At 44.7% G+C, this 277,500-nt stretch overlaps 3 protein-coding genes, 3 non-coding genes and 1 pseudogene across 11 annotated transcripts; 1 reads left to right on the top strand and 6 right to left on the bottom strand.

Moving 5' to 3' along the window:
• Nucleotides 1-73,829: 73,829 nt before the first annotated feature.
• Nucleotides 73,830-214,787, bottom strand: LOC135550437 (pleckstrin homology domain-containing family A member 7-like). 5 transcript variants are annotated; one of them, XM_064981234.1, is made up of 28 exons: nucleotides 214,666-214,787; nucleotides 214,480-214,556; nucleotides 214,309-214,366; nucleotides 152,305-152,388; nucleotides 130,748-130,868; nucleotides 127,933-128,043; nucleotides 125,411-125,483; nucleotides 124,764-124,864; nucleotides 113,208-113,383; nucleotides 107,840-108,283; nucleotides 106,723-107,269; nucleotides 104,438-104,521; nucleotides 103,960-104,079; nucleotides 102,420-102,497; nucleotides 98,396-98,464; nucleotides 97,304-97,384; nucleotides 97,011-97,160; nucleotides 96,733-96,834; nucleotides 96,499-96,610; nucleotides 96,077-96,246; nucleotides 95,765-95,956; nucleotides 95,564-95,678; nucleotides 95,224-95,318; nucleotides 87,799-88,029; nucleotides 84,430-84,651; nucleotides 84,074-84,207; nucleotides 83,825-83,970; nucleotides 73,830-76,487 (listed from the first exon to the last, which is right to left on the bottom strand). In XM_064981234.1, the coding sequence occupies exons 1-28, from the start codon at nucleotides 214,746-214,748 to the stop codon at nucleotides 76,465-76,467; spliced, it is 3,999 nt and encodes a 1,332-aa protein (XP_064837306.1). In that variant the 5' UTR covers nucleotides 214,749-214,787; the 3' UTR covers nucleotides 73,830-76,464. The 5 variants fall into 5 exon arrangements, with proteins under 5 accessions (XP_064837306.1, XP_064837314.1, XP_064837319.1 ...); XM_064981242.1 differs by having other exon boundaries at nucleotides 102,444-102,497; XM_064981247.1 differs by lacking the exon at nucleotides 103,960-104,079.
• An 18,272-nt stretch (nucleotides 214,788-233,059) lies between these two features.
• LOC135550427 (small ribosomal subunit protein uS15-like) lies at nucleotides 233,060-236,703 on the bottom strand. The gene is made up of 6 exons (XM_064981222.1): nucleotides 236,604-236,703; nucleotides 235,946-235,994; nucleotides 235,599-235,677; nucleotides 235,136-235,305; nucleotides 233,576-233,676; nucleotides 233,060-233,128 (listed from the first exon to the last, which is right to left on the bottom strand). The coding sequence occupies exons 1-6, from the start codon at nucleotides 236,624-236,626 to the stop codon at nucleotides 233,095-233,097; spliced, it is 456 nt and encodes a 151-aa protein (XP_064837294.1). The 5' UTR covers nucleotides 236,627-236,703; the 3' UTR covers nucleotides 233,060-233,094.
• Nucleotides 233,345-233,473, bottom strand: LOC135551741 (small nucleolar RNA SNORA19). The gene has a single exon (XR_010457362.1). It is a non-coding gene; the product is annotated as a small nucleolar RNA SNORA19 (small nucleolar RNA).
• LOC135551789 (small nucleolar RNA SNORA73 family) lies at nucleotides 233,766-233,985 on the bottom strand. Its single transcript, XR_010457376.1, has one exon. It is a non-coding gene; the product is annotated as a small nucleolar RNA SNORA73 family (small nucleolar RNA).
• LOC135551707 (small nucleolar RNA SNORA68) lies at nucleotides 235,389-235,520 on the bottom strand. The gene has a single exon (XR_010457356.1). It is a non-coding gene; the product is annotated as a small nucleolar RNA SNORA68 (small nucleolar RNA).
• A 7,023-nt stretch (nucleotides 236,704-243,726) lies between the features above and the next one.
• On the top strand, nucleotides 243,727-257,805 carry LOC135550419 (nucleobindin-2-like; annotated as a pseudogene).
• On the bottom strand, nucleotides 257,781-267,704 carry LOC135550411 (caprin-1-like). Of its 2 annotated transcripts, XM_064981190.1 has the most exons (19): nucleotides 267,520-267,702; nucleotides 266,280-266,414; nucleotides 265,863-265,925; nucleotides 265,572-265,658; nucleotides 265,211-265,449; nucleotides 265,025-265,107; nucleotides 264,217-264,399; nucleotides 263,810-263,862; nucleotides 263,625-263,708; nucleotides 263,348-263,500; nucleotides 263,150-263,246; nucleotides 262,094-262,146; nucleotides 261,851-261,961; nucleotides 261,514-261,642; nucleotides 260,870-261,014; nucleotides 260,555-260,740; nucleotides 260,349-260,461; nucleotides 260,157-260,217; nucleotides 257,781-259,027 (listed from the first exon to the last, which is right to left on the bottom strand). In XM_064981190.1, exons 2-19 carry the CDS (start codon nucleotides 266,412-266,414, stop codon nucleotides 258,960-258,962), a joined length of 2,043 nt encoding a protein of 680 aa, XP_064837262.1. In that variant the 5' UTR covers nucleotides 267,520-267,702; the 3' UTR covers nucleotides 257,781-258,959. The 2 variants fall into 2 exon arrangements, with proteins under 2 accessions (XP_064837262.1, XP_064837270.1); XM_064981198.1 differs by lacking the exon at nucleotides 261,514-261,642 and having other exon boundaries at nucleotides 267,520-267,704.
• Between the last annotated feature and the right edge of the window lie 9,796 nt (nucleotides 267,705-277,500).

Raw genomic sequence — 277,500 nt, 5'->3', positions numbered from 1 at the left:
CTCCCACAGTCCACAGTGCTGTGGAGAAGACTGGGGGTGCCAAAAACAAGTAGGCTGGGGGGCTGCCAGGCATCACAAGGTTCCTAGAGATACACAATGAGTATATAGGGGACAGAGAGGGAGGAGAGAAGAGAAGAGAAGGGGGAGAGGAGAGAAAAGGGGCCCCTGAAAAAATGCAGAGAGCCGCCCCAAAAGAGCAGGAACAATGGCTAATTATGAAGGAGTCATTTTGCAGGGGGACAGAAAAAGAGAGGGACAGTGGAGACACAGAATGGATTATCGAAGGAGGGGGGGGGGGTATTCTTCTGCATGGCAGGAGAACTGTGGGCCTCAGTCTTTGGCCTGCTCCTTATGAGGTCATCACTGGCAGCCATTGCCCAGAAAAGTTTGGTTGGTACAACTGCCGTTTGGACATCTGGAATGTCGGCACACAGTGGCCTGCTTTCTCCGCAACTATCCTGATTCTTTTCTTTTCCAAAAATAGGACGCTTCGCCAGCGCTGGTCACTCAAATTGGAAAATGTACAGCGTCTAATGAAAAGAATAGCAGTTTTGTTCTCTTTTATTCTCATCTCATAAATGGGAATGAGGAAATGACCTTCAACGCTGCTTTGATTAAGCGGCTCTATTCTAGGGATTGGCTGGACAACAGCTCATTAGTTACAGTTAGTCCCACCCCTAATTCTTTGGGGATTTGTTTTCTTTCATTCTTTCTTTCTCTGTTTTTCTCTCACTCACTCATGAATTGAAAGAATTCATTGGGCGCGCAAACAAGGCACACAAATGTGTCCACCTTTGTCACTCTGGACGTTTTTCTCTATCTTAGTGCCTTGTATGTTCTCTGAGGGACGGAGGGAGGTTGACAAACTGATGCCTGGGATAAAGGGAGGGAGCTACGTAGGGAGGGAAAGGGCCATATTCTGAGAGTGGCAACGTTTCATGTGACACGTCAATCGGAAAATCAAAACAGGGGTAGTTCATTTGCTCCACGCAGATGAGACCATGTAGAAGGGACTGATGAATAGAGTTCAGGCAGGCCACACCTCACAGACATTGATTGCCGATTTAAACCACTGAAACCAATTCATTTGCCCTTGTTGAATAGAAAGCATGGTCAACAGTGTGTAACGCTGTGACAGGTCGGACGGGAGGGCCGAATAAAAGTGAGCGGCTAAACGAATGCTTGGCAGCCTGCTCTGTTTGGAGGTGGTTCAGAGTTATCCTGCTGACTGACAGCCCATACAGAGAAAAAGAGGCTGCAAGGAGAAACGAGATCTGAGGAGCCAAACCAGAACCACCTGCCATTGATCTGAGTAATTGCCCCAAAATTTGGTTCACAGAAGACATGTACAGCCCCTGTTTAGCAATGCTTCACTCACAGAGCGGCACGGAGAAAACCACTATAACTGAATGGGAAACACAGTCTAATAAAATCAGGGAGCTGACAGACATGGTTGAAGAGAAAAATGTGCAGTATATGCAGTCTGAGAGAACAGGCTCTGTACAGGATTAGCCGCTGACTGATACAGAAAATGTCTCACCAGTGGGCTGTTAACCATGTGTCTGACCACTGATACTTCGCTCAAACTCACACTGCATTCATCTATTTGTCAAGATGCCAGATAAAAAGACATGGTAGGCCTCTGTCGAAATATAAATATCACCGCAAATGATAAACTCACTGCAATCTATTACCTACAAAAACACCAAATAAGACTTCTTTCTGCCTGGTCAGCAGTGAGCAGGTTTTGATGTGGAAATGGGGCCATTATTTCTCCTCTCACTATCTCCATCACAGCCTCAGGCCTCTGGTAGTTTCTGTTAGTCAGAGGCAGTCATGTTGACTAACACCTTGGTGGGAGAGGTTTCTCTTCTTTCCTGGCAGACGCAGACCACGCATGCATCATGACAGGCATTCAGAATGAAATCATGAACTAAATTGCTTTCTTAAAAAACCACAAGTGTGAGCCAGGGGTTTGTGTCTGTGTCTGGCCGGTGGCCACGTCCCTCTGGTTCCCAGGCAGCCTCTCAGGCAGCCTCTGCCCGCCTCCCTGGCTCTGTTGTGGTTCCCTGCTACCACATTCATTACGCTCAGCGCAGCCCGGCTCAGCCTCAGACTCGCTACACTGTGGTGGGGCTCACTCACTGGACCCGTAGGAAATCATCTGGTCATCTCCAACTACTCCTCCATTTCAGATGGCCCCGCTCCGCACAAAGAGGCCCTTTGTCCCAGCACGTTTACGACCACCCTTTAGATCTCAATCAGTGAATCAATCAAAAACATAGAAACAAATCTGCTTTTATAGCTGGGGTTTTGAAGTCTGAAGGGGGTTGTCTGAAAGACTGACTCAACATTTCACAAATTTACACTGCTTTATTACCAAACAACAATCCCTACTGTGACTGACATCCCATAATGACACAAAGTTGCAGTTCCTAACAACACTTCAAACATTTTTTGGAACATCACTAAAATAGCATTCTGGTGTGTCTAGCTGTGCCATGGAAGTTAACAGGGAAATGTAGTAGTCTGCGTGTAGGCTATATCTCTTACAAACAAATGTTTAAAAGACTTGCTACTGAAAACGGAAAGCTGGGGGACAAAATCAACTGAAAAGTCAACATCCTAAAACACACAGAGAAAGAGAGAGAGGGACACAGTAAAAGTATATTATGCAACAAACAAAAACAGAAGACAGGGCCGTGGTCTTTGGAAATACTGTCTCTATCTGACTCAAATAGACTTAAATAAGCAGCAAACAGAAAAAGGCAAATATCTGGTGAAGGCCGGACAAATAGTGGAAAGTGATTGTAGCTGAGCTGTAAGAGAGGATAACGAGACTCCAGTCCCCCACCTCCCCCCGCTCCCGCCCTCCGCCCCGGCCCTCCGCCCCGCCCCGGCCCTCTGCCCCTGCCCTCCGCCGCCGCCCTCCGCCCAGGCCCTCCGCCCCTGCCCTCCGCCCCGGCCCTCGGCTACCGCCCTCCGCCGCCGTCCTCCGCCGCCGTCCTCAGCCCCGGCCCTCCGCCCCTGTCCTCCGCCCCTGCCCTCCGCCCCTGTCCTCCGCCGCAGCCCTCTGCCCCGGCCCTCTGCCCCGGCCCTCCGCCCCGGCCCTCCGCCCCGCCCCTCCGCCCCGCCCCTCTGCCCCTGCCCTCCGCCGCCGCCCTCCGCCCAGGCCCTCCGCCCCTGCCCTCCGCCCGGCCCTCGGCTACCGCCCTCCGCCGCCGTCCTCCGCCCGGCCCTCCGCCCCGGCCCTCCGCCCCGCCCTCCGCCCCTGTCCTCCGCCCCTGTCCTCCGCCCCTGTCCTCCGCCGCAGCCCTCCGCCCCGGCCCTCCGCCCCGCCCCGGCCCTCTGCCCCTGCCCTCCGCCGCCGCCCTCCGCCCAGGCCCTCCGCCCCTGCCCTCCGCCCCGGCCCTCGGCTCCCACCCTCCGCCGCCGTCCTCCGCCCCGGCCCTCCGCCCCGGCCCTCCGCCCTCCGCCACCGGCCCTCCGCCCGGCCCTCCGCCCCGGCCCTCTATCTGTCCTTCTCTCACTAGGCTCAAGGTAGCAGATGTGTCTTTCACAGCCTGTGGCGTGTGCAACCAATCTGCAAACAATAGCTGGGACTTGATAAAGGTCGACTGTCTGTCGCAACACATTGGTTAGGAGAGAGGTGAAAACGCAGAGTCCACACCATGCTGCAAACCCACGCCCTACAGCGGTTTCTAATCGGACATGTCACTCTAGCCTAGCTATAGGTGTGACTGTGAAAGTGTGTGTGTGAGAGTTAGTGGGCCACTACCATGCTATTTAAGCCCGTCAGTAAGCCCATTACACCATTATAAGTCTGCCCGGCCATTGAGATAACAGTTGGTGTAAACATGTACAACCCTATTAACCTAATAATATACATGGAGCCGGCTACAGTGGCCACAGGTCCGTGTGTGAAAGCCGTCTCTGAGTCTTAAATACCACAGTCAGCCATGACAGAGAAACAGATACAGACACAGCCATGACCTCTGACACCACACCTCTCTCTTTGTCTGTACTGTAGACAGGACACTGGACAGGACCACAAGTTCAATCTGAGTTTATTATGGACTCTCTATTGGTCAATGCCTGGAGTCAATGCAGTAATAGACATTAGAATGGCATTTCTCTTTATCTATTCCAGTAGACATCGACAGTATTACAGTAAGAGAACGCTGAAGTGACTGATGTTCAGAGAGAGAAAGTACTGTTGGCATCTCAGTTGATCTCTACACTGTAAATACGCTGCATTATTAATTGCATGACACACTGGTTCAATATGGATTGGATTTCACAATGCCAAAGTAAAAGCCACTGTGTGTGTGTGTGTGTGTGTGTGTGTGTGTGTGTGTGTGTGTGTGTGTGTGTGTGTGTGTGTGTGTGTGTGTGTGTGTGTGTGTGTGTGTGTGTGTGTGTGTGTGTGTGTGTGTGTGTGCTTTATGCAGAGGGGGAAGGAGACTGGGTGTGTGTGTGTGTGTGTGTGTGTGTGTGTGTGTGTGTGTGTGTGTGTGTGTGTGTGTGTGGGTGTGTATGTACAGTGTGAGAGTACACCGAGTTTCTCCCAGGTTTATGACAGTAGTAATGAGCAAGCCTGCAGGCCTGCAAACAGACAAATGAGGAGGACTTGAATACATTATTGGAGCTCATCAATTATCTTTATACCAGAACTGGAGTGATGGCTTAGTTTGTGTTGTCTCTTCTTAAAAACAATATAGAAATATTATGAGTAAATATGCAAATATTTTTTGAAGACAACAACAGATTTATTTACATAAAAAGGATAGATTATATTATTTTGAAATGAGTGGGTCGTTCTACAGATTATACAAAATTTAAAAAAAATGTCCTGTGATTAGGAAATGTGTCTTATCACAAAATGAGACATTTAGATATTTCTAATATGTAAAACCATTAACAACTATTCAGTTAGCATTGACCAACTACTCAGTTGTCTGTTCTCAGGCTGAACAAAGCCATGAAAATAACCTCTCCAGGTACTGTACTGTACAGTCTCGCAATATTCAGGATTGTGCAGCCATTTTAAAACAATAAAAAACACATTGCATTGAGCGATATGAAAGCATAATGTCCTATGGGTGTCCGTCAGCTCAACAGTGAGTGCAGCGGAGAGACCATGTCAGGGTAAATATTTAACAGGAAGCCATTTAAACCAATAGAACTGCAGGAGAGTGAGGAGCCAACGCATGTCAGGAGACATAGGCTGTCCTAGACTAGAGGACTGCTTGTACAGACACAATGAATAGGAGAGGAAGCACTGATCTGTCCACTGCATTCGTCTATTATAAATGCACATGTTGCCTTCGCACTGTGTAGTTAAATATATACAGTTGAAGTCGAAAGTTTACATTCACTTAGGTTGAAGTCACTAAAACTTGCTTTTCAACCACTAAAAAATTATTGTTAACAAACTATGTTTTGGCAATTCGGTTAGGACATCTTGCATGACACAAGTCATTTTTCCAACAATTGTTTACAGACAGATTATTTCACTTATAATTCACTGTATCACAATTCCAGTGGGTCAGAAGTTTACATAAACTAAGTTGACTGTGCCTTTAAACAGCTTGGGAAATTCCAGAAAATGATGTCATGGCTTTAGAAGCTTCTGATAGGCTAATTGACATCATTTGAGTCAATTGGAGGTATACCTGTGGATGTATTTCAAGGCCTACCTTCAAACTTGGTGCGTCTTTGCTTCACATCATGGGAAAATCAAAAGAAATCAGCCAAGACCTCAGAAAAAAAATTGTAGACCTCCACAAGTCTGTTTCATCATTGGGAGCAATTTCCAAATGCCTGAAGGCACCATGTTTATCTGTACATACAATAGTACGCAAGTATAAACACCATGGGACCACGCAACCGTCATACCGCTCAGGAAGGAGACGCGTTCTGTCTCCTAGAGATGAACATACTTTGGTGTGAAAACTGCAAATCAATCCCAGAACAACAGCAAAGAACCTTGTGAAGATGCTGGAGGAAACAAGTACAACAGTATCTATATCCACAGTAAAACGAGTCCTATATCAACATAACATTTTTCCAATTTGTAAGTCGCTCTGGATAAGAGCGTCTGCCAAATGACTTAAATGTAAATGTAATGTAAACACAAAAGGCCGCTCAGCAAGGAAGAAGCCACTTCTCCAAAACCGCCATAAAAAAAGCCAGACTATGGTTTGGAACTGCACATGGGGACAAAGATTGTACTATTTGGAGAAATGTCCTCTAGTCTGATGAAACAAAAATAGAACTGTTTGGCCATAATGACCATCGTTATGTTTGGAGGAAAAAAGGGGAGGCTTGCAAGCCGAAGTACACCATCCCAACCGTGAAGCATGGGGGTGGCAGCATCATGTTGTGGGGGTGATTTGCTGCAGGAGGGACTGGTGCACTTCACAAAATAGATGGCATCATGACAAAGGAAAATGATGTATATATATTGAAGCAACATCTCAAGAAATCTGTCAGGAAGTTAAAGCTTGGTCCAAATGACCCCAAGCATACTTCCAAAGTTGAGGCAAAATGGCATAAGGACATCAAAGTCAAGGTATTGGAGTGGCCATCACAAAGCCCTGACCTCAATCCCAAAGAAAATTTGTGGGCAGAACTGAAAAAGCGTGTGCGAGCAAGGAGGCCTACAAACCTGACTCCGTTACACCATCTGTCAGGAGGAATGGGCCAAAATTCACCCAACTTATTGTGGGAAGCTTGTGGAAGGCTACCCGAATCATTTGACCCAAGATAAACAATTTAAAGGCAATGCTACCAAATACTAATTGAGTGTATGTACATTTCTGGTACACTGTGAATGTTAGTTAAATAAATAAAAGCTGAAATAAATCATTCTTACTACTATTATTCTGACATTTCACATTCTTAAAATAAAGTGGTGATCCAAACTGACCTAAGACATGGAATTCTTACTTGGGTTAAATGTCAGGAATTGTGGAAAAACTGAGTTAAAAGGTGTATGTAAACTTCCAACTTCAACTGTATATGGTACTGTAACTATGTATCTGAATGTGTAGAAATGCTGTGTATGAGGAGTGTATGTGTGACTGCGTGGGTGCGTGTGTGTGCGGTGCACGAGGATGTGTGTCTTTATCTTTGTTCTGTGGAAGGGTCTCCCCGGGCTCCTGCAGTGTAATGTACAAATCCCTTGTAAGACATCAGTCAGTCAGCCAGCCAGCCAGTCAGTCCAAGAACAGGCCAGCCGGCTATAAATGGCAGGTACAGCTCACAAGCTAAAAATAAAGAGGGTCTGTGTTTTTTAGGAATGGTGTTCCTGAATTAAACACAACATGTGCCAAACACTAAATCAGAACGTCTTTGCCTCAGGCTTAATGTGAAAAACAAATGAACGTCAAAGCAAGGAGAGAGTTAGTTAACTCCTGAATAATGAATAAGAGTAAGACCGACTCATGTTTGGCCCATCACTTAACTAGACTCGGCACGTAACAGAGTGTCTCGCTAGATCTGTTTGTCTCTTTCTGTCTCTTACTACCTGTGTAATGCGTATCATGAAATGAACCACATTACAGAATTGAACATCTAAGAATGTCAGAAGACGATTAAATTCTGGGAGAGGGGAAGAGATCATGTGCTGTGGCTTAGAGGCCCATCTGTACCTCTGTCAATAACTCCACACAGCAGAGGGTCTGAAGAGGAGACATCTCTAAAAGCTTTCTCTGAATCTGTCAAAATGTTCCACTTCCCCACCGATGTGGCAGTCAGTCAGGCCCTGTGAAGTAGCTGTCTCTCCTCTCTTCCACTCAGAGCCACTCGGGGATTGCATCACGGCAGGGCAGGGCGTGAGACCATGGCAGTCACAAACAGTAAGACCGTGGGCCTGCCAGTCTGGGGGAAAATACCTCATGTTGAATGATTCATAAACACCCTGCCTGTGTGTGTCTGTGTGTTGACGTGGCTGGCCAGTAGATAGAGCTCCATGCTGTGGGTGTGCTGTGCCCACTGCCTCCACAGTGAAGTGCAGCAGGCTAGCTCTGGCTGGTTAGAACTGGGACCAACAGCTACAGCCTCTCAGGCATCAGGCCAGTGCGCACGGACGCACGCAAACGCACGCAAACACCCACACACACACACACGCGCACACACACACACGCACACGTGCACACACACACACACACACACAGAGAGAGAAACAAGGCATATCATAATATGCCTGTGTGTTTTTTAATGGAGTTCCCCCTTACTAACAGCTATTATCCCTGACTAATGGCATACACTGGGCCTCTCTCATTACTGAAGTGGCTCTTTAGCGGGGACCCTTGTTTCATACAGTTAGAGTTAATGCATTATGAACAGCCCACCAAGAGTAAGCAGCGATCTGCATATTCAATAACTTCCGTAATTATATGCGCCATTCATCAGATGGGATCTGATGGCAGGGGAAGAGGGGAAAAGAGAGGAGCAGAAGGTCTGATTCCAGGAGGACAGAAGTCTAATCACAAAACTAACATGATAATTGAAATCTAAATTGAAAGGCTTGGCTCACACAGAGGAGTAGGTTTCAGGAGTAGATTGTGGAGAAATTGGTGGCTGGAGAGTGGGGGAAAGAAAGAAAGAGAGGGAGAGAGAGATAAAGAGAGGGAGAGAGAGAGAAACAGATACGGGGAAAGAGGCCAGATTAATGGAGACTGTGAAACTGCCACACCGTCAATGTGTTCAGGGTCGTGGTATTGCTGACTTATGGGTATAGGGGGCAGTGTACTAGCAGCAGCGTCCATAGCACAACTACAGTAAGAGAATCATGTCTCTCCTCAGCAGGGCCAAGACTGTTTCTGGAGAATGTACTGTACGTCAGCACGAATGTGGCACAATATTCCAAGTTGTCACTGTTGGCCTTTTCTGCCTGAATGGCCCTGTTTCTCTGAATGTAGTTTCCTGTTTTAAGAGGTAAATGTGAGGTACCTAACTTCTCGATTCTGCTTGCATAACGTGCCCATTGTTTGATGTGAGAGGAGCTCAATTCACCTCCAAAGTCCATAATCACATCAGCTATTTATAGAAGCTTTTTAAGGAGACACTAAGCATCAAATCAAAGCAGATATGGAGAAATTAAACAGTTAAATGCATGTTTTTTTGGTGAAAAATATCCATAATTCTAAGTGAGAAAAGCACAGCTTTTCTCATCCATTGAGCGACACCTGTGTTTGAAGTTTTTTAAAGAGGCCATCCTTGTGTTCCACTGACTGAGGACACACTGTTTTTCTCCCCAACACATTCTGTCCAATTAAAGATAATCTTATCAACAATCTCGTTTCAGATACTTGCGATCAGGAATGAGTCTGTGATGAGACTTGACTGGGTCATTGGAAAACAGCTTTCCTTAGAGGACTCTGTGGACAGTTTGGCATTGTGTGGTAAGAAAAGACTAAAGGGAGTAATGAACCCATCTACCCCAGCCAGTCCTCTGTCCCTCCCGTCCTCCTCTCTCCTTCCCTGCTCTGCTATTTCTCCAGACTCTGAATTCATATTCCGCCCTCAATAACAGTTAATTATTAATGCCAAATTCATTAACCTATACTGCTGTATCAGTGGCCTGGGCCATAAATTAGCTTAATGTGGGCAGACGTATTGCAGCTGTAATAAGGGACATAAAACGTAAAGAGAAACACATACGCCCGTAGATCATAGACGGTTATAACTCTGCAGTGGTTTAGGAGGACCCACTCTGGTCCAGACAGAGTATTCAGCTATCACATCAGCTCTTTGTGCTTTCTCTCTCCTCACAGGAACTTTATACAACGATTGAAATAAAAGGGCGACACAGACTATATCAACCGTGTGTTTTCATTACTACCGTAACTCCTCAGGTTTTGGCAATTGAGTTATTGCGTTCGTTTGCTTTTATCATTTGCCGTATATAATTATGTGAAAGACTGTGTTAAGATATCATGTGTACCTGTTAGTACTAGGCATGGAATAGATCCTCTAACTCCTAGGGTGTGTTTGTGTAGAGAGATCATCCAAGAGGGAACGTTGTTATCAGAGCAGTGTGTAGACTAGAGGTGTCAGAACCAAATAGAGAAGCAGTGCGTTCCCCTCTCCTGCTGCACATGGAAGAGGGAACGTTGTTATCAGAGCAGTGTGTAGACTAGAGGTGCCAGAACCAAATAGAGAAGCAGTGTGTTCCCCTCTCCTGCTGCACATGGAAGAGGGAACGTTGTTATCAGAGCAGTGTGTAGACTAGAGGTGTCAGAACCAAATAGAGAAGCAGTGTGTTCCCCTCTCCTGCTGCACGGGGAAGAGGGAACGTTGTTATCAGAGCAGTGTGTAGACTAGAGGTGTCAGAACCAAATAGAGAAGCAGTGTTTTCCCCTCTCCTGCTGCACGGGGAAGAGGGAACGTTGTTATCAGAGCAGTGTGTAGACTAGAGGTGTCAGAACCAAATAGAGAAGCAGTGTGTTCCCCTCTCCTGCTGCACGGTGAAGAGGGAACGTTGTTATCAGAGCAGTGTGTAGACTAGAGGTGCCAGAACCAAATAGAGAAGCAGTGTGTTCCCCTCTCCTGCTGCACATGGAAGAGGGAACGTTGTTATCAGAGCAGTGTGTAGACTAGAGGTGTCAGAACCAAATAGAGAAGCAGTGCGTTCCCCTCTCCTGCTGCACTAGAGGTGTCAGGGGAAGAGGGAACGTTGTTATCAGAGCAGTGTGTAGACTAGAGGTGTCAGAACCAAATAGAGAAGCAGTGTGTTCCCCTCTCCTGCTGCACATGGAAGAGGGAACGTTGTTATCAGAGCAGTGTGTAGACTAGAGGTGTCAGAACCAAATAGAGAAGCAGTGTTATCAGAGCAGTGTGTAGTGTTCCCCTCTCCTGCTGCACATGGAAGAGGGAACGTTGTTATCAGAGCAGTGTGTAGACTAGAGGTGTCAGAACCAAATAGAGAAGCAGTGTGTTCCCCTCTCCTGCTGCACATGGAAGAGGGAACGTTGTTATCAGAGCAGTGTGTAGACTAGAGGTGTCAGAACCAAATAGAGAAGCAGTGTGTTCCCCTCTCCTGCTGCACATGGAAGAGGGAACGTTGTTATCAGAGCAGTGTGTAGACTAGAGGTGTCAGAACCAAATAGAGAAGCAGTGTGTTCCCCTCTCCTGCTGCACATGGAAGAGGGAACGTTGTTATCAGAGCAGTGTGTAGACTAGAGGTGTCAGAACCAAATAGAGAAGCAGTGTGTTCCCTCTCCTGCTGCACATGGAAGAGGGAACGTTGTTATCAGAGCAGTGTGTAGACTAGAGGTGTCAGAACCAAATAGAGAAGCAGTGTGTTCCCTCTCCTGCTGCACATGGAAGAGGGAACGTTGTTATCAGAGCAGTGTGTAGACTAGAGGTGTCAGAACCAAATAGAGAAGCAGTGTGTTCCCCTCTCCTGCTGCACATGGAAGAGGGAACGTTGTTATCAGAGCAGTGTGTAGACTAGAGGTGTCAGAACCAAATAGAGAAGCAGTGTGTTCCCCTCTCCTGCTGCACGGGGAAGAGGGAACGTTGTTATCAGAGCAGTGTGTAGACTAGAGGTGTCAGAACCAAATAGAGAAGCAGTGCGTTCCCCTCTCCTGCTGCACATGGAAGAGGGAACGTTGTTATCAGAGCAGTGTGTAGACTAGAGGTGTCAGAACCAAATAGAGAAGCAGTGTGTTCCCCTCTCCTGCTGCACATGGAAGAGGGAACGTTGTTATCAGAGCAATGTGTAGACTAGAGGTGCCAGAACCAAATAGAGAAGCAGTGTGTTCCCCTCTCCTGCTGCACATGGAAGAGGGAACGTTGTTATCAGAGCAGTGTGTAGACTAGAGGTGTCAGAACCAAATAGAGAAGCAGTGCGTTCCCCTCTCCTGCTGCACATGGAAGAGGGAACGTTGTTATTATAGCAGTGTGTAGACTAGAGGTGCCAGAACCAAATAGAGAAGCAGTGTGTTCCCTCTCCTGCTGCACGGGGGGAAGAGGGAGCAGTTGTTATCAGAGCAGTGTGTAGACTAGAGGTGTCAGAACCAAATAGAGAAGCAGTGTGTTCCCCTCTCCTGCTGCACGGGGAAGAGGGAACGTTGTTATCAGAGCAGTGTGTAGACTAGAGGTGTCAGAACCAAATAGAGAAGCAGAGTGTTCCCCTCTCCTGCTGCACATGGAAGAGGGAACGTTGTTATCAGAGCAGTGTGTAGACTAGAGGTGTCAGAACCAAATAGAGAAGCAGTGTGTTCCCTCTCCTGCTGCACATGGAAGAGGGAACGTTGTTATCAGAGCAGTGTGTAGACTAGAGGTGTCAGAACCAAATAGAGAAGCAGTGTGTTCCCCTCTCCTGCTGCACATGGAAGAGGGAACGTTGTTATCAGAGCAGTGTGTAGACTAGAGGTGTCAGAACCAAATAGAGAAGCAGTGTGTTCCCCTCTCCTGCTGCACATGGAAGAGGGAACGTTGTTATCAGAGCAGTGTGTAGACTAGAGGTGTCAGAACCAAATAGAGAAGCAGTGTGTTCCCCTCTCCTGCTGCACGGGGAAGAGGGAACGTTGTTATCAGAGCAGTGTGTAGACTAGAGGTGTCAGAACCAAATAGAGAAGCAGTGTGTTCCCCTCTCCTGCTGCACGGGAAGAGGGAACGTTGTTATCAGAGCAGTGTGTAGACTAGAGGTGTCAGAACCAAATAGAGAAGCAGTGTGTTCCCTCTCCTGCTGCACATGGAAGAGGGAACGTTGTTATCAGAGCAGTGTGTAGACTAGAGGTGTCAGAACCAAATAGAGAAGCAGTGCGTTCCCCTCTCCTGCTGCACGGGGAAGAGGGAACGTTGTTATCAGAGCAGTGTGTAGACTAGAGGTGTCAGAACCAAATAGAGAAGCAGTGTGTTCCCCTCTCCTGCTGCACGGGGAAGAGGGAACGTTGTTATCAGAGCAGTGTGTAGACTAGAGGTGTCAGAACCAAATAGAGAAGCAGTGTGTTCCCCTCTCCTGCTGCACATGGAAGAGGGAACGTTGTTATCAGAGCAGTGTGTAGACTAGAGGTGTCAGAACCAAATAGAGAAGCAGTGTGTTCCCCTCTCCTGCTGCACGGGGAAGAGGGAACGTTGTTATCAGAGCAGTGTGTAGACTAGAGGTGTCAGAACCAAATAGAGAAGCAGTGTGTAGACTAGAGGTGTCAGAACCCTCTCCTCCTGCACATGGAAGAGGGAACGTTGTTATCAGAGCAGTGTGTAGACTAGAGGTGTCAGAACCAAATAGAGAAGCAGTGCGTTCCCCTCTCCTGCTGCACGGGGAAGAGGGAACGTTGTTATCAGAGCAGTGTGTAGACTAGAGGTGCCAGAACCAAATAGAGAAGCAGTGCGTTCCCCTCTCCTGCTGCACGGGGAAGAGGGAACGTTGTTATCAGAGCAGTGTGTAGACTAGAGGTGCCAGAACCAAATAGAGAAGCAGTGTGTTCCCCTCTCCTGCTGCACATGGAAGAGGGAACGTTGTTATCAGAGCAGTGTGTAGACTAGAGGTGCCAGAACCAAATAGAGAAGCAGTGTGTTCCCCTCTCCTGCTGCACATGGAAGAGGGAACGTTGTTATCAGAGCAGTGTGTAGACTAGAGGTGCCAGAACCAAATAGAGAAGCAGTGTGTTCCCCTCTCCTGCTGCACATGGAAGAGGGAACGTTGTTATCAGAGCAGTGTGTAGACTAGAGGTGTCAGAACCAAATAGAGAAGCAGTGTGTTCCCCTCTCCTGCTGCACGGGGAAGAGGGAACGTTGTTATCAGAGCAGTGTGTAGACTAGAGGTGTCAGAACCAAATAGAGAAGCAGTGTGTTCCCCTCTCCTGCTGCACGGGGAAGAGGGAACGTTGTTATCAGAGCAGTGTGTAGACTAGAGGTGTCAGAACCAAATAGAGAAGCAGTGCGTTCCCCTCTCCTGCTGCACGGGGAAGAGGGAACAGAGATAGGAAAAGGCTGGAGGCACTTCAAGTAGCTTCTGACAGATCCTTCTAATTGGACAGTTATTTTTCCTCCAAGTCTCTGGTATAAATCTAGTTTGTGTTTATTTAGAGTCAGTAAGGGAACAAGTAGGTTTTGGCCGTGTGGCAAGTTCCCTCTCTCTCTCTCTTTCCCTAAACCATCTCACGTCCCTCATACAGACCCTTTCTCTCGCTCTTCTCTCTATCCCTCCAGTTAGTGTGACTGACGTGTCTGTGTTGAGCACATGGAAGCAGCACAAAACAAACTGCTATTGTAAAAAGGGATGATGACTTTGGCTGTCCTTGGATTACATGGTGACCTTTCCGCTGTCCTATCCCCCAGTGGGCTCGTCTAACAGCTCACACCAAAGAGCCTATTAGGCCTGGGTTCCACGCCGTTGTTAAAAAGGGTCTTGTCCTTTCAGAACTCTTTCACTCTCTCTCTTGCTTTCTATTTTTTCAAGCCAAGGTGGTGGAGGAACACAAGTCCATTGTTCCCTGGCAGATGGAAGTTGGAGTTACTACGGCAACAGCTCTAATCCTTCTTTTTCCCACCTTTCTTCATATTAATGGCCTTTGAAGTGCTACCTTTTAAGTCAGTGGCCAGCGTTCCGCGAGCACAGCTCCCTCATCTTAATTACATATGATTCTATTCGTACGTAGACAACATGATGAGCTAATCGAAACGTTCTAAATAATGATGTACTGTGAGCAACTATTCCTTATCCTGAGGCCTGGTCTAAGAATAACAATAATGAGGCCGTTATTAAGGATCTGACTTTAAAATGCTGCCCTGCCACCAAAACAAAGAGCATAATTGTTCTGGTGTTGTCCACACAATCAACAACTCATTGTTGTGGACTTGAGAACTAAGGGAGCAGAGAATGGGTCCCATAATGATTGGTCTGTGCTGCCATGCAGGCCCTGTATAGAATTGTCCACAGAAGAATGTCCTTGATAGACTGCTGATTTGTTGAAAGTGGTGTGAATGAAGACAACTGTCTGGCTTTTTAGAAAAATGTCCTCTTTTTTGTCTGTTTCTCTCACCGCTCAAATAGCCACCAAGCCTCATTAGAGCAGGGCCATTCATATGGTGAAAGGCTGGGAGTCACACAGACCCTTCTGAGAGGACATGGAGAGTAGCAGCTAGCTAGATGCTTAAACAGGCGCAGCTCTACTCCTTTCACTCATCTCTCCCTGAGGAAAGGGAAATGGTTCTATGGTCAGCCTTTAAAAAACAGAGAAACCCTCCTCACTAACAAAAAGGTTTCTTTAAACAATATTAATAATCATGGAGAAAAACAACTCAATGTGGCTGAGATGTGTTATCTTGATTAGATTCCAGCACATTTAAAAAGCTAGGAATTGTAGGTATATATAAATATTCAGCTTTAATCACAATCATATTGAGATTAATAAACACTAACAGCGAAGGTGATAATTGTAGATTAAGTTGTAAGCCTGAAAGAAACGTTAAGTGAGATGTTTTGTGTCTACATTTAACGGGTGAAAGCTCAGTGGGGTTGGCCAAACGAGGAGCTGCACCTTTTAAATATGCTCCATTGTGAGGCAGGGGAGAGCAAGGGAGAGCAGGGGAGAGGAGAAGGAATGCTAAGTGGGCCCCTTTGCCTAGTCAACCTTCAGTGGATTGCATTTATCTTCATCTTGTTAGACTAAATGAATTAACAATCTCCGTGTTACACACTTTCTCCTTTCATTACATCAAATAATGTGAGAGATGCAGGAGGAGGTCCTCACTACTGGGATTAGCCAGGGACTGTTACAGATCTCTCTCTCTCTCTCACACACACACACACACACACACACACACACACACACACACACACACACACACACACACACACACACACACACACACACACACACACACACACACACACACACACACACATAATCTGCCAAAATATAATCACATGTTCTTCATAAATATGCAACTAAATTGAAACACTGCTTCTCTAAAACAAAGCTGGCTTCTAATGTGAGTAAGAACAGATCCTATTCCACTAAAGTACATTGTGCACTAACTGTATAATTGAGTGAATTCTTTCACTTTGTTGCAGACGTACTGCTCTGCATGTGAGATTTAAACAGAATGTCATTATTTTCTAAGACAGTACAAAGGCTCCATGCTACATTATTAATATAAAGTGAACCTGTTTAAAGTTCTCCCTGATGTATTTTTCACAATGACTATTCCTCTGCCTGCATCAGCGCGCATTATCAACCAGCATCATTTTCTAAACTGAAAATGGGGGATTGGTACTTTTACAGCTATTGCAACTATGAGTCAAAACAAGAAGTGATGACTCATTAGTGTAAAATAATGACTAGTTTGTCCAGCGGTATTTTAGTGAGTGACGCAGATATGAAATGTGAAAAGTCACCTTAGACATCTGCCCCTGAAATGTGAAAAGTCACCTTAGACATCTGCCCCTCTGTCAGAGCAGAAGTGGAACTTCTGGGCCACACAGCTGGGGAGACGACAGAGTTTAATAGACAACATGTCCTTTCAGAGTAGTACACAGAAATAGATGTATTAATGAGGCACAAGGCAGAGTTGCTGTCATACTTTCACATAATTGCACTGACAGAGCCCTCTTTGACCCAATTCAGTTGCTTAAGAAAATATGTTGTGGTGCTAGCTAGACTGAAGAAACACGGTCTGTCTCCCATACCCCCCCCTCCTGTTTCTCCCTCCCATTCTCTCTCTCCCTCCGACCTTCCCTCCCCAGGACACAACAAGCCACGGCCAAGCAAAAGGCCAAACCCTTAAAGGCAAAGCCTGCCTTTAATCTTGGCTGATTGTTGAGGCCTCTGTCCTCCAATCAGCCGAGCATGTGTGCGTGATATCGTTCCACTGGCACTTCTCATTTAATTAAAACAGACAGTGACAGAAGGATGTGGATTAGGAACTGTAATGATGCATTTACTTAGATGAATCGCAGTGTTCTCTCAGAGTACTGATTTCGACAAAGAACAAAAGGAAATTGCTACGAAAGAGGCGAGCAGTCAAAGTGTTTTGTCTATGTGGGTCGATTTGGGTCTTCAAGTTATTGGTCTATAAGAATCTCAGTTGGATTTAAGAGGTGTTGCTTTCTTCAGCCCTCCCCCACCCTCTGTTCAGCTAGATATCTGCCCAACTGGTGCTGCTTCAACAGGTGGCTGGAGTCAAACACAATCCTCCACTCTGTAGCATTAGTGGCCCAGTGGAAATGAATAGAGGCAACATACCTTCAATAATCCAACACATGTCTGAGTATGATCCCCAGCCTCCGTCCAACACTGAAGCTGTAACACTCACTACGCCTTGGAAACGGAGGCTACATGCAAATTAAGTAGAAGAGTCTATTTAAGGACATTTTTAAAGATATACTGTATGTTTGATTTGTGTATGTGTATTCTAGATGAGGTAAGCCAGATAGTTTTTGTGCTATATTTGGAATTAAATGGCTCTACCGCCTCTTAAATCTCACTTCATTCTGTGCTGGACAATTGACTGAGATGTATTTCTTCTCATCAGACGTCTTTTTACTGTTGTCTGTGTTGAGAGTAAGGACACTCAATAGTAACCTTTCAAACTAGATACTAATGGGCTATTTTAAAATAGGATCTAAAGCTGTGTTATATCCATGGCATTATCACGTCCTTTATTTACCGGGTTCCAACACTTCTGAGGGAGAAAAATGCTGTTAATTTAATGAAATAAATGACCTTTTGAAAAAAAGAATCAAAGAGGATTCATTAGCTTTACTAAAGTTTGGCTGACAGCAGCTTTGAAAGGCAGATCCTGCTGCTGCTGCGTCTTTTAACGAGGCACCATTAATTAGGCTGTAACATTCAAGCCTGGAGAAAGAGAGGAAAGAGGAGCCAATGGCGAATATACTCACTTATTGACTTCCTCTGTGTTATAACAGCACAAATTTTTAAATACAATCACAGGATGGGTTTAAAAGACAAATAGTGTCAAGGTTTAATTTTTGGGGACTTTGCGGTGGAGTACAAACACACACACACAACAGGAAACAGTACATAACAAACCAAGCCCCACCCTTGACCCCCACCCCACCTGTCCTGGCCATGAATCTAGAAGAGGGGGGCAGACAAAAGCATGCAGTACGAAGACAGGAACCCTAATTTGAGAGGCACAGTACCCAGGGGTGAGATGGGGGGGGGGGGCATCGTTACACATCTGTGTGTGAGGTTAGAGTGGAAAATGCTTTCAGTCTGACTATGGAGTGTGGTGGGTATCAGTGTGAGCATGCCACGGAGAACGCTGTAGAGGGGGAAAGGTGGAAGTGACTATTTTACACTCACAACACACAGCTGGGGTGGATTCCCAGACATACAACCCTCCCACTGACCCCACCCAGCCAGGGAGGAACGTGATCTAAGGCTAGGTGTAGGGAGCTGGAGCTGTGAAGGGACAGATGAGTTTAACCCCTGATCCCCGACTTTACAACAACAACTGAAAAAGAAACTAACCTCAGTAAAAAGCTGCTACGAAGAAAGCCCTCCATGTCAGCGTGTGGGGTTCTGCGGCAGGAGAAATACAGAGAACCATTTTAACACTGAAAAAAGCAACATGCAAAAAACACAGAGCAATGCATGCATCTTTCTCTTCTAATAAGGTTATGTCTTTAATTAAGGCAGTGTGGAGGATAGGAAGCTCATCCTCTCCTCTGCATTGACGTCATTACTTCTAGTCTTTCCTCAGAGTGGGGAGTGGATTTGCATACAGCAAGGGCCTGATGATATATTTGCAACAAATAAACCCTTTCCTATTGATCCTAGCGCAGCCTTCTTCCAAGGCTCTCTCCAGAGTGACACATACATTTCTGTAATCACTGATCCCAGACCAGCCTCTGGCAGGGCTCAGAGTGGTAGGAGGAGCAGCCAGAGGTGGTCCAGCTGTGTGGCGAGAGCTCTGTGGCTCCTAGGAGCCCCACCACAGGGGCCCGATGCTGGGACATGCACCACCAAAGAGGCGGGAGGGTGTGGTTCACAATGTCACTGTTCGGAGAGGTCGTTCAGAAGCCTCTGTTATTGGTCTTCAGAATATATATGTATGTACAGTATATTGTGATTTTGGACTGCTGTGTGCTTCTCTTTAAGCACTATCATCAACATATTATTACAGAAAACTAATTGGGAGTGGAGCCGTGGGGTGGAGGGTTGGAATACAAGTACGTCAGTGATATCAAAACTAAAGCCGAACATTTGAGTAATTACCAGGAAATTCCCTTTTCAGAGAGACTGTAAAACAGGCAAGAGCTTCCCTCTCTGACAATGGTGAAGTCAGCAGAAATAAATATGTACAAGTCATCACACCCATTCATAAAACGACACAGTGTAGTTTCAGCTTGTTATTCAATTGTCTCGGTATTACACATCATCACATCCCTGTCCTGTAAAATGTCTCACCAGCATCTGATTAGCCAAGAGCTAAAGCTGGAGTGAGCTTTTCAAAACCCATGTTAGAAAACGCAATACTCAGTAGCGGCAAAGACAAAAAACCTGCTGCAACTAATGAGTGTTTTCTCCTGCTGTAACAGTCGACTCCCTTGCAGACGTCATCATAAATAACACACATCAGAGCAAAAGAGATCCAGCATCTTGGCCCTAAATGCTTTCAGTTTTTGGGACATGAGTGTAATTTGCTGTTTTCTCCTCTCCTCTCCTCTCCTCTCCTCTCCTCTCCTCTCCTCTCCTCTCCTCTCCTCTCCTCTCCTCTCCTCTCCTCTCCTCTCCTCCAGTGAGGCTGTGGAGACAAAGCCACTGAGAGAATGGAAAGAGTGACAGGACCAAGGACACTGTGCCTTTCAGGCCAGCCTGGCCAGCACTTAGCAGGGCGGTGGACCCGCGAGACCCAGTGGGCTCAGCCGACACTTTCCTCCCAATCAGGTGTCTGAGGAGGGCGTTAGGCCAGTGGCACTGCTCGGCTCTGCTCCCCGCTCCACTACACTCAGCCCTGCTCTGCTCTGTTCCCCACTCTACTCAGCCCTGCTCTTCTCAGAGCACATAATACCAACATCACACCAGTGACAACGTGAGAAAACAACAGTCAAATCATGCCGAACCGATCAAGCGTGTCTCCTCACCACTCTGAGAAGTGTTAAAAACACACACACTTCTCTCTGCACCTCCTCTCTCTCTCTCTCTCTCTCTCTCTCTCTCTCTCTCTCTCTCTCTCTCTCTCTCTCTCTCTCTCTCTCTCTCTCTCTCTTTCTCAGTCTTCACTCCATCTCATCTTTAGTAAGGGGACTGACTCGAACACAGAGAGACACATGACACATAACTGCATAATAGACCGTCATCATGTGCCCCAAACCCACGTTTGGAGTTTAGATTCCTTGATAACAGGTTAGCAAGACAGGCAACAAGGCTATGGAAATCCACAGGAAACTTAAACTAACCTAGATAAAAACCCACTGAGTGAATGGACAGTGAGCCATAGAGGCAAGGTTCCTTTGTCATGACACTGAATGCATGTCTCATGCTTTAGTGGCTCCACAACATAGTCTTCAGCAAGCTCACTGTCTAGCAGAGGACCAGCCCGCCACCAGGACAGGTAGTGCCAATACAGAAGGGCCTGTTTCTCTCTATCTCTGTCTGTCTGCCTGTCCGTCTCTCTATCTCTGTCTGTCTGCCTGTCCATCTCTATCTCTCTGTCTCTCTACCTGCCTGTCTCCTTCCCTCTGTCTGTCTGCCTGTCTCTATCTCTCTGTCTCTCTACCTGCCTGTCTCCTTCTCTCTGTCTGTCTGTCTGCCTGTCCATCTCTATCTCTCTGTCTCTCTACCTGCCTGTCTCCTTCCCTCTGTCTGTCTGTCTGCCTGTCTCTATCTCTCTGTCTCTCTACCTGCCTGTCTCCTTCCCTCTGTCTGTCTGTCTGCCTGTCCATCTCTCTGTCTCTCTACCTGCCTGTCTCCTTCTCTCTGTCTGTCTGTCTGCCTGTCCATCTCTATCTCTCTGTCTCTCTACCTGCCTGTCTCCTTCCCTCTGTCTGTCTGTCTGCCTGTCTCTATCTCTCTGTCTCTCTACCTGCCTGTCTCCTTCCCTCTGTCTGTCTGCCTGTCCGTTTCTATCTCTCTGTCTCTCTACCTGCCTGTCTCCTTCCCTTTGTCTCTCTACCTGCCTGTCTCCTTCCCTCTGTCTGTCTGCCTGTCCGTCTCTATCCCTCTGTCTGTCTGCCTGCCTGTCTCCTTTCCTCTACATCTCTCTCGCTGCTTGGCCACATTCTGTTACTGTTTCACAACTATCTTTCTCCTTCTCTCTTTTTCTCTCCTCTCTTTTTTGTCTCTCTGCTTGTGTTTCCTCAGCAGTGTGTGCTGTGTAAAACTCCATTGTGGTAATGGAGACAACTGAAGTACGTCGCTCTATGGAAGTAAAGATACGGTTTGGAGACCATATTCAGTAAAAAGTGACTGAGCCACATTGTATTTGCTCCGCTCCATAGATCCATAAAGAAAACAGGGGAGCCTTGATTTTTAAACTAAGAGCAGGCCACATTTCAAGGGTAGCGTTTTGGTGAATGAGAAATAGGGAGGATAGACATCAGTGTTAAAAGACAGCTAGCGCTGGGCTCACGGCAGCCTTTTCGAAGAACGGACCTCTGCCAAAAGCTGCCTCTGCCCAACCAACTCTCACCATCTGCAGTAAATGTGTTCCATTAAAGTAGCACCATATGGACAACAAGCTAGCTATTAACACAGCTTCAGCACGTCCCCCTAACCTAGCACAGATTTCAAACTTCCAGTCAAATTGACTGCTGAATTAATGCACCACCACAGCCATGTGGGTCTTGGCATGGAGCACTGCTCCCAGCCTTCAGTCATTAACAGCCCAGGCCAGCTTAGAGCTGAGCAGAGCTGAGCCCAGTGGAGAGAGAGACACAGCGGCCACCTACAGACAGACTCTACTACACCATGTCTGACCTGGTCACTAGAAAGTAACTTTTAGTTAATGGGAGAGTCTGGCTATAACCTATGCCTACATGTCAGCCCAGGCAGTTGAGAGAGGAGAAGGGAAAAGAGGAGTGAGAGGACCGATGTATCCAGGGGGACATGGAAGAAACAGGACCATGTCCCAGACAACTCTGGACAGTACAGGGAGCAGCAACAGTCAATAGGCTGAGGGCTTGGTACTGTCTGTGTCTCAGTTCTTCCACAGTGATGGAGGAGAGGAGACTGCTCCCTAGCTGGGTGATGATGTAGAGCCAAGATGGCACTGATTAACCAGGGTGTGGGGACGTTAATTCCTCTGGGCCAGGCGGCCATGTTGACGCCTCTCCTCCTCTCTGAGTCATGGGGGGACCCACCCACCGCTCACAAAGCTCTCCTCTCTTCTCCCAGAGCATGACGCCACGGCTGCCTGCAAGCCCTCTGTTCTCCCACTCATAGACGAGCATATATACACACACAAAAGCTCTCTCTCTTTTTCACATACACACCAAATCAATTACAGTTCTGTGTCTTTAACCCGGCCCCAAAGGTTCAATAAATTATGTTGGTTTATTTTTTTTTCCCTCCTGTCACAGGTTCTTAGATTCTGTTCATAATTACAGTGGAAAACACACTTTCCCTCTCTCTCTAACAGCCTGGATGTCTCCAATGCCTTGCACTAACTCAAACTGCAGGAAGGGAAGCGCTGCTAGGCTACACAATAGTAGGTCTTTGTCAATAGAAAGTGCTCTTTGGTAAAAGGGGTAAATTGGACCCCAGAGTGAAAGAAAAGCAGCAAACAAGTACAGGGGCGGCAGGTAGCCTAGTGGTTAGAGCGTTGGGCCAGCAACCGAAAGGTTGCTAAGTCGAATCTCTGAGCTGACAAGGTAAAAATCGTTTGTTCTACCTTTGAAGAAGGCAGTTAACCCACTGCTCCTAAGCTGTCATTGTAAATAAGAACTTGTTTTTAACTGACTTGCCTAGTTAAAAAAAATTATGTTAAAAAGCAAGGAGGACCAAGGCACTCTTCATATAATTAAAAAGCCTTTATTTGCATGGTATGTTCAATGGAACAAATATTTTAAAACTCTGCCATGTTTTGGCAGCATGGCCTTGATCGTGTCTATTTGTTCCATTGAACATGCCATACAAATAAAGGTATTTTAATGAGATAAGAGTGCCTTGGCCCTCCTTGCTTTGGACTTTTTACTCTTTCTTTCTCAGGAAATATCGTCATCTTGATGACTCAATATTGTACTCCATAATCATAACGTCCTCTGTGACCCTCTTTTGTGACCTCATGTCAGGCTAAAACAGGAGGATGGAGGGAGAAAAAGTACAAATGAAAAATCCCAGGTAATTAGGAAACATTTGGCTGATGACTATCCAGTGGCTGACCATTCAATGAGGACTTTGTGATGAGGTGAACGTCAATGGGATGGTTTAATTGAGAATGCTATGGTCAGTTAAGGTCTATTTGTCTGGTGTCAGCTTTTTGTCCACGGTGTGAGCATGTGTGTGTGTGTGTGTTAATGTGCATGTGAGAGTGCATGTTCATACCCACACACTTTTGAGAAATTCTCCTAGAATTACACTTAACACACATACATAGTATAACACACACACACACACACACACACACACACACATACACACACATACACACACACATACACAGTATAACACACACATACACAGATACACATACACAGTATAACACACACACACATACACAGTATAACACACACACATACACAGTATAACACAGACATATACACACACACATACACAGTATAACACACACACACACACACACACGTACACAGTATAACACCCCCCCACACACACACCCACACACACAGTATAACACACACACATACACAGTATAACACACACACACACATACACAGCATAACACACACATACACAGCATAACACACACACACACACACACACACACATACACAGTATAACACAGACACACACACACACACACACACACACACACACACACACACACACACACACACACACACAATACAATACAATACACACATACACACACACACACACACACACACACACATACACAGTATAACACACACACACACACACATACACAGTATAACACACACACACACACACATACACAGTATAACACACACACACACATACACAGTATAACACACACACACACACACATACACAGTATAACACACACACACATACACAGTATAACACACACACACACACACATACACAGTATAACACACACACACACATACACAGTATAACACACACACACACACACATACACAGTATAACACACACACACATACACAGTGTAACACACACACACACATACACAGTATAACACACACACAGACACACGCACACACACTTGTGCCACTCTTAGTTCTGCTTAATCATATACATTCTGCAGAGTTCTGGATGAAGAGCGCTGCTTATATTAAGTACCTCTGCTCTTGGCCAGTGATGATATTAAGATTCCCTTGTTGAGCAGCGATTACATTTCTTTTTGAACATAAACCAAGCTCTGGGTGTAATTGCCTTGTCATTCAGAAGATATTTCATATAGGAACAACTGCGGTGTCTTAATTTCAGGCAATGAATTAATCGATGATCCCATGGGGGGTTATATTTAAAGTGGGATCCTGGTGGTGGGAAGAGGAGGAAGGGAGTGGGTAGGAAGGGGGAGGAAGGGAGTGGGTAGGAAGGGGGAGGAAGGGGTGGGTGGAAGGGGGAGGAAGGGAGTGGGTAGGAAGGGGGAGGAAGGGAGTGGGTAGGAAGAAGGGGGGGAGGAAGGGAGTGGGTAGGAAGGGGGAGGAAGGGAGTGGGTAGGAAGGGGGAGGAAGGGAGTGGGTAGGAAGGGGGAGGAAGGGAGTGGGTAGGAAGGGGGAGGAAGGGAGTGGGTAGGAAGGGGGAGGAAGGGAGTGGGTAGGAAGGGGGAGGAAGGGAGTGGGTAGGAAGGGGGGGGAGGAAGGGAGTGGGTAGGAAGGGGGAGGAAGGGAGTGGGTAGGAAGGGGGAGGAAGGGAGTGGGTAGGAAGGGGGAGGAAGGGAGTGGGTAGGAAGGGGGAGGAAGGGAGTGGGTAGGAAGGGGGAGGAAGGGGTGAGGGAGAGGTAAGGAGGGATCTGTCTGACAGGCACAGGATAGAGTTGCTGCTGTTGGCTTGGAGAGAGAGACACTAAGTTCAACCTGTGCTGGGGAAGACACTACACTACCTATGAGGAAACTAACACATTCCTTCAGGAGGACACAACGGAAAGGAGCCTTGCATGTTTGAAGGGACAGGGGTTGATGTTTAAGATAAGGCTCCACCCTCATACATGTGTGGGGGACAAATTTGCGATCTCCAAAGTAATGTGTTCCAATAGTGTCTCAATGTAGATAAGAGGGCTGTATTAATGACAGGCTGAAGACGGTCTAATTAAATAAGCATTTCAGACCTCTCAGTTGCCAGAGGAGATGTGTGAAAGGGTGGCCTACTGACAGCACTGGGAGAGGATTAGAGAAAACCTGTCCAAGTATCCCCAACATCCCCAGTGTTTTCCCACCTCCGCACACACACACACACACACACACACACACACACACGCACACACACACACACACACACACACGCACACGCACACGCACACACACACACACACACACATACACATACACACACACACACACACACACACACACACACACACACACACACACACACACACACACACACACACACACACACACACACACACACACACACACACAAACCTAGGCTACAACTACACCTTGACTAATAGTGATAGTGTCCCATCTCTCCATCCCCCCAAGCTAGAGCTGCCAGATGAGTAGTGAATTAATTTGTGAGGCACTCCAACATTAAGAAGGTGTGTTGAAAGGTGTCTGCTCATGTTTCAAATTAAACGGGCTGCTGGTCAGCATTAGCACCTCGGCACCCGCCGGCAGCCGCTTGCCTCCGACACATAGGGGGCTGGGGAGGCAGCCTATCCACCGTTCACACTGGAATAATTACAACATGTCAGGAAGAATTCATTTCCTCATTTTTCAAAAGGATACACAGAAATTACCATGTTATTATATGACAGAGTCCCTGGGAGGATTGTATTAAATGTGATTTCTAGCACAGCCCACACAACAAATTAAAATGAGAAATAAGATGGAGAGAAGCAGGGCATGGAGCATATGTTTATGGCAATGACTGAAGCCAAGGGACCAGAAACAACCATCTTCATTTCATTTTATTTAAATCAGGCCGACACAGTGTGTCTGAATGACAGCGCCTGCTAATGGGCCCAGATTACAGGCTCCTTGGTATGAGCACAGAGATCCAGCCACTTAGTGGGGGAGTAACGGACGCTAGCTACTGGGTCGGGCTACACTACAGCAAGACCATCTTAGCATAATGCAGACATTAACACAGGTTTAGGATCCTCCAACCCCGCTCCACCCTCCAGGACAAACAAGGAAACAACTTCCCTGAGCTCACAGTACATTTATGTTGAGATCGATTAGGCAGGGTGGTTATTTCAGACAGCGGCAGCTGATTTCTCAGAAAGATCAACGATGCTTACTCACTGTGAGCTGTTCTCAACCTTCATTCTTCTCATCTTAAATCCAGTCACAGTGAAGACATGTAATTAACTTAAAGAGTAATGACATTATACTATGTCCAAGTCAATCATTCCCCATTCGTTTAGGTGTCTAACTTCTTCAGAAATGTAAATGTAAGTTTACAGCAAAAATTGTATGTTGATGCTTACAAGTTAATGACCCCTAGAAGAAAGACAACAACCCCAGAGAATTACACCATGAGGAGAGAATAATTATATTCCAACTAAATTACTTAGTATTTTTTCTGTATTATTTCCGTTCTGTACTGACAAAGATAGCCTAAACAAAACAAAACACCTTTTACATAAGTCAAATAATAAACATCTTAACCATGGGAGGACTTTAGAGACCCCTATCCAGCACCCCCCTCCAGACAGGGCTTGGGGGTTGCGGGGTGGGGAGAAAGTGGATACATGGGACCCGTGGAGGTCTTCTCCCTTCTGACACTCTCCCCTCTCCCAGGCTTTGATTGAACTTGTTGCTAAATACAATCCAACCCAGGCATGGAAAGAAAGAGTTTTTAAACTCTCCCGAAATGGCCGTCACTAGAGCCCAGCACTCCCCTGGGCACCACAAACTTAAAATAATTTGCGAATCAATTAACTGGATACTCTCAACGCAACGGGCATTTCACACTCCAGGGTCGGAGCGCATTATCAGCCAGAGACGATTCATGGCGTTTTGGGAGAAAAGTTCATGGATGAAATCATTAATTCATTTGACCAGACATTTAGTTATGCATTACTTTCCACAGCTGAGGAAGCGAGAAGATTAATGGCATGTTCTCAGGTCCCGTTTTCTGCAGTATATAGCTAATGGGTGAAACTTCTCCCTGTCCTACAAGGGCTGCGACTTGAGAGGAAGGAAAGCAGCCAAGTCTATACTAGGTTTCATTCTACAGAGAATCAAATAAAGCACATCAAGCCATCAAATCAGGCCTCATATCTAATAAAGCTGATAGGAGGGTATAACCCCGATGACAACAGCATGTTGCTGGGATGGCAGCTCATACAGAGGGGATTGAAAAATTGTCATATCTAAAAGGGGTTAGACACAATGTCACCAAACCTTACAACTAACAGGATCTATCAGGGTTATACGGCATTAGTGAATGGAGGCATACCTTATCTACATACCTGTACGGAAACTCTTTCCTGACAGATAAAGCAATCTGCCAACAGTCAATTTGAATATTCCCAGTGTTCCTCTAGAGCAATTGAAACCAAGGCTGATTAAATTAAAATCACTTTGCCAAGCAGTCTCCGTTTATCTACATCACGGGTCATAATCAGCGCAGACAGGGTCAGTTGGCCGAACCAACAGGCACATTTCATACATAATAGATGAGAAGATAACCAACCAAAGGTTATTCATTTTCATTTTGTGGTGAAGTGCTGTTTATTTCATTTCTCAGAAAACCTCTCCAGCAGATCTTCCCCATGAGGGGCACCAGCGCTGGACTGAGCATAGCCCAGAGTGACTGCTGTGTGTCCATCACTTATTACATGATGGCACACGCTGACAAAGAGCGTATCTGGCCCTCCACACGTTGGTGTTTCCAAATGAGCTCACACAGGAGTGATGAAATACATTGAAGCCACACACCGTCAAAATGACTCACTGCCTCGTTTATGATGAATTAAACATGTAGATTGAAGTTGCATAGGCTTTAGATGAATGAGTGTGTCAGGTCTGGCTGATAGAAGAGCACAGGGGAGTGGAGCAGGTCTTTGTAACATCACACACAGGCCATCTAAAACCAGTAAGACAGGGAGACACAGTGAGTGTGGTACAATCTATTCTAACGCACACTGATACTTCTTAAATAACAGTGCGAGTAAAGTACTAACTGTCCAATAGATTCTCATCAAATGGGAATATTTGGGTACTGTGACAATGACAACCACATACAATCACTGAATAACAATTAAATAAAACATTTACAATTATATGATGTTATGTCTACAAGCATTTTTCCCACAATGCAGCTTATCTTCTGCTTCGAAGAGAAAAGCTCAGGTGTTCATTCCATTGGCTATTCACTATCAAGGTCCTCATGAGTGGGAGCATCTCAAGTAATGTAGGGGACCTCTAAAGTCTACCTCAGGTCCATACACACATAGTACCAAGTCCTTTGTGCAACACACACATCATTGGGAGCATTTGCTGTTCCTAGAATAACAAACACACACACACACATGACCTTAGCCAGTGGACAACAAGGCATACCCTGTCACTCAACCAACTGTACCTATGCCAACCATAAGGCTGGTGTTTCTGTTCTTAGTCAGTAGCTACTGTAGTTATCTTTTTCCCTTTGGTCCAACAATAACCAAACATTTTATTCCCAAAATAGAGAGAGGTAACCTGTAACTTGTCAATAGCAATGTTAATATCTTGGTTCCAGGTCTTCCTCGCCAGAGGAAGTAGTGGACCCCAGTTGTTTTGGTTTATTTACTACTAATACTACAAAGTGTAAAGCTGTGGTAGTATCAGGAGCTCACCAGTGTTACACAGTGTTAGCACGCGATGCAGTCTGGCTAATGTATGCTCTTTCACTCATCATGTCCTTTCACAACGTTTATCCATTTTCACTGAGCAGTATTCATTGGTGATAAAATCCAAAGCTTTGTTATTCCACCATTCTGTCTGCTCACTGCAGCTAAAGACAAGTCCACATTCCCAACATGGACTGCCACTGAGAACAGACTTAACAACACCAACAGACACTACAAACAAAATATGAAGAGCATTAGACAATTTGGTTTAGATGGGAGCATTGATTTGCACTGAAGACAACTGTGTTTGAGGAGAAATGGCAGAGATAAACCGTTGGTATTAGTAAATGGCCGTGAACTTTGAGATGGGATTGACTCTTATCAGTGCCACAGTTGATTATGCAGGACCAACAAGGACTCCTCAGCCACATTCATATCATTCAGTCCTGCCTCTCCGGAAACCATCTCCAACTGACATTTGAAAAAATATTAAAATCAACTAAACTTTCTTGGCTTTATTTGCTCAAGAAACATTTCCTCAGATACAATTTTATTACAACAGCGACAGCAGCAGAGAGAGCTCCCATTAAAGGCGTATTGTAGCAATATAGTGCAGCCATATACTGGCTGTTTTCAGAGGCGCTGCCTTCCTTTCCTGAAATGGACTCTTTCTTCCCTCTTGTGAATGTTCTTATTGAGACGACACGCAGCCATAAACTACCAATAACAGCAGCCGACATTAGCGTAGAGAATCAAAAGCACTATACATGCTACTATGGAGGTAGACATGAAAAGTGAGGAAAAGAACCAAGACACCTGGGTTTAGTTTTCTAAGGGCCTCAGAGGTTGAGGTAAACTCACAGAGGGTTCACAAGTCTCACAAGGCCTTGACGTCATTAGCTAGCCTGACTATGCATGTACGTGTCACAGTTCCATGTTCTTCTGTATTCAACATCTATATACAACTAAAGCTAGAATACAAGAACGTAGGTGTGAAAATGTACTTTAACCTCAGATTGTGTGCAGTATTTTTCTTTTAACTAGAAATAAAAGCAGAATCTGAAAAAATAAAGATTCTGTACCTGAATAAACAACTCCAAAATAAACATTATATACAAAAGTATGTGGACACCTCTTCAAATGAGTGGATTCAGCAATTTCAGCCACACCTGTTGCTGACACGTGTATAAAGTTGAGCACACAGCCATGCAATCTCCATGGACAAACATTGGCAGTAGAATGGCCTTACTGAATAGCTCAGTGACTTTCAACTTGGCACCGTCATAGGATACCACCTTTCCAACAAGTCAGTTCGTCAAATTTCTACCCTGCTAGAGCTGCCCCGATCAACTGTAAGTGCTGTTAATGTGGAAATGTCTAGGAGCAACAACAGCTCATCCGCAAAGTGGTAGGCCACGCAAGCTCACAGAATGAGACCGCTGAGTGCTGAAGCATGTAACGTGTCCTCAATTGCAACACTAGGGAGTTCCAAACTGCCTGTGGAAGCAACGTCGGCACAAGAAATGTTTGTCGGGAGCATCATGAAATTACTTTTCATGGCCAAGCAGTCGCACACAAGCCTAAGATCACCATGCACAATGCCAAGCGTCGGCTGGAGTGGTGTACAGCTCACCGCCATTGGACTCTGGGGCAGTGAAAACACGTTCTCTGGAGTGATGAATCACGCTTTACCATCTGGCAGACCAACGGACTAATCTGGGTTTGGCGGATGCCAGGGGAACGCTACCTGCCCCAATGCATAGTGACACTGTAAAGTTTGGTGGATGAGGAATAACGGTCTGGGACTGTCTTTCATGGTTTGAGGTTTGCCCCTTAGTTCCAGTGGAGGGAAATCTCAATGCTACAGCATACGATGACATTCTAGACTATTCTGTGCTTCCAACTTAGGGGATGGCCTTTTCCTATCTCAGCATGACAATGCCCCCATGCACAAAGCGAGGTCCATACAGAAATGATTTGTTGAGATCAGTGTGGAAGAACTTGTCTGGCCTGCAAAGAGCACTGACCTCAACCCCATTGAACATCTTTGGGATGAATTGGAACTCCGACAGCGAGCCAGGCCTAATCGCCCAACATCAGTGCCCGACCTCACGAATGCTCTTGTGGATGAATGAAAGCAAGTCCCCGCAGCAATGTTCCAACATCTAGTGGAAAGTCTTCCCAGAAGAGTGGAGGCTGTTATAGCAGGCTGTTATAGCAGCAAAGGGTGACCAACTCCATATTAATGCCCATGATTTTGGAATGAGATGTTTGACGAGCAGGTATCCACATACTTTTGGTCATGTAGAGTAAGTCTAAATTGTAAAAGTGACCATGTGGAGTAACAATATAAGCTTATTCTGTAGCATCCATTATATTAGTATTTATTTGTGCATTTCATTCAATGCAGGTGTTCAGTGTGGATGGAGGACTCCAGGGGTGAAAGAGAAATATAACTGGATAGCCTTTGGAAAGAAATCAAAATGGAGGAAAAAGGGTACTTACACAAACAGAAAGACTAAACCCCCAGCACCCAGCGATCACTGGTTAGTTGATTCTGAACTCATGAAAGTGACCTGAAATGATACAAAAAAACAGACAAAATAAATAAATGTCTATTTGTCCATCTTTAAAACATATATACATTAATTCTTTCTGAAAACAGTTAAACAATCCATCCCAGACATTCAATTCAAAACAACATATTTTATGGATACGTTATAAAAAATAAAATCTGTACAATCATTAAAATAACTTTATTTGCACATATCAAAACAACCCTGGAGAGGAAAGGATAGAGAGGGAGATATGAGGGAGGGGGTAAGGAGGAGAAGGGGATGCTGGCCCATGGTCAGAACGTCTACAGCTGAGGTAAAACAGCTTGAGTAATTAAAGAGTTCGGGACCACGTCCTAGACAATGTTTAAAATCCACTTCTCTAATACCTCATTAATCTGTCCTAAAGCCAGTAGATTCCACTAATACATGGCTTTCATATAAAGTGGTTGTTTTATTTAATTTTGACTCTCTTTCTTTGAGCGCGGCAAGCTAATGATTTATTTAGCAGCATGCTCTGCTAGTGACGGCATGTCTCTCTCTGAGCCCAGCCGCCAGAGCTCTGGAAAACACAAACAACCCGAAGCCTCTGCAATATGGACATACCACTTTTAGCCATTATCTAACCCGGAATTTTACATCAATATTTCTACCTCCATACAGTGGAAAAATAACACACCAAAACAGGAACCACAACAACATCCAAAGTGAGAGAGAAGTGGAGTGATCATTGTGCACAACCACAGCACGGGCCTGAAACGGCACAAAGCTCATTGATGTTCATTTCCTCACATTATCTTGTTTTTCGCAACAAGCTGCGATCTCATTAACAGCTGATTTACACAATTACCCTGCTTCAGCACCGCCAATTAAACCAGGACAGAGGTTTTTAAGGTCACACTTAATTGATCTGCCAGTAATCTGTGCTACTGTACCTTGGTCTCCTGCGGCTACGCAGGGAATAAAAGATACCAACAGCAGACCAGAGAAATATACCAAAACACATTTGCAATTGGTGTCAAAGTACAGAAAAGAGATCTCAGTAAGAGAGGATGGAGGGTTAATAGAATAGACCAGAAAGAAGCAGTAGTCATGAATGGATCTGAATGTGCAGCCTTGAGACTGAAAGTAACAATAGGACAGAGAAGGCCCACAGACTGGCCCTGACTGAATGGTAATCTGCTGTCATCTTTATAGCGCCTCTGAGCTGACAGTCCAACCTCTCAAAGGACCCAGCCATCCTAGCCAGCAGTCTGCCAGTGTCCACACCACACTGTCTCACCTCTCTGCACTGTACTGCACACACACACACACATACACATATGGACAGACACGCGCACCCGCACAGGGTCAGAGATGGAAAAACAGACACACACACAGACAAGCAGATGGACAAATAGAGAAAGAAACAAAGACAGAAAGGCAGACAGACGTCTACACACACACAATTTTACTTTCAAAACCCACTAAGGGCGCTCTCCACCCAGACTATCATAGCCCACTGTATTAAATACATAACCAGGGTAGAAATTCAATAAACAAGTGTTTCTTTATGAAACATACACTGAGGTTACAAAACATTAAGAACATCTTCCTAATATTGAGTTGCACATATCCATGTCTCAGTTGTCTTGAGGCTTAAAAACCCTTCTTTAACCTGTCTCCTCACCTTCATCTACACTGATTGAGGTTGATTTAAGTGACATCAATAACGGATCATAGCTTTCACCTGGATTCACCTGATCAGTCTATGTCATGGAAAGAGCAGCTGTTCTTAATGTTTTGTACACTCAGTGTATAACATTTGACTCATTCCCGTTAATAAATGAGAACACTTTTAATTGCAGGGGGTAGAAATTAACAAGTCTTTGAATGTATAATGTGATGTTAATTGAAACAATGAGGAAAGTAACAGACAAATAGAAAATATGTAATTTTGTATTCATGGCTTATTTAAAGAAATCATTTGTCTAGAGAAAAATGATTATGATTATAGATAATAAGAAAAATCAGAGTGATATTACAAATAATTAAACAAATTTTGTAATTCGTCTGGTGTGATAATAATGTTTCAGACAGAGACTATTGTAGTGGTGTGATGCAGTAGAGCAGCTCTTTTCCTGCTCAGAACACAGCCTACGGGCTGCTGGGGAATTAACACAGAGATGGGAATCCTTCCTTTCACTAATTAGACGATCATGGATTCATTAAAACAGAATCTCAATCAACTCCAAATTCAGTTTATTAGTTTCCCCCAACACTTTTATCACCCAATCATTGTGTCCACAATAACCATAGAGCCTTTTAAATGTTTTACTCAGCTGTTGCAGAGAGGTTGGTGGCAACAAACCGCACTGAAACACAACGCACTTAAACGGAAACTAACACAAAACTAACACATACACACACTGAATGAACACTATCTTTCGCTTTAACACATGAACATACCCTTTCACACACACTTTCACACACACTTTCACACACACACACACACACACACACACACACACACACACACACACACACACACACACACACACACACACACACACACACACACACACACACACACACACACACACACACACACACACACACACACACGCACACACACCACCAGCTGTCTGCACTACTGGAGTACCCGAGACATCGGGGGTGGTGAGCTATCAGCCAAATAGATAATTCTCATTAAACCACAGGTGGACAGTCAGTCAGGGGGTTGCCACACATTACAGACAGCACCGCTTTTAAAGAAAAATCAACATGTATCTATGTCCCACACTAGAGACGCAGAGGGATTGATCTGTCAAACAGAAAGCCCTTTAAACAAGCCCAACAGACAGACTAACAGTTCTCACTTCAAAGGCCCCGGGCCAGAGAGCTCAAGGACACCTGTGGTAGTTCTGTCAAAGGGTGGCCTTTCCTTTCCTTTGTCTTTGGCCAAACCCCTAGACTATATTAAAGGGACCCTCCACCAAAACCCACCACAACTCTGTGTCAGGACCTTCCTCCAACACCACAGCACTGTGTCAGGACCCTCCTCCAACACCACAACCCTGTGTCAGGACCCTCCTCCAACACCACAACCCTGTGTCAGGACCCTCCTCCAACACCACAACCCTGTGTCAGGACCCTCCTCCAACACCACAGCCCTGTGTCAGGACCCTCCTCCAACACCACAACCCTGTGTCAGGACCCTCCTCCAACACCACAACCCTGTGTCAGGACCCTCCTCCAACACCACAACCCTGTGTCAGGACCCTCCTCCAACACCACAACCCTGTGTCAGGACCCTCCTCCAACACCACAACCCTGTGTCAGGACCCTCCTCCAACACCACAACCCTGTGTCAGGACCCTCCTCCAACACCACAACCCTGTGTCAGGACCCTCCTCCAACACCACAACCCTGTGTCAGGACCCTCCTCCAACACCACAACCCTGTGTCAGGACCCTCCTCCAACACCACAACCCTGTGTCAGGACCCTCCTCCAACACCACAACCCTGTGTCAGGACCCTCCTCCAACACCACAGCCCTGTGTCAGGACCCTCCTCCAACACCACAACCCTGTGTCAGGACCCTCCTCCAACACCACAACCCTGTGTCAGGACCCTCCTCCAACACCACAACCCTGTGTCAGGACCCTCCTCCAACACCACAACCCTGTGTCAGGACCCTCCTCCAACACCACAACCCTGTGTCAGGACCCTCCTCCAACACCACAACCCTGTGTCAGGACCCTCCTCCAACACCACAACCCTGTGTCAGGACCCTCCTCCAACACCACAACCCTGTGTCAGGACCCTCCTCCAACACCACAACCCTGTGTCAGGACCCTCCTCCAACACCACAACCCTGTGTCAGGACCCTCCTCCAACACCACAACCCTGTGTCAGGACCCTCCTCCAACACCACAGCCCGGTGTCAGGACCCTCCTCCAACACCACAGCCCTGTGTCAGGACCCTCCTCCAACACCACAACCCTGTGTCAGGACCCTCCTCCAACACCACAACCCTGTGTCAGGACCCTCCTCCAACACCACAACCCTGTGTCAGGACCCTCCTCCAACACCACAACCCTGTGTCAGGACCCTCCTCCAACACCACAACCCTGTGTCAGGACCCTCCTCCAACACCACAACCCTGTGTCAGGACCCTCCTCCAACACCACAACCCTGTGTCAGGACCCTCCTCCAACACCACAACCCTGTGTCAGGACCCTCCTCCAACACCACAACCCTGTGTCAGGACCCTCCTCCAACACCACAACCCTGTGTCAGGACCCTCCTCCAACACCACAGCCCTGTGTCAGGACACTTCTCCAACACCAGACCACAGCCCGGTGTCAGAACACTTCTCCAACACCAGACCACAGCCGGTGTCAGGACACTTCTCCAACACCAGACCACAGCCGGTGTCAGGACCCTCCTCCAACACCACAGCCCTGTGTCAGAACACTTCTCCAACCCCAGACCACAGCCGGTGTCAGGACACTTCTCCAACACCAGACCACAGCCCTGTGTCAGAACACTTCTCCAACACCAGACCACAGCCGGTGTCAGGACACTTCTCCAACACCAGACCACAGCCCTGTGTCAGAACACTTCTCCAACACCAGACCACAGCCGGTGTCAGGACACTTCTCCAACACCAGACCACAGCCGGTGTCAGGACACTTCTCCAACACCAGACCACAGCCGGTGTCAGGACACTTCTCCAACACCAGACCACAGCCGGTGTCAGGTCACTTCTCCAACACCAGACCACAGCCCGGTGTCAGAACACTTCTCCAACACCAGACCACAGCCGGTGTCAGGACACTTCTCCAACACCAGACCACAGCCCGGTGTCAGGACCCTCCTCCAACACCACAGCCGGTGTCAGAACACTTCTCCAACACCAGACCACAGCCCGGTGTCAGGACCCTCCTCCAACACCAGACCACAGCCGGTGTCAGAACACTTCTCCAACACCAGACCACAGCCGGTGTCAGGACACTTCTCCAACACCAGACCACAGCCCGGTGTCAGGACCCTCCTCCAACACCAGACCACAGCCCTGTGTCAGGACCCTCCTCCAACACCACAGCCGGTGTCAGGACACTTCTCCAACACCAGACCACAGCCCGGTGTCAGGACCCTCCTCCAACACCACAGCCGGTGTCAGAACACTTCTCCAACACCAGACCACAGCCCGGTGTCAGGACCCTCCTCCAACACCAGACCACAGCCGGTGTCAGAACACTTCTCCAACACCAGACCACAGCCGGTGTCAGGACACTTCTCCAACACCAGACCACAGCCCGGTGTCAGGACCCTCCTCCAACACCACAGCCCTGTGTCAGGACACTTCTCCAACACCAGACCACAGCCGGTGTCAGGACACTTCTCCAACACCAGACCACAGCCCTGTGTCAGAACACTTCTCCAACACCAGACCACAGCCGGTGTCAGAACACTTCTCCAACACCAGACCACAGCCGGTGTCAGGTCACTTCTCCAACACCAGACCACAACCCGGTGTCAGGACCCTCCTCCAACACCAGACCACAGCCGGTGTCAGGACCCTCCTCCAACACCAGACCACAGCCCGGTGTCAGGACCCTCCTCCAACACCAGACCACAACCCGGTGTCAGGACCCTCCTCCAACACCAGACCACAGCCCGGTGTCAGGACCCTCCTCCAACACCAGACCACAGCCGGTGTCAGGACACTTCTCCAACACCAGACCACAACCCGGTGTCAGAACACTTCTCCAACACCAGACCACAGCCCTGTGTCAGAACACTTCTCCAACACCAGACCACAGCCCTGTGTCAGGACACTTCTCCAACACCAGACCACAGCCCTGTGTCAGAACACTTCTCCAACACCAGACCACAACCCGGTGTCAGGACACTTCTCCAACACCAGACCACAGCCCTGTGTCAGGACACTTCTCCAACACCAGACCACAGCCCTGTGTCAGGACACTTCTCCAACACCAGACCACAACCCTGTGTCAGGACCCTCCTCCAACACCAGACCACAACCCGGTGTCAGGACCCTCCTCCAACACCAGACCACAGCCGGTGTCAGAACACTTCTCCAACACCAGACCACAGCCCTGTGTCAGGACACTTCTCCAACACCAGACCACAGCCGGTGTCAGGACACTTCTCCAACACCAGACCACAGCCGGTGTCAGGACACTTCTCCAACACCAGACCACAGCCGGTGTCAGGACACTTCTCCAACACCAGACCACAGCCCGGTGTGTGTCAGGGCTAACGAGTGAAAGCAGGCCTTTAGGGCCATAATCCAAAACGCACATGTCTGTCATGTTAGAGCAGGATTTATAGTAAACCTATACACTAATACAAAAACCTCTCTCTCTCTTTCTCACTTGGTTACTTTTCATTTATCCGTATGTTACAGACTGAACGTATGCCCTCTGGAGCTACCATTTGGCCTGAAATCCTTCCTTTCATATGCAAGTGAAAGCTGTTCCACAGACATCACCGAAGAGAGGGGATCCAATCAAATGAACCTTCAGATTCCAGGCATGTGTTCATCTGCAGGGGGCTCGGCTTGATTTGATTACCCCAGCACATAACGGGGTAATGTCTCTCTCGCTGACCATCATATGCACATGGCTGAGAATCGATGGCCAACCTTCAAAACAACTATACAGAACATAGTTACACAAGTGTCTTTTTTCTCTGTCAATGTCCAGACAGGACAAACAAAGCAAAGACACACATGAATATGAGACTGCCATTGACATTGTTTCAGCTGTGTGGTGTGTGTGTGTGTGTGTGTGTGTGTGTGTGTGTGTGTGTGTGTGTGTGTGTGTGTGTGTGTGTGTGTGTGTGTGTGTGTGTGTGTGTGTGTGTGTGTGTGTGTGTGTGTGTGTGTGTGTGTGTGTGTGTGTGTGTGTGTGTGTATATGCAAATATGTACTGGACAAACCAATCCCCTGCACAACACAGATGTATCCTGATCTGCAACATTTTCTAAATATCCCCAGTGCACTATTCCAGCCCTCACTCCTTCTAGTCCAAACATTCTAAAGTAGGGATTTTGCAGAGGTAGTTATTTTGACAATGGAGGCAATCTTTTTGCCATCAGCGTGTTGGTCCCCACCTGGCTGAGACCTGGTTATCTCTACAGACAGAGAGAGGCAGCAGTGGCCCATCCTGGGCTGGGGACTATGGGAGGGCTGGGTGGGTGGGTGGGGGGATAAGGCAATGAGGTGGGCCCATAACAGCAGTACAGGCTAAACAGCAGGGAGCCTTGGGGAAAGGGGGGTGGAGGGAAGAGAAGGGAGGTGAGAATTCTGCTGCAGAAATGTCTATTAGTGGACTCGGCTCAAGCCATTGTCAGATTCAATATCCAAGTCCACAAAATCAACCCACTTTCCCCACATCGCCCACCGCCAATGAGAAAAAGCATAGCTGTAGTATGCAGTGAATGAAAGGCCGTCATTACAAAAAGGGGAGGTCAAAGCCATGTCTGGGCTTAATACAATCTGATGCCCAGGTCAGCAGGGAGGTTAGCAAGGCTGCAGTTACCTGGGGGTTGGCAGGCTACAACAGGGGGAGGATAGAGAGAAGAGCAGTTGAGGAGACAGAGTGCTGATGTCCCTATGATAACTTGGTTAACAGAAAGCTATAAATTCCCTGTGGCACAGAGCACACTGCACAGGCATGCCAAAGAATATGTGCTCACAAAGACAAGCTTTATTTCCACGCAAAAAAATCCACCATATCATTGAGTTATTTGGTGCTGGAAATGCTCCAATCACAGCCAGACACAGCTGCTTCGGCACACTATTACCTGTCACAGCCTCCCCGCTCTCCCCTTCTTTGTCTTCCTGCCTTGCTCTCTCTTTCTCTCGCTCACTTTCTCCCTCACTCCCTCTTTATTTCAGTCTGTCTCTCTCCATCGCCATGTCCCTCTCTCTTTTGCTCTTAGTCTCTGTCTTTGTCCCCCATCTCTCTCTTTCTCTCTCCTCTCTGCCTCTCTCTCATGTGAACACGACAGGCACAGATTAAAGATGGAGCTGCACCAGGCCTCCTGTCACAACGATCATAGAAGACCTGCCTGAAACACTCACCATTGTCAATCACACTCAGGTCAGGAGAGGCTGAGAAAGTGACACCACACAATAATGTCTTTATTGTGCAGGTCTGAAACAGTGACAGGGCTTTTGACTCTGTCTTATTGAGTGTTTCACTATTCCTCTGTGAATAACAGTGGTGCGGTAAAGGGAGAATCAAACCTTCTTCCCTGTGTTTGTGAAGAGAGGCAGACAGCTCTGTGATCAAACCGGTATTTCATATGCCTGCCGCACCGCAAACACATTACATGTGATTTACTCTGCCTCAAATAACAAGAATAAAAGTCCATTTACAGAGGTGGTTGGATGGAGAAATGACCAGCCACCAGAAGGCTTCAATCCACCGCAGAAGGCATTCATGTTCCCTGTGTTAGTAACAGCCGGGTGTGCAGCCTGTCAATTCTCTTTGATTCACACTCACATATTCTCCACTCAAAGACAAGAATAGTGTCAACTTAGAGGATAGCCTTGTCTTTTGGTTGTTGATTTGTCTACTATTCTCAGCTTCTAGGATGTAATTCCCCCACAGTAGCAGAAGGCTTTTCTTTTTCTTCATTCTCTAACTCTCTCTCTCTCTCTCCCTCTCTCTCTCTCTCTCTCCCTCTCTCTCTCTCTCTCTCTCTCTCTCTCTCATTGAGTGGGGGGTTATGAAAACAAGCCTAGTTCTCTCTCAGGTAATGTACTTATTTTCCACAGCCCCATCTTCTAGTTTACTGAGTGGTGGTGTTTCTCCCTCTTATCGCCTGGCCCTCGTGGGGCACTTTAGCCCCTCAAATCCTGTTCACCACATACTGGTTTCAGAATCTGTGAAATGAGTGCTGGGGAAGCGTGGCCACAATGTCTGCCTGTGTTGCCACCGGACTCAAATGGGCTTGGTGCTTTTTGTCCAGGGAGATGCATAAATGGAAGTTTTTAACACCTCAAAGAAGGCTGGTCCTTTGTGTGGTCACACTGGAGAGGCCTGTCAGTCTCCTGAGGAAGCAGACACGCTGAGTGCTGCAGGACAAAGGGCCAGAGGCACAGAATCAGCAGGGGCATCACTCGGCTATGGGCACCCGGCAGACACACACACATACATACATACACACTCTGTCATCATATCAGAGCCTGTCAAACACATATACACACGGATACTACAGAAAGAGTCGCTCACACAAACATACAGCTTTTGTGAAAGCTAATAAAAACACACAGTCAACATACACACAGACAGCTCTCAAAACCATAAAAATGGTACCATACACATTCACACACAATCACATGGACAGATGACTGACACAGTGACTTATATGCAGAGCTTGTTACACACAAACAAGCAGTATGAAGCAAACGCAGGGAAAAATATGTTGACAAAATGTTGTGGTATATACACAGATATCCAAGAAAACACCTCAATCAGAAAGAATAATTATACTGTGTATTAGATACGAACAATTTGAAATGCAGTCTTACTACAAACATATGCATACCCAATCTGACAATGGACCCTCTCAATACAAATCAAGAATGAACACCAGCACCACAAAACAACAACACAGAGCTACTTATTTACTCCAACCTTTGGTTTGAAAATAATTTCCTAATTTCCATGTCAATCTCCCTTATTGCAATTCTCTTTTTTTTGTTGCAAGTACAAACCAGCAGCCAAAGCTTACAATCAGTCATTATGCTTTTTAGATGCCTACAATAAGCATTTAAATGCAAATATCTCAGCCGCACAAAGGAGTTGCAACTTCTGTCAGTAGCAACATAATCAACCTGCAATTGTCTCCTGACTGGGAGCGGCATCCTGTGACCAGGGCTGAGCTGTGAGCATCTGTATTCAAATGACTTCCCTATTTCAGGCAGCACGGCTCAATGTGGATATTTTCCAACAGTAAAGCACTGAAAGTCAATCACATGGTGAATTAAAGCAGAAAGGAAACAATTGATCCAGAAAAGATCAGCTTAGAACAAGGCACATCGGTGGCCACAAATGAATCGTGTTGTTTTGTCCCTCTTCAAACAGAAGCACACAGGCACAGTCTGTGTTGCCATTTCAGTCATGCATTTGCAATGTGGTCATAAATGTTTAGATCTACAATTCAAGCCCCATGCATCCTGATAAATATGTCTAGTGGTGAACTTCTTGACCAAGAGGGATACAGAAGAAGCCGGTCACAAAGCAAGACTCTGTTGAACAACAGTATTCTCTGAGATGAAAAGGTTGGATTCCCATGGTGTGTCCATAGAGTGCATTGGGGATGGTACATTGTGTTCTGAGATAGCAGAACAATGTCTAGAGGGAGAATAAACAACGGTACAACAATGAACATGTAAGACTGATATTGCCTTCCAAGTAGGTTAGTCTGTAAATCTGATGGTGATTGGTGCATATGCTCTGTGCTGGCTCCACTGACCCCTATACAGCCATTTGAACAATTAATATTATAACCTCTGATTTTTGTTTTTATTTACTGTCGCAGGGATCATTTGTCTTCTTTGAAAACAGCAATTAATAGTGGCGTTTTCAAATGCACTAGTCCATTTGGGAGTAGGGAAAATGATCGGTTTGAGAATATTTCTGCATTCTTAATCTTCTAAAGAGGGAAATGATTTAAAGGGAGGACACAAATCTCCTGTGACATGGCAGGGACTGCATGGTCTCTCTCTCTCCCCTCTCTCTCCCCTCACCCTGTAGCTGTGCAAGGCAAAGGGGGGGGGTAGCTAAGAGATCAGGGCTCTAGTTGCTCTCCTCCACTCCCCAGCTCTGCTTCCCCCTCACAGGAAAACAAATGTAGTGTTTCAGTCACTGATCACTAAGCTAATTGAGTTTTACACTCTTTTTCTGGACCAAAAAGATCCTTTGAAATGAGGAGGTCGAATTACCTCTCCAGTCAGGCAATAAATAAGTCAAACAAGGTAAGGGGCTCTTGCCAGCATATTTTAGTGCCAAATTCAATTAGTGGGAAAACAGAAGATGCATGGTTGTTCACTTAACTACTGGATGCATTTCCATTCCCATGATGCTGCCATTGTACATAGCCAATCAGATGGTCTCTGTCAGACAGCTACAGTCCTCAGACAGAGGATGGCTGGAAACATATTGGCCTCCTGGTCATACTGTAATTGAAGTCATTGAGCGATAACACAAGATCACTTGGTTCAGCCAAAGACCATGAGTGTATGTGTTCATATTATACTCCACGATACACAAATACTTGGATATTGTAATAAACTCTGTAATCAAATATGTTGACATTGTTATTATAACATGAATAACCATGTTGTAATACAATCACTATTCCCATAACAGGGTGAAAATAATAATTAATAATAATGTCATAGTGTAATTGAAGCTTACTAAACCTTTCAAACTGTACTTTGTCTGTGCAAAGATACACATACTTTTCCCATTATGCAAGCGGTCCTATAGGGCCATTGTGCATTGATTCACAGCACAAGAAAAGGAAACGGGCATGAAGTAAGCCTGTAGCCTGGGCAGGGAGCACAGAAGGTGGCCGGACAATGTACAGAACAAGAGAGAAAGAGAGGGAAACACAGCTCTGTACACCCATACTGGCTACAATGTGGCCTTTGTGACATCATAATGCTTTCTGCCCGGGAGATTTTTGGAAAATAATCCAAATTTTCCCAGTCTGCATATCCAGCAATAACATCTTACATCACAGCTCCTACTATATATCCCATGTAGCCGGGGACATTTTACATTTGTGGAGAGTGAAGGGGGGTAAGAAAAACATAGTGAAACAGTTATTATATTCCAATCATGCCCTGGGAGCCCATTACAACATGGCATAGACCATGTTAAAGCTGAGGAGCTGGGCAGCCCAGCTCGCTGCGGGGGGAGGGAGGGCTCCAGGCTCAGGGCTAGGAACCTGCACTATACTGCCAGACTCTCTGTGCTGCCTGCCTGCCAGCCTGTAGAAAACAACTACAGCACACTGGGAGGGAGGGAGGGCTCCAGGTACAGGGCTAGGAACCTGCACTATACTGCCAGACTCTCTGTGCTGCCCGCCTGCCAGCCTGTAGAAAACAACTACAGCACACTGGGAGGGAGGGAGGGCTCCAGGCTCAGGGCTAGGAACCTGCACTATACTGCCAGACTCTCTGTACTGCCTGCCTGCCAGCCTGTAGAAAACAACTACAGCACACTGGGAGGGAGGGAGGGCTCCAGGCTAGGAACCTGCACTATACTGCCAGACTCTCTGTGCTGCCCGCCTGCCAGCCTGTAGAAAACAACTACAGCACACTGGGAGGGAGGGAGGGAGGGCTCCAGGCTCAGGGCTAGGAACCTGCACTATACTGCCAGACTCTCTGTGCTGCCCGCCTGCCAGGCTGTAGAAAACAACTACAGCACACTGGGAGGGAGGGAGGGCTCCAGGCTCAGGGCTAGGAACCTGCACTATACTGCCAGACTCTCTGTACTGCCCGCCTGCCAGCCTGTAGAAAACAACTACAGCACACTGGGAGGGAGGGAGGGCTCCAGGTACAGGGCTAGGAACCTGCACTATACTGCCAGACTCTCTGTGCTGCCCGCCTGCCAGCCTCCAAGCTCAGGGCTAGGAACCTGCACTATACTGCCAGACTCTCTGTGCTGCCTGCCTGCCAGCCTGTAGAAAACAACTACAGCACACTGGGAGGGAGGGCTCCAGGCTCAGGGCTAGGAACCTGCACTATACTGCCAGACTCTCTGTGCTGTCTGCCTGCCAGCCTGTAGAAAGCAACTACAGCACACTGGGAGGGAGGGAGGGCTCCAGGCTCAGGGCTAGGAACCGCACTATACTGCCAGACTCTCTGTGCTGCCTGCCTGCCAGCCTGTAGCAAATAATTACAGCACACTGACAAATGCTGAGATTGATCCTGGTGGGAACGAAGTCTAAGATAGAGGTTCTCCACCAGCACAGTTGTGCCCTCGGCTCACTGTGGAGATTTTCATATTTGTTTGGTGATTGTTTTTGTTTCTTTGTTTGTTTGTTAGTTTGCAGCTCTGGCTGCTCTGATCGTGTCTAGACTTGACAGTTCATGCAGCTTTTGTATTCTGATCATGGAGTTGTGATGATGGAATTCTGAACGCGTCATGCCTATACACCTACATTTAAATGTGTCTACCGTTCCCGGATTGCCTTTTCCCACAGTATATTCAAATAGTAGTTGGCTTTTTTTTTTTTTTTTTAGTATGGATTCTGCAAACGGTGGAACAGGCTAAATCTGATAATAACACAACAACAACTTTATGGCAGTAGCCAACTACTGTAGCTAACTAGCCAGCGAACCTCTGTAGGCCAAAAAGCTAGCTAGCGAAGCTAAAGGGATCACATACAGGTTAGCATAACTCTACACCCCCCCCCCCCCCATGAAGCCAGCAAACACATTCCTCAATGTATTTCCTCCAACCTTTAATGATACAAGACGTTTTCTGGAGACTTGTGGGCAGAGTGCTGATGACGTTGCCCACTGCATGCGCTTTCGGTAGCCTGATTGCGTCCATATTGAGGAGAAATCTGCACAAAATGTGTCCCTGGCCACCTCCTGAAATGGTTAGCCAGATCGGAACACAATCTGACCACAATGCGACTTTTGTGCATCAAGACCTGTCTTTTCAATGCGACATTCGTATTCTGATAGCAGAAGTCGCACGTAAGTGTCAAATGTAGACAGTCTCTGTGCTAGGTTAGGCAGCAGGCCTGCCGTGCTGGTGGATTAGTAGAGTGTATCAGGAGCTGCTATCAGGGGCCCTGTGTGAGGAGGCTCTCCTCATGTCCCCAGTGCCTGACACAGACTGGCTCTCCTGATGATAGTAACATGAGGTTAGCATTAACGGTGCTGAAAGCACGACAGGTGGGTCACATGTGGTTAGCATTAACGGTGCTGAAAGCACGACAGGTGGGTCACATGAGGTTAGCATTAACGGTGCTGAAAGCACGACAGGTGGGTCACATGAGGTTAGCATTAACGGTGCTGAAAGCACGACAGGTGGGTCACATGAGGTTAGCATTAACGGTGCTGAAAGCACGACAGGTGGGTCACATGAGGTTAGCATTAACGGTGCTGAAAGCACGACAGGTGGGTCACATGAGGTTAGCATTAACGGTGCTGAAAGCACAACAGGTGGGTCACATGAAAGGTCGCTAATTTTCTTTAGCCGGCCAAACACATGTTTCCCATTATTATCATCCTAGAAAAACTGACAATGCTCCAAACTAAATATAAAGAGGCCTCTGTGACCACTACTGTTCGCCACACACTAATTGTAAATTAAAATATCTTACATTATATATGAATATACATTTCCAAGCGGAGCGTGCTTTGAGGAGTATATTCAGAGGAAATAGAGATGTAAAAAAAAAAAACAAGTGAACGCCTGGACATGCAAAATTGTGTTTTTCAGTGCGGGGAACATGATTGACGTGATGCAAGAAAAACACTTTTGGGGATACATTATCTGTGGATGTAAAGTGATCCGTTAGCAAGAATACACCCAGTTCTAATAAGAGCAACACACTTTCATCATACTGTTGGATTCCATCTCATCATACTGTTGATTCCATCTCATCATACTGTTCCATCTCATCATACTGTTGATTCCATCTCATCATACTGTTCCATCTCATCATACTGTTGATTCCATCTCATCATACTGTTCCATCTCATCATACTGTTCCATCTCATCATACTGTTCCATCTCATCATACTGTTGATTCCATCTCATCATACTGTTCCATCTCATCATACTGTTCCATCTCATCATACTGTTCCATCTCATCATACTGTTGATACCATCTCATCATACTGTTGATTCCATCTCATCATACTGTTGATTCCATCTCATCATACTGTTCCATCTCATCATACTGTTGATTCCATCTCATCATACTGTTGATTCCATCTCATCATACTGTTGATTCCATCTCATCATACTGTTCCATCTCATCATACTGTTGATTCCATCTCATCATACTGTTCCATCTCATCATACTGTTGATTCCATCTCATCATACTGTTGATTCAATCTCATCATACTGTTGATTCCATCTCATCATACTGTTCCATCTCATCATACTGTTGATTCCATCTCATCATACTGTTCCATCTCATCATACTGTTCCATCTCATCATACTGTTAATTCCATCTCATCATACTGTTGATTCCATCTCATCATACTGTTGATTCCATCTCATCATACTGTTGATTCCATCTCATCATACTGTTCCATCTCATCATACTGTTAATTCCATCTCATCATACTGTTCCATCTTATCATACTGTTCCATCTCATCATACTGTTGATTCCATCTCATCATACTGTTGATTCCATCTCATCATACTGTTCCATCTCATCATACTGTTGATTCCATCTCATCATACTGTTCCATCTCATCATACTGTTGATTCCATCTCATCATACTGTTGATTCCATCTCATCATAATGTTCCATCTCATCATACTGTTGATTCCATCTCATCATACTGTTCCATCTCATCATACTGTTGATTCCATCTCATCATACTGTTCCATCTCATCATACTGTTGATTCCATCTCATCATACTGTTGATTCCATCTCATCATAATGTTCCATCTCATCATACTGTTGATTCCATCTCATCATACTGTTCCATCTCATCATACTGTTCATACCATCTCATCAGAGTAAAAAGAAGAATAAACATTAGTTCTCCATATAAAACATATAATACCCCTGACATATAAATAATGTGGACATGACATGACTTCTGAAAGCTCCCAGTTGGCAAATATGCACCTAGGGCAGTATCTGTTTATGCTAAGGAAATTCCACAGTTGTAACATTCCATATTTATATAAGATGAATATAGTTTTCCTGGGAGCGTGTGTGTGTGTGAATGTGTGTGCCTTTGTGTGTGTGAGTGTGTGAGTATGTGTGTTGTTTGCTACAACAATCCCCTCAAGGTAGTTTGAGCAGGCTGTGACCTAACAGCAAAATGTTGGAAATTGGAAAAATGACTTCTCTTTCTTGAATAGCTGGAAGATAAGGCCCACGTTAGCAATAAAGTCAGAGAAGTTTAAGCTTATTATGAATACCTCTCAGAGCGCAAAAGCATGTACTGTTGAAATCAAAGAGAGTAATAGACAGGTTAGCCAACCGTCATTTTAAGGATGAAGTCAGTTGTGAAATTATAAAATCGCAAGGTTTTGCCGTCCATATCATACCCTCAGAGCACTCCCAGAAATGATTTAGAAATGGCAGATATCACATGTCTGAAAATGTTCGAAGTTTGCAGGTTGAAAAGAAAAGAGAAACCGATACTAATCTCCCCATTGAATAAAACTGCTAATAATAAGGCCATTTATCTCTTTGCTTAAACAGTACATACTTTGAAGTTCACAAGAATGTGTGATTCTTAGCAAGTTCCCCTAGCAGCTCGGAGCAGACCTGGCTGTGCTGCACATTCCTGACGGTTTCATGTTCAATTGGCTGTGAAAGTCCACTGCATTACTCCTGCATGCCGGGCTGATAGCATACCAAAACAAGCTTCAAACCTACTACATCCTTTCCTTTTTTTGTAATCACAGGGCAACGTACAAGGCCTGTAAGAGCACTAAATCAGCTGTACAGATTCTTCCACATAGGGAAAGCTAGCGCTCCTTTAGCATACTTTACAAGAGAGAGCCAGGCAGTAGGATCCAGGAACCTGGAAGGTTACCATTAACAGGGCAGCACCACATATCTGTGCATGCATTTTCTGCCCAACAGCTAAAGCTGAAAAGCCCCCAGATGAGATCTGCCGTAAAGATGATATCATAGCATGTGGTTAAACAGCAGTCAGTCAGCCAGCCAGGCAGTCAGGTGACTGCACCAGCCAGCGCTCATATACCCCCCCCCCCCACCACACACACACACACACACACACACACACAGCCGTTACTGCTCGTCTCCGCTCTGAATATTCATCCATTTTCCATATCGTCCTCGACTATCCTAATCACAGTCACTTCCCCTTTAATCACAGGGCTGTAATTAGGCCCTAATAAACCATTTTGCCATCCTCTTGGAGCAGCTCTGTGTCACTCACATATCAAACCATGAAATACTATATTAAAGGCTGTCAACTTCAAAGGAAAGCTCCTCGGGCTGCATAGATACAGAGACTGGAGGCACACCCTCTTACACTAATTTAAATTATCGAGAGCTCCAACATGTGACGCTCGCTACGCCATGCCTGAAACCGAGCTAGGCCAGGCCAAAGCGATGACTATTCCAGACTAAGGTTCTTCTGGTTTCTTATGATGTCGGGTAATTGTTTAAACCTGAGTGGATATGGCAGAAGGTCTTTCTCTGCCTGCCAAGAAGAGAAAAAGTGCCCTGTAGCACTTTTTTCCTCCGTTTCGTTTCTCCCTTTCTAATTCAGTCCAACACAGGCTTCAAGGAAAGCCTCAGTGATTCCATGTTCATGTTGGAGAGCCAGCATTGGGGACCATCACTGACCACAAGTTGATCATGATGATGGTTTAATTAGAAGCCTCTCTCTAGGCTGGCCCCAGCCCAAACTCCTCCACCCTGCAGATGGTGACCAATAAATGTAGCTTCACCGGGGAAGAGGATGAACATCCCTCCCCTGCTACCATCAGCCCCACCCCTAACCAAGGACATAAAGTGTTCCTCCACTGTGACATTCAACCACAACCCAGGGTCTGGCGTGGTGTGTGTGTGTGTGTCTGTGTGTTCCACCAACGCTATTCACATTCAGGCACAAAACTCTCTCCCCGTCTCTCTCTCTAAACTGGTATAGAGCGACCACTCCTGCTTCCATATGAGAAGGGCTTAATGATAGCAGGTTTGTTCCAGTGTAATAATGGTGTTTATAAGGTGGCCGCAATTCAATTGACCACTACAGACTTGCTTTCACTGTGAGGAGAGATATAAGTGATTGGTTATTTACTGGGGAAACCCTCTGGTCTCTGGGGTTGAGTAAGTTCAACACGGTCATACTTTCAGTTTGTGTGTCAGTGAAGTCATGTATGTGTTGGTCCTTAACATCAGTAAGCTGGTGGTGGACGTCTGCAGCCCATCCAGTCCCGTGTGACTAATCCTCAGCCAGGACACCCCGTCCCCTCATTTCCCCTCCTCACCTTCCCTTCCCCTTGTGCAACCTTCTCGTCAGCCACCCTCCCCATCCCTCCCTCCCTCCCCAGACCCCTCCCAGACGTTTCTGCACACTTACTGCCTGGCAGTGTGTGTAACTGTGTGTGTTGTATGTGGGTGTGTAGCATGTAGCGTGTGCCAGAGTGGCTATCCTCTCAGATTGTCAAAGAGGCTCATTGGAAATTCACAGCAGGGTCAAACCACAAGCTTTCTCCATCACTTCAGCAGATTTCTCTTTTTTAAGTCCCATTCAAAAAAAATGTTATTAAAGACTATTCTCTTTGCATTTATGCTTCTGGCACGGAGCAGTCTGGGTTTTCCTCAGAGTGAGCACTATATCTGCACTGTGTGTAAGGACAAGTGCAGTGAAAGCTAACAGAAACATTAGTCACTTCACTCTGTTTCACTGCCCAACTCCATTCTGTTTTTACATTGGTAGTTTGGAGTAAAAATTTAAAAAACTATTGTTTCTAAAGAAAGTAGTGAGTTTTAATTCAATTTCGATTTGTTTTCCACTTGGGTCGAAGCAAAATGTTCATATTTTCCGACATAGTGTTTATGCTGTGCTGTGGTTAATATGTGCTGGCAGAGAGACAGAGACAGAGACAGAGAGAGAGAGGAGAGAGAGAGAGAGAGAGAGAGAGAGAGAGAGAGAGAGAGAGAGAGAGAGAGAGAGAGACAGAGAGAGAGAGAGAGACAGAGAGAGAGAGAGAGCGCGAGAGAGAGAGACAGAGACAGAGAGAGAGAGAGAGAGACAGAGACAGAGACAGAGAGAGAGAGAGAGAGTGGGAGACAGAGAGAGAGAGAGAGAGAGAGAGAGCGAGAGAGTGAGCGAGAGACAGAGAGAGAGAGAGAGAGAGAGAGAGAGAGAGAGAGAGAGAGAGAGAGAGAGAGACAGAGAGAGAGAGAGAGAGAGAGAGACAGAGAGAGAGAGAGAGAGAGAGACAGAGAGAGAGAGAGAGAGAGAGAGAGAGAGAGAGAGAGAGAGAGAGAGAGCGAGAGACAGAGAGAGACAGAGAGAGAGAGAGAGAGAGAGAGAGAGAGAGAGAGAGAGAGAGAGACAGAGAGAGAGACAGAGAGAGAGAGAGAGAGAGAGAGAGAGAGACAGAGAGAGAGAGCGAGAGAGAGAGCGAGAGAGAGAGAGAGAGTGTGAGACAGAGAGAGAGAGAGAGAGAGAGACAGAGACAGAGAGAGAGAGAGACAGAGAGAGAGAGAGAGAGAGAGAGACAGAGAGAGAGAGAGAGAGAGAGAGACAGAGAGAGAGAGAGAGAGAGAGAGAGACAGAGAGAGAGAGAGAGAGAGACAGAGAGAGACAGAGAGAGAGAGAGAGAGAGAGAGAGAGCGCGCGAGAGACAGAGAAAGAGAGAGAGAGAGAGAGACAGAGAGAGAGACAGAGAGAGAGAGAGAGCGCGCGAGAGACAGAGAGAGAGAGAGAGAGAGACAGAGAGAGAGAGAGAGAGAGAGAGAGAGACAGAGAGAGAGACAGAGAGAGAGAGAGAGAGAGAGAGAGAGAGAGTGAGACAGAGAGAGAGAGAGAGAGAGAGAGAGAGACAGAGACAGAGAGAGAGAGAGACAGAGAGAGAGAGAGAGAGAGAGAGAGAGAGAGAGAGAGAGAGAGAGAGAGACAGAGAGAGAGAGAGAGAGAGAGAGAGAGAGAGAGAGAGAGAGAGACAGAGAGAGAGACAGAGAGAGAGACAGAGAGAGAGAGAGAGAGAGAGAGAGAGAGAGAGAGCGAGAGAGAGACAGAGAGAGAAGAGAGAGAGAGAGAGACAGAGAGAGAGACAGAGAGAGAGAGAGAGAGAGCGCGAGAGACAGAGAGAGAGAGAGAGAGAGAGAGAGAGAGAGAGAGAGAGAGAGAGCGAGAGAGCGCGCAAGAGACAGAGAGAGAGACAGAGAGAGAGAGAGAGAGAGAGAGAGAGAGAGAGAGAGAGAGAGAGAGAGAGAGAGAGAGAGAGAGAGAGAGAGAGCGCAAGAGAGAGAGTGCAAGAGAGAGAGAGGAATATGACAGCTCCTGCTATGCCAAATGACTGGTGAGGCTGTAGGACTTTGTCATGTGGAACACATTTCTAGGATATTTATTTATATACTGTATTGACACAAACTCTCCATTCTAGAGAGGCCCCAAGTAGATACAGTAAGCTGTAGCTCTGAGAGAGATGGACTCAGTAGCCTCAACCAATCACAGCTCCCTATACTGATGAGCAACACGAAAACATTTCTAGCACGCAGCTTGAAACTGTGAGTACTCACTCAAGCAGCCAAATATAGTTTTTATACAGCCTACTGTTGAAGAGGAGGGTTGACCAGCATTGTCCTTCTCAAAACAACTACAGTTCAATCTGCTCCAGTAGCAGGAGACTCAGTTCAGTCCACTTCCACAGTATCAGAGAGGTCTGGGGCGACACAGAGTACACTACCTTAGACGAACACTAACATCATTATCTGCTGAGTCCTCACAATGAGGAATGTTCAGACAAGCTGCTCTCAGCCTCCGTCTCTCTCGTCTCCTCACCACTCCACACCACGAGGGCCTCTCTTTCTCTGTCCCTCTCTTCTCTCTCTTGCTCACTCTCTCTCTGTCTTTCTCTCTGAACAAAGGTATGAGTAAATTATACATGATGCAATAACGACATTCTAATTTTCTCAGAGAAGGCAAAAGAGAGAGAGAGCTTGTGGTTGAGCCTGCTGAAGCCATTTTCTCATGACGCACATCGAGGGCAAAGCCCTGTAAAAAAAATCAAAGTCGGTGTAAATAATCATGGAAGAAGGAAACAAAAGACCTGGGTTTGTACCAGGGGAAACATTTTGGTTAACTTCATCAAAAAGTCAGCCACAAGAGCCCCCCCCCCCCTCCTTTTGTCACTTTAATTTATTTTTGGCATTATGCATTCCCAGTTTCCACACGAAAAGTGTAGGGAATCTTGACTTTGGCTCAATACATCCCAGCTTTTTCAAATAATTTTCCAGGACGTTTTTAGTCACATTGCCTATTCCATATGTCAGCAACTGATCAGTACTAGACCTTGCCACTAGGTCCAGTTCTGTGGGTCTATGTAAATGTTAGCATCTATCGATAGAAAAAGAGATACTGTAAAAGACCTGAGAGATTATACCATCCATACTCAGTAAGCTTTTTCCAATATATTACTTAAGAGACGGAGAACGGAGAAAATGCATGCGCTGATGTCTCAGATTTCTGGGGCCTTATTAATATTGCGTAGAAACTATTCTTAAATACTACTTACGAACGGAATTTAGAATGTTCGTACACATGGAAAAGAGTGATTTATCAAACAACCCTACGAGCGTGAAACGCACACCGGGAGGAGATAACCATTGATAAATACCAGTCGTTTTTAGCCTGTGCTTGTGCACGACAGTGGCTATTTGCATTGCGAAACGCTCCTAATTAACCATATATGGTCAAAATCATCCCTTTAAACCTGTGGGGAATATATAACGCCGTACAATTAAAAACAACAGCGCAACAAAAAAAAGCTACGAAAAAAATGACATTTCAGAGACTTAATAGAGGTGTCTAAATATTTTACTTGGCTCACACTCAGTTGTGGCTTGACCAGTAAAAATAAAAACACAGCTACAAAGAAAGGACCGTTTGGAAAATTCAAGTTGCTTTAGCAAATGCAAATATACTTTAAATGAGTAGGCAACTCACTAATAAGCAATCCATCCTCAACAGCTCCCTCCTGTAGCTATGTAGGCCAACATTGCTGTTCTACAGAATGAACGAGTCGCGCGTTCCGCCTGGACACTACATTCAGCAGTATTTTTTGTGCATTACATAATCACCTGCACATTAATAGTGGAAACCTTTTCTGTTCACATAGATTAACTCGTTTTGGGATGGTGTTTTTATGGCGTTGTGGGTGCCGTCTATTGCTCCGTTCGTACTTGTGAACCCATTGATGGCAAAGAAACCCCTCTTGAAATGGTGTATGGAAATTGTATGTTACAGTTTGTTTTGCTAATGATTGCATCCAAAACATTGGCTCATCGAGGGATGTGAGATGCCGATCGGCGAACTCCCGCTGAAAACTGCCCATTGCTAAACACTCGAGGGTTGATAGCACTTTGATGTGCACCGAAATGGCAAGCGTTTTCCTTTCTAAAGTAGGCCTTAAATCCTTGCAAAGATCCTATACGATTGGTTTTGGGAAACGATATCTATACTTTCAGCAAAAACAGTCCTACCTGTCTCTAAAAACATTATCTCTGCAAAATTATGCGTGTGCCAAATCTTCCAACAGAGCAAGATCAGCCATCTCTAATTTGATTTCCCATTATCTGAGTCTTTAATAGTATTTCAACAATGGTTTCACTTTCACACGTGCCTCTAATTTAACAAATTACTGTACTTTATATGGATTATTATGTAAAACATGGACTGATGGGGTCAAATGATATATGGCCTGTCAAGATACATGTGAAGTCAGAAGTTTACATACACTTAGGTTGGAGTCATTAAAACTCGTTTTTCAACCACTCCATAAATTTCTTGTTAACAAACTATAGTTTTGGCAAGTCGGTTAGGACATCTTTGCGCACAACACAAGTAATTTATCCAATATTTCTTTACAGACAGATTATTTCACATTATTTTATAATTCACAGTATCACAATTCCAGTGGGTCAGAAGTTTACATAAAGTAAGTTGACTGTGCCTTTAAACAGCTTGGGAAATTCCAGAAAATTATGTCATGGCTTTAGAGGCTTCTGATAGGCTAACTGACATCATTTGAGTCAATTGGAGGTGTACCCGTGGATGTATTTCAAGGCCTTCCTTCAAACTCAGTGGGTCTTTGCTTGACATCATGGGAAAATCAAAATAAATCAGCCAAGACCTCGGCAAAGAAATTGTATACCTCCACAAGTCTGATTCATCATTGGGAGCAATTTCCAAATGCCTGAAGGTACCACGTTCATCTGTACAAAAAACAGTACGCAAGTATGAACACCATGGGACCACACAGCCGTCATACCGCTCAGGAAGGAGGCGTGTTCTGTCTTCTAGAGATGAATATACTTTGGTGCGAAAAGTGCAAATCAATCCCAGAACAGCAGCAAAGGATCCTGTGAAGATGCTGGAGAAAACAGGTACAAAAGTATCTATGTCCACAGTAAAACGAGTCCTATATCAACATAACCCAAAAGGCCGCTCAGCAAGGAAGAGGCCACTTCTCCAAAACCGCCATAAAAAAGCCAGACTACGGTTTGCAACTGCACATGGGGACAAAGATTGTACTATTTGGAGAAATGTCCTCTAGTCTGATGAAACAAAAATAGAACTGTTTGGCCATAATGGCCATCGTTATGTTTGGAGGAAAAAAGGGGAGGCTTGCAAGCCGAAGAACACCATCCCAACCGTGAAGCATTGGGGTGGCAGCATCATGTTGTGGGGGTGATTTGCTGCAGGAGGAACTGGTGCACTTCACAAAATAGATGGCATCATGACAAAGGAAAATGATGTGGATATATTGAAGCAACATCTCAAGACATCTGTCAGGAAGTTAAAGCTTGGTCCAAATGACCCCAAGCATACTTCCAAAGTTGAGGCAAAATGGCATAAGGACATCAAAGTCAAGGTATTGGAGTGGCCATCACAAAGCCCTGACCTCAATCCCAAAGAAAATTTGTGGGCAGAACTGAAAAAGCGTGTGCGAGCAAGGAGGCCTACAAACCTGACTCCGTTACACCATCTCTGTCAGGAGGAATGGGCCAAAATTCACCCAACTTATTGTGGGAAGCTTGTGGAAGGCTACCCGAAACGTTTGACCCAAGTTAAACAATTTAAAGGCAATGCTACCAAATAATAATTGAGTGTATGTAAACCTCTGACCCACTGGGAATGTGATGAAAGAAATAAAAGCTTAAGTAAATCACTCTCTACTGTTATTCAGACATTTCACATTCTTATAATAAAGTGGTGATCTAACTGACATAAGACAGGGAATTTTTACTAGGATTAAAAGTCAAGAATTGTGAAAAGCTGAGTTTAAATGTATTTGGCTAAGGTGTATGTAAACTTCCGACTTCAACTGTATGTTGCATGAATTCACAATGGAAATACAATTAAATCTAAAAATTATTTAATTATTACTCTCACAATTTAAAAAATGTTCAACATATATTTCTCCCATTCTACGCTTGGTAAGCAGTTCCCTTATTCCACTATGCACCTTGTGTACGCATGGTCATGGCAGTTTTCTAAAAGTACATACACTCTCAATCAAAAGTTCCTATTGATAAATCCCACACTTTGCGTGGAAATGATCCTATGCATGGTTTACGCACAGATTTGTGCCTATGCATTATTGATAAATGAGGCCCCATGACTTTATTTTGCAATTACGTAATTCTTCAGTGACACAGTGACACATGGAGGGGCAAGCTGTTTAATATGGACTGATACTCCACACAGTCTTCCCCATCAAGCTGCTGTGTGGTGAAGTCAAAGCTCGGGTGTTGCATTGTAAATCAAGGTGCCAAATCATATCTGATCAATTAGTGACCTCGTGTCATTACTCTGCACAGTAAACTTTGTGATCTATCATTTGGTGACAGTTTTGCAATGTATAAAGATGTGGATGGCAGTGGAGGGCCTTAAAAAACAAATAGAGCCCCAGTACTGCACAGCATCAGTGGTGCTGAGCGTCATGTCTCAACTAAACTGCTCCCAGCATGCTTTACTCCGGAGCAGAAAGCAGGAAGCAGCGCAGCACAGACACAATCGTGGAGCATATTTTACATCTCATATCTGATGGAACTGGCAGATATCAGGCTAACTGTCAGCCTCCAGGAACTGGCTAATGTCTATCCTGCGAAAACAGAAAAGCACCGTGCTAACCCCAGCTTCACTGTGGAATACACACAGGCAGATGCAAGAGGACACTAAATCATAAATTATCTTTCGGAACCAAAGAGGCTGAACTTTCAAAGATGAAATACGACACGTGTGGTTCTCCATAAAGCATGGTTACCTTACTGTATATGCTCTAATGTTAAAGGGATACTTTGGGATTTAGGCAATGAGGCCCTTTATCTACTTCCCCAGAGTCAGATGAACTTGTGGACACCATTTTAATGTCTCTGTCCAGTATGAAAGAAGTTAGAGGTAGTTTGCTGAGCCAATGCTAACTAGTGTTGACTAGAAGTCTATGGGTGTCAGCAAGTATGCTATCTCTAACTTCCTTCATACTGGACACAGAGATATAAAAATGCCAAAATCCTGAAGAATCCCTTTAAGTAGTACAGGACGCTCCAATTTCAGCTCATTACAAACCTATGCATAACATGTACATATATATTTTGTACCTTTATTTAACTAGGCAAGTCAGTTAAGAACAAATTCTTATTTTCAATGATGGCCTAGGAACAGTGGGTTAACTGCCTTGTTCGGGGGCAGAACAACAGATTTTTACCTTGTCAGCTCAGGGATTCAATCTTGTAACCTTTCGGTTACAAGTCCAATGCTCTAACCACTAGGCTACCTGCCTGCAGGAGTCGACCTTTCAAGAGGAAAGGGAATTTCCTATTTTACATTTCCAAGTAAGACTATTCATGGAGCTTACATTCCCAGTAAGTTTATCTGGTCGGGTTTTCCAAATTCCAAATTACAATGGACAAAATGCATCCTGAATGTGATACATTGTAATTACAACAGGATGACGGGCATACAAAGTTTTCTTCCTGGTACCTCTCTCTCATCCAGAGAGCTGCCCATGTTGGTTTCAGTTTGATATTTCCATAGTGTCCTTTTGTGCTAACTCCTTGGCAGCAGCCAGCCCAAGGGAAGGCCTGATCCAAACACAATGGGGGATCACAAGGAAAGGGTTGTTCTGAGGCCTTTGTGTTCGAGCAGCGTAGAGGCCCACATCGCAGTAATCTCTCTTCCCTCGTTCTCTCACAAGACCCAACCTCAGATCTTCTCCAATTCAGGAAGGACAGAGACCACAATACACTGTCGAACAAACCAACAAGGAACTGTTGACCCCGGCCCCGTTTGGAGAAATATGCAACAAGGTCACTAACTAATAACAAGTCATGTAAATCATGGAACGCAAGAGTGGGATTTCATGGCCTTTCCACAATTAAGGTTATGAATAAATACTGCCAATGAAAACAGTGCATATAGAATATGAAATATCACTGTCAATGTCAACGGTTGACATGGCAATAACGTACACTAAATCATGTCTATTCTGAGGGCTAAAATAAAACAGGCAGCCACAACGAGAGGCTAGATAAAGAAAACTAAACTCTCCACAAAAGGAGTGTGGACTGGCATTCACATTTGTACAAAATGATAGGTGTATTGAGAGAAGCATGCAGGAGTCGACCGCTTGCACACTGCTCGGGAAAGATGACAACACTCGGCTGCTTCAGTGTACTGTGCTAACTGTGTGCCGAGCAAGGGCTCCCAAAACCGCTGCATTTTAATTACAGGCAGCACTGTGGGCCTCTTTGATATGGAAATAGAGCCAGCCATCTTCACACATGGACTGTGCAAATCTTCATGTGACTCGTAGAAACAATGAGCTGTACTAATTCCTCCAGCTGACAGTGCTACTGATTACCGTCCCCTACAGAAACAGCCCTGTGTCAAAAACACACAGCCACCAAGGCCCCTCCAATTAATTCTACATATTAATGTGTGATATTTAGAAAGAGAGTATTCAACAGAGACTATTTACCATAGCCGGCACTGTTGCATTTTGAAGTCGAACTTAATTATGCACAACTATGCTTTGGATTAAAAGAAATTGTCCAATTATTTTGCAGTCCAAACGTGAAACATATTCAATGGGTGAGTGAATGAAACAGTTCAAATTGTACCCCTTTGGTGAGTTATGAAATGATATTGTTCATGTGAAGCGATACAATTGCTCAAAATGTACATTGGTTTAGCTTTATTTATACCCGTGTAAAATACTAATGCTCATTTTTAAATCAGAATGTTCAAACCCAGTTCCCTACCAAACACTTAACAGCTAATGTGATACTAGAGGTCTGGTACTGATTCTATAGGTCTGGTTGGAAATCTCTCTCTATCTCTCTCTGGTACTGTACCTTGGTCTTCAACATGTAATGTGATACTAGAGGTCTGGTTGATTCTATAGGGAAATCTCTCTCTATCTCTCTCTGGTACTGTACCTTGGTCTTCAACATGTAATGTGATACTAGAGGTCTGGTTGATTCTATAGGGAAATCTCTCTCCATCTCTCTCTGGTACTGTACCTTGGTCTTCAACATGTAATGTGATACTAGAGGTCTGGTTGATTCTATAGGGAAATCTCTCTCTATCTCTCTCTGGTACTGTACCTTGGTCTTCAACATGTAATGTGATACTAGAGGTCTGGTTGATTCTATAGGGAAATCTCTCTCTATCTCTCTCTGGTACTGTACCTTGGTCTTCAACATGTAATGGGATAGAGGTGCTGATGGTTTTCAATTTAAAGAAAAGGATGCACTCAACCTATTTAATTGAATGTAATTGTATGTAGTTGATGTAATCTCACAGCAGAAGTCATCTGGACCCAAGGTTACTAAGAAGAAAACAATGAAAGCCTTTATAAAGAAACAACACATTTAGCTTGGACTGCAGCTAAAATACAAGCAACTTCACTGACATGTCCCGATGTGCAGTAGATTCAGAATCCGTATTCTAATCTAAAGCAAGATTGCAATTTGGGAATGTAGTTAAACCCCAGATAAGTATAGCCTAGCTCATTTTTCCTTAAGATTCTGAAGACAAATTCTTAAGTCTGATAATAACTAAGTATGAGGACTTACGCATCTCACCAAGACCATGTGTCTAATCATTAATCTACAGTATCCATCTTCAAGACTTGAAAATCATCTGTGTCTGTACAGTTAGATAGCGAGCCTCTGGATGCCCCCATTGTCTGATACTGATGTCTCACTGGAACCATTGATTTCAGCAATATTTCAAGACTCACCAATGAGTGGTGAGAATGGTTTGTACTGAGAGGCGTACATTTTCTCTGGAAACAAAACCATTACATTCAGAGATGGAGCCTGGACCCTCTCCAGACTGTCAACGTTGGAAATGAAAAGGTCCTTGAGATGTGTTCACCTCAAGCCAGAAAGGGCTTAAAAAGATGTGAGGATTCTTTGAAAGTCATTTTAGGCATGTTTCATTTACATTGCAAGTCTTTACTTAATTTATTAAAACTGCATTCACAGTTTGCATAATGAAAATTAAAATCATTGTGCATTAATGTGCTGTAAAGAGCATCTTTTTTTAATTGTGTCATACAAGAAGATCATAATGGTGCCAGATCTGAAGGTGCCAAAGCCCTTCAATAATGCACGTTGAGAACTTGAAGCAGAAAAATCAGAGGACTACAAAAGAAAGACTCCTGTAATGAACATGTTGCCATCGGTTTTGATCATTGTTGAAATATTCTGCTGCAAATTAGCTAACACTTATAAAGACAGATGTCACAACATGCGCTGCCACATTTATTACCCCCAGAAATGCTCTCCCTTCTGCTGCCACACGCCCGACCTTTACCAGGCCTGCTGTTGTTTACCTGCTTCTCTCATCTTGTTTATCATTAGGCCTCGGCTGCCACTCCACTCCCCCTCAGACATGGAGAGGAGAGGAGAGGGGGACTAGTACCTGAGCCAGTCTCAACTCAACTGCCTCCTGTGCTCTTTCCCTGCCAGCCTGCATCCAAGGAGCAACATCTCTCTCATTATTCATACTGTAACTGCGGCAACTACTACTATCGCACTGACTGATTCAAAATCTCAATTGGAAAAACAAGAAGTTAAAAAAGGAGAGACTTAAAAAAGTGAAGATTGCATCTGTCATGTATGACCTGATCCAGTAACCCCCTGACAGACAGACTATCACAAGCCAAGCACAGCAAAGTGTCTGGGGTACAACCAGAAGAAACAGACACAAACACACACACCCGTACACACACCCGTACACACACACCCGTACACACACACCCGTACACACACACCCGTACACACACGTGTACACACACACACACACACACACACACACAGACACACACACACAGACACACACACGTATCAACTCGTATCATTTGTATCATTTGTATCATTTTACCTCATTAACCCAGAATCATTTGGCCCAACTTAAATATCCAATATAGCTCAACGTATCAAATTCATAAAGTTGCTGTAAAGTACTCTACATAATGTAAGCTATTTATAAAGGCAAGTTGTAACCTCAAATGTTATTGATCTTGGAAAGTTGTTATTTCTCATGCTATTAGAGCAATAGCATTTTGAGGGCAAGGAGTTCAGTTTGGCAAGGTAATTAGCTACGGATAAACCAAGGCCATACAATTAAACCAACAATTCAACTTACTTTACCTCATGGTTCTAGGATGCAGAACTCTGTCTTAAGCATAATCACTAATGAAACCAGATGAAGCCTTTACTGCAAGGTCTAAAATAATCCACAGACAGAACAACAGTACACTTTCAATACACTTTCCTTATTCTTATTTTCTTATTTCAGTCTTCATTGTCAATTAATATTTCAAACTACTGAAGCACAGAAACATCCCATACATATCCATTGTGTCCTATAATAGTTGTCTCTGAGGCTATTATGGAGTGGCACTGGTGTAGCCGTTAACAGATCAGACTCAGTAAAAGCAACCATTGATGCAAAATGCATTTACCAAAAACATACAAGAAAGACATATGTAAATGTTTTCAAATCATTATAAAATATTTTCAAATCACCAAACCCATTAGTCATCAATGTCAAATACTGTGTACATAGGCCTACATGCATTCCATATTCTGTACATTCGGTACATGCATACATGTGTGTGTGTGCGCACACACACACACACACACACATACGCGTGCATGCACGCACGCACACACACACACACACATTCTCACAGACACACACACATACATAGACTACACACATAAATACACACACACACACACATAGTAAATAGAGTGATGAACTAACACCTTGTGATAAGAGTAGTAATGTATTCCACAGTAAGATACCCCTTTGAGACAACAGTCCAAGGACCAGCTCACATCATGTAATTGAAAGGGAACCATTCAAAGTTAATTTAATGCCCCAGTTTTAAATTGACGCAGCACTGTAATGCCTGGTCTTCAGCCTGCCTCCGTAAAGAGCACATCAACATTCAATTAAACACACATAGTAGGCCACTGACCCTACACCGGCCTTCCCAGCTTCATGAAGCTAATTGCTGTGCATGATATACAAAGCACAAAATAATTGACAAAATATATATTACAAAGTACTCCTTAAACTAACAATAGCCTGGTATGGAATAAAACAGATCCCCTTCTGCATGTTGTCTTGCTGAGATCTAAAACCACAATGTTTCCATAGACTCAATAACTAAAATCAAGCATTGCATTTACATTGTGCTCACACACATTTTTCAAAATATGATAACTATTGTGGTCAAGTGTGTTTTAAACTCACATTGCAGGTCTAGATTGCGCTGTCAATAATTACAATATTTCTGTACTGTCTAATCAAAAGCAATACGTTTAACCCTCAGGAAAACAATACATTCATAAAACGTAAACGTATATAACAGTATTAGGCTACTAAATAGGACAACACTTGTTCTAATAATACAATTTTTTGTTATTGTTTTGCTCATCATCAGCGGTCGTTAAATGACAGAAAATGAGTTTCCAATTGCAAAGTTCGTCTCGCAATATGCAACTCTATTGATCTGGGATTGAATGGTGGATCTATTTAAACAAGAGAGCCACCGTGAAAGAGCGCCAAACACAGGCTGTGAAGCAGGCGGTTTCGGTATGTCAAAATGCACTTCTAAATCTCTGAACTTACTGGCACCATATGCGTCAGGGAGTCGATATCTTTATGTCCGGATCCAGTTCGGAAATGTTTTTCTCTCTCGCAAAACCACAAGTCCACGTGCAGATAGTCCTGAAAAGCAAACAGTAGGAAATATATGAAATGTTACAATAGGTGAGATTTTAAACCATAAATCTGATTCAAAATGCCAAATACGCACCAAAAATGGTTAATAAAACATTTACATCAACTTTCATCATCGTATTAAAAGTGAAACAAATAATCCAACATCCTGGATAATATAAGCCTAATCAATATAACCTTTGATTTCAATAACAGCTTTGTGTACAAGACAATCAATGCGCAACACACAGAGCAAGAGGTCAAATTCAAATATTATCTGTAGTCTATGCCTATGTGTAAAAACGTAGGTAGGTTTACATTCTAAAAATCGATTACATCTACCATGTTATTCATATTATATTGTACTGTTCCTTTCATCCATTTTATTGCCGTGCGAAGCGACTGTGGCCTACGTTCATTTTAGAGTATTTAGAGTGCGTAAAAAATAAACAAAGATGGGCAGAAACGGAGAGAAAGGGGACCTGGAAATCGCGAAATCATTTTTTATTTCCCTGATAAAATACGAGTTGAAACAGCCGTGCAGTGAACCATCAACAGAACTCCTTTGCTCCTCACTAATTTGTTACCGGCAGTGTTAAACTGTCCGTCAGAGGAAAAACTATCTCATATTGAGCAGCCAGACAGTGCCGAATGTCCCTGTATAGCAATCAGGACAATGTGCTGAATTGGCAGTCTAATTATAAATGTGACTTCCATTGGGCTCCGGTGCCACCTTACCTTATGAGGGAACTTGCACTCTCAACTAACAGCAACTGTTCAAAACAAAATACCATTACGAGACCAACTTCACCCGAACAGAGGAACAAGCCGGACGATTGTTCTTCACCCATGCACCCACCCTCTCACTTAAGACATGATTGTATTATCAGACACCGGGTTATTCTGACGGACTGGACATTATTTGGAAGGCAAATAGGAGAAAAGTTAAGCTGTCTTCAATGAAGGTTTCAGATTCCGCATCTGGGTGGGCACAGCAATCCTATTGTATTTATTTCAAAGGTTAAGAAAAAAGGAACATAGGAATATTCCCGGGTAGCAATAGCTGTAGGCTATAGAGTCCATATTTGCAGTAACAGAGAAAACCCCTGTATTCCTCCTCTCATACTTTAAAAACTAGGCTATCCATTGACAGCTTCCTCTGTTTTATATTAAATTGTTATCACTGCTTGTGCATAAGTTAGAGCTTTATAGTTAGAACTTTATCTGAGACTGCGAGTGTTTCATTTTGGGAAACACCTTGTAAATGATGGGCTATCTTCACACAACAGACAAGTTCACACGAACTGCGTTGCATTTGTCCTCCCACTACCTTCGTATATAATCGTGTTTTGGGGAAAATATCAAGCACCTTCAAAAGCCATGTGTGATATTAAAATAGCTAAATATCTGATTATAGTCTACTATGCGGTAAAAGTTATTTAAAAAAAATCTAAATTAAAAATGAGGGAAACTATATCCAATCTATAACACTTGGAAACAAATCAAGTGTAAATATTTAGAATATTTAGCATACAATTAAATCTGTGCTTCCAATTATCTGCACTGTATCTATAGCCAGATTCACACCTGTCCATGATAGGTAAAGACTATAGTGCAAAAGAAACAAAATAATTACACCAGATGACTTACGTTAGTTCCTAAAACAGTCCGAGAGCAGCGCTTTGTATGCTTGTCGGGGAAGCCTTGTCCAGGTATATCTTCTCTAAATGGGATAGCCTTTCGAGGAGTAGTTGGTTTTAATTTATGGCTTATGCATTCTTTTAAGGTCAATTTGCCTGACCTCCAGCTAAAGTTAAGGCAGAGTGAATTCCCAACCTGGTACAACATAGGAAACAATTACGAATATACATGTTTTACACTGAATTATAATTCCGGTCAAACGATGAATGTAGATTACTTAGAGTTTGGAAGAAAGACAACTAAATAAACCATATGCTCAAGTTCGAAGAAACTTGTAAATCTCGCATCCAGAAATATCAGGGCGAAAGGAAGGGTATGGAAGGGGACCAAGAGCAACGCGCACGTCATTGTCAATGAATAGTACCGCTCTGTGGACAAAAGTGAAATTGCCTTCCAGTCCCGTAGGAGAAAGTTATTGAGCATCCGGATACCAACACCATAGCAAAACACATATAAACTGATGATCATTTTTAAGAGTTGAATTTCGCGAAAAGACTTCGCGGATGCGTAACCAACAATTAAATAAAAGGGTTGCGCGTAATTCATACAGCCTACTCCTAGCATACCTAGCTGTAATGTTGCTTAAATCAGTAACCTAACTGCTAATCCAAGTGAAATATAGAGCTGTTGATATCAATATCTCGAGACGCACGATTGAATGTAACTTATAAGTTACACAAGTCTCCTGTGTCGGTAAATAAAACAGGGCATCATTGTTACAGTAGCTTTCCAAACCTTTCCAGAGAACGCTTGTGTTTGTCTTTTTCACGCACTCGTATTGCGTTTACCACCGCTTTCGCGATTGAGAAACAATAAATAAGAATGTTATCATATTCCCCTTACAAAAAACGCCCTACAAACAAATAATTTCACCCCATGAAACCTGAACAAAGAAGCGTGAGAGAGAGAAAACAGTTTTAACACCCCTATTGACATCGAAAGAGGCGAACTGTTACGTACCAACAAAAACAGGCTAAATAACGCCGTTTAAATGAAAACACGATACAACATGTTAAAACTAAGCACGTTTTACCTTGAGATCAGCCGAGAAAAGAGAGATGCAGGTCCTGACGGTATCGTATCCCGAGTCGTGTGTTTCGCGCTATATTATGTTAAAACATAGTGATTACTATCTGTAGAGAAAAGGAAAGAGAACTAAAGTCTGCTGTGGTTCCCACTGGCTATATGAGGGGATCCCGTTCTTTCTATGAAGTTTAATTGTCAAAACTGTAAGGAGCTTTTGTTGTTATCTATCCTCTTTATCTCCCTCTCTCTCGGAGACAAGAGAAGACGACGCAGAGCTGTCAATCTTGGCAATCAATGTGAGCGGCCATGTCGCAAGTATTCAAAGCATTTCCCGTCGTGCAACATCAGAAAGTGAGTGGCCAGGGCATTGATCTGAGGAAGGCAAAGAGGCAGGACTCCCCCTCCCAGCCCAGACAAGACAAGAGATGCGAAAGAGAGAGAGAGAGCGAGAGAGAGTTTAGTGAGTGATTAGACAGAGGGAGATTTTGCTCTTGATTTCATTAAATACAACAATTATCCTATTATTATACAGCAGCACAATTGAAAATTGTGACAACATAATTTGCACTTCAACAAACTCCAATAAGAGTTATTGTCCTATTTATCTGTAAAGTGGACTGTGTAAGGCATTCTTTTTTGCCTTTTGCCTTACTCTAAATTAATGGAACAATTTTATCAACAGAACATGCCAGAGTTGAAGACAGAAAACTACTCGGTTAGGGGTTAGTTATACTCTACCTATAATATAACACTGCTGGCCTTTATAACAGATCAACTGACGCTTTGATATGAAGTGACGTGAACTCGAGTGTCAACCATACCATTTTATGACAAACGATATTTGGCATAGGCTATAACAGTCATAGATCGATTGTCTGTTGGGTAGGAATTTAATGTAGTGGGAATACATTGTTACACTCTAGTCTATAGCCTACATTGATAATTTCAGCATTATATAGACGAAGTATAAGTTAATACAGGAAAGCGAAAGGCAATTAATAAAGTATTTCATAAAAATGTGTCATCGTTTCAAATATAAGAAGATAATCTATCTCAAATAGGGAGCCCGCCTGTTCCTATTCGTCTGATCTGTATAAAATAATATCAATATCAGCAAGGTTTATGGTGTTAGTTATAACTCAATTATTGAAAACTCAATATATCACTTTTATAAAAGAAGCAAATCATTTTACTGCAAGTCATTGATTAACTCATGGTTAATCATCCTATGATGCGATGCACATAACATTAGAGATCGATGTGCTATTGTCTTTTCAATACACACAATAGTGTATATACTTTGACGTTTTGTTTTGGTTGACATAGCCTACAAGGTTTATGCAAAAAAAAATGTGTTATTGATGATTGAAACAACCAGTGGTAGGTCAACCTGTCTCAAAAACGTATTTCAAAAAATATATTGGTAGTCCACCAAAACACTTACTTATTACTTTACATATAATAGGCTACATTGTAAAATGTAAATGAAGTGACATTTTTTATATCAAAATAATATTTGGGTCACTAGGCCTACCAAGCAAATGTTTTCCACCCCCTTGAACATTCAATATAAAATATTTCAAAGGCTGAAATAGAATTCCTGGTTTTTATTATAGGCTAAATAAAAAATAAAATCACTTCTCAAGATGTATATAGTAGCCTGCTATGTATCCTCAAAATCGTAAAAGACAATGAAAAAATCTATAGCATCAAAGGTCTGTATAGACCAAACTCTAGCGGACATAATTAACGACAAAATAGAACAAAAACATTTCAACAGTAGGCTATACATCTTGATATTAGATGGACAACTCTTCTGAGGAATAATAGTTCAACACCCTTTTTCAGCTGTAAAGGTAGGTAGGCTACAGTGAAGAAAAGTAACGGTCCACCGCGGGGCGATATACAGGCTACAGGTAAGAGGTAAGCACAGGTTGCAGCACACTGAGAGGCACTTGAGTTACGCGCTGCCTTCATCTACACTCAACAGAATCGACAATCACTATCCTGCACCATCATCAATTAAAATGAATCCCAACAATAATATGACATAAGGAATAATGCGATAGCTAATTGAAAATGCAAAGGAAAAAGTTTGTAATATACAGCATAGGTGGACAAAACAAACTACGAACAAACCTTTAACACTCGCTTTCAAGAACAGCAGGACAATGGTTTCATTCATTCAATAGGTAAATAAGACAATGTTGTACTTACAATGACAGGGACAGAAGCAGTAGGAAATACTGTTTGTTAACTGAAGAGTCACAGAGGGCTAAAAAGAGGAGGGGAGGAGAAGAAGTGGGAGAGAGAGAGAGCGAGAGAGAGAATATAGCCCCTTCACAAATCTTATCGCATCTGCTCTGGCTCTTCTCTGTCTTTCATTTTCACATTTTCACATTCCTTTTGTTCAAGAGAAAATCATACCCACACGTCACATATTTTTATTATTCATTTTGAGCATTACGTTCAAGACAGCAAACCTAACGCACTGCAAACTTTTCCTCACAATAAGTGCGTTGTCTCCTTTTGTTCTGAAATATAAATGTATAATTCAAACAAGCTCATCTTCGCTAAGGGGCTAACTAATGCTCACCAAGCTCCCCAAAAAACCTGGAGCATAATACTCAGGTATTGTTTCTTTTTATATATTATTAAGATTGGTAAGTTCTACAGAAACAAAGGAGTGTAAGACCTAGTAACGATGGAGAACACTTGTTTCATTATTAAGTGGTCCAAGGAGACTTTGTGTGGATCTTCTATTGGATCTTATATGAGAACGAAGAAACGCATTGCTCTTCAATAACGATGCAGTCAAGCGATTCCTCAAATTTGAAAAACAAGGATGTTGGCACATTTTGGATTTCCCTCTAAGGTACAAGATTCAAATGTGTTCTTTCAATTAGTTAGAATTTCAGTGTGGTTAATGTTAAAGACAATTAAAACATCTTATCTTATCTGTGTAATTATTCGCAAAGTCATATTGTACATAGGCCTACACTAGGGAAATGGCATGTTTTGTTGAAATCAAGAGGCTTATTGTATTTTTGATTATGAAAAATTGATGTGTGCGATGCATATTGTTGAGAGCAATGTGTTTTAATAATTAATTCATTAACTTACTGACATATATTTAATGTAACATTTTATATTTTCGTGTTACATTTATTTAACATTAGAAAGGTAAGCTGGAACCATTCAAATGGCAGTTAAGTGTACTTGTTAGACGTGACTCATACGCCACCTTTCGGTGAATTTGAGAATTTCATCTTGCACCTCTCGCTCATGAAACACACTGTAAATAGGATTAATTTGTAACACAGAGGCAAGACATGGTTTGAGGTAGACAAATGAGTTGATGCCGTTTTGAATTCAACTCCAAGCTACTAAAACAACGCAATTCAATAGACTAAATAAATAATAGTTGCAATTTGTCAGCCTAAAAAGCTTCAAGATATCTTACTGTAATATGGTGAAAACTTACACCATGTCCTCATCTGGTCTCATTGAATGTGACTTAACATGTTTTTTTGGTTCACTGTGCTAATTAGTGTTCTAAATGTCGCCAGATATGGCTATGCAGATAACTATAATAATAAGATGCAACTAATTTGACAATTTACAAATCTTGAATATGTCAATTTATTTATAATTGATTAACTGTTAATTACATGGATACATCATTATTTTCTGTGTGTGGTCAACTGAAGGAAGTGCAGATTATTGGCTCTTGGTCCTCCGGTGCTCATAACCAGGCAACTGCCTGCATAAAGAGAGAGATTGTGTCAGTCCAACTGGTTGGGGTAAGGCAGCAGCAAACATCACATTTGCATATCCTGAGCTACTTTGATGCATCTTGAAATGCAAGTCTAGCCTATTAATATTTGAAAAGGAGAGTGCATGAAAATCAACATTTTTGTTACATTAAATTAACACGTGTTCTTCTCCTGTTCTGCATGGTTAATTAGAGAACACTATTCTGTCAGAGGATATGGGGGGGGGGGGGGGTTGTTGCCGTGTGATTTGTTGGGTTAGCACCAGAGCCATTCAACAACACGTTACATACACGTCAGCTTCTTGTCGGAGTTTAGCTTCATGGCAGAGTTTCGTTTTAAATCATACATGATTACAGGGGCTCCTGAAAAGGTGTGGAAGCCTCCTCCACTTGACATCATCCAGAAAACAAATGACACTGCAACAGAAGTTGATAAAAAATTGTTTCAATTCAGATCAGTGATAGAATAATTTATTCTTAGATATGTGCACAGACAATGGATACAATTTCCACATACTTTCAGAGTCTAAATGGCATGTCCCTTTGTGGTAAAAGCAATATACGAAAAGGAAACCCGGACCATAAGGTCTACACTGTAACCTTTTGAACAATAAACACCGCCTCACTACCTTCAAAAATATGTGAGATCAATAAAATGACAAAGCAAATGATGGTGTGGATTGCAGAGGAGCCATAAAGAACAGAAAATAACAAACTGCAACATATTATGTGGCAGGAAACAAGAAGGGATCAATTAACTGTTGGTGGTCGGAAAACCAATTCATTATGACGTTTTGTGTTGGTGGCAAGACTTTAGAAACATTTTAATTATAGATAATAGCTTCATGGGAGGGACATGTGTGCAACATATTTGACTATAATGCTGAACATAGGCCCTTTTCAAGTTGAGGTCTTGATCCTTTGGGAGCTGTCATAAAGTTAGCCATTCCTTTATTGAGATAAAACCCTAGCAGGTTGAAGTTGACAATGGTCAACATGACTGAGGACATTCATTTTAACGTGTGCCAAGTGTTCCTTGTAATTCTTGGTCAAAGTTAATTGCAAGTTTAAGGTATTTAAGTATTTGACATCCTGGTTACTGACTGAACTCAACTGTGTTAGTCTTCAGATAATTGTCAAATAAATTATTCTACACAATACACAATCATTTATAAAAACATTGTTACAAATTGCCAACAGAATGTTTGTAAAAAATATATTTTAAAAAATGTACTCACCTGGAATGTGTAGATAGGGGTTATTTTCTCATTATGATTTATTTAGGTAAACACTTTTCTGTATAAATTGAGTGTTCACAAGCCTTCCTTTATATACAGTGCTAACAGGCCTACTTTCCATGGTTCAAATGTCTCAAGGTTGAAAAGTAAGCAATAAGGCCCGAGGAGGTGTGGTATATTGACCATATACCACAAACCCCCGAGGTGCCTTATTGCTATTATAAACTGGTTTCCAACACAAATAGAACAGTAAACAAGTATTTTTGCGTCAAATCCATGGTATATTGTCTGACACTGTATACACACGGCTGAAGTGCTGTTTCAGCCAATCAGAATCCAGGACCGAAACTACCCGGGTTTATAATGTTCGGTAAGGTTTCATAATCATGTTGTAGGCCTGGCTCTTAAGGTAATATCATACCTTAGCTATACAGCAAAAATAAGACAAATTGATACAACATTATTTGACTTGGCACATACTAAATATGGTACTGCTAATTTATTTGACTCCATATGCCAAAAGAGAAAGGTCAGAAAGGTCAAATCAATTCCCATATTTCCAGAGCAGTAAGATGACCAGTATGTAAACTGACATGATTGATGGAGGTTGGGTGGGTGCTGTATTGCTTTCACAAACTGACACACTCAATGAACACTCCACAATCTGGACATGAGCCAGGCATAAAGGCCCAAAATCCACCACACTTCATTATTAATGAATGTCAAGTTATGTAATTAACTCAAACAAAATTTGCATACATGCAAATCCTCCTCCCAATTGGACCTGTAAAGTGGGACTCTGTTCTCATTAGCTGACCCAAATCTCTTACTTGTAACTCCAAATTTCCTCAAAGTTTAGTCAGGATCTAATATTTCCTTTTAGGTTAACAGGGAATAACTAATGAATCATTTTTAAATAAGGGAATCTACATGCTTTGTCTAATTACATAATGATATGGACGTCATATTTCTGTATTGAACTACTTAATTACCAATTCATTACTATCTGCACAAACTCCACTAATGCATATTGCTAGCTCAGGGGTGGGGCTTGAAGAGGATTGAAAAATGTGTGAGATTCTTACCATGTCAGCAGTGTATCTTCCGTCAGTGATCAGCAGAGTGAAAATGTAGGTTGTTGCCCCTCACATAAAAAGGTTCACTAAAAGTCAAAGGCTTACAATACCTGAACAAACACACAAACACTCGATGACTGAACAATTAACTGCTGCAGATGAAATGGTGGAATGAGATCTCAACTATGGCATGATATGAACAGTTGGAAGCCCTTTACACACAAGCAATAACCAATACCCTAACCCATTTAATTATTAAAACATTGGAAAATGTTCAGTCTTCATGGTGAGGGTGTGTTCTCGTCATCATCATCTTCATAATGCTTGCTTTGTAGAGGATTAAAAGGGCCTGAAGATGGCACACATCTGCACAACACATACTCTATACAACCCAAAGTGAGAGAGTGAAGGTGGGCCTTATTAAAACGACTCATCCAATGTTCATTTGTACCAATAACCAAAACTGCAAAACATTTCAGCACGGTGCAGGTTTTTTCTCTATACAACCCAAAGTGAGAGAGTGAAGGTGGGCCTTATTAAAACGACTCATCCAATGTTCATTTGTACCAATAACCAAAACTGCAAAACATTTCAGCACGGTGCAGGTTTTTTCCTTTTGTGCTTGCAGACAGAGTTGTGCCTTAATTTGAAGTGAAATGTGTTGCTAAGAGGCAGACAAAGTTTGAGCTGCTGCTGGATCAAAGAGGAAGCCCAAGGGCATCTGTTTCATTCATGTACACAAAAAGCCCAATCCATTGTAGGTATTGTAAATGCAAACCGTTTAAGGAACATGAGAGCAATTCATTGTTTTCTTTAACACAGCATTTTTTGAACATTCATACTCAATCATTTATAGGGTAGAACAACTGTGTTCACATAAACCAGTTATCATATACACTATTGTACAGAGCCTTCAGAAGTATTCACACCCCTTGACTTATTCCACATTTTGTTGTGTTACAGCCTGAATTCTAAATGGATTAACATAAAATAAAATCTTGCCCATCTACACACAATACCCCATAATGACAATGTGAAAACATATTTTTATAAACGTTTGAACATTTATTGAAAATGAAATACAGATATATCTCATTTACATAAGTATTCACACCCCTGAGTCAATACTTTGTAGAAGCACTCTTTCTGGGTTAGTCTCTAAGATCTTTCCACACATAGATTGTGCAACATTTACCCATTATTCTTTTCAAATTCTTCAAGCTCTGTCAAATTGGTGATTGATTATTGCTGGAAAAACATTTTCAGGTCTTGCTATAGATTTTCAAGTAGATTTCAGTCAAAACTGTAACTTGGCTACTTAAGAACATTCACTGTCTCCTTGGTAAGAAACTCCAGTGTAGATTTGGCCTTGTGTTTTAGGTTATTGTCCTGCTGGAAGGTGAATCCATCTCCCAGTGTCTGGTGGAAAGCAGACTGAACCAGGTATTCCACTAGGATTTTGCCTCTGCTTAGCTCCATTCTGTATCTTTGAAGTAACTGTGTGTATTGAAACACCATTAAAAATGTAATTCATAACTTCACCATCCTCAAAGGGATAATTAATGTCATTTTTTTCTCTCCCGCAATCTACAAATAGGTGCCCTTCTTTGTGAGGCATTGGAAGACCTCCCTGGTCTTTGTGGTTGAATCGGTGTTTGAAATCCACTGCTTGACTGAGGGACCTTACAGATAATTGTATGTGTGGGGTACAGAGATGAGGTATTCATTCAAAAATCATGTTAAACACTGTTATGGCACACAGAGTGAGTCCATGCAACTTATTATGTAACTTGTTAAGCACCTTTTTACTCCTTAACTTATTTAGGCTTCCCATAACAAAGGGGTTGAATACTTATTGGCTCAAGACATTTCAGCTTTTCATTTTTTATTAATTTGTAAAAATGTCTAAAAACATAATTCCACTTTTACATTATAGGCCAGTGACAACAAATCTCAATTGAATCAATTTTAAATTTAGCTTGTAACACAACAAAATGTGGAAAAAGTCTAGGGGTGTTGATACTTTCTGAAGAAAGTGTATATGTCTACCCTGAAAGAAAGGCTGTGCTGAAGCATTGAATAACCATTGAATAAGTTAACTATTGAATATGTTGTATTGCAATAAACTGAGCGAGAATGAGACAATGAATATACTATTAAATATCAGTCTTAAAAAGTTACAGGTTTATTTTATTATTTTCATTTTATGTAGGCATGTACAGTGTGTTGGGAGAGAATATTAAATAATTCTTAACTGTTCAATAATTGAACACCAGCCCAACCCTTATTAAAGCATGTATATTGATCTTGAGATGATAAAAGAGCATAAAATACCATTTTAGAATCAAAGTACCTTTTGTGTTGGATCCTTTGGTTCAGCTCATGTCCAATCAGAGTCCAGTCAGAGTCACTGACTGGGCTTTCACTACTAGACCATCCTCCCTGCACACGTCAGCCTTCTAGTGGTCATGGAATATTGTGAATGACACAAGAAGTCAAGCTTAAATACCCAGGGCCATGCCCTTTATTGAAACATGCTATACCTGGGACTGGCAAGGGTTAACATGGGGCACGTTTACCAACAGACAGCTCCACCCTGTTACAATCACGTGGGAAGAGAAACCTTCACTGTTTATCACAGTTGTTTACTCTGGATGTCATATCAACTTCTCTAATCATTTATACTTTCAAAATGACTAAAGGTTGTCTCCCCCCCCAAGTGCTCAATTACGGGATTTTGGAGTCATCTGGGAAAGTCTGGAATTCCTTTTTCTATTCATGTACATTTGAAAACCTTTTCCTAGAGTCAGTGAGAAACATTTTGTAAAGGATGAATGTGTGAGGCCTTGATTACGTTGAACAGAACAAGACAGAATTAGCATAATAGGCCCTATTTCATTCTCTTTGAAGTCCAGAGCATAGCATAACAAATGTATATGAACCAGCAGCCAAACGTCAATAAATGGAAATGCCACAATCCTCAGTGGATGGTCTTGGGTGAATTTCTGCAGGAGGAGGGAAAAAACAGCCCATTTATTGCAAAATAAGCAGAATAGCGGATGTGATGGGTCTTATACCCACCAGGACTAGCAGGCACTCTGGGGCCCACACTCCCACTCCTCGAGATGGCATGGAGAGAGAGGAGATGTGGCAGCTCCCACTGTGGAGCTCTGGGAGGCGCATCCCCTCTCACAGGTGTTTTCAAAGAGTACCATGATGCAGACAAGTGTATGTAATTACTCTCCAATTAAAGATAAAGATCTCACAAGGGAGGTGAGAGCAGTCTACTGGACCACCAGCCAAAGGAGCATAGCCTATAAGCAAGATACCAGTATATGCTATACGAATATGTTAGAACTGTAGAATTATGTATAGGACTGACAGAACAATTGCAATTGATTCTAGTCATGACTTTTATATAGCTGACCTTCCATTTACAGAACATGTGAAAAAGTAAGTTACAAAAAGCTTAGAGTCATAATTCCATCAGCTTTGATTCATAAGTTCAATGCCATGTTCGTCTCAAGAGGTTTATTTTACAAAGTAAAAGATCTTTGATTTAAAGATATAAATTCTATGCTTCAGATACACCAATGCTATTACTACCCACCTTCCCAGTTGAAAATGTAGAGACACGGAATAGAAAATGCCCTTTAAGAAGGAGAAGCTTTGAACTAAAGAAACATTTCATGTTTTTTTTGTATTGAAAGTTTGCCTCATTTGGTTTGAGCCTGTAAAGTTGGATTCCCTTCTCAGATAATAGAATGAAATGTAACAGGGCAAAGCAATCAATAGGAATGTTCAAAGAGAATCCTTGGAGCTGTGATGAGACTACATTTTGTACTTTTTGGTCAGCATGAAGAGAAGGTTATCAGAACTGGCACAAGATAAAGGGTTTTGAAGATTCCATCACAGTCAACCATATTATTCAACTGTCATCCACAGAGTAGTACAATTATTAAACTGGCGCAATAACATATGATTTAAATTCAATACTGTACAATAGGCTATAAGACCTAAGAGTTTTGGGGGTTCACATTCTCTGAATACCTTAGTATATCGTTATCATTTTATAACAGTTATTATGACTACTGCATGAGTCTGTTGTCTGAAGACAAAACATTTGATAAGGCAAATGTCATGTTAATATCTTTAATATTTACATTTGTAATAATTATCATTGTGCAACCTGCCCAAGCCATCCAGAAAATATTATGGTCAATGTTATTTTCCTCCCAATGTTGTAAGCAAAAATAAAAATCAATTTGGCAAGCCATTAAGAGACTGGCAGTGCTAGATACAAACACAAATTACATTTCAAGTGATTTGGTGTAAGAATATCGTCTGAGTTTTGACAAAAATACAATCAACATGACACATGTTCAGTACCTTGTCATGTTCATATCAACCTTCCAGTTGGTGAATACTCTCATTAACATTTTTGAAAAAATACAAGTTCCCTCCAAATTCAGATCACACTGCAAGACAAAACATTCTCACCTTGAAAGGATCTCTTTCAGTTCTACAGTATAATGCTAAAAGTGCAATAACATGTATAAAACCTTTTCTATTATGGGATTAACATCTGTTAGACACATCCAAAGTTAATATGCACAGCAGCTTTCACGGCAGACATACATTTTCTTAAGAAAATAGTTTACTTCATTTTAGCTCCTAAAAATGCATCAGCGAGTAAGTCCTGCTGCGTGCTACTGAGGGCAGGTTAAATGTTCACTAACACCCACCTACTGTATAACAGTGTAACTGTCAGCACCAAACAAAGTCTTTCTTTCTTCAAGAATCCAGGTTGTATTGTCATCATGGAACAGCACCTCAGTGTCCAGAAAGCGCATTGGCTGAGGGAAAATCAACAAAACACATCAAGTTAGTTTAGGAAGACTATGAGAAATTCTAGAACACCAAGCAGAATGGAAGAATGGGAGGAAATGAAGAATGCATTCTTAGCTGGGATCCAATCAAACAGTACTAGCAGGATTTTAGGCTAGTAAAGTAGAAAATATATATATATATATATATATATATATATATATATTTATATATATTTTAATCAAATACCATGTTCTTACTGAATACCAAAGTACAGTACTGTACATGGGTAAAGGTTATTAACTTAAACGCATCCCAGCTACAATGAAGATGATGCAGCAGAACTCACCACAACATAAAGTGCATCATACAACACACCAGATCTTTAAAAGGGAATATTAGTCTCATAGGAAACCATGAGAAAACAACCTTTTTTGAAAGCAAGAAAGACAAAACCCCCAAAACCCAAGTGACCATACACCACATATGGAATTAACGGATCATTGTACCTTACTGGCTCGACTGTAAACTCTCCTTCCAGACTCATATTAAACATCTCCAATCCAAAATCAAATCTAGAATCGGCTTTCTATTTCGCAACAAAGCCTCCTTCACTCACGCCGCCAAACTTACCCTAGTAAAACTGACAGTCCTACCGATCCTCGACTTCAGCGATGTCATCTACAAAATAGCTTCTAACACTCTACTCAGCAAACTGGATGCAGTCTATCACAGTGCCATCCGTTTTGTTACCAAATCACCTTATACCACCCACCTCTGCGACCTGTATGTTAACCACACCCACCCGTAGCACACGTTCCAGCAGGTGTATCTCACTGATCCCCAAAGCCAACACCTCATTTGGCCGCATTTCCTTCCAGTTCTCTGCTGCCTGTGACTGGAACGAATTGCAAAAATCGTTGAAGTTGGAGTCTTTTATTTCCCTCACCAACTTTAAACATCAACTATCTGAGCAGCTAACCGATCACTGCAGCTGTACATAGTCCATCTGTGAATAGCCCACCCAATCTACCTACCTCATCCCCATACTGTTTTTATTTATTTACTTTTCTGCTCTTTTAAACACCAGTGTCTCATCTGCTCATTTATAACACCAGTGTTAATCTGCTAAATTGTAATTATTCGCTCCTATTGCCTATTTATTGCCTACCTCCTCATGCCTTTTGCACACAATGTATATAGACTTTCTTTTTTTCTACTGTGTCATTGACTTGTTTATTGTGTTATTGGCTTGTTTATTGCTTACTCCATGTGTAACCCTGTGTTGTTGTCTGTGTCACACTGCTTTGCTTTATCTTGGCCAGGTCGCAGTTGCAAATGAGAACTTGTTCTCAACTAGCCTACCTGGTTAAATAAAAGAAAAAGAAAAAACTACATTGTGAACTGGGAAACATTCTCTGCTCTCTGTCTTTCTGTACAGCATGTCACATAGTGGAAGAAGTTTTTGTCATTTTTTCCCTCAAACTCAACTCACATCACAACAAACTTGAAGCAACTGAATGAAATGCTACAGTGTACTGTTAAACCAAGCGGTGAAAACAAGTCATACAACAACATCATACTGTGTGTGAGACTGATTCAGTGAACACCGTTTGTTTCTTTTAGAACACAGGAGCTGTATATTTAGGTATCCTTTGGAAACAAACATAGCTGTCGTTTACTCTATAACAATTTCCTTTCCAAATATATATGTATGTAAGTGCAGATTGTAGGCTTGGCTGTGCATACTGAACCATCTCCAAACATATTGTCTGCGTCCCAAATAGCATCCTATTCACTACATAGGCCCTATGGGTCCTGGTCAAAAGTAGAGCACTATATAGAGAATAAGGTGTCATTTGGGCATTTCCAAATGTCCACACATCATAACCTCTGACCCTGACCCTTTCAGCTGAGCAGCACACATGGATGAGGAAGGAAACAGGACAGGGTTGTTGATAGACACCAACAAGGTGGAAGACACCAAATACACAAAGACATGCACACAGTCCCACACATATTGCAGAGTGCCATGGATAAGGAAGGGGATCGGGTTAGTAGTCAAGGATAGCCAACGGATGGTGCATGATTGAGCCAGTACAGCAGAGAGCCTGAGAGTGCCACAGGCCAAAGTTAACTGGACACACTCACACAGTATCATGATCAGTCCCAATGTGTTTGCACATTAAAAATAGTGTCACTTTAATTTCTCCCCCTGTTCTACATGTATTGGTGAATACTGTTAGCAGTACAGCTGGTGGGATAATTGGTTTTGTGGAATGCAGCTGTGAACACTTGTTCCACTGTCAAGGTGCTGAAGCAAAAGGTGTCTCACTTCTTTGTTAATTGCACACAATGCTTACGTAGCTAGTGGCATTTGTGTTGCCCCCTTACCCTGCCCAACACACATTTTAGATAAAGTTACAAAAAACAATTTACAGACAATTAGCACATTGAGATTCGCTGGCTGCCTGCAGATGTGTAGGTATGCTGACGTTAATGAGAGGGGTGATCTACTACCTTCTGAATTACAACAGTGCGGTGATCATGCAGACAGAGAGGGGTGAAGCAGCACCCATGTTAGGGAGAATTAGTGAAGCCTCAATACCATTAGCATGCTGTTAGTCCTTACTTTGTTTGCATTGATTAGACAAACGAGAAGTGAAATCCGTTGCTTAGAGGAGGAGGAGGGGGAGGTGCCTGAGAGACAGGAGGAAGAGGAGGAGGAGGTGGAGGAGGAGGCACGGTGGGGATATTAGGTTGCAGTGGTACTACTGAGAAGTAGATACAGGGAGAAGAAGAAGAGGAAGACAGAGAGGAAGAGGAGAACAGGACATTAGTCACATTAGGAGCAGCACTGACAAATCCAAAGGCAGTGTTGTTTTTAAGACCACTTAAAGCGAGACCGATTCAAGACCAAGACCGGAGAAAATTGAGTCCGAGTAAAGACCATGACTGGGAGGGGGGCGACCAGAAGAATGCCGGGAAAGGTGGCGACCAGAAAAAATGTGATTCCAATTCAAGACCATGGTTGTAATTGTGTCAAATCGCAACCATAAATGTCCAGTATTTCTGTGTTGATATTTCAGAAGAACATATGGATGGTGTAGACATTCAGAATGGTGACAATATGCTGCTGAGGAAAACAGAGAGACACTCCACTAAGGATCCCTTACCCAAACAGGTCTGTAATAGATACAAAGACAAAATATACAGTATTACATGTTCCCCAAGTCTCCCCTTACTAATAGTGAGAGCGCAACTTTCAAACAATGTCCCCCACTCCTCCCTACCAGCAAATCAGGGAAATTCTGACGAGCGTGACAAAGTTTAGGGTAAAGGACAGTAATGTTAAGAGTAAAGTAGGAAGCCCAGGTTTGAATTGGCGATAAGATTTGAATGTGTAATATATTTGGTCTGGCAAAGTGGTTTTATGGGCTGACTGAATGGAAGCTGATTGGTGTCGGCCAGAAATTAAGTCTTCATTGTCCGAGGCAAAGTCAAGACCGAATTAAAACATTTCTGACACCGGGACACGACTGAGACACCCAACATGTGGTCTCTAGACTGGTCTCAAATACTACAACACAGGGACAAGACTGAGACACCCCACATGTGGTCTCCAGACTGGTCTCAAATACTACAACACAGGGACAAGACTGAGACACCCAACATGTTGTCTCCAGACTGGTCTCAAATACTACAACACAGGGACAAGACTGAGACACCCAACATGTTGTCTCTAGACTGGTCTCAAATACTACAACACAGGGACAAGACTGAGACACCCCACATGTGGTCTCTAGACTGGTCTCAAATACTACAACACAGGGACAAGACTGAGACACCCCACATGTGGTCTCTAGACTGGTCTCAAATACTACAACACAGGGACAAGACTGAGACACCCAACATGTGGTCTCTAGACTGGTCTCAAATACTACAACACAGGGACAAGACTGAGACACCCCACATGTGGTCTCCAGACTGGTCTCAAATACTACAACATAGGGACAAGACTGAGACACCCAACATGTGGTCTCCAGACTGGTCTCAAATACTACAACACAGGGACAAGACTGAGACACCCCATGTGTGGTCTCTAGACTGGTCTCAAATACTACAACACAGGGACAAGACTGAGACACCCAACATGTGGTCTCCAGACTGGTCTCAAATACTACAACACAGGGACAAGACTGAGACACCCAACATGTGGTCTCCAGACTGGTCTCAAATACTACAACACAGGGACAAGGGCTGGCTGGGGCCACTCCCACCATGCCCAATAACAAACAAGACACCAATCTAACTTGAACACTAAACATACCGTACAGTAATCAGTAAAATATAAGATGTCACTTCAATCAATTATCATGTAGCTGCATGTCAATAAAATGCCAATGTTTATTTCTGAATTATACATAATCGCATTGAAAGAAGTTTCCTTTTATACCAAAGAGTTGAAAACACCATTGATTTGGTCTGACAAGATGCCTCGTGTGATACATTCTGACTTTCCTCTATATTGCTGGAAAGACTGTTGGAATTGTTGACTCTGCTCTTCTGTGCATATTAAGCTCCATCACATCCTGACGCTTGAGTGTAAGTCTGTGTGACAGAGAGAGAGAAGAGAAAGAGAGAGAAGAGCGAGAGAAAGAAAGAGAACGAGAGAGGAGGAGAGAGAGAGACGCAACTCATCCAAAGGGCTGCTACTGATGATGCTACTGGAAGAGTGAACCTGCTTGCTGCAAGGTAAAGATGAAGGTAAAGATGAAAAGTGATCTGGGTGTCTTTTATGAGGGTTCAGAACCGTGTTCAAAGAGCCACAGCTACAGGAGGATGCAGTTGAGAGCCAGAGCACAGTCTTACTGGGTCATTGATCAGCCTCACAAAACAGCCTCATCAAGAGAATCCTCCCCGTCTGAAAGATTAGACACGGATCGCAATTATCTCTGTCTTTACTCATAAGGCCCACACTTATAAGAAATAATATTGAGTTATTAGGAGATGAACGGCCTGATAGCCCGGCTTTGCACCTTTCCCCTCCCCTCCTCCATCATCCACAGAGCACTCTTGAAAGCGAGCTACCCTCTGTTTATCCCGTCTTCAGCTATCCAGAGGATGTCAATGTGATGCAAGGTAGATTTTACTGATATTGTCAGACACATACTTGAAAGATAATCATTTCTGAAAGTGTTTGGCCCTGACATGATGAACATCCACGCAAGAGCGTCAGTCTCTTAGAATCTGTGCATGAACCAAAAAGGGGAGGACGAGGTACTCAATCATAAGTATAGTTATTGGAAATGACACATGATTGGCAGAAGTTGTACCACCAAGTTCATGTTTGAAGAGTGAAGACTAAAACGTAATGTGGAAGTTTGTAGTGAGAAGATGACCAGTTATTCAGAACATTCATGTATGTCTATCAATGCCTTCTACAAAATATAATTTGATGTTTGGAAATGTTGGAAACATTTTATGTATACAAACTCAAAGAAGAGTCACTGAGAGCATCAAACAGTCCTTTTCTTCTATCCCATGCAGTCATGACTTTCTCCCAGCCTCTGATACATTAGTGTTGGTATTACTGCAGACGAGATGCAGTGTGTGTGTTGGTATTACTGCAGACTAGATGCAGAGTGTGTGTTGGTATTACTGCAGACTAGATGCAGAGTGTGTGTTGGTATTACTGCAGACGAGATGCAGAGTGTGTTGGTATTACTGCAGACTAGATGAGGAGTGTGTGTTGGTATTACTGCAGACTAGATGCAGAGTGTGTGTTGGTATTACTGCAGACTAGATGCAGAGTGTGTGTTGGTATTACTGCAGACTAGATGCAGAGTGTGTGTTGGTATTACTGCAGACTAGATGCAGAGTGTGTGTTGGTATTACTGCAGACTAGATGCAGAGTGTGTGCTGGTATTACTGCAGACTAGATGCAGAGTGTGTGCTGGTATTACTGCAGACTAGATGCAGAGTGTGTGTTGGTATTACTGCAGACTAGATGCAGAGTGTGTGTTGGTATTACTGCAGACTAGATGCAGAGTGTGTGTTGGTATTACTGCAGACTAGATGCAGAGTGTGTGTTGGTATAACTGCAGACTAGATGCAGAGTGTGTGTTGGTATTACTGCAGACTAGATGCAGAGTGTGTGTTGGTATTACTGCAGACAAGATGCAGTGTGTGTGTTGGTATTACTGCAGACTAGATGAGGAGTGTGTGTTGGTATTACTGCAGACTAGATGAGGAGTGTGTGTTGGTATTACTGCAGACGAGATGAGGAGTGTGTGTTGGTATTACTGCAGACTAGATGAGGAGTGTGTGTCGGTATTACTGCAGACTAGATGAGGAGTGTGTGTCGGTATTACTGCAGACTAGATGCAGAGTGTGTGTTGGTATTACTGCAGACTAGATGCAGTGTGTGTGTTGGTATTACTGCAGACTAGATGCAGTGTGTGTGTTGGTATTACTGCAGACTAGATGCAGTGTGTGTGTTGGTATTACTGCAGACTAGATGCAGTGTGTGTGTTGGTATTACTGCAGACTAGATGCAGAGTGTGTGTTGGTATTACTGCAGACTAGATGCAGTGTGTGTGTTGGTATTACTGCAGACTAGATGCAGTGTGTGTGTTGGTATTACTGCAGACTAGATGCAGAGTGTGTGTTGGTATTACTGCAAACTAGATGCAGTGTGTGTGTTGGTATTACTGCAGACTAGATGATGAGTGTGTGTTGGTATTACTGCAGACTAGATGCAGTGTGTGTGTTGGTATTCCTGCAGACTAGATGCAGAGTGTGTGTTGGTATTACTGCAAACTAGATGCAGTGTGTGTGTTGGTATTACTGCAGAGGGTGTGTCCAGTTGTGTGTGTTGGTATTCCTGCAGAGAGTGTGTCCAGTTGTGTGTGTTGGTATTACTGCAGAGAGTGTGTCCAGTTGTGTGTGTTGGTATTACTGCAGAGAGTGTGTCCAGTTGTGTGTGTTGGTATTACTGCAGAGAGTGTGTCCAGTTGTGTGTGTTGGTATTCCTGCAGAGAGTGTGTCCAGTTGTGTGTGTTGGTATTACTGCAGAGAGTGTGTCCAGTTGTGTGTGTTGGTATTCCTGCAGAGAGTGTGTCCAGTTGTGTGTTGGTATTACTGCAGAGAGTGTGTCCAGTTGTGTGTGTTGGTATTACTGCAGAGAGTGTGTCCAGTTGTGTGTGTTGGTATTACTGCAGAGAGTGTGTCCAGTTGTGTGTGTTGGTATTACTGCAGAGAGTGTGTCCGGTTGTGTGTGTTGGTATTACTGCAGAGAGTGTGTCCAGTTGTGTGTGTTGGTATTACTGCAGAGAGTGTGTCCAGTTGTGTGTGTTGGTATTACCTGCGACCTGCTTGCTCTTGAGGGAGGCCTCTGAGGCCAGGGCGTAAGACATGGTGATGATCCTCTCCTGCTTCAGTAGGGCTGAGTCCAGACCCACCACCTCTGGCTGGTCCACTGCCACAGAGGGCCCCGCCAGGATCTGAACACTAATCACACGGACACACACACACCATTACACAATGAATTGAATGGCCTGTCAAACTGATCTTCCATATTGGCCCGGTGAGTAGTGGTGGTGCTGTAATATACCTGGACTTGGCCAGAATGTTCTTGATGCGCTCCATGTTGCGATGGCGAGCCTCCACCTCCTTAGGGCTGAGAGGTTCCTCAGGCTCTGTGTCTATGTAGCGCTCAGGGATTAACACCTTCTGAGGTTTGGCCAGCTACACACAGAGAAACACACAGTAGAGGTTTCCTACTAACAGCTATTTGAATCTAGTACCATTACTGTAGGGATTAGGGAATATAACCATTGAAGCTGAAAACAAGTATATTCAATTATTTAAACAACATTGTGAAAGTACTATGTCCTTAATGAAATGTTAAAGTGACTAGCTCTGACTTGGTGAGGTGTGATGGTGGAGGTGGTGGGGGTCAGGCTGTACCTCTCGGCTGAGGTCCAGGTCATAGTCCAGCGTCTCCAGGTCCACCTCCTGGGAAAGTGTGGACGTGGCTGTAGAGCGGAGGGTCAGCCACTCATCTGACTGGGACCGAGGTCTATCACTGTGCTCTGCTGGACACTCCTCACCCTGGACCACACCCCGCGCCTCCTCCCCCTGCACCGCCCGCTCCAGCAACTGCAGGTCAAACTCCTGCTCTCGCCTCCACTGGAGGAGGAGGGGTAGACAGACATGACAGTTACACACAAACACTACTGCTTCACAGACACAATAGCTACACACCAACACAACCATATTGCTGCTTCACAGACATAACAGCTACACACCAACACAACCATACTGCTGCTTCACAGACACAACAGTTACACCAACACAACCATACTGCTGCTTCACAGACATAACAGTTACACCAACACAACCATACTGCTGCTTCACAGACACAACAGTTACACATCAATACAACCATACTGCTGCTTCACAGACACAACAGTTACACCAACACAATCATACTGCTGCTTCACAGACAACAGTTACACATCAATACAACCATACTGCTGCTTCACAGACAACAGTTACACATCAACACAACCATACTGCTGCTTCACAGACACAACAGTTACACATCAATACAACCATACTGCTGCTTCACAGACATAACAGCTACACACCAACACAACCATACTGCTGCTTCACAGACACAACAGTTACACCAACACAACCATACTGCTGCTTCACAGACATAACAGTTACACCAACACAACCATACTGCTGCTTCACAGACACAACAGTTACACATCAATACAACCATACTGCTGATTCACAGACACAACAGTTACACCAACACAACCATACTGCTGCTTCACAGACACAACAGTTACACCAACACAACCATACTGCTGCTTCACAGACATAACAGTTACACCAACACAACCATACTGCTGCTTCACAGACACAACAGTTACACATCAATACAACCATACTGCTGCTTCACAGACACAACAGTTACACATCAATACAACCATACTGCTGCTTCACAGACACAACAGTTACACCAACACAACCATACTGCTGATTCACAGACACAACAGTTACACATCAATACAACCATACTGCTGATTCACAGACACAACAGTTACACATCAATACAACCATACTGCTGCTTCACAGACACAACAGTTACACCAACACAACCATACTGCTGCTTCACAGACACAACAGTTACACATCAATACAACCATACTGCTGCTTCACAGACACAACAGTTACACATCAATACAACCATACTGCTGCTTCACAGACACAACAGTTACACATCAATACAACCATACTGCTGCTTCACAGACACAACAGTTACACATCAATACAACCATACTGCTGCTTCACAGACACAACAGTTACACATCAATACAACCATACCATTCTTCTCTGTAGCTATACTGTATATTGTGCATTTTCCCTTTTTCAAATAAAAAAAGGTGATATTTCTGTGTGTGTTTTCCATTCAAACATACATACAATGGCATACAACATAAGAAATGCAACAATATTCTCCACAGGCATAACCACCAGCGTGTACAGGCCTGTTGATGGGGGTGTGGTGCACATGCACGTGCAGTATGTGAAGTCCCAAGCTCTCAGACCACAGCATGCATCACTCTACTTGTGCAGTCAGTGATTAGGGAGAAGATGAGGAGGAGAGCGGGATCCATCTAGCTACATTCATTTACATGTACATATTGGTCCCAGGCATCATTGTGCTTACTAGACAACAAAAAAATGCCCACTGCAGTAAATACCACAAATACATATTTAATACACATGCAATGAAGAAAAAACACATGGCAAGCATGCATTTATTAGGAATATTTGTGTTTATTTCTTATTTGCAAACCTCTACATTAAATATGTGGAGAAGAGGGAGGGAGTTTAGTGATCCTCCATTTGCAGATTAACAGAGAAATAATATGCTGACTTGAGTTCTGATATGACTGTAAATGATTGGCACAATGGATACATGTACTTTACATTAGGCATCGCTGTATGTAGAGTCCGTTAATAAGGAGAGATACGTGGTGGTAAGATCCACAAGTCACCACAATCAGAACTCCATTCACACTGCTAAAGTCACGCCGTAGAGGCTTTTACTCACAGAGACTAAATGACTGAAACGCAGTATCAGACAGATGTTGCATCCTATCAAACAACAAGGCACATTAAATGTATTATGTGATGAGTCAATAGATGATGTTAGAAAATGTTTAATCCAGCAGTCTATATCCACACTTATCTACACTTTAAAATGGCAGTGAAAATAAACAATGTAAAAAGTCTATTTTTTTTTATCTGCAGGATTACGTATGTTTTGTCTGAGCAGCACAATGAGACCTGGTTAGCGAATGACAGACCATTCTAGAAGAAGGGTATGTGGTTAGTATCTTAGTAGTGGGCTGCATGAGTGGAACACAGACTGAAACACTGTCATGGAGCCTGAGAGTAGGTCAAACTGCAGTTTAGTCAGGGTGGGACAGATTGAGAGAGTTATTAGCTGCTGTGTGTATCTCCAGTATTGAGGTAACATTAGAGAAATGCTGAGAGAACACTTGTTGTTTAGCCAGGGGTGGGTGTAGGGAGGAGAGAGGTAATGGCTATGGGCTGTTAATGCATCAGTAGGGATATGATTCAGTGTAGCACAATCAATCAACTACAATCAACCCCCACAAAGCTCATTTACTGAAGCTGCATTAATGCATCAGTGTTTAGTACTAATAATTCACATAAAGATTCTCACAAGCTAACCAACAAAAAGCACTTTGACACAGTTAAAGATGGCCGACATATAAGAATGCCGTTTCCATATCTCCCAGGGTCTTTACTAGAGTTGAGGAAGTGAGGTTAATCATTACCATGATCACTATCATAGCAGAGTCTACTTCAGTGGAGACAGACTGTAGTCTAAAATGCATTATGTGAATATCTCTCAATCCTTCCAATCATTTTCTTGCGATGGAGTCAAGGACATCTGAAATCAGGGGCCTCGCCTATTCTGTCCTTTCTGTTATTGCATATTCATATACCTTCACTTCCTAGGTGAGAATACCAGGAGTTCCACCTGCATGTCACACCACAGCATCTCTCACCTCTCACACAATCACAGCAGTCAATTCTCACACCCACTTACCTGCTGCACCAGCTAGTTCAGGCCAACTCACACACTCAAACTCACATCAACGGCACTATGAAAACCCTACGCAACTGAAATGTATTAGTGGTCGCATGCATTGTTACGTCTGCATGCATTGTAGCTGTAGCTCTAATGGTCATGCTTTAGGCGTGTGAGGCGTAGCGCTAACATACTGAGCCCAGGTCTGCGGAAAGGGGGCGTTGCTGTGATGATGAGGAGGAGGAGGCTCGTGATGAAGAGGCCTGGCGTTCTCCTTGACTCAGGGTCCTCTTGCGCTGGCGGACCAGAGCTTTCTGGTGCCTCTTCATCCTCTGCAGCTGCTCCTCAGCACTCATCCTCCCCCTGCTCTGCTGCTGCAGCACATCCCCAGAGTGCAGACGCTCCAAGGCACTCTTTGGTCTCTCCTGAGAGGAGGGAGGGAGGGTATAAATTAACACAGCCCACGACACCAGCAAGAGAGAGCGGGAGGGAGGGAGCAGGGGAGAGGATGGCAAAGGAAGAGGGGGAGACAAAGAGGGAGAGGGAGAGCAGGAGGGAAAGAAAGGAGAGATTAAAGAGAGTTTAGGTGCCACCATAATTTTACATTAGATCAAGATGCAAAAAAGTCTGGGAGTTTTTAACAACGAGAAATTTAGAATGTTGAAGAAATCCCATTAAAGTGGATGATTGTTTTTGGGGGGGGAGGACAAAAAAAACGTAATAGTTTAAAAAGTATACATTTTATAAAAAAAAGCTGTATACAACACTATTCCAGACCGGTATGTTTTAAAGTTTGAATGGGGTTTCTAGCTTAATCTTGGCCTGCACTCCCAGACGATGAGTTCTCGGTCCATGTTGCAACATTAAAGAGGTTCTCCTGTATACTTTTTAGCCAGTAGATCTGAAAGCTGCGCTCACGAGCCAAAAGTGGTCCCCGAAAATTGCGTACTACGAAACATACACTGTATATACAAAAGTATGTGGACATCCCTTCAAATGAGTGGATTGGGCTATTTCAGCCACACCTGTTGCTGACAGGTGTATAAAACGGAGGACACAGCCATGCAATCTCCATAGACAAACATTGGCAGTAGAATGGCCTTAATGAAGAGCTCAGTGACTTTCAGCGTGAGACCGTCATAGGATGCCACATTTCCAACAAGTCAGTTTATCAAATTTCTGCCCTGCTAGAGCTGCCTCGATCGACTGTAAGAGATCTTATTGTGAATAGTATACGTCTAGGAGCAACAACGGCTCAGTCGCAAAGTGGTAGGCCACACAAGCTCACAGAACGGGACTGCCGAGTGCTGTCCTCAGTTCCAAGACTCATTTTTGAGTTCCAAACTGACTCTGGAAGCAACATCAGCACTATTTGTCGAGAGCTTCATGAAATCGGTTTCCATGGATGAGCAGCTGCACACAAGTCTAAGATCACCATGTGCAATACCAAGTATCGGCTGGAGTGGTGTAAAGCTCGCCACCATTGGACTCTGGAGCAGTGGAAAAATGCATTCTCTGAAGTGATGAATCACGCTTCACCATCTGACAATCCAATGGACCAATCTGGGTTGCCAGGAGAAGGCTACCTTCCCGAATGCAGTGTTAACTGTAAAGTTTGGTGGATGAGACATAATGGTCTGGGGCTGTTTTTCATGGTTCGGGCTAGGGGGTGGGTGTTCCAGTTAAGGGAAATATTAACCCCACAGCATACGGTGAAATTCTAGACGATTATGTGCTTCCAACTTTGAGGCAACAGTTTGGGGACGGCCCTTTCCTGTTTCAGCATGACAATGGTTTGTTGAGATCGGTGTGGAAGAACTTGACTGGCCTGCACAGAGCCCTGACCTCAACCCCATCAAACACCACCCAACATCAGTGGCCGACCTCACTAATGCTCTTGTGGCTGAATGGAAGCATGTCCCCGCAGCAATGTTCCAACATCTAGTGGAAAGTCTTCCCAGAAGAGTTGTGGCTGTTATAGCAAAGATGGGATGAACTCCATATTAATGCCCATGATTTTGGAATGAGATGTTCGACGAGTGTCCACGTACTTTTGGTCATTTAGATATGTGCACCACATCATTGCTATTTCTCAGGCTCTGCTGTGTGTGCATCTTGGGGTCGTGGCTAGAACTTGAATTGCTAGGGAGCTGGCCCACGTGGGGAACGACGTAGGTAAAATGTCGCAGCACAGCTTCCAGAATATGTTTTGCTTTCAAACTCGGGATTTCGTGGCTAATTGAACTAAGTCATTCTTCTCATATTATGCATGTATGATCTACATATTGACACATCAAGCCCAAAGCAGGAGGTTTAAAAATACTTAGTGGTCGCCAAAGTTCCAGAGCATGTCTTTAAACCAGTCATTCATTAGCATTGCATAGGCTGTCTTTCACCCCCTCAAGTTGTAGATAATTAAAAGGCGGCTGAAATTCCTGATTTGGCCTCGTTTGAGATTTGGTTCATTAAGAAATGCTAGCGGCTATGACTGAATTTAAACGTGAGTTGATTTCGGGGTGTAGTTTGATGTGGGTGTTTTGTGTGTGTGTGTGTGTTAGCAGGTGGAAAGAGTTAGCCAAATTCTTTCGCCAATTAGCTTAATCCGGCTGGTGTTCGACCGTGGCAAAATTGGTTCGGCTTTGGATAGCCCCCCGCCAAAAAAAAATCAGCCACTTTAATGGGATTTCATCAATATTCTAAAGCTCTCGTTCTTAAAAACTCCCAGACTTCCAAGATTCTATTCACTGTAAACAATGTGACTTTCCCAACAATTTAGACAAAAACTTAGAGAAGGAAATCTTAGTCTGCATTTGTGCTATTTAAATTTGAAACCAGAACAGAAATATATTTGACCAATCAAACCACACAGCTGCTTTAGTAACCGCATCAACAATTTTTTCTCTCAATGTTTTAAAACCGCTGCCATTTTGACCACTTTCCCAACCACTAGGATAACAACAGAGAGTACAAAATCTTAGTCTACTTCTAAGCTATTGAAATCGGAAATCAGAATAGGAATAATTTACACGAAATTACACAATCACGAGCTACAGCTGTTTTAGTAACCGCATCACCTTAATTAAGCTAACTTCACACTGTTGAATTAACTGCCGTGGAACTTTCAGAAATGTCAAATTATAGAAGTAGGGGAACACATTCCATGAATGAGAATCACTAATTAGTGTGACTTGCTTCTGCAAGAACACTCTAGTTAATTTATATACTTCTGACTTATCAGTGTGCCTTGCTTCACAAGACCACTCTAAATATTTAGAGTGGTCTTGCCCAAGCCCCCTCCATTTCTCCTTCACCCAAATACAGATAGCTGATGTTCTGAAAGTGCTGCAAAATCTGGACTCCTACAAATCAGTTGGGCTAGACAATCTGGACCCTCTCTTTCTAAAATTATCCGCCGCAATTGTTGCAACCCCTATTACTAACCTGTTCAACTCTCTTTCGCATCGTCTGAGATCCCTAAAGATTGGAAAGCTGCCATAGTCATCCCCCTCTTCAAAGGGAGTGACACTCTAGACCAAAGCTGTTACAGACCTATATCTATCCTACCCTGCCTATCTAAAGTCTTTGAAAGCCAAGTTAACAAACAGATCACCGACAATTTTGAATCCCACCATACCTTCTCTGCTATGCAATCTGGTTTCCGAGCTGGTTATGGGTGCACCTCAGCCACGCTCAGGGTCCTAAACGACATCATAAAAGACAATACTGTGCAGCCATATTCATCGACCTAGCCAAGGCTTTTGACTCTGTCAATCACTGCATTCTTATCTGCAGACTCATCAGCCTTGGTTTCTCAAATGACTGCCTCGCCTGGTTCAACAACTACTTCTCAGATAGAGTTCAGTGTGTCAAATCGGAGGGCCTGTTGTTCAGACCTCTGGCAGTCTTTATCGGGGGTGCCACGGGGTTCAATTCTTGGGCCGACTCTTTTCGCTGTATACATCAATGATGTCGCTCTTGCTGCTGGTGATTCTCTGATCCACATCTAAGCAGACAACACCATTCTGTATACTTCTGGCCCATCGTTGGACACTGTGTTAACAAACCTCCAGACAAGCTTCAATGCCATACAACACTCCTTCCATGACCTCCAACTGCTCTTAAATGCAAGCAAACCTAAATGCATGCTCTTCAACCGATCATTGCCCGCACAAGCCCGCCCGACTAGCACTATCATTAAACATCTCCAATCCAAACTTCAATCTAGAATCGGCTTCCTATTTCACAACAAAGCATCCTTCACTCATGCTGTCAAACATACCCTCGTAAAACTGACTATCCTACCGATCCTTGACTTCAATGATATAATTTACAAAATAGCCCCCAACGCTCTACTCAGCAAACTGGATGTAGTCTATCACAGTGCCATCCGTTTTGTCACCAAAGCCCCATATACTACCCACCACTGCGACCTGTATGCTCTCGTTGGCTGGCTACATATTCGTCGCCAGACCCACTGGCTCCAGGTCATCTATAAGTATTTGCTAGGTAAAGCACAGCCTTATCTCAGCTCACTGGTCACCATAGCAGCACCCACCCATAGCACACGCTCCAGCAGGTATATTTCACTGGTCACCCCCAAAGTCAACTCCTGCTTGGCCGCCTTCCCTTCCAGTTCTCTGCTGCCAATGACTGGAACAAATTGCAAAAATCACTGAAGCTGGAGACTTATATCTCCCGAACTAACTTTAAGCATCAGCTGTCAGAGCAGCTTACTGATCATTGCACCTGTACATAACCCATCTTTAGTAGCCCACCTGTCACGCCCTGACCTTAGTATTCTTTGTTTTCTTTATTATTTTGGTTAGGTCAGGGTGTGACATGGGTGATATGTGTGTTTTTGTCTTATTCTAGGGTGTTTGTACTGTCTATGGGTTTTTGTAGATTTATGGGGTTGTTTTCATCTAGGTGTCTATGTTATGTTGCACGTTTGCACATTGTTTATATAGCGGTCACGTTAGTCTTAGTCGTTTTGTTTTTTTATTTAAGTGTTCTTCTTGTTGTTCATTCAATAAAGAATAATGTTTTCACACCACGCTGCGCTTTGGTCCCCTCCATACGACGATCGTGACAGAATAACCCACCAACAATGGACCAAGCAGCGTGGTAACGGACAGCAGCAGCAATCAAAGGACTTCTGGACTTGGGAGGAGATTCTGGATGGCAAAGGACCCTGGGCACAGCCAGCGGAATGTCGCCGTCCCAAAGCAGAGCTGGAGGCAGCGAAAGCAGAGAGGCGCTGGTATGAAGAGGCAGCACGGCGGTGCGGCTGGAAGCCCAAGTGGCAGCCCCAAAAATGTATTGGGGGAGGGCACACGGGGAGTGTGGCAAAGTCAGGTAGGAAACCTGCGCCAGCTCCCCATGTTTACCGTGGAGAGAGAGGGCGTTGTACCGGGCAGGCACCGTGTTATGCGGTGGAGCGCACGGTGTCCCCGGTGCGTGTGCATAGCCCGGTGCGGTACATTCCAGCTCCTCGGTTCGGCCGGGCTAGAGTGGGCATCGAGCCAGGTGCCATGAAGCCGGCTCTACGCATCTGGTCTCCAGTGCCTCTCCTTGAGCCGGCATACATGGCACCAGCCTTACGCATGGTGTCCCTGGTTTGCCTGCACAGCCCAGTGCGGGCTATTCCACCTTGCCGCACTGGCCTGGCTACGGGGAGCATTCAACCAGGTAAGGTTGGGCAGGCTTGGTGCTCCAGATCTCCAGTGCGCCTTCTCGGTCCGGTCTATCCGGTGCCATCTCCACGCACCAGCCCTCCGGTGGCAGCACCCCGCACCGGGCTTCCTGTGCGTCGCCAGAGCCCAGTTCTCCCTGTTCCTCCTCCCCACACTTGCCCTGAGGTGCATGTCCTTGGCCCGGTACCACCAGTGCCGGCACCACGCACCAGGCCTAGAGTGCGCCTCGTCTGTCCTGAGCCGCTAGAGTCTCCCGTCTGTCCTGTGCCGCTAGAGTCTCCCGTCTGTCCTGTGCCGCTAGAGTCTCCCGTCTGTCCTGTGCCGCTAGAGTCTCCCGTCTGTCCTGTGCCGCTAGAGTCTCCCGTCTGTCCTGTGCCGCTAGAGTCTCCCGTCTGTCCTGAGCCGCTAGACCCGCCAGTCTGTCCTGAGCCGCTAGAGCCGCCAGTCTGTCATGAGCCGTCAGAGCCGCCAATCTGTCCTGAGCCGTCAGCCAGCCAGGGAGCTGCCAGAGCCGTCAGCCATCCAGGAGCTGCCAGAGCCGTCAGCCATCCAGGAGCTGCCAGAGCCGTCAGCCAGCCAGGAGCTGCCAGAGCCGTCAGCCAGCCAGGAGCTGCCAGAGCCGTCAGCCAGCCAGGAGCTGCCAGAGCCGTCAGACAGCCAGGAGCTGCCAGAGCCGTCAGCCAGCCAGGAGCTACCCTTCAGTCCGGAGCTGCCCTTCAGTCCAGTGGTGCCCTTTAGTAGGGTTGCCAGTCCTAAGTTGGCGGCGAGGGTCGCCGTTCCTAGCAGGCCACAAAAGCGGACTAAGACTATGGTGGAGTGGGGTCCACGTCCAGCACCCGAGCCGCCGCCGTGAAAGAGGCCAACCCGGACTCTCCCCTTTAGATTAGGTTTTTTCACGTTCGTCACGTTCGTGTTAATCGTTTTGTTGTTTTTTGTTTAAGTGTTCTTCTTGTTCTTCATTAAATAAAGAAGAATGTATTCACACCACGCTGCTCTTTGGTCCCCTCCATACGACGATCGTGACACCACCCAACTACCTCATCCCCATGTTATTTTTTTTGTTTGTTGCTCCTTTGCACCCCAGTATCTCTACTTGTGCGTTCATCTTCTGCACATCTTTCACATCTGCACATGTTTAATTGCTAAATTGTAATTATTTCGCCACTATGGCCTATTTATTGCCTTACCTCCCTAATCTTACTACATTTGCACATATTGTATATATGTTTGTTTATCCCATGTTTATCCCATGTGTAACTGTGTTGTTTGTGTCACACTGTGTTGATCTATCTTGGCCAGATCGCAGTTGAAAATGAGAACTTGTTCTCAAATGGCCTACCTGGTTAAATAAAGGTGAAATAAAAATAATAACAAATTTAATATTTCACCTACTTCTGAGTTATAGTTACTTGTGTTCCTTGCTTCAGCAACGCCACTCTATATATCAAAATACTACTACTTCGCCTGCTACTACAACATTCACACACTACTACGACGACGACGACGACGACGACTACTACGACGACGACGACGACTACTACTACTACAGTCACAACTACTGCAGTCAGTAATTCTACTGTTACTATACAACTAGCGGCTACTATCCCACAGCTGTAATACAGTATCTACTTATACTACTACACTAGCCTACATTTTTCATCAATAGCAATTTAAACTTCTAATCTTGTTTGATTATTATAACAATACTGTTGGTCAGCTGGAATAAGTCAAAAGTTTTCTTCATGGAAAATAACCTAGTTTTTTCCCATGTACTCAGCGTTTTGTACTAGATGCTGCATCTAATCAAGTCAGCTTGTCTCAGCTCCACAAAAGTAAAAGCCATGACAGGATTTAGAAACAATATTTGTGCTGCCTCTCCACCGACTCTCTTGACTCCTAGTCAGTCAGAAATAGTTGGAGTCTTACCTTCAGGCCAGAGGCGGCTGAGGCTCCTCTTCGGAGGGTAACATATGAGGAGATGTTTGTGGACTGATTTAGCCTGGATGAGGAGCCAGCCGGCCCTGAGAGAAAGACAGCAAATATGAAAACACGACTCCCAAGTGAGCACAAGAGCCAATGCATGTTCAGTGGGTACATTACAAAGCACATATTTGCTGCTGGTGTGAACACTATAAAAAAACTGAAAGCTGTTTAGTCTTTCAAGCTGTTTGCTTATTCTGAAGAGTAAGACTTCTTCAAAGAAACAAACATGTTATTCCACTTTACATCAAGGTGCATTACATGTGTTGGACCTAGAGCTACTTACCTCTGCTTGGCAGGGTCTGGTAGCCACCATCATGCCCCAAGGCCCCCATCCTCATGTGACCAGACCCTCCCACTCCCAGAAGCTCAGGTTCACTCAGGAAGGTGCGCAGCTCCACCTGACACCCACAGAGACAGAGATCAGTACCACACAGGCACACAGGCACACAGACACATGGCTACATAGCTCTCTCCAAGCACACACCTTGTTGTCTTCGTTGGTGTATTGGCCGATCTCCCTGTCCCGCTTGCGTTCGTCAGACTGCCGTTTGAGGCCTCGTACAGACGTGTGTCTGATGACGCTGCTTTCCCTGGGCAGCGGAGGCACGGCGGGGGCGTGGTCCTCAGGACTGTATAGCTGAGGTAGTGGTGGTCGGGGAGGGGCGCCCTCATTTGCCTGCAGAGAAAACAACCAACCAGCATAGCCTTTACCATCATATTCAACCACATTTACTATCAGATAGGATAACATTCAACACTATGTCCTTCGAGTGAGAGAGGAGTGGGGGCCACTCACCCATTTTGACACAGATATGGGGAGGGCTGCGGTGGTGTGCTGGGTGGAGGTGGGGGTTGTGGGGCTGAGGTGGGGGCTGTGCTGCTGGGCCAGTCTCATCTCTCCCAGGGAGGGACTGGCAGACAGAGAAGGCACTGACGACAGCGACACGGAAGGCACAAGTTTTCTCTCTAGAGGCACAAAAACACACACGTAAAACACCCCCCGACACACACAATATACACGTTAAAATTAGCCAAAACCCCCAAACTTCACCCACAAAAGCCAAATACACATACAGACCATAATCAACTCATCAATTTTGTCTCCTGTAACTATATAAGCACATGACAAGTAGCGTCCATTTCTCTCTCTAGCTCGTCCTGAGCTCCAGTGTGTGTTAGTAGAGACAAGCTCCAGCAGAGCCACAGCACTCCTCTCACCTGGGTTGGTCACAGAGGAGATGGTGACTTGGTAGTTGGCTTTGCTGGAGCTGAGGCCTGCTATTACGTCTTCAATCCTCCACAACTCCCTCTTGATCTGGGATTTCTCCTTCTGCTCATAGACAAACACACACACAACCATGAACACAAACACTACAAACGTTGTTCCCATCCCTCTGGGAATCTGTACGAGAGTATGTGTTTGCAGTGGTGTGGTTGTGGTGCGATCCTGACCTGAGAGAGACCACTGCGGTTCATCTGGCCCTCCAGAGCTGTCCTCAACCAGTCTACATTTCTCTCCAGGCTGCTGTACTCATTCCACGCATTCTCCATCTCCTGCATGAAGCAAGAGAAACATAGATAAAGAGAGAGTGAGAGAGTAAGAGAGGGAGCGAGCGAGATTGAGAGTAAGAGAGTGAGAAAGACAGAGAGGGAGGTTGTGTGGTCAGTCAATGGAGCTATGTCCAAATCAGTGCGCCAGGCTGTGTTAGGTCAGACAGAGCAGGCCTTACCGTGGACACCTGAGAGATCTCAGCTCTGATGTGCACCACATCCTCCTGCAGTAGTCTCTGCTGGTAGGATATCTTCTCCTGGTGGGCCGGCTGGTCCCGGTACTGCTCCATCTGCTGGTGGGACACGTCCAGCACGGACTCCAACTTGTCCTGTAGGACAGGACACCACGAGGGCGTGGGGTATTCACCACGAGACCATACGGGGGAGCTAATACACACGTACACATACCCAGGCACACACACGTGCACAAACATGTGCACACACACACAAACAAACACAGAAAAGCCAATACCTTGTCTTCCTTGAGCGTGCGTATCGTTGTTTCCAGATCCTGGAGGATCTTGTCTTGTTCACACAGTCGGCTTAACTTCACCTGCACAGGGAACAGCAGCAGGCAGCACAGAGAACAGAGATTGATCTGTGGTCTATTAAGAAGACTAGGTCTATGGCTGGAACAGGGACCCTCTGCCCAGCAGCTTCTGGTAAACACTATTCAAACCACAGTGCCCAGCAGAATGAATTGATAGTCTACTGAAGTCTGCTCTGTCTGTAAATATGTCAATAAGACCCATCTCTTTGAAATGCCCTGAGGACCTCTTTTCATCTTCTCTGTGTGAAAAATAAAGAAATAAAGCTTTATACTGTCTGCTTGTGGAGAATGGTAATGCCCATTATAAGTAATCATAATCAAAAATCCATATTTTGAAATTCACTTTTCAAGAGAACAGTGCTTATTGAGACTGGCATATTTGTTTCCCCGCAGAAATGGGTTATGTGTTTCTGAAAACAAAATAAGACTGCCTAGTTTACAATCTTTCTCACACACTGAGTGTTTATTCTTGAGTTCTATTTATCATTCTGTTCAATTAATAATTAAACTGTTTTTTTATTTCACAGCCGTATATTGTTGTTTTAATTGCATGAAATATTCATTGTTCAAACAAATTCACCAGCAAATTCTTATAAATTGTTAAACTGGAACAATGCTAATGATGAAAAGCCAAGACATCCAGCTTATTTACCTCCATTCTGAGCAAACAAAGAATTAAAAAGGCTGGATGACAGAAATCAAACTGAAAAATTTAAGAGCTCAACGTCTAAAATCCCATTACATGTATTTTTCCCTTTAAATTGAGAGCTGGAAATCAAGTCCCTCGTCGATACTCTCAGGCGTTAACAGTGAAGTTGTCTGTCCCCACAGTGCTGCATCTTCCCTCTGCTCCGTTCCCTCCCTACACACCCTCTGTTTACCACAACTACACAATACCAACTTCTCAAATCCTCAGTTCACTGTCTCTGTAGTGGGTTGTAAAGATGTGAAAAACGATAGACGTTGAAGAAAGAGAGAGATGGATAAACTGGGTGTGGGGGCCGGTATACTTACATCAACATCGCTCTCTGCTATCTGAACAGGTCTCGATGGTCTGTCTTTTAGAGTTTCACGGCCTGTAACCTGCAATGCCCCAAAGGCACAAATACAACCTTACTTCTCCCAGTAATAGTTGCAAAAAAAAGTTCAACTACCCTAAATATTAAAACCAACTTCAATAGATAACACTCAACAAAAACATTACAGCAATTATCAAGCAACAGCATGAGACCTTGCTAAGGACACTGGGATGGCAGAAACCACAATGTAGAACAGATATGCAAAAAATGATTCAACAAAAAAAATGTGGGTAGTAGTGTGCACAAGACAATGCAATATACTGCTTTAAAAGCTGTGCAAATATATTTATGGTCAAAAACAGCATCTGTGCATTTAAGAGAGAGGCCACAACGGAGAACCACAAAGCTGCTCTTTCCTGGCAGTGTGTCCGTGGGTTTAGTTAACGACCGTGTCCTCTTTATGAACCAAGAGAAAAGGGAGGAACGAGCAGGAAATATGGCACCTCCTGCAGATCCTCTCTGTTACAGTGATACATCAGACTTGGCCAAATACATATCTCAGAGACGTCAGTGAACTGGCCCAGTGAGAATTGATATAAACTGTAGATATATTTCAGTGTCTTTCGCTAAGAGATTTCAATTGACTCAATGCCCAAACAGAGCTAATGATTTCTGTTGATACATTTCAAAGGGCATAGAGATGTAGGTGTGTTTACAATTATAACCAAAGCACACATTATTTAGTTGACCTTATAGCTCTGATTCTAATACAAGTGTTATATGATAATCAGTATTGACGTTTCTCAAAGAGCACCCTTGGGTCGTCTCTATAGTGCTTACAAGACAAACAAAAGGAAAAGAAAGGCTTTGAAACAAAGTGCAATCCAGGGTTCAACAGCATGCAATGGGAATCCCTCTCACAGAGAGCAGAGACAGAGTCCACATCAGTCAGTCAGCACACACTGACACAGCATCACCATGATGGACTACAGTACCCAGCAGGCAAAGCTATGCACTACAGTCACCGGTGGGTCTCTCTTCTAACATGGCCACTCATCACAGCAAACATGGGCAGGTGAGGAGTGCATTATACACATTCTATTAGGAGAAGCAGTGGAATCTCTTTGTATGCACACCATCCTTACATTCCAACTGGACCCAAAACCTGGAGGGGTGTTTTCTAACACATTGTGTACCATAACGATCAACGGGTCAATACTTTTGATCTGTTTTAAAACAGGAAATAGAGAGGTGTTACATCAGAATGTACACATCGATAATAGAACTCCCCACTCCAAGAAACAGAAGGTTAATTAAGGTTTGTGGTGTTGTACATACAAATCACTTCAGGAGGATCAAATGCTTTGTACTGTTGTTAATGGAAGAGAATTGCTGGTAGCAGAATGTAGAATCTTTACAACACACAAGGTCATTCTGCTGAAGCTGGCATTAGACTTACACTACTGGTCAAAGGTTTTAGAACACCTACTCATTCAATGGTTTTTCTTTATTTTTTACTATTTTCTACATTGTAGAATAATAGTGAAGACATCAAAACTATGAAATAACACATAGAGAATCATGTAGTAACCAAAAAAGTGTTAAACAAGTCATAATCTACACTGCTCAAAAAAATTAAGGGAACACTAAAATAACACATCCTAGATCTGAATGAATTAAATATTCTTATTAAATACTTTTTCCTTACATAGTTGAATGCGCTGACAACAAAATCACACAAAAATGATCAATGGAAATCAAATTTATCAACCCATGGAGGTCTGGATTTGGAGTCACACTCAAAATTAAAGTGGAAAACCACACTACAGGCTAATCCAACTTTGATGTAATGTCCTTAAAACAAGTCAAAATGAGGCTCAGTAGTGTGTGTGGCCTCAACGTGCCTGTATGACCTCCCTACAATGCCTGGGGTGGCGGACGGTCTCCTAATGAGGTGGCGGATGGTCTCCTGAGGGATCTCCTCCCAGACCTGGACTAAAGCATCCGCCAACTACTGGACAGTCTGTGGTGCAATGTGGCGTTGGTGGATGGAGCGAGACATGATGTCCCAGATGTGCTCAATTGGATTCAGGTCTGGGAAACGGGCGGGCCAGTCCATAGTATCAATGCCTTCCTCTTGCAGGAACTGCTGACACACTCCAGCCACATGAGGTCTAGCATTGTCTTGCATTAGGAGGAACCCAGGGCCAACCGCACCAGCATATGGTCTCACAAGGGGTCTGAGGATCTCATCTCGGTATCTAATGGCAGTCAGGCTACCTCTGGCGAGCACATGGAGGCCTGTGCGGACCCCCAAAGAAATGCCACCCCACACCATGACTGACCCACCGCTAAAACGGTCATACTGGAGGATGTTGCAGGCAGCAGAACATTCTCCACGGCGTCTCCAGACTGTCACGTCTGTCACATGTGCTCAGTGTGAACCTGCTTTCATCTGTGAAGAGCACAGTGCGCCAGTGGCGAATTTGCCAATCTTGGTGTTCTCTGGAAAATGAAAAATGTCCTGCACGGTGTTGGGCTGTAAGCACAACCCCCACCTGTGGACGTCGGGCCCTCATACCACCCTCATGGAGTCCGTTTCTGACCGTTTGAGCAGACACATGCACATTTGTGGCCTGCTGGAGGTCATTTTGCAGAGCTCTGGCAGTGCTCCTCCTGCTCCTCCTTGCACAAAGGCGGAGGTAGCGGTCCTGCTGTTGGGTTGTTGCCCTCCTAAGGCCTCCTCCACGTCTCCTGATGTACTGGCCTGTCTCCTGGTAGCGCCTCAATGCTCTGGACACTATGCTGACAGACACAGCAAACCTTCTTGCCACAGCTCGCATTGATGTGCCATCCTGGATGAGCTGCACTACTTGAGCCACTTGTGTGGGTTGTAGACTCCGTCTCATTCTACCATTAGAGTGAAAGCACCGCCAGCATTCAAAAGTGACCAAAACATCAGCCAGGAAGCATAGGAACTGAGAAGTGGTCCCCACCTGCAGAACCACTCCTTTATTTGGGGTGTCTTGCTAATTGCCTATAATTTCCACCTGTTGTCTATTCCATTTGCACAACAGCATGTGAAATGTATTGTCAATCAGTGTTGCTTCCTAAGTGGACAGTTTGATTTCACAGAAGTGTGATTGACTTGGAGTTACATTGTGTTGTTTAAGTGTTCCCTTTATTTTTTTGAGCAGTGCATTTTATATTTGAGATTCTTCAAATAGCCACCCTTTGCCTTGATGACAGCTTTGCACACTCTTGGCATTCTCTGAATTCTATGAAGCCGCACAGCAGCAAGATATTTTCCGGGTTCGAGAGCATCAAATCCGTGATGTATCATGGGTAAATTGTGACTGACTGATCTACAAATAATATTGTGTAGTTATTTAGGATGCAAGGTGATTTGTAGATCAGTGAGTCTCGACACGCCTTTAATGTCGGCTGCAATGTCGAACGTGCCCATTGTAGGTCTCTTTTAGCAGCATTGCCTGATGGGAAGTGAAATTTATGTCGTACTGTGCTGCTTGAAACTTCAGTTCCCATCAGTGTAGGAATGATATGTTGGCCCCATGTTTTCAGGGTTTGAATATGTACTATTCCAAATGTACTTTTATCCAATTGCAAGGATAGCTAGCTTTGACACAATATAGAAAATTGTATAATTTATACTGTAGCCGATAATCATATCATTTTATGTATGAGATCATATTGCACTCAAGTTGTTTTCTTTGCTGAATTGATAGTAAAGACACACAGATGAATGCAGCATAGCATTATTCTCAGTACACAGAGCATTAGTAACAAAAACAACAGTGGTTAAAACACACAGAAGACCATTTAAATTCCAACATCAACCTAAACCACACAGCCCTGAGGAACGAGGTCAGAAAGAAGAGGAGAGAGCAGCAGAAGGAGGTGTGTGAATGAGGAAGAGGCTGACACTGTAGACAGTGGAAGGAAGAGCAGGATGCAGGCTACAGAGGAGAGAGGAGGAAGAGAGATAAATCATCATTTACATGATCTTTTCTCTTGGGGCCCACCTTCAGATCTAGATAATCCAGGTCCTTCTTCAGTTGCATGTAAGTATCATCTGCCTGACAGACAATGAGGAGTGGAGAGACAGATCACAAGACGGAAAGCTGCAAAGGATGCTAGGAGGCTATAGTATAGGAAGACTAGTCAGGTGCTGTTACAGCACAACTCTATATCTCTACTTCCTTCTCATTGGAGAGATCATATCAATACAGTCAAATTAATATTTTTGAGGCAAAATAGGACAGTAAATCAGGCAAATTGATTCGGTTATATTATGAGAATTTACACCAAACTAGATTGTAGTGTAGGGCTGCTATCTAAATAGTTTAGGGAGGCTTACACAAATAGCTGAAGCATTTCATAGGGCAGTATACTGCTTATAATTCAGTTCACCAACAAATCTCTGGCATGGGTGAATTATGTCTACATGAGGATGAAGAGAACATAAGCGTTGATGGAGAGAGACTGAGCATGGTTGTCATTGAGCAACTTTACAGCTTCACTGTGGTTGTGCAGGTCTGAGAACAGAGCAGTGCACTGTGTTTGGACTGGCTCTTCTAGGGCAGGGGTCAGCAACAGGCACCTTTACAGCTTCACTGTGGTTGTGCAGGTCTGAGAACAGAGCAGTGCACTGTGTTTGGACTGGCTCTTCTAGGACAGGGGTCGGCAACAGGAACCTTTCTTTCTTTTTGGTCATAAAAGAGACTGTAAAACCACCAGGAATTCAGTTGAATTTAGGAAATCTGTTCCCAAGTACTCCCACAAATTTAAAAAAAGAGACATATGTGATCATGACTCGGTGTAATTAACAACAACATTTTCAGTGTACAAATTATTATAATTAGGTTCCATTTGCTCCAACAAAAACCGTCCCGCGGCTGAATCTAGTTGCCTACCCCTGCTCTAGGGAGACACACTCCTGAGCCAGCCTGTATACCCAGGATCACTTTACACTAATAAGAATGACCTCTCAGATACACACAGTTCAACACAACCAGGACTTAGAGGGGAAATGTGAAAGAAAAGTAAAAAATAAATTTCTCATTGTAGTTATCCAGGTTTGCAAAGACCTCAAACAACAGAAGATAAGGCTACAGTATATGTACGTGAAGACAGGCACGGTGCATAGTCAACAAGCAACATGCTTGATATGAAGCTTGGGAGCAACATGATGTTTGTTTTTTAACAAATCAAATGAAACACGTCTCTGTAAGGCTCAACGGAGTGCTACATCATGCCGACAGATGAGTGAGGCCGTCCATTCAAACACAACACAGGCTGGTGTATCTATAGCTGCAGACAGTCCATGCTAACAGGGGAGCACCTAAGCCACTAGTAAAACAAGACACAACCAACACACCACACAGTCCAATGAATGATGGAGCTGGGACCAAAACACTAGCAGAGACACAGACTGCGGGTGATGGGGATTTGTCTGGGGGCTGGGGATCCACAATTAATTGGAGTGGGGCTGCAGAGCAGCAGGGCGGCTGCAGGGGGGAGGATACGAGGGGGCCTGACCTGCAGGCTGGGGCCGAGGAGGCCGTTGTGATGTAGGTGGTGGAGGGCGTCGCCGTGGACACCAGCCATCTTGGCCTGGTGACTCCTGAGCTGAATGAGCAGCAGGGTCAACTCCTCCGGCTGCAGTAGGGTCAGGCCCAGGCCAGGGAGAGGAAGAGAGGGAGGGAGGGATAGAGAGAGAGCACTTCAACACCTGGCCACCAGGGCGGCAGCAGTGAGGGCTCAGCTCTTCAGGCCCCAGAGAGCTGTGGGCCAAGGCATCCTACGACAATACCTGCTCCTCTCTCCCTGCCACCCACACAAGGCCCTTCAGAGCAGAACAGCACTGAATCCACCAGCTGAAAATGGTGCTGCTTTCTGACTGAAATGTATTACATTGAAGTTCCCTTCAGCATTAATCTTTAATAGTCCTAATATAAAGCAGAGAATAGTTTAAACTGGGTGTGATGAAGATAAATGAACAAGACAGAAGCTGTACCGTTTTCCCATGCAAGCTTGGTGCGCTGACTGTGTGTGTGATGTAGCCCATGGCTGGCATTGACCGTCTCTCCAGCTGACTAGTCTGTGGGAAAACAAAGACATCAACAGGTTATTAGGCTACATATCCCATTTCACAGATCAAACAGTATGGCAAATCATAAATGAACATTTACAAGGATGAATATGCCTGCAATGAGGTTCAGATCGTTCCTGGCTTTCTGTCCCCGCTACTGGGCATTCTGATATGTAGCACCCCAAACTTAAAGGGAATGCCTGCAACTTCAGATCGTTCCTGGCTTTCTGTCCCCGCTACTGGGCATTCTGATATGTAGCACCCCAAACTTAAAGGGAATGCCTGCAACTTCAGATCGTTCCTGGCTTTCTGTCCCCGCTACTGAGCATTCTGATATGTAGCACCCCAAACTTAAAGGGAATGCCTGCAACTTCAGATCGTTCCTGGCTTTCTGTCCCCGCTACTGGGCATTCTGATATGTAGCACCCCAAACTTAAAGGGAATGCCTGCAACTTCAGATCGTTCCTGGCTTTCTGTCCCCGCTACTGGGCATTCTGATATGTAGCACCCCAAACTTAAAGGGAATGCCTGCAACTTCAGATCGTTCCTGGCTTTCTGTCCCCGCTACTGAGCATTCTGATATGTAGCACCCCAAACTTAAAGGGAATGCCTGCAACTTTACAAACTAATTTGTGCACACAGCATATTTTTCTTCTATCCATGTACTTATTTCCATCCTTCCTCCTCTTAGTTGAAATAAAGTGTGCCCCCAGTTTAAGTTGCTAGAGGGTTTGGAAGGTTTGACATTTTTGCTTAACACACAGAATTCCTTGGCTAGGCCCTTCACAGAACCTTAAAAGGACACAAACAACGAGATTGAATTAACTACACATAAATTATCCCCAACCTGCCTTCTTAAAATAACATTTGTTTGCTATCAGCGAGAGAAGCACTGTGAGCCATTCCCTCAGAGATTCCCAAGCCAATCTTTTTTTGCTGTATAATAGGTTTTTAATTTAAATGTAAGATCAGAAGAAAGAGAACCTTGCTGATGGTTGAGATACAGTGGAGATGTTTACAGGGTGCTGAGAGGCCCTGGGCAAATTGAATTAGCCGCTAAAAACACACACACACACACACACACACACACACACACACACACACACACACGATATTCCATAGAGGTACATGGAAGCCCTGAAATACACACTCAAGCCAAAAAGACATCACCAGTCTGAGAGATGCTCGATTCATCAAAACAAAGTTCATCTGCAGACTAAATGTAGTACCCATAAACCATTGCTTTATTGGATGGTCTCACACACACACTGTGGCTCATTAAAAAAATACTTCTCCTCTTTGAGTGTTTATGATTATTCTGTGAGCGAGCAGAGCGGCAGTGTTCTATTTAAGACACATAATTAGTGACTTGGCGTTGTGGGTGAATGATGAGGAAACAGAGGCTGGGACATTCTGTTTAGTTGGCGTGAGGACAGTGTGCTTGCGATAAGGGCTGCGTGGAGGCTGGTGTGGTGCAGCCTTGTAAAGACAGCCTCACATGTGGGGGGTATGGCAGCCAGCAGGGAGACAGCACAGGGTGCGGATGGCACAGGACAGTGCCTTGTCACAGGGGGTCACACACTCATACACACGCGGCCATAGAGGCTGGTGGATGTCTGAGCCCGGAGACTGGGCCGGGCCAGGAGGAATGGGCGATGGGGAGTTTCCCACTCACACACACACGGCCACACAGGCTGGTGGGTGTCTGAGCCCGGAGACTGGGCCGGGCCAGGAGGAATGGGCGATGGGGAGGTTCCCACTCACACACACACGGCCACACAGGCTGGTGTGTGTCTGAGCCCGGAGACTGGGCCGGGCCGGCCTGGGAGATGGGAGGAATGGGCGATGGGGAGGCTCCCACTCACACACACACCCTACCACCTGTGTAGAGGGCCTGGGTGTGGACTGTGTGAATCCTTCGGAGCTTGTGCCCGGCATCAAAGTGAAGATGCCGGGAAATTACAGCAGGGCTACTTCTCATGCTCATCTTCCCATGGTTGGCCCTTTCTCTAACGGTTAATGTGTCAAAGTTATTATTCCTCTAAGACAGAGATGAATTGGAAATTCACTACAAACAATATGGCCTCAGTAACTGTGAGAATGAAACCCTTTTATGAAAGATGAACGTTCCTTAGCTGTAAAACATTTAGTCTTGTGCCAGTCCCAGGCTGGTAAACCAGCCTCTTTAACCCTTTAAACCCCAGTCCTACCTTAGAAAGCTGAGAAAACACCCGTCTAGGAGAACTGGAGCCGGTGGGCGACTCCCTAGGTGGCACCTCATCGAGCGGCCTCACCGTCACCCTGTCTGAGGGGGTGTGTGGCCTGTGGGGGGACAGTGGTTTGAAGGTGGGGATAGATGGGGGGACTTCACAGGGGGAAGGAGGCACAGAGATGGAGCGAGGCATCTCCACAGTGACCCTGAAGGAGGAGGTGTCCAGAAACTCTGGCCCGGTGTAGATGGGCGCCGTGGGGCTGCCGTGGCGGAACTGCTGGCGCTGCTGCCACTCATACAGCTGCCATACCATGCCCTCCTTGGTGGCCATGCGCTCATCGGTGGACATGCGGAAGTGGCTGAGCCGGTCGTGGGCATATTTGTAGTCGCTGGGCAGGTTGCGGGGCGCCGAAGGGGAGCTCCCGCCAGACGGGAGTCTGGGGGTCTTTGGCAATGTCTGGTAGGCCTCTACTACCACGGCCTTAGGCTGCAGGGGAGGGGTCCGCCGAGGGAGGGGGAGGGAGTACTCAGTAGTAGATGTGTTGCTAAGGTTAGGAAAGAGAGATAGGGCCTTTTATGAACTGTGCAGTCTACTTATTTCACCAGGTACATAATTGAGCATCAATACTGAGTTGAAACTAAAGTGCATTTAAGTAAAAAGTATCAACAGCCATTCAGGCATGACCACTTTATTCTAACAAACATTTACAGTGAAAAAGCAGTTCAGAGCTGAGATATTCACAATCGCCACCAGGGGGAGACATTTATAAATAGTTAGTTATAATACAGTATGTCAATTGAATGGTTGATATTGGGGAATGGGTTGAGGCTATAGTTTGCACAGCAGGCTTCTAAGGGGAGAACGGATCATAATAATGTCCGGAATGGAAAAAAGGGAATGGCATCCAACACATAGAAACCATGTGTGTGATGTATTTGTAACCATTCCATCTATTCCGCTCCAACCGTTACAGCGAGCCTGTTCTCCCTAATTAAGGTGCCACCAACCTCCTGTGATGGTTAGGGTTATCATCACTGAAGCTTAAGATTAAGGTTAAGATTATGCTCAGGATAAGAGTAAAGATTAGATGAGTAAAGTAGGTCTTCTGACTGACCTCTTGGGATCTCCCTTCTGTACATTGACCCAGTGCTCCACCTGAGCCAGAGCAGTCTTCCTCTGCACCTGCTTCTCTGTGGCTGTCCGTGGGACAAGGCCCCTCTTATACACAATGTTCCCATTCTGCTCAGGGGGCAGCGTGGCAAGGACTGTGTGGGCCAGGCCATTCCTGGGGTGTGAGGGGCCAGGGAGAGTGTCTGGGGAGAGCCTGTCTACCTCCGTGGCTGGATGGCTGAGCTTTCTAGGAGCCTCCAACACGTACCTCTCCTCGTCCCCCTGGCTCAGTCGGATCTCCCCCTCCAGAGGCTCCTCTCTCTCGGGCCGCTGGAGGCTCCCTGAACGCGACTGGGAGGGGCTCTTACTGGTGTTGTTGTTGTTAACGTGGTTGGTCTGTGGTACTGCCTGCTGCACTGACATTTCTGGTTTCTCTGTGACTGTCTCTCTGTGAGGGGTGAGAGGCGATAGAGGTCAACAGGGATACCGGAACAGAGGCACTTTACAGTTACCTAGGCTAAATACAATGGCCAAACCTGGCTTCTCTATCACACCAACCCCTGGACAATAGAAACAACTGACATGATTAATCAGCTCAGTGTGACATGGATAGTGACAAGCTAATATACTGAACAAAGATATAAATGCAACATGCAACAATTTCAACGATTTTGCTGAGTTACAGTTCATATAAGGAAATCAGTCAATTGAAATAAGTTAATTAATACATTTTCAATGGATTTCACATCTCTGGGAAGGGGCGCGGCCACTGCAGTTTCATCGGCTGACCGGGTGGCAAATTCTCTCAAACGACGTTGAAGGCAACTTATGGTAGAGAAATTAACATTAAATTATCTGGCAACAGCTCTGGTGAACATTCCTGCAGTCAGCATGACAATTGCACATTCTCTCAAAACTTGAGACATCTGTGGCATTGTGTTGTGTGACAAAACTGCACATTTTAGAGTGGCCTTTTATTGTCCACAGCACAAGGTGCACCTGTGTAATGATCATGCTGTTTAATCAGCTTCTTGATATGCCACACCTGTCAGGTGGATGGATTATCTTGGCAAAGCAGAAATGCTCACTAACAGGGATGTAAACAAATTTGTGCACAAAATTTGAGAGAAATAAGCTTTTTGTGCATATGGACAAATTCTGTGATCTTTTATTTCAGCTCATGAAACATGGGAACAACACTTTACATGTTGCGTTTATATTTTTGTTCAGTATATATCCCCTGAATGTTAGTCAAGGACTTAGTGACCTGTAGTAATGCATTAAATACTTACGTTCTGTGTCTTAAAACAAAATACTAATGCTATTCTTTCCAACTTTCCCTCAGATATTAATACAGTAGACTACATTATGATAAAGTACAGCTGTACACTGTAAACAGGGGATTTGGAGGTATTAGGCTGTGGATAAAACGGCAACATGGACACCTCCATTAACCTGAGTTGACTCTGACTGTCAATGTTATTTCCCACTTGAGTGATACTAGTGAAAGCACTCAAATGTCATTTATTCATTACTGAGTTCCTCCACAGAGGGAGGGGAGACTACAGGGAGGAGTTTTCAATATGTTTTTAACACCCACATATGTTCATGGAGAGGGGATTGTAACTAAGTGAGGCTCTTTGGATAGGAGGCAGGCTGGGATCCCCTTGAGAGTCAAAATGACAGCCATTTTGTCTTTAAACAAATAGCTTGGGGTAGCCTCTTCATCAATGACTCTGTGTAATAGCTCTAGTGATCATTAATTTGTCCCCACAGATGAATGTATGAGACTCTCTCCCTCTGCAGGGAGTCATTCATCTGAGATATCATTTATCTGATTCCCAGACCAACACTATACACGTCTAACAAATCACACATTTTTTAGATTACAAATATTGACAGGGCAGGTCCTCAATGGACAGTTTTTAACTCAGTTTCAAAGTTCAGAGCCTATTCAGACATACAGTACCAGTCAAAAGTTTGGACACACCTACTCATTCAAGGATTTTCCTTTATTTTTACTATTTTCTACATTGTAGAATAATAGTGAAGACATCCAAACTATGAAATAACACATATGGAATCATGAAGTAACCAAAAAGAGATTCATCAAAATTCTTAAAAGTAGCCACCCTTGGCATTCTCTCAACCAGCTTCATGAGGTTGTCACCTGGAATGCATTTCAATTAACAGGTGTGTCTTGTTAAAAATGTCTTTCCTTCTTAATGCGTTTGAGCCAATCAGTTGTGTTGTGACAAGGTAGGGGTTGTATACAGAAGATAGCCATATTGGTAAAATACCAGTCCATATTATGGCAAGAACAGCTCAAATAAGCAAAGAGAAATGACAGTCCATCATTACTTTAAGACATGAAGGTCAGTCAATCCGGACAAAGTCCGAAATTCAGATATTGCAGCCCAAATAAATGCTTCACAGAGTTCAAGTAACAGACACATCTCAACATCAACTGTTCAGAGGAGACTGCATGAATCAGGCCGAATTGCTGCAAAGAAACCACCACTAAAGGACACCAATAATAATAAGAGACTTGCTTGGGCCAATAAACACGAGCAATGGCCATTAGACCGGGGGAAATCTGTCCTTTGGTCTGATGAGTCCAATTTTTGGTTCCAACCACCGGGTCTTCGTGGGACGCAGAGTAGGTGAACAGATGTGTAGTTCCCACCGTGAAGCATGGAGGAGGTGTGATGGTGTGGGGGTGCTGTGATTTATTTAGAATTCAAGGCACACTTAACCGACATGGTTACCACAGCATTCTGCGGCGATATGCCATCCCATCTGGTTTGCGCTTAGTGTGACGATCATTTGTTTTTCAACAGGACAATGACTCCAAACACACCTCCAGGCTGTGTAAGGGCTATTTTACCAAGAAGGAGAGTGATGGAGTGCTGCATCAAATGACCGACCTCAACCCAATTGAGATGGTTTGGGATGAGTTGGACGGCAGAATGAAGGAAAAGCAGCCAACAAGTGCTCAGCATATGTGGGAACTCCTTCAAGACTGTTGAAAAAGCATTCCAGGTGAAGCTGGTTGAGAGCATGCCAAGAGTGTGTAAAGCTGTCATCAACTCAAAGGGTGGCTACTTAAAAAATATATTTTATATGTTATATTCTTCTAACACTTTTTTGGTTACCACATGATTCCATATGTGTTATTTCATAGTTTTGATGTAAAGAAAAACAGACAACGATTTTCAGGAGAAATAGCTTCCCTTGGAGCTGCTAATGAGCACCGAGCAGCGTTGGCCACTAGATGGTATTGTTTTACAAAACATCATATCCAACCCTCCCTCTCAGCTGTAGCATGCCAGTCCAGATCAGTCACATCATGTATGTGCACTATACACTTAATTTCTCCGACACCACAAGCTGTCATTCACCTAACCAAACCAGTTTGGCCAAACCATAACTTTTTCTCCTTTTAATTGAAACAGCTATTCTTTATTTCCTATATACTGCACTACTTTTGACCAGGGCCCATGGGGATCTAATCAGTAGTGCACTATATAGGGAATAAGGTGCCATTTGGGACGCAGAACGTGTTTGTGCCCTCTGATGGAGTAGAGGGAGGAACCGTGTCTGTGCCCTGTGACTGGCCCATGCTCAGCTGGCAGCAGGAGCAGGATGGAGCACTCATCCATACAGCAGCCAGCTGCAGAACTCAACATCCCACCCATCCACAGCACAGGAGAGTAGACACTATCAGAGCAGTGCTACGCCTGTCCTGCCATGGATGACTGCTCACTGAGTCCTAGGCAAGCAGGCCAAGCTAAACCATGCCAAGCCAGGCCAGGCCAGGTACACTCCCACCTATAACCCCAACAGTTAGGCACTTTGCTAATGTTTCTAAAGGCACATGATCAAGATCAGACTGGGAAAAATGGGCTTTGCTTTGGTGCTGGGAAGGAAAAGAGAAGGAGGCAGAGGTCTACTGGGAGAGATACTGGTGGATCCCTGTTTGGACGAGGAGTCATTTGGTTAACTGGGGATTATTGGGGATAACTACAGAGGAGACTATTGGGGACACTACAGAGGAGACTATTGGGGACACTACAGAGGAGACTATTGGGGACACTACAGAGGAGACTATTGGGGACACTACAGAGGAGACTATTGGGGATACTACATGGGAGACTATTGGGGATAACTACAGAGGAGACTATTGGGGATACTACATGGGAGACTATTGGGGGGACACTACAGAGGAGACTATTGGGGACACTACAGAGGAGACTATTGGGGACACTACAGAGGAGACTATTGGGGATACTACATGGGAGACTATTGGGGATACTACATGGGAGACTATTGGGGGGACACTACAGAGGAGACTATTGGGGACACTACAGAGGAGACTATTGGGGATACTACATGGGAGACTATTGGGGACACTACAGAGGAGACTATTGGGGACACTACAGAGGAGACTATTGGGGATACTACATGGGAGACTATTGGGGACACTACAGAGGAGACTATTGGGGACACTACAGAGGAGACTATTGGGGATACTACATGGGAGACTATTGGGGGGACACTACAGAGGAGACTATTGGGGACACTACAGAGGAGACTATTGGGGACACTACAGAGGAGACTATTGGGGACACTACAGAGGAGACTATTGGGGACACTACAGAGGAGACTATTGGGGATACTACATGGGAGACTATTGGGGATAACTACAGAGGAGACTATTGGGGATACTACATGGGAGACTATTGGGGGGACACTACAGAGGAGACTATTGGGGACACTACAGAGGAGACTATTGGGGACACTACAGAGGAGACTATTGGGGATACTACATGGGAGACTATTGGGGATACTACATGGGAGACTATTGGGGGGACACTACAGAGGAGACTATTGGGGACACTACAGAGGAGACTATTGGGGATACTACATGGGAGACTATTGGGGATAACTACAGAGGAGACTATTGGGGATACTACATGGGAGACTATTGGGGGGACACTACAGAGGAGACTATTGGGGACACTGCATGGGAGACTATTGGGGACACTACAGAGGAGACTATTGGGGACACTACAGAGGAGACTATTGGGATAACTACAAATAGACTATTGGGGACACTACAGAGGAGACTATTGGGGACACTACAGAGGAGACTATTGGGGATAACTACAAATAGACTATTTGGGACACTACAGAGGAGACTATTGGGGATAACTAAAGAGGAAGCTATGGGGAACACTACAGAGGAGACTATTGGGGACACTACACAGGAGACTATTGGGGACACTACAGAGGAGACTATTGGGGACACTACAGAGGAGACTATTTGGGACAACTTGGAATGGCCTGCAGGGTGGAAGGGAGGGACTAACCTCTTGATGCCTTGACTCTGCATGAGAGCAGCCTGGTTCATGGCTCGGATCCAACCATTCATGTCCTCCTGGGTGTCGGCACTGAAGAGGTATGTCCTCATCCCACCGTGCTCTGCCTGCGAGCCAATCACAGAGTTCTTATTGTAAATGTAGGAGCGCATTCCTGTGTGGCTCGCCTGTGGAGAGAGAAGAGAAGAGACACATCAGAACCAAAAATAATGATGGGAAAGAGGGGATGGAGGGGTCAATGGGTACGTTCTGCAAATGAAGACTGTTAGCATATTAGCTCACAATGGGGCCCAACGCCATCACCAGAACCAGAAAAATAATAACAAAAGCAAGAGGCACCATTGTCTCTACACTAAAGCTGTTCATGCAACACGCCACGTATGAAGAAGCATTGGTTTTAAAGTTAGACAAGCAGTCAGTTTTGTCTGTATATTTGAAGTGTTTCACAAGTCCTAAGGCACAGCAAATTCCTCATTAATACCTTTGTGCACAAACGAATTTCACACAAACCTACAGTAACTCAACATAGCGTACCCAGTTTGCCTAGCTATAGCATTGTTACGAAGCACAAATCGTCATACAACACCCCCCCCCCCCCCCCCACACACACACACACACAAAGAGAAACCTCACAGTTAGCCTTACCCTGGTCCCTGGCTGCTACAGGCTAGAGTAGATCCGTCTCTACAGTATAGTGTAATGGGCTTGCCCTCCTGTCTAGCACTTACTGTAAATCTGCCCACCACAAGGCTAATCTCCCCATCCAGACCTCATAGGGAGCCAACGATGCCACTAACAACTTACTGTCCAATTACAACACAGATCAGCATTTTCCCAACACAGTTCCACCCCAAACTACTACACTGCCCAGTCCACAACTAAGACCTTTATACAGCTCTCTGCTCTCCAAACCACTCTACTGCCTTTCACTTTACAATACAACCTGTATCATCCAGTACTGCCCAGCATGCTAGTCCATGCATAGTCCCAGACCATCATTTTGCCTGTACCTATTACACAACTCTTCAAAGTAGCACATTCCTGTACTATCTGCTACAATATCCTTCCATGCATCCTGATGTATAATAACTCTGGGTCTGGGTACAGCCTTGCAGTCAGAGCCCTATGAGCCCTTGTCAAAAGCAGTACACCATATAGGAATTAGGATGCCATTTGGAATTCACCCTATGTCTACCAGGAATCCATCCTCCATTTAAAAACAAACAGCAATCCATTGTAAATCACTGAAAACTTCTCTTTAGCGTACAACACGTGCATCCACCATCATGTCGTGTTTCTGTTTAGTATTGTACTGTGACTTGTGATCAGCTGTAGTGATATTACTTGGCTGTGGGGTTAACAAAGCCTGTTTTGATTGCAGAGTCCTGTATTATCCAGCAGCATAGTGCCAGCGTGATCCCAACTGAATCCCCCAGAGAAAAGTGCTGAATGGACAGGCCAGAACCAGACCCATGACTAGGGTCCACATCCATATCCACCAGCTCTGCAGTCTACCACACACATCAGCAATGTGGGGATGTTTCGTGTCGGAACAACTACTTACTTTCCACAGTTCCTCTTTCACAAAAAGAGTGTGATTTTAAGGTGAGTATAAATGGAGGAACCTCTGCTATTACCCAGCCCTCTCCTCTCTTTAGCATGGAAGACTAGAAGGATCTATTTTAAGGCTCCCTTGACATAACATTAGGTGGGTCTGGTCTTAAGCTTTCATTGGGTAATGAACCTGGGTGATTTATCTACAAGCTGATCTTTGACTTTAAGAATGAGTCGAATAAAAACCAATCAACATTTTTTTTCCCGAAATTTTTATAAATTTTTATTTAACTTTGATTTAACCAGGAAAAGCCCATTGAGTCCCAGAGTCTCGTTTTTCAAGGGAGACCTGGCCAAGAAGGCAGCAACAATCAATACATTAAAACATATAACAATATAATACAATTCAACAACATGATCCGGCCTAAAAAAACATTTACACTCCTCTAGAACAGAGTCTCCCATCACAATGTTTACAGGGGCACTAACATATCTAGATGAGGCATAAATTGTAGACTATTCCATGCCTCTGGTACACAAGACGAGAAGGCATTCTTGCCTAATATTGTAAATGTCCTATACATTAACAAAACAAAACATATTAATAAATTGAGCCGGTTCCATGGCACTAAATGATATGGCCTGGTTGTACAACACAACAGAAACATTGAAAAACAGCCTGCTATAGCTAGACGTGGCTAGATAGACTGAATGTTTGTTGAATGTGATGGTGATGAGGCCAACAGAAAGAAAGGCAGTGAAACTGGCCCAGCCCAGTGTGAGACCCAGCTATCCCACGGTTCACATGGTGATGACAGTGTCCTGATGACTGATATGGAGGAGGCGGGGCCCAAATACCACTGCTACAGGGTCTAAACCCTCACAACAACCCATGTGTATCAGGCTTTGACTCATGGGTGGTTCCATATGAACTTTATGTCGTCCAACAGATTTGACACACAGTTACATCAAGAACCAAGGTTGGCTTCAATGGCAAACGTTCAGTAAAGTTAGCCAACCTGAATAAGCACTGGCATTGTCCATCCATCCGTAATTGATGCAGAAAAATCATAATCTAATCTAATTGTGCATTTTTATTGGTTTAGTAAATGAAAAGTAGACTATGAGCAGGGAAGAAGAAGCGAGGTGACGGTCCTCTGAGAGGGATGAAGGAAAATAAAACACATATTCATGCAAGAGGGGCCTGCCAGCGTGTTTCAGGACGGCAGTCCGGGGGGAACCGGCGCTCGCTACACCAGTCACAGTCACAACAGGAGGCCATTCAACCAATAGGAACACACGAGAGATAAGCACAGTGAGAAGAGCAAACAGAACAGGAGGGTAAAGGTCATTGACTTGCTCCAGAAAACAGAAGTGTCTCTGCTGTTCTCGGCTGGCTAGTCATCAACTCAATGAGACTGAATTATACTGAACAAAAATATAAATGCAAACTGACAAACTCAGGTTTTTCTGAGTTACAGTTCATATAAGGGAATCTGTCAATTGAAATAAATTGCTTAGGCCCTAATCTATGGATTTCACATGACTGGGAATACAGATATGCATCTGTTCGTCACAGATACCTTAAACAAAAGGTAGAGGCATGGATCAGAAAACCAGTCAGTATCTGGTGTGACCACCATTTACCTCATGCAGCGTGACACATCTCCTTCGCATAGTGTTGATCAGGCTGTTGATTGTGGCTTGTGGAATCTTGTCCCACTCCTCTTCAATGGCTGTCGAAGTTGGAGCACGCTGTCATACACGTCGATCCAGAGCATCCCAAACAACGTTGGCATCAGCAACAACATTGGCATCAGCAAACCGCTCGCCCACACGACGCCATACACGTGGTCTGCAGTTGTGAGGCTGGTTAGATGTACTGGCAAATTCTCTAAAATGACATTGGAGGCGGCTTATGGTAGAGAAATAAACATGCATTTCTCTGACATTCCTGCAGACAGCATGCAAATTGCACGTTCCTTCATAATTTGAGACATCTGTGGCAATGTGTTGTGTGACAAAACTGCACATTTTAGAGTAGCTTTTATTGTCCCCAGCACAAGGTGTACCTGCGTAATGATCATGCTGTTTAATCATATTCTTGATATGCCGCACCTGTCAGGTGGATGGATTATCTTCAGAAAGGAGAAATGCTCACTAACAGGATTGTAAACAAATTTGTGCAAAACATTTGAGAGAAATAAACTTTTTGTGCATATGGAACAATTCTGGGATCTTTTATATCAGCTCATGAAACGTGGGCCCAACACTTTACATGTTGCATTTATATTTTTGTTCAGTGTAGATGAACATTGATGCTATTGTTAGAACCCGCGGAAGCAGCAAGTGGACTAAAATACAGACCCACACCAGCAAACACAACATTAGAGCAACATACGACAACACAAGAATCTGGAGAGGGCAAATGGCTAAAGAGAGCATAGTTGGCCATAGGCTGCTAGAACTGGGGGTAAGGCTAGGATGGGAAACTCTGGTCTTTAGTGCCTCATGCGGTTTGATAGGTTATTAACTGGTAGTTGTCTGCGTTAACTAATGACTTCCCAACTGCATTCTCACAAAACATTGAGATACCACAGATCTCTCAAATCACAACAACTAACAGCGGTGGACAAACAGCAAGACAACAACAGCAGACTGGAATTAACCTTCATCCAATAGGCAGTTGAAGTGTTCTGTTGAGACAGTTAACAGTTAACTGAACAGCTTGGGTCCTGTCTAATGAAAGCTCCTGGTCTGGAATATGTGATTACCCAGAGCGAGAGAGAGAGAGAGCTGAGAGGAACAGAGACCTCTTAAATACATGCACTGGATAATTAGCAGAACAGTATTGAGAGCAGGAACCTCTCACCTAACCATGAAATACATTCCCTCCCCGGGCAGAGAGAGAGGCAGGAAGAGAGAGAGAGGCAGAGAGGCAGAGAGAGAGAGGACGCTAGAAAAAAGCTTCAATGTATAATTAATTTCCCCCCGGCAACAATCGTCATACAAATTCCATTGTATGTAATGTGAGCTGCAGGAGTAATACCCAGGCCTGCACCCCCCCCCCCCCCCCCCCCCCCCCCCACACACACACACACACACACACACACAGAACAACAACGGATACAGTATGAAAGGACTGCAATTGAACGCTGTCAAACTAGCACATCAAACATTCACCCTGAATTGTTCTTCATAGAGTGTCCTCTGCTCTCGCTGAGAAAGATATGGAGACGGATATTATAAACACTCTGACCCAGCAGAGAAACCAATTCTTACTGTCTACTCTGTCTGTCACACACACTGACTGAAATGTGAAAAAATAGTCTCTTGCCCCCCACTACCTTCAGGGAGGATCCTTTTCCATGCTGCCAACGGAGGCAAGAAACAATACAACAACGAGTGTGGTTACATGCACACAATAATGTGATTACTGTGGATCGTCAGATTAATGTAATAGTTTGATTGCAGTTTTTTTGGATTGCTTACACACTAAAATTAAAAGTAGTACACTATTAGCAAAACCTTACACTCAAGAAGCAAAACATCAGCCCATATTTGCACAACTATAAGCACATTGTCAACCTCACACTTGTTGCAAAACTCTACACACAGTGATTTGCAAAACACTAAACACACTTAACATACATTACACACAAAAATCTATCATGAAGTCACGTCTTTGCAATACCAAAGCACTGACTGTCAAATTACCACACCGTCCAACCAATTGGTTCAACACAGTCATCAGGTGTGCAAACACTCGTTTGCTTAATTGTAGACACACCAGTCAGGTGTATAAGCACTATAAAAAAGCAGCAGGTGAGTTCATCGGTCTTCAAACACAATGGAAAGAGTCAGAGAAAGAGTAAGACGAGGAGGAGGACGAGGAGAACGAGGAGGACGAGGAGAACGAGGAGGACGAGGAGACCGAGGAGGATGAGGAGAACAAGGAGGATGAGGAGAACAAGGAGGACGAGGAGAACAAGGAGGACGAGGAAGAGGAAGACAAGAAGGTGCTCAAAGAGGACCGAATCTGACAAATGGATGGAGAGGAGATCCAGCATGAGTTCATTTACGTAGATGAGGCTGGGTTCAACCTGACGAGAACACGAAGGAGGGGAAGAAACATCATTGGCCACAGGGCTATAGTCAATGTCCCAGGGCAACGTAGGGGTAATATAACACTCTGTGCAGCCATTACACAGAATGGGGTCCTCCACCGCCATGCCCATATGGGCCCTTACTACACAGCACTCATACTTACATTCTTGGAACAATTGCACAACATAACAGCAGCAAATCAAATCGATCGTATGCAATACATTGTTGTCTGGGACAATGTGTTTTTCTACCGCTCTGCTCTGGTTCAGAACTGGTTTCAGCAACATCCACATTTCACCGTCCTATATCTTCAACCATACTCTCCATTCCTCAACCCTATAGAAGAGTTTTTCTCGGCATGGCGGTGGAAGGTATATGATCTCCGTCTCCAGGCTGAGGTACCCCTCATCCAAGCCATGGAGGAGGCCTGTGACCAGATGGAGGTAGCAGCAATGCAAGGATGGATTCGTCATTCAAGACGTTTCTTTCCAAGGTGTCTTGCTAATGACAACATTGCCTGCGATGTTGAGGAAATTCTCTGGCCAGATCCAGCTAGACGAAGAGACAATGTCTAGTTATTTTTGTATTTATTTTTAAAAACTTACAATACGTAAAGTGACGTTTGGTTACAGTATTATGAATCTCCATGTCAACATTTTGGGCGTGTTGAGAAATAAATGAGTTTCTTCAGTCTGCAACATTGGTGTTGTGTAGTGTTTGGTGAATTTACATTATATTTGTACTTTGTTGATAGTAGCCTACTCTAATAATAGGGAAGTAGAAGTGCTAAAAGTGTTTTAGGTTTATCACAGCAGAGTGTAACTCGTGCAAACAGAGTATAGTAATGTGAAACGTGTGTGTTTCATATGGTAACAAAGTGTGGTTTTTAAAAAGAAGTGTATAGTTTTCACAAGAGTGTTTAATTTTGCAAAGGATCTGTAGTGTTTTGCTAATTGGGTGTGTGGTTGTGCTAATTGTGTGTAGTGTATTGAAAACACGGGCCCTGTTTTCAAAATCGTGTTTAAGCAAATCAAAAAAACTTGTAAAACGTTTACATGCAATGCAAGAAGGATCCTGTTTACATGGACACATCTGAAATCAGACTACATGATGGCACTCTGATAAATGCTGAAAACCACCAATAAAAATAAACTATTTTTGGTAAGCCTATTTGATTCTGAGTTGGGACATATACAGTTTGTAAACTACTTCTAAGACTCCTTCAATCAGTTGTTGTAAACTCACTTCACTGGAGCTAAAGAGGGAGGCTCGCTTGGCTGGTGCTGGTTCTGGCCCGCGCAGATCAAATACACTACTGGAATGACAATTAAGTGTTTACACGTCCTAATAATTCAAAAGATTCCTCAGAAAACCAGGTGTTTGTTTACTTCGATGTTTACCTTACGCTGATTAAGATAGAAAGAGTAAGGTGTTTACATGATTATTGCCATAATCTGTTTAAAATCTAATTATGAGGGTGTATGTAAACGTACTCCATGTGTTTGTCAACATTACTAGTTAATAAGGCATGAACAAACTGGTTTCCTATGTTCTACTGTATATCTGCAATAGGAAACATCCCTGGACCAGATACAATCAAACAGCAGAGGAATTCAGAGTGTTTGTGTTTATTCCCCCACAGCCCTACTGAGTAGAGAGATAATGATGTTCCCATGTAGGCACAGAGAAAGAGGAGAAGAGTGTGGAGAGGAGATGGGATGGGATGGGATGGGAGGGGCTTGGAGGAGTGTGGAGAGGAGATGGGATGGGATGGGAGGAGAGGGGCTTGGAAGAGTGTGGAGAGGAGATGGGATGGGATGGGAGGAGAGGGGCTTGGAGGAGTGTGGAGAGGAGATGGGATGGGAGGAGAGGGGCTTGGAGGAGTGTGGAGAGGAGATGGGATGGGATGGGAGGAGAGGCGCTTGGAGGAGTGTGGAGAGGAGATGGGATGGGAGGAGAGGGGCTTGGAGGAGTGTGGAGAGGAGATGGGATGGGATGGGAGGAGAGGGGCTTGGAGGAGTGTGGAGAGGAGATGGGATGGGAGGAGAGGGGCTTGGAGGAGTGTGGAGAGGAGATGGGATGGGAGGAGAGGGGCTTGGAGGAGTGTGGAGAGGAGATGGGATGGGATGGGAGGAGAGGCGCTTGGAGGAGTGTGGAGAGGAGATGGGATGGGATGGGAGGAGAGGGGCTTGGAGGAGTGTGGAGAGGAGATGGGATGGGATGGGAGGAGAGGGGCTTGGAGGAGTGTGGAGAGGAGATGGGATGGGAGGAGAGGGGCTTGGAGGAGTGTGGAGAGGAGATGGGATGGGAGGAGAGGGGCTTGGAGGAGTGTGGAGAGGAGATGGGATGGGATGGGAGGGGCTTGGAGGAGTGTGGAGAGGAGATGGGATGGGATGGGAGGGGCTTGGAGGAGTGTGGAGAGGAGATGGGATGGGAGGAGAGGGGCTTGGAGGAGTGTGGAGAGGAGATGGGATGGGATGGGAGGGGCTTGGAGGAGTGTGGAGAGGAGATGGGATGGGATGGGAGGAGAGGGGCTTGGAGGAGTGTGGAGAGGAGATGGGATGGGAGGGGCTTGGAGGAGTGTGGAGAGGAGATGGGATGGGAGGAGAGGGGCTTGGAGGAGTGTGGAGAGGAGATGGGATGGGATGGGAGGAGAGGGGCTTGGAGGAGTGTGGAGAGGAGATGGGATGGGAGGAGTGTGAAGAGGATAGGGGCTTGGAGGAGTGTGGAGAGGATAGGGGCTTGGAGGACTGTGGAGAGGGGCTTGGAGGAGTGTGGAGAGGATAGGGGCTTGGAGAAGTGTGGAGAGGACAGGGGCTTGGAGGAGTGTGAAGAGGATAGGGGCTTGGAGGAGTGTGGAGAGGATAGGGGCTTGGAAGACTGTGGAGAGGGGCTTGGAGGAGTATGGAGAGGATAGGGGCTTGGAGGAGTGTGGAGAGGATAGGGGCTTGGAGGAGTGTGGAGAGGATAGGGGCTTGGAGGAGTGTGGAGAGGATAGGGGCTTGGAGAACTGTGGAGAGGGGCTTGGAGAACTGTGGAGAGGGGCTTGGAGGAGAGTGGAGAGGGGCTTGGAGGAGTGTGGAGGGGGACTTGGAGGAGTGTCGAGGGGGGCTTGGAGGAGTGTGGAGGGGGGCTTGGAGGAGTATGGAGGGGGGCTTGGAGGAGTGTGGAGGGGGATTGGAGGAGTGTGGAGGGGGCTTGGAGGAGTGTGGAGGGGGGCTTGGAGGAGTGTGGAGAGGGGCTTGTAGGAGTGTGGAGGGGGGCTTGGAGGAGTGTGGAGGGGGGCTTGGAGGAGTGTGGAGAGGTTAGAGGCGTGGAGGAGTGTGGAGAGGTTAGAGGCGTGGAGGAGTGTGGAGAGGGGCTTGGAGGAGTATGGAGTGGGGCTTGGAGGAGTGAGGAGGGGGGTTTGGAGAAGTGGTCAGAGGATAGGTGCTTGCAGGAGTGTGGTGGGGGTTCCTAAAGCTCTACTGGTGATGACAGGGGCCTGCTGACTGACGAACAGGACAGGACAGGGGCAAGAGAGCAGAGTAGAGCAGCACAGTAACACCACTACCAAACAGAACTTTAAAGGGACAGATACTGTACCTCAGACCAGGATAAGATACCTACAGGGGCTGATACTCCCTGAATAACTCCACATTATTGAGAACTACAGGCCTCAAGGGTTTGGTGCATGCGTGTTATGAAATAGCAGATGAGAGGTACAGGTAAGTATGAAGTCACATTGCCCACTTTGTGTTCTTGTTAATTAAATGGGTTTGCATGAAGGGCGCACACTGAAAACTCACAGGTCAAAGCGACATAGCACGCCAGGCAGGGCGAAAGCAGACATTAGGAAGAGCCGGTCTTGGTCCAGATTGTATAGGTTTTATGATGAATCTCTGTGCTTTTAAAGAAAGGATCCAGACTGATGTGGTAAGAATGGAGTGTTATAACAGCCCACCAGTCTGACACTAATCAGAGGGAGCACTGCCCACTTTGTCTGGCTTGCCCACACAGGCCCCTGGCTGTGTGACTGTCTAACTCTGTAAGCAAGGTGAAGCAACTTTATCTATTGGTTGTTAGTTAACATTTCCTTCACAGTTGAAAAACTCCTTCACACAGTTGAAGTCGGGAGTTTACATACACTTAGGATGGAGTCATTAAAACTCGTTTTTCAACCACTCCACAAATTTCTTGTTAACAAACTATAGTTTTGGCAAGTCGTTTAGGACATCTACTTCGTGCAAGACACAAGTCATTTATCCAACAATTGTTTACTGACATATTATTTCACTTATAATTCACTGAATCTCAATTTCAGTGGGTCAGAAGTTTACAAACACTACGTTGACTGTGCCTTTAAACAGCTTGGAAAATTCCAGAAAATTATGTCATGGCTTTAGAAGATTCTGATATGCTAATTGACATAATTTGAGTCAATTGAAGGTGTACCTGTGGATGTATTTCAAGGCCTACCTTCAAACTCAGTGCCTTTTTGCTTGATATCCTCTGGTATATCAGAGGAAATGTCCTCTGGTCTGAAAACAAAAAATAACTGTTTGGCCAAACTCAGTGCCTCTTTGCTTGACATCATGGAGAAATCAAAAGAAATCAGCCAAAGTTGTAGACAAGTCTGGTTCATCCTTGGGAGCAATTTCCAAACACCTGAAGGTACCACATTCATCTGTACAAACAATAGTATGCAAGTATAAACACAATGGGACCACGCAGCCGTCACACTGCTCAGGAAGGTGACACGTTCTGTCTCCTAGAGATGAACGTACTGTGGTGCGAAAAGCGCAAATCAATCCCATAATAACAGCAAATGACCTTGTGAAGATGCTGGAGAAAACAGGTACAAAAGTATCTATATCCACAGTAAAACGAGTCCTATATCAACATAACCTGAAAGGCCGCTCCAAAACCACCATAAAAAAAGCCAAACTACGGTTTGCAACTGCACATGGGAACAAAGATCGTACTTTTTGGAGAAATGTCCTCTGGTCTGATGAAACAAAAATAGAACTGTTTGGCCATAATGACCATTGTTATGTTTGGAGGAAAAAGGGTGAGGCTTGCATGCCGATGAACACCATCCCAACCGTGAAGCACGGGGGTGGCAGCATCATGTTGTGGGGGTGTTTTGCTGCAGGAAGGACTGGTGCACTTCACAAAATAAATTGGCATCAAGAGGAAAGAAAAGTATGTGGATATATTGAAGCAACATCTCAAGACATCAGTCAAGAAGTTAAAGCATGTTCACAAATGGGTCTTCCAAATAGACAATGACTCCAAGCATACTTCTAAAGTTGTGGCAAAATGTGTTAAGGACAACAAAGTCAAGGCATTGGAGTGGCCATCAAAGCCCTGACCTCAATCCTATAGAACATTTGTGGGCAGAACTGAAAAAGCTAGCAATGAGGCCTACAAACCTGACTCAGTTACACCAGCTCTGTCAGGAAGAATGGGCCAAAATACACCCAACTTATTGTGGGAAGCTTGTGGAAGGCTTCCCGAAACGTTTGACACAAGTTCAACAATTTAAAGGAAATGCTACCAAATAATAATTGAGTGTATGTAAACTTCTGACCCACTGGGAATGTGATGAAAGAAATAAAAGCTGAAATAAATCATTCTCTCTACTATTATTCTGACATTTCACATTCTTAAAATAAAGTTGTGATCCTAACTGACCTAAAACAGGGAATTTTTAGGATTAAATGTGTGGAATTGTGAAAAACTGAGTTTAAATATATTTGGCTAAGGCATATGTAAACTTCTGACTTCAACTGTATATCTAGTCTGTTTCTCAACTCATGCAGCTTGGTTGAACTGTGAGGTAGCTGGTAACAGTATGTTCCACTCAGCGACGAGCTAGTTCCCACCCTTGCCCTCTAGTCTTACCTTGAAGGCATACTTGCGGCTGATGTGGTCATCAGGCTCCACAGGGGCGATGACATAACTGGGCAGGGGGATGCTCCCCAAAACCATCTCCTCTCTGCTGTCTAGAGGGACACACACACACACACACACAAGCAGGTGATCATTATCACACAATACACAACAACCCACCACACACACCTCACATCTGGCCCACTGCCTTGACAATTACTGATTCTACCGGTTTATAAATAGCATGACATAACTGCTTCATCAATGCACCATTATGTTCCTGCATGGTGATTCGTGACTGTAGGAAATGCAATTGGAGAGACATAATTCAAGGATGTTCAAGGAGCCGCTGTGCTGTGGTGGCAGGCAGCAGGACTGGAGGCTTATCTCTGGCTCAGTGTGATGAATGGCGGAGAGGTGAAAGAAAGAGGGAAATAGAGATAGAAAGAGACAGAAGAGGAGAGAGAATAGCCTGTGGCAGAACAGAACTTTGTCTAATTGCAGTCATGTCTCTCTGATTGAAAGGTTTAGCTCCACTAAGAGGCAGACGACTTGGAATTAAGAGGACTGTCTCGGATTTCATAACCAAATCAATTCACCCTGCGACTATTTTAATTAGTCTCAATTAAACCCTGGCCCGGTGTGCCTGTGTGACTCACCTTTGTAATAAAACAAGCAGTAGTCAGACAACACAAACCACTTCCTCTTCCACAGTCTCATTCCAGAGCTGTCCTGGAGGAGGAAACACAACAAGGAATGTAAGCCCTCTCAGCAATACAACATCACCTTCTAATGCACATTCTAATTAAAAACCATAGCTGGGGAATATAGGCTAAAGTACCCATTTACAGAGAGAGGGAAAGCACAAGAAAATTCATACATTTCATTAGTACAGCCAGTAATTGTGTTCCCCCTGAACAGAACAGGGTTCATGTCCTGCAAGGATAGGAGCTCCAGTAGGTCTAACTAACTCCTTATGAGTCGATGGCGTGTTACCAAGTCAGGGTCTTAAATCTCACCCTCTCTGGCCTGCCTCAGGGGTGTTACACCTCCGTGCCAGCCGCACCAGGGGGCATCAGTCAACAGGAGACAATCACCCTGGGTGTCGTCCTCTTATACCTCACCCCTAAAGAGACATCTCTCTCATGCTCCCTCCGTCCTCTAGGTAAATGGAGATCCATAGAAGGGGTTCATAATGAGAAATGATGACTGTCGTTCTCTGTTTACTCAGCCAGAGTCCACCAGGTCACAGTCATTAATACTGTAGTACATTCTCATAGACCTGGACTCTCATCATTACTTAGCCTGAATTATGAATTAAGTGGAAGGCCACTGTAAATGACATGACATAATATGACAGAGATGTAATATCGACGTGAGATGTACAGTGCCTTGCGAAAGTATTCGGCCCCCTTGAACTTTGCGAACTTTTGCCACATTTCAGGCTTCAAACATAAAGATATAAAACTGTATTTTTTCGTGAAGAATCAACAACAAGTGGGACACAATCATGAAGTGGAACGACATTTATTGGATATTTCAAACTTTTTTAACAAATCAAAAACTGAACAATTGGGCGTGCAAAATTATTCAGCCCCGTTACTTTCAGTGCAGCAAACTCTTCTCCAGAAGTTCAGTGAGGATCTCTTAATGATCCAATGTTGACCTAAATGACTAATGATGATAAATACAATCCACCTGTGTGTAATCAAGTCTCCTTATAAATGCACCTGCACTGTGATAGTCTCAGAGGTCTGTTAAAAGCGCAGAGAGCATCACGAAGAACAAGGAACACACCAGGCAGGTCCGAGATACTGTTGTGAAGAAGTTTAAAGTCGGATTTGGATACAAAAAGATTTCCCAAGCTTTAAACATCCCAAGGAGCACTGTGCAAGCGATAATATTGAAATGGAAGGAGTATCAGACCACTGCAAATCTACCAAGACCTGGCCGTCCCTCTAAACTTTCAGCTCATAGAAGGAGAAGACTGATCGGAGATGCAGCCAAGAGGCCCATGATCACTCTGGATGAACTGCAGAGATCTACAGCTGAGGTGGGAGACTCTGTCCATAGGACAACAATCAGTCGTATATTGCACAAATCTGGCCTTTATGGAAGAGTGGCAAGAAGAAAGCCATTTCTTAAAGATATCCATAAAAAGTGTCGTTTAAAGTTTGCCACAAGCCACCTGGGAGACTCACCAAACATGTGGAAGAAGGTGCTCTGGTCAGATGAAACCAAAATTGAACTTTTTGGCAACAATGCAAAACGTTATGTTTGGCATAAAAGCAACACAGCTCATCACAATGAACACACCATCCCCACTGTCAAACATGGTGGTGGCAGCATCATGGTTTGGGCCTGCTTTTCTTCAGCAGGGACAGGGAAGATGGTTAAAATTGATGGGAAGATGGATGGAGCCAAATACAGGACCATTCTGGAAGAAAACCTGATGGAGTCTGCAAAAGACCTGAGACTGGGACGGAGATTTGTCTTCCAACAAGACAATGATCCAAAACATAAAGCGAAATCTACAATGGAATGGTTCAAAAATAAACATATCCAGGTGTTAGAATGGCCAAGTCAAAGTCCAGACCTGAATCCAATCGAGAATCTGTGGAAAGAACTGAAAACTGCTGTTCACAAATGCTCTCCATCCAACCTCACTGAGCTCAAGCTGTTTTGCAAGGAGGGATGGGAAAAAATTTCAGTCTCTCGATGTGCAAAACTGATAGAGACATACCCCAAGCGACTTACAGCTGTAATCGCAGCAAAAGGTGGCGCTACAGAGTATTAACTTAAGGGGGCTGAATAATTTTGCACGCCCAATTTTTCAGTTTTTGATTTGAAAAAAGTTTGAAATTTCCAATAAATGTCATTCCACTTCATGATTGTGTCCCACTTGTTGTTGATTCTTCACAAAAAAATACAGTTTTATATCTTTATGTTTGAAGCCTGAAATGTGGCAAAAGGTCGCAAAGTTCAAGGGGGCCGAATAGTTTCGCAAGGCACTGTATGTGTACTCCCGTTAGAGTGGAGGACAGTTTACCATTAGACCCCAACACACTGCCCTTAGCTATAGCTACAGTCATTGAGTTGTACTCTTAGCCATAATTATGGAGATTCCTCTGAACCATACAGTAGCTACAGTGACTGAGGTGGGGTGATGTGGAAGGCTCACCTGTTTGTAGAGCCATCCCCTGACCACCACAGGGATATTGGGGTTCCTCTTGATGGCTTGGTCCCTCTTGCCGAAGCTGTGTACCTTGCCACTACTCCTAGAGCCCTGCGGCTGGAAAAACAAACACGTTGGTTATGAACGGGGTTTCCTTTATATACTGGTTTACAAATAACATCTGCTATTAGCTGCCCAGGGAGCTCAGTGGTAAGGAGCTGTGTGAAAGAAATGTGGTATTACAGACACAACCAGTAGGAACAGGAGCTGGTTAAACAAGACAATATGACCATTCAGCCCCATGTTTAGAGATCATTAGGTGTTACTGTATGACCATTCAGCCCCATGTTTATAGAGATCATTAGGTGTTAATGTATGACCATTCAGCCCCATGTTTATAGAGATCATTAGGTGTTACTGTATGACCATTCAGTCCCATGTTTATAGAGATCATTAGGCGTTACTATATGACCATTCAGTCCCATGTTTATAGAGATCATTAGGTGTTACTGTATGATCATTGAGTCCCATGTTTATAGAGATCATTAGGTGTTACTATATGACCATTCAGTCCCATGTTTATAGAGATCATTAGGTGTTACTGTATGACCATTCAGCCCCATGTTTATAGAGATCATTAGGTGTTACTGTATGACCATTCAGCCCCATATTTATAGAGATCATTAGGTGTTACTATATGACCATTCAGTCCCATGTTTATAGAGATCATTAGGTGTTACTATATGACCATTCAGTCCCATGTTTATAGAGATCATTAGGTGTTACTGTATGACCATTCAGTCCCATGTTTATAGAGATCATTAGGTGTTACTGTATGACCATTCAGTCCCATGTTTATAGAGATCATTAGGTGTTACTGTATGACCATTCAGTCCCATGTTTATAGAGATCATTAGGTGTTACTGTATGACCATTCAGTCCCATGTTTATAGAGATCATTATGTGTTACTGTATGTTTGATGATTAGATTAAGAACAACATTTGGATTTTGAAACTGGGGCCCACAAATGTTTGAAGTTAGTTATTTTAGTTATTAACGTTCTCTTTCGTGTTTCTTTCGCTTTTTCCTTAACCTTCTAATTTCAGCAGCTCATTTGACAAGCAAGAACACTCCACCCAAATGGGAATACAGTATTATTGTCATACATTAAGATTTGATGAGGCACAGTAGCATTCTTTCAAGGCCCACTGGTTTTCTCCCTCCTCTGAATCTCACAGATGATTTCAGATGAATGTTCAACTGAGCCAAATCCGATTGCACCCAAGCAACAGTTGAGTTAGGTTTCCATTGCAGGGGATCATTATATGGCATTTCCTCCTCCACAGCTGGCAAAAACATGCACTAATTACTGAAACTACTGCACGGCCAGCCAAGCATGCAGAGCATTAGGAAATCTACACAGTGTTTGTCAGGAGAACCGTCAAGAGAACAGCCTTATTTAAGTTTAGCAGATATTAGAAATCATTGTGTAGTCACATATTCACTGTACTGTGATTGGAAACTCAACGTTCCCCTTATTGTATACATAGATAGTGAATTTTAAAGCAAATCTATACTCTACTTACCATTGAGAATGAGCAAGTGGTCATCGATAATGCCCTGTCTGCCACTCTGCTTGAAATGACTGGCACCTCTGATAGCAGACAACACGTTGACATGAGGTCTGATGAGGTGCTGCTTCTAACACAGGTACAACAATCTTAGGAGAGCTACTTTCACAACCTTAGAGGCACTGTTCTATAGGAATACTTATACGCCTACTGCAGTGCTTAGAGTCCCAGTCAAGTCAGTGCATGTGTTTGGGTGCTGTGTGTAGCTGAAGAGTGTTGTGTTACTAAGATTGTGTTGATAGGTTGACTGGGGATTGATTGGTTTCAGACAGCTCATATGATGCTGACACAATGCTGTCTCTCACTCACAGGCCTGAAGCATTACTGAGACAGCCAGGGGGTCATTTTACAGCTAGCCAGGCAGGCAGGCGTGTGCTGCCTCAACACTCACTAAAGTCAACACCCGTCAGTCAGACTGGAGAGGCGATAGTGAGTTGGCAGGTAGCCCTGTCATGCCACCCAGCATGGCCACCCCTCTCAACCTGGCAGAGCTGGGCCACGGGGGAAGAAGGGAGAGGAGGCTGGCAGGCTTTTTCTGGAAGCTGGAGACAGTCAGGTGTATGTGGCCTGGGAAGGGTCTAGGAAGAGCCACTAAATCACTTTACAGATGGGCAGCTGGGTGTCATGTGAGTACTGAACTGCCAATGTCCTGAAGATAGACCACAGCCATGTCAGTGGCAGAGCAGAGGAGACCACAGAGTCTGGAAGAGAGCCTCACTGCCCTCATCTGCACTCTGTAGAAGTATGATCCTTATAAGAAGGGGACATGGGCATTCTATGGAGTGTCACTTCCCCACCTGTGCCTTCAAAACATCCAATAGCAGGCGTTTCATCTTCTAATACTGTTCCTTTACTAAACCATTTGAGTAAAGCCTTTTATATGCACATAGTTAATCCATGGCCAACCACTGTGGAGGTTTAATTGAGTTTCACTGGGCTTGAAGAAAATCACTAACCTATTACAGTCTACAGCCATTAATCAAAATGAGAGTGTTCTGGAGGAGATTATACCAATTCTCCAGCATGAGCATTAACAGTCTCCCAGTACCCTTAAAAACAATATCAATTCAAACACTTTACACTGCAATCACTGGACCTAATTGCTGCAACACTGTTGTGGGATAGACCCAAACAAATGAAACACACTGAGAAGACAACACATGCTCATAAAAGTGAGGCGTTTTCTCACCTTTGACCCAGAGGTGACATCCACTGTTGATGAGGTCACAGCCTTGGAAGTCTGGCTGACCATGCTGGGGGGCCTCTGACTGGCCGGTGGCGGTGGCTTGGACATGCCCCGGGACTCTTTCCTGCAGGGGAGGCAGCACAGAAGGAAATCAATGACATAGACATGAGTGGTCATGCTAGTATCTCACCACCACCACCATTCCTCTGTCGTGGATCTGCATTAAAGGGAGCCAGGGTTAACTTAAGGGATGGGTTCTCAGAGAGGAAACGACAACTTCCTGCCACACGACCTGTCACAGCCAATGCAATTACAGCTATGTTAACAGGCAGGACTTTTTTTGTAGCAGCCACTCAAGTAATATTTTGTCTGACACTGTCCCTGGGGCTGGCATGTCTTGTTTCATAAGGTGACATGTTATATGACAAATAACTTTTACACCTCCACATAACCTCCAACACAATGACCCAGAGCAGAGATACCAGAGCTACCGCAGATGAGCTTTTCCATGATCAAATATCCACTCTCTCTTTTGCTCTCTTGCACACACACACACACACACACACACACACACACACACACACACACACACACACACACACAGGGTGTGTTGACCTCCAGACAAAACCTTCATCATATTTACATCCATTAGATAACTCACTCACTCAGCAGAGACCACACATGCTTTCCAAATTACACCTCACGTTTCCTCATGACATCATCACATTGTTACAGTCAGGAACTGTTTTTGTAAGAAATACAATCCGTTCCAGTTCACTGGCATAACATGAAAATCAACCAGCTTCTCTTATCTACAGATGTAGTATTTTAATTTTATCACTCTTTTGTTGCTGATAATTATCCTTCCAAGCAGGAAATGCAAACGTATAGTGTATTCAAGGTTTAAACAGGCTTTTAAAGTTAGTAATTTCCACTTTAAAATGTCAGACTTGATTTGCCCTAACCAAAAATGTATCAACCCCTACAAAAAATGTCCATGAATTATAATCCACATAATAATTAACATTTCCTGTTGCTGCAGGATTATTTTCCTGCTGTAGCAAACTGTCTCAAATTAAGATCCTACTTCTGTAACCAGGCTCTCCAAATATCTGGCCTCAAGTACAGCTACTCATAGTACATTCCATTACAGTTTAAGGGCACCTAGGTGGTTGCTCCCTTCGGATAAAGCAGGAACCTGCTTTGCCCTGGAATGCCCAGGAATGACCCAGGTCACACTGTTACACAGATTGTAGTGAGCGTAATGGGCAAACCGCCTGGAAACTTCAGCAGGAAGAGGGATTATGGGAAATCTATGTTCCAGGAAGGCCATAGGGGCTTTCTCTTTGTAATAAGGTTCATTAGAACAGAGGAAAGTTAGCAATTAACGTGTTCTTCTACAATTAATAAACGTCCCCTTCGATAAAAACATAGTATTCCCGAGGGGCTGGGTAAACAAATAATGACATTAATTACAAATGAAGTACTGAGGCGTAACACAGCTCCTCCCATCTCCTGATGTCAGATTCAGACAAGTTACTGTATAGGTTCACTGCTCCTGAAGTCAATATAACCCAATTACCAGCTGCAGAATCTCCAGAGCTTTGTTCAATAGTACTTTAATAATAAATGAACTGACAAAATGTTCTCTGACATTGGGGGCTGATGAGTGATCAAGTCAAGAACAAATGGGTCTGCTTGTGTTTACAAGTGGTTGTGAGAGTGTATCATTCATCACAGAGGTAGCTATGCCTAATCAGAGTGTATCATTCATCACAGAGGTAGCTATGCCTAATCAGAGTGTATCATTCATCACAGGGGTAGCTATGCCTAATCAGAGTGTATCATTCATCACAGAGGTAGCTATGCCTAATCAGAGTGTATCATTCATCACAGGGGTAGCTATGCCTAATCAGAGTGTATCATTCATCACAGAGGTAGCTATGCCTAATCAGAGTGTACCATTCATCACAGAGGTAGCTATGCCTAATCAGAGTGTACCATTCATCACAGAGGTAGCTATGCCTAATCAGAGTGTACCATTCATCACAGAGGTAGCTATGCCTAATCAGAGTGTATCATTCATCACAGAGGTAGCTATGCCTAATCAGAGTGTACCATTCATCACAGAGGTAGCTATGCCTAATCAGAGTGTACCATTCATCACAGAGGTAGCTATGCCTAATCAGAGTGTACCATTCATCACAGAGGTGTCAGGATTTGGCCAGGGTTGTTCCGGGTTTTGGTCACTAGATGCCCCCATTGTGCTTTTTGACCTTTTTTTCCCTTGTTCCCCATTATTATTTGCACCTGTGCCTCGTTTTCCCTGATTGTATTTAAACCCTTAGTTTCCCTCAGTTCTGTGCTCTGTGTTTGTATGTTAGCACCCAGCCCTAGTGTTCTGTGTATTCTTGTCGATTCCGGTGGATGCTCTTGTGGAATTCTGTTTTTGTTTTTGAGTATCTCTTGAGGCTTTTTTGTGCTATTCCTACCACCTTTTGGATTTGCCATTTTTGTATTTAAGGACTTCTCCTTTTTACTTTATTAAATACACCGTCTTAAGTACTGCTGTGTCTGCCTCATCTTCTGGGTTCTGCTGACTATTCGTGGCTCAGTTGGTTAAGTGACTGTTTCTCACTCCGGAGACCCAGGTTCGTAACCGGGTCCTGACAGAAACACAGAGCCAAAAATGAACCCAGAGGCAGCCAGTTCCCAGGACCTTTTGCCATGCTGTCCCACCACCAGGAGACTGTCCAACGCCACGAAGCCGCCCTGGTTCAGCAAGAGGCCTTAATGGCTAGACATTGTCATCTTCTGTCGGAGATGCTGACTTCCATTAAGCAAATATCTGATCGTCTTACCCCGGCAACAGTTCCCGTCCCAGTACCTCAGATTCACGTACCCATGGCAGTTAACCCCCTGGCTGAACCTCGTCTTCCACCTCCCCAACGGTTCTCAGGTGATCCAAGTGCTTGTAAAGGGTTTCTCACCCAATGTTCTCTCTCCTTTGAGCTACAACCCTCGTCGTTTCCCACCGACCGGTCTAAGATCGCTTATATCATCACCCTGCTGTCGGAAAAAGCCCTGGCCTGGGCTACTGCTGTGTGGGATGCCCATAGTTCCTGCTGTGCCAGCTACTCTGCCTTTGCTGAGGAATTCAAACGAGTGTTTCAAGGCCCAAGCAGTGGTTCTGACTCAGCCAAACAGCTCCTGACTCTCCACCAAGGTTGGCGCAGCGTGACGGACTATGCCATCCAGTTCCGCACGGTGGCAGCAGCAAGTGGCTGGAACAACGAGGCGCTCACGGTGTGCTTTCTGAAAGGCCTTTCCGACACTATCCAAGATGAACTGGCCACTCGGGAACCACCGGACAATCTCGAGTCCCTGATCAAGTTGGCCTCACGCATTGACCAGCGTCTGAGAGAGAGAGAACTCAACCGTAGACCTCTAGCCCCTATCAGTCCCAGCTCCGAGTCCCCACCTTTATCCTCGCTGGCTCCATCGGAACCCATGCAGATTGGACGCATCTCCCAGGCTGAGAGAGACCGCCGGATGAGGGAGCGACGCTGTCTATATTGCGGCAAACCGGGCCATTTCCGTTCCACGTGTCCCGGGCTCCAGGGAAACGCTCTGTCCTGTACAGACCGGGGGGAACTGTAACGGGAAACATAACCTCCTCCCATCCGTCCAACTCCCGTCTGCTCATTCCAGTCACCCTCTCCTGGGACAACCACAAGCTTCACCTTCAAGCCTTGGTAGACTCTGGAGCCGCAGGTAACTTCATGGATGGTGTCTGGGCGAAGGAGAATGGCGTTCCCTCTGAACCTCTAAGTGAACCCATGAGGGTCACTACATTGGATGGAAGCCCTTTGGGATCTGGACTTGTCACTCATGTCACTACCTCCTTGCGACTTTCAGTTTCACAACACCAGGAATTGATGAACTTTCATTTGATCTCCTGTTCCGAGTTCCCTCTCGTCCTTGGATACCCCTGGCTTCACAGCCATAACCCTCACATCGACTGGTCTGTGAGCACTATCAAGCAGTGGGGTCCTACGTGCCAAGCTACTTGTATTTTCCAGAATTCCCCGAGTTCTACTCCCGAGTCTTTAGAATCCATCGACCTGACCCGAGTTCCCGAGTGTTACCATGACCTCAAACTGGTGTTTAGCAAACAGAGGGCCACTATGCTACCACCCCATAGACCTTACGATTGCCCCATCGACCTGTTTCCCGGCACTTGCCCCCCCAGGGGTCGGATCTTTTCCCTATCTCCACCCGAACGAGCTGCTATGGATACCTACATCAAGGACGCTCTGGAAGCAGGCCTCATGCGTCCATCCACCTCCCCGGCGGGAGCAGGGTTTTTCTTTGTGGCCAAGAAAGACGGTGGATTACGTCCTTGCATCGACTACCGGGGACTCAATGCCATAACCGTCCGTAACCGTTACCCGCTACCCCTTATGGCCACAGCCTTCGAGCTGCTCCAGGAAGCAGTTGTTTTCACTAAGCTTGACCTGCGGAACGCATACCATCTTGTGCGGATCAGACCTGGTGACGAGTGGAAGACCGCTTTCAACAAGCCTACTGGTCACTATGAATACTTGGTGATGCCCTTCGGCCTGACCAACGCCCCAGCGGTGTTCCAAGCGCTCATAAACGATGTGCTTAGGGATATGCTTAACATATTTGTGTTCGTTTACTTGGATGACATCCTCATCTTTTCGAGCTCCCTTCAAGAACACACTAAGCATGTCAGACAAGTACTCAAACGCCTCCTGGACAGCCATCTGTACGTTAAGCCGGAAAAATGTGAATTCCATTCATCCCGAGTACAATTCCTGGGATTTGTAGTGGAACCCGGTCGAGTCCAAATGGACCCCAGGAAGGTAGGAGCGGTAGCGGATTGGCCCACCCCCAAATCCGTTAAGGAAGTTCAGCGTTTCCTGGGCTTCACAAACTTTTACCGCAAGTTCATCAAGAACTTCAGCTTGGTGGCAGCCCCTCTCTCAGCTTTAACCAAGGGTGGCAATGCAAGGTTTTTGTGGGGAAGAGAAGCTGAGATGGCCTTCCAAGGACTCAAGCAGCGCGTTCTCTCTGCTCCCATCCTGATACTACCGACTACGAATGAACCATTTGTGGTGGAGGTAGACGCATCAGAGGTTGGTGTTGGAGCTGTCCTGTCTCAGAGGGGTGAAGACAAGAAGCTTCATCCGTGCGCTTTCTTCTCACACCGGCTTACCCCGACTGAGAGGAACTACGATGTGGGGATCGTGAACTCCTAGCGGTTAAGATGGCATTGAAGGAATGGAGACACTGGCTCGAGGGGGCTTCTCACCCGTTTCAAGTGCTTACGGACCACAAAAATCTGGAGTATATCCAGCAGGCGAAGCGGTTGAACTCTAGACAAGCTAGATGGTCTCTTTTCTTCAATCGATTCCAGTTTATCCTCACCTATCGGCCCGGGTCGAAGAATCTCAAACCGGATGCCCTGTCCCGAGTCTACGCTCCTGCCATTCGAGATGACACGGACATGCCTGTCCTTCCTGCTGCTAAGATTGTGGCTCCGATCTCGTGGCAAGTTGAGGATACCGTGAGACGTGCTCAAGCTAGCGAACCGGACCCGAAAGGAGGTCCTGCCAACCGGTTGTTTGTCCCCAAGGCAGTGAGGACTCAGGTCCTTCTGTGGGGGCACTCCTCTCGCCTCACCTGTCATCCGGGCGTAGGTCGCACCTTGGAGTTCATCCAGCGTAAGTTCTGGTGGCCTACCATAAGAGAAGACGTTGCCACTTTCGTCAATGCCTGTCCCGTGTGCTGCCAGGGCAAATCTTCTCACCTCCGCCCTCAAGGACTCCTTCACCCTTTACCTGTTCCCCACAGACCCTGGTCCCATATCTCATTGGACTTTATTACTGGACTTCCTCCATCCCATGGCAATACTACTATCCTAGTCATAATCGACAGGTTTTCAAAGGCGGCCAGGTTCGTCCCTCTGACTAAGTTACCTTCTGCCAAGGAAACGGCTGAGTTGGTAATTAATCATGTGTTCCGAGTCTTCGGCATTCCTCAAGATATGGTTTCTGACAGAGGTCCCCAGTTCGCCTCAAGGTTTTGGAAGGCCTTCTGCCAACTCATGGGGGCTTCTGCCAGTCTATCTTCAGGGTACCATCCGGAGTCCAACGGCCAAACAGAGAGGATGAATCAAGAGCTGGAAACCACCCTCCGATGTATGACTCGTGACAACCCGTCCACATGGTCATCCTTTATTGTTTGGGCCGAATACGCGCACAACACCTTGCGTTCCTCCTCCACTGGTATGTCCCCGCACGAGTGTCAGTTTGGCTATGCTCCTCCATTGTTCCCGGACCAGGAAGCAGAAGTCAGAGTGCCTTCAGCCTTGAAGTTCGTCAGACGCTGTCGGCTTATGTGGAGGAAGACCCGTCTTAATCTTATGCGTTCCTCAGAGGTACCAACAACAAGCCAACAGACGTCGCCGTCCCGGGCCTACCCTGCGCCCCGGCCAGAGAGTCTGGCTCTCCACAAGAGACTTACCTCTACGGGTGGAGTCTCGCAAGCTGTCCCAAAAATACATCGGTCCCTTCAAGGTTGCCAGGAGAGTTAACCCAGTTTCTTATCGCCTACACTTACCCAGATCCCTTAAGATTAATCCCACATTTCACATTTCATTGTTAAAACCTGTTGTTTTTCTCCCCTTGTCCCGGCAGACAGACCTCCCCCTCCGCCTCGTGTCATTGGAGGCCAGCCGGCTTATACCGTCCATCGGATACTGGATTCCCGCCGGGTGCAGCGGTCCTGGCAGTATCTGGTGGACTGGGAAGGCTACGGTCCCGAGGAGCGCTCCTGGGTTCCTGCCAAAGACATCCTGGACCCTGACCTCATTCGTCAGTTCAGGGCCCTCCACCCTGAGAGAGCTGGTAGGAACGTCAGGAGCCGTTCCTAGGGGGGGGGGATTCTGTCAGGATTTGGCCAGGGTTGTTCCGGGTTTTGGTCACTAGATGCCCCCATTGTGCTTTTTGACCTTGTGTTTTTTCCCTTGTTCCCCATTATTATTTGCACCTGTGCCTCGTTTCCCCTAATTGTATTTAAACCCTTAGTTTCCCTCAGTTCTGTGCTCTGTGTTTGTATGTTAGCACCGAGCCCTAGTGTTCTGTGTATTCTTGTCGATTCCGGTGGATGCTCTTGTGGAATTCTGTTTTTGTTTTTGAGTATCTCTTGAGGCTTTTTTGTGCTATTCCTACCACCTTTTGGATTTGCCATTTTTGTATTTAAGGACTTCTCCTTTTTACTTTATTAAATACACCGTCTTAAGTACTGCTGTGTCTGCCTCATCTTCTGGGTTCTGCTGACTATTCGTGGCTCAGTTGGTTAAGTGACTGTTTCTCACTCCGGAGACCCAGGTTCGTAACCGGGTCCTGACAAGAGGTAGCTATGCATAATCAGAGTGTACCATTCATCACAGAGGTAGCTATGCCTAATCAGAGTGTATCATTCATCAGAGGTAGCTATGCCTAATCAGAGTGTACCATTCATCACAGAGGTAGCTATGCCTAATCAGAGTGTACCATTCATCAGAGGTAGCTATGCCTAATGAGAGTGTACCATTCATCAGAGGTAGCTATGCCTAATCAGAGTGTACCATTCATCACAGAGGTAGCTATGCCTAATGAGAGTGTACCATTCAGAGGTAGCTATGCCTAATCAGAGTGTACCATTCATCACAGAGGTAGCTATGCCTAATCAGAGTGTACCATTCATCAGAGGTAGCTATGCCTAATCAGAGTGTACCATTCATCAGAGGTAGCTATGCCTAATCAGAGTGTATCATTCATCACAGAGGTAGCTATGCCTAATCAGAGTGTACCATTCATCACAGAGGTAGCTATGCCTAATCAGAGTGTACCATTCATCACAGAGGTAGCTATGCCTAATCAGAGTGTACCATTCATCACAGAGGTAGCTATGCCTAATCAGAGTGTACCATTCATCACAGAGGTAGCTATGACTAATCAGTTTACTGCCAGTTTATATGGACGTGCTGCTTACACAACATTCTTGATAAGGTCATCCTCAGCTATTTACGGTAGGTTAATGAGCAAGAAGTCTGTGTGAGGATGGTACAATGTCTGCAGCCCGTTGAGACAGACATGTTAGTAGCTCCACTAGGAGGCCCTTCTTTACGTAGGTTTAAGGATAAAACGGTGTATTACGTCTCTATCAGGCACTTTTCATTTGTTAGGTTATTTGTGGTTCTTTCCTGTTCATAGCAGATAGTGGAAAGAGGATTCTGAGTTCAGGACAAGAGGTGGCTGTGGGATCAGAGTTGCTTAGGGCTGAAATCGAAGATGTCTTACTGACAGACCAGCCTGTCTGTTAATTACACCATGCAGAGGATATGCCTGAAACTCAAACCCTCAAACTGACATGCACAGGGCTAGGAATGAACTTTGACACTTTCAAATGACATATATTACCTATGATTAATTGACTGAGTCATTTCAGTACTAGCTAAGGGCACCGTTTTACTGAAATGATCCTCACCATAGTTTTTCTAGAATAGTGTCATAGAATGATGTTAGGAGTGTCAGTAGCAGACTTTAAAGCCTTAGGGAGCAAGCTGAGGTCTGTCTGCGCTGCTCAACCTTTTAAAAAACCTCTCCATTGACCATGTGTCCCTGCCATGTCATTGGTGTGTTTGTGTGTGTAGCTTCACTCAGAGGATCACTCCTCTGTGACACTCAGACAACCATGAAAGTGCCACCTACACGGATGCTGGGCATCACTCAAAGAACTCACTGCTATCTGGAAATGAAGGCAGGGGCTGGGATGTTTAGAGAAAGCCAGTGGCTGTAGGGTCACTTCAAAGCAAGTACTCAAGAAGAATGAACTAAACTGAATACGCCTAATGTCCTCATTGTTATATAGTACAGATATTAGATTTCTGAAAAGTATCTCCTCTGGCATAATAGAGTACTCTTCCTCAGTGTGTGCTCTTCCTCAGTGTAAGCGTGTGCTCTTCCTCAGTGTAAGCGTGTGCTCTTCCTCAGTGTAAGCGTGTGCTCTTCCTCAGTGTAAGCGTGTGCTCTTCCTCAGTGTAAGCGTGTGCTCTTCCTCAGTGTAAGTGTGTGCTCTTCCTCAGTGTGTGTGCTCTTCCTCAGTGTGTGTGCTCTTCCTCAGTGTGTGCTCTTCCTCAGTGTGTGTGCTCTTCCTCAGTGTGTGTGCTCTTCCTCAGTGTGTGCTCTTCCTCAGTGTAAGTGTGTGCTCTTCCTCAGTGTGTGCTCTTCCTCAGTGTGTGCGCTTCCTCAGTGTGTGCGCTTCCTCAGTGTAAGCGTGTGCTCTTCCTCAGTGTAAGCGTGTGCTCTTCCTCAGTGTAAGCGTGTGCTCTTCCTCAGTGTAAGCGTGTGCTCTTCCTCAGTGTAAGCGTGTGCTCTTCCTCAGTGTAAGCGTGTGCTCTTCCTCAGTGTAAGCGTGTGCTCTTCCTCAGTGTAAGCGTGTGCTCTTCCTCAGTGTAAGCGTGTGCTCTTCCTCAGTGTAAGTGTGTGCTCTTCCTCAGTGTGTGCTCTTCCTCAGTGTGTGCTCTTCCTCAGTGTGTGCTCTTCCTCAGTGTGTGCTCTTCCTCAGTGTAAGTGTGTGCTCTTCCTCAGTGTAAGTGTGTGCTCTTCCTCAGTGTAAGTGTGTGCTCTTCCTCAGTGTAAGTGTGTGCTCTTCCTCAGTGTAAGTGTGTGCTCTTCCTCAGTGTAAGTGTGTGCTCTTCCTCAGTGTATGCTCTTCCTCAGTGTGTGCTCTTCCTCAGTGTGTGTGTGTGCTCTTCCTCAGTGTATGTGTGTGCTCTTCCTCAGTGTATGTGTGTGCTCTTCCTCAGTGTATGTGTGTGCTCTTCCTCAGTGTATGTGTGTGCTCTTCCTCAGTGTGTGCTCTTTCTCTTCCTACACTAGGAAACCGTGCTTGACCGCCCAATCCACCCCTACTGACACTGGACCCCTGCATTGTTCTGCCTGAACATGAAAGATGTTGTAACTAGTGTTTTTTCCTGTCGGACGTGCCATGTTCCTGTGCAGCTTTGGAAGAGGAGATGTATTGGAATATTTGTACGGCCAGGGCAGGCTGGTGCAGGACATAAAAACACAGAGACACAGCCAAAGGCGAGGGACTGACCATGGAGCTAAAATACAACTTTGTTCCAACTCTCTGGATCCCATCCAACATTTTACAGCACATTTCCCTCTGCACCAAGGGGACCCTCGCCTGTTTCAATTGCAGCTCTCATGCTGCCTACCTCTGCTGTCTTTTGAAGTGTTCCCTGGGAAATCTGCTGTGGGATGTGGTGGAATAAAGGAGCAATATTTCACATCAGAGAGAAATAGATCCAGGCCTGGGGCCATATAGGTTACCTACCACCTGAGAAGAACAGCCTCAGCAGCAGCCTACTCCCAGCACACACTGCAAGCTGCAGCCCAAGTCCAGCCCAGTCTTATCCCAGCCTCAGCAGCAGCCTACTCCCAGCACACACTGCAAGCTGCAGCCCAAGTCCAGCCCAGTCTTATCCCAGCCTCAGCAGCAGCCTACTCCCAGCACACACTGCAAGCTGCAGCCCAAGTCCAGCCCAGTCTTAGCCCAGCCTCAGCAGCAGCCTACTCCCAGCACACACTGCAAGCTGCAGCCCAAGTCCAGCCCAGTCTTAGCCCAGCCTCAGCAGCAGCCTACTCCCAGCACACACTGCAAGCTGCAGCCCAAGTCCAGCCCAGTCTTATCCCAGCCTCAGCAGCAGCCTACTCCCAGCACACACTGCAAGCTGCAGCCCAAGTCCAGCCCAGTCTTAGCCCAGCCTCAGCAGCAGCCTACTCCCAGCACACACTGCAAGCTGCAGCCCAAGTCCAGCCCAGTCTTATCCCAGCCTCAGCAGCAGCCTACTCCCAGCACACACTGCAAGCTGCAGCCCAAGTCCAGCCCAGTCTTAGCCCAGCCTCAGCAGCAGCCTACTCCCAGCACACACTGCAAGCTGCAGCCCAAGTCCAGCCCAGTCTTAGCCCAGCCTCAGCAGCAGCCTACTCCCAGCACACACTGCAAGCTGCAGCCCAAGTCCAGCCCAGTCTTATCCCAGCCTCAGCAGCAGCCTACTCCCAGCACACACTGCAAGCTGCAGCCCAAGTCCAGCCCAGTCTTAGCCCAGCCTCAGCAACAGTTCTGCTACAGAGCAGGAATACAGCAGTGCAGGATCAGACCACAGAAAACCCAGATCTCTCCTCTGTGATAGCAACAGAGCACAAAGGAAGCGCATTGCAGGCATTGTCATTCTATTCTTTCTATCTCAATCGTTTTATTTTTTATAGATTTGATAGTGCAAACCCACCTCGTGCTCTGGCATCTTCATTATATGACAAAAAGTCATTTTTAGCCGACTAATCATTTTCATAACATTCTGCATAAATAATACACCTACAGTCAGCTTGAAAGTCTCTAACCGGCCCGGGTAATAACTCTGCTTTGACAAATTATTCTAGTCAGAGGAGGACTCCCTGTTTTCTGCTGTGTGTTTTTCTCTCTCCTGGAGAGTAAATTATTCAGAAGGTTTCTATCTTTCTCTTTCTCCCTCTCTCCTGCTCTCTCTCTCTGTGTCTCCCTTTTCTCCTCTCTCTGTCTGTAGTCTACAGTATAGAGTGGGTTGCTGTCTGGCTGAGTCAGGCTGTGTTTGGAGGGCAATACTGTATGAAGAGCTTGAAGACGCACTCAGGTCAAATAATTACCTCATCCTGACCCAGGAGGCTTTAAAATCTTGATCAATATACCGTATCTGTTCAGGCTTTAACATTCTGATCAATATACCGTATCTGTTCAGGCTTTAACATTCTGATCAATATACCGTATCTGTTCAGGCTTTAACATTCTGATCAATATACTGTAACTGCTCAGGCCTTAACATTCTGATCAATATACCGTATCTGTTCAGGCTTTAACATTCTGATCAATATACCGTATCTGTTCAGGCTTTAACATTCTGATCAATATACCGTATCTGTTCAGGCTTTAACATTCTGATCAATATACCGTATCTGTTCAGGCTTTAACATTCTGATCAATATACCGTATCTGTTCAGGCTTTAACATTCTGATCAATATACTGTAACTGCTCAGGCCTTAACATTCTGATCAATATACCGTATCTGTTCAGGCTTTAACATTCTGATCAATATACCGTATCTGTTCAGGCTTTAACATTCTGATCAATATACCGTATCTGTTCAGGCTTTAACATTCTGATCAATATACTGTAACTGCTCAGGCCTTAACATTCTGATCAATATACCGTATCTGTTCAGGCTTTAACATTCTGATCAATATACCGTATCTGTTCAGGCTTTAACATTCTGATCAATATACCGTATCTGTTCAGGCTTTAACATTCTGATCAATATACTGTAACTGCTCAGGCCTTAACATTCTGATCAATATACCGTATCTGTTCAGGCTTTAACATTCTGATCAATATACTGTAACTGCTCAGGCCTTAACATTCTGATCAATATACCGTATCTGTTCAGGCTTTAACATTCTGATCAATATACTGTATCTGTTCAGGCTTTAACATTCTGATCAATATACCGTATCTGTTCAGGCTTTAACATTCTGATCAATATACTGTAACTGCTCAGGCCTTAACATTCTGATCAATATACCGTATCTGTTCAGGCTTTAACATTCTGATCAATATACTGTAACTGCTCAGGCCTTAACATTCTGATCAATATACCGTATCTGTTCAGGCTTTAACATTCTGATCAATATACCGTATCTGTTCAGGCTTTAACATTCTGATCAATATACCGTATCTGTTCAGGCTTTAACATTCTGATCAATATACCGTATCTGTTCAGGCTTTAACATTCTGATCAATATACCGTATCTGTTCAGGCTTTAACATTCTGATCAATATACCGTATCTGTTCAGGCTTTAACATTCTGATCAATATACTGTATCTGTTCAGGCTTTAACATTCTGATCAATACACTGTATCTGTTCCGCCCAAGGTCTGCTCACCTCTAGTCCACTAGGATTTCACCTCTAGTCTAGTCTAGTCTAATAGGATTTCACCTCTAGTCTAGTCCAATAGGATTTCACCTCTAGTCTAGTCCAATAGTATTTCACCTCTAGTCTAGTCCAATAGGATTTCACCTCTAGTCTAGTCCAATAGGATTTCACCTCTAGTCTAGTCTAGTCTAATAGGATTTCACCTCTAGTCTAGTCCAATAGGAATTCACCTCTAGTCTAGTCCAATGGGAATTCACCTCTAGTCTAGTCCAATAGGAATTCACCTCTAGTCTCATCTAATAGGAATTCACCTCCAGTCCGATAGGGTTTCACCTCCAGTCCGATAGGGTTTCACCTCCAGTCCGATAGGGTTTCACCTCCAGTCCGATAGGGTTTCACCTCCAGTCCGATAGGGTTTCACCTCCAGTCCGATAGGGTTTCACCTCCAGTCTAGTCTAATAGGATTTCCCCTCTAGTCCAATAGGATTTCACATCTAGTCCAGTCTAATAAGATTTCACCTCAGGTTTAGTCTAATAGGAATTCACCTCTAGTCTAGTCTAATAGGAATTCACCTCTAGTCTCGTCTAATAGGATTTCACCTCAGGTCAAGTCTAATAGGAATTCAGCTCTAGTCTCGTCTAATAGGAATTCACATCCAAGTCTAATAGGATTTCAACTCTAGCCCAATAGTATTTCACCTCTAGCCCAAATAGGATTTCACCTCTAGCCCAATCGGATTTCACCTCTAGCCCAATCGGATTTCACCTCTAGCCCAATCGGATTTCACCTCTAGCCCAATCGGATTTCACCTCTAGCCCAATCGGATTTCACCTCTAGTCCAATCGGATTTCACCTCTAGTCCAATCGGATTTCACCTCTAGTCCAGTCTAATAGGATTTCACCTCTAGTCCAGTCTAATAGGATTTCACCTCTAGTCCAGTCTAATAGGATTTCAACTAAGGTCTAGTCTAATAGGAATTCACCTCTAGTCTAGTCTAATAGGATTTCACCTCTAGTCTAGTCCAATAGGATTTATCCTCTAGTCTAGTCCAATATGATTTAACCACTAGTCTAGTTCCCCTTAGGTCAAGTCCGATAGGGTTTCACCTCCAGTCTGATAGGGTTTCACCTCCAGTCCGATAGGGTTTCACCTCCAGTCCGATAGGGTTTCACCTCCAGTCCGATAGGGTTTCACCTCCAGTCCGAAAGGGTTTCACCTCCAGTCCGAAAAGGTTTCACCTCCAGATCGATAGTGTCATGTCTTGTTATGTCTGTTCCTGTCCTTTCTCTTCACTCTGTCTCTCTCTGCTGGTCTTTTTAGGTTACCTTCTCTGTCTCTCATTCTTCAGCTGTTCTACATCTCCCCTAACTAGCTCATTCACTCCTTCCCACCTGTTCTCTCTTCCCCCTCTGATTAGGTCTCTATTTCTCTCTCTGTTCCTGCTACTTTCAGTGTCTGATTCTTGTTTGTGTTTTTGATGCCAGAAGCAAGCTGTCGTCCCGTTTGCTTCCACCTTGTCCTATCCTGTCGGAGTCTGCCTGGCAGGTGCATCCTGCATTATACTACGTTCTTTTGTTCCATTGACTACGTTGGAAGAGGATTTATGCCATTCCTGTTTTTCATTAAAGAACTCTGTTTTCTGTTAAAACCGCTTTTGGGTCTTCACTCAAGTACATAACAGATAGGGTTTCACCTCCAGTCCGATAGGGTTTCACCTCCAGTCCGATAGGGTTTCACCTCCAGTCCGATAGGGTTTCACCTCCAGTCCGATAGGGTTTCACCTCCAGTCCGATAGGGTTTCACCTCCAGTCCGATAGGGTTTCACCTCCAGTCCGAAAGGGTTTCACCTCCAGTCCGATAGGGTTTCACCTCCAGTCCGATAGGGTTTCACCACCAGTCCGATAGGGTTTCACCTCCAGTCCGATAGGGTTTCACCTCCAGTCCGATAGGGTTTCACTAGTCTAATAGGGTTTCACCTCTAGTCTAATAGGATTTCACCTCTAGTCTAATAGGATTTCACTTCTAGTCTAGTCCAATAGGATTTCACCGCTAGTCTAGTCCAATAGGATTTCACCTCTAGTATAGTCCAATAGGATTTCACATCTAGTCCAGTTCAATAAGATTTCCCCTCTAGTCTAATAGGATTTCACCTCAGGTCTAGTCTAATAGGAATTCAGCTCTAGTCTCGTCTAATAGGAATTCACCTCCAGGTCTAATAGGATTTCACCTCCAGGTCTAATAGGATTTCACCTCCAGGTCTAATAGGATTTCACCTCCAGGTCTAATAGGGTTTCACCTAAAGTCTAATAGGGTTTCACCTAAAGTCTAATAGGGTTTCACCTCTAGTCTAATGGGGTTTCACCTCTAGTCTAGTCCAATCGGATTTCACCTCAAGTCCAATAGGATTTCACCTCAAGTCTAGTCCAATATGATTTCACATCTAGTCTAGTCCAATAGGATTTAACCCCTAGTCTAGTTCAATAGGATTTCCTCTCTAGTCTAGTTCAGTAGGACTTCACTCACCTCTAGTCTAGGGATTCACCTCTAGCCCAATAGGGTTTCGCCTCTAGCCCAATAGGGTTTCGCCTCTAGCCCAATGGGGTTTCACCTCAAGTCCAATAGGAGTTCACATCTAGTTCTGTCCAATAGGATTTCACCTCTAGCCTAATAGGATTTCACCTCTAGCCCAATAGGATTTCACCTCTAGCCCAATAGGATTTCACCTCTAGCCCAGTCTAATAGGATTTCACCTCTAGCCCAGTCTAATAGGATTTCACCTCTAGCCCAGTCTAATAGGATTTCACCTCTAGTCTAGTCTAATAGGATTTCACCTCTAGTCTAGTCTAATAGGATTTCACCTCTAGTCCAGTCTAATAGGATTTCACCTCTAGTCCAGTCTAATAGGATTTCACCTCTAGTCCAGTCTAATAGGATTTCACCTCTAGTCCAGTCTAATAGGATTTCACCTCTAGTCCAGTCTAATAGGATTTCACCTCTTGTCTAGTCTAATAGGATTTCACCTCTAGTCTAGTCTAATAGGATTTCACCTCTAGTCTAGTCCAATGGGATTTCACCTCCAGTCTAATAGGGTTTCACCTCCAGTCTAATAGGGTTTCACCTCCAGTCTAATAGGGTTTCACCTCCAGTCCAATAGGGTTTCACCTCCAGTCCAATAGGGTTTCACCTCCAGTCCAATAGGGTTTCACCTCCAGTCCAATAGGGTTTCACCTCCAGTCTAATAGGGTTTCACCTCCAGTCTAATAGGGTTTCACCTCCAGTCTAATAGGGTTTCACCTCCAGTCTAATAGGGTTTCACCTCTAGTCTAGTCTAATAGGATTTCCCCTCTAATCTAGTCCAATAGGATTTCCCCTCTAATCTAGTCCAATAGGATTTCACATCTAATCCAGTCTAATCGGATTTCACCTCCAGTCCAATCGGATTTCACCTCCAGTCCAATCGGATTTCACCTCCAGTCCAATCGGATTTCACCTCCAGTCCAATCGGATTTCACCTCCAGTCCAAAAGGATTTCACCTCCAGTCCAATCGGATTTCACCTCCAGTCCAATCGGATTTCACCTCCAGTCCAATCGGATTTCACCTCCAGTCCAAAAGGATTTCACCTCCAGTCCAAAAGGATTTCACCTCCAGTCCAAAAGGATTTCACCTCCAGTCCAAAAGGATTTCACCTCCAGTCTAATAGGGTTTCACGTCTGGCACTGCAGGATTTGAGTCCCTGGCGGCGTAGTGTGTTACTGATGGTATGCTTTGTTACTTTGGTCCCAGCTCTCTGCAGGTCATTCACTAGGTCCCCCCCCCCCGTGTGGTTCTGGGATTTTTGCTCACCGTTCTTGTGATCATTTTGACCCCACGGGGTGAGATCTTGCGTGGAGCCCCAGATCAAGGGAGATTATCAGTGGTCTTGTATGTCTTTCATTTCCTAATAATTGCTCCCACAGTTGATTCCTTCAAACCAAGCTGCTTACCTATTGCAGATTCAGTCTTCCCAGCCTGGTGCAGGTCTACAATTTTGTTTCTGGTGTCCTTTGACAGCTCTTTGGTCTTGGCCATAGTGGAGTTTGGAGTGTGACTGTTTGAGGTTGTGGACAGGTGTCTTTTATACTGATAACAAGTTCAAACAGGTGCCATTAATGCAGGTAACAGGTAACGAGCCTCTTAAAGAAGAAGTTACAGGTCTGTGAGAGCCAGAAATCTTGCTTGTTTGTAGGTGACCAAATACTTATTTTCCACCATAGTTTGCAAATAAATTCATAAAAAATCATACAATGTGATTTTCTGGATATTTTTTCTCATTTTGTATGTCATAGTTGAAGTGTACCTATGATGAAAATTACAGGCCTCTCGTTTTTCACAATTCCTGACATTTAATCCTAATAAATAATTTGTGTCTGAGGCCAATTACATCACCACTTTCTTTTAAGAGTGTGAAATGTCAGAATAATAGTAGAGAGAATGATTAAATTCTGCTTTTATTTCTTTCATCACATTCCCAGTGGGTCAGAAGTTTACATACACTCTATTATTTGGTAGCATTGCCTTTAAATTGTTTAACTTGTGTCAAACGTTTCGGGTAGCCTTCCACAAGCTTCCCACAGTAAGTTGGGTGAATTTTGCCCCATTCCTCCTGACAGAGATGGTGTAACGGAGTCAGGTTTTTAGGTCTCCTTGATCAAACACACTTTTTCAGTTCTGCCCACAAATTTTCTATAGGATTGAGGTCAGGGTTTTGTGATGGCCACTCCAATACCTTGACTTTGTTGTCCTTAAGCCATTTTGCCACAACTTTGGAAGTATGCTTGGGGTCATTGTCTATTTGGAAGACCCATTTGCGACCAAGCTTTAACTTCCCGACTGATGTCTTGAGATGTTGCTTCAATATATCCACATAATTTTCCTTCCTCATGATGCCATCTATTTTGTGAAGTGCACTAGTCCCTCCTGCAGCAAAGCACCCCCACAACATGATGCTGCCACCCCCGTGCTTCATGGATGGGATGGTGTTCATCGGCTTGCGCCTCCCCCTTTCTCCTCCAAACATAACAATGTCATTACAGCCAAACAGTTATTTTTTGTTTTATCAGACCAGAGGACATTTCCTCTGATATACCAGAGGATATCAAGCAAAAAGTCACTGAGTTTGAAGGTAGGCCTTGAAATACATCCACAGGTACACATCTAATTAACTCAAATGATGTCAATTAGCATATCAGAATCTTCTAAAGCCATGACATCATTTTCGGGAATGTTCCAAGCTGTTTAAAGGCACAGTCAACTTCTTCTATGTAAACTTCTGACCCACTGGAATTGTGATACAGTGAATTATAAGTGAAATAATCTCTCTGTGAGCAGGGTAGCCTAGTGGTTAGAGCATTGGACTAGTAACCGGAAGTTTACAAGTTAAAACCCCCGAGCTGACAAGGTACAAATCTGTTGTTCTGCCCCTGAACAAGCAGTTAACCCACTCACTGTTCCTAGGCCGTCATTGAAAATAAGAATTTGTTCTTAACTGACTTGCCTAGTTAAATAAAGGTAAAAATAAAAAACAAAGTAGATGTCCTAACCTACTTGCCAAAACTATTAGTTTGTTAACAAGAAATTTGTGGAGTGGTTGAAAAAAATGATTTAATGATTCCAACCTAAGTGTACGTAAACTTCCAACGGTATATATTATGATCCTGTCACTGAGTCTGTCAGCACTGAGTGTGCTTGCCGGTCCATCCTGTACCCATCCTACACCCCAGAAGTAATACTGGAGGGAACCTACTTCGCCATCCATGTCTGGGTCTCAGCATGGGTGACATCCACAACCTGGCTACCACAGCAACCAACTGCAACAATCTGCTCTATTTCCACAACTAAAGTATGACTGGGAGAAAGGGATAGAGAGAAGTAAAACAAGTTGGCCGTAGTATAAATAGCAGTCAGCAGAGAGTCAAGGGGCTTCATAAGTCCTGCTACTTTAGCTTATTCTACCACTGCACACCACAGGCATTCAATACATTTTAAAAGAGGAAAAAGAGGAATGCCAAGAGGGTGATATTTCTCTTAATAGACTGGCTGTGAGATAGAAACTCTATAGCCTACCATACACCCCCTACTCACTGGCTTTGGTAGAGTGGTAGTCCATCAGCATACAGTGTGGGGCAGGGATGTACCACTGAACAGGTGGCAATCAGGCCGTGCCAAGAGCATTGGGCTTGTCTCCTACTTGTGAGAGATGGACTTGATGGGCCTCTGTGATATTCCCTTAATGCTCCAAGCATTTTCAAATCTATGATTAATGTCATAGCTGCATGATTTCACTGTACTGGGAAGAAGTCTACTGTATGGTTGACTTAGAGTGGAGGGTTATGATGATGACAGCATTTTAAGGACTGATGATAATGTGACATGAATCAACAGTAAACTATGAAAATTTACAGAGGACATTAATCATGCTATTTAAATACATTTCATTCGTCACATATTCTTGTGGGAAGAGCATGAGTATAATGCTATTCTAAGCATGGCTGGTCTACTGAGCTTTGATCTGGTATTAGATAGTAAAATAATAATTCAGTTACTGTGGCCCCTACAGTGCAGGGAATATGCACTTTAACTTTTAAACCCCCTGATGGTGTACAAATCCCTGGCTCAACAGTACCATGTGAGGGATATAGGAGGGTTGGGGTGGAGAAGAGAGGAATCCCAATGAGCTTCATGTCACTCCTACAAATTACCTTTCAAACACTGTGACAGTGGCGATCAGATACCACTCTCGACCCTCTCTGCTACACTAACACATCGAGCCATGCATCCTAAAGCCAACATAACAGCACCGTAATTATGTTGTTGACACCTGTCATACACTTTCATGACAGAAAGATAACCGACTCAACTGTGTTCCTGTTATTGTTCTAAGACATCTGATGAAATGAAAGTGTAATAACATCAAGGCCATGTAGCTCTAGTCGGCTGGCCCACGCTACATATTCATCGCCAGACCCACTGGCTCCAGATCATCTACAAGTCCATGCTAGGTAAAGCTCCGCCTTATCTCAGTTCACTGGTCACGATGGCAACACCCGCCCGTAGCACGCGCTCCAGCAGGTGTATCTCACTGATCATCCCTAAAGCCAACACCTCATTTGGCCGCCTTTCGTTCCAGTTCTCTGCTGCCTGTGACTGGAACGAATTGCAAAAATCGACTGAAGTTGGAGACTTTTATCTCCCTCACCAACTTCAAACATCTGCTATCTGAGCAGCTAACCGATCGCTGCAGCTGTACATAGTCAATCGGTAAATAGCCCACCCAATTTACCTACCTCATCCCCATACTGTTTATATTCATTTACTTTTCTGCTCTTTTGCACACCAGTATCTCTACCTGTACATGACCATCTGATCATTTATCACTCCAGTGTTAATCTGCAAAATTGTAATTATTCGCCTACCTCCTCATGCCTCATGTATATAGACTCTTTTTTTTCTACTGTGTTATTGACATGTTAATTGTTTACTACATGTGTAACTCTGTGTTGTCTGTTCACACTGCTATGCTTTATCTTGGCCAGGTCACAGTTGTAAATGAGAACTTGTTCTCAACTAGCCTACCTGGTTAAATAAAGGTGAAATAAAAATAAATAAATAAAAATGTATCATGAAACGTTAACATGAAAGTCATGGTACAGATGTAGGATCTTAATTTGGCCTACACTGTCACAACAAAATCATCCTGCAGCCACAGGATTTTTCATGTTTAGTCCATAATGTTGCTTGATCGGTGGTTAGGCTATTAACTGGCCAAAAGTTGGCTACATGAAAGTGTAATACTGTTAATATAACTTTGTGTGGGTTTTTAGTGAATTTATGTAAATCGCAAAGCTCATCTGCATTTCACTGCAACAAAACAGGACAATTCTCAGCAACAAAAGAGTCAGGAATGTCATGCCATGTTTTAGAGACACTTACAAGCAAGCTCTACAACGCTCCAACTTAAAGATTTGTCCCAGTACGTCCAGGTCAAACCATATCTGTGCATGTGTCGCTAACACTAGGTCCCATGCTATTCAACCTCATCACACTACCTGGGCCGCCACCATGGCCGTACCACTCACACAATTCAACACAATCAACTTCACGACTGCTGCTATAACCTGCAGAAAATACTCTACATATTGTTCTCTGATGAAAACAACTCTGTGGTAATAATAGCCATCATTAGCACAACTGTGATGTTTCAGACAGATGAATGGCTTCAGGCTTGCCATGGCCACAGTCAAATACATAATGTGAACCATGGTTGGTTCATTACCATAAATTCAATTAAGATAAAACCTTAAAAATACACACACACAAAATTAGCCTGGGAGCAGCAGACAATCTCACACTCTAATCCGAGTTAAATTACACTCTATTCTCCTCTCCTCCCAGCATGACCTTGGACCAACCAGACGTTACACTGAAGCCCACATTATAACCTTCCTCGAGTAAAAATAGTAGAGGTGCACTCACTTGTCGTGGAGCATATATTCAGTGTTTTCTGGAGATATCTGTCCAGTCACAGGGTGTCGGAACGACGTGCTCTTCTGGTTATGGCTGAGAGAGTCAGAGAGAGAGAAAGAACAGGGAGGGAAGAGAGGGAAGGAGTGAAAACAACAGTGAAGGAGAAAATACAATTAGTATTCCGTCATTAATCATATTTCTGCTTGATCGCGCCACTATTTTGTGCACTGATGTATTGGTCACTGGCTGCTTGTTGGGCATTCTACACCAAGTTTCTAGACTTCCAATGACTTTCACAGCAAAGTGTAGAATGTGCGGTAGTGCTGAAGACTAGCCAAGGCAGGGGCTCATATTATTTCACACAATGTGTAAGTCTCAGCACTCTCCCCTACCAGCTCGCCAGGCTTTATTGATTTCAATTACATGGGGTCATTCATCGCTTTAACTAGGGCATTAAAGCTTCCCTGTATCGTTGGATAAAAGAAGAGATGGACAGGGGGCAGCGCTAGTGGTGGAAAGAATGAAAAATAACACAATGATGTGATTTGCTCTAAACCGTCCGCATCAATTATTGACTTTTACACACTTTGGATGGCAGATGCGTAGCAGCAGTGCCCATCGGACAGGAAGAGAGAGTCATTCTATGAACAGGTCTCTGCTTCATTCAACATTAGCTTTAGGAGCAGTGAAGTAGACAGGATTCCATACGTTTCCAATTAGGGTTATCCAGGTACAGAACATGCACAGGTAGACACTTCTGATCCAGACTGACCTGGTCTTTAATCACTACGAGGACTTCTGATCCAGACTGACCTGGTCGTTAATCCCTACGAGGACTTCTGACCCAGACTGACCTGGTCGTTAATCACTATGAGGACTTCTGACCCAGACTAACCTGGTCGTTAATCCCTACGAGGACTTCTGACCCAGACTGACCTGGTCGTTAATCCCTACGAGGACTTCTGACCCAGACTGACCTGGTCGTTAATCACTCTGAGGTCTTCTGGCTCAGACTGACCTGGTCGTTTATCACTCTGAGGACTTCTGGGTCAGATTGTGTGAGTGTGAATGTTGTATGTGAGTGTAGTGTTTCTTACTGTACTACTGTATAGTGCAGATCCCCCCGTGCAGGTCAGAGCCTCCCAGAGGCGGTCAGGTGAGCTGTGCTGTCCTCCAGATAGACCATCATAACACACCCTAGGCTTCCAGTTCTCACACTACACTGTCATATTCAACAGCCAATGAGAAATACTACACCAATCCAGTCACTATGGAAACAGTCATCACAATAAGAATGACAACACAACCAGGGCAATGATGTGGGCCAATTTATTGTCCAATCAGTCTAGCAGAAATAAGTAAAAGTCACATATGGCATTCAATCCAGATGACTGCTGATGTCTTAACTGAATTATGAGATGAATCATCCTTTACCTCTAATGAAATATTTCATGCTTCCTTACACTTGAATTCCGTGTAAAATCAGAGCATGTTGGAGTTGAAAAGGCTGTTACATGAGGACATTTTTGCTTTGAGACTGTTTCAATCTCTCTCGCAAAGTGACGTTATTGTGATGCTTTTGGGGGAGGGGAAATATCAAAGTACTGTGAACGATTGTTCACCCTACTGTAATTCTTTATGTAAACACTGGCAATTGAAACTTGCCAAGATTTGAGGTAATAGACAACAGCTGACTGTACTCTCTGCTCTCTTCCAACCCATTCTCAATAACAACATTGTGAACACAACATCCTCATACAATCTATAATCACATTAGAATATGCATTCCATAAATGTAGTTCTATATATACACAACTGTAGTGATTCATTGTGTATCTATGGAAAAACATCTGTTAACCTCGACTCAATACGGGCGGCAGGTAGCCTAGTGGTTAGAGCGTTGGGCCAGTAACTGAAAGGTTGATCGAATCCCCGAGCTGACAAGGTAAAAATCTGTTGTTCTGCCCCTGAACAAGGCAGTTAACCCACTGTTCTTAGGCCGTCACTGTAAATAAGAATGCATTCTTAACTAACTTGCCTAGTTAAATTAAATAAAACATTTAAAATATAGAGCAGAAATATTGGTGAGCGGTATGTCCTGTGTTGTGTGTTCCTCTATCTCATCATGGTGTTCAGCACCACAGCCCTCTCTGGGCTCTTTACTCAAGCGTGGCCACTGAGAAGACAGGCCCATTTGTCTGAGGGGCCACTGGACAGATATGAAGTGCTAAGGTCCTCCCAGAGCAGAGCTGAGCCATCCCTCTCCGACTGCTGTAGACTGGACTGAACAAGACTGAAAGGCAGCCTGCTGTGAACTGTACTAGCTTGAGAGGCAGTCTGCTCTGGACTGGACTGTATTAGCATGAGAGGCAGCCTCCTGTGGACTGTGGCATTCTGCTCTGGACTGGACTGTATTAGCATGAGGCAGCCTCCTGTGGACTGTGTCATTCTGCTCTGGACTGGACTGTATTAGCATGAGAGGCAGCCTCCTGTGGACTGTGTCATTCTGCTCTGGACTGGACTGTATTAGCATGAGAGGCAGCCTCCTGTGGACTGTGGCATTCTGCTCTGGACTGGACTGTATTAGCATGAGAGGCAGCCTCCTGTGGACTGTGGCATTCTGCTCTGGACTGGACTGTATTAGCATGAGAGGCAGCCTCCTGTGGACTGTGGCAGTCTGCTCTGGACTGGACTGTATTAGCATGAGAGGCAGCCTCCTGTGGACTGTGGCAGTCTGCTCTGGACTGGACTGTATTAGCATGAGAGGCAGCCTCCTGTGGACTGTGGCAGTCTGCTCTGGACTGGACTGTATTAGCATGAGAGGCAGCCTCCTGTGGACTGTGGCATTCTGCTCTGGACTGGACTGTATTAGCATGAGAGGCAGCCTCCTGTGGACTGTGGCATTCTGCTCTGGACTGGACTGTATTAGCATGAGAGGCAGCCTCCTGTGGACTGTGGCAGTCTGCTCTGGACTGGACTGTATTAGCATGAGAGGCAGCCTCCTGTGGACTGTGGCAGTCTGCTCTGGACTGGACTGTATTAGCATGAGAGGCAGCCTCCTGTGGACTGTGGCAGTCTGCTCTGGACTGGACTGTATTAGCATGAGAGGCAGCCTCCTGTGGACTGTGGCATTCTGCTCTGGACTGGACTGTATTAGCATGAGAGGCAGCCTCCTGTGGACTGTGCCAGCCTGAGAGGCAGCCTCCTGTGGACTGTGCCAGCCTGAGAGGCAGCCTCCTGTGGACTGTGGCATTCTGCTCTGGACTGGACTGTATTAGCATGAGAGGCAGCCTCCTGTGGACTGTGGCAGTCTGCTCTGGACTGGACTGTATTAGCATGAGAGGCAGCCTCCTGTGGACTGTGGCAGTCTGCTCTGGACTGTCATGGACTGTGCCAGCCTGAGAGGCAGCATGCTTTGGACTGGACTGTATTAGCATGAGAGGCAGCCTCCTGTGGACTGTGCCAGCCTGAGAGGCAGCCTCCTGTGGACTGTGCCAGCCTGAGAGGCAGCCTCCTGTGGACTGTGCCAGCCTGAGAGGCAGCCTCCTGTGGACTGTGCCAGCCTGAGAGGCAGCCTCCTGTGGACTGTGCCAGCCTGAGAGGCAGCCTCCTGTGGACTGTACCAGCCTCCTGTGGACTGTACAAGCCTGAGAGGCAGCCTCCTGTGGACTGTGCCAGCCTGAGAGGCAGCCTCCTGTGGACTGTGCCAGCCTGAGAGGAAGCCTCCTGTGGACTGCACAAGCCTGAGAGGCAGCCTCCTGTGGACTGCGCTAGCCTGAGAGGCAGCCTCCTGTGGACTGCGCTAGCCTGAGAGGCAGCCTCCTGTGGACTGCGCCAGCCTGAGAGGCAGCCTCCTGTGGACTGCGCCAGCCTGAGAGGCAGCCTCCTGTGGACTGTACCAGCCTGAGAGGCAGCCTCCTGTGGACTGTACCAGCCTGAGAGGCAGCCTCCTGTGGACTGTACCAGCCTGAGAGGCAGCCTCCTGTGGACTGTACCAGCCTGAGAGGCAGCCTCCTGTGGACTGCGCTAGCCTGAGAGGCAGCCACCTGTGGACTGCGCCAGCCTGAGAGGCAGCCTCCTGTGGACTGCGCCAGCCTGAGAGGCAGCCTCCTGTCGACTGTGCCAGCCTGAGAGGCAGCCTCCTGTGGACTGTGCCAGCCTGAGAGGCAGCCTCCTGTGGACTGTGCCAGCCTGAGAGGCAGCCTCCTGTGGACTGTGCCAGCCTGAGAGGCAGCCTCCTGTGGACTATACCAGCCTCCTGTGGACTGTACCAGCCTGAGAGGCAGCCTCCTGTGGACTGTGCCAGCCTGAGAGGCAGCCTCCTGTGGACTGTGCCAGCCTGAGAGGCAGCCTCCTGTGGACTGTGCCAGCCTGAGAGGCAGCCTCCTGTGGACTGTGCCAGCCTGAGAGGCAGCCTCCTGTGGACTGTACCAGCCTCCTGTGGACTGTACCAGCCTGAGAGGCAGCCTCCTGTGGACTGTGCCAGCCTGAGAGGCAGCCTCCTGTGGACTGTGCCAGCCTGAGAGGCAGCCTCCTGTGGACTGTGCCAGCCTGAGAGGCAGCCTCCTGTGGACTGTGCCAGCCTGAGAGGCAGCCTCCTGTGGACTGTACCAGCCTCCTGTGGACTGTACCAGCCTGAGAGGCAGCCTCCTGTGGACTGTGCCAGCCTGAGAGGCAGCCTCCTGTGGACTGTGCCAGCCTGAGAGGCAGCCTCCTGTGGACTGTACCAGCCTGAGAGGCATCCTCCTGTGGACTGTGCCAGCCTGAGAGGCATCCTCCTGTGGACTGTGCCAGCCTGAGAGGCAGCCTCCTGTGGACTGTGCCAGCCTGAGAGGCAGCCTCCTGTGGACTGTGCCAGCCTGAGAGGCAGCCTCCTGTGGACTGTACCAGCCTCCTGTGGACTGTACCAGCCTGAGAGGCAGCCTCCTGTGGACTGTGCCAGCCTGAGAGGCAGCCTCCTGTGGACTGTGCCAGCCTGAGAGGCAGCCTCCTGTGGACTGTACCAGCCTGAGAGGCAGCCTCCTGTGGACTGTGCCAGCCTGAGAGGCAGCCTCCTGTGGACTGCGCCAGCCTGAGAGGCAGCCTCCTGTGGACTGCACCAGCCTGAGAGGCAGCCTCCTGTGGACTGCATCAGCCTGAGAGGCAGCCTCCTGTGGACTGTACCAGCCTGAGAGGCAGTCAGCAGCAGCAGCAGCATCACACTTGATCAATAGGCATCCTAATGTTTACAGTGTGCATGGTAATACCGTGAGTAAACAGACTGGTGTCAGCAGCATATAGCAAACGCCTGCTGAAGGACAACTACAGCCTTTACCAACTGACGCATAGTGTTATACCAACCCTGTTAGTATTACTGCGGTGTCATGCAGCAAAGTAACGGCATAAATCTGGTTGTTTTGAGAGATTTATGGGTTGACATTTTTCAAAAGTTCACAGGAAGTTGCGGTTGAGCATCAGAGCCATTTCTGCACACACAAGCACAAAAACACACACAAATCAACACACAAACAAACACAGAACAACACACAAACACAACACAGCTCTCTACTCTGTTTGGTCCTGGCCTGTGTTCCAGTAACAGCATGTAGTGTGTTGAACTACACCAGGCCCATGCAGTAGTACCCTACCCTCCACTGTTAATTAGGAACCTGCATTCTTTGGACCGTTTGTTTCAGCCACATTACTTCTGAACTACTTGTCATGGAATTCACTGCATTCCTACTTAGTGAACAAACCGTTCAGATAGCACAGTGGCCCTGTTTGTTTTGCCACAGTGTAGTACTCAGGGAACTGGTTGCAGACACACTTCAGTAAAACGCATGAGCTGACACACACCCAAAAATGTTTGTAGAGGTGCTTACTAACAAAGAGTAAAATGTTTTATTACATTATATACATATAACGTGGATGAAACCGTATGTAAACATTATTAAAGTGACTCGTGTTGTATACTCTATGTATACTAAAAATAATATAAATGCAACAATTTCAAAGATTTTGCTGAGTTAAAGTTCAAATAAGGAACTCAATCAATTGAAATAAATTCATTAGGCCCTAATCTATGGATTTCACATGACTGGGCAGGGGCGCAGCCATGGGTGGGCCTGGGTGGGCATAGGCCCACCCAGGTCGACCCACTGGGGAGCCAGGCCCAGTCAATGAGAATTGTTTTTCCCTCACAAAAGGGCTTTATCACAGACAGAAATACTCATCCTCTGTTTCTCAGTCTCTCGGTCCCAGCTTTGATGCACCTGTACCGTCTCCCCCTTCTAGATGGTAGCGGGGTGAACAGGCCATGGCTCGGGTGGCTAAAGTCCTTTATGATCTTCTTGTCCTGGAGGGCAGGCAAAGTGCCCCCGGTGATGTGTTGGGCTAACCGCCCCACCCTCTGGAGTGCCCTGGAGCTGCGGATAGTACAATCGCCAATCGCCAAAGAAGCGCTGTTGCGCAGTCTTCACCACACTGTCTGTGTGAAGGGACCATTTCAGGTTATCACTGATGTGCACGCCTAGGAACTTGAAGCTTTTGACCCTCTCCACTAAGGCCCTGTCAATGTAGATGGGGGTGTGCTCTCTCTGCTGTCTCCTGTAGTCAACAATCCGCTCCTTCGTTTTGTTGACGTCAACAAGATTATTTTCCTGGCACAACTCCGCTAGGGCTCTCAACTCCTCCCTGTAGGCTGTCTCATCGTCGTTGAAAATCAGGCCTGTTGTTTTGTCAGCAAACTTGATGATTGAGTTGGAGACATGCGTGGCCACACAGTCATGGGTGAACATGGAGTACTGGAGGGGACTGAGCACGCACCCCAGTGGAGCCCCTGTGTTGAGGATCACCGTGGCAGAGTTATTGTTGCCTATCTTCACAACTTAGGGTCGGCCCGGGAGGAAGTCCAGGACCCAGTTGCACAGGAAGGGTTCAGACCCTGGGCCCTGAGCTTAGTCATGAGCTAAGAGAGCACTATGGTGTTGAAGGCTGAGCTGTAGTTGATTAACAGCATTCTTAGATAGGTATTTCTCTTGTCCAGGTGGGATAGGGCAGTGTGTAGTGCAATTGTGATTGCGTCGTCCATTTATCTGTTGGATAATATGCGATTTGTAGTGGTCTAGGGTGTCGGGCAAGATGGAGGTGATATGTTCCTTAACTAGCCTCTCAAAGCACTTCATGATGACAGAAGTGAGTGCTACGGGGAGATAGTAAATGGAGTTAAGTTACCTTCACTTTCTTGGGTACAATGTTGGACATTTTGTAGCAAGTGGGGACAACACGCTTACATTTTATTTTTATTTTACCTTTATTTAACTAAGCAAGTCAGTTAATAAGAAAAAAATTATTATTTTCAATGACAGCCTAGGAACAGTGATGCCCCTTGTTCAGGGCAGAAAGACAGATTTTTACCTTGTCAGCTCGGGGATTCGATCTTGCATCTTTTCGGTTACTAGTCCAACTCTCAAACCACTAGGCTCCCTGCCAAATGACTTGCTCAAGTCGGCCACGAAGAACAAGAGCACATAGTCCTCATGAGTGTCGGGGGCCGTTTTGGCAGCTCTGTGTTTGGTGCCTCAAAGTGAGCGAAGAAAGTGTTTAGCTCGTCCGGAAGCGAGGCATCATGTTCACGTCATGGCTGGCTCTCCCTTTATAATCTGCGACTGTCTGGAGTCCCTGTCATATACATCTGGTGTTAGAGTCGTTAAATTGCGACTCCAATTTGCCCCTGTACTGTCGTTTTGCCTCTTTGATTGCCTTTATCCCTAGTAAAACATTATTGTCTATGTAATGCAGTCTTTAACTAATTTGTCAGCTCAAGCCATCTCTGGTGACCATACACCCAGATTGGCTGCAGGGAACTAGAGTGGAGACCATAAAAACTCAGACACTAACTAGTAGGACAGAAATGTCTTACTTTTAGTTAAATAAATCAAGTAAATACGTAATTTTTCCCTCACACACACTACACACAAATCCTTAATTTGTAAATTATGTGTTGGAGTGTGCCCGTGACTATCCATAAATAATAAAATTGTTTGGATCACCTAATAGAAGTCATTTGAAATGATTTTGTCATACCCTTATCTGTTTCACCTGTCTTTGTGCTTGTGCTGACCCTGAGCCTGCCTGCCGTTCTGTACCTTGTCACACCACACTGGATTACTGACCTCTGCCTGCCCTGACCCTGAGACTGCCTACCCCCTGTTCTAGTAATACACTTTTGTTACTTGACACTGTCTGCATCTGGGTCTTCCATGAAACGTGATAGATTTATACTTTTACCTTTGATACTTAAGTATATTTTTGCAATTAAATTTACTTTTGATACTTAAGTATATTTAAAACCAAATACTTTTATACTTTTACTCAAGTAGTATTTTATTGGGTGACTTTCACTTGAGTCATTTTCTATAAAGCTATCTTTTCTTTTATTCAAGTATGACAATGGGGTACTTTTTACACCCCTGCCTGTTTGTACACGTCCATGTTCCCAGTCACCTTGCAATGGTTATATGCAGTGGTTTGCGCTTTCAGTTTTGTGTTTATGCTGCCATCTATCCACGTTTTTTGGTTTGGATAAGTTGTAATCGTCACATTGGGAACAACATCCTCTATGCACTTCCTGAGCCCAGACACTGAGTCAGTGTATACGTCAATCCTATTTTCAGAGGCGACCCAGAACACCTGAGTCTGACTAGGGCCCCACTCCATCTACCTCTTAACCGGCATCGGAGTATTGGTGCAGCACCAGGGATGAATAGAGCTGCATGAAACATTTCCATCGTACTGTCAGGGCTACTAATAGGCTTTGAGCCAGTAACCGAAAGGTTGCTAATTTGAATCCCTGAGCTGACAAGGTAAAAATATGTTGTTCTGCCCCTGAACAAGGCAGTTAACCCACTGTTCCTAGGCCGTCATTGTAAATAAGAATTCTTAACGGACTTGCCTAGTTAAATAAAGGTTAAATAAAAAAAAAAAATAGACAAACCTTTTATAACAAGGTTTATCACAAGGGAGGAAATGGAGGTGAAATGGTCATCCAAATCATGCATTGTTTACAAAGACAGAACCAAACAATCAGCATCACAGCCAAACTCCATTGAGACCAAAACTAATCCCTTCCACAGAATTCCATTTACCTCTAGGATTGACAGGAAAAGGTCGGGGGTTATAAAAACATGAAACACTTCCATTATCAGGGTCACAGAAACACCCCCCCACACACACACACACACTAAGAATCCCCACACACACACACTCCACACAATGACCTTCTACACATTGACAGACCCCACCTGCTGCGAGGAGCAGGCCCGGTCACGTGCTCATTAGCCAGTAGTAATCATGGCTGTGATGTGATTACATGTCTCCGTGTGCTTCCTCCTCCATAACTCTTTCTCCCCATGCAGCAGACTCATGGCTCAGGCCTTATCAGCCTGGGTACCACTTAGAGTTAAGACCTTCCCTGACATCCTCACTGTAACCTGTGGTTAAATCACAGGTTACATCTTAACATCAACATTATTGTGCATTTTTACACCGGATTTATAATTACACCATGTCTTTATGAAGATGATTATACTGTTACTATCATAGTACAATAATATCACACTGTTGAAATGTCCAGAGGTATAAACCAGGGATATGTTAAGAATTAGGCCATGTTGACAATGTGGAACTATACAAAAACATTGAAAATGTCTAGGTGTCTCAGCTGGCTTTACAAGATTGATGTTTCAATATTATAGGAAATGCTAAACATTCAGCTCACAGGAAATATTTATATTCAACAGCATGTCCGTCGCATGTCAGTTGGAACCAAAACACTTAAGTGTAGTTTATGTTTCCATGTGGTCCTGATAGGGAGCAGCTAGTGTGGCTGACAGGACTAATAGTAGGTCTACCAGAGCTTTGTTTGCACTAAGGTCTAGCTTCCATGTAAAACATTTCAGGCGCAGCTACAGGATAGAGGAGAGAGGAGTATGAGTTTAGACACTGTTTAAAAGGATGGTAGTATTTTCCACAGAGCTGATAAAATTAAAAAATAGATTTTCTCAGAAAAGCGTTCTATTTTATGTTGAGCGAGAAAGGTGCAAAGAATTTCAGTTGATTGGACATATTCTGCAACACACAAACACTGTTTGAGCTACAGTAAAACACACTATACAGAGACTCTTCCCAATCACACCTCTTCCCCCTCAGGAGGCTGAAAAGATTTTGCATGGGCCCTCAGATCCTCAAAAAGTTACAAAGCTGCACCATTGAGAGCATCTTGACTGGCTGCATCACCACTTAGTATGGCAACTGCTCGGCATCTGACCACAAGGCGTTACAGAGGGTAGTGCGCACGGCCCGGTACATCACTGGGGTCGATCTCCCTGCAATCCAGGACCTCTATCCGAGGCGGTGTCAGAGGAAGTCCTAACAATTGTCAAACACTCCAGCCACCCAATGTTCTCGCTGCTACGGCACGGCAAACCGTACCGGAGCGCTAAGTCTGGGACCTGAACAGCTTCTACCCCAAGCCACAAGACTGTTAAATAGTTCACCAAATAACTACCCAGACTATGTGCATTGACCCTTTTTGCACTAACTCTAGATCTATGCACACACACTGGACTCTACAAAAACACTCACACATAGTTACACTGACACTCCAAAACATACACACTTCCACACTCAGTACACTGCTACTACTGTCTATTATCTATCCTGTTGCCAAGTCACTTTACACCTACCTATATGTATCTACCTCCCTTTCCTCGTACCCCTGCACATGGACTCGGTACTGGCTCCCCATGTATATAGCCATGTTATCATGGACTTGGTACTGGCTCCCCATGTATATAGCCATGTTATCATGGACTCGGTACTGGCTCCCCATGTATATAGCCATGTTATCATGGACTCGGTACTGGCTCCCCATGTATATAGCCATGTTATCATGGACTCGGTACTGGCTCCCCATGTATATAGCCATGTTATCATGGACTCGGTACTGGCTCCCCATGTATATAGCCATGTTATCATGGACTCGGTACTGGCTCCCCATGTATATAGCCATGTTATCATGGACTTGGTACTGGCTCCCCATGTATATAGCCATGTTATCATGGACTCGGTACTGGCTCCCCATGTATATAGCCATGTTATCATGGACTCGGTACTGGCTCCCCATGTATATAGCCATGTTATCATGGACTCGGTACTGGCTCCCCATGTATATAGCCATGTTATCATGGACTCGGTACTGGCTCCCCATGTATATAGCCATGTTATCATGGACTCGGTACTGGCACCCCATGTATATAGCCATGTTATCATGGACTCGGTACTGGCACCCCATGTATATAGCCATGTTATCATGGACTCGGTACTGGCTCCCCATGTATATAGCCATGTTATCATGGACTCGGTACTGGCTCCCCATGTATATAGCCCCATGTATATAGCCATGTTATCATGGACTCGGTACTGGCACCCCATGTATATAGCCATGTTATCATGGACTCGGTACTGGCACCCTATGTATATAGCCATGTTATCATGGACTCGGTACTGGCACCCCATGTATATAGCCATGTTATCATGGACTCGGTACTGGCACCCCATGTATATAGCCATGTTATCATGGACTCGGTACTGGCACCCCATGCATATAGCCATGTTATCATGGACTCGGGTACTGGCACCCCATGTATATAGCCATGCTATCATGGACTCGGTACTGGCTCCCCATGTATATAGCCATGTTATCATGGACTCGGTACTGGCTCCCCATGTATATAGCCATGTTATCATGGAGTCAGTACTGGCTCCCCATGCATATAGCCATGTTATCATGGACTCGGGTACTGGCACCCCATGTATATAGCCATGTTATCATGGACTCGGTACTGGCACCCCATGTATATAGCCATGTTATCATGGAGTCAGTACTGGCACCCCATGTATATAGCCATGTTATCATGGACTCGGTACTGGCACCCCATGTATATAGCCATGTTATCATGGACTCGGTACTGGCTCCCCATGTATATAGCCATGTTATCATGGAGTCAGTACTGGCTCCCCATGCATATAGCCATGTTATCATGGACTCGGTACTGGCTCCCCATGTATATAGCCATGTTATCATGGAGTCAGTACTGGCACCCCATGTATATAGCCATGTTATCATGGACTCAGTACTGGCTCCCCATGTATATAGCCATGTTATCATGGACTCAGTACTGGCTCCCCATGTATATAGCCATGTTATCATGGACTCAGTACTGGCACCCCATGTATATAGCCATGTTATCATGGAGTCGGTACTGGCACCCCATGTATATAGCCATGTTATCATGGAGTCAGTACTGGCTCCCCATGTATATAGCCATGTTATCATGGAGTCAGTACTGGCTCCCCATGCATATAGCCATGTTATCATGGAGTCAGTACTGGCTCCCCATGTATATAGCCATGTTATCATGGAGTCAGTACTGGCTCCCCATGTATATAGCCATGTTATCATGGAGTCAGTACTGGCTCCCCATGCATATAGCCATGTTATCATGGACTCGGGTACTGGCACCCCATGTATATAGCCATGTTATCATGGACTCGGTACTGGCTCCCCATGTATATAGCCATGTTATCATGGAGTCAGTACTGGCACCCCATGTATATAGCCATGTTATCATTGCTCATTGTGTCTTTATTCCTCATGTTATTATCCTTTTCTATTCACTTTCGATTTGTCTCTATTATTTTCTCTCTGCATTGTTGGGGAGGGCCAGTAAGTAAGCATTTCACTGTTAGTCTACACCTGTCGTTTTCCAAGCATGTGACCAATAAAATTTGATTTGATTTGAGAGCGAGCTGAATAGAGTACAACCCCAGGCTTTAATTTCAGTACAGAGCTTTTTCTCTCCTCAATACATTTTACTTCAGAGTATTTTGTCAGCTGAGACACAGTTACACACAGGGTTGACCCCCCCCCCCCCACCTGCTGTGCTGAACAAACGCACAAATTTGGAGTCCAAGGTTCAGCCCGGCATGGCACGCCGTGTCAAATTTCACAGCAAAACAACAGGCTCAGGGTAATCCCTTCTCCAAAAGAGGGGCTAAACCCATGCTGTCGGCAGCGTGGCACAGAGGGGCATGGCCCAGGGGGCTTTTCACCTCACCCTCACACACCACCTAGCGCCATGTTGCCATGCTGCACACACACCAGATCCTCCGTCAAATACCAGGAACACACTATTCTCTTAACACTCCACAGTCCACTCCACAGTTCCCTCCACAGTCCACACAGTCCAACTCCACAGTCCACACAGTCCAACTCCACAGTCCACACAGTCCAACTACACAGTCCACACAGTCCAACACACAGTCCAACTCCACACAGTCCAACTCCACAGTCCACTCTCTCTTGCTCACCTCCCACTACTTTGCTTGCCACATCTTCTCTCTCTCCTCCTTAACCAAAAGTGAAATGTTAATCACATTTCCTTGTGTAACCTATCAGATGTCTGTTCTTTTATCCTCTACTGGGTCTGTCCTATTATTCTCTCTCTTTTGTTCTCTCTGCACAAAGTGAAGGAGCAGAGCAGTCTCACCTGGCGTGTCCCAGTGGATGATTGACTTCCTCCTAGTTAGACTGGCTGGTGGTGGTGATCCTCATGGTGGTGGAGAAGGTCTCTCTCTCTCTCTCTCTCTCTCTCTCTCTCTCTCTCTCTCTCTCTCTCTCTCTGCTCAGAAGGAATATCTCGGAACGTTTATCACATCCTCCTTCTTCCTCTCTCCTAACAGCTCTCTCTCTCTCTCTCTCTCTCTCTCTTCTGTCCTGTCCTGTCCTCAGCATTCACACCTTCTAACCTGTACACAATCTCAGTTACTCACAGTTAGGTCAGATTCACATTTTTGTTACTATTAATCACTTCATCCTGACCCACAAAATTGGCACTTTTATTGTCATCCGAGTACCTTGTCTTTCCTCTGAGTGGCAGCCTTGGAGCTAGGGGTAGGGGAAGGTGGGAGGGGACATTGACATGGAGTTCTCCTAACATGGAAACCTCACTGCTCCTCAGTGGTTGATTTTCCCAAATTTGGGCATGCAATAGTCAATCAGTTGCTCCACACTCCGTATCACACATTGTGATGTGAGGCAGAGGAATCTATCTTCTCCTTGTTAACAGAAACCAATGTCTGAGGTAAGACACTTTAATAAGTTTGTCTGCTTCTCACACATACTTTCGGAAGGTATAGTACCACTTTTATAACCCCTGCTGTGGGCCAGCAGATTGGCTGAAGACAATAGTGTGCTGTGACCTCATGGGGATGGTGAAGGAAGTGAAACTGATCCAGAGGTATGCAGGCCAGGCCAGGCCCGGAGAGCAGGTACTATTGACACTGCCCCTTGGTCAATATTGTAAATGATAAACAACCATGGTTCATGTGCCAAAAGGAATAGCTTAAGAACTAGAAATAAACTGCTAGCAGCTAGCTCTTTCTTTATTAAAATAAAAATAGTTGATCTTCATGAAAGGAAAGTTTGCTAGTGTACGATGCAATTGATTTCATAACACATTTATTGCAGAACTTAGACAGCATTCCTTAGCTAATTCAAAAGAGACAATAACATTTCTACAAACATTTGGTTGATTAAGCTGAGGTGTAGACTGATTCATCTAAGATAGGCCTAGTCAGTGAGAGATTCAGAGGAATGTTGAACCTGAATCTATTGTGATGTAACTAATGTGGTACGACTTTCAGAGCTATGCAGGTCAGGACACCAAGTACCACTGACTGTGACTGACTGATTTCTCATCCATGTCTGCGTTTCTACTAATTACCAATGAGCACCATGGCATGTAGCATTCATTTGACGCAGGGGGTTAATGATTTTTATTGGAAATCTAATCCAGTTATCTGCAACAAACACCAGATTCATATTGGCAGCTGTGAGGCACGATAAATTAGGCTTGTTTTTCCAACTACATAAAAACGAGTGGATCTAATCATAAGACTAAATGATGAGACAGAGTTAGCATGGAGAGTCATAGAGCCCTTTCACCACAATCATTTCCAGTGATGTAAAAGGCCATTACCAATGTGAAAGGGAAGGTACAGAGTAAGACAACAGAGTCAGGGACATCCAGAATCTAATAGGTCTGGTCAGGCCTAGCAGAGTGAATTATTTTAACGGTGGTTATTATCCCAGCAGAATGAGTTAAGTCCATTAAGAAGATAATCATTCTGCATTATGATTTACAGATGTCCATTTGCCTTTATCAGTTCCCTCAACTAAGCACTACAGCCATGCCAGCTTCAATTCAAACCATTTTGAGGGAAATTATCCATACAGAGCTACAAAAAGCATTTGGAGCATTGAAAAGCTACTAATCATTCAATGAGAAAATGGGAAAACCTGCTGGGTACCGCCTGGCTACCCAGCCCTGAGCCCTCCCATCTCATCTCATCGCTGACTGGCAAGTCTTACTTCAGTGGAGAAGACACTCCTCTTCTCTGTACTTTATACACTCCTTTAGCAGAGTAACTGTCTGCCTGACAGGCTGAGGTTACCTCATTAGGCTGCAATTATGGCTGGACTGAAACATACCTCAACCACCCAGCCAGGGGATCTTTTACCGGTGGATCAACTCTGCCTAGCTTGCTCCTGTGGGAACAATCGGACCCTCTTCTCTCCTCACCCAGGCCCACACCACAGATGCCCAGCTCTCAAGTCCTGAGACACTGCTGGGCACTGGGCACAAAGTGGCCCTGGCAGGTCCCAACATGCTCCATGGAAAGTAAACACAAGGCTGAACCTTGGCACTGTGTCACCCTGGCAGGGGGGAGACGCTTGAGAACACAGAGACTGAGCAGCATATAACAGCCAAGGCACGATGCTTCTTCTGACACGACACATTAAAATGCAGTGTTGTACCACACACCTCCAGCCACAAGGTCGCGCTGCTCCAAAGCAGAGGCTAGCCAACAGCTAATTAGAGAGGCCTGAAAGGAGAGGGGACCTGGGACTATAATGAGGGGGTTAGCTGGACGAGAGGGCCACTCTCTCACACGCTTTGTTCTCCATGATTAGAAGACATTCTGAAAAGGAATCACATTGATGAACGTTGATGCTGTTCCTAAGATGAGACGGTAGCGTCAGCCCACTGGGCACACTCTGGTTGAATCAACGTGGAATAAACGTTGCATTTACGTCTGTGCCAGTGGGAGGGGAGACATGCAATGCCAGAGACAGACCAAAAACCGGGACATATTGCATGTGCACCACCATTAAAAGTGTTTCTATGACCAAGTAAACAAAATGAGATGCTTGGTCTTCAGCCATCTAATCCAGCTAAGGTTTCCTGGTGTCCATATAGGCCCTTTACAGAATGGCCATGTCAGCAGCTCTCCTCTCATTACTCCCCTCTGTTGCTCCTTTTTATGGCCAGGCGTTAATAGCTTGTATAGTAGAACTGTTGCTCTTGGTTACGGTGTGATAAACACTCATCAACACTCTCCCTCCTGTTTGTCATTTTTCCAGGCAGTGCCAACAGCAGTCTAAACAGTAAGAGGCCTGAGGAAGAGGAGGAAGAGGAGGGAGCCATTCAAGTGTCCACATCAGCACTTCCATTACTCCAATGGCACAAAATTAGCTGACAAATATTTATAAAGGATGATTTGATGTAATTCATCAAAGAAATTGCTGTTTTATGGCCCTCTCCAACCATACCAATGAAATAACTTTCAAAGACACTTACCTTGGGATCAATAGAGACAGAGATTTGCTGTGGCAAAATACAAAGTTGGGAGTTATCTGGAACAAGGGGGATGAGGATCGGAGGGAGAATCAATGAGAAGTCCTGCAGCTTCAGGAGAAATATTTAATGCCCATAGATCCAGCCTCTGCATGTCGTATCCCAATCGCTCACTACCTGACTGCCATCCAAAGCAATCAGGGGTCACCTTCCTGTGAACTGCAAACACAAACAGGGTGCTGCTAGGAGAGGAGGGGGGACACTTACTATCCTCCCCTCCTGTTTTTCACTGCTCTTTATCTCCATCAATAGACTACAACACACTTGATGTTCAACACTTTCACCTCCTTGTTCAGATGAATCACTTGCTACTTAAATCACAACTTCTTCCAATGACAGTATGTACAGCAAATGATCTTGTCAACGAATTGTTAGTCACTGACTAACAACGATAGTCTTCAGCGATAGTCTACAACGATAGTCTACAACGATAGTCTACAGCGCCTGCTGAAAGGAATGACTAGACAATGTAAATGTAGGACCAGGCCCATAGACACTGGTGACAAGCAGTCCCCTCCATCACTTACCGCAGGATCAGAGGAGTTGAGTCTGCTGGAGTGCCATGACCCTTGCACTAGCTTGGCACAAGTACCCTTCAGCTGCCTGGAAAACAAAACTTGACACTTCCAGCAGAACACACAATGTTCTGTCCTGTTGCCCATTTCCCCCTTTGTCCGCCTGAACTCACTCACACTTCAACTGGGTGCATTTAGTAAAGCAGTCAAGCTCAAGGACAACGTCAGCAAGAGTATAACACACCTCTGAATACGTCAGATCCAACACATGGTTTGTTAACATCCTCTAATGAGCGTCGCCTCAATATTTATTGGAAAACTGTCTCTGGAACCCTGGGACAGAAGCACACTTCAGTCCTCTTCTGGAGGAGATGACTAGAAGACAAGCCTGACAGTGTTGTGTTCTCCTTGCATGTGGAATACAATGACACACAAAAACACTTCTCTCTCTTACCACAAAGAGAGACAAATAGAGAGAGAGAGAGAGAGAGGAAGGAGAGAGGAAGCGAGAGTGACAAAACCTCAAGATGTTTATCTTTAACATTCATGAGTCAGAAACTGTTTGAAATGAATAGGTTATCATGTTTCTTACACAGATAATAAACATTTGAATAAGAGCCACACTTGAATTGAAATGTTGGCTTTCAGTATTCCGAACATATCGCTCTGCTCCATCAGTAACACAGGAGTTCAGCTAACTAACTCTATGAAGGCAAATCTAAATGAAAACAGCCCCCCTCTCTTATCTGGCTGACCCCATACCCAAAGATCAATACCGCTGCTCAGTACGGGACCAGGGGTTCAGAGATGTCCTGCCTCCCCCACATCCCCCTTGGCTCAGAAGCTCTAATGAGCCTGATAACCGTCACACTCCATCACAGCCTGCCTCAGCCAATCACATGTTAATGAGCCCTCTCGGCTGCGGTAGCAGCCCCGCAGTAGAGACAATCTCCAGGGAGACCTGAGCATGGAGCCCAGCCTGTACCATAGAGGGAATAGAGAGGGGGATGAGCTCTACTGGGGGTTGTACAACGGATAGGTCTGGTCCTGGATGCTGATTGGTTTCAACCAATGTCGATGCCCTGGGATCTGCATAGAGGAGGATGACGACTGATGATAGTAATGATTGACAATGAATGACGATGAGAAATGATGATGATAATTGAAAAGAAGAGGATGATAATGATTGGTGCATATTGGCATTTTTTAAAGACCATAGACAGCTTGTGAGTTTCAAGTTTTGGGAAGTAATTTACAATTTATCCTGGACACATTGATACGCTGTGGCCCATTGGCGGCTAAAGAAATGAGCACATGGAACTCAGAGGTAGCCTATAGGCCAATGCAGCAGTAGTCCTATACTGTAACATCCATCGTCAACTAAGTAAAATACATCGGCCTAAAGCTGACAAATAAAAACAGAAGAAAATATCCTGATGAAAATTCAGGTTATTTCAATCGCATTCATCTCTCTACTCCACCTGTCTGCCTCCCTTTCTATCTGTCTTGTCTGAGCTATCGCTAGTGAAGTGTAATATTGTCTCAAATCAATTAACTGGTTCCGGCACTAGCAAAATTGTGTCAACTAGCCTTTTCCGGACTCTCAAGAGTTTCCAGACAGCTGACGTTTACACGGGATATATGGGATCATCAGATCATGATATTTTTAAACTGGATATATGGGATCATCAGATCATGATATTTTTAAACTGGATATATGGGATCATCAGATCATGATATTTTTAAACTGGATATATGGGATCATCAGATCATGATATTTTTACACTGGATATATGGGATCATCAGATCATGATATTTTTACACTGGATATATGGGATCATCAGATCATGATATTTTTAAACTGGATATATGGGATCATCAGATCATGATATTTTTACACTGGATATATGGGATCATCAGATCATGATATTTTTACACTGGATATATGGGATCATCAGATCATGATATTTTTACACTGGATATATGGGATCATCAGATCATGATATTTTTACACTGGAAAATCGGATCATCAGATCATGATATTTTGCTCTTTCACACTGAGGCTTGATGATTATCGAGACCGGGAGAGTGTTGGATTTTTCCCCCGAATATTGTGAGGAACTAACATTTGCAATGGATGTTAAAAAAGCAGACTTCATTGACTTACTGTGTAAGGTGAAGATAAAATGTACTGTGAAGCTCAGCTTATTAGTGATGGACGTGGTCAGAAGAGTCAGAAATTAGACATTGCCAAATGGACACTTTCCTACATTTGCATGCAGCAGACCAGGTAGGTCTACTTCTATGCGAGCTCAGGCGCGCGTGCTACCTCTAAGTTATCAGGACAGAAACCAGACACATGCTTATAGATCACTCCAAACAAAATACAATTTAAAAGATTGATAAAAGTTGTACATGATGGTTATTAAAATAACACTACTATAGCAGGTTGTGAACTCTGCAAACAACGTTTCCACTCAGAGAATGAGAACGATAAATTACTGTAATTAATACATTTATTAACAGAAATTAATTCAACCAAATGGTGGGGATTAATGGTACATTTACTTGGTCTATTGGTGATATAATAGGGAATTGATCAAAATAAACAATTAAAGGGCAAACAATTCACACGATGAAACAATGAATGCATAAGAATTGGTGTAAGACAGCTGACAGCATTTTTTTTTTACCCCTTATTCTCCCCAATATTGTGGTATCCAATTGGTAGTTACAGTCTTGTCCCATCGCTGCAACTCCCATATGGACTCGGAAGAGGCGAAGGTCGAGAGTCGTGCGTCCTCCGAAACACAACCCAGCCAAGCCGCACTGCTTCTTGACACAATGCCCGCTTAACCCGGAAGTCAGCCGCACCAATGTGTCGGAGGACCCACGGTACACCAGGCAACCGTGTCAGCGTGCACTGCGCCCGACCCACCACAGGAGTTGCAATGGAACAAAGAACATCCCTGCCGGCCAAACCCTCCCCTAACCACTGGGACAACGGTGCACCGCCCCATGGGTCTCCCGGTCGCAGGCGGCTGCGACAGATTTAATTGACTTACAGTGTAAGGTGAAAATAAAATGTACTGAGAAGCTCAGCTTATTAGTGATGGATGTGGTCAGAAGACAGTCAGAAATGTAGGTAAGTGTCCATTTGGGGATGTCTGAGTGGCACAGCTAGCACTGCGATGCAATAAGAGTCTTAAACCACTGCGCCACTCGGGAGGCCAGCTGAGAGCATTCTGGAGAACTGAGTGCATGGACAGAGATGTACCATATCCTCAACCAACACCCTCCACTTCTTTTTGTCTCAACATTTTAAATTATACTCAAGACACATTATCATGCATATTTGAGACCCTTTTCACTGACAGCCACAACTCAATTACCAGCTCGGCCTATTACCACGCACTCTGCCCGAATTGTGGGCTTTCCTAATAGGCATAGACCTATGCATAGATCTATGCACCTTGAATGAATACACAGCTATGTTTTTAAAGAAGCTAATGATCCTCTGTCATTAGATAGTCATGCTACCTGGTGAAGTATTACTATCTGGTGAAGTAGTTTGACAGGAGTAATTATATAATACTGGCAAAACGTCAATTTACTTTAGAGCACATACTGTATGTAAACTCATTCCATGGAGGGCCGAGTGTCTGTGGGTTTTCGCTCCTCCCCTGTACTTGACTGATGAATGAAGGTCACTAATTAGTAAAGAACTCGACCTGATTGTCTAGGTCTTAATTGAAAGGAAAAACCCACAGACACTAGGCCCTCCGTGGAATAAGTTTGACACCCCTGCTTTAGAGGAAGAAGGCATCTGAACAATGCACTGTGCACCCGCCAACTTTCCTATCCAATTCCCAAGTGTCTGAACCCAGAGATCTGTATAAGACAAGATGCTCATGTCTCTGCCCTGACAATGTGAGTCATTGTCCCAAAGGTGGGAAGTCAGGCAACTAGCTTAGGTTTGTATATTATTCCCATAGAAATGCATTGGATGTGTTCTGGAAACAATTTGGCGAGAGTGAGCCCTTTCTTGCTGTTGAAACTTCAGTATCTCACCGGAGAAAGCAACCAAGTGAGCAAAACAGCGCCACTCTGTCTTACTACATGTAGCCGAGCTATCAAATGCGGTCTGGCCAGAAATAGTCGACATTACATGTTCTTTTGGTCCAGACAGCATCAGATACATGGTCTACACATACTGAGACAGAGGGGCGCTGTTTCAATCGCTCAGATGCTTTATCTGAGATTGATGCGTCTTTCTGCCAGTGAACGTCTCGGTCAAATAAATGATCAATATTTCAATATTTTATTTGGATGGGCAAGGAGGTATGGTAGGTCGGGCCAGGCCCCCTAAGGCCCGCCCATAATGCCGGCCCTGTTCTCTCCTCTCTAGACTCAGAGAGGCTCAGAGCAGGCAGACAGGGAGGAAGCTCTGTCCAGGGCCCAGAATTCAATTCTCACGCTCAGATGAGCCTCTCCATCTTGATTGCGGACCATTTGCAGGTTGTAATTGGGAGATGTGACATTATGCCTTGATCTCATGCAGCCAGCCAATCAGAAAGGCTCCAGCCAGGGCTTCATTAGCCAGAGTAATGAGGTGACTCCTAGGGCCTGTAACATTACTACCTGAGACGGCCGCAGGCACCTCGTCCCCGACCAGTCCCCACCACACCACACTGATGATATTGTCATACTGTATCTACGAGAGATATAAACATGAATAATGATCACACTCAGCAAAATGACGAAATGTCATCTGTGGTGGGATGGTGGAAAATACTACAGAAAATGTGATGACAGATGAGTAACAGAGAGAGAGAGCCCTTGGTTTCCTCATACCCTGAGGTCCTGGATTCATTCATCCTTATCTCAATCTGATATCAGCACAAAAATACATTACAGGCAAACAGATCATCTAAAAGCCTTTTTGTCTGGACTGCTATCAGCACAAAACTCTGGTCTGCCCAGACCCAGGCCTGTTAGGGGGTGTCCCATGGTTGCCAGGATCTGGGCTGGCTGAGGGCTCCCTGCCTGGCCTCCCAATAATCCTGTTCAGCTCAGAGTGGAGAGGGGAGTTGAGGGGTTAGAGACGGGAGGAGAGGGGAGTGGAGGGGAGGAGAGTAGAGCGGATGGGAGGAGAGGAGAGAAGAGGAGAGGGGAGTAGAAGGTAGGGGAGGAGAGGGGAGGAGAGTGGAGGGGTGAAGAGGAGAGGGAAGAGTACAGATGTAAGATCTTAATTTGATAATTTGTTTGTTGCTGAGAAATTTCCTGCACGGCAGGAAATGCAAACTTAGTGTATTCAAGGTTTAAAAAGGCTTCAAATGTTTGTAATTTCCACTTTAAAATGTCAGACTTGATTTGGCCTAACAATCCCTACAACAAAATGTCATTAATTATAACCAACTCTTATCACGTACAACTTTATAATTTTAGCTAAAGTAGCGTGGTTGGTCGGGGTGTATAAGGCGAATGTCTAGTGACCCAAAAGTTGCGAGCTTGAATCTCATTAGCATTGTAGCTAATTAGCAACTGTTCAACTACTTACTAGTTTTGAGCTACTTTGCAACTACTTAGCATGTTAGCTAACCCTAACGTTAACCCTTTTAGCTAACCCTTCTTTTAACCCTAACCGTAGAGGAGAGGGAAGAGAGGGAAGAGTAGGGAAGTAGAGGACAGGGAAGAGAGGGAAGAGTAGGGAAGTAGAGAGGACAGGGAAGAGTAGGGAAGTAGAGAGGACAGGGAAGAGTAGGGAAGTAGAGAGGACAGGGAAGTGTAGGGAAGTAGAGAGGACAGGGAAGAGTAGGGAAGTAGAGAGGACAGGGAAGAGTAGGGAAGTAGAGGGGACAGGGAAGTGTAGGGAAGTAAAGGGGACAGGGAAGCGTAGGGAAGTAGAGGGGACAGGGAAGAGTAGGGAAGTAGAGAGGACAGGGAAGAGTAGGGAAGTAGAGAGGACAGGGAAGAGTAGGGAAGTAGAGAGGACAGGGAAGAGTAGGGAAGTAGAGGGGACAGGGAAGAGTAGGGAAGTAGAGGGGACAGGGAAGTGTAGGGAAGTAAAGGGGACAGGGAAGCGTAGGGAAGTAGAGGGGACAGGGAGGAGTAGGGTAGTTTAGGTAAGTAGAGGAGAGGGAAGAGTGGGGAAGTTTAGGGAAGTAGAGGAGAGGAGAGAGATAGGAGAGGGAAGAGTATGGAAGTAGAGGGGAGGAGAGAGATAGGAGAGGGAAGAGTATGGAAGTAGAGGGGAGGAGAGAGATAGGAGAGGGAAGAGTATGGAAGTAGAGGGGAGGAGAGAGATAGGAGAGGGAAGAGTATGGAAGTAGAGGGGAGGAGAGAGATAGGAGAGGGAAGAGTATGGAAGTAGAGGGGAGGAGAGAGATAGGAGAGGGAAGAGTAGAGAAGTAGAGGGGAGGAGAGAGATAGGAGAGGGAAGAGTAGAGAAGTAGAGGGGAGGAGAGAGATAGGAGAGGGAAGAGTATGGAAGTAGAGGGGAGGAGAGAGATAGGAGAGGGAAGAGTAGAGAAGTAGAGGGGAGGAGAGAGATAGGAGAGGGAAGAGTAGAGACGTAGAGGGGAGGAGAGAGATAGGAGAAGGAAGAGTATGGAAGTAGAGGGGAGGAGAGAGATAGGAGAGGGAAGAGTAGAGAAGTACAGGGGAGGAGAGAGATATGAGAGGGAAGAGTAGAGAAGTAGAAGGGAGGGAGGAAAGGGGAGTAGAGGGGAAGAGGCTGGTAGTCAGGTGAGTGCAGTTATCCGCAGCCAGACAAGATGAAGCCATCAAGAGGCCTTAAAGACTACACTGAAATACCAACTACAGACCAAATACATACTGGACACTAAGAAAGGTGCTCACTGACAGACATCGCGACTAAACACTGCCATCTCCTAGAAGCTGTATCCATTAGGCTACCTCTTTAGCACCAGTTCAGGAGCTCCAGATTTCACAGATTCTGAAAAGAGTTTGAAAATGGACATAGCTATGCCAAGAGAAGGCATTACAATGTGTTAAAATTCCACAATGTGATTTTTTTTTTGTAATGCCTTATCTCCGAGCTTACTCGGGCCCAGGCAAAAACGTCAGAATACAAACAGCTGCACATCCCACCCAAAGATCCCGGCAGTTCCTACAAGATAGGAAGAAGAAATAATGTGCACACAGGGTTATGGATGATAAAGGCATAATCAGCCATTTGGAACATGAGCAGAATCTCACTGAGGTGGCTGGGGTCCTGGTGAAGTGGAGAATACGAGAGAGCAGATTAAGTATTTTACCCCATGTCAGAGACCTGGCTAGTGTTCCAAACCACTTCTCACCAAGTTTACACTTCCTGCCTGATCTGGAAGTCGCGGTCCATCACAGACACAGGATCAAAGGACAACAGTGTCATGGCTGGAACAAGGACACAGACAGGACACAGGATGATCATATAGGAAGACATACTGTACATTGAATGACATTCCTCTCAGGTCATAGACATCTTGTACTACTCTGTACTCAGCAACACCACCTGGCCTCATCCATCTCATCCTTTGACAACAGGAATGCTGGGAGATCTTGGGTCATCTCTCTATGCAGGCCAATGTGCTGAAGTGATGTAGTAGTGATTTAATCAGATCACTTTAAGCTAACGAGACTGTGGTTGTATTCATGATGTCCGGGTAATAAGGGTTAAGTCAACCTAATGAATCAAATAAAGCTCATTAAGTTGTGGATTAATTCAATAACCTTTCTCAGCCAGAAGGTTCAAGCAAAATTACAAGAAAAGACACATAAATTAACCTTGATGAATTCACTAAAAGTTTAAGTTAATTGATGTTTCACTGACAGATGACAAATGTTCTGGACTGAGATGAGAGAGGGCTATGTTCTCGTTTGCCAAAATAAACCTGTCTATTATTTGCTTTTATCTCCCAGATCTTTCTGAAATCAAGCCATGCTCAATTAATTTTGGTTTGTAATTAAATTGTCTTAAAGAAAACTCTGGACTCAGAGGTAATAACAATAAATAACAAACTGTGGATCAGGGAGAACGCAGCACAATTCAATTGCCTCCTTTTGGTGGAATGGCCCTGCTGGGATAATAGTCTTGAGTCCTGAGAACAATCCATGGATCTTCTGGAATATGGAGCTCAGTGTGGAGCGAATGGCCAGCGGCTAAAGGAACTAGCAATCCTATTTACACAACTCGCTACTCCCCCTAGCTCCACTCTCCCTTTCACTCACTGCTCTGCTCACTGCTGTTCTCATGTGAAGGCTATTGGTCATCTATGTTTACTGCAGTACAGGATTATTACACACACACACACTCGCACATGCACACACACAAACATACACGCAAACTTCTGCTGTTAGAAGCAGTTTTGTGCTCATCTCATCAGATTAAATATGTTTCCCTCCACTTGTGAGATGAGCTCCGAAGCAAAGTCAGCCGTATGTGGAGCTGGTGACTGGAGAGGGGAGGAGTGGTGGGCATGGAGGAGGCTCTCACTCATCTCTACAGTTAACTGCATTCATCATTGAAATTCCTACACAAAAAACACTGGAAGGGCTGTCACAACATGAGCAGATTTACAGCAGGTACCATGCATCGCTAATGGGGACAGCGCTCCACTGTCCGGTCTCACAGCCCAGTAGTACAGTACAGTGAGAATGTGTCTGTCTCCATGAGGCCAGGTGAGAAATACACACCGTGCCCCAGGGGCTGGGAGGACAGGCTGGTTCTGCTCCCCATGCCTGAGAGACCCAGGCTCCTAACACAGCCTAACAGAGCGGAGCAGCACCACAATCAGAGGTGACATATCCCCCCCCCCCCCGCTGAGAGAACATGACAAGAGGCCTGGACTGTCTGAACGTCTGAAAAAGAGCTGGAACACAAGTGAAAAACACTGTTCTACATTGAGAAGTCAGAGTTGACTTCTGATCAAACATGCAGTCTGATGTCCCACAGCGCTGTATCAGGAGACAGAACGGCAGGGCATTAGAAGCAGACAAGGGGAATCAGTTGATCTGAGTAACGTTCAACAGAACAGCTTAAATCTGGGAAACTACCAGCGCTTTGTTCTGTTGTTTCTCAACCCAGCAGTCAGCGACAATCCATAAACCGACACACAGCAGCATGCGCTGACCTTCACATTATCCAAATGTGTCTATCAATCTTATGACAAACAGTGTCATGTAGAACCCATAATTGCATCAAAACAAATGGCTCCTACTTGCAGGCTTTCAGCATTCCCATACATGAACAGTTATCAGTTTCCATACTGACGTTGAGCTTGATTGATTTCGGTTCTCACTAGTGCCTTTTAAATAATAATCTTCTCTCCAGGGGTCCCCAGGACCCGATGAATGGTCTTTCAATGGCTTGACTCTGTTATTCCTCTGTATCAATGTACCGGTCTGCAATCTGCCTTTCACATCTGCCTCAAGAGGATAGGAGGGTGACTGGCAAATCCAACACACACACAAGCGAACACATGCTCATATACACTAGAGGTCGACCAATTATGATTTTTCGATTATTGGAGGACCAAAAAAAGCCGATACCGATTAATCGGCTGATTTTTTAAATTTATTTGTAATAATGACAATTACAACAATACTGAATGAACACTTAATTTAACTTCATATAATACATCAATACAATCAATTTAGCCTCGAATAAGTAATGAAACATGTTCAATTTGGTTTAAATAATGCAAAAACAAAGTGTTGGAGAAGAAAGTAAAAGTGCAATATGTGCCATGTAAGAAAGCTAATGTTTAAGTTCCTTGCTCAGAACATGAGAACATATGAAAGCTGGTAGTTCCTTTTAACATGAGTCTTCAATATTCCCAGGTAAGAAGTTTTAGGTTGTAGTTATTATAGGACTACTTCTCTCTATACGATTTGTATTTCATATACCTTTGACTATTGGATGTTCTTATAGGCACTTTAGTATTGCCAGTGTAAAAGTATAGCTTCCTCTCCTCGCTCCTACCTGGGCTCGAACCAGGAACACATCGACAACAGCCACCCTCAAAGCAACGTTACCCATGCAGAGCAAGGGGAACAACTACTCCAAGTCTCAGAGCGAGTGATGTTTGAAACGCTATTAGCGCGCACCCCGCTAACTAGCCAGCCATTTCACATCGGTTACACCAGCCTAATCTCGGGAGTTGATAGGCTTGAAGTCATAAACAGCGCAGCGCTTGAAGCATTGAATGCTTACGAGCCTGCTGGTGCCTACCATCGCTCAGTCAGACTGCTCTATCAAATCCTAGACTTCATTTTAACATAATAACACACAGAAATACGAGCCGTAGGTCATTAATATGGTCGAATCCGGAAACTATAATTTCAAAAACAAAATGTTTATTCTTTCAGTGAAAGAAAGTTCTATATTTTATCTAACGGATTGCATACCTAAGTCTAAATATTGCTGTTACATTGCACAACCTTCAATGTTATGTCATAATTATGTAAAATTCTGGCAAATTAGTTCGCCATGAGCCAGGAGTCCCAAACTGTTGCATATACCCTGACTCTGCCTTGCAATGAACGCAAGAGGAGTGACACAATTTTACCTGGTTAATATTGCCTGCTAACCTTTCTTTTAGCTAAATATGCAGGTTTAAAAATATATACTTATGTGTATTGATTTTAAGAAAGGCATTGATGTTTATGGTTAGGTACACGTTGGAGCAACGACAGTCCTTTTTCGCAAATGTGCACCGCATCGATTATATGCAACGCAGGACACACTAGATAAACTTGTAATATCATCAACCATGTGTAGTTATAACTAGTGATTATGATTGATTGTTTTTCATAAGATAAGTTTAATGCTAGCTAGCAACTTCCCTTGGCTTCTTACTGCATTCGCGTAACAGGCAGTCACCTCGTGAGGCAGGTGGTTGGGGCCGTTGATTTAGGTAACCGGAAGGTTGCAAGATTGAATCCCTGAGGTGACAAGGTACAAATCTGTCGTTCTGCCCCTGAACAAGGCAGTTAACCCACCGTTCCTAGGCCGTCATTGAAAATAAGAATGTGTTCCTAACTGACATGCCTCGTTAAATAAAGTTATAAAAAATAAAATTAAAATCGGCATCCAAAAATACCGATTTCCGATTGTTATGACAACTTGAAATCGGCCCTAATGAATCGGTCGACCTCTAATGTACACACGCACATACACACGAAATTCCATATGTTCACATCTAGACAATCTGTCTGATCTGATCCTCTTACTCTTCTGACATCAAAAATAAATCAAACATCAGATGAACACTAATCATTACGGCTAAACGTGAGTCACATCAAACGTGTGTGGCTTGGTAACCTCTTTGCTGGACTCCAACAGTGTGTTGTGTGAAGAAAATGTTTGTTTACAAAAAAAAGAATGAAAGTGAAAGTCACATAACACAATTTGTTGAGCAAGATGAACTAAAAATAGTTTGTGTGGAAGCTGCTTCTTTTCAGCTTCTGTGGTTGGTCAATAAAAGTCTTCAGAGACTTATGGAAGCGGTAGCTGTGTAAATTGAAAATAATCGATGTCCTCCACAGCCATGTCCACTGGCCACAGCACTGCAGCCTGCAGCACAGGAGCCAGACGGGAGAGGGGAGTCTGCTCTGGTCTAGGTCTGTTGGAATCTCACCAGTGAAAAGCAATCACAATAGATAAAAACAGAAAGCTACAGCTACATCAAGCATACAGACTTCATCACATCACTGGGGTTATTTGCCTCCTTCACAGAGCGAATAGAGACACTACTCAGCTTGGCTGGGTACGGATAGAGCAGGTCTATGATGTCTCACTGACAACACCAGTCATTCAGAGTCTCCTGTCATGGAGAGAGTGAGATGTAAAGGCAGGAGGTGCGTTGTTTAATGAGGGCACACACACAGCCCTGCACGGGAGGAGCGGGGGAGTGGAGAGGGCTGTGCTTGGCAGCCCCTCCTGTCGTTCTGTTGTTCTCCCTCCGTGGGCTGAGCCTGGGCCTGGGGGAGACAGTGATGAAGGGCACTGCACCTCTGGAACGAAGCTCCACACACCATCACACACATCCATCATGTCAAGAAGGGGCGGCATCGCCCGCCCATGGTGTCATTGTCGTTTCTCCACGTCGTTTAGAAAACGTTTCCTCCCGGCTCCGCTGAGTAGAAACTATCAAGGGCATAAAGCACTTGTCACCACATCTCCAAGCCGGGCCTACGGCGAGAGGGTTTGAAATATCAAAAGTGACGCGAGGATCACTTTAACAGGCTAACTCTATCTACCTATACCTCAGGCTCATACAGTGGAAGGATACCAGACAAGAGGATCATGGTTTTATTCTATTGTAGGACTATTGTCGGGAATTAGGTTATCTGTATCTGAGCTAATCCCTCTCATTCCAATAGCATTTCATGGCTGCCATGTAAACAGACAGTGATCCTGTCCTGGGGCTGACGGAGGGGACATAAAGAGGGATCATGTGACAATCGGGTTCAGCTCCCCTCATGCTGTGGAACACGTCAAATCCCCTTACAGTACCACACACACACAGCTTTTATCCTCACACACACACACTCGCATCCAGACACAGGATGCGCAAAGTTTTATGACTGGACACACACACTCATACACACACACGCACACGTTCATCGACAATCCATTTATGATAGTGTCAAATATATTAGGGATCTAGGTAGTAAATATAGAATGGTAATTATTGCAGAATGTATTGAAACGCTTTAAATAAATCTGTTCTCACCCTATAATACATCAGCCCAACATATGCTAACATTGCACTGTGCACAGGACAGGTGGAAATGTTGCTTGTTCACAGCGTAGAGATAAGCAATGTCATTTGTTTATGGGTGGTGTATGAGGATAAGATATGAAGTATACTCTGTTAGAAAACCTACAGATGTGTTCATGAGTTCCATGGTTGCCATGCCGCCGTGAGGTCGCCCAGGGGCGGAGAGAATATTGTACATAAATTTGTCATTTTTTTTTGGTTTGGCTGCATTTCTGGGATTTGACTGCTCTGGGGGTTGATCACTTACGTCTCGTGGACTTGACGCTCAGAGTTGCAGAATTGGAATGAAAAGTCTATATATTTTTCTGTTTGGCCATCTTCCAGCTCGCTGTCTGTTTGGATTCAAATAATGAATCCCCGGCTTTTTAGTTTCATCTGTAGGGAAGAATTACAACAAGCACTGCATTCTGTGTCTAGAGATGGCAGAAGAGGCTCAGGGACTGTTCTTAACCACTGCCAAGATGTGGGTGATTTTTGTGTACTTTTCAGCAGCCATGGCATCACCCAGGTGGGTGCTACATGTTCAGCAACGGAGGACCAGAACCTACAGAGGAGCAGGCCCTTTGGAGGAACTGGCCGTCAGAGAAGATGTGGTGCTCTGATGAAGAGCTCCAGGCCTGTTTGGCAGACTGTATTTGTTTCTCTCTGGCTGTACCACCGATGCCCCCCATGCTGAAGCTACACTGCCTTTCCAATCCAAACTGCCTCGACTCCCAGTCTTTCATCCCAGGCCAAATAGAGATTCAATCTCCATCTCTACTATCTCATTTTAAATGTCTTGTTTGTTTCACTTTATATGCGCATTGAGATGATTTTCTATAATGAAAAGCACTACACAAGTTAAATAAATGATTATTATTAAATAAATGATTATTACCTTCATTCCATATTCACCATGAAGTTTCATTAGATATACCATGCATTATGTGGTCCTGTGAGTCTCAATTGGTAGAGCATGCCGCTTGCAACGCCAGGGTTGTGGGTTCGATTTCCACAGGGGACCAGTACGAAGAAAATATAATGTATACACTCACTACTGTAAGTCGCTCTGGAATTAAGTCCTTTATGAAGCATGCTGAGGCAGAAACACACATGTAACGGATGTGAAACGGCTAGCTTAGTTAGCGGTGGTACGCGCTAAATAGCGTTTCAATTGGTGACGTCACTTGCTCTGAGACCTTGAAGTAGTAGTTTGTGGGTGACTGTTGATGATGTGTGCAGAGGGTCCCTGGTTCGCGCCCGGTATGGGCGAGGGGACAGTCTAAAGTTATACTGTTACACACACACTGGGAGAGAAACTTGATTAGTCTACGGTAATTGTGGCACAGAGGAACGATTCCCTGAGGAAGATTGATGGGTATGGGCCTGTGACCGAGGCAGAGGTCTTCTTCACGCAACTCTGATGTAATGTTTACTGCAGCAGAGAGGGTTGTTTTTACCTCCACGTTGGCTTGGCTGTGTGTATAACATCCCCTCAGAGTCCCCAGGACATAGAATGAAAACATACACCCATTTTTATGACTGCGCATGAACATCAAGAGGAGCAATTTCTCCTCATCTTACTCCCACTATCCACCTCCTTCTCTCCGCCGCTCTCTAAATCTCCTACCTCCTCCTTCTAATTCTCCATCCCTCCTCTCTTCCTCTCCCCTCCTCTCTGGTGGCTGTGCAGACTGAGTCAGCTCTTGAGGGTGTTGTCTATTGGGAGAGACCTCCCGGCTCCTGGCTCATTGGGATCTTTCCTGCTCCCTCCTGCAGTTCTCATTACGCTGTCCCCAGACTACAGGCTAACAGAGCAGAGCCACAGAGCCACTCAGCCCCAGCTCCCACAGGGCCTTGCTCTAATACACACGGTTAACCCAGCACAGTGCTCCATTACCGCTACGGAACCACACTGCTCAGTGGCACTGACACACAGGGCCCACCACCAGAGTGACACAAACAGACACAGGGCCCACTGCAGCATCAGGGGCTTATAGACTGATATCCATTCTTACCACTGGAGAAAAGCCTAACTTTACTGAAATCCTGTACAAAGTATTAAATATGGTAGAATAGGAGTAACAGTATAGATTTCTGACTAAACATCTGCTTCTGTCACACATGTGATCCTAACAGCAATCAAAGCACTGTAGAACGTACCTGTAACGTCTGCTTCCAACTCACGCTCTCAAACAAGTAGATCCCCTGAACGCAGCTCACTTTCCAGACCACTTTGCAGCTCACACTCTCAAACACATAGATCCCCTGAACGCAGCTCACTCTCCAGATCCCAATCACCTGAATTCTGATCACCGGTTCACACCTGTATGTCATTATCACACACTATTTAGTTCAGTTCTTTGCACCCCATCACTGTGTGTTATTGTTTGTTTTGTGACACACATCTATTTCGGAGATTTGTTTTTCCCGTAATGTTACCCTCCCGTGTATAATAGTTTTTGCCTACCTCACTAACGATGCCTATTGCCTGCCTGTACTTTAGCCTATTGGATTCCCTGTTATCAACCTATTGCCTGATCTCCCGGACGACGTTACTAGCCTTTTCCCTGCCTATACTGTTGCCCTGTTGGACCCCCTGTGTGTGACCTTCTGCATGCCCCTGGACCCAGCTACCTGCCTCCTGTGGTCCCTTACAATAAACACCTGCTGTACCCTGCACTTGAAACCAGCTCTCTGTCTCCCATCGTGTTCATTACAGTACCACGGATGTATCAAAGAGCTGTCTGTCTCTCTCAATCTGTTCCTTCAGCATTACGCCAAGCATTCACTGTGTGGGTACAAATTGGTTCAGTAAAGATCCTAAGATCTTCTCCAGCTGTGTCTTTACCATGTCCACCAAGGTCGTCCTTTTACAAAGCAGTTGTATTATCCAGCAAGTAAGGGGTGAACAAATACATTCTGAGAAGTTATACTTGGCTGATAGAGAGCTATTGAATCTGGGAGCTATTTTCAGTCCTCTCTTGTAGAGGGGGTGGAGACTTAAGAGGCTTTGGAAGTCAGGCATCAGGAGTACCCAGCCATCTGGCCCATTTAGACTGAAGTCCAGCTGGACAGTCTTGAGGAAACAGTGAGCTGCCAGATACTAGGAGAACCAACGCTTCCCTGGTATTTCTCAGCAGCACAGGGTTGATCTAAATCTCCTTCTGTGGGAGTTGAAAGGTCATGGTCTTAATATTAAAGAGAATCCACTCCCATTTCAAATACCTCAACCTTCTGGTAGATATCACCAAGGCTATTATTGGAAATCCTTAACTCTTTATGGAAATTCAAGGAATTTCTATATCACATGTATATTGAACAAAAATATGAACACAACATGAGCTGAAATAAAAGACCCCAGAAATGTTCCATATGCACATACAGCTTATTCTTTTCAAATATTACGTCCCTGTTAATGAGCATTTCTCATTTGCCAAGATTTTGTGCTGGGGACAATAAAAGGCCCCTCTAAAATGTGCAGTTTAGTCACACAACACACAATGCCACAGATGTCTCAGGTTGAGGGAGCATGCAAATTGGCATACTGACTGCAGGAATGTCCAACAGAGCTGTTACCAGCAAATGTGATGTTCATTTCTCTACCATAGGGCTGACCCAATTTAGTCGACTGGTCGGTTATGTGGTCGATAGGCTGTTGGTCGACCTAGATTTATTTAGCCGAGCAGTATATATATTTATTTATTTTTCATGGTGCACAAGACACCTGATTTACGCCTGTCTCAGTGGACTAGTCCATTGCGGAGGCCCCGGAGATGGCACAGACCATCAATCTAAGACATGATACTGAAATTGTAAATCGTTATATTCTACAAAAATAATGGTGCACAAATAAATAAATCAAATATTACTTCATAACAAATGCCCTTTCTCCCACGTTGGATATGGTTGCTGTCCGCGGTTCTAAAACAAAATATTCAATGCACCGTAGAATTGGTGCTTTTCCCTAAATTGCTATATGCATAATAGCTAAATTAACCAGCATACTGGGATTGACAACAGTGCGGCAGAGGCAGCAGCAGCAGAGACGAGGAAACGGCCCTTGCCTTAAACCCTATTTGGACAAAGTTTTACTGGGGATGGTCGTGTAATGTAATTCTGTGCACAAAACACCACATCTGTACTTTTAGTCCCGTCTGAATCTGCCATGTCAGTAATTTGTCAGGGGGTTAACAATTCCAGTCAGAATAACCTGCTGTTTTTTGGAAAACTCCAAGTTCCTCTGATAATACTAATCCCGTGCGAATCGACATTCCTGTGTTTTGAGAGAAATGTCTGAGTTTGACAGGTGTTACTCAGGGTTTTAGCAAGAAAACAATAACTGATTAGGTAAATTGAACAAAGTGCTATGCATAGCCTATATATGAAGGGCCTACATCTATCAACTCTCACAATCAATGCTTTAGTTCATATGTTTTGTGCGTATGGATTGAATATTGCCAATTGCATCAGTAAAAAACATTGTACCTATTTAAAATAAATGTTTTACCTTTATTTAACTAGGCAAGTCAGTTAAGAACAGATTCATATTTTCAATGACGGCCTAGGAACAGTGGGTTAACTGCCTGTTCAGGGGCAGAACAACAGATTTGTACCTTGTCAGCTCGGGGATATGAACTTGCAACCTTTCGGTCTGAATACATTCCGAATGCACTGTTAATATGGATGATTTATAAAGCCAGTCACATTTAACAGTTTGATTATAGTATTGATTATAGACGTAATTAGGTTGGGGTTTGCTCCCTCCTCAAAATTGTTGTGTATTTACCCCTATTTCGTCATGATATCCAATTGGTAGTTAGTATTGTCCCATCGCTGCAACTCCCGTACAGACTCGGGAGAGGCAAAGGTCGGGAGCCACGCAAAGCAGCATACAACTGACCTTAAAACGCATCTCTAGTGCACTGTTTAGCTCACATCTGAAGGCTGGGGGGCATTTAAGACGTCTACTGCGGATCGCTAAAATATCCTAATGATTATGATCACACATCCTCAATTCAAATAATATGGCGACACTATACCAAAGATGGTTTGGTATGGTTTAGAAACTTGAGAACCAAGCTCAAGATATCAGTGTAGCCCTGCTATTGCCTGGACTTCACCCATAGAAAAACCCTCCAGGCTTCAGTCATAACTGTCAATTTATTGCAAAAAAATTAAGAATTACTGGGGGAAATTTGGAAAAAATGTCCTCTGGAATAAAATACATTTGTGGTAATAATTACGTAACCAACGTTCTCTAGTAATACTAGTCCGTGCAAACAGGGCTTAGCCTATTTGTCTAAGAAAATTGAGGAGAGGGCCTCCCGAGTGGCACAGCGGTCTAAGGCACTGCATTGCTTGAGACGCCATTACAGACCCGGGTTCAATCCCAGGCTGTGTCACAGCCGGTCGTGACTGGGAGACCCACGAGGCGAAGCACAATTGGCCCAGCGTCGTCAGGATTATGGGAGGATTTGGCCGGCTGTGATTTCCTTGTTCCATCGCGCTCTAGCGACTCCTTGTGGTGAGCCGGGCGCCTGCAAGTGGACTGGGTGGTGTTTTGGTGGACGCGTGGCTCCCGACCTTTGCCTCTCCCGAGTCTGTACGGGAGTTGCAGCGATGGGACAATACTAACTACCAATTGGATATCATGACGAAATAGGGGTAAATACACAACAATTTTGAGGAGGGAGCAAACCCCAACCTAATTACGTCTATAATCAATACTATAATCAAACTGTTAAATGTGACTGGCTTTATGAATCATCCATATTAACAGTGCATTCGGAATGTATTCAGACCCCTTGACTTTATCAAAATGTTGTTATGTTACAGCCTTATTCTCAAATGGATTAAATCAAATAATTTCCTCAACAATCTACACATAATGCCTGATAATGACAAAGCGAAAACAGGTTCAGACAATTTTGCAAATGCATTAAAATAAAAAATGTAAACACCTCATTTACATAAGTATTCAGGCCCTTTGCTATAAAACTTCGAAATTGAGCTCAGGTGCATCCTCTTTCCATTGCAAAAACGTCTAAAAACCTGTATTTGCTTTGTCGTTATGGGGTATTGTGTGGAGATTGATGAGGAGAAAAAAAAAATTAGAATAAGGCTGTAACATAACAAAATGTGGAAACAGTCAAGGGGTCTGAAAACTTCCCAAAGGCAGTGTATTGCTTCTGTTGCCTGTTTGAGTGTTTGTTTAATCGCTGACTGATTCTGAGAGCACCAAGCCTTATGCAATGGCTACATGTCAGATAAAGCAATTTCACAGATTTGGCTGTTTTTAATCTTTGCTACGCTGTAATAATGGCTTTACAAAAAAATCTGTTAGAACAGACTGGTAATACTTATAATTTATTTAGTGTTGTTTACACTGTTCCAAACAGGCAGAAATATTATATTGTAATCTAACAGCACCTGTTTGTAACACATAATATGCACGCAGCTCTCGCTCCTATACCCTCCCTTTTCTTGATCTCCATCTTATTGTTATTATTACAATTATTATGATAATCATTATAATAATAAATAATGTCATTATCATTAGTGGTCTTTGTATAGTAGCCTTGTATAACCACCATCGAGCTGTAGGCCTAAGAGCGCGTCCTGTTTACTCTTAATACCGTAACTTACTTTGGCCTATATTTCAATATATAGCCTACTGTATCAATCAATTAATTCATTCATACCATCACACAGCATACGAGACATTCATGCTTTGAAATGCAATCAAGCATTTTAGATTTAATTAAATAACAAAGGGAGCTTTGAATCATTAGCCTAAATAATGAATAAACCGCAATTCATAAATGCATGCAACTGTTTTTAGTCTGCAGTAATAAAGGCCTTATTTGTATTTTTTTCTCATTAGAACAGACTCTGGTAGACTTATTTATTTAGTGTTGTTTGCACAGTTCCAAATGGTCAGACAAAATGTGTATATTGTAATCTAACAGCAACTGTTTGGCACACATACTCATGCAACCCTTGCTCATATACCTTCCCTTTTCTTGATCTCCAGTGGTTTCCACAACTAAGTCAAATGTCTTCCACAGATCTGACTTCCTCTTTCCCTCCTGAGCAACCAGAAAACATTCGCCCATTTTGAGTTTATTTCTCACGTCCTCCATATCCATTTTGCTGTTGACATTACTGTGTTGGGAGTTAGTTAAAACCAATTTATTGATGTGATTCTGATAGGCTATAGTCCAGGCCCTATTTGTCACTGTCTATATATGGAAAATAAGCTCAAACATTTCGGCCAATCGTTTGGTCAAAAGAACGGGGACAGCCCTACACTACCATAAGCCGCCTCCAACGTCTTTAGAGAATTTGGCAGTACGTCCAACCGGCCTCACAACCGCAGACCACACCAGCCCAGGATCTCCATATCCGGCTTCTTCACCTGCGGGATTGTCTGATTCCAGCCACCCAGACAGCTGATGAAACTGTGGGTTTGCACAACCGAAGAATTTCTGCACACTGTCAGAAACCGTCTCAGGAAAGTGCTCGTCGTTCTCACCGGGGTCTTGACCTGACTGCAGTGCAGCGTTGTAACCGACTTCAGTGGGAAAATGCTCACCCTCGATAGCCACCGGCACGCTGGAGAAGTTTCCCGGTTTCAACTGTACCGTGCAGTTGGCAGACAGTATTTATGGTGTTGTGGGGGTGAGCGGTTTGATGATGTCGACGTTGTCAACAGAGTGCCCCATGGTGGCAATGGGGTTATGGTATGGGCAGGCATAAATATGGACAACGAACACAATTCAATTTTATCGATGATAATTTGAATGCACAGAGATACCATGAAGAGATCCTAAGGCCCATTGTCCTGCCATTCATCCGCGGCCATCACCTCATGTTTCAGCATGATTATGCACGGCCCCATGTTGCAAGGACCTGTACACAATTCCTGAAAGCTGAAAATGTCCCAGTTTTTCCATGGCCTGCATACTCACCATACATGTCACCCATTGAGCATGTTTGGGATACTCTGGATCGACGTGTACGACAGCGTATTCCAGTTTCCGCCAATATCCAGCAACTTCGCACAGCATTGAAGAGGAGTGGGACAACATTCCACAGGCCACAATCAACAGCCTGATCAACTTGATGCAAAGGAGATGTATCACGCTGCATGAGGCAAATAGTGGTCACACCAGATTCCAGTTTCCGCCAATATCCAGCAACTTCGCACAGCATTGAAGAGGAGTGGGACAACATTCCACAGGCCACAATCAACAGCCTGATCAACTTGATGCAAAGGAGATGTATCACGCTGCATGAGGCAAATAGTGGTCATACCTTGTTTTTTTAAGGTATCTGTGACCAACAGATGTATGTCTGCATTCCCAGTCATGTGAAATCCATAGATTGACAGATTTCCTGATATGAACTGTAACTTATTAAATCTTTGAAATTGTTGAATGTTGCATTTATATTGTGTTCAGTGTAGGAAACCTATGTGATTGAATATATTGTCCTGGCCTGTTTCAATGTTATTTCTCAAATGTTTCCTGGCCAACCGGGTACAAGAACAAGAACATCCTTGGGACAAGAACATCCCTGCCGGCCAAACCCTCCCCTAACCCAGACGACCCTGGGCCAATTGTGCACCGGTCTCCCGGTTGTGGCCGGCTACGACAGAGCCTGGACTCGAACCCAGAATCTCTAGTGGCTAGCACTGCAATGCAGTGCCTTAGACCACTGCGCCATTCCGGAGGCCGACACTGAGACTCTGATAGAATGATAACAAGCAGGATGTCAATGACCCCTATGAAAGGGAAAGGTAATGACAGAGTACAATCATGCCATGAGCTAAACACTATCAATAATTAATTGATATAAATATGAATGTAAACCTCAACGATTCAATCTGTGTTTAAGTATGTTCACACCAGGGAGGTAGAGAAAACAGTATTACTTCAATCAAACAATGAAGTATGGAAAAAACCATTTCAACAAATAGTGAAATAAATAGCACATCATCACTGAATTGAGCAACTGAGATATGGGACATGTATAAATTGGCTCGCTGGGTCCTGAGAGCGGTGTGAGGAGTGACCCCACACAAACAACACATTCCAAACAGGGGTGTCTCACTGTCTGCCTGACCACAATAACAAGGAGTAGGCTAGTCAGTGTCTCTGGACAACATGACTGAGCTTTCCAACAACCATCTGTGTGTCCTCAACCTGCCTCAACACACACAACTATACTGACCACACAGAAACAAGTGAACATGAAACAGTTCAACAACACAGTAGTCAATATTCATGACAACATTGACTAAAGCACCATAATGGTTATTTGGCTTCCCTTTCTATCCGTTTTCCTTGGGGAAATAGACAGCATTGCAGAGCTAAAAGGCCTGGTTAAATGCAGCTTTCCTCTGTACACCAGCCTGAGACATCGTAGGTAGGCAATAGCCAGATGTCTGCTCAAAAGCACTGCACTAACACATGATAAACAAGACAAAACTTCCCTGCCAGAGATCATACACAGAGGCTTTACGGTATGCAAAGCAGTGAGTCTCCCGCAGCTGTTAGCAACCTCTAGCACATCAAACTGAGCGTAGCCAGGTAGCCATAAAGAAGGCTACGGTACATCTGTGCTAGTTCTGCTATAGGAGTCCTCCAGGAGGGGACATCAGCCATACAGACCTGCTATGAGTCCCATGGTAGAAGGGCTTCCTGGTCCTGGGTTGAGGGGTGTGTGAGGAAGAGGAGGAGCAGCCCGGCTCCCTCCACATGTTAGCTGCAGGACAGGACAGGACAGCTCTCTGCTCTGTGTTGTACGCCACTCAGCTGTGATGCTGCCCACTGTTGACGTTGTCTCAGGAACGCATTTAAACACTGCTTCCCGCTTCTTCTCCTGGGCTGTCCCACTCAGACGGAGACACAGGGGGTGGGGCTACTGCAGCACACCCACATCTGACGTGATGAGACCCTCCCCAAAACAGCCCCCAGCTCTGGGGTGGGATGGGAGGACAGAGGGGCCCAGACAACTCCAGAGCAGCAACACAGCAGGACTAAGGAGGACCAGAGGGAGACCAGAGTGTGGAGCCTCGGCCATGGAGCAGTAGGAGTAGCAGCCTGGGATTGCCAGAGCTCCCCTCCCTCTCTTCTGCTATGTGCATTCCACAGTGGAGCAGTGATGTCAGAGCCCTTTCCTTTCCTGTGTTGGGCTGGATGCCCCCGCTCTCTGCTCCATTCTCCCTGCACTCATGCAGAAACCACTGTCACACTGGCAGCATGTGCAGGGGGAGGGAGGGGGGTGAGCCAGAGGGGGAGGAAGGGAGAAGAGAAGGAATAGAAGAGAGAGAGGAGGAGAGAGAGAGGAATGGAGAGTAGTAACATGAAGGAGGGAGTAGGGAAAGATGTGGAAATGGGGAAAGTGAGTGAGGGAGAGAGAGAGCGAGAGGGAAAGGGAAAGAGAGAGCGTCCGTGCCCTGAGAAATAGCAGCGGAGCGTTGGCTTTGTTCCAGCAGCCTAAGAGACTGATTACTAGCCCTGCTGAAAACGCCTCCTATCAGCTAATGAAGAGAGAGGAGGGGTGGGGGGGGCACAGGTTAAGGATGACTCCGGAGAACTAATTTCCCCCGCACCATTCTTATCCCTCATTCATTCCTTCTACTTCAGCCCCCTTCTCATCCCTGACCCCTGGTCTGTTCCACATCTACTATAGCACTGCCCTCATCCCCCCAGCCTCATCCACTGCTGCCCTGCTCATCCACCCACACAGGCAGACTCTGTACCCCAGTCTCGTAGCATCTACCTCCCATGAGTCACTGGCACTCACATTCCAAACAAGGGCCTCTTTAGCCTTTTACATCAGTCTGGCAGATTCTCCAGTCTAACCGCATCAATTATGTCATTTGGAATAATGCATAATACTACATTTAGACAAGGGACGCAAAAACCGTCATACCAGTCGGCAGAGCGGGACAAGAAGGAAAGAAAGACGGTGACAGCAAAGGCAAGCCAGCACGAAGGTATGAGTTGTTATGTTGATTTCAGTAAACAAACAGTGCAAATTAACATCCGCTAGAAAGCAATGCAGACGGCAAAAGTTTAAATATTTGAACTCTGGCAGCAAGTCCCGTCTACCGTAGACTTAATGGCACTTACCATCATGCTCTCATTGATAAAACAATGATATCCGGATTGCCATCTACCTCGTACCATCTAAATGCAGCATTAGCCTGACCATGCTCTGCTTCCCAGGAAACACAAATCCACAGAGACTAAAATGGAAGGTATCCACGGTAGGGCTGGGATTTGCCAGGGACCTCACGATACGATACGATGCGATGCGATATGTATTGCGATTCAATACTTCGATTGATGTTCCAAACATATTGCTCACTATACACTCAGTGACCAGTTTATTAGGTACACTACCCGGTTCATGAAAATGGTTCCCTCCTTCAGACAGTGATTCACGTGGCTTGCTATATAAAGCAGGCATCGAGGCATTCACAGTTACTGTTCGATTGAACTTTAGAATTGACAAAGTGACTGACCTAAACTTACGAACACACAACTCGTTGGTCCTTGTCACAGATGGGCTATTAATTCAGCAGACGACCACACCGGGTTCCACTCCTATCAGATAAAAACAAGAAGAAGCAGCGCGAGTGGACACGCGATCACCAACACTGGACAATTGAGGCGTGGAAAAACATTGCCTGGTCTGACGAATCCCGGTTCCTGTTGCGTCATGCTGATGGCAGAGTCAGGATTAGGCATAAACAGCATGAGTCCATGACCCCATCCTGCCTGGTGTCAACAGTACAGGCTGTTGGTGTAATGGTGTGTGGAATGTTTTCCTGGCACATGTTAAGTCCCTTCATACCAATGTTTCTATGCCCCGAAGAATTAAGGCTGTTTTGGAGGGAAAGGGGGGTCCGACCCGGTACTAAATGGCTGTACCTAATATACTGGCCACTGGGTGTATGTCTGCTGCAGAGACATTTGTTTTGATCAGACAGGGAAATAAAAGTGCTGCAAACATGTTGTCTCACTATTTAAAAAGAAGACGGAGAACAAGTTATAGGGTGAAATATACCGGAGTTTTTTTTGTTTTTACATCGATACTTGGAGTTAAATAATATCGTCCAAAAATAATATTGTGATATGTAACTGTATGGATTTTCTTGCCCATCACTAGTCCATTGACGTGCTTCATGCTCTCGCAATGTCAGATCTGAACAACTAGGAGTTAGTGAAGCTATCAAAGCCACCCAGGAGACAAATGATGTACACTGCCTGTCTCTCTTCGGCCACATATTACTTATGCACTTTTATCTGAGCTGAAGTTGGAGGGCATTCATCATCAGACCTCCTCATCCTCTCATAATTTTGTAGGAACGCGAGGGTGAACCTGCTCTGAAATGCAGGGGTTCTGAAGGGCATTTCATAATGAATGCCTCAATCAAGAGAGAATAGAGCATCTACTTCAGCCCCCGGCCCACCGTTTCCCTCTGCTTCTACTTAACATAATCCCCCTGGTTCCTTAAATGGCTTCTTAAACCTCCTACACACATATTATCACACATTCCTTATCCAGGGGGTGCTGATAGCTCACACTTCCTGGTAGACACAGACACACTTCTTCAACCACTTCTGTTGAAGACTTTCCACCCTGATACTCTCTGATATCAGGCGAGCCTCCTGGAAGGTGAGCTTCAAATCAATTCAACAGTGTGGGGTTGTCACGCCAGAGCAAGGTACAAAACAAAGTGACGGGTGAAACCCTGAATCTGGGTACTGGGAAAATGAAACCTTGCATGAAGTAAGCCACAAATCTATGAACGCTATCTATTATTCATTTCCATATGTGTCCATATCAAATACTCTACTCAGCATCTTGAGAGCGATGTTGGGATAATATCAAACAGGAACAAGCACCATGTATGGGTATTGATAGTGATACCACTGTCTGGGAAAAAAAACACAGCATTAAAAACAGGAAAACATAAATCAACAAAACCATGGCCACATCCACAAATATAACACCCAATATATGACAACTATTGGCCGGCTTTGATAGGCCACATAGTACATAGGTCATTAATTAACTCGGAGTAGAACCACAACATCACAGTTTATTGAACCTCGCTGCTGTTAGTGAGTATAAGTTGCACAGGCTGAGCTAATCCTACATGAATACAGAGCTTTTCATACAGTATAAGGTTGCAAAGGTTCCTCTTTCACATAGCTATAAATAATATCTTACCTTTGCCTTTCACACCAGCCACAAGCTATGAATTCCTCCTGTTGGTCTGTGTTCGGTTGGCTAGTCTTTCCCTCCACAATCCTCAGTATGTCACAGCATTGCATTAGTTCAGAATGTGAAGAGCAGTATTGTAACCAACTGACTAGGTATCCCCCTTTCCTTCCCTAACTCTGGAGGAATCTCTGTTTTCCTCAGTCCTTTGCTATCCTTTCAGCACTCCTTTCCCAGGGTGTGACCAGCGAGCCTGCAGTGTATGCAGTGAGCAGCCTGCAGCCCCACAGACAGAGACAGGGTTGGGCTGCTTGTCTCAGGAATGTGCCTGGATGAATCTGGACTCCCAGCACCTCACACTCCAACTAGGCCAAAAATATCCTGGACTGTCCTGGGAGGGTTCTGTCCACAGAGTCCACCGATGGAGAAAACAATCATCACAGATCAGGATGTAACACACACAGAGCTCTGTTCCTTCCCAGTGAGTTCCCCTGTACCTGCGTTGAGTGTGGAGGCAGAGGGCTTGGTGAGAGGGTGACTGGGGAGAAAGCAGAGTGCAGCATCAGACAGGGGTATTTGTGCTGTTTCAGCCACTCGCTGATCTGCTCCCACTGTCACCCTGGGCAACCCCGTCAGCACCTATGCTGCTCCTCCTCTCTGGGGCACAACTATAGAGAGACGATAAAGAGATAGAACATTTCCCACCACTCAGTGGAGAGAAAAAGGATGAGGAAAGAGGAAGGGTACCATCTAGCCCACCAGGTAAGGCAGTCTGTTTGTCTCGGCTCTAAAGAGCATTCGTCTCTCAGGTTACAGCAGCCATGCAGTCGTCTTCACAGACAGACAGTGTCTCGTCAAATCAGCTGTAAGTGATGACCTTGCTCTCCGGATGCAACCGGAAACTTCCGGTCTGGGGCCCGTCTCTTCTTCAAGACAGTGGCAAGAAAGACAGACAGACAGACAAGACAAGATGAGACTAGTAGGTTTGATTAAGCTCTTCAGGCACACTGGTTAAATAGGACAGACCCCTTAGGGTTGAACCAGTATCCCCTGTAATCTGGGTAAGAGACAGATCACTGTTGACTGCTGTTGAATTCTGTCAGTAAGCCTTTCCACAGTAACAAGGCCCCAGCATCTCCAACCAATGCCCATATCAAAGCCAATTACACATTGAGGTTGAAATGAAAGACCCTCTACTGGGTGACTGGTGCCATCTGTCCTGTTAGCCCACGAGTTATGACACCATTACAGAAAGAAAGGAGCAGAGACAGGACATAGTAGGGATTAGGCTAGATATAACCTCCTAATTGAAAATATATTTAATTAGGCCATGACGTTGTCCTGCGGCATGTTCAGTGAGGGAACGAAAACTACCCCAAAATTAGCCATTTACTTTTGAGTATGGAATGGTGACTAGAGATATCACCTTGATAAAATGTGAGAAAAGAGCAGTGAACAGGAATATGTTATGAAATGAACATGTTCCAATACTGATCTATGTAAATGACAGTTCATCTGTGAAGGCTGGTTGCCAGGGACGACTGACCTCAGTTGTGATGTGGTGTGAGAGGTGAGGTGAAAGTCAAGAGTGGTTGAAGAAGATTCAACAGCAATACCTAGTGGTTGATCTGAGAATAACCATAGTTCAACCTATCTGACCATGTTCCACATTACACATGCACGAACACACGCACGAACGCACACACACCCACACCCCAGGCACACACACACACACACACACACACACACACACACTCCAGTGGCCAGAGGATGATTCATTCAGACAGAGATGACTTTTCTCTCCCTCTACAGATATTTCACCAGTCTTTAATGTCCTGAGGCACTGCCATGCCCAAAGCCCTGGGCTATTTGTCCTCTGATCACTCATGCCTCAGTGAATTGAGGAGCCACAGAGTTATAACTGGGGGCCACGGTCGGGCAGCTAAAGACAACTAACCACTGCCCAGCCATAATTAGACACATAAATAGTAGAAATCAATAGAGCCATTACTGTTTGACGTGCCACAACAGCCTGGGACGGGACAGCCCCCAATGTGTTACTTTAGTCAGCCATATGTGTCTACCGTGTCTACCATCTGTACTCAGTGTCATTCATCTCCCTCTACACTTCTCACAACAGCCACAGGGTTACTGTATGGACAATATACAGTTGACCTAATGCAGCTAGCACAAAGCATAGCCAACCCACTTTACAGTGGATAGGGGGAGAATCCATTCGATCATGAACAAACAATTAGTTTTGCATCTTTGCACAATGGACCAAATGAAAGTCCTCACACTCCCATGTGGTCGATGTGTTCAATAACTGCTGCAGTAAATGAAATTGCTCCAGATCTGCTTTCAGTGGCATACAGCAGATAGAGCTTTCCATTTTGGCGGTTTTCACACTCAATAATCTGTTAATGTGAATAGCAATATTCAATCACAAAATCCACAGTCACTAACTGGTACAGACTATGATCCTATAAACTCTATGATTTCACGTTTACTGGAGGCGATCCGTACCCTGTCAGAGGCAAAGCACCAGCTAGGACTGAACCTCTCAAGCCCTGTCAGAGGCAAAGCACCAGCTAGGACTGAACCTCTCAAGCCCCGTCAGAGGCAAAGCACCAGCTAGGACTGAACCTCTCAAGCCCCGTCAGAGGCAAAGCACCAGCTAGGACTGAACCTCTCAAGCCCCGTCAGAGGCAAAGCACCAGCTAGGACTGAACCTCTCAAGCCCTGTCAGAGGCAAAGCACCAGCTAGGACTGAACCTCTCAAGCCCCGTCAGAGGCAAAGCACCAGCTAGGACTGAACCTCTCAAGCCCCGTCAGAGGCAAAGCACCAGCTAGGACTGAACCTCTCAAGCCCCGTCAGAGGCAAAGCACCAGCTAGGACTGAACCTCTCAAGCCCTGTCAGAGGCAAAGCACCAGCTAGGACTGAACCTCTCAAGCCCTGTCAGAGGCAAAGCACCAGCTAGGACTGAACCTTTCAAGCCCTGTCAGAGGCAAAGCACCAGCTAGGACTGAACCTCTAAAGCCCTGTCAGAGGCAAAGCACCAGGCATGATGGGCTCGAGCTGGAGGATCATTTGAGGGATATTTTCAGGTTGGATGACGTCCCCAGTGTGATGACACACATATAGAAGGTCTATAGCATCAGATCCGTTGATTTACACTACAAACTGAGAAACACACTCCTACACTTGACAGAGAATTTGAGGAATCCCAAACTTGCCCAGTAATAAATGCAATATAGAATAATTATTTCCATAGTGTGACAAATGTCTAGGATTTAACAGCTAAGACAAATTCATGGAAAATGCTGCCCATGTCTTTCACGGTTATCAAATCAAGCCATTAAAAGGACAAGAACTGGCACAAAAGGAAAATAATAGACACCACAGAACAGAGACAATACAACACACAAACGTCGGAACATTTTGCAAATTAAACTTAAATCCATGAAGCATGCAGAAGGGATGTTCAGTGTTCCACGGAGCTCGGTTGGGAGAGTGAAAATCTCAGCGCCAGAATTTCCATTTACAAAACAGAGGAGCTTGGACGCCCATCGGGAGATTCCAGTCAATCCCACACTTCCAAACCAAACACTGGGAATTCTGCATGGGGGCTCACTGACTTTCTCTTGTTAATAAGCACTTGCTCATTCCTCCCTCTGTGCCAATCAAAACTTTTCCTGTCTGAGAAATGAGGGAAACCTGCAGCATATTTCTGCAGTGTCTCCACTCCCAGTGTCTGACAGAATGCGGCAGGCAGGCAGGCAGCCGAGGAGCTGCTGTCATGTGAACTTAATCAGTAGGAACAGACCCAGTGTTTTCCCTCCAGAGGGGCATGGGAAACAACTCTGAGGTGCACAGGATCCTCCCTCTGCCTCATGAAGAGAGAAACAAATGACAAGAGACAAACCACAAGCAATCCACAACTCATAAACTATTATCCACCTCGGCTGTTTCTCCCTCAGCCAACTTCCTTCCCAAGAGATACTGCACATGCAAATACAATAAGTATACCAAACATTAGGAACACCTTCCTAATATTGAATTCCATTTTTGCACTCAGAACAGCCTCAATTCGACGGGGCATGGACTCTACAAGGTGTCAAAGGTGTTCCATAGGAATGCTGGCCCATGTTGACTCCAATCCTTCCCACAGTTGTGTCAAGTTGGCTGGATGTCCTTTGGGTGGTGGACCATTCTTGATACACACAGGAAACTGTTGAATGTGAAAAACCCAGCAGTGTTGCAGTTCTTGACACAAACCGGTGCACCTGGCACCTACTACCATACCCTGTTCAAAGGCATGTAAATATTTTTTATCTTGCCCATTCAACCTCTGAATGGCACACATACACAATCCATGTCTCAATTGTCTCCCTTTCATTTAAAAAAAATGTTTTATTTCACCTTTATTTAACCAGGTAGGCTAGTTGAGAACAAGTTCTCATTTACAACTGCGACCTGGCCAAGATAAAGCATCTATATAAAGCATCATCTACACTGATTGAAGTGGATTTAACAAGTCACATCAATAAGGGATCTAGGCTTTCACCTGGATTCAGCTGGTCAGTCTATATCATGGAAAGAGACGGTGTTCTTAATGTTTTGTAGACTCAGTGTGTGTCAGTGCTTAAACTTTCAGCCTACAATAAAAGTGTAGACATTTTCAAGGTGTTATCATCTATCATAATATCTTTTGCCAACAAATCTTCTGAGGCATTACCTTGCACCTTCTTCTTCTATTGTTTCCTCCCGGGCTTCTTCTATAGTCTCCTCCGTGTCTTTTTCTTCTTCTATGGTCTCCTCCCTGTCTTGTCCGGCAGCCTCTTGTTCATGTTCAGCCAGGCATTTAGCCTCCTGACCAAGAGGTATGCAGCTGCAGCAGGTTCCCATCCTGGATCCACTAGCCTCTCCTCTGCAGCCCTGCTGCTGGCCACCCTGCTCTGTCTCTGACCGTCTGGACCATGACTGGCCCATCCTCTATAATGTAGCTCACCACAGGAAGAAGATTGTCTCATCTCTGCCCTGACAACTGTTAATGTATTCATTGCAGTCTCCAGAGTTAAACAGATCAAATGTCAGTTTGGTGAGTGATGGAATGCCTGTTTCCCAGCTCTGCAGTACATAGCCACCCACTGTATCAGCCTCTGAATCCACTCTTTGTCTTACTCCCTTTCATTCAGTGCAGTGTTATACCCCCAACCCTGTCTATTTTCTTAAACTGCCATCACCCTAATCTGTCACCACGAACATGACATTGACATGACAGCTGTGTTCCTAAAGCCTTGAGTGGCTGTTCAAACCATTACACAGGTTAGGACAAGATGAATGTGGAAACTGGAGACCTGGATGGGCATTTAGACATGACACCAGTGTATTTGTGACTAATGACAAAACAGCCTTACAGTATAAGTAAACAAAACATCTGTGGCTCCTTGAAAAGCACTTCAAAAAACCCATCTATTATTTACTAGTATTAACTTTAACCTGTTAATAATCTGCCCTTGAGCAAGACACGTAACCCTAATTACTCCACTTGTACATGCAGTAAAACAGGACAAATAAACTCAGCAAAAAAAGAAACGTCCTCTCACTGTCAACTGCGTTTATTCTCAAAAACTTAACTGTACATATTTCTATGAACATAACAAGATTCAACAACTGAGACATAAACTGAACAAGTTCCACAGACATGTGACTAACAGAAATGGAATAATGTGTCCCTGAACAAAGGGGGGGGTCAAAATCAAAAGTAACTGTCAGTATCTGGTGTGGCCACCAGCTGCATTAAGTACTGCAGTGCATCTCCTCCTCATGGACTGCACCAGATTTGCCAGTTCTTGCTGTGGGATGTTACCCCACTCTTCCACCAAGGCACCTGCAAGTTCCCAGACATTTCTGGGGGAATGGCCCTAACCCTCACCCTCCGATCCAACAGGTCCCAGGCGTGCTCAATGGGATTGAGATCCGGGCTCTTCGCTGGCCATGGCGGAACACTGATTATCCTGTCTTGCAGGAAATCATGCACAGAATGAGCAGTATGGCTGGTGGCATTGTCATGCTGAAGGGTCATGTTAGGATGAGCCTGCAGGAAGGGTACCACATGAGGGAGGAGGAGGTTTTCCCTGTAAAGCAACAGCGTTGAGATTGCCTGCAATGACAACAAGCTCAGTCCGATGAAGCTGTAACACACCGTCCCAGACCATGGCGGACCCTCCACCTCCAAATCGATCCCGCTCCAGAGTACAGGCCTCGGTCCAACACTCATTCCTTTGATGATAAACGCGAATCCGACCATCACCCATGGTGAGACATAACCGCGACTTGTCAGTGAAGAGCACCTTTTGCCAGTCCTGTCTGCTCCAGCGACGGTGGGTTTGTGCCCATAGGCAACATTGTTGCCGGTAACGTCTGGTGAGAACCTGCCTTACAACAGGCCTACAAGCCCTCAGTCCAGCCTCTCTCACCTCCCTCTCGCCTATTGCGGACAGTCTGAGCACTGATGGAGAGATTGTGCGTTCCTGGTGTAACTCGGGCAGTTGTTGTTGCCATCCTGTACCTGTCCCGCAGGTGTGATGTTCGGATGTACCGATCCTGTGCAGGTGTTGTTACATGTGGTCTGCCACTGTGAGGACGATCAACTGTCCGCTGTCTGTCTCCCTGTAGCGCTGTCTTAATCGTCTTACAGTACGGACATTGCAATTTTTTGTCCTGGCCACATCTGCAGTCCTCATGCCTCCTTGCAGCATGCCTTACGGCATGTTCACGCAGATGAGCAGGGACCCTGGGCATCTTCCTTTTAGTGTTTTTCAGAGTCAGTAGAAAGGCCTCTTTAGTGTCCTAAGTTTTCATAACTGTGACCTTAATTGCCTACCGTCTGTAAGCTGTTAGTGTCTTAACAATCGTTCCACAGGTGCATGTTCATTAATTGTTTATGGTTCATTGAACAGTGTTTAAACCCTTTACAATGAAGATATACAAAGTTATTTGGATTTTTACGAATTATCTTTGAAAGACAGGGTCCTGAAAAAGGGACGTTTCTTTTTTTGCTGAGATATAAGCACCCCCTATTTGACATTGTCATTTATTTTAGAATGGATCCTGGCATCTTCAATAACTCCAGACAGACTACGTGCTCAGGGGCAGTGTTAAGCTAACACATTGTTTCCTCTCCCACTTCCACAGGATAAATGGATTCATTCTGCAGCAGGTAGACTATTCTCAGAGAGGAGAGCACTATAGCCCCTGTACCTCTGCTGCAGCTCCACTGCAAACAGCTTCTGTCAAAACAGGAAATCATTCAAAAGTCTTGTCACGGCAAAGGGCCCTGCCACAGACTCTGCCTACTGCATCCAAAAATTCTGAATAATCATTACACCCTCATTCTCCAAACATCAGGGAGGGAGAGAGCCAGGGAGAGAGGGCCAGAACACAGGAGGGCATGACTATCCTGCCTCTCCTCTCGGCACATCACACACACATCACACACAACGCTAGAGCTGTCAGTTCAGCCCACACACGGACTGTCAAAGTGCTTCCGAGTTTTCAACAGCATTACGTGAAAGTTGAACGGCTACGCAAGAGACGTATTTGTTTGATTATGATTTAGTTGAATGATGAAATACTCTATCACCTAACAAATCCAAGTATGTATTTGGGGTGGAAAAGTGACTGCCTGGTAATGCTGCTGATGCCATGGTGGTGAGTAGCATGCAGGTGAATGGAGGTTGACACACAATGCAGAAGAGCCCGGTCATTCACTGATTACAGCCTTCAGCATGACAAGGAGCGATTCCAGAGTGTTTGGAGAGCTTGACATACACACTGGGGGGGCTAGACAAAGAGAGGAGACTAAACCCTCCCAGAATCACTAATGGCAGGTGAAGGTCACAGCATGGTCTGAACAAACAGCTGAGAGAGGAGTAGGACAAGGACTGTTATTTACACACTGGATCAGACAGACAGCACATCTCATCTCAACATCATCTCAACATGCTAAAGTGTAAGAGACAGGGCATGAGGATTCTTTGTGGCCAATATAGCCAATGCATAGAGATGTTTGTGTACTTGGAAACAAATGGAAAAGACAGCTTTAAGCCACCCTGCAGTCTGACCGCCCATAGATGCCCTGGGCTGAATGAAACAGCCACAGGGTTGAGCAGTGGGAACTGTGGAATTCCACTTCTCAGCATGAAACCTCGAAACACCACTACCGGGATGTAAGAGTGGGTAGCAGTATAGTTTCAGACTAGCCAGAGAAAAGACTATGAAAACTGTAGATTATTGGCCCAAATCCCAAGGGGGCATACTGCTTCATATAACCTGGAATAAAATACCTTCACAGAAAGAGAAAGAGGATATTTACTCTGTGGTCAATCTTTCTACATATGAGAGAAGATGAACAGCTCTTTGAATGGAGTTTTATATTGGTTTCAATGGGATAACAGCAGTTAAACCCACCTCCAGTCTACTGCATTGAGAGCAGCTTGGCTGCGGCTGGGGCTGATACAGGGAGGTCTGTCTGATTGGTATTCAGTGGCATGCTTCTTATCACTCCCCCGTCATCTCTCCCTCTGCCACTTGACACAGAAATATCTGAATTTCAATCAATTCCCATCTAATTCCATAGTCCTTGAAGCAAACATGATATTAATGGACAAATTCAATACTGTCCAGACCATCTTACCTACAGTACATCCACCTGAGGGAATCAGGACTTAGTTCTGGGAGGTCAATTGAACTTATAATGAAGCCATAATGATTGAAGTAATGAAAGTGCATTTAGTGTCTGTGGTGAATATAGGCTTCCCTAGAAAGCACACCACACCTGCCAACACTGTCATAACAAAGACAGAAATGACAGCCGTCAACACGTTGCTGTAAGAATAAAAGAGGAAGTGTGTTTTCTTAGATTTACCTTCCAGAAAGACTCAACACGACTCCTTTTCTTACTGTGTCACCAGGATGAAAGGAACAGTTGGAGATACACTTTAAAAAAGGAAGTCTGTAAAAAAAAAACATTTAAAAAAAACGATCCACTAGGGTCAAGCAGCCCCAGCGAAAATAGAGAAGTTTAAAAAAACTGCTAAAGTTCTTCCACTTTCTGTGGCAGTTTGAAAGTCAGCACTGAATATCAAAGGTATTTTTGGCAGTTTCAAAAGCACTCAAAGAGTTGAATACAAGTACTGGTGTAACCGCCAAAAACATTTGAATTTGCTCCACTTGACTAGGTTTGCTGAGCAGATTAACCTTGTCATCTGCAATGACGGAGATGATCATTACCATTCAAACACATGTTCCTTCAGAACAAGGGGATGTTGGTATGCTGAGGCCAAAGGTCAACTAAAGCATTGTGACATTAGTTTGTAGCCTTCCTTCACTTGGAAACTTGGATCTCTGTACCGGTGAAGCGTGGATTTGCTGTATGCAGAAAGAGAATGCTTTATTAGTGGAGCCTAGAATGCCTGTAGGGAAATTGAGCTGCCTTTAATCTCCATTTAAAGTGGTTTCCTTCACTTCTGCTACATTTTATGGCTAATTTACTAATTCTTCCTAGAGTGCCATTGTAACACAGAACAGACCATACCAATTAGAAGACTGGAGGGAGGTGGCAAATAAGCACAGAGATTTGAGATAAATAATAAAAGATTGATGGAACCATCATTTCTTATTAAGGACAAAAGTGGAGGGATATAGAAGAGAGGGAGTCTGTGTGGGTCTATATGGATATCGTACACTTCCCCCTGTCAGTCCCGCAGGTTTGCAAACCCCAAACAACAATAGCAACATTGTCCCAACAGGACACCATTGTACCTCAATTGTATCATTTCTCCCCTTGAGGAGCTATAGAGCTGCACTTTTCCCAAAGCATTGACTGTTCCAGCTATACATTTTCTGGGGGGGAAACTGGGAAAACCATTTCACAGGCTCTAGTGTAGCTACTTAAAACCAATTGAAACATTAATTTCTTCGGTGTAGATTTTATCAAAATAAATACCTCTCTCAGTCTGAGTAGAAAGAATTCTAAAGAAATGCAAGTCATTAATATAGTGCCAGATTAAAGTAACAGCTTAAGTGCCCTGGTCCAATCTGAGACAGGAGAGGTTATCTAACTAACCCACCATGTTAGAGAGCAGTAGGCAGACCTCCATTCCTCCACTGACCTACATGTAAATTAATGTGAGTTTTACTACGACCGCGCTGCCCGTCTCAACAATCCCTTCTTTGTACTCTAGCTCCGCTGGTTTCCACCAGCAACCTGCTACACAACCAGCAGACCGTTGTCACGGCAGCGCCATGTGGACTTGGATTCCGCTCAGCCTGTCACAGCATGCTCCATGGACAGCAGGGGGGAGGAGGGAAGGGGGGGACCCCAAAAACCTATACAGACAGCTCCATCCAATGATTATGGGAGACTTCAACCTAAAGTGCTCCTGTTTGGATGAAACCTCAACCACATCTGTCAGTCATGGAGTTAATATGACTTTGGTTTAAAAAAAGTTTCGCTTTTTGACAGGAGCTATCAGTCATATAAAGCTTGACTTCACAGTTGACTGTCATATTTCTGAGAGACTGGAGGTTTGATTAATTAACCAGCCCATGCCTCCACTCATAGTGTTTAATTAGCTGAGTGCGAGGGTGACCAGGCAGGCAGGTGGGTTATGCATTCAACGACTCGCCCATAATTACCTTAAAGACACATGGGACAAACGTAGAAAAACCTGGCGCCGTCCAAGATGGCAGTAAATCAAATAAAGCTCTGATGTGGCCGGTCCACTGTGAAGTATTGAAGAGCCCACCATTAGGTGGAAATAACAGAAGCCACATCAGCAGAAATGAATGATTCCCCAATGAGGCATAATAAAGAGGCCAAGCACATCACAAGGACAAACTCAACATCTCTCATTGGCTCTTCCAAGACATGAACACACATGTAATTACTTTGAATCTACAGTTCCGGTCCTGGTGTAATTACATGCAACTACACTGCAGTAACTAACTGATTTTAACCTTAGGTAAAGTAGCAGTAGAGTGGGACAAAGAGAACACTTTTTCCGTTCTGAACTTGGGAAGAGTGTGTCAAGTTTGAATTGTGTTGAAACCACAGCGATACTTTATGTGAATTCTAATGTGAGAAGAGGGTTGTAGGACAGTCGTGGCTTGGCCTGTCCCTGTCGTCTGCTGTTACCTAACCCACCAATGTTAAAACAGCACAATGACAAAGACACAATGTCCAGCTAGTGCCAGAGAAGACCAAAACAGGATCCTTGCTTCCATCAAGTCATTTCAGCAACAAATAACCAATTGATTTTACAGCCAGGCTGACATTTGGGCCATCATAGATCTCCGGGTTGGCCTGTTGTTCTCTTTTCTCAGCGGCCAGAGAGACGGGCACAATGACTCCCTTCATGCAGCACACAATCTAAGTGTCAGCTATAACAAATTTCTGCAATCATTTTTTCCTTTGCCCTTTTATAAACTCACATGTCTGAATGCCAGCTTCCTGCCTCAGTCGTTTCTATAGTGTTTACATAAGGTGCGTTGCATTGTCTGTGTTATGAGTCCTCCATCTCAGAGCAACACATTTCCAATGCAACACAGGGAGAAAGACAGTGGCACAGACAATCTCAATCTATCTTGCACTGGGCTGTTTAGTTGGCAGATGGGAGGACATGGATATTAGTGCCTTACATACAGGTAGGTGTGTGCTGTGCTGAATGAGCTATACTCCCACGGTCCCATCAGACTGAGTCTGTCTGAGACTACTGAGGAACACACCAGACTTGAATGGGCATCCACCCATCCACACCAGTGTTGCTAAGCACTAGAAAGCATCTGTCTGCAACCACAGAACACTTTCATTAGTTATCAATTCATTATTACAACTGCTTTGAGTCAGGAGAACTTCCTATTACAATATTAACACAATCGTGTTATACTGAGGCTCATGTTTGTGCTGTGTGCTGCTTGGAACAGACTGTTTGCTCCCAATAATTCCCTACATTCAACAAACTATTCACACAAACAAGAATACAACCATAGCAGTAGAAAGCACTTCATGGCAGGCTCTCTGACTGGGGCAAGTGAGGCAAACTAAAAGGGGCATGACTGTGGACAGAGTTGCCAGTGTTTTCCACAAGTACATAGAGTAGTCAGACAAATAGAAAAAGTAGCCAGCTAGGCGCTCAACATTTTTAAGAGCTCTATTTTGTTACATGATTCCATTTGAAATACACAGGAAAATGATTGAACACTTTGAGTTTACCTCCCTGGTTGTAAAAAAAATGATTTGTGGTATTGTGTAGAAAGACATGACTTTACAATTTAAATGATTGAAAACATATGAATTCAGTGTATTGTTAGCTGTTTTGGTGATTGTCTAGGTCTTAGCCTATATGACCAGGACTATTTTCTAAATAAGAGAACATTAAATCTGTCTCATTTTGAGATGAAAGTCTTACAGTTTTACTGCAATATATGCCATAATAATGTTCTTCAAATTATATCATTTTATTAAAACAAAAAGAGTAAATAAATTCAAGGTTTTGTTTGTCCAGGTTTTGTTTTTTCACCTTTTTTTTAGGATCTCTCTCAAAAAAAACACTTTTTAATAAATAAATACATTTGAGGTTCTAAGTCCACAACAATGTTTAAACCACATCGTGAGACCACTTTGAGGTCTGGGAAAAAACTGAGACATTTACATTTTTTGGGTGTAGTTACCCTTTAATTCAAGTGTGCACAAAGCAAGAGGTTGTTGTTTAGCTGTGTTTTGTAGCACATGTGATGAGTTTGCAAAACAAATACCAACTGGATTGATGAAAATAATCATGATATCATTCTGCCAGGTATGCAACTTTGTAGTTAACATTTAATGTTTTTTGGGAAAGGCTTTCCATCTACCAGAAGACTGTTTTTCATTAGCATCATTGCTAATGGCTAGACTCACACAATGTACACACACAGACAGGGGCAAGCATGGCACACCAGTATTTGGGGAGTTTCTCCCATTCTTCTCTGCAGATCACCTCAAACTCTGTCAGGTTAGATGGGGAGTGTCGCTGTACAGCTATTTTCAGGTCTCTCCAGAGATCTTAGATCTGGTTCAAGTCCGGGCTCTGGCTGAGCCACTCAAGGACATTCAGAGATTTGGGTCACTCTTGCATTGTCTTGGCTGTGTGCTTAGGGTTGTTGTCCTGTTGAAAGGTGAACTTAGTCTGAGGTCCTGAACGCTCAGGAGCAGGTTTTAATCAAGGGTCTCTCTGTACTTTGCTCTGTTCATCTTTCCTTCAATGCTGACGAGTCTCCCTGTCCCTGCCGCTGAAAAATAACCACAGCATGATGCTGCCACCACCATGCATCACCGTAGGGATGGTGCCAGGATTCCTCCAGATGTGACGCTTGGCATTCAGGCCAAAGAGTTCAATCTTGGTTTCATCAGACCGGAGAATCTTGTTTCTCATGGTCTGAGAGTTCTTTAGGTGCCTTTTGTCAAACTCTAAGCGGTCTGTCATTTGCCTTTTACTGGGGAGTGGCTTTCGTCTGGCCACTCTACCATAAAGTCCTGATTGGTGGGTTGCTGCAGAGATGGTTGTCCTTCTGGAAGGTTCTCCCATCACCAAAGAGGAACTCTGGAGCTCTGGAAGAGTGAACATTGGGTTCTTGGTCACCTCCCTTACCAAGGCCCTTCTCCCTCGATTGCTCAGTTTGGCCGGGCGATCAGCTCTAGGAAGAGTCTTGGTGGTTCTAAACATTTTCCATTTAAGAATGAGGAAGGCGACTGTTCTTGGGGATCTTCTATGCTGCAGAAATATTTTGGTACGCTTCGCATGTTCTGTGCCTCGACACAGTCCTGTCTCGGAGCTTTATGGGCTATTATTTCAAACTCATGGCTTGGTTTTTGCTCTGACATGCACTGTCAACTGTGGGACTTTATATAGACAAGTATGTGTCTTTCCAAATAAAGTCCAATCAATTGAATTTACCACAGGTGGACTCCAATCAAGTTGTAGAAACAACTTAAGGATGTTCAATGGAAACAGGATGCACCTGAGCTCAATTTCGAGTCTCATAGCAAATGGTATGAATACTTAGTGGGGAGAACAAGTATTTGATAACATGCAAAATCGGCAGTTTCATACTTACAAAGCATGTAGAGGTCTGTAATTTTTATCATAGGTACACTTCAAACTGTAAGAGACGGAATTTAAAACAAAAATCCAGAAAATCACATTGTATGATTTTTAAGTAATTAATTTGCATCTCTTAAAGTTGAAGTGTACCTATGATCAAAATTACAGACCTCTACATGCTTTGTAAGTAGGAAAACCTGCAAAATCGGCAGTGTATCAAATACTTGTTCTCCCTACTGTATGTAAATCCAAAATTAATACATTAAATAAGTTAAACAATTCTAAAAACCTGTTTTTGCTTTGCCGTTATGGAGTATTTTGAGTAGATTTATGAGGGCTATAAATGTAACAAATTGTGAAAAAGGGGAAGGGGTCTGAATACTTGCAAATTCATAAGCATCATGCGCTCTTCCCTCTGTATAAAGAAATTTGAATGCAACCAGATATCTGTATATAATGACGAGATGCTCATGTCTCCGTGTAACGGTTTGTCTTCCTCTGACGAGGAGGAGTAGTAAGGATCGGAGGACCAATGCGCAGCGTGGTACGTGTTCATGCTCTTTATTTAAACAAGCGAACACTGAAACAAAACAATAAACGACACGTGAAATAACCAACCGAAACAGTTCCGTGTGGAACCCACAGACACAGAAAATAATCACCCACGAAACACAATAGAAAACAGGCTACCTAAATATGGTTCTCAATCAGGGACAACGATTGACAGCTGCCTCTGATTGAGAACCATACCAGGCCAAACACAGAAATAGCAAATCATAGAAAAACAAACATAGACAACCCACCCAACTCACACCCTGACCATACTAAAACAAAGACATAACAAAAGAACTAAGGTCAGAACGTGACACTCTGCCCTAACAATGGGAGTAGTTGTCCCAACGGCAGGAAGGCAGGCAACAAGCTTAGGTCCAAAATAAGCCCATAAAAATGCAGTGGGCTTGTTTTGGACAGATTTTGGCGACAGTGAAACCTCTCCCTTCGCCACTTCCTCTCTGCCAAGTTTCCCTGTTACTGCTTACTTTCTGACTGACAGGCACCGATCCCATCAATCGATCGCTATAAGATGCATATTGTTCATTCTAGCGAGAGAGGGCTCGACAGACTAGCGAATTGAAACTGTTAAATGAAAAGTAGCCTAGTTAAAATGAAGTGAAAAATGTAGCCGGCTGAAAATGATTCTGTAACTGGCTAATAAGCTGACAGCCGGTGCTAATGGAAAACACTGATTCAAAGACAGTACAGTATGAAGGCTAAAACTGCTTCTCCAATAGAAATCCCCGATCACACTTGTAGGCGATGTCATGGCAACGTTGGCTAGCTAAGCTCATACGTAGAAACACGTCATCGGCTCTAACAGTCGTTTTGCACCAAACTGTGCATGTGCAGGCGGTCAAATCAAAGGCACTTCTTCGATTTAAAGTTTTTGACAAAAAAGAAAATGTGTCTTATCTACTGAAGAAAATGGCTCGAATCTAGGTTGATCTATTAGATTTTGAGAAAATTAACAACTAAGAAGAATTTTTCAGTTCTCCCATTGACTTCTCAAACCCCGGCCTGGTCTGTTTGGTCTGTTTCACAAGCGCTCCCGAAAGTCTCGCGATGTTGCGCCTCTGGGTTTAGAAACTCTGTGACTGAGTTGCTACCCGCCAGAAATCACCCATGGTGGAAGGAGTTCTCCTTCCATTGGTTCACAATGAGGAGCCCCTGCTCATGCATTCTCTATGTCTACACTTGCTTTACAGTATCAATCAATCAATTGTATTTATAAAGCCCTCTTCACATCAACAGATATCACAAAGTGCTATACAGAAGCCCAGCCTAAAAACCCAAACTGCAAGTAATGCAGATGTATAAGCACGTGGCTAGGAAAAGTAGACTTGTCAGTCATTGTTAGCTTAATTTATCAGTTGGTTTTCAGAGTGGTCTGTTATCTACTCTGTGTGTTTCTCCCTCTTCCAGGGACCCATCTGCTACACACTGGCAGCCACAGCCTACAGAGTTGATTCCCATCAACAAACAAGATGTGAAACACTGCAGAAGGACATAGATAATGCAAATGGCTCTCTACTGAGTGTCTGGGTAAACAAATAAAATACTGTAGAAAGAGTGAGTGGTTTAATGTTACTTCTACAAATATAGCACAGCCTGTTTGTAGCCAAGAGAAAGGCAAAGACTGACAGAATGCTCTGGTAGATATGGTGGATTGGTTTTTGGGAGCCATAATCATTTTCTGGATAGAAAAAGTGTGACTTTGGGGATCCTGTTCTCGCTGCCTCAAGACTGTAATCATGCTATACATCTCTGTCACCATATGGTCACAGACACACAAGCTCCTCTCCTGCCCCTTCCTCAGCCACACACACAAACACACACAGCTAATGGAGAGTGGAGGTCTTGCGTATTGGAGGGTGTGAGCTGAATTTCAATAGATTTCTTTCAGTCCTGCTTGGCATTGCCCTTTATTTTCTAAATGATGTGGGCAGAAAGCAAGAGTTAATTGGCATGAAACTTCAACATTGAGCATCAATTTAGCCTGTCAATCTATTGTGATGTCTGTAATCAAATCACAGTATTTTGTGATACAAAACTGTGTTAAACATATACATGTTAAAACACTCCATGCAGGCGTATACGTTGGACAGATGGGCAATTACATCCCATCAGAGTGTGTGTGTGTGTGTGTGTGTGTGTGTGTGTGTGTGTGTGTGTGTGTGTGTGTGTGTGTGTGTGTGTGTGTGTGTATGTGTGTGTGTTCAGTCCTCTCTCTTCCTCAAACACAGATGTTCTAAATAGAAAGAAAGTCAATAAAAAGTAGAATAAAAGTAGGATATTATTTAGCTACAGATCCTGAAGAAATGCAAACATGACCTTTCTCCAAACAATACAGCATTAGGTTATGTTGGTCAAACACAATCATATTTTCATTCATCTCACCTTTGGGGAGTTCTGTCAAAATAACAGGAAATGTATTTCAAGGAGCTGGTTTATAATAGGCCTGGATCATTTCTGTCTGAAACCTAAAGTAAGCATAGGCAACGGATGCATACATTAGGCTAAAAGTTGAAAGACATTAGTCTATGATTTGACAAAACTATAGATAAATTACTTAATAAATCATAATAAAATGGTCCAGAAAAATAACAATTAGTGGTTGGCAATCAGTGGAGGCTCCTCAGAGGAAGAAGGGAAAGACCATCCTCCTCACTGAATTTCATAAAAAGAAAAATTTTAAAACATTTAAAAAGCTATCCTTTTTAGATAAAACTATACTAAATATAATCACGTCACCAAATAATTGATTGAAACACATTATTTTGCAAAGAAGGTCTACAGTACACTCAACAGCACTCTGTAGGGTAGAACCATGCTGTAGCCGGAGGACAGCTAGCTTCCGTCCTCCATTGGGTACATTGACTTCAATACAAAACCTAGGAGGCTCGTGGTTCTCACCCCTTTCTATAGACTTACACAGTAATTATGACAACTTCCGGAGGATGCCCTCCAACCTATCAGAGCTCTTGCAGCATGATCTGACATGTTGTCCACCCAATCAAAGGATCAGAGAATTAATCTAGCTAGTACTGCAGTGCATAACATGTGGTGAGTAGTTGACTCAAAGAGAGAGAAAGACACTAGTTAAACAGTTTTGAACAAATTAACTCATTCCAAAATGAAAGAGAAGCAAGAGAGAAATGCAGCTACCTAGTTTAGCCTACAAGAACACCCTGCTCTAACAGAGGCATGCTATGTTAGCTAGCTGGCTATGACTTTCCAACACAACACTGGAACTCTTCCAAGTCAAGGTAAGCTTTAGGTTTTACTAATTTATTGCCAGTGGGGCCTAATGACTGTACACTGTAACGCTATTGTAGTGGGTTTACTAACGTGTTAGTTCTATTAGCTATGCTGACTATGACATTACTTTAGCTAATATGGTGACAACTGGGTGAATGGATATGAATGACAGTCATCCAATATGCTGTAATAGAAATAAGGCCATGCTCATGAAAAAAAGTCGTCTTAAGCGGCACTGACTGCCACTGTTGGCAATGACATTGCAAGATACTGTATCATATAAAGCCTGAATAGCCTAACATAGCAGACATCCCTGACTAAACATTAGTAGTCAGTAGTAGTCTATGCTATACAGCATTTGATATCGTTCAGCCAGTAGCCTAATAAAGGTCTCATATGGGGCTAGTCAGAAGCAATAGGCTTCTCTGTGACATTCATAAATGACAAACCAAATCAGCAAACCCGAGCGTTGTGTCCTAGTACAACATTGTATCCATGAACACCTGGGGTATTTGTAAGTGTAACCATGAGAAAGAAAGTAACGGCTTGCATTGCAACGTCATCATTTCTCAACCCGCTGCAATTGATGCATTTAAAAGACCTCATGCCTTCAAGCGTACTACAGACACAACAATATGCCTACAGCTATGAGCTATTCGAGCTCGAATCGGACGTTAGAGTCACGCACATCCCATACATTAACAACATAAAGCTGCACTCACTTAATGAAGTAGCTGGCCCCCTCGTCCGAGAATCCTTCTTCCCATCCCAGTGGTAAATCTAAAACATGAATACAATGGGCTGTGTGAATATATACATATCTAGATGTGGTAGGCTAAAGCACAATGTGCACAGCAGTCATGAAATATCGTATTATTAATTCCTGCGCGTACCTGATCGTATCATGTGCCCAGAGTTGACAGGTTCACCCGTACGGGGATGGAGCCAAGTAGTGCTGTGAGTTTTATCACTGAAAGAAAGAAAACACCTGTTACTGGACGAGGAGAACGTGAATAACTGCGTAATTAACCCGTTTCACCAGTACAGCTTAAATTTAAAACATCACAGTGCATGCTCACTTGATGAAGAAGACCCTGCCATCTCGATAAACTCCATAGGACCAGTGGTCAGGTAGAGTGTCCCGCCCGAGCGGTGCCGCCATGATCCCGGCTTCTTGTTCAAGCTATTTCATTCTCATCTTCCCCTCCGCAGAGTTTTCAGTCCAATGATCACCGCTAGGGCTGCAGACTTTTAAAGGGGAAGACCAAACTTGTAAAAAAGTCCTAAAGCCAGCGCGTCTTTGTGCCACTTTTAGCCGACGAAAAAGGGGTGTGGACATACCAAAGCGTGCATGGTTGGCTGTGATTGAATCAAATGTAAAACATGGTTATCCAATTCATTTCAATCTAGCGCAGTATTGTTATGCATCACAAGGGTGCAGCTACAGTAATTACACATAAGGAATGCGTTGAAAAGATTTCAGCATTAACGCCCTGTTATTTGAGAAGATTAACATTCCCAAACAACAGTCCATCACACGCAAATTCCAAAACTCAACTGAACGATCTTTAATGACGTCACCTACAGTAGAATAAACTAGAAATTATATAGCATTTCCTGATGAATCTAAGATAGCCTTTAATAAGCCTATGACTTGTGGAACATACATGTAACTGGCGAAATAAAGAAGACACCAACATATAGTATCTTAATAGGGCGTTGGGCCACCACGAGGAGCCAGAACGGCTTCAATGCGCCTTGGCATAGACGTGTCTGGAACTCTATTGGAGGGATGCGACATTCCATCATTTAGTGTTTTGTTGATGGTGGGGGAAAGCCCTGGTCCAGAATCTCCCATACAGTGCATTCGGAAAGTATTCACACCACTTTACTTTTTCCACAATTTGTTACATTACAGCCTTATTCTAACACTGATTCAATTATTTTTTCACCTCATAAATCTACACACAATACTCCATAATGACAAAGCAAAAACAGGTTTTTAGACGTTTTGCTAATTTATTAAGAATAAAAAACAGAAATATCATATTTACATAAGTATTCATACCATTTGCTATGATACTCGAAATTGAGCTCATTGATCATCCTTGAGATGTTTCGACAACTTGATTGGAATCCACCTGTGTGAAATGCAATTGATTGGACATGATTTGGAAATCCACACACCTGTCTATGTAAGGTTCTGTGTTTATTTTCTTAGTCAACCTTGTGTCCTGTTTCATTGTGTTCTTGAACGTAGCCCTGTCTTTCATTTTTGTTCATTGATTTCACCTGTGTTAGTTACTCACCTGGTCTCATCAGCTCCTCGTTTAGTTCAGTTCATTCCATTTGTGCCTTTGTGAGGTATTGTTCGTTTTGACTCTACTAAGCCTTCCTAGCTTGTTTGCGAGAACCAGTTATAGCCTTCAGTCCTAGTTTTGTTTCACCTGCCTGTTTGCCTACCTGTGTATGACCATTGCCTGCCTGTGACCTCTATTCCTGCCTTCAAAGGCTAAATAAATACCTGCTTCACCCTGCGCGTGAATCAACACCTTTTTCTCCCTGAGTATTCATGACAGTCTATATAAGGTCCCACAGTTGACGGTGCATGTCAGAACAAAAACCAAGCCATGAGGTCAAAGGAATTGTCCGTAGAGGTCCGAGACAGGATTGTGTTGAGACAAAGGCCTCCATCATTCTTAAATGGAAGAAGTTTGGAACCACCAAGACTCTTCCTAGAGCTGGCCGCCCTGTGGAGGGGGAAGAACCTTTCAGAAGGACAACCATCTCTGCAGCACCCCACCAATCAGGCCTTTATGGTAGAGCGGCCAGACGGAAGCCACTTCTCAGTAAAAGGCACATGACAGGCCACTTGGAGTTTGCCAAAAGGCACCTAAAAACTCTCAGACCATGAGAAACAAGATTCTCTGGTCTGATGAAACCAAGATTGAAATCTTTTGCCTGAATGTCAAGCTTCACGTCTGGAGGAAACCTGGCACCATCGCTACAGTGAAGCATGGTGGTGGCACCATCATGCTGTGGGTATGTTTTTCAGCGGCAGGGACTGGGAGACTAGTCAGGATCGAGATGAACAGAGCAAAGTACAGAGAGGTGCTTGATGGCAACCTTCTCCAGAGTGCTCAGGACCTCAGACTGGGGCAAAGGTTCACCTTACAACAGGACAATGACCCTAAGTACACAGCTAAGACAAGGCAGGAGTGGCTTCAGGACAAGTCTCTGAATGTCCTTGAGTGGCCCAGCCAGAGTCCGGACTTGAATCCGATCGAACATTTCTGGAGAGAGCTGAAAATAGCTGTGCAGCAAAGCTCCCAATCCAACCTGACAGAGCATGAGAGGATTTGCAGAGAAAAATGGGAGAAACTCCCCAAATACAGGTGTATCAAACTTGTAGCGTCATACCCAAGAAGACTCGAGGCTGTAATCGCTGCCAAATGTGCTTCAAAGTTCTGAGTAAAAGGTCTGAATAGTTATGTAAATGTGATATTTCAGGAAAAAAATATGTTTTATACATTTGCAAACCTTTCTCAACCTGTTTTTGCTTTGTCATTATAGGGTTGTGTGTAGATTGATGAGGGGGGAAAGCTTTTCAATCCATTTTAGAATAAGGCTGTAACATAACAAAATTTGGAAAAAGTCAAGGGGTCTGAATGCAAGGTATGTGGTCAACTGGGTGGAGATCCGGTGACTGAGGAACACTATTCTCCTTTGAGACCCCTTTTTCAAAGTCACTGAGATCTCTTCTTCCAACCATGGGTAGCCAAAATAATGCATGACCCTAAGGATGAAGGGATGTTAATTGCTTAACTAACTCAGGAACCACATATGTGTGGAAGCAATGCTTTCAATATACTTTGTACCCCTCATTTACTCAAGAGTCTCCTTTATTTTGGCAGTTACATGTAAGTAGTCAGAAGTAGGAAACTAATTTCTCACTTGCTAATTGGTTGAGCTGTACACTAGCCGCCAGGGGTGTCATGCACCCAAAAATCTAAGGGGGCACAATGTAGGTGAGGAAGTCTGGGGGGTGGTCCAGAGGGGGGCTAGTCCCCGCTGTAAGGGGGTGCGTGCTGGTGGCAGGGAAGTCAGGCGTAGGAGATTGAACTTGGTACAAACGGAGCAGTTTAATAAGTGCTCAAAAACTCAGAAAAACAAAATATACAAAATAATACATACAAGTGGGTACAAAACCCATCACACACCAGAACATAACTTGCACATAGCTTACAAACAAACAATCACCGACAAGATATTAGGAGGGAACAGAGGGTTAAATACAAAACATGTAATTGATGGGATTGGAACCAGGTGTGATACAAGACAAGACAAAACCAAAGGAAAATTAAAAGAGGATCGGCGATGTCTAGAAAGTTGGTGACTTCGACCACCGAACGCCGCCCGAACAAGGAGAGGGACCAACTTCGGCGGAAGTCATGACAGTACCCCACCCTGACGCGTGGCTCCAGCAGCATGTCAACACCGACCTCGGGAACTACCTGGAGGGCGAGGCGCAGGGCGATCCGGACGAACACGGTGGAACTCCTGCAGCATAGATGGGTTGAACACGTCCTGGACTGGAACCCAGATCCTCTCCTCCGGGCCGTACCCCTCCCACTCCACGAGATACTGAAGGCCCCTCGCCATTGAATCCAGTATGGAGCGAACGGAGTACACCGGGGCCCCCTCAATGTCCAGAGGGGACGGAGGAACCTCCCGCACCTCAGACTCCTATAGCGGACCAGCCACCACCTGCCTGAGGAGAGACACATGGAACGAGGGGTTAATGCGGTAATTGGGGGAAGCTGTAACCTATAACATACCTCGTTCACTCTCCTCAGGACTTTATGGCCCCACAAACCGCGAACCCAGCTTCCGGCAGGGCAGGCGGAGGGGCAGGTTTCGGGTCGAGAGCCAGACCCAGTCCCCCGGTGTGAACACCAGGGTCTCACTGCAGAGGCGATCTGCATTACTCTTCTGGCGCGTCACGGCCTGCTGAAGGTGGACACGGACAGCTTCCCATGTCTCCTCCGCGCGCCTGAACCAGTCGTCCACCGCAGGAACCTCGGTCTGACCCTGATGCCAAGGCGTATGAACCGGCTGGTACCCCAAATCAAATCAAATGTATATATATAGCCCTTCGTACATCAGCTGATATCTCAAAGTGCTGTACCGAAACCTAGCCTAAAACCCCAAACAGCAAGCAATGCAGGTGTTGAAGCACGTTGGCTAGGAAAAACTCCCTAGAAAGGCCAAAACCTAGGAAGAAACCTAGAGAGGAACCAGGCTATGTGGGGTGGCCAGTCCTCTTCTGGCTGTGCCGGGTGGAGATTATAACAGAACATGGCCAAGATGCTCAAATGTTCATAAATGACCAGCATGGTCAAATAATAGGTCTGGGACAGGTAGCACGTCCGGTGAACAGGTCAGGATTCCATAGCCGCAGGCAGAACAGTTGAAACTGGAGCAGCAGCACGGCCAGGTGGACTGGGGACAGCAAGGAGTCATCATGCCAGGTTGTCCTGAAGCATGGTCCTACGGCTCAGGTCCTCTGAGAGAGAGAAAAAAGAGAGAAAGAGAGAATTCGAGAGAGCATACTTAAATTCACTCAGGACACCAGATAAGACAGGAGAAGTACTCCAGATATAACAAACTGACCCTAGCCCCCCGACACATCAACTACTGCAGCATAAATACTGGAGGCTGAGACAGGAGGGGTCAAGAGACACTGTGGCCCCATCCAATGATACAGGGCCAGGGCCAAACAGGAAGGATATAACACCACCCACTTTGCCAAAGCACAGCCCCCACACCACTAGAGGGATATCTTCAACCACCAACTTACCATCCTGAGACAAGGCTGAGTATAGCCCACAAAAGATCTCCGCCACGGCACAACCCAGGGGGGTGCCAACCCAACCCAGTATGCACTGGATGGGAGAGATGTTAGTGGAGGAGTGGCGAAGCGAGTTCTGTGCCATCTCGGCCCAGGGTACGAACTCCGCCCACTCCCCTGGCCGGTCCTGGCAATAGGATCGCAGAAACCTACCCACATCCTGGTTAACTCTCTCCACCTGCCCATTACTCCTGGGGTGAAAACCTGAAGTAAGACTGATCGAGACCCCCAGACGTTCCATGAACGCCTTTCCAGACCCTAGACATGAACTGGGGACCCCGATCAGACACTATATCCTCAGGCACCCCTTAGTGCCGGAAGACGTGTGTAAACAAGGCCTCCGCAGTCTGTAGGGCTGTAGGGAGACTGGGCAGAGGGAGGAGATGACAGGACTTAGAGAAACAATCCACAACGACCAGGATCGCGGTGTTACTCTGTGAGAGTGGAAGATCAGTAAGAAAATCCACCAACAGGTGCGACCAAGGCCGCTGTGGAACAGGTAAGGGGTGTAGCTTACCTCTGGGCAGGTGCCTAGGAGCCTTACACTGGGTGCACACCGTGCAGGAGGAAACATAAACACTCACGTCCATAGCCAAGGTAGGCCACCAGTACCTCCCGCTCAAACAGCGCACTGTCCGACCGATCCCAGGATGACCAGAGGAGGGTGGTGTGTGGGCCCAAAAGATCAACCAGTCATGAACAGCAGACGGGATGTACAGACGCCCAGCGGGACACTGGACGGGAGCTGGCTCTCCACGTAACGCCTGTTCAATGTCCGTGTCCCACCCCCTACACTATTGGCACCACCAGGCAGGAGGCGGGGAGTATGGGAGTGGGATCCGTGGGCCGCTCCTCTGTGTCATGCAGCTGGGACAATGCGCCTGCCTTCACTTTCTGGAGCCTGGTCTGTAAGAAAGGGTAAACACAAAACGGGTGAAAAATGGCCCATCTTGCCTGGCGAGAGTTCAGTCTCCTCGCCGCCCGGATGTACTCCAGATTGCGGTGGTCAGTCTAGATGAGAAAAGGGTGTCTAGCCCCCTCAAGCCAATGTCTCCACACCTTGAAAGCCTTGACGACAACCAACAACTCCCGGTCCCCCACGTCATACCTTCACTCCGCCGGGCTTAGCTTCTTCGAGTAGAAGGCACAGGGGCAGAGCTTCGGTGGCGTACCCGAGCGCTGAGAGAGCACAACTCCTATCCCAGCCTCGGACGCGTCCACCTCCACTATGAACGCCAAAGAGGGATCCGGATGGGCCAGCACGGGAGCCGAGGTAAACAGAGCCCTCAGGTGACTAAAAGCCCTGTCCGCCTCAGCTGTCCACTGCAAGCGCACGGGGCCCCCTTCAGCAGTGAGGTAATGGGAGCCGCTACCAGACCAAAACCCTGGATAAACCTCCGGTAGTAGTTGGCAAACCCTAAGAACCGCTGCACCTCCTTTACCTTGGTGGGAGTCGGCCAATTATGCACGGCTGCAATTCGGTCACTCTCCATCTCCACCCCTGAGGTGGAAATTTGTATTTATTTTTATTTCACATTTATTTAACCAGGTAGGCAAGTTGAGAACAAGTTCTCATTTACAATTGCGACCTGGCCAAGATAAAGCAAAGCAGTTCGACACATACAACGACACAGAGTTACACATGGAGTAAAACAAACATATAGTCAATAATACAGTAGAAACAAGTCTATATACGATGTGAGCAAATGAGGTGAGATAAGGGAGGTCAAGGCAAAAAAAGGCCATGGTGGCAAAGTAAATACAATATAGCAAGTAAAACACTGGAATGGTAGATTTGCAGTGGAAGAATGTGCAAAGTAGAAATTTAAAAAATGGGGTGCAAAGGAGCCAAATAAATAAATAAAATAAAATAAATACAGTAGGGAAAAAGGTAGTTGTTTGGGCAAAATTATAGGTGGGCTATGTACAAGTGCAGTAATCTGTGAGCTGCTCTGACAGCTGGTGCTTAAAACTAGTGAGGGAGATAAGTGTTTCCAGTTTCAGAGATTTTTGTAGTTCGTTTCAGTCATTGGCAGCAGAGAACTGGAAGGAGAGGCGGCCAAAGAAATAATTGGTTTTGGGGGTGACCAGAGAGATACACCTGCTGGAGCGCGTGCTACAGCTGGGTGATGCTATGGTGACCAGCGAGCTGAGATAAGGGGGGACTTTACCTAGCAGGGTCTTGTAGATGACATGGAGTCAGTGGGTTTGGCGACGAGTATTAAGCGAGGGCCAGCCAACGAGAGCGTACAGGTCGCAATGGTGGGTAGTATATGGGGCTTTGGTGACAAAACGGATGGCACTGTGATAGACTGCATCCAATTTGTCGAGTAGGGTATTGGAGGCTATTTTGTAAATGACATTGCCGAAGTCGAGGATTGGTAGGATGGTCAGTTTTACAAGGGTATGTTTGGCAGCATGAGTGAAGGATGCTTTGTTTGTGAAATAGGAAGCCAATTCTAGATTTAACTTTGGATTGGAGATGTTTGATGTGGGTCTGGAAGGAGAGTTTACAGTCTAACCAGACACCTAGGTATTTGTAGTTGTCCACATATTCTAAATCAGAGCCGTCCAGAGTAGTGATGTTGGACAGGCGGGCAGGTGCAGGCAGCGATCGGTTGAAGAGCATGCATTTAGTTTTACTTGTATTTAAGAGCAAGTGGAGGCCACAGAAGGAGAGTTGTATGGCATTGAAGCTTGCCTGGAGGGTTGTTAACACAGTGTCCAAAGAAGGGCCAGAAGTATACAGAATGGAGTCGTCTGCGTAGAGGTGGATCAGAGACTCACCAGCAGCAAGAGCGACATCATTGATGTATACAGAGAAGAGAGTCGGTCCAAGAATTGAACCCTGTGGCATCCCCATAGAGACTGCGATACCCTAGGAAGGAGACGGACTGTTGGAAGAACAGGCATTTCTCAGCCTTGACGTACAGGTCATTCTCCAACAGGCGACCAAGCACTCTGCGCACCAGGGACACATGCTCAGTGCGTGTAACGGAGTATGTGTAGTGGAGGACCGAATGTACCCCTGACGCAGGGATTCGGAGACATATGTTTCCATAGCCTCGGTCTCCGCCTGTGTGAGAGGGGATACACGTGACTCCTGGGAAGTGCAGCGTCTACCAGGAGATCTATCGCACAATCGCCCCATCGATGAGGTGGTAATTGAGTCGCCTTCTTTTTGGAGGGAATGTGCACGGTGGAGACCTGGTCTGGAGTCTCCACCGTAGTAGCACCAACGGAAACCCCTTAACACCTACCTGAGCACTCTCGCAACCACTCCGTGAGAGCCCTCTGTGGCCAAGAAACAGTGGGGTTATGACAAGCTAACCATAGTAGGCCCAGCACCACGGGAAATACAGAAGAGTCAACAAGGAAAAGACTAGTTCGCAGTGTGACCTCTGCGGCCACAGATGGTGCACGAGCGGGAACCCCCTCCGGTCTCCCTGCGCACCGGCCCTCCCAGCTCCATGGGTAGAGGATGGAACCACCGGACCCCGATCAGAACGTCCACGGGTAGCCAGCAGGTTGTCCAGCCGGATGGACATGTCCACCAGCTGGTCAAACGTGAGGGTGGTGTCTCTGCAGGCCAACTCCCGACGGATGTCGCTCCATCCTGCTCCGGCAGCCAGGATCCTAAACTCCAGGGCGAACTCCTGGGCGCACCTCGTCTCCTGCCTCAGATGGAAGAGGCGCTCACCCGCCGCTCTACCCTCGGGCGGGTGGTCAAAGACTGCCCGGACACGTCGGGGAACTCCTCAAACTGCTCCAACGCCGCATCTCCCTCTCTCCACACGGCGTTGGCCCAATCCAGGGCTTTCCCGGTGAGGCACGAGACGAGGGCGGACACCCTCTCACGGCCCGATGGAGCCGGGTGGACAGTGGCCAGGTATAGCTCCAGTTGAAGCAGGAACCCCTGGCAGTTCGCAGCCTCTCCGTCGTACTCCTGGGGCAGGGAGAGACGAATCCCACTGGAACCAGGTGTAAAAGGGGCGCTCAGAGAAGACCCTGGTTGTGCTGGTGGGGGCACTGGAAGAACTCCCTGTCTCTCCCAGCAGTCCATAGTCCGGACAACGCGGCCCATGGCGGTGCCAAGATGGTGAAGCATCGCTGTGTGCTCCCGGACGCGCTCCTCCACCCCTATAACCGGGGTACCTGCTCCTGCTGACTCCATAGTCGGTTCGGTGATTCTGTAAGGGGTGCGTGCTGGTGGCAGGGAAGTCAGGCGCAGGAGATCGAACTTGGTATAAACGGAGCAGTTAAATAAGTGCTCAAAATCTCCGAAAACCAAAATATACAAAATAATACAAGTGGGTACAAAACCCGTCGCACACCAGAACATAACTTGCACATAGCTTACAAACAAACAATCGTTGACAAGACTTACGGGGGTACAGAGGGTTAAATACACAACATGTAATTGATGGGATTGGAACCAGGTGTGATACAAGACAAGACAAATCCAAAGGCAAATGAAAAGAGGATCAGCAATGGCTAGGAAGTCGGTGACTTCAACCTCCGAACGCTGCCCGAACAAGGAGAGGGACCAACTTCAACGGAAGTCGTGACACCCACTACCATTAGTTGGAGAATTTTGCATTTTTCAAACACGTGAAACAGCCTTTTCCTTCTAGAGCCATAATCATCATACTTAATTCTATGTAAAAGAAATGTCTATTTTCTTCATATCTATGCATACCTCTTGAGCTGCCTGTATCCTCCTGACTTGTATTACAAAAAAGAAACGTGCTTCTTTGCATCTCCGCTAAAATTTGGGTAAAAGATTGAAAGGAATGTGAGTCTTATTCAGAACAGTTATTGCTTGCTTTTCTAAAGTCTACCAACCTTGCCAGCAGACATGCCAGCTAAGACAGTTAGACAATCTCTAACTTGATAGCCTGAAATGGCTTCTTCGTAGCTCGTTACAGGGTTGGGAGATTGGGAACCTATCTAGGCTAGCTAAAGCCAACTTCATAAAATTGCCAGGTGGCAACTACAGAGAAACAACAGGACAAATCTGATGGGCATGATGCTTCTGCGTGCCGCTTTCAACCAGTTAGCAAGTAGTACATTTCCGAGTTTCCTAGTTACAACTAGCACGTGAATGCGACATGCGCTACCGTTCAAAAGTTTGGGGTCACTTAGAAATGTCCTTGTTTTTGAAAGAAAATCACAAAAAAATACAGTGTAGACATTGTTAATATTGTAAATTAATATTGTAGCTGGAAACGGCATATATTATTTTTAAATGGAATATCTACATAGGCGTACAGAGGCCCATTAGCAGAAACCATCACTCCGGTGTTCCAATGGCATGTTGTGTAAGCAAATCCAAGTTTATCATTTTAAAAGGCTAATTGATCATTAGAAAACCCTTTTGCAATTATGTTAGCACAGCTGAAAACTGTTGTCCTGATTAAAGAAGCAATAAAACTGGCCTTCTAGTTGAGTTTCTAGAGCATCAGCATTTGTGGGTTTGATTACAGGCTCAAAATGGCCAGAAACAAATAACTTTCTGAAACTCGTCAGTCTATTCTTGTTCTGAGAAATGAAGGCTATTCCATGCGAAACAAAAAGATTGATGGGCAAAAGAACACACACTGGACAGAGGAACTCTGCCTAGAAGGACTGTATTGTAATCGTCTTTGATGGGTGGTCGAATGTTCGTCGGCAAAGAATAATTAACTATATCATCTTCACCCCTCAAACAGTATTCTACAAGAGCACAGACACAAGGGACAACAGATACACCGGTCTCTACATTGTAGATGAGCTGAAGGCAGTCATCAATGACCTTGGACCAAAGAAGGTATTTGCACTGGTGACAGACAATGCAATCACATCATACCCATTGGCTGTGCTGCACATGCATTGAATCTGCTTCTTAAGGACATCATGGCACTGAAAACAATGGATACACTCTACAAGAGAGCCAAGGAAATGGTTAGGTATGTGAAGGGTCATCAAGTTGTAGCAGCAATCTGCAGTGGCTTGCAAAAGTATTCACCCCCCTTGGCATTTTTCCTATTTTGTTGCCTTACAACCTGGAATTAAAATGTATTTTGAGGGGGTTGTATCATTTGAATTGCACAACATGCCTACCACTTTGAAAATGCAAAACATTTTTTATTGTGAAACAAACAAGTAATAAGAGGGAAAAAAACTTGAGCGTGCATAACTATTCACCCCCCCCCCCACATCCAAAAAAAAGTCAATACTTTGTAGAGCCACCTTTTGCAGCAATTACAGCTGCAAGTCTCATGGGGTATGTCTCTATAAGCTTGGCACATCTAGCCACTGGGATTTTTGCCCATTCTTCAAGTAAAAACTGCTCCAGCTCCTTCAAGTTGGATGGGTTCCTGCTTGTGTACAGAAATCTTTAAATCATACCACATATTCTCAATTGGATTGAGGTCTGGGCTTTGACTAGGCCATTCCAAGACATTTAAATGTTTCCCCTTAAACCACTCGACTGTTGCCTTGGCAGTAAGCTTAGGGTCATTGTCCTGCCGGAAGATGAACCTCCGCCCCAGTCTCAAATCTCTGGAAGAATAAAACAGTTTTCCTTCGAGAATTTCCATGTATTTAGCTCCGTCCATCATTCCTTCAATTCTGACCAGTTTCCCAATCCCTTCCGATGAAAAACATCCCCACAGCATGATGCTGCCACCACCATGCTTCACTGTGGAGATGGTGTTCTCGGGGTGATGAGAGGTGTTGGTTTGCACCAGACATAGCGTTTTCCTTGATGGCCAAAAAGCTCCATTTTAGTCTCATCTGACCAGAGTACCTTCATCCATATGTTTGGGGAGTCTCCCACATGCCTTTTGGTGAACACCACACGTTTGCTTATTTTTTTCTGGCCACTCTTCCGTAAAGCCCAGGGCTTATGTGACTTCTGAAGGTAATTGGTTGCACCAGTTCAAAAAACATCTACATTTAAATGGTATTAATATTAATTTGCATATATTTCCGTTAATACCCATATATTCCTGTTAATTCCCATATATTCTCGTTAATTCCCACGTAAAGTTTCCACCTGTGAATATTCCAAAAAATGTGCAACCCTACAGAGAAATCACATGATCAGTATCACATGACTTAAGTGATGTGACATCTTAGAGGGGTCAGAACAACTTTCAAACAGGAAGCTCGCGGTAAGATCAGCGGCAAAAAAAATTCTCCGCTCATTTTTTTATTTCATTGAAAATTGCATTTTTTTTATTTTTCAGGGGGTGCTGCAGCATCCTCAGCACACCTACTTCCCCTAGCTTTGGAAACATCTTGAGGATTTCATACATATGTCATGGTTTTGGGCTATGATGTTGGATGGTTTTGGGCTATATGTTGGATAGATGTTGAAAGAGGTTACAGAAAAATTCTGAACAACAAAAGAGTGATCAAATTATATCTACATCTGTATAGGCTATGTAACTCTGTATTTCTTTAATGGTTAATATTGCCTGAAAATTCAAAATTGGATACTGACAGAAATATCTTAAAATATGCCAGCTGGCTGTGCTGTAATGGGACTATTATCCCATGCCTTACATTGTCCTCACACCCCAGATCCAGCAGCTATCAGGTTTCTCTGAGTGAGAGACTTCCCAGTAACAAAAATACACTGACATGGCAGGACCTCTCTCAAGAGCAGGGCAAGTTCACATAAAAAGAAGAAGCAACTGCTCAGGACGCCATTGTTGTCATCAGAGAAAATCTATAAATTGCCAGCTTTATTGTGTGCTATGGCTCACAATATGTTAAATGGCAATAAGTGAATGAATGATGAATCTACAATCCGACTCTCTCTGTGTGTGTGTGACAATGTGTATGCCAGTGTGTGTGGCATGTACACACAAAGCTGGTTTATCTGTGGATCTGTCAGCGTCATCTCTCTCACTGCAGCTGAAGGCCTTAAGGACAGAGAGCTTTCCCAACCATGACACATTACAATAATGCTTACGCTGCATCAAACGGACCTGCCCAATTTCCTGATGCTGCCCATAAATTTAACTTGAGGTGTGTGAGGCAAAGCTCAAAGTCACAGTACAGAGTACACAGCAGGCTACATCTCCATAAGTAAAGAGGGAAAAGAGCTGTATCACTGGACATCAAAAAAGGAAGACAACATATAATGTCTGGCCTCTCTCCAATGTCTTTATGACAACCTTTATTTTTACTATAGCCATTTGAATTCACGTATTCCTAATGATTCAGAATGAGTGGATTACATCTCAATAGATTTAGTACTGCCATCAGGCCTTTTATACCAATGCAGTGTTTTTTCTAAAAACGTTCTTACTGAACATAGTCTTTTGGTCCAATACATTTTTAAAAGGACTAAAAGAAGAGAAATAACTCTCCATATCCTCGTGGGCTTCCTGTTAGGTAAAGGTTATCAATCTCCTTCCTTCCTGGACTAAAACAACCCAGAGTACACTCCCAGGGAGCAGAAAGCATCAAACACCCCACTACAATATAAATATTTGATACTGAATCCCTATGGAGGAGGCTTTGCTGGCCTGTCCCCCATTGGTTTGATGTACTGTTCCTCTGGAATGATGGTGTGAAATCAAACACCCATTTGACGACAGATATTATACATCAAACAAGCTATTTTTGAAAACCTGCTTGATGATCACTGCTTTGTGTGATATATTGTTGTCTCTGCCTTCTTGCCTTTGTGCTGTTGTCTGTGCCCATGCATGTTTGTACCATGTTTAGTGCTTCTACCATGTTGTGCTGCTGCCATGTTGTGTTGCTACCATGTTGTCATGTGGTGTTGCTGCCATGCTATGTTTTTGTCTTAGGTCTCTCTTTATGTAGTGTTGTGGTGTCTCTCTTGTTGTGATGTGTGTTTTGTCCTATATTTTTATTTTTAATCTCAGCCCCCATCCCCGCAGGAGGCCTTTTGCCAGGCCGTCATTGTAAATAAGAATTTGTTCTTAACTGACTTGCCTTGTTAAATACATTTTAAATTAAAGAAAATAAAGAAAAAACTAAGCCAGAAGAAAATTATGGAGGCTGGCATATTGGGGTCGTGGGGATCTGTCTTTGATGACTCTGCAAACAATAGGGGAAGTTAGGTGAGCCAAATATCATGCTATTGTTTATTTTATTGTATCAGTATAACACACACAAATAAGCTTTTGAAAATAACTTTTGTAAATGTCAATGGAACATAAAGAATAACTTCTTGCTGCAGATGAGTGACAGGAACTCTCAGAGTGGTGATGTTATACCGTGTTCACATGCTAGTCGGAACTAGGAAACTCTGAAATGTCCGACTTGCTAAGTGGTTGAATGTGGCATGTGTATAACTACAACCAGTTAGCAAGTTGGATATTTCTGTGTTTCCTACATCCCTCTAGCACATGAAAGCTGCATTAGGCATTCAGAGCAAGGCTGCTGAGGGAGAGGCCCAGCACTGAGAGGTTGACAGCTCGCTGATCCCATGGGATCACAGTTATAGAGTCTATGGACAACTCTCCTGACGCGCTGCCTTTCTCATTCCACTGAATCCCTCTGCAGCAACTCAGTCCTGGAGACACACCACAAACTCTGAAAAACTGTATCAGCTAGTAGCAGTCTGGGGGGGGGGGAACATGACAATTTTAACTGGGATCAGTCGCTGCACTGCACTAAGTCGTCTACACTGGGGTGGTGTGCATTTACCAAAAGCATTTCAGAAAGAGAAAAATTCTCCAAACCATGAACCCTGGGGCAGAGGGGGACATAACACTGCAGTCCCCAGTCAACCTTTCTCCACTATTCTCTCTCTATCTCCCTTTCACACACACACACAGTAGTGATTGCACAGTCCTGCGCAGCTCTGCAGTATAGGCGCTGCTGCTGATTCCCGCCTCTCCACTGCCAGAGGCTCACAATGCAGCAAGGTGACTCAATGTTATCGTCCTCTCCTAGGAGGCAGCAGCTCCGGCTGAATCAGTGCTAGCTGAAGGGGCTCTGCAGCAAATGCAATAAAGATCTTACAGGCAATCTGATATATCACACCAAGATGGCATTTCACTCCTCAGGCACTAAAACCATGCCCCTGTCCAACACAGATAGTGATACATCAAGATATACTGATATAAAATCAATAAGTGTGACATCTTCATTACCTGTTATTCTTTTAGAAGAATAAAGCTAGCCTAAGTAATATATGTTAAATCTCCAGAAAAAAAGATCACAGAACAGCTCACCCCTTAATAATGCTTCTATTTATAGGCTCCTGCCTTCAAGAAACTTTAGGAACCATATTGGTAATATGATCTTAGACAATAATGTTTTCTTTGATTACTGATGGCCAAAATGTAAAGACATCTAAACCAGAGGCTATCAAATATTTCCAATGATTAATGATGAATTAAAGATGAATATCTTTTGAAGTCACATAAGCAGAGAATAGTCTAATCATATAAATACTACCTAAGGTGGGGCAACTCATGACATAGAACAAAAGTTGAAGGTGATGTTGAAGTGAATCATCTTCTGGCAGGTGTATGGTTCCATCTGGATGGAGAGTAAGTACAGCTTCCAGGTCCTGCACTCGGTCTCCCCAGAGGGGCCAAGTGAGCAGGACTGCTGGGTGAGAGATTAGGCTCCATTAATCAGAATGCAGCTTCCTGTCAGTCTTAAGGATTGTAGGTTTACATGACCGCTAGTTAAGAGTAGTCTTTGTGGGCTGTGGTGTCAGCCACTTTTACTTAATATCAGAACCACCATCCCATGATAAATGTACCAGTTGCACATGCAAAAACATGTCTGCTGAATTCAACTGCTTCACAAACATGTAGCACCAAAATGAGTAACTTCAGGCATTTAGCCTTTAAGGGCATAACTGTAGTTCAGTCAGTGTAATTTAACAGTTAAATGCTGCTCTCTTGTGGTAAAATGGTGCATTACGACTGATCACTTCACTACAGAAGTATTTTTCCATCATTAAGGCATCAATACAGTAATTTAGCCTGTAAATGCCACAGAACAAAGGGTTTTCATTGATTGCATGTGGAGGCCCAGTCTGTTATATCATGTCTCCACCTTTCTTTCCCCTGCTGCGAGTCAGAGCTGGGAGGAAGCATGGAGAGCACAGCAGTTTCTACACCAGGTTGCCTAGGAACCAGAGCCTCTCCATCCAATTATTTAAAAAACACATTTAACAAGGTAACAATGAATCTACACATAATTTTTTATTTCACCTTTATTTAACCAGGTAGGCCAGTTGAGAACATGTTGTCATTTACAACTGCGACCTGGCCAAGATAAAGCAAAGCAGTGAGACAAAAACAACACAGAGTTACACATGGGATAAACAAAACGTACAGTCAACAACACAATAGAAAATCTGTATACAGTGTCTGCAAATGAAGTAAGGAGGTAAGGCAATAAATAGGCCAATAGTGGCGAAGTAATTACAATTTAGCAATTTACACTGGAGTGACATATACGGATGAGGATGTGCAAGTAGAAATACTGGTGTGCAAAAGAGCAGAAAAACAAAAATGGTCATGGGGTAGGTTTTTGGTTGGATGGGCTATTTACAGATGGGCTGTGTACAGCTGCAGCGATCGGTAAATTACTCTGACAGCTGACGCTTAAAAGTTAGAGAGGGAGATATAAGTCCCCAATGTCAATGACTTTTGCCATTCCTTCCAGTCATTGGCAGCAGAGAACTGGAAGGAAAGGCGGCCAAATCAGGTGTTGGCTTTGGGGATGACCAGTGAAATATACCTGCTGGAGCATGTGCTACGATGGTGACCAGTGAGCTGAAATAAGGCGGGGCTTTACCGAGCAAAGACTTATAGATGACATGGAGCCAGTGGGTTTGGCGAGGAATATTTAGCCAGCCAACGAGAGCATACAGATCACAGTGGTGGGTAGTATATGGGGCTTTGGTAACAAAACAGATGGCACTGTGATAGACTACATCCAATTTGCTGAGTAGATTGTTGGAGGCTATTTTGTAAATTATATCACCGAAGTCAAGGATCGGTAGGATAGTCAGTTTTATGAGGGTATGTTTGGCAGCATGAGCGAAGGATGCTTTGTTGCGAAATAGGAAGCCGATTCTAGATGTAAGTTTGGATTGGAGATGCTTAATGTGAGTCTGGATGGAGAGTTTACAGTCTATCCAGACACCTATGTATTTATAGTTGTCCACATATAAATCAGAACCGTCCAGAGTAGTGATGCTCGTCGGGTGGGGGCAGTGATTGATTAAAGAGCATGCATTTTGTTTTACTAGCATTTAAGAGAAGGAGGCCACGGAATGAGTGTAGTATGGCATTGAAGCTCATTTGGACACTTAAGTGTTTGTATAATAGAAATTACTTTGAAAAAAACCTTCAATACAATTGGTTAGCAATCATTAGCAAGAAGGCATTTTCAAAATACACTGAACAAAAATACAAATGCTACAATTTCAAAGACCTAACAGAGTAGGCTCTAACTATGGATTTCACATGACCAGGTAGGGGAATAGCATAGGGCCCACCCATTTGGGAGCCTAGCCAATGAGAATTAGTTTCTTCCCGCGAAAGCGCTTTATTGCTGACAGAAATACTCCTAAAACAATCCTGCAAGTGAAGCAGCCAGATGTGGTCTTGGGCTGGCGTGGTTACACATGGCCTGAGATTGCGAGGCCAGTTGACTGTACTGCAAAACTCTTTTAAACATTGGAGGCAGCTTATGGTAAAGATATTAACACACCCCAAGCGTTAAGACTCCTGAACAGGTAACCAAATGGCTACCCGGACTATTTGCATTGTGTGCCCCCGCCCCAACCTCTTTTACGCTATTGCTACTCGGTTTATCATATATGCATAGTCACTAACTATAGTCATGTACATACTCCCTCAATTGTCCCAACCAACCAGTGCTCCCACACATTGGCTCACCGGGTTATCTGCATTGTTTCCCGCCACATCCTGACGCTACTGCCATATATATGCAGTCACTTTAACCATATCTACATACCTCAATCAGCCTAACTGGTGTCTGTATATAAGCCCCACTCTTATTTCACTGTCTTTTTAGTCTTTACTTTCCCATTGTTCACCTAATACCTTTTTTGTACTATTGGTTAGAGCCTGTAAGTAAACATTTCACTGTAAGATCTGTAGTATTGGGCGCAAGTGACAAATAAACCTTGATTTGATGGACAACCCTGCAGTAAGCATGTCAATTCTACACTCCCTCAAATTGCAACATGTGACATTGTGTTGTGACAACTGCACATAGTGGCCTTTCATTGTCCCCAGAACAAGAAGCACCCGTTTAATGATCATGCGGTCATCAGCTTCTTGATTGGCCACACCTGTTAGGTGGATGGATTATCATGGCAAAGCAGAAATGCTCACTAACAGGGATGAATCCAAACTTAAGATAAACATTTCATGCATATGGAACATTTCTGGGATTTTTTAAATATTTCAACTCATGAAACATGGGACCAACACTTTAAATGTTGCATTTATATTTTTCAGTGTAAGTACCATCATGTGTACTTCAGCCAACCTTTAGACCCCCTACACTGAAACAAAAACACAGCAGACAAGACCTTTCCAAATTGATATTTATTTGTGAGAAAGACTCCTTATGCCACCAGAGCAGAAGCAGTAGAGGATTCGCTGTGAATTAAGGGGGAAAAGTGATTAGTACAGGAAAGCTGTGTAATCAACCAAAGTTGATCACCCACTCTGACTAATAATACAAGTAGTCGTATGGTTGATAATCAGGTCAAAAGTCAATACGTGTACATTTGTTAGTATACATTTTCAGCCTGCGGGAGACTGATAATTAACCAGTTAGAATAATGCCTCTGGCAGTTGGTAACAGGGTCAGGGAGATGTATGAAGGGGACTGGCAGGTTGGCACAGAACAGCCATTCTGCTAATTTACCTCCAAGGTTTTATCTAGCACATAAGAAATATCTCAGCTCTTACAAGGGAAGAACAGGACAATGAAATGTGCCATTTACTGAACAAAAACTGAAAATATTAATAGAGTTGGTACTAAGCCTTCATGCTGGCTTAATCTCCCTAAGGCCAATAAAGCAGCGAAGAGTTAATACATACTACTTCCAGTTGGGAGCAAGAACTCTCTTCGTCTTGTAGTAACGTGCCAATCTGTGGATTCTACTTTCAGTGAGAATCAGACGGAACTTGGCATCCTTGTCCTGCAAGAAAAATGTTTAGTTAAAAAGCCATTCCACAGTCAAAAAAATCAAGACAGTCAATGGCAAAGGCGGGTATTACAACCGAGTTAAATTATGCACTACATGATTTGCCTCCCCAGTCATGGCCCATAGGCTCTGGGAAGATAGGAATATGCAGGATGCCGTCCCTACCAGCCCAAAGGCTGGGAACAGGCTTGCTGTCAATGTTGTGGGATGGGACTGTACATCATGGCACTGTACAGTGCTGCGCTCCTATAAGCCACTTGGACAGAGCAATGCAAGAGCAACCTTACCGGATGTCCACATTGAGCATCAGTCAACTCATTTTTACATCGGGGCTGTAATTTAGTTGGATTTTCAAACAGCTAGTTTTGCTTGAGAATCCTGGTGGTTTAACCTTGTGACTAGGGGGCAGTATTTTCATTTTTGGAAAAATAACGTTCCCGTAGTAAACAGGATATTTTGTCAGGACAAGATGCTAGAATACGCATATAATTGACAGCCTAGGATAGAAAACTCTAAAGTTTCCAAAACTGTAAAAATACTGTCTGAGTATAACAGAACTGATGTTGCAGGCAAAAGCCTGAGAAAAATACAAACAAGGGACTTATTTAGAAGGCTCTGCGTTCCTATGCATCCCTATAGAGCAGTGAATGGGCTATCAACCAGATTACTTTTTCTACGGCTACCCTAATGTGTCTAGTGTCACAATACATAGTTTCAAGCATTTATTTTGAAAAATGAGCCTGAACGTCAACATTGCATCAGTGATCTGCTGAAGTCTCTCATAGTGTTTGGTGCGTAAAGGACAAATGCGGGCCTTATTTCTCTCTCTCCTACTAAGAAGCCACCATTCCCGGTTAATATATTATCGAATAGATATTTGAAAAACACCGTGAGGATTCATTATAAACTACGTTTGCCATGTTTCTGTCGATATTATGGAGCTAATTTTGAATATTTGTAGCCGTTTTCATGACTGCAATTTCCGGGCGATTTCTCAGCCAAACGTGAAGGACAAACGGAGCTATTTCGCCTACAAAAATAATATTTTGGGAAAAAAGGAACATTTGCTATCTAACTGGGAGTCTCGTGAGTGAAAACATCCGAAGCTCATCAAAGGTAAACGATTTAATTTGATTGCTTTTCTGATTTCCGTGACCAAGTTACCTGCTGCTAGCTGGACAAAATGCTATGCTAGGCTATCGATAAACTTACAAATGCTTGTCTAGCTTTGGCTGTAAAGCATATTTTGAAAATCTGAGACGACCAGGTGATTAACAATAGGCTAAGCGGTGTCTCAATATATTTCCTAGGAATATTTATGTATGTTGCGTTATGCTAATTAGTGTCAGATGATGACTACGGCCCCGTTCACGGGCTGGGGTGTCACTAGAGGTTAACAGTCTCCGTCCTCCCTGGAAGTTAACCCGAGACAAACATTTAAAGGCCCTGTTACCTTTCGGTTCCTCTCCAGATGCTTCCTTATAGCAACAGCCTTCTTGATGAGGTGGTAAAGATCCTCGGGCAGGTCAGGGGCCAGGCCCTTGGACTTGAGGATCCTCAGGATCTTGTTTCCAGTGACAAAGCGCACCTGGGCAACACCATGCGAGTCCCTAAGGATCACACCTGTGGAGAGAATAGTATCAGTATGGCGAGAAAGATTAAATGTGAGTATATGCCTAGGACAACACTGGCTAAATCTGGATTGATAATGTTGAACCTTGAATTCACTTTCAACGGCACAGCAGCTTCAGAGAAAGGCGACAAGGAACGCATTGATTTTAGCACACCTGACAAGATCATACTATTCATTTGATATGGCCGTTGGGTTAAGGTGCATAAATCATTGCCACCAGATGAACTGAGAAGAGAACCTTATGGAAAGGGCTGGACAGTATTCAAATTAACAAGGTCCTTACCGATCTGGGAGGGAGAAAGACCCTTCTTGGCAAGCTTGAAGATCTGCTCTTTGACATCATCAGATGTTACCTTCAGCCACTGTAGAACATTTCAGAGTTTGAGAGACCGATTTCCCCTTTGTTCATTTAAAAACTTTTATTCACAGTATCGATCCTTTGTTCGATATTTAGCTAGACTGCAATATGACATGCACATTCCAGTCCTAGTTGCCTCAATGTTGATATATTGGCAAACCATGTGGTCACATCACCAGGTTAGCCAGATTCAAACACATCATACAAACTAAACGCCAGTTAACCATCCAAAAGTTATGACATTGGAACGTTATGAACAACTTGATGCTTACGGTGGGCACACTGCGTCTGTAGGGAAGTGCAGACTGGGACAGGCCCTTGCTGAAACAGAAAGTCGCTGTAAGTCGGTAGCTACAGTAACTACATTATGATGACAAACAGCCAAGGGCTGTTAAAGCCACGCTTGGACTAGAAATGATGCATTTCAACTAGCTAGTTATTTGGGTAGTGCAGTACTGTATAAGTACTAACTAGATACCTAGTTGGCTAGTGCGGTACTGTGCAACTAGCTAGTTACCTTGCTAGTGTTGGGTAGAAACTATGGCTAAACTGGTCTACATTACGTTAACGTTATCATTAGAATGGGCAAACATTGTCATGTGGTTTAGGGCGACGGTTTCATCGAGCGGGTTATTTGTTTCCATTCTAATATCAACGCATATATAACTAAACACCTATATAATTATTCTAATGACTGTAAACCATCTGCTAACTTGGTAGGACTGCGTGCGCGGCCATCATGGCACTGTGTCGGTAGAACGCTAGTTGTTAGCCAGCTAGCTAGCAATAATTATTGTTTAAATATTTGTACAAATGTGTAGACAAAACATCTGTTGGGGTTGATGAGAAACCGTAAAACGAATAAAAAGTTCCAGCTACAGAGAACAAAAGCCAATATGCTAATTGTTTCTGAATTAAGTGCATGCTTACCCAGGAGCGTGCATGCGACCCATGATGGCGTTCTAAAGGAAAAGAAAGAGACAGAAAAACCTGCGCCCTTTCGGAAGTAGAGCTTTTAATCGGAAATGACGTAGGCTGAAGGGAAAAAAATGCATGGCAGGACTAGCGAATTGTTTAAATACAAATGGCTGTTGTGTTTCATATCGACCACGGAATGAGTGACATTTTTTATTAAATATTTGCATAATGATATTAGGAAACGTAAAATAGCGTCAGTGCAATTAAAGATCAGAGAATCACCAACAGCAAGAGCGACATCATTGATGTATAAAAAAAAATAAAAAATCAAGAGAAAAGAGTCGGCCCGAGAATTGAACCCTGAGGCACCCCCATAGAGGCTGCCAGTGGTCCGGACAACAGGCCCTCCGATTTGACACACTAAACTCTATATGAGAAGTAGTTGGTAAACCAGGTGAGGCAGTCATTTGGGAAGCCAAGGCTGTTGAGTCTGCCGATAAAAATGTGGTGATTGATAGAGTCGAAAGCCTTGGCCAGGTCGATGAATTACGACTGCACAGTATTGTCTTTTATCGATGGTGGTTATGATATCGTTTAGGACCTTGAGCGTGGCTGAGGTGCACCCATGACCAGCTCGGAAACCAGATTGCAAAGTGGAGAAGGTACGCGGGATTCGAAATGGTCGGTGATCTGTTTGTTAAATTGGCTTTCAAAGACCTTAGAAAGGCGGGTAGAAGACATATAGGTCTGTAACAGTTTGGGTCTAGAGTGTCTCCCCCGTTGAAGAGGGGGATGACCGCGGCAGCTTTCCAATCTATGGGGATCTCAGACGATACAAAAGAGAGGTTGAACAGACTAGTAATAGGTGTTGCAACAATTACGGCAGATCATTTTAGAAAGAGAGGGTCCAGGTTGTCTAGCCCAGCTGATTTGTAGGGGTCTAGATTAAGGAAGCCCCCCGCACCTCTCAGATTGTGGGGTTAGGTTACATGCATTCAGTTGTACAACTGACTAGGTATCCCCCTAAACGTATCATACATGTGAAAGAGATGCTGGAGACGAGAAGCAAGTACAGGGCGTGAACATTTACTGGAAAACAGACATCTGGACAGGGGAAACAAAACGACATAACAACAATAATGCTGACACAGGGAACAAACTGAGGAACCGACAGATATAGTATGGCAAGCCGGCTGAGGCGTTGGAGCCTGGCGAGCCGGCTGAGGCGTTGGAGCCTGGCAAGCCGGCTGAGGCGTTGGAGCCTGGCGAGCCGGCTGAGGCGTGGGCGCCTGGCGAGCCGGCTGAGGCGTGGGCGCCTGGCGAGCCGGCTGAGGCGTGGGCGCCTGGCGAGCCGGTTGAGGCGTGAGCGCCTGGCGAGCCGGTTGAGGCGTGAGCGCCTGGCGAGCCGGCTGAGGCGTGAGCGCCTGGCGAGCCGGCTGAGGCGTTGGAGCCTGGCGAGCCGGCTGAGGCGTTGGAGCCTGGCGAGCCGGCTGAGGCGTTGGAGCCTGGCGAGCCGGCTGAGGCGTTGGAGCCTGGCGAGACGGCTGAGGCGTTGGAGCCTGGCGGACCGGCTGAGGCGTGGGCGCCTGGCGAGATGGCTGAGGCGTGGGCGCCTGGCAAGACGGCTGAGGCGTGGGCGCCTGGCGAGCCGGCTGAAGCATGATGTGGGGTGGGCGCCGGCTGAGCCAACCGAGGCAAAAAGACCACTCGACCCAGCTAAGGCATGGAAGCCCGACAAGCTACCTGAGGCACCCCCGGTACAATCGGCAATGGCACCCAGACCCGACGTCACCAACTATAACGAAAACTCCCTGATGCTTCCTTTAGTGGTGTGAGCATTCTATAAGGATCGACACTGGAAACGAGAAGCAAGTACAGAGAGTGAACATTTACTGTAAAACGGACATTAAAACAAAAACAGCATCTGGACAGGGGAACATAACAACAATAATGCTGACACAGGGAACCAACTGAGGAACAGACATAGATAGAAGGGCAATCTACAGAGTAATGGATTCCAGGTGAGTCCAATATTGCACGGCTGCACGTAATGATGGTGACAGCTGGCGCCAGAGAGTGAGAGCGGGAGAAGGTGTCACACAGAGGCTGACATCTAAAATATTCAGATTTTATTAAAATATTCAGGTTTAGGACATCAATCATTTCCTGGGCATTTTAAGGACATCTCAGTAGGGAAAACAGCATCCCGGGTCACCTCAGCATCCTCCTGTAAAGGGAACAGAAGAAGATAATTTTTTAGCAGAGAGAATTAAGAAAAAATTTACCATTTGTGACTTTGATTGTGCGGCGTGACCATTTTACCTACTCATGCACCTCCACCTTAGTCTTCTTTGTAGTAGCAGCCTCCTTCTTCCCCAGGCAACAAAGACATCTCAGTCTCCTCCAGAAGGAGGCCTTCTTATTGGAGGAGTCTTTACTTGCCACTTTTCCCACCTCAGCCATTATTTCCATTGGGGTCCCCTCAGGCACAGCCTGGCTGATCAGGTGGACCACCTTAGTCTCATCTTCCTCATGGATACTGGTCAGGGTCTGTTCAGAGCACCCTGACCTCAGTGACAGGGAAGACATTGCCCGGCTCTTTGATCTCTTCCTTGGCACGGTGGGAGAGGGATACTTCTCCAGCGGAGGCATTCTTTCTTGTTGGATTAGTTCCTCACAGCGTGGGTAGATTGCAAAAGGCCATGACTTATCCACACAATGTGAGGACAAATGGCTAATAATGCTTATCTCATTAGAGTCATGTTCCTTGGAGCCCCAAGCAGCTTTAGGAAGAGGTGGCATTGGTGAATGCAAGGATGTCACGGATGCAAGGAGTTGGGAAACAGAAGTCACTGGCATTCCCAAGGAGGTTCTGGATGCCATGATCTGGCTCATGGAGATCCCAGTGAGTTCACTGACCTGAACCACTCGAGACATTTCTTCAGTGAGCTCCTCTATAGAAGGGGCCATTGATGAACGAGATGGACTTTGATCCATGACAATTTATAGATTGATCAATCCATTGATCACTCATGCAAAAAAAGTTATTACTGCTCTTGCTCTGAAAATAATTGCACAAATCAAAATTACATTATAATACAACGCTGGTATTCATTGAATTTGGCAATGTTTCCAATTTGTCCTGATGGTGGCACTATGTGACCAAAGCTTGAACCCCAGAAGCTTGCAGCTACATTTGAATTTGAAGTTGACTGATGGCTAATCTTGATCCACTAGAATGCACATGTCATCATTCATCATGTAACAACATCTGCCCTCATAAAGATGATGATTATGATGTAATAATCATAGAAATAGAATGATTCTAATTATAATGACTCATTCTATTGTCATAATGATGATAGTTTATGGATAAAATAGCCCAGAGCCATGTACAATGAAAGAATGTATAAAAACATGTAGAGTGTTGGTCCCATTTTTCATTAGCTGAAACAAAAGATCACAGACATCCATCCAACTGACAGGTGTGCCATATCACCTTGTACTTTGGACATTAAAAGGCCACTCTAAAATGTGCAGTTTTGTCACAACACAATGCCACACATATCACAAGTTTTGAGGCAGTGTGCAATTGGCATGCTGACTGCAGGAATATCCACCAGAGCTGTTGCCAGTGAATTGAATGTTAATTTCTTTACCATAAGCCGCCTCCAATGTCGTTTGAGAGAATTTGACAGTACGTCCAACCGGCCTCACAACCGCAGACCACATGTAACCACGCCAGCCCAGGACCTCCACATCTGGCTTCTTCACCTGCGGGATCGTCTGAGACCATCCAACCGGACAGCTGATGAAACTGAGAAGTATTTCTGTCCGTAATAAAGCCCTTTTGTGGGGAAAAAGTCATTCTGATTGTCTGGGCCTGGATCCCACGTGGCTGGGCCTGGCTCCCAAGTGGCTGGGCCTATGCCCTCCCAGGCCCACCCATGGCTGTGCCCCTGCCCAGTCATGTGAAATCCATAGATTAAGGCCAAATGTATTTATTTCAATTGACTCATTTCCTTATATGAACTGCAACTCAGTAAAATCATTGAAGTCAAATAAAATTGTATTTATCACAGGCGCCGGATACAACATGTGTAGACCTTACCGTGAAATGCTTCCTTACAAGCACTTAACCAACAATGCAGTTAAAAAAAATAGAGTTAATAAAATATTTACAATATATTAAAGCAGGAGTTCTTAAACTTCTTCAGCCTGGGACCCAAGCTTAGGAAAATATGCAACTTATACGTAAATATCGGTACATTTCATTGCCCTTATGCCTAATAAAAAGCAATATAAATAAAAACAAATAACAAAGAAATACCCATAAATATATGTTGTTTGTTTTTCTCTATTAAAAACACTCTTACATATCTGTCTAGGTTGGTACTGTTGCAGTTAAAATACAATAAATAATTTCATTCTGAACCGGAATAAATGGATTGATTACATCACACAGATGTATAACAGAACACACACAGGCTTTTTGATCGTGCAACCCTAAGTAACAGTACAGAGTTGGGTATGGCTGCCTTTTCCTGTTACGCTCCTTGCCTATGGAATAGCCTGCAGACTAACCTTAAACTTGAGACTCTTGTCCCCCTGTCGCCCATTTTAAATATTTATTGGAGGATTTTTATTTTTGTGTTGCTTGTAACTGTTTCGGGTAATGCAAGTTCTTGTGCTGTTAGGGGAATAACCTGTGTGTAAATGTAATCTGCTGCTGTATTTTTTTGTGTTATCTGTGATTGTTTTGTTTGCCTTGTTTAGTTTCTTAATCATTGTACCTAAACTGTATACGCAGGGCCCAGCTGTAAACATGTATACGCAGGGCCCAGCTGTAAAAGAGACCTTGGTCTCAGTCTGTGTTCCTTGTTGAAATAAAGGTATAATAATAAATAAATAAATAATTTTAAAAATTCAGGCCAACTGTACATCTTAAGGTATAAATTATTGTTGATAGAAAGTCTAGGTTGGAAATGTTGCTGTTAAAATACATGTTTTATTCTGAACTGGAATAAACTGATTGATCACATCACACAGATGTAGCTCAGAAAACTAGTACATACACACAGTCCTAATGAGAGGTTAAAGTTTTCAACAAGCATGTCTATTCTGGGCTCAGTTTTTGACAGTGCAAAACTGAGGTCATGCTCAGCATTCACACTGTTTCTGTACTTGAGAACCATGAATTGCATAGGTATGTGGTGCCAAACTGGATCAGAATATCTACTGCTTTCTCAGTTAGGCAGGAGACTGCTTCCTGCTGCAGATGAACAAACCAGAACTGTGTGACTGTTTGCCTCAAAAAGCATCTTGCTTCAATCAGTTTATTCCAGATCAGAATAACAATTATTACTTGTAATAGCAACAGTTCCGACCTAGACTTGTTTTTAACAATAATTTCTACAGTAAAATTTACAGTAGGCTTGAATTTTTCATCTTCATCTGAACTGTTTCTTAGGGTTTAACTATCAGTAGCTAGTTAGCTTGCTTTGGCTAACGTTAGCTATTAGCTGTGTAACGTTACAAACCCAGGGGATTATTTGAAAGAGAAACTCACATCTTCTACTATGCGAGATAGTACTCCCTTATTTCTGATTATCATCATTACTTGTTATAAAATGACAATGCCTTGTTATTTTACTTTTCCACTTTCGAAGCACTGTTTCCCGAAGCATTCTGCACTGTTCTTAAATAACTCCCTGGGTTTACTGGCATGTAGTGCCTGGATGTTTGGTCAGGACGTGTCGTTTTATTAATTTGTTCGTTTTGAGAGACTCATTAATAAACACTTCTCCACACAAAACACATTGTGGGCGCTCCTCGTAATTTCGCAAGGTTTGTATGAAAGAGACAAAAAGCAATCACTGTATTTGCGTTTCATGACGATTGAACTCAGTCAGAACTTGTGGCTAGCATGAGTCCATTTCATGACAGCGGTTAGTGATGACGAGTGGGAATAACAAATCAGTGGCTTGAACAATGTCAATTAGTCAAACTGAGTCAGTGTGCGGGGGTACAGGTTAGTTGAGGTAATTTGTAAAGTGACTATGCAAATATAATAAACAGCGAGTAGCAGCAGTGTAAAAACAAAGGGGTGTTCAATGTAAATAGTCCGGGTGGCCATTTGATTAGATGTTCAGCAGTCTTATGGCTTGGGGGTAGAGGCTGTTAAAGGAGCCTTTTGTTCATAAAAGAGGTGCTTCGGTATGTACCGTTTGCCGTGCTGTAGCAGAGAGAACAGTCTATGACTTGGGAGCACCGCCTAGTCAATAGGTCCTGGATGTCAGGAAGCTTGGCCCCAGTGGTGTACTGGGCCGTACGCACAACCCCCTTACAGTCAGATGCTGAGAAGTTGCCATACCAGGCGATGATGCAACCGGTCTGAATGTTCTCGATGGTGTAGCTGTAGAACATTCTGAGGATATGGGGACCCATGCCAAATCTTTTCAGGCTCCTTAGGTGGAAAATGTGTTGTTGCGTTTATATTTTTATTCAGTATATTTAGAAAACCACGTGCATGTCTTGCTGGCATAGCTAATATTTGTAGCTCAATAATGTTCACTCATACAATAACCCTGCAGGAAGCTGCTCATCAATTTTCTCATTCGTCCAAGCAATCACATTTAACCAACTCAATAAATCCTGCTTTATCCTTCAACCCAAATACAGAATTATTTGAGTGTAATGTATGATTTTGGTAAGTAATGACAAAGTCAAAAATGAAGCTTTGAAATGACCTTGGATCAGATCTCCCTGCCTAAATGTCTTCACAAACCATATCCACTGCTGAGGGGAAGTCTCATAATAATGTCTGGAATGGAGCAAATGGAATGTTATCAAACACATGGAAACCATGTGTTTGATTTTGTTGATACCTTTCCAATTATTCAGCTCCAGCCATTGCCACGTGCCCGTCCTCCCCATAAAGGTGCCACCAACCTCCTGTGTCACATAGTTTCTAAACATGGTCGTCTTGGATATCATGGCAAGGAAGCTACACTGATCCAGGATCAGCGAACACCCACCTCCTCCAAATTATAAACGCCACGTACGATTTAGTGCAACCTAACGTGGTTGCACAGTATTTCCCCAACCTTTTGACTGACAATGCGCGTCTTCAGAAAGTAGGAAGGGAAGATTTTATCCAATGACCACTATCTAATTTAACATGCATGCCATGTGTTCAATGTAGGATTTCATTCACTTGCTATCTGGCACTGTAAACAAAACGCATGTTAGCATGAAGGAAAGAGAGAAGAGAGGACGAATTATCAGTTTGGGAGGAGACTATTTAGCTAGCAAAATTAGCTTGACGGGGTTTCCACTAGCGAGCACAGCCACAAAGTTCAAATTGGCTATATCGTAAAAAATATTGAAAACATAATTGGTGTTAATGTAAGGTTAGGCATAAGGTTATCACTGTGGTTAAGTTTTTTTTAAGTAGACAAATTGTAGAAATAGGTGGTGTTTATGACTTTGTGGCTGTAGTAACGACCGTTTGACGGGGATTCCAATCAAAAAGTAAGTCCCGCCGTGACACGCACATTTGTTTGAAGCTATTGTTATGTTGTGAATGAGACAGGTACTGTAACCAGACAACAAGACAGATACCGCAACTTCTCGTTGTGGTCAACACTAGACACCGCAGCTTGGAAATGGAAACCTCATCATTAGCTTCAAGCTAGCTGTCATTAGATTAGTTTGCCATCTACCAGCTAGCTAGCCAGCCAGCATCAGCATAACTACTTACTAAACTATTGTATTGATCACAGTGAGTTTGCCTGTAAAGTTAACTAGACGGTTAGCTATTGAACTGCTGATGATTTAAATTGTAGCACGCTAGTTAGTTAGATGAAAAGTATCACCTCATAGCTAACGTGTTTAATAGCTTAGCTAGTTACTAGGTAGCTAGTTAGCCATCGATGGCAGAGAGACACGTCGGCAATGGACAGGAAACATATGGGGTTGAGGCCATGGAGAAAGCTCGAGGGACCGGTGGGGAGAGTGGTGGAACAGGAGTCATTGTCAGTCCTTTTCAGTCAGCGTCTCTACCAGACAAAGTCATGTTAGGATATATCAATGAACCTGTTAGAACTTCTGTGCAGAATCCACTGAAAATCAAATTGTATTTGTCACATGCACCGAATACAGCAACCTTACAGTGAAATGCTTACTTACAAGCCCTGAATAACCAACAATGCAGTTTTAAGAAAATACCATTTAAAAAAAAAATAAGAGAGAAGAATAACATTATTAAAGAGCAGCAGTAAATAACAATAGCAGAGCTATATACACGGGTACCTGTACAGAGTCAATGTGCGGGGGCACCGGTATTGAGGTAATATGTACATGTAGGAAGAGTTATTAAAGTAACTATGGATAGATAATAATAGAGTAGCAGCAGCATGGTGGGTAGGCAGCAGTACAAATAGTCTGGGTAGCCATTTGATTAGCTGTTCAGGAGTCTTATGGCTTGGGGGTAGAAGCTATTTAGAAACGTCTTGGACCTAGACTTGGCACTCCAGTACCGCTTGCCGTGCGGTAGCAGAGTGAACAGTCTATGACTAGGGTGGCTGGAGTCTTTGACTATTTTTAGGGTCTTCTTCTGACACCGCATGGTATAGAGGTTCTGGATGGCAAGAAGCTTGGCCCCAGTGATGTTCTGGGCTGTACGCACTATCCTCTGTAGTGCCTTGCGGTCAGAGGCCGAGCAGTTGCCATACCAGGCAGTGATGCAACCCATCAAGATGCTCTCGATGGTGCAGCTGTAAAACCTTTTGAGGATCTGAGGACCCATGCCAAATCTTTTCAGTCTCTTGAGGGGGAATATGTTTTGTCGTGCCCTCTTCACGACTGTCTTGGTGTGCTTGGACCATGTTAGTTTGTTGGTGATGTGGATGCCATGGAACTTGAAGCTCTCCACCTGCACCACTACAGCCCCGTTGATGAGAATGGGGGCGTGCTCTGTCCTCTTTTTCCTGTAGTCCACAATCATCTCCTTTGTCTTGTCTACATTGAGTGAGAGGTTGTTTTCCTTGCGCCACAAGGTCAGGTCTCTGACCACCTCCCAATAGGCTTCTCATTGTTGTCTGTGATCAGGCCTACCCCTGTTGTGTCATCAGCAAACTTAATGATGGTGTTGGAGTTGTGCCTGGCCGTTGGTTAAGAACCGAGTCATCAGTGAACAGGGAGTACAGGTGGGGACTGAGCACACACCCCTGAGGGCCACCCGTGTTGAGGATCAGCGCAGCGGATGTGTTCTTACCTACCGTTACCACCTGGTGGCGGCCCGTCAGGAGGTCCAGGATCCAGTTGCAGAGGGAGATGTTTAGTCCCAGGGTCCTTAGCTTAGCGATGAGCTTATTGGGCACTATGTTGTTGAACCCTGGGCTGTAGTCAATGAATAGCATTCGCACATAGGTGTTCCTTTTGTCCAGGTGTGAAACAGTAGTATGGAGTGCAATAGAGATTGCATCCTCTGTGGATCTGTTGGTGTGGTATGCAAATTGGCCTGGGTCTAGGGTTTCTGGGATAATGGTGTTGATGTGAGCAATGGCAAGCCTTTCAAAGCATTTCATGGCTACAGACGGTAGTCATTTAGGGAGGTTACCTTCGTGTTCTTGGGCACAGGGACTATGGTGGTCTGCTTGAAACATGTTGGTATTACAGACTCAGACAGGGAGAGGTTGAAGATGTCAGTGAAGACACTTGCCGGTTGGTCAGCGCATGCTCGGTGTACAGGTTCTGGTAATCTGTCTGGCTCTGCAGCCTTGTGAATGTTGACCAGTTTAAAGGTCTTACTCACATCGGCTGCGGAGAGCTTGATCACACAGTCTTCCGGAACAGCTGGTGTTCTCATGCATGTTTCAGTGTTATTTGCCTCAAAGCGAGCATAGAAGTAGTTTAGCTCCTCTGGTAGGCTCGTGTCACTGGGCAACCCTTTGTTAATACAGGCCCTGCCACATCCGACAAGCGTCAGAGCCGGTGTAGTACGATTCGATCTTAATCCTGTATTGACGCTTTGCCTGTTTTGATGGTTCATCGGAGGGCATAGCGGGATTTCTTAGCTTCCAGGTTAGAGTCCCGCTCCTTAAAAGTGGCAGCTCTATCCTTTAACTCAGTGCAAATGTTGCCTGTAATCCATGGCTTCTGGTTTTGGGTGTGTACGTACAGTCACTGTGGGGATGACGTCCTCGATGCACTTATTGATAAAGCCAGTGACTGATGTGGTGTACTCCTCAATGCCATCGGAAGAATCCTGGAACATATTCCAGTCTGTGCTAGCAAAACAGTCCTGTAGTTTAGTGTCTGCTTCATCTGACAACTTTTTATTGATTTAGTCACTGGCGCTTCCTGCTTTAATTTTTGCTTGTAAGCAGGAATCTGGAGGATAGAATTATGGTCAGATTAGGCAAATGGAGGGCGAGGGAGAACTTTGTACTTGTCTGTGTGTGGACTAAAGGTGGTGTAGAATTCCCCCCACCCCCTCTGGTTGGACATTTAACATGCTGATAGAAATGTAAGTTTCCCTGCATTACAGTCCCCAGCCACTAGGAGCGCTGTCTCTAGTGTTTTCCTGTTTGCTTATTGCTGTTCTGTCTTGCCAATAGTGTATAACCCGCCAGCTGTATGTTCTTAATGTCGTCGTTCAGCCACGACTCGGTGAAACACAAGATATTACAGTTCTTAATGTCCCGTTGGTAGGATACATGTGCTTTCAGTTCATCCCATTTATTTTCCAGCGATTGAACGTTAGCTAGCAGGACGGAAGGCAAGGGCAGATTAGCCACTCGTCACCTGATCCTTACAAATCACCCTGATCTCTTTCCGCGAAACCTCTGTTTCTTTCTCCAGTGTCTAACAGGGATCTGGCCCTGGTTGGGTGTCTGTATTATATCTCTCCCGTCCGACTCATTGAAGAAGAACTTTGTCCAATTCTGATGCCCAGAAGCTCTTTTCGGTCATAAAAGACGGTAGCAGCAACATTATGTACAAAACAAGTAACAAACAACACGAAAGAACAAACAAAATAGCATGGTTGGTTAAGAACAGGCTCCATCACAGATGGATATCATCTTGTAATTACTGTTTTAGGTGCAATGTTTATGGTCATGTTGCAGCAGTGTGTAGGAGGGAGATTCCAAGATGTGAGATGTGTGCAGGAGGTCATGGGACAGGGGATTGTGTAGTTTCGGTGGATAAAGTAGTCAACTGTAGGGGTGCTCATGTTGCTGGGGACCGGAAGTGTCCGGTGCAAAAAGAAGCAGGTTGAAGTGACCAATCAGAGAATTGCAGGATGGGTAAGGAAGCCTGAGAGGGTCCCAGTGAGTAGTAAATTTGTGCCACAGAGGCAAAGGACAAGGAGTGAGTTATGATTCAGTAAGGTTGGCTTATTAGTGTTCATAGCAATGGTTATGGGAGTTCCTCCCATTCTTCTCTGTAGATCCTCTCAAGCTCTGTCAGGTTGGACAGGGTGCATCGCTGCACAGCTATTTTCAGGACTCTCCAGAGATTCAGTTCCAGACTCTGGCTGAGCCACTCAAGGACATTCAGAGACTTGTCCCCAAGCGACTCCTTGCATTGTCTTGGCTTTGTGCTTAGGGTTATTGTCCTGTTAGAAGGGGAACCTTCGCCCCGGTCTGAGGTCCTAACCTGCTCCAGAGTGCTTTTCATCAAGGATCTCTCTGTACTTTCCTATGTTCATCTTTCCCTCCATCCTGACTAGTCTCCCAGTCTCTAGCGCTGAAAAACATCCCCACAGCATGATGCTGCCACCATTAGGGCTGTTGCGGTGACCGAATTACCGCCACACAGGCGGTCATGAATGGAGTCAAATTCCACATGACCGTTTAGTCACTGTAATTAGGCTTCTCCAAGCACTGATGCTGGGTGACAATATTAGCCTATCACTTGTGAATGATATTATCACTTGTGAATGATGCCCAGCATAAGAAACAATGCCTTTTTTTTGCGACACTTTCTAATCATAGTCGCACACCTCATGTAACCTAGCCCGTAGGCCTATATGTTTTGATAAGGTTTGTATCACAACTGAAGTGGCCAAATAACTTCTTAAAATTAAGCACATTAATCTGCTTTACAACGGGTGTAGAGCCTAACTGGCATACATAAAGCAGCGTGTGAGTTAAGTTTGGGGAAGATAATTTTCACCATAAAAATTGACCTTTATAATAAAAGATAAAAAATAAAATGACATGCATAATAGCCAAATAGTTTAGCCACATTGTGTAAAAAAGTTTTTTTGATGCTAGTTGTATACATTTGGGATCTATCACATCCCACAACTGTCCCAGACTATGTTTGGAATATTTATTTCTCGCACAGAGGAGAATGGGGTGACTTTTGTACTATGGGGGATAGTTGATTGACATAGGCTAATGGTTTTGCTGTTCTTTAAGCCTACTCATCTTGTTGGTTGATGAAAAGTAAATGTGGACATTTCTTCCAATATCTTCAATATGCACCTCGGCAGCGGGATAAGGACGTGTACAGTTGTGTCCCCCATGTGTCTATCTTCACTTGTAGCCCGTGAGAATGGAGAGCCATGTGAATGAGGTGATTCAGAGCACTCCGCACTCAGGGAGAAGGGCACAATGGCCACTGGCCACAAAGAGCATGGATTTTTTTTAGGGTGAATTACGGCCACACAAAGGGGATGCCGCCGTAAGATTCTAGGCATTTTCAAGTGCTTGTCATTGTGAATGAGTGACTGGTGTAGTGTGTAAAGCCTGCTCAAAAAAAACTAAGCAGAGGTCATGCCTTTTCAAGCAACTTTTTTTCAAATCATCATATAGTCGCATCATGCAGCTTTACAATGTATTATAAATTAAAACATATAGCCCAATGTTTGTAGAACAACTAAAGTTAAAGGAATAACTCTAAGCATTTATGAGTACCTATTTCTTTGTTAACCTCTCAACACAGAATAGCCGTATGTGCGCAGTCCCTCAAATAATTTGTTGAAAATATTTATTTTATTCAGCTTTGTTCAATTGTATTCTTCATACTATTAAATAATATAAAATAATGCCAGGGAATTCTAAGCAAATCTTGTTTGCTAAATTAACTAGTATAGCGCATAGCCACATCAGGACCTAACATAAGTACAACTCTCAAGGTCTGATATTTTGATCTTCTGAAATAGACTACATTTTCTTCATATCATGTTTCTTTAGACCTGTCTAAAATAAATAATGGATTCATTGTGAAGGTGTAGGCTATATTACATAGATTTATTAGACTGTTCCAAAAGTCTGCGTCAGTGGCTTGTAGGAAGCCAGGAGATGCTAAATATGTTTCTCAATTACCGTGAGACTGACAGTTATTTGCTTTACAATCACCAGCTGACAATTTTGTGACTGCCCTAGCCACCACATGCTTCACTATAGGGATGGTGCCAGGTTTCCTCCAGATGTGACACTTGGCATTCAGGCCAAATAGTTAAATCTAGGTTTCATCAGACTTGAGAATCTTGTTTAACATGGTCTGATAGTCCTTTAGGTGCCTTTAGGCAAACTCCAAGCAGGCTGTCTTGTGCCTTTTCACTGAGGAGTGGCTTCCGTCTGGCCACTCTACCATAAAGGCCTGATTGATGGAGTGCTGCAGAGATGGTTATCTCTAGCTCTGTCAGTGGCCATCGGGTTCTTGGTACCTCCCTGACCAAGGCCCTTTTCCCCCTATTGCTCAGTTTGGCCGGGTGGTCAGCTCTAGCAAGAGTCCTGGTGGCTCCACACTTCTTCCATTTAAGAATGATGGAGGCACTGTGTTCTTGGGGACCTTCAGTGCTGTTGAAATTTGTGCCTCGACACAATCCTGTCTCAGAGTTGTACAGAAAATTCCTTCGACCTCATGACTTGTTTTTTGTGTTTTTTTTAGCTCTGACATGGACTGTCAACTGTGGGACCTTATATCGACAGGTGTGTGCGCCTTTCCAAATCATGTCCAATTAATTACATTCACCACAGGTGGACTCCAATCAAGTTGTAGAAACATCTCAAGGATGATCAATGGAAACAGGATTCCCCTGAGCTCAATTTTGAGTCTCATAACTAAGGTTCTGAATACTTAGTTCCAGACTTGGAATTCTGAATGCACTGTATCTCCCTGGCATATTAAATAATTTATGCAGAAGCATACAATACATTTTTGAACTCAACTTATTGTGCTGTGCTCACTTGAACAGAAAGGTGGTGTCATCAAAGTCTAGCGTTCTCTGGATTTATGGTGCTTTCATGACAACTGAGAACTATGAAAAAGAAAAGGTTGAATCATGACATCAGTAATGTTCAGGTCGGAGCTCTAGAAAGAGGCAAGCAACACTGAAGCATGCATGAGAGCACCAGCTGTTCTGGACAACTGTGTGATAACGCTCTCGGTAGCCGACGTGAGCAAGACCTTTAAACAGGTCAACATTCACAAAGCCGTGGGGCCAGACGGATTACCAGGACGGTCCGCGCATGCTTTGACAACTGGCAAGTGTCGTTGCTTTCAACCTCTTCCTGACCCAGTCTGTAATACCTACATGTTTCAAGCAGGCCACCATAGTCCCTATACCCAAGGAAGCGAAGGTAACCTGCCTAAATTATTACCGCCCTGTAGCTCTCACGTTGGTTAGCCATGAAGTGCCTTAAAATGCTGGTCATGGCTCACATCAACAGGATCATCCCGGATACCCTAGACCCACTCCAATTCGCTTACCGCCCCAACAGATCTACAGATGATGTAATCACACTCCACACTGCCCTTTCCCACCTGGACAAAAGGAGCGCGTATGTGAGAATGCTGTTCATTGACGAAAGCTCAGCGTTCAACACCATAGTTCCCACAAAGCTCATCACTAAGCTAAGGACACTGGGACTAAACACCTCCCTCTGCAACTGGAACCTGGACTTCCTGACGGGCCGCACCCAGGTGGTAAGGGTAGGCAACAACACGTCTGCCACGCTGATCCTCAACACGGGGGGCCCTCAGGGGTGCGTGCTCAGTCCCCTCCTGTACTCCCTGTTCACCCATGACTGCGTCGCCAAACACAACTCTAACACCATTAAGTTTGCTGACAACACAACAGTGGTCATTTGTGTTTCCTGTATGAGCTCACACCAGTTATACCAGCTAGCAAATATTTTCTCTTACATAATTTATTGAATTGTAAAGTATACAGACTGAACTGAAGGTCAATTGAATGATTCATGAGCTAGTATGCATGTTATGCATACTACTACTACTTAACTACATCATTTAATGTAACAGGACACTGGACTCCACTATGACCGTTATCTCAGGGAAGTCATTGATTTTCTGGAAAAAGACCAGCATTTCAGAGAGAAGCTCCATAACACAGATATGGAGGACATCAAGGTATTCTAACTGTGTCCTGCTCATTCTTGTCATTCTTACTCTCTCCTTGAGTCATTAGTCATGAAAAATTCAAAACGGCAGCAGTATGATAATCATTACATCACTTTTCCTACAGATGGGGAAGCTGGCCAAAGAGCTGGACTTTGTCAGCCACCATGTAAGGACACAACTGGATGAGCTAAAAAGGCAGGAGGTTAGCCGGCTACGGACACTGATCAAAGCCAAGCAAGACATCGAAGGAGGGAACGGTATGCTGCCCAGTGAAAGACCATTAATATGCCTTAAGTGCTGTACTGTTACCATCTAGAAACACTAGGGCGCGTGGGCAAGTGACCAAGAAGTACATTTTTGAGGAGGAGGATGTGGTTACTGTAGCGTCAGTTTTGAGTCACCTACTTACTTGTGAAACATGCTTCTGAAAATCTCTGCTTCGAATGACAATAGTAACTGCACACTATTACAGACAACAGTAACGTCTCACTTCAACCTCCTAATAGGAAGGATTACAGGCTAGTATAGATGCACACAGGGTGAGCTTTGGCACTGGATAACTATTACAGTGCCAATGTCAGGTTATCAAATGTCATATTTGTATAATGACTCTGTTAAACCTCACTCACAGATATGGCAGTAGACCACCAAGCTCTGCTGAAACAGTTTGAGTACCTGAACCACATGAATCCTCACACCTTTGAAGTGGAGGATCTGGACAGACTCATCAAATCAGTAAGTTTAATGTAGAATGCATGGTACGTACATACAGTAGCTTACTAAAGTACCTGTAGTCCTCTTCTCTTCAAGACATTTTAACTCTCATCCTTCATTTGACCACAAGGCCACAAACGATCTGGAGAACTATGACAAGGAGCGCCATGAGGAGTTCAAGAAGTACGAGATGACGAAAGACCATGAGCGAAGGGAACACCTCAAGACTCTAGACGATGGAGGGAGGAAGAAGGAGGAAGAACACTACGAGGAGATGAAGAAGAAACATGCAGACCATCCCAAAGTCAACCATCCAGTAAGTCCAACTGCACTTGGATAATATGTTATCTGTGTGTTTCAGAGCTCAATCTGTTTGTGCACACATATGGTCTAGCCAGTCTCTAGACCATGGATGGGCAAGTTTGATGCGGGTGGTGGGGGACCACAATAAATCTGAACTCATCATGAGTGGCTCGAGGGTCTGTATCTAAAAATGTTTAGCTGACATGGTTTAATTGAGTGACTAACATAACGAGCAACTGCTGATGCACAACCACATTTCAAAATGGGATCTTGTGTTTTCTAATATTCTAACTCCCAGCAGTTAGTTGAGACCCCAAATGAGTTCCTAAACAATATAAACTGACTGTAGAAAACATTAATGACACCTGCTCTTTCCATGACATAGCTTTCACCCGGTCAGTCTATGATCCCTTATTGATGTCACTTGTTAAATCCACTTCAGTGTAGATGAAGGAGAGGAGACGGGTGAAAGAATCATTTTTAAGCCTTGAGACAATTGATACATGGATTGTGTGTGTGCCATTCAGAGGGTGAATGGGCAAGACAAAAGGTTTAAGTACCTTTTGAACAAGGTATGGCAGTAGATACCTGGCGCTCCGGTTTGAGTGTGTCAAGAACTGCAACGCTGCTGGGTTTTTCACGCTCGAGTTTCCTGTGTGTATCATGAATGGTCCACCATCCAAAGAATATCCAGCTAACTTGACACAAGCGTGGGAAGCATTGGAGTCAACATGGTCCAGCATCTCTGTGGAATGCTTTCGACACCTTGTAGTCCATGCCCCGACAAATTGAGGCTGTTCTAAGGGCAAAAGAGGGTAGAACTCAATATTAGGAAGGTGTTCCTAATGTTTTGTACACTATGCTGTATATGTTTGTCTGTTTATGGAAATTGATCTGCGAGCCTACAAAAGGGTTCAAACGCAAAATTCAAGTTGCCTATTTCTGCTCTAAACTTTCCCCATAATGATTTAGCTCAAGTTAGCCATTTATATCTAACAGGGGATTAACATTTGTTGTTTTTTGCTGTGCAGGGCAGCCAGAATCAGTTCAAAGAGGTGTGGGAGGAAGCAGATGGTCTTGACCCTGAAGATTTTGACCCCAAGACCTTTTTCAAGCTGCATGGTAAGTTCTCATCAATAGACATCACAGGTTGGGGCAGGGACATCCATCTCAGAGTTCTTCAACATTCTTGCGTTTGAATTTACAGATTCCAATGGAGATGGCTTCTTCGATGAGCAGGAATTGGAGGCATTGTTTACCAAGGAGGTAAAGATTTGTCCTCTTTTTGAATGACCATGAGACCATCACCTGCAATGATGATGAAACGTGTGCATGTATAGATAACGGTTCATTCTGTGGGCTCAGCTGGAGAAGAGCTATGATCCTACCAATGAAGAGGGCGATATGGTGGAGATGGAGGAGGAGCGCCTGCGTATGAGAGAGCACGTCATGAGCGAGGTATACTGTTGTCCCGGCCGTGAACCTTGCATACTACACTGCTCAAAAAAATAAAGGGAACAGTTAAACAACACAATGTAACTTCAAGTCAATCACACTTCTGTGAAATCAAACTGTACACTTAGGAAGAAACACTGATTGACAATAAATTTCACATGCTGTTGTGCAAATGGAATAGACAACAGGTGGAAATTTTAGGCAATTAGCAAGACACTCCCAATTAATGAGTGGTTCTGCAGGTGGTGACCACAGACCACTTCTCAGTTCCTATGCTTCCTGGCTGATGATTTGGTCACTTTTGAATGCTGGTGGTGCTTTCACTTTAGTGGTAGCATGAGACTGAGTCTACAACCCACACAAGTGGCTCAGGTAGTGCAGCTCATCCAGGATGACACATCAATGCGAGCTGTGGCAAGAAGGTTTGCTGTGTCTGTCAGCGTAGTGTCCAGAGCATGGAGGCGCTACCAGGAGACAGGCCAGTACATCAGGAGACGTGGAGGAGGCCGTAGGAGGGCAACAACCCAGCAGCAGGACCGCTACCTCCGCCTTTGTGCAAGGAGGAGCACTGCCAGAGCCCTGAAAAATGACCTCCAGCAGACCACAAATGTGCATGTGTCTGCTCAAATGGACAGAAACAGACTCCATGAGGGTGGTATGAGGGCCCGACGTCCACAGGTGGGGGTTGTGCTTACAGCCCAACACCGTGCAGGACGTTTGGCATTTGCCAGAGAACACCAAGATGGGCAAATTTTCCACTAGCGCCCTGTGCTCTTCACAGATGAAAGCAGGGTCACACTGAGCACATGTGACAGTCTGGAGACGCCGTGGAGAATGTTCTGCTGCCTGCAACATCCTCCAGCATGACCGGTTGGCGGTGGGTCAGTCATGGTGTGGGGTGGCATTTCTTTGGGGGGCCGCACAGCCCTCCATGTGCTCGCCAGAGGTAGCCTGACTGCCATTAGGTACCGAGATGAGATCCTCAGACCCCTTGTGAGACCATATGCTGGTGCGGTTGGCCCTGGGTTCCTCCTAATGCAAGACAATGCTAGACCTCATGTGGCTGGAGTGTGTCAGCAGTTCCCGCAAGAGGAAGGCATTGATGCTATGGACTGGCCCGCCCGTTCCCCAAACCTGAATCCAATTGAGCACATCTGGGACATCATGTCTCGCTCCATCCACCAACGCCACGTTGCACCACAGAGTGTCCAGGAGTTGGCGGATGCTTTAGTCCAGGTCTGGGAGGAGATCCCTCAGGAGACCATCCGCCACCTCATCAGGAGCATGCCCAGGCGTTGTAGGGAGGTCATACAGGCATGTGGAGGCCACACACACACTACTGAGCCTCATTTTGACTTGTTTTAAGGACATTACATCAACGTTGGATCAGCCTGTAGTGTGGTTTTCCACTTTTAATTTTGAGTGTGACTCCAAATCCAGACCTCCATGGGTTCCATTGATGATAATTTTTGTGTGATTTTGTTGTCAGCACATTCAACTATGTAAAGAAAAAAGTTTTTAATAAGAATATTTCATTAATTCAGATCTAGGATGTGTTATTTTAGTGTTCCCTTTATTTTTTGGAGCAGTGTATATTCCCATGGAATGCTAGCACTGAAAGTTAGAGATTGGTTTCGTTTATTTAATGAAATAAATAGTTCACATGGTGACTGATCTCACTGTTTACAGGTGGACACCAACAAAGACTGACTGGTCTCCTTAGAAGAGTTCCTGATTGCCACAAAGAAAAAGGAATTCCTAGAACCAGATAGTTGGGAGGTGTGGTAGCCATATCTATTTAACTCTCATTCATACGAGCCTACTTTTAATATTTCAACATTATAACTCATTATTATGAAATGGCAAGAGTAACAAAAACCATACCATATCTATAAACACTCCTACATTCAACCACACTGTAATTGTTGCTTTTCATATCAATAAGGAGAGGTAGAATGAACCTCCTTTGTTAGACCTTAGAGCAGAACCAGGCCTACACAGACGAGGAGATGAGGGAGTTTGAGGAGCACCTGACCCAGCAGGAAGAGGACCTCAACCAGAAAGCATCAGACCTCCAGAAACAGAGGGATGAGTTGGAGAGGCAACAGGAACAGCTCAACTCACAGAAAGTAGAGCTTCAGCAGGTACAGAGTGGGCTGTGGTAGAACAGACACAACCAATAGGTTCTCTATTACTGTAATGCACTTTTGTGTGGTATTGTTATTTTTGACATGAGCTGACATACTTACCTATAACCATTCATCTGCTTATCTCTGTTTGTCTGTGGTGTTTCAGGCAGTAGAACACATGGAACGGTTGAAAACCCAGAAAGTTGCGCCCCCTCCAGAGGTTCATGGTGAGTGATAGTTTACCCCAATTCCATTTTCTCTTTACTTGTGTGTCGTGTATTTTTCAGAATGTAGAGGTGACTATGGAAAATGGATCTAAAGATGAGAACAATTCTATTGGGGAGAAAAAGGGGAGAAAATAAACTCAATTTAATAAACATGTAAAAAAATTAACTGTATTCAAAACTACTCCCTTTTTCAGTAGAAGGGAATGCTATCCCAGAGCCACGAGGAGAGTACCATCCTTTGCCCCCGGGCCACCAAGATATGTCCCAAAACCACCCGGGTATGAAGCAAGACAACCACTTCCAGAACACCCAGGATTTGTCCCAACCACGACTCCAGGATCTGCCATCAGGCAGTGCCATAGGGCCAACACGACTTACCTTGTCATGTTGCCATAGGCCCCCTTTCAGAACCAGCCCACTCAACCCCAGCTGTCAGATGAAACTATAAACACCTCTGGCTCCATGGCCCCCCACCCACAGACCTTTGCACACTGGACTGGAGGTATATAAGTACTGTGGAGGTCCCTCCATATGGGCATGTGTCGCCCATTATCCTGAAAGAGTTAACTGAAAACCAGCTGGAGAACACAGGAGGCGTTTACAGTATCTCTGCCCACTTGTGGATATCAATTTGAGCCTCCAAGGCCTAGAAATGTTTTATACGTTTGCGGTCAGGGAATTTGTGTTATAGAGTGCATATATGGTATGTGATGTATGGATTGGTCATAATTGATCATTACTTAAAATGCAGAGCTTTGGTGGAATTGTTTTGGTAGTGTCAATGTATTTTGGAACATCATTTTTAATTAGTGCTGTGTGATATCATGACAATTAGGCCTAATAATTGTCTGGTCACTCCAGCTGAATAATGATAATGTTGTGAAATGTATGGATTCCTGAAAAGGCGACATTTCAAAAGGCTCTGAAAATGGCATCGGGAGCATTATGAACAGTAAAGACCACTGTCTCATGCAACAGAATATAATATAAATATACTTTATTGTTTGTATGGGTTCATTCCTGTGTATTACTTCATATTCTCAAGTCTGATAACAGCAATGTATGCTAATGTTGGCTATTATGGGCACTTGTCATGGGAAACCTGAGTGCATTGCAGTCTTATTTTGTGGTACTTATACAATAGCCAGCCCTTTTGGATTACCTTATTGATGTGCAAATGCAAGAGTCAGTTGATGATCTGGTTATTTCTGTAGAGATTATAGGTAACCACGTCTTGTTTTCACGTTTGAGTGAGGCTACTGTTCCTAATGACCTGTAGGTGTGTCTTGGCCAAGGCCAGTACATGTATTGATACTGGACAGCCCGTTACCAGGCAATGTCTACCTTTTGTACTCAGCACATCACCCCCAGAGTCTGTCTTTTAATGGGCCTTTTTGTTTTACTTTTACCAAATTCTGCTGGCTAGGGCAAATGCTCTTTCGTCTTGCACCATAGAGGTGTGCCTAATTTTCAGATGACCAAATGCACAGGAAAACATGTTGTAAAGTGATATTATTTATAGCTAGAGTGAAACTAACACAAAGTTGACAGAATCCTTACATTCTACATACCTACAGTGTAGACATCAGTTCCAAGGTATGTTTTTGGACAGAGCAGATATGAAGTGACAAATGCAAATTTACAGAACATAACAGCTACCATCTAGCCAGAGCAATGTACTCACAGGAAATCTTCATTTTGGGTAAATCAGTCAGACCTATAACCTGCTTAGACTACACACCATTTGTACTGACTTTACTCCCCAACATGCCATAGCAATACAATGTACAGTATAAACAATCTTCACATTGAGACAATGTCCTTGCATGGTATGACTGCAGTCAATATATTGTTTGGTCTTTCGTGTCATGCTTCCAAAGCCTGTCACTAGCCCCAGACAGTTTTGTAAATGATTGCCTATCAAGCAAATACCCAAATAAACAGTCCAACAGCAAAGGCACACATGTTCCAGCTTGATCAGTTTAAGGCTATGCAATAGCATGATTGTGAGAAAGCTAAAGATCTGACAGAGCTACGGGTGGTATGTATGGCTTCAGACCCAGGCTTCACCAAACCAACCTAGAGGTTGATATGGAGAGGAACAGTCAGATCAGGGGAAGGAGGATGGTCCAGGAGGGTAGAGGTGATGGTATCCAAGACTAATTGGCTTGATGTCCAGACAGTTGGGTCACCATCCCTCGGCTGGGCTTGAACAGTCCCCCCCGGCCTGCAACCGCCAAGCAGACAGAAAATAATCAGTCAGCTGAGGCCAGCCTGTCACCCTTATTCTGGGTTAAGTCCGGGCATGGAGTACAAACACCCACATTCTATAAATTGCTAGTGTGCACCTGCCAGGGTAGGGATCAACTCTAATATGGAGACAAAATGGGCATTTATGAGCAAGCTAATACACCCATCACAAAATGTAATCATGTGAATTCAGTTATACACAGTGGCATTATTCACTGTGACTAAGAGCTTCGGAAGCTTTTATCCAGGTCTACAGAATATGTATTTTGCCAGATGGAACCAAAAGGGGCGGGGTACACATCTTGCCCGAGGATTTACAAATAACTCCACAGGTTTACTTTGAAACTCAGTGACATTTGTTTCATGAATGTGAATGGCCAACAATACATGAATGCTCCCATGACAAAATACAGAAGGCAGGGCACAGCAGGTGAGGGAGACGGAAGCAGAGTGAAGGTCTTTCAGCAAAGCATAACCAAAATCCTCCAACCCACTCTTAACCCCAAGAGATGTCAGCAGAGGCAGATAAGGCTGTGGTGGCACCACAGGGCAGCAGGGATCAACGAAAATAAATTAGCAGCAGACAGCAGGTTATACAACACATCTTTATTGAAACAGTCTCCCAAGGAGTAACATCAGCTTACAAAGATGGAAAAAAACAAACATGTAATGCAATGAGAACCAAAAGCACCAGGGAAAAGTGGTTGACAGGGCTGGGCAGTGACAGAAAATATAAAAGATTCTCATGGATTGGACCGACAGTTGCAGGGGTTTTTTGCATTTATTTTGTACAAAAAATAAATTAATGAAATCTTTCAAGTTTACAGGAATATCTATTTGTTGTTTCGAACACAGACTTGCTGATAAATCTAAATGCTGTGGATTTCAGCTTTACATGTGTTAAAACAAAAGTATCTTAGACATACCAAAGCAGGCTTACTCTGATAAATAGGCTTGGAGAAATGAGAAGATAGATGAGAAACAAAACAAAAACTTTTTTTTTTATAAAAGTGAGCTGGGGCAAACATTCATAATATCTGAATGTTCAATGTGGCGGAAGTTGACAATCCTTTAAGCGCTTTAGGATCGCATCGCTTGAGCATTACCTCGAGAGCAACCCCGAGGTCCCTGGGCTGCTCCCCTCTTGTAGCCTGGCTGATATCCCTCCTGTAGAAACAACAGGTCATTCAGAAAGACTTATACAGCACCTTCATGACAACAACTCACACAATCCTAATGCAAGGGTCAAGTGTCTTCTAGTCACTAGGACCTAAATGGTTGGCTGTGCCCTTCCTTACCCGTTGGTAGGTGCTGTTGGAGTAGTCCCGGGGTGCAGTGTTGAACTGGGCCTGTTGCCCATAACCATTGTTTGGAGTGTTCGAGAAGGGAGGGCGATAGCCATCATATCCTCCTGAGGAAGACAACCATTTATGCTGTTAACACCATAATAAATCAGTCCTGTATGAAAGTATGTCCCTTACAGTAAATCAGCTTGAGCTCATACCTCTGAAACCGTTAGAGGATCCTCGGTATCCATTGATCATGCCCCGGGGGTTCCTGGGGCCTCCGCGAGACACGGCCCCCCTGCTGTTATAGAAGGACTGGCCTTGCCGCCCAAAGCCTGGCCCCTGCACCTGGTGGCCCGCTGCCGACGACATCACTTGGTCTTGGGTGTGGAAGCCTCCTACAGCTGAGAACATTATAATAATGGTCATTAACATTTGACCTTTCTGATCATGCCCTTAGACCCAAGGTCTACTGCTCCTGATTCCGCTCGTTTAAATCACATCCTCAACAGACACCCCAGTCCCTCTCTCACCGGACTGTAGAGTGTCCTGCTGGATGTCAGGCTCCTCCACGGAGTGCTCCGCCTGGCTACTGAAGCCCTGGCCGTAGCCACTGGGGAACTGCTTCAGACCGTCTGCTTCATTAGTGGGGGGCACGGGGGCATTCAGGTTGAACACCTTAGGGACACAATACAACCAGAGAAAAGCTTTCATTTAGAGATGTCAGATACCCATGCAGGACAACAGCAAATCACCACTAACAGATTGTAGTCTGATTATTGAGCATACCGTACATAATGTTCAAGGTTTGCAAAAATAAAGTTAATCAGCTTAGAGTTGATTATAAAGCTTTATGTAGACATGGGGGCAGACAAGAAGAGCATTCTGTTCTGCTCTGACAGAAAGGGGGGTGGGGGGGTATGGGGTGAAGCTTGGTTTTGAGAAATGTAGGCCAACACTGGAATTCTACTTATTAATTCAGTTGATGTCCCAATCAGTTTTTTCATTATCCTTGCAAAGTAAATCTGGTATTACTGTTGTGTGACAGTGTGTACTACTTCTATTCTTCCTGTCGTAAGACACATTATGAATGTGTGGCAAGTGATTAGAGTTAAGTGGGTTATATGACGGTTTTGTTCAAGTGATGTCAGTTAAGTCCTCCATTAACAAAGCCTACCGCTTGCATGGACTGGAATGGTGCTGCGTTGACATTGATGCCGCCGCTGTGGGGTGTGGAGACGGGCGGGAAGGCAGAGGGCAAGGAGGACGGGGCGGGGGACTGCTCAGGCGACAGGGACATCGAGGCCTGGTTTAGGGAGGGGGCGTGGTGGGGAGACAGAGACGTCACATACTTCAATGGTTTTCACAGACACTTCAGGACAGGCAGGTAGGATGAGTGTCAACCATCTCTCACACTGCCCAATAACAACCAAGCATAGAGAAGCTCCCACCCACACACAGCCAGGGGGTAGAGGAGGGTGGAGCAGAGGGCACCTTGGGGAGGGAGGGTTTACCTGGATGTGGTCGATGCCGTCGGTCTGTGGCCGGGGCTCTGCTAAGTGGGAGGGCTGGTAGAGAGGCGCTGTGGAGGAGTAGGCATCAGGTGCGGGGGAGACCATGAGGACCTGGGGAGGGAAGGGGGAGAATAAGGGAAGGTTCACATCGTACCCTTGCCCTTTAAATAAGTCTGCTCCGGTATCGAGTCTTGGGGATCACTACTATCAGAATTCTGTTCAAGTATCATTATTGCTACTTACTTGTGTAGATTCAGGAACTGAGCTTGGTTGAGCAAGTCTGGATTCTGAATGAACTGTACACAAGATAAATATAACATGGTTTGTTGGTAAAACAGCTAAGAGCAACAACAAAATAAACAGACAAAACTCAAGAGTATATAAGCAGTACCACACTAACTGGACAGTTTATTAGGTACACCACCCCGTTCACAAAAATGAATCGCTCCTACAGACAATGAGTCACATGACCTGCTACATAAAGCAGGCAGACAGGCATCCAGATACTGTTCGATTGACCTTTAGAATGGGCAAAATAAGTGACCTAAGAGACTGAGCATGGTATGATTGTCGATGCCAGGCTCGCCGGATGCAGTATCTCAGAAATGGCCGGCCTCCTGGCCTTTTCATGCACGACGGTGTCTAGGGGTCACCAAGAATGGTGCGACAAACAAAAAACATCCAGTCAGCAGCGGTCCTGTGGGCGAAAACAGCTCATTGATGAGAGGTCAAAGGAGGATGGCAAGAATCGTGCAAGCTAACAGGCGGGCCACAGAGACAAATAACGTTACAGTATAACAGTGGTGTGCAGAACGGCATCTCGGAATGAACTCGGCAGTCCTTGTCACAGATGGGCTAGTGCAGCAGATGACCACTCCTATCAGCTAAAAACAAGAAGCGTGTCCAGTGGGCATGCGATCACCATTAAGGAGTGGAAATACATTGCCTAGTCCGAATACTGGTTCTTGTTGCAACATACTAATTGGCATCGTCAGGATTTGGCGTACGTAGCATAAGTCCATGGACCCATCCAGCCTGGTGCGGGGACTGTTTTCCTGGCACACGTTAGGTCCCTTGATACCAATGGAGCAACGAACATTTCCTACACCTTGTAGAATCCACTCCCCAAAGAATTCAGGCTGTTCTAGAAAAAAGGGGGAGCTGATCCAGTACTAGATGGGTGCACCTAATAAACTGTCAGTGAGTGTAGAAGCGAACATGTCTAAGAGGACTACAGCCTCTGAGTGGTGGTGTTGGTCAGAGGAGAGTTAAAACAGAAGGTGATGTACTAACACTGACCCATGTGCTGCAGGTCCACGCTCTGTGCAGGCTTCATGGGCTGGGCCAACACGATGGCTGGGTCCAGGGCATGGCCATCAAACTCCAACATGGAGTCCTGTGGAAGGAAGCACATGGGTCAGCATGAACAAGAGACCAAACAGGATCCGATAAGGCACCCAGTGCAGGACCATAGGGGGAAGTTGGAAGGATCATCACCTGCATGAAGTTATAGGTCCCCTGCATCTGGGCCATGAGGTCCTGTACGACCTGCTTCCGGACCACAGGGTCAGGCGTGTGGGAGACGGGGTTCACAGTGTGGGGCTCAGGGGTCATCTGGGGAGGAGGCTGGTGCTGGAGGATGTTGACCACCTAAAGACACAGGAACAGATTTAAACCCAGCTGATGACACCATTGGGCCAGGGCGTTACTTGTTGAACCCGAAAAGATTCTGTTTGTGACTGTGTGATATGAGAGGTGTAGACATGCAGCATACCTGGACCTCTGCTGTCCACTCTTCTACTTGGTCGTTGCCAGTGCTGCTGTATGTGGTTTCTGGAATGAACTGTCTGTTTACAAACTACACAAATAAGATCACTTGATTAGATTCCAATAGGTAAGGTAAACCAGAGAATTCTGAACTTTACAGCAGTTAAGAGTCAGGGTAGAGATTGAACTCACCTCTGTGGCTTCTACTTCAATGGCCTCTGTGTATTCTTCAGTAACTGCTCCCTCTGTAAAAGGAATATGCTCTGATTAATATCCACACATCCAGGTCCACACACTCAGACCAATCATAACACGAGTTCCCCTCAGGTGATGATAATCTAACCCAGAAGTAAAATCTCACGGAATTTCGTCAGCTGCGTGATTAACATCGGTCTTAAAACGTATTAGTAATTGAGAGATACAGAGACAAAAGTCTCCAACCTCACAATAGGAAACGTTCAGCCACGTTCAGTTTAAGCACTGCCTTCTCCCAATCCTGATACATCCAAATAGCCAGTGCCAAAAACCAAAAATAACAAAAAACTGAACTGCTCATTTAGTCCTGGCAGATTCTCTCAGTCTACAGAGATCCTGGTTACCTGGTGCTGCAGGCTGCTCCCCGCCCCCAGACAACTCATGCACCACAGACTGCTCCTGCTGCTCCTCCTCCTCCTCTTCTTCTTCCTCCTCCTCTTTTTCACACACTCCGTTCTGATGTGTTTGTGCGCTATCAAAATAGCCACTCAGCAGCACCTTGTCCAGGGTCTCCTTCAGAGCCTTGTCTATAGGAAAGGGGCAGATCATATTCAGAACATATTAGAAATGAAACGTTTGTGTTTGTGTTGTGCAACAAACACTCAGTCAATAGGCCGGGTATATGCTTGGTATAGTCATAGCTGTGAACCATTCCACAGCACCATGCCAGGCCTGGCCAAGATCCACAGCTCAAAGAACTTTAATAACCTACAAGTATTTATAATCCACAATGCCATATGATCCACCACAAAGTTGTTGCTGGAACATGTGGGGTGGATGCTCAGCATTTGTGGAATGACAGGTGTCCTGTGTCTGGGCTGGCACTACCCCTCAAAGCCCACTGGCCTAACCCCAGTTCACCCCAACCACCCAGAAAAGCACTTCCCCCTTATACATGTTCTGCTAACATGGACTGTATGTCCAGCAAGCCATTTGTGCTTCAAGGGGTTGGAAGGGCTTTAGTCATAACACTGCTCCCAGTTGAGCCAGCTCAGAAATTTCCTTCCAAGCTCTTTTTTCCCCAAAATCTAAAGATGAGCCCCAAGATACTCAGTATACAGATGGGGGTGTGGGTAACTAATTAAACAAGCCAAAGCCTACATGTACAGAGTAAATACATTGAGAGCTACTTCAGAAGTGTTAGAAACATACATGTGGTTCCTGCCACAGCCTGGTCTCTGCCCTCTAGCAGTTCCCATAGGTGTAGGGAGGCCTCCTCATATTGGTCAGTCAACCTGGAGAACAGGGTAGGACATTTACAACATGCATACAATCATATTACGTCACTCCATCAAAAAAAAAAAAAAAAAAAGATAAAAGAAGCAAAAAGGTTTGTACCTGACGTCATGGTCCCGTTCCGGGCCCACGAGCTTGTAGAAACTGTCCAGTGCGGTGAGGTTAGAGTCGGTGAGCAGGGGGGAGCCTGCAGCGGGCTGTTTCAGGTCCTGCCTCGTCTGCTCATCGCCCAGTCGGTCAAGCAGGAACTGCAGCTCCAGCACAGCCTTCAGCCGCCTCTGCTCCGTCTCCTCCCGCTGCAGCTGCTCCCTCCGGGCAGACTTCTTCACTGCTTTCTGAATCTGCAAGGAAATGGGGAAGGAGTTGTCACTGCACTATGGCCACAGTGACTGAGAAACAACACCTAATAAATACAGCGAGTGTGGTCATAGTGACCAGAATGAAACCTTGAGACAGAACTCACCTCCTGCCCCAAAGACAGGAAGCTCTTCTGCAACTCCCTTGCAAAATCCAGGTTGTTGGTCACTTCCTGGAACTTAGTCAAGGCATCCTACAGATGAGAAAAGAGAGGGAATGAACATTAAATATGTTTTGTTAGCTGTGTCACAGATCAAAACGATAAACACCACAGTATAAAATCAATGGAAAGCTGAAGAATGAAAGACTATAGTACATATGCAACAGGTTAAACAATCAAGTTCACAATTGAAGTTCCCTGAGATAACATCGACCCAGACCCGTGTCTGGTACATACCAGCTGATCCTGGTTCAACCGTTCTCCTTTATTCTTCTTGGCCTGGTAGTCATCCAGCTTGCCCTATAGAAATATGGCACATTTAATAAGGTTTACGAAAAGGTCTGCTGAGATTCTTTCAGCAGAAATATACCATCTATTAAGTGCTGTGATTCTAACGCCAAATAAAAGTCACAGGTTAATGATTGCTTACACCAACTAAATTTCTCTGTAGCCGTAATCTTAGCCTTAATCTTGGTTACCAACTTTGAGACAAAGTCAACGCATGGTCATAAAGCAGACAATTTTCCCAGACAAGAGAGACATCCAGAATTGCTCTTCAGTTGGGTCTCAAGCAACAACTAAGCATGAAACAACCTATTATTTTTGGGAGGTATCTGAAAGCATGCTTAGATTAAAAAAAGGAAACATTGTTACCTTTTTCTTTTCCATGTTGCGGACCTTCTTGTCTATCACCTGCAGGACCTGCTTCATGGCCTCAGACTGGGTCCCAGAACCTAACTCTGGGCTGGAGGACTGAACAGCATTGTGGCCAACTGTTGCTGAAGGCATCTGATGAGAAGACATAAAATTATTTGTAGCAGTCATTATTAGTGAAGGCTACAAAACACTGAGGCTGTAATTGAATACAATAAAGATTAAAATATGTTGATTAAAACAGTTTTCCAATGCATGGTGCTGTAAACAAAGGCCGGAACAATGACGTTACATTGTTGACCACATAAGTGGTCAGACAGACATTTTATTTTATAAAAACATGTTTTAATCAACATGGGGTACTACCCATTAATGTTCCTTGGCGAAAAACTAAGACCTATGAATCACTTTGGATAATAGGTCGGTTTGCAGGATGATTTATGTCAACCGCTAACGTTCGCTAACTCAAGACCAGTAACGTTAACGTCATAATTCAATAGCTAGTACCTAGCTAACTAACGACGTTAGTATTCCCAGATTTTTTTTTGCCATAAACCAACTAAGAAGCTGAAGCCGGCGAGGCACATGAAAAAAGTGGATAAATTGCAAGTCCTTTGTGAGCCGAGGGACTGTCAGCTGAGCATTGTCCATTGAGCCGCATAAACGATACCTGCCAAACTAACGTTAGCTAGCTACACTACTCATCAACATCAAATAAACTATTCCGACAAAACACTTGATGTAGCTACCTACATGTCGTCACAGGTATAACGTGTATGCCATTTGAAAACAGATGGTCATAAATGAGGCTTAAAATTGAATCCCATCCCACAACAACCCCCACCCAGCTACAAAGCTAGCTTAGCTACATTTAGCTAGCTAACGTTCGCTAGTTTCATTTTCTCCTCGCATTGTTACCGAGACCGGCGTTAGCTAGCTGGCAACGCAAATCACTTAGATGCGAGATATAAATCGATAGCTGACTAGCTAGTTAGCTAGCTAATTAGTTAGCTAAAGAGATTCGAGAAAAAAAGATGAACTACATTTATATGAACAACAGCAATCACACTAGTTTGTTGAAATATACCTTGCTAATGTGGTCACTGAACTTGGATTCCGTTAAATCAATTGGATGACAGGACAATGCTAGATAGAGACGACTTTAGTCAGAGGCTAGCCTAGCTCGCTAACTTAGCTAGCAAAATTATTTCTGAATTTGACGCTGACAACATCCACTTACCTTAAGGCTATCTGTCTTTGTTCGTCGTCTGGCGTTGTAATTTTAGCTCTATATGTTTCGTGTAACTTGTATGTTATTTCGTATCGACAATGGTGTTCTGCCTCCCCGGCCTCACCGAGAACTATACACTATACTGCTGGCAGGCTACAGATGCTAACGAGACACGAGAACAGGGTCGGATGGCTGCAAGGCCCCGTTGGTAGTCCTAGAATTGCCTGAGTTCATCTTAGTTGACTGACAGATTTAACTAGAATCAGTCCTCAACAACATTGCCTATAATTGTAGACTAATTATTATAGAAGCTGTATTTGACAGATTTAGGTAAGCATTTTTATGCAAGTCAATTTGTATTGAATCCCAAATGTATTGCAAGCCATTTACTGAATCCCAAGTTTATTTAAGCCATTCTTCTCTGCTTTGAAAAGGACAATATATTATTCTTTGCAGATCTATCGAATGAGTACGTCTAAATAATATCACAGTTTCTAAACCCAAAGGCGCAAAACCGCGAGACTCCCGGGAACAGTTGCCAAACAGACCAGGCCAGGGTTTGAGCAGTGAAAAAATATTCCTTAGTTAAGTTTCTCGAAATTTAAAGGCACAACCTTGATTCGAGCCAATGTCGTTAGTAGTTGAACGTGTTATTACTCCAACCCCGTGAAAGTGACAAACTGACACGTTTTCATTTGTGTCAAAAACAACTATATATCGAAGAAGTGCATTTGAGGGCATGTACATGGATGACGTGTTTCTATGCATCAGTTTAGCTTAAGAACATCGCCATGACATCGCCTACTAATGTGATCGGGGATTTCTATTGGAGAAGCAGTGTTAGCCTATCTTCAAACTACTGTGTTTGATAATATTGTTCGCTAATAGTCGACAAATGTTTTATTAACAGGTGCCTGATAATCATTAAGTGATCATGTGTAGTAGGCCTAAATCAAATTGTATTTGTCACATGCTCCAAGTACAACAGGTAAACTTAACCGTGACGTGCTTGCTTATGAGTCCTTCCCAATCATGCAGTTAAAAATAACAAAACAAAGAAAATAGTGACACAAGAGGAATGACTACACAAGAATGGAGCTAGAGTGCATTCGGAAACCTTGACTTTTTTCACGACAGCCTTATTCTAAAATTGAATATATTGTTCCCCCCCCCCCTTTCCCCTCATCAATACTCGATAATGACAGAGCAAAAACAGGTTTGTATACATTTTTTGCACATTTCTTAAAAAAACGGAAATATTACATTTACATAAGCATTCAGACGCTTTACTCTGTACTTTGTTGAAGCACCTTTGGCAGTGATTACAGCCTCGAGTCTTCTAAGGTGTGACTCTAAGCTTGGCACACCTGCATTTCAGGAGTTTTTCCCCATTCTCTGCAGATCCTCTCAAACTTATTCTGGTTGGATGGCGAGTGTCACTGCACAGCTATTTTCAGGTCTCTCCAGACATGTTCGATCAGTTTTAAGTCCAGGCTCTAGCTGGGCCACTCAGAGACATTCAGAGACTTTTCCCAAAGCCACTCATGCAAAAGCATGGCTGTGTGCTTATGGTCGTTGTACTGTTAGAATGGGATCCTCTGTGCTCTGTAGGTTTTCATCAAAGATATCTCTGGTCTTTGCTCCGTTAATCTTTCCCTCGATCCTGAATAGTCTCCCAGTCCCTGCCGCTGAGAAACATCCCCAGAGCATGATGCTGCCACGACCATGCTTCATCGCAGGGATGGTGCCAGGTTTCCTCTTGGCATTCATGCCAAAGTGTTGAATCTTGGTTTCATCAGACCAGAGAATCTTGTTTTGCATGGTCTGAGAGTCCTTTAGGTGCCTTTTGGTCAATTCCAAGCAGGCTGTCATGTGCCTTTTACTGAGGAGCGGCTCCCGTTAGACCTGATTGGTGGAGTGCTACAGAAATGGTTGTCCTTCTGGAAGGTTTTCCCAGCTCCACAGAGGAACTCTGGAGCTCTGACAGGGTGAACATCGGATGCTTGGTCACCTCCTTGACCAAGGTCCTTCTCCCCATTGCTCAGTTTGTCCGGACAGCCAGCTCTAGGAAGAGTCTTGGTGGTTCCAAACTTCTTCCATTTAAGAAGTTTTTATTTATTTTATTTCACCTGTATTTAACCAGGTAGGCAAGTTGAGAACAAGTTCTCATTTACAATTGCGACCTGGCCAAGATAAAGCAAAGCAGTTCGACACATACAACGACACAGAGTTACACATGGAGTAAAACAAACATACAGTCAATAATACAGTATAAACAAGTCTATATACAATGTGAGCAAATGAGGTGAGATAAGGGAGGTCAAGGCAAAAAAATGCCATGGTGGCAAAGTAAATACAATATAGCAAGTAAACCACTGGAATGGTAGATTTGCAGTGGAAGAATGTGCAAAGTAGAAATAAAAATAATGGGGTGCAAAGGAGCAAAATAAATACAGTAGGGAAAGAGGTTACAGGTTGGTGATGCTATGGTGACCAGCGAGCTGAGATAAGGGGGGACTTTACCTAGCAGGGTCTTGTAGATGACATGGAGCCAGTGGGTTTGGCGACGAGTATGAAGCGAGGGCCAGCCAACGAGAGCGTACAGGTCGCAATGGTGGGTAGTATATGGGGCTTTAGTGACAAAACGGATGGCACTGTGATAGACTGCATCCAATTTGTTGAGTAGGGTATTGGAGGCTATTTTGTAAATGACATCGCCGAAGTCGAGGATTGGTAGGATGGTCAGTTTTACAAGGGTATGTTTGGCGACATGAGTGAAGGATGCTTTGTTTGCGGAATAGGAAGCCAATTCTAGATTTAACTTTGGATTGGAGATGTTTGATGTGGGTCTGGAAGGAGAGTTTACAGTCTAACCAGACACCTAGGTATTTGTAGTTGTCCACGTATTCTAAGTCAGAGCCGTCCAGAGTAGTGCTGTTGGACAGGCGGGCAGGTGCAGGCAGCGATCGGTTGAAGAGCATGCATTTAGTTTTACTTGTATTTAAGAGCAATTGGAGGCCACGGAAGGAGCGTTGTATGGCATTGAAGCTTGCCAGGAGGGTTGTTAACACAGTGCCCAAAGAAGGGCCAGAAGTATACAGAATAATGGAGGCCACTTTGTTCTTGGGGACCTTCAATGCTGCAAACGGGTTTTGGTACCCTTCCCAGATTTGAGCCTCCACACATTCCTGTCTCGGCGCTCTACGGACAATTCCTTCAACCTCGTGGCTTGGTTTTTGCTCTGACATGCACTGTCAACTATGGGACCTTAAATAGACAGGGGTGTGCCTTTCCAAATCATGTCCAATCAATTTAATTTACCACAGGTGGACTCCAATCAAGTTGGAGAACCATCTCAAGGATGATCAATGGAAACAGGATGCACCTGAGCTCAATTTCGAGTTTCATAGCAAAGGTTCTGAATTCTTATGCAAATAAGGTATTTCTGTTTTTATTTTTCTAAACATTTCTAAAAAAAACTGTTTTCGCTTTGTCATTATGGGGTATTGTGTGTATAGTATTTTGTGTGTATATAGAAAAATGTAATCCATTTTAGAATCAGACTAATGCTACAAAATGGTCCACCACCCAAAGGACATCCAGCCAACTTAACACAACTGTGTGAAGCATTGGTGTCAACATGAGCCAGCATCTCTGTGGAATGCTTTCGACACCTTGTAGAGTCCATGCCCCAACAAATTGAGGCTGTTCTGAGAGCAAATAGTCATGTGGGTGTGCATAGGGTTAGTGCAGATAGTCCGGTTAACTATTAATGAACTATTTAGCAGTCCTTATGGCTTGGAGGTAGAAGCTGTCTTGGAGTCTGTTGATCTGCAAGCTGTTGCTCTGGTCCTGTTTACGGGATGGTAGCAGAGTGAACAGTCTATTGGGTGGCTGGAGTCTTTGGCAATTTTTTGGGCCAACTTCTGACACTGCCTGATATAGACGTCCTGGATGGCAGGGAGCTTGGGCCCCAAGGCCATTAGGAAGTTCTCTGCTGTCTGACAATGATTCTGCATTACTCTTTAAATGTCAAAGGTGGCACAAAAGCAGTGCCTGCAGTCAGAAGCAGTGTGATGTTTATGACCAAAGAACTTTCTGGTACAGCATCAATGGTGATACACACTCATGCAACTAATTCACCACACACATACAAATATACAGGCACACAGATGTTCCTAGATACACTCATTCCTATACACACTTCACCCATATGAGAGGTGTCACGTATACACCCTCTCTGGTGTTCGAGTTCGCCATTCTGCTTATTATTACGCACACCTGTCACCATCATTACGCGCACCAGCACCACATCAGACTCATCTGGACTCCATCACCTTCCAGATTACCTTCCCTATACCTGTCACTCACTTTGGTTCTTTCCCTAGGCATTATGTTTCTGTTCCTGTGTTTAATGTCTGTACGCTACTCTTGTTTTGTTCAATTTTGTTTGTTTATTTATTAAATACACTCCCTGTACTTTTTCCCCGATTCTTAGCGTACACGTTACAGAATAACGCCTCACCAAAGGGGAGCATTAGGGAGTGCTTTGTTTTTGTAGGTGATGTCGCGCCGGGTGCCGCTACTGGAGCAACCGCAGATGCCTCAGCTGGCTCGTCAGGTTTACAAGATTCAGTTGGCCCGTCAAGTGTCTGTGGCCGACGCTACCAATGATGCCTCAGCTCCCATGCCTCAGCTAACTCGACAGGCTCCCATGCTTCAGCTAGCTCAACAGGTTCACAAGACTCGGATGGTTTGGCAGGCTCCCATGCCTCAACCGGCTCGACAGATTCCCGCGTCTCAGCAGAAGCAATTGGCCCAGTCCTGGTCCCCGGGACCATCCCTCTAGTCAGCGTCCTGTGGCTGGAGACGTGCGTCAGGGAGGGGGTACTGTCGCGTAAACTCCCTTTCCGGTGGTCATTGAACCCTGGGACCGTGATCTAATTCTAGATTTACCCATTTCAATTAAATTCCATGAGTTTTCCCACTCTGGCTATAAAGAAATACATTAAGCATTCTAAAGAAATTACATTGAGGTGATTTACTGTAAATTGATGGCCCTTGATTTCCAATAAAGAGTAACAAATGCTTAGCCACATTTTCATAGATTGTTTTGATTTTCTTTGCATGTTATTAAACACTTATTCAACTAGTTTTATATCTTTTTCTGATCAAATAATGCAGCACACATGTTGTTAAACAGCACTTGATGTGCCTATGCCAGAACTAGTGGGTGGTTTGTGATGCCATTCAGTAGCTCTCCCTTCAGTCTCTTTCTATCTCCATCTCTGTATCTTGGATCATGGTTTGATACACAACAATGCTGCTGAGATGTCTGTCTGTCCAGGTCGGTGTGATACAGCGATCTATGCCTTGGACAACACAAGAACAGTGAGCAATAACATACCCAAATGTAAAATAGTCCTGAAGACACACCATGCCGCCACACACAAGCAGCTGTTGTCTCTTCCCCATCGCTGGGGTTTGGAACAGCTGTATGTCTCTCCTGTCTCCTGTTAATTTATGTGTTTGTTATTCTTCAATGTAGTCTGGTTTGGCGCAGATCTTCTTACTGTCTAATCTTTAAGATGGATGGCCAGAGATATGAGAGTCTGTGTGAGATCTGCTCCCCTTATTGACCAAAGCTCATCATTTATGGGTAAAAACTAACTACACCCCTGATATTGAGGGTAAAATGTAATGTAATTTGATTAAGGAGGAGCAGTAAGAGACTGTTAATTTCAAACTGGCATTACTAACACATCTGGGCCCTGAGAGATGCTTGAGAACCTTCCATAAGAGCTGAATTGATGATCTGAATATTGTCCCCTGACAGTAAACGCTTGCGCAACTGTTGAGCTGTGCTTTGATAGGCTATTTATGGAAGCTGCTGTGGATGGATGTAAAAAAGAGAATACATCTGAAAAGAGAATCGAGTCTGTCTTGTGGTTAAAAAGGCTTTCATGTGGAATTAAGTTGAAGGTCAAATCATTCCCCATTACCTTTCCCCTGCTTGTGCCTGTCATGGGAGCTTCTCCATCTGAGCGCCTTACCCCTGTGTCACTGACAGCTCCTAAAGAGCCCCGCCCCCATCTGACATCCCCTCCTCAGGCCCCAGTTCTAGTAATCCTTCTCTTTCTCTGAGCCAGTGAGTGAATGATCACAGCTCTCTCTCGCTCTGTCTGTCTCTCTGTCTCTCGCTCTCCTGGAACACTGCTGAGAAAGATAATTGCATCCATGGTTGCTATGTTTTTGGTTTTGCACGTGAGGTCTCTGAAAATGTTTAAGTGTCGTAATTGGGGGAGTTGGAGAAACAGCGCTAACAGACATAAATAAATGGTTAGCGTTTGGCTTGTGAAAGGATCACGACCACATGAGAGGGATGATGTCCTCTTTGTGTGCAAAGAGGGAGGAAAGAAGTGAAAGAAGGAATGAAAATAGAATGAGTACTGAACTGGCTCCATCCACAAAATGAACGGTTCCAGAATTCTGTCCCTTTGCCTAGGTATGATGATGGCTCTGTATGTGTGCATGCACCAGGAGGGTACATGGCCTGGCATGCACATCAGAGAAACTCATGTCGTATTATAAATTGTAGCATACCCAATGGTTACTCAGCATAACGACTGCCTATACAGTGGGGCAAAAAAGTATTTAGTCAGCCACCAATTGTGCAAGTTCTCCCACTTAAAAAGATGAGAGAGGCCTGTAATTGTCATCAAAGTTGCACTTCAACTTGAACAGACAAAATGAGAAAAAAAAATTATCCAGAAAATTACATTGTAGGATTTTTATGAATTTATTTGCAAATTATGGTGGAAAATAAGTATTTGGTCACCTACAAACAAGCAACATTTCTGGCTCTCACAGACCTGTAACTTCTTCTTTAAGAGGCTCCTCTGTCCTCCACTCGTTACCTGTATTAATGGCACCTGTTTGAACTTGTTATCAGTATAAAAGACACCTGTCCACAACCTCAAACAGTCACACTCCAAACTCCACGATGGCCATGACCAAAGAGCTGTCAAAGGACACCAGAAACTAAATTGTAGACCTGCACCAGGCTGGGAAGACTGAATCTGCAATAGGTAAGCAGCTTGGTTTGAAGAAATCAACTGTGGGAGAAATTATTAGGAAATGGAAGACATACAAGACCACTGATAATCTCCCTCGATCTGGGGCTCCACGCAAGATCTCACCCCGTGGGGTCAAAATGATCACAAGAAAGGTGAGCAAAAATCCCAGAACCACAAGGGGGATCTAGTGAATGACCTGCAGAGAGCTGGGACCAAAGTAACAAAGCCTACCATCAGTAACACACTACGCCACCAGGGACTCAAATCCTGCAGTGCCAGACGTGTCCCCCCTGCTTAAGCCAGTACATGTCCAGGCCCGTCTGAAGTTTGCTAGAGAGCATTTGGATGATCCAGAAGAAGATTGGGAGAATGTCATATGGTCAGATGAAACCAAAATATAACTTTTTGGTAAAAACTCAACTCGTCGTGTTTGGAGGACAAAGAATGCTGAGTTGCATCCAAAGAACACCATACCTACTGTGAAGCATGGGGGTGGAAACATCATGCTTTGGGGCAGTTTTTCTGCAAAGGGACCAGGACGACTGATCAGTGTAAAGGAAAGAATGAATGGGGCCATGTATCGTGAGATTTTTAGTGAAAACCTCCTTCCATCAGCAAGGGCATTGAAGACGAAACGTGGCTGGGTCTTTCAGCATGACAATGATCCCAAACACACTGCCGGGGAACGAAGTGGCTTCGTAAGAAGCATTTCAAGGTCCTGGAGTGGCCTTGCCAGTCTCCAGATCTCAACCCCATAGAAAATCTTTGGATGGAGTTGAAAGTCTGCAACAGCCCCAAAACACCACTGCCCAAGAGGAGATCTGCATGTAGGATTGAGCCAAAATACCAGCAACAGTGTGTGAAAACCTTGTGAAGACTTACAGAAAATGTTTTACCTCTGTCATTGCCAACAAAGGGTATATTGTAAGTATTGAGATAAACTTATACTTATTTTCCACCATAATTTGCAAATAAGTTCATTAAAAATCCTACAATGTGATTTTCTGTATTTTTTTTCTCATTTTGTCTGTCATAGTTGAAGTGTACCTATGATGAAAATTACAGGCCTCATCTTTTTAAGTGGGAGAACTTGCACAATTGGTGGCTGACTAAATACTTTTTTGCCCCACTGTATAGCCTATCTCTCATAGAGTTTGCTGTCTCCTAAGGGGGAAACACCCACCCAGTCCCTCTGTTGTGAATGGATATGGCCATGAATCCGCAACACAGAACCCCTGTGTTACCCTCCTGTTGAAAGTGCTTGGAGACACCTGTCTTCAGTCAGGCCATTGAACAAGTGCACAGGCCTGACACATGTCTGCCCCAAATAAAACCCTCTGTCGCTGGAGTTCATCGAGTCTCAGATGGAAAGCCACGAGAGACTTCTGTTTTCATCATAGCTTCCAGAGTATAAGCAGAATGTAAACCTCTAATAAACGACATGAAGGGCGTCTGGTTCCAATCGCAGGTCTTTCCCGGAGTCTGAGAGGGCTGAGCCTGAGAGAAACTGAACCCTGTTGAGACAGAGGAGCGTTTATTTAAGAGATCACGTCTGTTACATCACTACTCCATCACTATTCAGCAGCCATTCAGGACAGGAGTGGATCACAGAGTCCACGGATGAGCCTCATGGAAAATGAGGTAAAGACGATGAACTAGACCAGTGTGTTTGTCTGAAGTCAGACACAAACCGAACTATTGGAGATTCGCCTGTTGATAGCTCCTATAGACAGAAGATGGCGCTAATATCACAGATTGGGAGGAGAGAAGCGAAACTGCACAGTTTATGAGAGACACAAGAGGAGGGAAATAGAGGAACCGGTAGGGATAGTAACCGCAAGTGTTACTCAATATTCATGTCCTGATGTATTTGAAACACTGTATTGGCAATAATTAAGCCTACATCTGACTTATTCCTTTATCTATTATTTTTCTTGCCTTACTTTCTCTCATAGTCCTAGTTGATGAATCAGATGGCCAGAGAAGGGTTGTCTGAAGAGTCAGATTTAGGATGTCTAACACTTTGGATCAATTGTTGAAGGACCTGCGAGTACATGGAGCTTTTCAGGCCTCCAGAGCACCAGACATCTTCACACCTCAACAGTGATCCCCAGAGTCTGGCCCTCTTCTGGGCTGCCGGGGACAGGGGAGGTGGGAGTTTATGGATCCCCAGCTCCTCTCTCTGATGTGGGCCGCTGAGTAATGGTCATACATCCTTCAGCGCTCCTCTCCTGCTGCACATTCTGACTGGATTAAATACGTGCAGAGGATTTATAGGCTGAAAAACCACAGGAGCCCCACAAACACTTCAGCCCAACTCCACTCTCAGTGCAGCCTAGACGGGTGCAGGAATTCAGCAGCTGCCCGCCGGTTACTCCTCTCTTCTCCTCTCCCTTTCACAATATGTCCCTGTCTCTCCTCACCTCTCCTTTACTCTCCACCTTCATTTTTTCAAGGTTCTCTCCATTATCAGCTCTTCATATTATTTTGTTTTTCCTACATCTCGTATGAATCTCTCTGGTTCCACTCATAGTTCTACAGCTGCACCATCGAGAGCATCTTACTCTCCGCCTTCATTTTTTCAAGGTTCTCTCCATTATCAGCTCTTCATATTATTTTGTCTTTCCTACATCTCGTATGAATCTCTCTGGTTCCACTCATAGTTCTACAGCTGCACCATCGAGAGCATCTTGACTGGCTGCATCACCGGTTGGTATGGAAAATGCACCGCCCTCGACCGCAAAGGGCTACAGAGGGGGGTGCGGACGGTCCAGTACATCACTGGAGCTGAGCTCCCTGCCACCCAGGACCTCTATATTAGGCGGTGTCAGAGGATGGCCAGAAAAATTGCATAAGACATCAGCCACCCAAGTCATAGACTGTTCATCTGCTACCTTCCTGCAAATGGTACTGA

This window comes from Oncorhynchus masou, chromosome 1, assembly GCF_036934945.1.
Source record: "Oncorhynchus masou masou isolate Uvic2021 chromosome 1, UVic_Omas_1.1, whole genome shotgun sequence".
NCBI classification, from domain to species: domain Eukaryota; kingdom Metazoa; phylum Chordata; class Actinopteri; order Salmoniformes; family Salmonidae; genus Oncorhynchus; species Oncorhynchus masou.
This window is presented reverse-complemented; position numbering and strand designations above follow the sequence as displayed.

Coding starts and splice junctions, on each gene's coding strand:
- LOC135550437 (XM_064981234.1), bottom strand. CDS start 214,748: ATGGCGGCACCGCTCGGGCGGGACACTCTACCTGACCACTGGTCCTAT. Junction 95,679..95,764: donor ACACCAACGAAGACAACAAG/GTGTGTGCTTGG, acceptor TGTGGGTGTCAG/GTGGAGCTGCGCACCTTCCT. Junction 88,030..95,223: donor CAGCCGCCTCTGGCCTGAAG/GTAAGACTCCAA, acceptor CCCTCCTCTCAG/GAGAGACCAAAGAGTGCCTT.
- LOC135550427 (XM_064981222.1), bottom strand. CDS start 236,626: ATGGGTCGCATGCACGCTCCTGG. Junction 235,306..235,598: donor TCTTTCTCCCTCCCAGATCG/GTAAGGACCTTG, acceptor TTCTCTCCACAG/GTGTGATCCTTAGGGACTCG. Junction 233,677..235,135: donor ATCTGGAGAGGAACCGAAAG/GTAACAGGGCCT, acceptor TTTTTCTTGCAG/GACAAGGATGCCAAGTTCCG.
- LOC135550411 (XM_064981190.1), bottom strand. CDS start 266,414: ATGCCTTCAGCAACAGTTGGCCACAATGCTGTTCAGTCCTCCAGCCCA. Junction 262,147..263,149: donor CGTGGACCTGCAGCACATGG/GTCAGTGTTAGT, acceptor TCTTGTGTACAG/TTCATTCAGAATCCAGACTT. Junction 260,741..260,869: donor GCAGGACACTCTACAGTCCG/GTGAGAGAGGGA, acceptor TAATGTTCTCAG/CTGTAGGAGGCTTCCACACC.